Genomic DNA, 267,152 nt, shown 5'->3' on the forward strand with positions numbered 1-267,152 from the left:
ACTCCCAAGCCCCTGCTCTTTCCACTGAGCCATGCTGCCTTTACCTCATCTAGTGCTCTATCAAACCTCACCCACACCCTCCGTCCTGCCTGGAACCCCCACCTCCTTCAAATTCAACAGATTACTTCTCTCCCCACCTTCAAAACCCAATTAAAATCACATCTCTTCTAGGGATTTTTCCCTGACTAATGTCTCCTCTCAAAACAATATATAAAAAATATATTATATATATTATAATATATATTATATAAATATGTATATGATAACAATATATAAAAAGTCATAAAAATACAACATAGTTACCTGATCAAATCACAATGTAAATATAAATACCCAGAATGAAAAACTTCAATTTTTTTTGTGGGAATATATGTAAAATCGCACAGCTTCAAAGGCCAAATCTACCTCGCTTGCCCTGACTTCTCTCCTCTGCCATCTTGTATCTCCTCCTGACTCAGGACCTCTCTATATGGATGTCCCACTGACATGTCCCACTTCCTCAACATGTCCAAAACTGAACTCCTCACCTTTTCGTCCAAATCCTCTCCTAATCGATGACAAGGACATCGTAATCCCCTTTTCTCAAGTCCACAGCCATGGTATTATCCTCGACTCCTCTTTCATCTTCTAATCTCTATCACCAAATCCTGTCGGTTCTTTCTTCACAACAACTCCAGAATCTGTTCCTTCCTTTCAAGCCTAACTGCCTCTCTGCTGGCCCTGGCCCTGATCATATTCCAACTCAGTTAGTGCATCAGCCTCCTTGCTAACTTCCTTACCACCAGTCACTCCCTCTCCAGTCTGATTATTTTTCTAAATTCATCATTTTTCACACAGCTTCCCACTCTTCAAAAATCTGCAATTGGACCATGTCTCTAACATCAAGCAGAAACTCTTGACCATTGGCTTTGAGACACTTAATCCATTCTCTCTCCACTGCTTAGCTTTTCCTCTCCCCAGCTGCACCCCGGTTCCCAAACTTTGCTCCTCTCAAGCAACAACAACAATACTAATAATAATTATGGTACTTACAAAGCACCTACTATGTGCCAAGTACTTTTCTAGGCGCTGGGGTAGATATAAGTTAATCAGTTTGGACAGAGTCCCTGTCTCCCATGGGGCTCACACTCTTAATCCCTATTCTACAGTTGAGGCAACTGAGGCCCAGAGAAGTGAAGTGACCTGCTCAAGGTCACACAGCAGACATGTGGCAGAGCCGGGATTAGAACCCAGGTCCTTCTGTCACTGTACCTTGTTCTCCTCTTGTCTCTCTTGCCACTGACCTCCGGCTCACACTTGGAGTTCTGCTCGACACTCTCTCCCCCTTCACATCCGACAGACCACTGCGCTCCCCCCACCCACATATTCAAGGCCCTTCTGAAATCATACCTCTTCCGGGATATCTTTCAGTTAATCAATCAGTCAATAGTATTTATTGAACACTTACTGTGTGCAGCACACTGTACTAGGCACTTGAGAGACTACAATTTACAGAGTTAGTAGACACGTTCCCTGCCCAAAACATGCTTCCAATGTAGAGATGATTAACTCTCATCTTCATTCATTCATTCAATCATATTTATTGAGCGCTTACTGTGTGCAGAGCACTGTACTAAGTGCTTGGAAAGAATAATACAGCAATAGAGACAATCCCTTCCCACAACAGGCTCACAGTCTAGAGGGCGGGGAAACAGACATCAGTGCAAGTAAATAGGCATCAATCTAAATAAGTAAAATTACAGATATATATATATATATATATATACATACATATAAGCATAAGTGCTGTGAGGTGGGGTGGTGGGGGGAGAGCAAAGGGAGAGAGTCAGGGGATGGGGAAGGGAGTGGGAGCTGAGGAAAAGTGGGGCTTAGTCTGGGAAGGCTTCTCACTTTATTTCCTCCTTTTCTGCCACTTCAGCAGATCACATCACCCAAGCCCTTGGAGAAGCAGCGTGGCTTAGTGGCAAGAGGTTGGGCTTGGGAGTCAGAGTTTATGGGTTCTAATGCCGGTTCCTCCACTTATCAACTGTGTGACTTTGGGCAAGTTGCTTAACTTCTCTGTGCCTCATTTACCTCATCTGTAAAATGGGGATTAAGATTGTGAGACAACCCGATTACCTTGTATCTACCCTGGTGCTTAGAACAGTGCTTGGCACAGAGTAAGCGTTTAACAAACACCATCATTATTATTATTATTATTATTATTACTCTCACCCCTCCTCTGTCATTCCATCATTGTATTTAATAATAATAATAATAATGACGTTTGTTAAGCATTTACTGTGTACCAGGCACTGTTCTAAATACTGGGGTAGATACAAGCTAATCAGGTTGGACACAGTCCCTGTCCCACCCAGGGCTCACAGTCTTAATCCCCATTTTATAGATGAGGGAACCGAGGCCCAGAGAAATAAAGTGACCTGCCCAAGGTCACACAGCAGACAAGTTGCAGAGCTAGAATTAGAACCCGGGTCCTTCTGACTCCCAGGCCCGTGCTCTATTTACTAGGCCATGTTGCTGACCTACGTACACCCATGTACATATCATTAAATTCGGTACTTCCCCTTTCTTGTAATTTATTTTAGGGTCTGTGTTCCACTAGATTATAAACACCCCGAGGGCAGGGCTCATGTCTATTAACACTGTTGTACTTTCTCAAGCCCTTAGTTCAGTGATTGATTAATTGACAACGGTATTTAATTTTCAGAGTGTCGCCTTCCACTTCCTCTGGTACCCAGTAAACTCTTATTAAATACCAGTCATCATTATACCAACAACACCACCAGCTAATTCTACCACCATTATTACCCTCTAGACTGTAAGCTCATCATCGCCCAGAATTTGTCTGATAATTCTGTTGTATTGTACTCTTCCAAGTGCTCAGTACAGTGTTCTGCACATAGTAAGTGCTCGATATAGCACGTGGCTCAGTGGAAAGAGCCTGGGCTTGGGAGTAAGAGGTCATGGATTCGAATCCCAGCTCTGCCGCTTGCTAGCTTTGTGACTTTGGGCAAGCCACTTAACTTCTCTGTGCCTCAGATACCTCATCTGTAAAATGGGGATTAAAACTGTGAGCCCCACGTGGGACATTCTGATCACCCTGTATCCCCCCAGCACTTAGAACGGTGCTTTGCACATAGTAAGCGTTTCACAAATACCGCCATTATTATTATCTCCTCTCCTTTTCTCTCTCCCTCCCTCCAGGCTCACATCTCCTCCTACCTTCAGGACATCTCTACTTGGATGGCCTCCCGCCACCTAAAACTCAACATGTCCAAGACTGAGCTCCTTATCTTCCCTCCCAAACCCTGTCCTCTCCCTGACTTTCCCGTCACTGTGGACGGCACTACCATCCTTCCCATCTCACGAGCCCGCAACCTTGGTGTCATCCTTGACTCTGACCTCTCATTCACCCCACATATTCTATTCGTCACCAAAACCTGCCGATCTCACCTTCACAACATCGCCAAAATCCTCCCTTTCCTCTCCATCCAAACCGCTACCATTCAATATTCATTCAATAGTATTTATAGAGCGCTTACTATGTACAGAGCACTGTACTAAGCGCTTGGAATGGACAAATCGGCAACAGATAAAGACAGTCCCTGCCCACTGACGGGCTCACAGTCTAATCGGGGGAGACGGACAAAAAAACAATAGCAATAAATAGAATCAAGATTAGTAGTGGTCACTCATCACTCATCACTCATTTCCAGCCTGGATTACCGCATCAGCCTCCTTTCTGATCTCCCAACTTCCTGTTTCTCCCAGCTTCAGTCTATACTTTACTCTGCTGCCTGGATTATCTTTCTACAGAAACGTTTTGGACATGTCACCCCCCTACTCAAAAATCTCCAGTGGTCGCCTATCAACCTTCAGTATCAAGCAAAAACTCCTCACTCTTTGCTTCAAAGCTCTCCATCACCTTGCCCCCTCCTACCTCACCTTCCTTCCCTCCTTCTACAGCCCAGCCCGCGTACTCCGCTCCTCTGGTGCTAACCTTCTCACCGTACCTTGTTCTCGCCTGTCCCGCCGTCGACCCCTGGCCCATGTCCTACCTCTGGCATGGAATGCCCTCCCCTCCTCAAATCCTCCCAATTAGCACACTTCCCCCCTTCATTACTGAGACCTACTGAGAGTTCACCTCCTCCAGGAGGCCTTCCCAGACTGAGCCCCACTTTTCCTCTGCCCCCCCTCCTCTCCCCTCCCCACTGCCCTGATCTGCTCCCTTTGCTCTACCCCCCGATCACGTCCCACAGCACTTGCGAATATATGTACATGTTTATAATTATAATTCTAATAATTAGAATTCTCTCTCTCTATAATATAGAGAGAGAATTATAATTCTATTTATCTTTATTAATGATGTATATATATAATTCTATTTATTTATAAGGATGCTACTAATGTCTGTTTACTTGTTTTGATATCCATCTCCCCCCTTCTAGACTCTGAGCCCATTGTGGGCAGGGATTGTCTCTATTTGTTTCTGAACTGTACTTCCCAAGTGCTTAGTACAGTGCTCTGCACACAGTAAGTGCTCAATAAATATGATTGAATGAATGAATGAATAAATATGATTGATTATTATCATCAGTCAAAATACTGACTTGATAAGGGGGAGGGAAGTACTTAAGCCGAGCTAAACTTTGCAGCATTTTCTCAAGGTGAGAAGGCATTTAAGTCACAGTCAGAGAATAATGATTAATAATGATTATAATGGTGGTGTTTTGATTTTGGATAGTTCTGGTGGCCGCCGAAGGACTGTGGCAAGTTCAGAAAAGGGTGACCGAGATGATCAGGTGATCAGGTGGAATGGAAAAGCTTACTTATGAGGAAAGAGTAAGAGATTTAGGATTCTTCAGACACAGGCTGAGAGAGGACATGATTGAAATATACAAAATCTTGAAGGGTGTGGAAAGGGTGAAATGCAACTGATGTTCATCGATCCACACAAAACCAGAATGAGGGGACATCAACTGAAGCTTGAGCAGGGGATGGGTTCAAAACAAAGGAAGCATTTCTTCTCGCAGCAGGTATAGACATATGGAATTCATTCCCCCAAGATGATGTGCTAGCAGAAAAATATCAGTAAATTCAAGAGGGACTTGGCTAAATTCAGGGATGAATGGTCTATCATGAGGGGATTAGTATAGGGAAGCTTAGGGATTTGGGGGGAATAATGAAGGATACTGGTGGAATATCACTAAATATTCCAGTGGATGTCAAAGAGGACATGTGTCTTGGTGACACTGTCAGAGACAGAATTCATGGCTGGATGGTCCACAGGTTTGAACCAGCAATGGTATTTTTCATCTTCTCAGTCAAATTCATACAGGGTAAGGGAGAATTGAGGAGCTGGTTTGCTCTTCTAGTTTGGATAATATAGCTTGGGTCGTGCTGCGCTCCCTGTCTTCTGCTGCTTCTAGCACCTACTTAGCTCAATATAGGTTATCATGGCTTTTCTTGCCATGGGCTCTCTGGGATATACCCTGACTCACACCCAGAAATGGCTAAAGAGAAACAGTGTGGCCTAGTGGAAAGAGCATGGGCCCAGAAGTCAGAGGACCTGGGTTCTCATTCTGGCTCCACCATGTACCTGTTGTGTGACCCCGGGCAAGTCACTTAACTTCTCTGTGCCTCAGTTCCCTCATCTGCAAAATGGAGATTCAATACCTCTTCTCTCTCCTACTTAGACCGTGAGCCCCGTGTGGGGTCCGATTAGCTGGTATGAACCGCAGTGCTTTCTACAGTGTTTAGTGCATGCTGAGTGCTTAACAAATACCACAATTATAATTATTATCTTTTCCAGCTGCCTCCCTTCCACCTCACTTAGATAAATTGTTTATCTGAGCATTTAAGTTGCAAGGCTTTTATTTTGAAAAAAAATAAAAGGCAGGAAAATGTTGGCTACGTGCATCCTACCCCACTCTAACTTCATTTCAGATCTAGTCTGTAAAACCCGGATCCTAGTTGCCCCTGTTTTCTCTTTTCCATCGTTCCAGGCTAATCACCAGATCTCTGCTCTCCAAGAAGCCACGGTTTTTAAATGCAGTTACTTGTCATCTGGGTTACGTTAGATCCTCATGTCTAATTAATCTTTCTGAAAGGAGATGTTTGGTGAGGAGGGGACTGAGCCTTTTGTCTTTGAAACAAGAGGTCTCGGAAAGGAAATAAACGATAGGGAAGAGCAGGGCGAAGTGAGATTTCTACCCCCATGGGCTGCATGAAGAATCAGTAGGAGTTGAGGATAGTAGGAAGAATAAAGAACATTTCATGGACAAGAATGCCCCAGTACCACATGTCTTTGACAATGGGATTTCCCAAGAAGATGAGCTCACTTAGGTTTTCTTTCTCTTATTATCATTATTTCTTATCATTAATAATAATAATACTTATTATTATTCTATGGTTAAGCACTTGCTATGTGTCAGGTACTATTTTAAACATTGGGGTAGGTACGAGTTTATCAGGTTGGATACAGTCCCTGACCGACACGGAGTGCACAGTCTAAGTCAGAGGGAGAACAGTAATCTCCTTTTTTAATGGTATTAGTCAAGCACTTTTTCATTCATTCATTCATTCATTCATTCATTCAATCAATCAATCAATCAGTTGTATCTATTAACGCTAACTAGCTTACTTCCCCCCCTTCAAAACCCTACTGAAAGCTCACCTCCTCCAGGAGGCCTTTCCAGACTGAGCCCCCCTTTTCCTTTACTCCTCCTCTCCTCCCCATCGCCCAGACTCCCTCCCTCTGCTCTACCCCTGCTCCCTGCACCACAGCACTTGTATATATTTGTAGATATTTATTGCTCTATTTATTTTATTAATGATGTGTATATATAATTCTATTTATTTATTTTGATGTTATTGATGCCTGTCTACTCGTTTTGTTTTTTTGACTGTCTCCCCACTTCTAGACTGTGAGTTCATTGTTGGGTAGCGATTGTCTCTATCTGGTGCCGATTTGTACTTTCCAAGCGCTTAGTACAGTGTTCTGCACACAGTAAGCCCTCAATAAATGCGATTGAATGAATGAATGAATGAATGAATACTGCGTGCAGAGCACTGTACTAAGAACTTGGAAAGTATAATTCAGCAATAAAGAGAGACAATTCCTGCCCACAGCGGGCTCACAGTCTAGAACAGGGGGAGACAGACATCAAAACAAGTAAATAGGCACCAATATCAATAAATAGAATTATAGATATATACACATCAAAACAAGTAAACAGGCATTCATATAAATAAATAGAATTACAGATATGTACATACATACGCAGGTGCTGTGGGGTGGAGAAAGCAGAGCAAAGGGAATGAGTCGAGACAATGAGGAGGGGAGGGGGAGCTGAGGAAAACGGGGGCTTAGTGAGTTTTTGTGTGTCAATACTGTTCTAAGCACTGGGGTAAATACAAGTTAATAAAGTTGGACACAGTTCATGTCCTGCATGGGGCTCACAGTCCTTGTAGGAGGGAGAACAGGAGAACTGAGGCACAGAGAAGTTAAATAACTTGCCCAAGGTCACCCAGCAAGCAGTTGGCAGAGGTGGGATTAGAATCCAGGTCCTCTGACTTGCAGGCCTGTGCTCTTTCCACTAGTCCACACTGCTTCTCATTGAGGGCAGGGAATGTGTCTACTATCTCTGTTATATCATACTCTCCCAAGCTCCTTTTATAGGGCTCTGCACACAGTAAGCACTTAATAAAAACAGTTGTTTGATCGATTGAGGTATTGAATCCCCATTTTACAGGTGAGGAAACTAACTTGCCCAAGGTGGCATGGCAGGCAAAAGATGAAGCCACAACACTTCCGTACATATCTGTAATTTATTTATATTAATGTCTGTCTCCCCTTCTAGACTGTAAGGTCCTTGTGGGCAGGGAATGTGCCTGTTATATTGTACTCTCCCAAGTACTTAGTAGAGTGCTCTGCACACAGTATGTGCTCAATAAATACGATTGACTAACAGACTCATTAGAACCCACCTTCTCTGATTCCCAGGGCTGTGCTCTTTCCACCACGCCACACTGCTTTCTGCTCTTGTCACCAGGAAACGGACAGTCTCCTTTCAGAGAAATTTTGGAGGGAAAGGTAAAAAAAAGAGTACATCCTCAAGTCCTGTGCACCTAACCCCTAACAGAAAATGGCCACTATACATTGTTTTCGGAGGGTTAATATGAGAACAATCAATAATCACCGAGTAATGATCAGTGATCACAGCACTTATGTACATCAACGGCAATTACGTTCAGATCTTTAAATGATATATTAAAAATTCCTTATTTATTCATATTAATGGCTGCCTCCCCCGGTAGACTGTAAACTCATTATGGAGAGGGAATGTGTCCGTTTATTGTTACATTATACTCTCCCAAATGCTAAGTACAATGCTTTGCACACAGTTAGCACTCAATAAATATGATCGAACTGAATGAATGAATGAAAGGGAAGGTGTCTGCTAATTCTGCGGTATTGTGCTCTCCCAAACACTGCAGTGCTCTGTATCTAGTAAGCGCTTAATAAATACCATTGATTGATAGATTGATTGATTGATTGATAAAATAGGAGGGGTGGATGGACCTATGGCTCCTGGGCACCCAACAGGCAGGTAGTAGTCTCCACAAGGCCCTGCCTTCCCCTTCCAGCCCCACTGCCCCAGAATGCCCATTCCAGGACCCATTTTTACCAGCCTGCTCTGAGCACTGACAAGAGATTGCTCTAATAAATGAGACTATTTTGGTCTCTTTTCCTCAGAACCCATAGGACGCGGTTCCAAACACCATGGCCCATGTGGCTTGGGCAAAGGACTGGAGTTAGGGAAAATAGTCCCATTGCTGCAGATATTGTTCACTGAACTGAAAAGCCAAGGAGAGTTGGGAGAGCAGGGAGATTAGATTTGGTGAACCAATCAGTAGGGAAATAGCCGAAGGTAGTTTTGACTCGCCACGAACAGTTAACCGCAAGATCTGGGCAGAAGACCGAAGGAGGTGATAAGGGGGTGTCCTGGAATGAGCTTTGATTTGAATGGTCTGAGCAATTGCAGTGGAAAGGGGCAACTGGGTAAAGGTACGTAGACGATGATGAGGATGAGGAAGACAAAGGGGAGGAACCAGGAATGCTGGATTGTCATCCACGCCCTCTCTCTTTATATCTGACAATCACTCTCTCCACCTTCAAAGCCTCATTGAAGGCCCATCTCCAAGGAGCCTTCCCTGATTAGACTCTCATTTGCTCTTCCCCTGCCCGCTTCTGCATCACCCTTGCCCTTGGATTTGTACCCTTTATTCACATCTCCCTCAGCCCCATAACACTTAGGTACATATCCATAGTTTATTTATATTAATGACTATCTCCAGCTCTACACTATTAGTTCGTTGTGGGAAGGGAACATGTCTACCAACTCTGTTACAGCGTACTCTCCCAGGTGCTTAATACTGTGCTCTGTACACAGTAACTGCTCAATTAATATGATTGGTTGATTGATTGAATGATATCCTCTCAGGATCGTGCCTGGAGAGTCTCCAGTACTCTACCAGCCTTGGCTACGGAAGGGAGAGTCAAGCAGAGGCCTAACCATTCCATTCCTAGCTTGGGCAGTGGCTAGTGAGTGGAAGGCCATCTGCTACAAGTCAAAACTCACCTGTGCTGGGCAGAAGCGACATGGAAGGGAGTGGAGGGTGGAGGCTCAGGTTTACTGTCTGGAAGAAGGCAGTGGTAAACCACTACTGTATTTTTACCAGGAAAACTCCAGGATACGTTACCAGAACAATTACAGATGGAGGCGGGGTGTTCTGGGAGAGGTATGTCCATGGAGTTGCTATGGGTCGGAGATGGCTCGACAGCATAACACAAGATAAGATTGATTGGTGCTGACTAAGCTCAGCCAGGAGCAGCAGAGGGAGAGATAAAGGTCCTAGGGAATCTATGAAGTAAGAAGTTGTCATGATTGTGTAGCTGCTGGCATCAGCCCCTCGAATAGAGGCTCCTGGTTTGTGCTCTCAGGTAGTCAGGGTGGACCTGGGCGACACTACAGATTTCAAACACTTTCTTGGGTCCTCTCGGAGCACTGAGGGATTCCAGAGGTCACGGGGTGGATTCAGATCTGCACTAGAGACCTCCCTCCGAGTAGTTCCTGCCTGACTGGTTCAGTAGAACATCAATCAATCAACGGTACGTCCTATTGGAGAGGAGGGGAGTCAAATGCTCGCTATTAGTGACTGTCCATTAACCCTGAGGCCTTCGAATCTCTCTTCTCCGTTGATCATCAACAGGGCAGCTCGAGGGAGGCAGAGACTGAGGCTGGAGCATGTACATTCAGCTGGGATCTCCAGCCCCATTTTGTTGAGTTCAGCGGCAAAGCGGCCTGCTCCTCCGGATAACTTGTGCAGAGGAGAGCCCTTTGGGAATGGCTTTTACGTGATCTCAGTGATCCCTAATGAAAGAAAATCACCGAATGTTAGAATGTTGCCGGTACCGAACGTTAGTATTTTATTTCGGTTTGGTGGCACGTCACTAACAAGCTCAGAGAAATCATCCCCGGTTGAGAGAACAAGTTGGAGAGCACCGGAAGGAGGTAACGGGACATTAGGTAGCTGGATGGTGAACAAGTTGCTCTAGACTTGGTTGGCGAAGCCACTGCTCCAGAACTGGACGGTGAACTCACCATTGCTCCAGAACCGGACGGTGACCCCGTTTCTCCAAAACTGGATGGCAAACCCATTGCTCCAGGACTGGATGGTGAAACCATTGCTCCAGAATTTTAGTTTCACGTGAGAGGCAATAGGGAGCCACTGGACATTTTTGAGGATTGCCATTTCTGATAGATGTTTTACGTGGCTGTCAATTTCAAATCCTACTGAACACCTATCTATTTCACTGGAGTGAGGAGAGACAAGAGGCAGAGAGGCCAGTAAGGAGGTGAATTTAGGGCTTCTATCAACATAGTAGTTTTCAGGATGAAGAGGAAAGAGTAGATCCATGAATCATTACTGAAAATTCAGGGCTTAGAGACAGATTGAATGTTGGGGTAAATGAGAGGTGAGTCAAAGTTAACACCAGGGTTGCCTTCTTTTAAGTGGTGGTGATGGGAAAATTAGGAAGCGGAGAGAATATGAGGCAAAATAAGAAGTTCCATTTTAGATAGAGTAAGTGGCGCTGTCCCAGAGACGAGAGCAAATAGGAGTCTCTAGCATCAGCGAGAGACTGTTATTGTTATAATAATAGCAATAAGGTATAATAGTATAATATAATAGTTATAATAATAATAGTAATAGTGATGACTGTGGTGATTTGTTAAGTGCTTACTATGTGCCAAGCACTGTACTAAGCACTGGGGTAGAGACAAGGTAATCAGGTCCTATATGGGGCTCACAGAATAAGTTGGAGGGAGAACAGATTTTGAATCCCCATTTTGCAGATGAGGGAACTGAGGCACAGAGAAGTTAAGTGACTTGCCCAAAGTCACGCAGCCCGCAAGTGGTGGAATCGGGATTAGAACCCAGATCAGGGTTGCAGATGTAGATATGGTAGTCTTCTCCATGGATGTGGTAATTGGGAGTCAGAGAACCTGGGTTCTAATCTTGACTGCCATTCGTCTTCTGGATGACTTTGGGCAAATCACTTCATTTCTCTGTCTCTCAATTATCTCATCTGTAAAATGGAGATTAAGGCAATGAACCCCATGTGGGACATGGACTGTATCGAACCTGATAGCTTCTATCTACCCCAGTGCTTAGCACAGTGCTTGGCACATAGCAAGTGCTTAAAAAATGCCATTAAAATAAATAAATAAATAAATAAATAAATAAATAAATAAATAAATAAATAAATAAATAAAAAAAGAGGCATGACTGCACTTTTCAGTGGTGCTCAGATGAATTGCTTCCTCCAAGGAGAATCAGACTGATGAATTCACTGGTCAACAAACCCAGCAAGTTCAGTGCTCTGCACACAGTAACCAGTTAATAAATATAACTGATTGACTGACTGATCAACCATCATCCCCATTTCAGGTTTCCTGAAAATCACCCCCACAGACACCCTTTATGTTTTCAGAACTCAGGGACTTGGGAAACCTCCCGTGAAACTGAAACTTATTTTGCGTCTGAAGCCGGTTTTAGCTCAGATAGAAAGAACCGGAAGCCTGAGAGTCTTTGGGGCCCAAGCTGCCAGGTAGTAGGACTTAAATTTGTTCCTCTTCCAGGATGCAGCTTTGTAGTAGGTCATTTCAGGAAAGACAGCAGCGGTCTTAGAAGCCAACATGAAGCCAAAATACAGCAGCGGCCTTAAAAGCCAAAATGAAGCCAAAATGAACTGCAGGGCTAATTCAGGGCCCTGTCCTTTGGACCGGTATTTGATGGTAGATTTTCTCTTTTGGGTAAAGCAACCTGAACTTCCTAGCCCCGTGCACTGGGGCTGAGTTGGACTTCAGCAAGGTAAGCAGGTTCTGGGGTGAAGTCCCCTCTACTCCACTCAAAGGTGTTTGTGAGTTCTAGTTCTGAAAGTCAAGGGAAGCAGCCTGCCCTAGTGCGAATAACATAGGCCTGGGAGTCAGAGGACCTGGGTTCTAATTCCTGCTCCACCACTTGCCTGTGTTCCTTCAGTTCATTCGCTCATATTTATTAAGCACTTACTGTGTGCAGGGCACTGTAATAATAATGTTGCTATTTGTTAAGCGCTTACTATGTGCAGAGCACTGTTGTAAGCGCTGGGGCAGATGCAAGGTAATCAGGTTGCCCCATGTGAGGCTCACAGGTAATCCCCATTTTCCAGATGAGGTCACTGAGGCACAGAGAAGTGAAGTGACTTGCCCACAGTCCCACAGCTGCCAAGTGGCAGAGCGGGGATTCGAACCCATGTCCTCTGACTCCCAAGCCCAGGCTCTTTCCACTGAGCTATGCTGCTTCTTAAGTTCTTGGTAGAGTACAAAATAACAATAAACAGGCACATTCCCTGCCCACAGTGAGCTTACAGCCTAGAGGGAGAGACAGACATTAATATAAATGTCTGTCTAAATGTCTATATTAATTATATAATTAATATAATAAATTATATTAATATTAATATAAATGAGAAGCAGCATGGCTCAGTGGAAAGAGCACGGGCTTTGGAGTCAGGGCTCATGAGTTCGAATCCCAGCTCTGCCACTTGTCGGCTGTGTGACTGTGGGCAAGTCACTTCACTTCTCTGTGCCTCAGTTCCCTCATCTGTAAAATGGGGGTTAAGACTGTGAGCCCCACGTGGGACAACCTGATTCCCCTATGTCTACCCCAGCGCTTAGAACGGTGCTCGGCACATAGTAAGCGCTTAACAAATACCAATATTAATTAATAAATAAATTACAGATATGTACATAAGTTCTCTGTGACCTTGGGCAAGTCACTTCAACCTTGGGCAAGTCACTTCGCTTGTATGCGCCTCAGTTCTCTCATCTGCAAAATGGGGATTCAATACCTGTGCTCTCTCCTACTTAGATCGGGGGCCTCATGTGGGACAGGGAATGCGCTGACCTGATTATCTTGTATCTACCTCAACGCTTACCGTAGTAAGCTAGACCGAAAACCTGTTATGGGCAGGGAATGTGTCTGCTAATTCTGCTGTAGCGTACTCTCCCAAGTGCTTAGTACAGTGCTCTGCACCTAGTAAGAGCTCAATAAATATGATTGATTGATTAGTTGCAAGCACTCCCTATGTAGTTATCTAATCTAGCCATCTGTCTGAACACAGTTAAGCGCTTGACTATTATTATTAATATTATTTTTACTATTATTATGGACAGTGCCCTGAGCATACACAGCAGTGATCGCTCTAAGCTGGCACCTCAAATTTGGGCACAGCTGTGTGCTGAGCCTAATGTTTCCAGTCAGCAGAGAGGAGATGCATCCACCCCCCCCACTCCAGTACACACAGTTTCTATTCATCCTGGGAAGGTTGGCTGGGAAGAAGGGGCTTTTTCATGGGAAAATCCGACAGCCTCCCAAGGTCCTTACCCAGGGCAAACATCACCGATAAATCCCTTTCTTTCCCCGCCCACTGTCTTTCAAATTCCCTCAATCATTCTGCGGGAACCTTGTGCATATTTTGTAAATCACATACATTAGCATCATCTTGCCTGTTGCTCAAGTGGCTCTCTGCCTGTGGCTTCACAGCTTAGTCAGTTCTGTAAGATGTTTCCAGTTTATTCTCTGGACATTGCGTGGCTGATTCTTGTTGAATTATGCAAATGATCATAAAGTGGCTCGCCGAATCCGCCAGATGTAACAGGCTGACCAGAAATTTGAAGGAAGCTGATGTGATCTATCGACCTGCACTAGGGAAGTCAATACATGACTAAAAGTATGCACGGGCAACTCTGTCACATGATTCTGTGACCCAGGGAGCACAGTGACCATTCATTCATTCGATCGTATTTATTGAGCGCTTCCTGGGTGCAGAGCCCTGTATTAAGAGCTTAGAAAGTACAATTCGGCAACAGATAGGGACAACCCCTACCCAACAATGGGCTCACAGTCTAGAAACCAACAACACAATAAGAGAGACACAGTAGTAAACCAAATTTCTGCATCACCCTGACTTGCTCCCTTTATTCATCTCCCCCGCCCCCCAGCCCTACAGCACTTATATATATAACTTGAATTTATTTATTTATATTAATGTCTGTCTCCCCCTCTAGACCGTAAGCTCACTATGGGCAGGGAATGTGTCTGTTATATTGTTATAAAATATTCTCCCGACCATGTAGTACAGTGTTCTGCACACAGTAAGCACTCAATAAATACGACTGATTGACTGGCCGACAGGCTAATCAGGTTGGACAGTCCCCGTCCCACTTGGGGGTCGCAACAATTTTAATCTCCATTTTACAGATGAGATAACCGAAGGACAGAGAAGTGAAGTGACTTGCCCAAGGTCGCACAGCAGACAAGCGGCAGAGCCGAGATTAGATGCTCTATCCCCTAGGCCATGCTGCTCCTCAGGGCCATGCTCCTTCTCAATATCTGTCTATTGGGTCACAACCCACGTTCTTCGTTCCTCACCCCACCCCTTTGTCTACTCTCCTGGCTCACACCTTGTCCCCAGCGTGCAACCCCCTCTCTTCCCAGGCACAGGCTCTGGCCCCCCACATTATAAAACAAAGCCTCAGAGTTGCATCCTACCTGAAAACTCAGAGTCAGTTGCCGAGAATAGACTGGTTTGATACTTTGACTCATGTGAAGAAAGGGGTAGCTCTCTCTGGACAGATGTTTCATCAGGAATAGAGAAGACAACACCAGGCATTGCAGAATTAAGACATCACAACACAACAAGAGGCAATCCTTTTGTGTTTAGGGCTGTGGCTTCGGAATGATAAATTTAGTGCCTGGCTCGAATCTACTCAAATTTAGTGTCAGTCTTCCCCCTTTTAAACCCTAATTGAAGGCACATCTCCTCCAAGAAGACTTCCAAGACTAAGCTTCACTCTTCATCTCCCACTCCTTTCTGCATCACCCTGACTTGCTCCTTTTGCTTTTCCCCACCCCCCTCACAGCCCCACACCACTTATATATACATCTGTAATTTATCTGTACTGATGTCTGTCTCCCAGGGCAGGGATTGGCACTGTTTATTGTTGCATTGTACTTTCCCAAGTACTTAGTACAGTGCTCTGCACACAGTAAGGACTTAATAAATACGATTGAATGAATGAATGTGAAGGTTAACTATCTACAGCTTTCTCTCTCTCTTTCTTTCTGTCTCTCTAATCTAGCTATCTATCTGCATCCCTTTCCCTCTCAACTACTTAGTCTTTTTAGGACTTTCCTTGCTTTCTTGATTTTAGACTCTAGTCTGAAAGCTCCTTGGGAGCAGGTAAAATGTACTCTTCCAAGCACTTATTACAGTGTTCTGCACCCAGTAAGCACCAATAAATATGATTGATTGATTGAATGTTAGCAATTCTACCAGAGGATGGGTAGAGGGTTGGAGGTGAACAAAATTGAACCTGCCTGTTGTCTACTACTTTGGTAGTAGAACTGGTGGGGAGGTTTCCAGCTCATTTCCAATTTAATTCATGTCTTCTCCCCCTCTAGATTGTAAACTCATTGTGGTCAGGGAATGTGTCGTCCAACACTTTTCTATTGTACTCTCTCAAGTGCTTAGAACAGTGCTCTGCACACAGTAAGCACTCCATAAATATGATTGATTGACTGATTGATTAACTCCTAATATTGGAAACCCTGCCCAGTAAAGCATCACCTACAAATTTGATGAGGTTGGTCTCAATTCCTTTGTCCAGTTATTCATTCATTCATTTAGTCTTATTTATTGAGCACTGACCTTGTGCAGAGCACTGTACTAAGCACTGGGGAGTGTATGATACAACAATAAATTGTCCTGGTCCCAGACCTGATCCCCAAAGGAACCCCAATCACTATGTCCTTCAGATGACACCGAGCTCTACCTCCAAGCTTAAATTCTCACCTAGGGTTGGATTTCAAGATAATAATGATAATAATGATAATGTTGGTATTTGTTAAGCACTTACTATGTGCAGAGCACCGTTCCAAACGCCGGGGTAGATACGAGGTAATCAGGTTGCCCCACATGAGACTCACAGTCTTAATCCCCATTTTACAGATGAGGTAACTGAGGCACAGAGAAGTTAAGTGGCTTGCCCACAGTCACACAGCTGACAAGTGGCGGAGCCGGGATTCGAACCCACGACCTCTGACTTCCAAGCCCGTGCTCTTTCCACTGAGACACGCTACTTCTCTCAAGATCATTAGCCCTGACCCTAAGGAGTCGTGACTTCCTCAAACAAGCCCTGTTCCTGAGAGGCCTAGTCGGGACTGGACTAACCCCCCAAGATTCAGAGAAAAGCACTGTGGTCCTGTGCCTAAGTAGGCGATCTGAGCCATAATAATAATGTTGGTATTTGTTAAGCGCTCACCATGTGCCGAGCACTGTTCTAAGCGCTGGGGTAGACACAGGGGAATCAGGTCGTCCCACGTGGGGCTCACAGTCTTCATCCCCATTTTACAGATGAGGTAACTGAGGCACCGAGAAGTGAAGTGACTTGCCCACAGTCACACAGCTGGCCATGTCAGTGAGGGGTCAGTCAGGAAACAGAACTGCCAGCAGCTGCTTGAACTACAACCCAAAGGCAGGAAGGTGTGGCTACCCCTCATACTCTCCACCCTGTTCTCAAGCATTCCTGTTGGGATTTCCCAGAAATGTTTTCCATGCCATGCTAGCCTCAAATCTAACTCTCCCTTCCCCTTTCTCTTCCTTTCCTTTTCCTTAACATTTTCTTCCCACTGCTTTCTTCTTGCTGTACTAGGATAAGCATACCTAAATTGCAGTGGATGATTTGGGCTGGCTGGTTTGAAAAAAAAGTAACCTGGGAAACCATTATGGATGGCTACCCTATTCCTATTTATCTGCAACGCCGGATTACGGTAAATGGGGGTCGAAGGTTGCCTTTTTAGCCAAAACTGAATGCCAGGACCTCATCTTTCTTTCTGGCTTATATCTACTGCCCAGCCCATCTGATTTTTCAACACGGCCTAGTGAAAAGAGCATGGAGTTGGGAGTCAGAGGACTTGGAGTCTAATCCCGGCTCTAATCCAGGCTTTACCACTTGGAATCACTGCAGTGATTCCCTCATCTGTAATCCCAGCTCTGCCACTTGTCAGCGGTGTGACTGTGGGCAAGTCACTTCACTTCTCGGTGCCTCAGTTACCTCATCTGTAAAATGGCGATTAAGACTGTGAGCCTCACGTGGGACAACCTGATTATCCTGTATCTACCCCAGCGCTTAGAACAGTGCTCTGAACATAGTAAGCGCTTAACAGATACCTACATTATTATTAAAATGGGGATTAAATCCTACCGCTCCCTACCTAGACCGTGAGCTGAACCCCAGCCATAGGACAGGGACTCTGTCCAACCTGACTTGTATTTTCCCCCAGCCCTAAGAACGGTGCTTGACCTATAGTAAGCACTTAACAGATCCCATCCTAATTATTATTTCTATCAATTATCACCCACCTCTGGCCCTAATTCCTGATGAAAGTGGAGGGGTGTAACTGAAGAGGGAAGGGAAGCGGGCGGGAAGCTGAGTTCAGCAGGGCACATTGGGTTTCACCCCAGGGATTTAGTTGGGAAGTTCTGGCTCAGTACAGCTGGCCACAAATGCTCCAGGGTGGTTTTCAAGGCTCCAATTCCACAGCCGGGCTCAGAATAGCTCACAGGAATCCAGCCCAGGCAGGGACACGGGGATGTAGGGACACAGGGCCAGGAGGGAGGTCCATGAAGACCCAGGTAATCGGGAGACGCTCTGCTCAGAGATGGCGAGTGCAGTCTCTCAGCCCTCCCAGGCCCATTCGCCTGGGCCTTTCCCTGCTTTTCTCAATAACGAAAAAGTTATGAGAAGCAGCATGGCCTAGTGAATAGTAATAAAAAATATTGTGGGATTTGTTAAGTCCCTACTATGTCCGAGGCCCTGAACTAAGCTCCGGAGTGGATTCAAGCAAATCGAATTGCACGCAGTCCCCGTCCCGTGTGGGGCTTGCAGTTTCAATCCCCACTTTACAGATGAGGTCACTGAGGCCCAGAGAAGTGAAGTGCCTTACCCCAGGTCACACAGCAGACAAGTGGTGGAGCTGGGATTAGAACTAGTGACCTTCTGACTCCCAGGCCCGTGTTCCATCCACCACGCCATGCTGCCTCTCATAATGGATAGAGCACGGACCTTGGAGTCAGAAGGACCTGGGTTCTAATCCCGGCTCCGCCACGTGCTTGCTGGTTGACCTTGGGCAAGTCACTTCATTTCTCTGGACTTCAGTTCCCTCATCTGTAAATTGGGGATTAAGACTGTGAGCCCCACATGGGACAGGATCTGTGTCCAACCCGATTTGCTTGTGTCCACCCCAGCGTTTAGTATAGTACTTGGAATGTAGTAAGCGCTTAACAAATACCACCATGTAATTATTTTCGTTATTGTTATTATTATTAATGGTTCCTCACCTACCTTCCTAGACAGTTGGGGTTTTTGAGTAGGGGGTTCCTTGGGAGTGGTAGAATATCTTAAAGGCAGCTTGTATCTTGAAATCATCCTGTCTGGCTTTGGAGGAACCTTCAGACTGACACTTGCCAACTTTCCATCCTCACACACCCACTGGCTGAGCTAAGATTAGCACTGCACCTCTGCTCCTCTTCTTTAGACCCACCTACCTAACTTTGTTTTGCTGAACTCAGTCTATGATCTCCAGGGCTCCTTGGGCAATAGAAATTCCAGCTCCCAAGCCCACACTAAAAGGGATGGCGGCCGTGTTGTTGTGAGTGAGAGCAGGACCGATTATGTGTGCGTACGCGCGTGCACGCGCACGTGTGTGTGTACTCGCTCTAAAAATAGCACCCTTTCTCATAATAACCCCCCGTAATTGGAGGAGGCATTTCACATTTTACGCTTCCCTAGAGGGTTTGGGGGAGACTCTGTGTGTGTGTGTGTGTGTGTGTGTGTGTCTGTGTGTGTGTACTCCCTCTAAAAATAGCACCCTGCTCTCATAATAACTCCCAGTAATCGGAGGAGACATTTCACATTTTACACTTCCCTAGAGGGTTTTGGGGTGTGTGGGCATGAGTGCGTGAGCGTGTGCGTGTGTGGGTGGGTGGGGGGGTGTGTTTTGTTAGATTTAAATAGCAGCACTGAAGCCCTTTGAGAATATGGATATCCCTAGAAGCAGAGCACGGTGGAAAGAGTCACACATGCCATTTTGAGGGGGTGGGGGGTGTTTATGAACCCCTCAGACAGGCAGGATCAGCTCCTCGTGAGGAGCTCTGCTGGAGGTTCGATAATAATTCTCTATTGCTCACTAAGGCGTCTCTCACTTGAGGATCTCAAAGCATTTTGAAAAGCATCGTCTGGGGCAAACCCCACCGACCCGGTCCCTCAACTACCCCAGCCTCAGATGCAAAGTTTGGAATCCTCTCTCTCCTCTCATTCCTGGGACCTTGCTCTTTTTTCATTCACCTGAGAGGGCAGGTCGTTTTACTACAAAACCCATTCATTGTTTTCCTCATTCTAATCTGCCTTCGCCTGAGCTTCCTTTCCTAGCGATTAACCTAGGAGTGCATTCCACAGTCATTTGTTCCCCTTCCCCACAGTAGGTCTACACCTAAACTATGCCTGCCACAAAGGTGTCTACTAGATTCTTGAAGGCCTCTAAGTAGAAACTATGCAACATTCTCTGCCTTTCATCCTCTCTCTCATACTAGAAGGTTTTCCTCCCAGTGATGGAATAGATAGAAGATAAGATAATCAGATCCGATACAGACCCTATCCCACAGGGTCTCTTGAAGGAAATAAAAACCAATATTTGGCCTGTGGTCATTCTCTTCTAAAAAGGCAATTGAAATCTTAATCCCAGTCCTAGGAAGCCCTAAAATTACACGATGCAGGTGACAAGCCCAGCTTTACACATGAAACCAGTCTTGGAAATAGACGTCTGGAGGTAGGTAGGGGAGGGAGGACTGATGTTTGGCCATGGGAAATTGGACTCAACTCTTCCAATTAACCAAGCTGGATAGGTGGGTGCCAATAAGTTATAAAGACCGGAATTTAGTTGACAGCATCTTGCTCTGAGTTGTATGTAAAAAAGAACAAAACCCTTCAGCTCTCTCTGAACTTTATTGTTTTGAAAGGGGATAAAGCCGGGGCCTGGGAGGCAGAAGGACCTGGGTTCTAATCCCTGATCTGCCACTTGTCTGCTGTGTGACCTTGAGCAAGTCACTTCCCTTCTCTGTGCCTCAGTTACCTCATCTATAAAATGGGAATTAAGACTGGGAGGCCCATGTGGGACACGGACTGTGTCCAACCTGACTGGCTCGTATCCGTCCCAGTGCTTGGTACAGTGCCTGGAACATTGAAAGTGTTTAACAAATACCGTAAAAAAAAGCAGTGTTGCTTAGTGGAGCAGTGATAAGTGCACAGGTCTGGAAGTCAAAGGACTAGGGTTCTAATCCTGGCTCTGCCATTTGTCTACTGTATGACCTTGGATAAGATACTTCACTTCTTTGTCCCTCAGTTACCTTATCTGTAAAAGAGGGATTAAGACTGGGAGTTCCATGCGGGAGAGGGACTGAGTCTAACCCGATTATCTTGTATCTACCTCAGTGATTGGAAAAAGGCAATAATGAACCACTTCCATATTTTTACCAAGAAAACTCTATGGAGACACTACCAGAACGAAGCCAGATGGAGGTGGGGCGTTCTGGGAGAGATGTGTCCATGAAGTAGCTATGGGTCGGAGACGACTCGATGGCATAAGACAAGACCTCAGTGATTAGTACGGTGCCTAGCACATAGTAAGCACTTAAAAAATTACCATTAAAAAATGGGTTTAGCTAAGTGGAGACAGAGAGAAAGGGAGAGAGTTCTCAGTTGGTGTGTCGATAAGGATGGTGTTTGACTTAGAGAGGCTTCGACCCAGTTGAAAACACACACAACCAACCTCCTCTAGACAGTTTGAGGCCCGGGCCCCTTTCACACAGCAGTCAGATTTTGGGAGGCCTTCTTAGCTCTGTCTTCCCTCAGGCTGCACCTTTCCCTAATTGAAGCAGGCCAGGGGAGTCTCTGTGGGGTTACTGGCACACACTGGTCATATCCACATAGTCTGGGAAAAGTAGAAAAGTAGATTTTAAGTAGAAATTTGCCGTCTCTGCCTTGGGTCTGCTTGGAATAAATTCCACCCACTCAAGCAGCGGCTCAGTCCTGCAAACATGACAATCAGTTGGGTTTTCCCTAATGTTCAATTAGAAATGCCCTGAAGGCAAGTGTCACATCAAGTTGTTGTTTTTCTAATCATATTTATTGAGCGCTAATGAGCTCAAAGCACTGTACTATGCACTTGTGAGAACAAAATAACAATACAATAGAGGTGGTAGACACGTTCCCCTTGGGCAGGGAATGTGTCTATTTTACTGTTGTGTTGTACTCTCATTCATTCATTCAATCGTAATTATTGAGCGTAATTATTGGCACACAGTAAGCGCTCAATAAATACTATTGATTGATTGCCCACAACAAGATTTCAGTCTAGAAGGGGAGGCAGACATTAATATAAATAAATTACCTGTATTATGGGGCTGAGGGAGAGGTGAATAAGGGAGCAAATCAGGACAACACAAAGGGGAGTGGGAAAAGAGGAAATGAAGGCTTAGTCAGGGAAGGTCTCATGGAGAAGATGTTCCATCGATAAGGCTTCGAAGGTGGAGAGATTAATTGTCTGTCAGATATGAAGAGGGAGGGTCCAGATTAAGCCTTCTTTTTTCCAGATCATCTAGATATTTGAGTCTTGCTTTATCCCTCAGTTAACTTATCTGTAAAATGAGGATTAAGACTGTGAGTCCTATAAGGGAGAGGGACCGTGTCCAACCCAATTATCTTGAATCTACCTCAGTGACTGGAAAAAAGCAATGGTAAACCAATTCCCTATTTTTACCAATAAAACTCTATGGATACACTCTCCGAACGATGGCAGATGGAGATGGGACATTTGATATTTGCTCCACTCCCAACCCCACAGCACTTATATGCATATCGTTAAATATGTTATAAATTATTTATTCATATTATTGTCTGTCACCCCCTGTAGACTGTCTACATAATTAGACTGTAAGCTCATTATGGGCGGGGAACATGTCTGCATATTCTGTTGTATTGGACTCACCCAAGCACTTAGTACAGTGCTCCACACATAGCATGTGCTCAATAAATACCAGTGATTGATTCATCGATTGATTGACATAGTCCTGACTGATAAACCACTGGGAGTACTAGTTTTTTAATGGTGTTTGTTAAGGGCTTACTATGTTCCAGGCAGTGTTCTAAGAGCTGGGGTAGATACAAAATAATCAGCTTGGGTACAGTTCCTGTCCCATGTGGTGAGCCCACAACAAGCTAGCTTATTAGTGACTGTTTGTGATCCCATGAACAACAAGAAGGAGGAGACTGGTGAAGGCATTGATGAGCTCTACCTGAGACAGGTGATTGCAGGCCTGTGGGGGCAGAGCATGGAGGGAGGTGTGACTTTATTTCCCTGTTCTACCCGGTAATGGGCCTGGACCAATCAACGACTGCAAGTAGAGCCACAGCTGTGACTCCTCAGGCAGATGAAAGGGGCTCATTTTGAAGGGCAAGGAGGTGTGTAAAGGCAGGCAGAGAAGTGGAGGAAAGTTCCAGGAGCAGAAACAATCAATGAAGAGAACAGCAGAAGGCAGCAGCACTTGGAAGCAGAAAGAAGAAGTATTCGCAGAACGGGCTCCCTTGACCAGCAGACTGGTACTGGACCCTTAGTGGAGTGGAGTGAGTGAGTGTGCGTGTATGTGTCACTCCCTTGCACGTTGGTAAAACTAAGTAAAAAACTTTCCACAGTAACCTTGGTGATCAGAGGTGTGGTTTGACTGTACTCCACGTCACCGAGCCTCCCCTGGTCCAACAGGGTCCAGTTGGTAGGATCTGGGACAGCTCGTGACATCCCACATGGGGCTCACAGTCTTAATCCCCATTGTATTACCTTTTGTGTTTTCCACTCACCCAAATCCCTAATCCTAACCATTTCTCCCAATTTGCCCCACCCCTCTTTTAGTGCCCTTATACTATGGGGCCTTGGGACAGCCCCGGATCCCAGGCGGGGATGGGAAGATGAAAGGGAGAGGGCATTGGGTAGCCAACTCTCCTCAGCAACAGGCCTTAGTGGGTCATTCATTCAATCGTATTTATTGAGTGCTTACTGTGTGCAGAGGACTGTACTAAGCAGCACGGCATAGCGGATAGAGCACAGGCGTGGGAGTCAGAAGGTCATGAGTTCTAATGCCGGCTCTGCTACATGTCTGCTGTATGACCTTGGGCAAGTCATTTCACTTCTCTGGGCCTCAGTTCCTTCATCTGTAAAATGAGACTGGTAGCCCCATGGGGGAAAGGGACTGTGTCCAACCTGATTTGCTTGTATCTACCCCAGCATTTAGAACAGTGCCTGGTACATAGTAAGCACTTAACAAATACCATAATAATACTAATACTAATAAGCACTTGGGAGGGTACTATATAACAATAAACAGACACATTCCCTGCCCATCAAGAGCTGACAGTCTAAAAGACCTCCTGTGTCGAACGTGGGTCCCAGCTGCCCTGTCTCCCTCTGTCCAGCCTAGCATTGCTGTGAGGTGAAAAGCCCTCCATCATTTTTTAAAAAGTGCCAGAATTTAAAATGAGACTGTCAATACTTGTGCCGTTGGGAAACAGGAAACTTGCACAGGCTGTGTCCAATCCATGGGTTCCAGATGTCTGGAGCTCTGAGGCACATTGGACCGGCACAGTCAGACCCGATCAGGTCACGCTACAGTCACCTCATGCTTCAAAGCCCAAATTCCAACCCCTCCATGAAGTCTTCCTCAACTAATTCCCAACACCCCAAGTTGTACAAACCAACAACCATCTTTAGCACTTATCTATCATCAGCACTTGTGTAAGCACCCCTTATGTAGAGGAACAAAACTTGCATAATGGGGTTTAGTCGGAGAGGAGTGAAGATAGGTAGAGGAGGGAGAACTGTTGAATACCTTAAAGTCTGTGGTCCCAAGTTCCTTTCCAAAGGGCAGACTCTATTAAACTTCCTCTTTATTTTGTTTAGCTTTCTTCCTCTATTTTTTCCCCTTTCCTCTTGATTTTTTTTCCCATCTAATGAGAGAGTGAAATTTGATCAGGTGAGAACTTTATTGCAAACACAAACACACGTTCACTCAATTTAGCAATAGATATGCATTTACAGTTATTTTGGTCATAGTTTGGCTGTGAAAAAGGAAGTGCTAAACAGACATATAAATAATATGTTTTTGTCTCAGATGCAAAATGGTGCACTTCTTCTAATCTGCACAAGCCAAGGATCAAGAGATGACTGTGGAGAGACAGTTGTGGACAGGGAGCAAGGAGACGGAAGGAAACCTGGAGGTGGAGGGAGAGATCAGAACTAAACTCGGGAAATATTACCAGGAAGTCATTAGGTAGATTGGCCCCAATTGTCTCTATCTGTTGCCGACTTGTTCATCCCAAGCGCTTAGTACAGTGCTCTGCACATAGTAAGCGCTCAATAAATACTATTGAATGAATGAATGAATGAATAGTCTTCTCTGGGCATGAACAAGGGAGAGCAGCAAGGAAGGGGAGAGGAAATTCTACCATCTGCTCCTGAAATAGCAGTAATAATAGCAGTATTAATAATAGAGTTGTAGTAGTTGTCATAGTAATAGTAGTAAGAGTAATAATAGTAATAGTAACAGCAATAATAGTAGTAGTAAGAGTTATAATAGCAGTAATAGTAATAATAGTAATAATAGAATTATAGAGGTAATAGTAATAGTAGTAGTAAGAGTAATAACAATAACAGTAATAGTAGTAATAAGAGTAATAATAGTAGCACTAGTAAGAGCAGAAATAGTAGTAGTAAGAGTAATAATAGTAATAGAATAATAGCAGTAATAGTAGTGGTACTAGTAATAATAGTAATAGTAGTAGTGATAATAATAACAGTAATAATAATAATAGTGGTAATAGTAATAATAGTAACAGTAATAGTAGTAATAGCAGTAATAGTAATAATAGTAATAGTAGAATAATAGTAATAGCAATAGTAGTAGTAAGAGTAATAACAGTAATAGTAGCAATAATAGTAGTAATAGTAATAGCAGTAAGAGTAATGACAGTAATAATAGTAGTAACAATAGTAGTAATAGTAATAGCAGTTGTAAGAGTAATAATAGTAGTAAAAGTAGTAGTAAGAGTAATAGTGGTAATAGTAATAGTAGTAGTGGGAACAATAGCAGTAATAGTTGTATTTGTTCGTCTTTGTAAAGCACTTGCTATGTACTGAACACTGTTCTAAGTGCTGGGGTAGATACAGGGTAACCAGGTTGTCCCATGTGGGGCTCACACTTTTAATCCCCATTTTACAGATGAGGTAACTGAGGCACAGAGAAGTGAAGCGACTTGCCCCAAGTCACACAGCTGACAAGCAGCAGAGCCGGGACCTCGGACTCCTAAGCCCGGGCTCTTTCCACTGAGCCGCGCTGCTTCTCTAGTTGTAGTAGCAGTAATAGTGATAGTAATAGTAGTAAGAGCAATAATAGTAATAGCAGTAATAATTGTAATAGTAAGAGTAATAGCAGTAATAGTAGTAGTGAGAGTAAAAATAGCAGTAATAGTAATAGCAATAATAATAGTGATAGTAGAATAATAGTAGAATAATAGCAGTAAGAGTAAGAGTAATGGCAGTAATAGTCATAACAATAGCAGTAGTGAGAGTAATGGTAGCAGTAATAGTAATAGCAGAAATAATAGTTATAGAATAATAGTAATAGTAAGAGTAATAGCAGTAATAGTCATATTAACAGAAGTAGTGAGAATAATAATAGCAGTAATAGTAATAGCGGTAATAATAGTAATAATAGAATAATAGCAGTAATAGTAAAAGTAATAGCAGTAATAATAATAATGATGGCACTTAAGTGCTTACTATGTGCAAAGCACTGTTATAAGTGCTGGGGAGGATACAAGGTGATCAGGTTGTCGCACGTGGGGCTCACAGTCTTAATGCCCATTTTACAGATGAGGTAACTGAGGCACAGAGAAGTTAAGTGACTTGCCTAAAGTCACACAGCTGACAAGCAGCTGAGCCGGGATTTGAACCCAAGACCTCTGACTCCCCAACCCGTGCTCTTTCCACTGAGCCACGCTGCTTCTCTAGTAGCCATAAGAGTAGTAGTGAGAGTAACAATAGGAGTAATAGCAATAGCAGTAGTAATAATAGTAATAGTAGACGTAAGAGTAGTAATGGTGGTAATAGTAACAGTGGGGGGTCAGAGTAGTAGCAAAAAGAGTAATAATAGTAAACCATCGCTAAAATCCGGCCTTTCCGGAAGGAGTGTGGCTCAGTGGAAAAGAACCTGGGCTTCGGAGTCAGAGGTCATGAGTTCGACTCCTGGCTCTGCCACTTGTCAGCTGTGTGACTGTGGGCAAGACACTTAACTTCTCTGTGCCTCAGTTACCTCACCTGTAAAAAGGGAATTAAATGTGAGCCTCACATGGGACAACCTGATTACCCTGTATCTCCCCCAGCGCTTAGAACAGTGCTCTGCACATAGTAAGCGCTTAACAAATACCAACATTATTAATTAAATAGTATTGGTAACAGTTTTAGATATATTTCTAGTTGAGCTCCCACTTGGTGTGGTGCTTGGAAAGTACAAAATAAAGAAGTCACACATTCCCTGCCTACGAGAAGCTCACACTCTAATGGGGGAAACAAACATAAACGTATTTACAACTTGAACGGTCAAATTAAATCATTGAGTACACGCATATCTACGCATGAGTGAGCTTCCTGTAAACAGATTTGAACTAGATCAGTACTCACCGGGCTACTTAAGGTCTGGGATTTTCCTGGTGTTTGTGTGGACCAGATTGGTATTGACATCTAGATGTAGAGGGATAAGTTAGGAATGAAAGAAGGGAAAAACAACAACTCGAGAATTCTCCACCCACGTCATCAAATTTTATATTTATAAAGGAGCATTATTGCACCGTGTCCTGATATTCATCCTTATTGGAGGATATATACGAGGGTCCAGTGAACTGTAATTAGTGGGCTCTGCAAACCAAAACAGCTTAGGGGAAGTGAGAAGCAGCGTGGCTCAGTGGAAAGAGCGCGGGCTTTGGAATCAGAGGTCATGGGTTCAAATCCCGGCTCGGCCACTCGTCAGCTGTGTGACTTTGGGCAAGTCACTTAACTTCTCGGTGCCTCAGTTACCTCATCTGTAAAATGGGGATTAAGACTGTGAACCCCATGTGGGACAACCTGATTCCCCTGTGTCTACCCCAGCGCTTAGAACAGTGCTCGGCACATAGTAAGCGCTTAACAAATACCAACATTATTAAGACTGACAGGAATTTCAGTGGGCCGATAGATTTTTAGAAACTATTTGTAAGGCTGTCATATTTTATGTAGATTTTGGAAAGGAAGAGAAAGGACTGAATTAGATTTGTTTCCATCTGAGCAGACCTGAGACTTCGCAAATTATTAATTATAATATACGTTAAGTGCATACTACGTGCCAAGCACTGTATTAAGCGCAGGGGTAGATACAAGAGAATCAGGTCTCACATTGGGTTCACAGTCTAAGTAGGGGGGAGAACAGGGATTGAACCCCCATTTTGCAGATGAGGGAATCGATCATGAATCGTATTTACTGACCACTAACTGGGTGCAAAGCACTGCACTAAGTGCTTGGGAGAGCACGATATGATAATAAATATCACATTCCCTGCCCACAACAAGCTGAGAGAGAACTGAGGCACAGAGAAGTTAAGTGATTTACCCAAGGTCAAACAGCAGGTAAGTGGAGGAGCTGGAATTAGAACCTAGGTCCTGACTCTCAGGCCCAGACTCTTTCCATTAGGCCATGCTGCTTCTCAGGCTTCACTGGGTAATTGATCTCATTTGTACCTTACTGAGGCCGTCTATTTTGTTACGCCCCTTACCTCATTCAGTGGCTGTGATTTAGGGGGAAGACCTCCAGGAAAGGAGATCCTTCATCCCCACTCGACAATTATTGGGAATTCCACAATCCCGATGATCTTCAAGTTCTACCTGCTATCTATCTCCATCTCTCCTGCTGTTGCTAAAACCTCGCTTCACATTTTGTTTCCAGAAATGTAGCCCTCATTCATCAAAATGAACTTTCAGACCTTTTGAGACCTTGGAAATCTGCAACTGGGGGTTCTAGAGAAGGAACCGTCATGGAAGAATCAGAGCTTACATCAGGCTCTGATTACATCAGACCATTACCTTAGGTTCTCAGATCCAGTGCCCACCTCTCCCTGAGGCTTGGAAATGTACGTTTTGTTGGGGAGAAAGAGCAAAAAGATGAGCATGGGATCCGAAGGATTTGTCATCTAGCTTTTTCCTTGCCTCTTGCCAAAACTACACCTAAAGCCCCTCCTGTTTTCAGAGGCCTTCCGAGACAGGACACTCTCATTTCCCTGGCGGCGTCTTTAAGTACCTAACAACTCTCACGGTCAGGATATTCTTCATGAGGTCTGACAATGTCCCCATGCTTCAGAGATTTGTGATCTCCTTGATCTTAAAGGACTGGAGGAGAGCACCAACGTTGGGGTGGAAACTAAAGAGTCCAGGGCAGACAGGCACTAGGTCTGAGATCCCCTCTCAGCCTGCAGATTTCAGCTTTTGGGTTTCAGCCCAGATGCCAGAGAAACTGGCTGCCGTCGGGGGCATTCCTAGACCCACAGGCCGGCAGTCGCCAGGATTTCAGACTAATCCTCGTTTTCAAAGGGCAGTGGTGGTGCCCTGCTGAGGACAGCAATTCAAGCCTGGAGTGAGGGGTGGAGGCTGGGCCGAGTCCCAGGGGACAACCGCGGAGCCCCCGCCCCTCTGGCCCCGATCGAGGTCCTGACCCCTAAGCTTGGGCTAAGGATAGTAACATCTGCTAGCCGAGTGTTCTCCAAAGATGCTATTCATGTGCTGCCCCTGAAACTGCAGAGCCCACCTGAAAGCAAATCTCCCCAACATCCTCCGCTCTCCCCAACACACACCCATGGTGTAATGGTTGAAGCAGCATGGCGCAGTGGAAAGAGCCCGGGCTTTCGAATCAGAGGTCATGGGTTCGAATGCCACATCTGCCACTTGTCAGCTGTGTGACTGTGGGCAAGTCACTTCACTTCTCTGTGCCTCAGTTACCTCATCTGTAGAATGGGATTAAGACTGTGAGCCCCACGTGGGACAACCTGATTCCCCTGTGTCTACCCAGCACTTAGAACAGTCCTCTGCACATAGTAAGCGCTTAACAAATACCAACATTAATTAATTAGCAGAGACCTGGGAGTCAGAAGTACTTGGGTTCTGCCACTTATCTGCTGCTTTTTTTTAAAAAAAATAGTATTTGTTAAGAACTTACTATGTACCAGGCACTGTACTAAGCACTGAGGTCTTCTCTTGTCTTATGCCGTCGAGTCGTTTCCGACCCATAGCGACACCACGGACACATCTCTCCCGTAATGCCCCGCTCTCCATCTGCAATCGTTCCGGTAGTGGATCCATAGAGTTTTATTGGTAAAAATACCGAAGTGGTTTACCATTCCCGCCTTCCTTGCAGTAAACTCGAGTCTCCGCCCTCGACTCCCGTGTCGCTGCTGCCCAGCACGGGTGAGTTTTGACTTGTAGCAGATCACCCTCCACCTCTCTAGCCACTGGCCAGGTTAGGAATGGAATAGGAAGGCCTCTACTTGACTCTCCCTCCCGTAGCCAAGACTGGTAGAGTACTGGAAACTCTCCAGGTGCCACCCTAAGAGGGGAGCACTGTGGTAGGTACATGATAATTATATCGGACACAGTCTGTGTCCCGCATGGGGTTCAGAGAGCGTCAGCTTGGGAGTCAGAAGGACCTGTGTTCTAATCCTAACTCTGCCACTTGTCTGTTGTGTCACCTTAGGCTAGTCACTTCACTTCTCTGCACCACAGTTACCTCCCCTGATTAGCTTGTATCTACCCCAGCGTTTAGTACAGTGTCTGGCATGTAGTAAAACAAATCCCATTAAAACCTCCCCCCAAAAATAAACAAATCCCACTATCTCATCCAAAGTCACTCACTTTAACACACTCCAGAGATCAGGTCGGGTCCCAAGAACTGTGCACAGCTAAGGCATCAGGGCCACGATTTTACTCACTGAATAGAAATAATCACAAGCCCAGTTCTGATTAGAGGTAAGGGACAGTGGCCTTAAGCCTGAGTTGAGATGTTTACCTAGATTTAAGAGGGGGAGGGAAGAGTGCTTTTCTGTCCCCACCTTCCCCCCGCCAACTCTGTGCTTAGCACGGTTTGTTCCATCTAGTCTTGGACCTGGGCAGGCTGCCAACTCTGCACAGTGCCAACGGGAGCAAGCCTGAGGAACAATTTTGACATCAGTTAAAGCCACTGCTGTTTCCTTTCCCTTCAGATATTTTCTCAAAAACCTCAACCGGGAGGGAGTGGACTAGATGGCAGAGCCGACTGCTGCCAAGCACAGAGTGATTCTATGTCTGAAAGAGCCGATCCCCTGAATCAGAAGGAGAATAAAGGAGGGGGCGGGAGGTTCTTTTGTCCTCTCCCAAGTGCTCAAGACAGGGCTCAGCACAGAATAAGCCCTCAGCACATACCACTGATTGGCCGATTGACTGAGGCCGCTCTCTCTGACGCGGCATCTGAGGATGTGTTGCTTGGGTCCCCACATGAGCCAGCTGTGGTTTCAGCCCTAGCATCCGTGGAAACCCACTGGATCCCACAACTCTCCAATCTCTTGCTGATGCTCTCCCTCCTGTCTGGAATGTCCTCCGTTTTCACACCAGCAGACTGCCATTCTCCCCATCTTCAAAGACAACTAAAATCACAGCTCCTCCAGGAAGTCTTCTCTGACTAATCTCTATTCTCTGCTCCCCATCTCCCTCCCTACTGCATCATCTAGTCCCCACCCCCTAAATGATAATAATAATAATAATGTTGGTATTTGTTAAGCGCTAACTATGTGCAGAGCACTGTTCAAAGTGCTGGGGTAGATACAGGGTAATCAGGTTGTCCCACGTGGGGCTCACAGTCTTCATCCCCATTTTACAGATGAGGTAACTGAGGCACAGAGAAGTCAAATGACTTGCCCACAGCCACCCAGCTGACCTGTGTCCACCGTTTTCCCTCTCCCTTCAGCTCTTCTGTACATCTCTCTTAAACATGTTTGCTTCCTACTACCTGTCATTTATTTTAGAGTCTGTTTTCTCCACTTGACTCTCAACTCTTTGAACATGTCTACCTAATCTACCTATCTATTGTATTGTACTCTCCCAAGTGCTTAGTACACAGCTCTTTACACGATAAGGACCTAATAAATATGATCAATCGATTGATTGATAAAAATCCAGAGAAGAACCTCTCTCCTTCTCTGCAGTCTCCCATTTTCTCCTGCCTTCAGGACACCTCTACTTGGATATCCAGCTGCCACCTCAAACTTAACAGGTCCAAAGCAGAACTTCTCACCTTCCCACTGAAATGCTGTCTCTTGCTGACTTTCCCATCACTGCAGACAACACCTTTTACCCTCCCTGTCTCACAAGTCTGTAACCTCGGCATTATCCTTCTTCTCTAAAATAATCTAATTTAAAAAAAAATGAAGTCCAATTTAAGAATCTCCAGTGGTTGCCCTTCCACCTCCATGTCAAACAGCAAAGCCTGCCCATCAAGTTTAAAGCACTCAGTCAGCTCACCTCCTCCTACGTTACCTCACTGAGCTCCTACTACAGCCCAGGCTGCACACGTCACTCCAGTACCGGCTTGCTTTCTGTGATTCGATCTCCTCTATCACACCGTTAACCCTTTGCCCACATCCTCTCTCTGGCCTGGAATTCCCTCCTCCTCCATATAGGCCAGACCACCACTCTCCCCACCTTCCAAGTCTTATTAAGGTCACATCTCCTCTAAGAGGCCTTTCCCATTAAGTCCTCTTTCCCCTACTCCCTCTGCCTTCTGTCTCATCTATGCTCTTGGATCCGAAAACTCTGGGAACTTGCAATTCACTCCACCCTCAGCTCCGTAGTTATTTACGTGCGTATTTATACTAATGTCTGTCTCCCACCCTAGACTGTAAGTTCGTTGTAGGCAGGAATCATCTCTACCAACTCTTCTGTACTGTACTCTTCCAAGAGCTTAGTACAGTGCTCTGCACCTAGTAAACACTCACTAAATTCCACTGAATGATTGACTGATTATCCTTGGCTCATCTCTCTTCTGTCAGTCTTACCTTCACAACATCTCTAAAATCTGTACCTTCTGTCTCACTATGAACCCTTGGCCACGTTCTGCTTCTGGCCTGGAACTCCCTTCCGCTTCATACGTGCCAGGCCACCACTCTCCCTACCTTCAACACCTTATTAAAATCACATCTCCTCCAAGAGGTCTTCCCTGACTAAGGCTTCATTTTCCCATCCTGTCTCCCTCCCCTCTGTATCGCCTATGCCCGTACTCCTTAAGGACTTGATATTTACCTCACCCTCAAACTCACAACACTTAAGTACATATCTATAATTTATTTTAAAGTCTGTCCCCTCTAAATAGAAAGGTTCTTGTGGGCAGGGAATGTATCTACCAGCTCTACTGTATTGTACTCTCCCAAGTGCTCAGTATAGGTCTCTGCACATAGTAATCGCTCGATAAATACCACTGTTGGATAGATTGCGGCTCATATTCTTCCGTAATAATGATGGTATTTGTTAAGCGCTTACTATATGCCAGGCGCTATACTGAGTGCTGCAGTGGATACAAGCGAATCGAGTTGGACACAGTCCCTGTCCCATGTGGGGCTCAAAGTCTTAATCCCCGTTTTACAGATGAGGTCATTGAGTCCCAGAGGTGTGAAGTGACTTGTCCAAGGTCACACAACAGGCAAATGGCAGAGTCAGGATTAGAACCCTTGACCTTCTGGCTCCCGGACCTATGGTCTTTTCACTAGTCCATGGAGTGGGGTGGGTGGTCTTGGCCTGAGCCCTTTCTTGAGGCCTTGCCGACCTCACTGCCTCCTGTTTCTCCCCACTCCAGTCCATACTTTACTGTGCTGCCCAGATCATTTTTCTCCAAAAACTTTCGGTCCCTATCTCCCCACTCCTCAAAAACCTTCAGTGGTTGCCCATCCACCTCCACATCAAATGGAAACTCCTTACCATTGGCTTTAATACACTCAATCACCTAGTCCACTGCTACCTGACTTCACTGCTCTGCTATTACAACCCAGCCCGCACACTTCGCTCCTTTAATGCCAACCTACTCACTGTATCCTTATCTCACCTATCCTCCCCCGTCCTCTCCCCCTTGTCCTGCCTCTGGCTTGGAGCGCCCTCCCTCTTCAGAACCAACAGACAATTACTCTCTCTACTTTCAAAGCCTTACTGAAGGCATATCTCCTCCAAAAGTCCTTCCCTGACTAAGCTCTCATTTCCTCTTTTCTCACTCCCTTCTGGGTCACTCTTATTTGCTTCCTTTATTCACCCCTCCTTCAGCCCCACAGCTGTAATTTACTGATTTATATTTATTTACTCATTCGTTCATCCAATCATATTTATTGAGTGCTGACTGTGGGCAGAGCACTGTACTAACCACTTGGAAAGTACAATTCGGCCGCGATAGAGCAATCCCTTCCCAGTAACGGGTTCACAATCTATTTACGTCTGTCTCCCCATATAGACAGTTAGCTCATTGTAGGCAAGGAATGTGTCTACCAACTCTGTTATACTGTACTCTCCCAAGCGCCTAGTATAGGGCTCTGCCCACAGTAAGTGATCAATAAATACGATTGATTGATTGACTCATGAGTAGGCATGACCCCAGCCATCAAGCAGCATACTATCAAAGCAGAAAGATAAAGCTAGTTCAGCTTCTTAGGCTGAGCCCCCCGACTTGCTTACCCTACAGACACCCCACCTACCCCAATCTTGGGGTACGGCCTTGCAGAAGGTGGGTGACTTGGTGGTCTTAATTCAAGGGATGGAGGTTGTCCAGGATGACGGAAGGATGGATGTGGGATTATGGGAAGGAGCAGAAAAACCTTTCACCCCACGCTGGGAAAAGTTCTCTCTTCTCTTTAACCCATCTCCTCCCCTTCCTCTTTTCTGAACTGGAGAAGCAGCGTAGCTTAGTGGAAAGAGCACGGGCTTGGGAGTTAGAGGTTGTGGATTCTAATCCCGCTTCTGCCACTTGTCAGATGGGTGACTTTTGACAAGTCACTTCACTTCTCTGTGCCTCAGTTACCTCATCTGTAAAATAGGAATGAATCTGTTGTGAGCCTCACGTGGAACAAACTTATTACCTTGTATCTTCCCTATGCTTGGCACATAGTAAGCGCTTAACAAATGCCATTATTTTTCAAACTAGCTCACTTCCCCCCTTCAAAGCCCTACTGAAAGCTCACCTCCTCCAAGAGACCTTCCCAGACTGAGCCCCCCTTTTCCTCTGCTCCTCCTCCCCTTCCCATCACCCCTACTCCCTCCCTCTGCTCTACCCCTCTCTCTGCCCCACAGCACTTGTGTATATATGTACATATTTATTATTCTATTTATTTTATTAACGATGTGTCTATATCTATAATTCTATTTATTTATTTTGATGCCATTGATGCTCGTCTACTTGTTTTGTTGTCTGCCTCCCCCCTTTTAGACTGTGAGCCCGTTGTTGTCTCTATCTGTTGCCAAATTGTACCTTCCAATCGCTTAGTACAGTGCTCTTCACACAGTGTTCAATAAATACGATTGAATGAATGAATGAATGAATGAATGAAGTCAAACCAGAGACTCCTGCAAGGAGAAGCCATCCAAGAGGTCTTTCACTTCAAAGGAAACCTGAAAAATAATAGTCAGGGTTCTCCTCGGGGGTCTTAACGCAGTCTTCGGTCAGACTGGCATTCTGATTCTAATCCCTTCTGTCACTCTGGAGATGATAAAGACCCCTGCTTCCAGGTCCAATTCTCTTGAGCAGGGAGGAGTCAGGTGATTTTTCGTTGAGGGGAGGGTGGTAGAGAGGGAGGAGAATGGTATAAATGATCAAAGCTCAATTCTGCTGCTAGTAAATCTTTATTTAGCCTTCCATTCCTGGAACCCTGAAATATGGCCCCCACGTCTAAATCAAATGAAATAAGAACATGATCCATCCAGGCTAGTGCAAATACAGCTAAGGAAACTTCCTTATTCCTGGAAAGGCTCCAGTCCACCCCACTGCAGATTGGATGACTCTTATTTGCGGAGCAACCGTGAGGAATCTGCTCTGTGTTCCAAGTTTGATCCACAATGGGAGAACAGTGGGAACTTGGTAGCTTCCTGCTTCCTGCTGAGCTGGGGAGGAGAAGGTTCTGGGGATCCTCTATTGGGATGATGAAATCCCAGCAGGAGTGTGACCCATTCCTCTTCTGGCTCAAGGTTCAGCCTGGGCCTCCACACAGCCCAAGCAGATCCAGACAACATCCCCTCCCCTCTCCACTTTCCACCTCCCACTACGGCGCACACACACACCAATCCCAACTGAGGGAGGGACTTGTTAGTCTTCCCTCTGAAGCCTGAGGGGAGCGACAGTGATCAAAGGAGGGAGGAAAAGGTCGGGGAGACTCAATGAGAGTCTCATGCCGGGAAGAAGCTGCTCACTGCAAGACGTCAGGAAATACTACAAGGCTAAGTGTTATCACAAGAGCTGTTTTTCTAAGTCTTATCAATGGCAGACACTAAAAAAAAAATACCATTCACTTGACATCACTCTTACCAGCAGAAAAAAACCAAATGTGCAGAGAGTTCTTTAAGGAAGGGGTTAGCCCCTGAGGTTGTTTAGCAGGAGACCATTACTAGCACTTTGTAGCTGGATGGCCCTAACTGTTCCTAAATCCAAACATCTGATTGGACGAGAGGGGGTCCTGGGATCTCTCTCCTGCTCTGTCTTTCATCAGCCTCCCTGTCTGGGTGGAGGTCACCACGGTACAACGCGAGGTTTGTTCAACCTATCTGGACCTCGGTAACTTGGCCGCTCGGAATTTTAAGAGGATCAATTCTCCAGCAGCTGGGAAGAATAACGCCTGGTTATTTATGGAATTAATATCCATTGTCTTATTCCTCGGTGGGGGATTGGGCAGTGGAGGGAGGTTGGGGGGGAGGGGGTGGGTGGAGGAGGAGGGCAAAGCTGAACTCAGGAAGAGCAGAAGAGGTAGGATTAGGGTAGCCATTCATCCAGTTTCATACGGGACAGTCTGGTCTGTCAGTGGTGCCAAACGGTTGCAGCGGCGGTGCCTTTATGTACAGGATTTTAGTTTTAATTTTAGACATCCAGCCTCCCTCTCCCTCAGTATGGCCTAATGGACTTGGGAGGCAGAAGAACTGAGTTCTAATCCTGGCTCTGCCACTTGCCCGCTGTGTGACCTCGGTCAAATCATTTGACTTCTCTCTGCCCCATTTTCCTCATCTGTTCTCCCTCCCCTTCCCTGCTCACAACAAGCTTGCAATCTAGTTGGGAAACTGTACTAATTCCTGTACTAAGCAGTTGGGAGAGTACAGTATGACAGAGTTTGAAGACTTGAACTTTACCCATTACAAGCTTACAGTCAAGAAGGGGAGACAGGCATTAATATAAATAAATAAATTATGGTTATATATGTAAATTCCTTTGTTTTGTTGTCCGTCTCCCCCCTTCTAAACTGTGACGCCACTGTTGGGTAGGAACTGTCTCTATCTTTGGCAGAATTGTACTTTCCAAGTGCTTAGTACAGTGCTCTGCACACAGTAAGTGCTCAATAAATACGATTGAATGAATGTAAGCTCTGTGAGGCTGAGGGAGGGGTGAATAAAGGATGGAAATCCAAGTGCAAGGGCGACACAGATGGTAGTGGGAGAAAAGGAAATGAGGCCCTAGTCGGGGAAGATATTCTTGGAGGAGATGTGCCTTCAATAAGGCTTTGAAGGTGGAGAGGGTGATCATCTTTGGATATGAAGAGGGATGGAATTACAGGCCAGACACAGGACAAGAGAGAGAAAACAGAGGCAAGATGAGATCGAGGTACACTGAGTAGGTTGGCATTAGCGGAGCAACGTGTGTGGGCTGGGTAGTAGTAGAAAATCAGGGAGGAAAGATAGGAGGGGGCAAGGTGAGTGAGTGCTTTAAAGCCGTTGGTAAGGAGTTTGCCACCCAGGTGGCCTGAGGCAGGACAGTTGGTGCCTGGAAGAAGGAGGGAAACAGACCCAATTTCTAGGGGAGAGTCAGGAATGGGCAGGAGGCAGTGGGAGAGAGTTCCTTCAAAGCCTCAAATGATATGAATCAATTTCCAACTTTGAGGTTGCTCGTTTGGTGGGAACAAGCGTTAACTACTGCATCTTCCCCCTTGTTGACATTCTCAACCTTCTGTATCTCCCCACTCCAGAATATACTTCACTCTGCAGCACTGATCATTTTTCAACAAAAACATTCAATCCACTCTCCACTCCTCAAGAACCTCCCATGGCTGCCCATCCACCTCTGCATCAAACAGAGACTTCTTACCGTCAGTTTTAAAGCACTCAATCAGCTCACCCCACCTTACCTACCCTCAGTGTAGTAGGGTAGTCAGCCCTGTCTGCACACTCTGCTCCTCTAGGTCCAGTTTACTCACTGTGCCCCAGTCTTCTCTATCTCGCTGTCCACCCCTTTCCCATGTCCTCCCCCTACCCTGGAACTCCCTCCCCCTCTATATTAACCAGACCACCACTCTACCTTCAAAGCATTATTAAGGTCACATCTCCTCGAAGAGACCTTCTCTGATTAAAGCCCTCTTTTCCCCGGCTCCCTTTCCCTTCTGTGTCATCTGTGCCCTTGGATCTGTGACCCCCACCCCAACCCTACGGCACGTATGCACATAGCTTTAAATTATATATTATAAATTACTCATTTATTCATATTAGTGTCTGTCTCCCCCTCTAGTCTGTAAACTTATTTCGGGCAGAGAACATTTCTGCTAATTCTGTTGTACTGTACTCTCCCAAGCTCCTCCTTCAGTAAATGAGCACATAGTAAATGCTCAATGAGTACCATTGATTGATTGATTAATTTATCGAGTCAGCAAATACATCAGGGTATTTATTGAGTACTCCCTTTGTACAGACCCTTGGACTAAACGGTTGGGAGAGTCCCCCATTCTGCCGAACCGGGTAATAAGTAGAGTGAAAATTACCAAAATTACACAAGGGTCTTGTGGACACCCTCAGAAGTTGCTAGTTTAAACTTCCAGCTGTGGGGAAGGCTGAGGAAGGCTCAGAGGTGGCCACTTCCTAGACAATTTGCTATTTCGATTTCTTAATATAAGCAATCGGAACCAGAGAACACCCGTCATTTCATGTGGATTCTCTTCTAGATGTCAGTATCAACATTTAATTCTTTTAATTTGGAAGAGTTCCTCCACATCCTGGATTTGGTAGTTCTCCAAATGCAAACGCAGCTTAAGTACTTGGCTCCCAACTTTCAACATTGAAGCCCAAATATGTCACCCCATCTTAAAGGGACATATATGTCACAAGAGGCTGCAAACCGGTATCAATGTCACAGTGATATGTGGGAAGTTGGAATGGCCTTCTCTTAAGGGAAATGATAACGACTCCTTCTTTCCGTCCCTCCCTTCCCCCATCTCCTTTTCCTCCCCCACCTCCTGACCCAGGTTACAGCATTCTTGGAGCCACAGAGTTTCCAGCAAAAATTGAAAACAGAGTCCAGTTGCTATGCACAAACATTCAGCCAGAGAGGTTCTTATTTCTTTCTTTTCGGAGCCAAACAAATACACTCAAGAAAGTTTCCGAATGGTTGAATGTGAAAGATTAGGAAGGTCGTCTTTAGTTCCGCTCCTCAACCACTATCTCTCTCTGGAATTGGTTCCAGACTCCACATGGGAGCTGACATTTCCATGGGCGAAAGTATGTACTTGGCTAGAATCTGCGCTCCATGGTAAGTTTAAAGCTAAGGAGAATTATGGGATAGAGATTCTTTACCTAAGAGAAGACGATTAGTGATGTGTACTCGGCAGGTGCTGTTTTTAATAACTGATGGAGTCTCCCATCGAAAGAGGTGGTCATGGATCAATTCACTCACAGGGACTTTAGTCTTGAGAATTTGGGTCAAGGAATTGCATGGCCAAGAGCCATTTTCCCTGCTAGTCAAGTTCCCTCTGGGCCAGTGGGTGCAACAAGAGAGTAGGAAGGCAGGAGCACAACACACTGCCAAATCCTCACAGTAATTTTTTTGGATTTCGTACAAATGACTGCAGCAGCATGCCAACGCTTTGCCATAGCCAAGCAGGAAGTTGCCAGGGTAGCTGCCTCGGTAGCCACTGTCGTCTCCCATTTTAGCCAGCTGATTTCAGGATTGTGAGTCTGTCCACTATGTGGAATTCCCTAGGCGGGTCTTCAGTCAGAAATCTTCCTCACTGATGCTAAATCCCAGCAGGTCCTCCCCATTTCTGGCTGTTTCAACTCCCCTGGCACAGGGGAGGCTTGGGGAGGCTTTAATAATTGGATATGTTTGGCCAAGAAAATGGTATGTGACCCAAAATTGTTTGAACCGTTCTCTGAGCTGTTGCATTTTCTATTTGCGGTTCTTGGCACCGTTCCAATCTGACTCTAATACTATTAATGGTACTTGTTAAGCTCTTACTGTGTGTCAAACACTGTTTTAAGTGCAGGACACTATTAGTATCCCACTCCTCCTTTGCCCCAAGAGAAGCCCACCCTCTCCTGATTCCCACACTCACCCGGGCCGGTGGCTCTGCCGCTGCTGTTTCCCATCATTTGAGGTTGTGCTTTACTGAGTTTTTAAAATGCTTAACTTCTGATGATTAGGCTTGAAGTCACCCCATTTCTCCTGACCACGTAGCAACTGCTCAGCTTGTCAACCAAATTCTCTCACTTCAGTCTTTCGATATCCCCAAGATGCTGTTATCTTCCTTTTGGACAACAGCTCTCATTTCCCTTCGTGTAGAGTGGATTTGAAAGTCACTGAGTCCTGGACTTAACAGTAGGATATGAAAGCTCATCTTTTCCATTTTTTTTTGCTTCCAGCCAAAGCTGCCCCTAAGTCATTAAATGTATTTGGGGTCAATCCTATTTTCCAGTATTTCCAGGAGAGGCTATTTGAAACTCCTCTTGGGTTCTCATTAAATCAATCAATCGGTGATATCTGTTGAGCACTTTCTATATACAGAGCACTGCACCATAGTTTCTGAAGTGCTTAAAATGTTATTCTAAAGGAGATCTTTTTATCTACCTTAGCTTCTTCCTACTGCAGTGTCTGCCCATTTCCTCTTGTTTGATCTGCAGTGGAGATCTAAGACCCTTGGGAATTGAGAGCGAATAACCACAGGTCTGGAGCTATGTCTACATCTAGGCTTGAACCAGGTTCTGCCTCTTGTTCTCCAAAAAGATTTCTCCAACTCACTTCTTCCTATCTCCTCAGCAACAATCCTGCTCTGAGCTCTAACCGCAGTGCTCCTGAGGAGAGCAGTTCTATCCGAGTGGCAAAATGGGCCTTTGAGGGGACCGACCTTTAAAAGAGATTCCTCCACGATTTCTATGTGCACCCTCTCTGGAGGGATTTCTCACAGCCGCTGAGGATTCCCCATTTCTAAACCTCTTAGCCATTCATTCATTCAGTAGTATTTATTGAGCGCTTACTATGTGCAGAGCACTGTACTAAGCGCTTGGAATGTACAAATCGGTAACAGATAGAGACAGTCCCTGCCCATTGACGGGCTTACAGTCTAATCGGGGGAGACGGACAGACAAAAACAATAGCAATAAATAGAATCAAGGGGATGTACATCTCATTAAAACAATAGCAATAAAGAAGCGTTTGTGCATTTGTGTAGTTGGGCCTTCTCCCATTGAACTACAAACTTCTCGATGCACGAATCAACCCTTTGGCCTCTTTTTTAACCATTCCATTACCTCGTACAGTGCTCTGAATAGAAGGGATGCAATCCTAGTGGTGTTGACTAATGTCAAAATGTTCAATAATAATAATGACATTTGGTAAGTGCTGGGTTAGATGCAAGATAATCAGGTCCCACAGGAGACTCACAGTGTTTAAGATACTTAATCAGTTCTTCTCTTTCTACCTTACCTCATTAATCCCCTACTTCAACCCAGACCAGACCCTTCACTCCTCTAGCACTAAATCTATTCACTGTGCCTCGATCTTGCCTCCTTTCCCACCAACCCCTTGCTGATAGCCTTCCTCTGGCTTGGAACTCCCTCCCCAGCTTCAGGGTCTCACTAAAATCATATTCCCAAGTGTTTAGTACAGTGCTCTGCACACAATAAACACTCAATAAAACACCATTTATTGATTGATTTTTCTCCAAGAGGTCTTCCTTGATTTACCCCCCTTCTCCAACTATTCTCCTCTCGCAGCATTTAGGTCTCTACTCAAACATTTCTTCATGGTACTTGTTAAGCGCATACCAAGTGCCAGGCATTGTACTAAGCGCTGGGGTATATGAAAGATATTCAGATTGGTCACAGTCCCTGACCCACATGGGGGTCACAGTCTAAGAAGGAGGGAAGGAGGATTTAATCCTCATTTTACAGATGAGGTAAATGAGGTACAGAGAAGTTAAGTGACTTACCCAAGGTCACACAGCAGACATGAGGTGGAGCTGGGATTAGAATCCATGATCTTCTGTCTTCCAGGCCCAAGCTTTATCCACTATGCCATGATGCTTCTCTAAGTATTCTCTTAAGCATTTGGTACAGTTATCTCTACATAATAAGTGCTCACTAAATCAGCTTGGCCCAATTTACCTCACCTCACTGACCTCCAGCTACGGCTCAGCCCGTATACTCTGCACATTTGGCAAAGGCTTTTTCATTGGGCTTTGATCTTGCCTACCTTGCTGCCAACCCCTTTCCCACATCCTCACTCTAGCCTGTAACTCCCTCCCCCTCCATATATACCAGACCACCTCTCTCTCCATCTTCAAAACATTGTTAAGGTCACATCTCTTCCCCAATTAAACGCTCTTTCCTCCAGCTCGCTCTCCTTTCTGTGTCATCTATGCACTTGGATCTGTGATCTTTAAACATATAATAATAATAATGGTATTTGTTAAGTGCTTACTATGTGCCAAGCACTGTTCTAAGAGCTGGGATGGATACAAGGTAATCATCTTGTCCCACGTGGGGCTCACAGTCTTAATCCCCATTTTACAGATGAGGTAACTGAGGCACAGAGAAGTTTAGTGACTTGACCAAAGCCACACAGCTGACAAGTGGTGGAGCAGAATTAGAACGCACAACCTCTGACTCCCAAGCCCACACTTGTTCCACTAAGCCACGTTGCTTCCCTATAACATTCACCCCACTTCCAAATCCCACAGTTTTTATGTACTTATCTTTAAATTATGTATTATAGATTGCTTATTTATTCATATAAATAAGTCTGTTTCCCCCTCTAGACTGTAAGCTCATTATGCGCAGGGGATGTGTCTGCTAATTTTGTGATAACGCATTCATTCAATAGTATTTATTGAGCACCGATTTGTACATTCCAAGTGCTTAGTACAGTGCTCTGCAAATAGTAAGCGCTCAATAAATACTAAATACTACTACTACTTACTATGTGCAAAGCACTTTACTAAGCACTTGACTTTCCAAGCTCTTAGTACAGTGTTCTGCACATAGTAAGTGCTCAATAAATGCCATCAGTTGATTTATGGATAGATTGATTTTATAAATAACATTGATTCGTTGATTGATGACTATAACTATGACTAGTAAATATCTCTTCTTCTAATCCCTTCTCACCTCCATCACATCCCCTCATGGGTTAGGGGATAGAGCCCGGGCCCGGGAGACAGATTATCTGGGTTCTAACCCCAGCTTTTCCACTTGCCTTCTGCGTGACCTTGGGCAAGTCATTTCAATTCTCTGTGCCTCAGTTATCTCATCCGGAAAATGAGGATGAGACTGGGAGATTCCATGTGGTGCAGGAGCTCTGTCCAACCCAATTGCCTTGTATTTACCCCAGAGCTTAGTACAGTGCCTCACATATAGTAAACATCTAACAAATACCATAATTATTATTATTATTAAAAGCAGCCCTGGAGAGTTTGAATGGCTGTGCCTGGAGCTAGGGGCCAGGCATGCTAGAGGAAGGCCATGATGGGATGGATGAACTTTGGTAACCTAGCTACCACTGCTCGAGGCCCACCAGAGCCCTAGACTAACCCTGGCCAAGGAGAGATGAGAGACTAATGACCCTGCTGATGAACCCTGCCGTTAAGCACAAACTACTCATAATGAGATCAGGTGTAGCCTGGGACAAAAAGAAATACTCACCCTGCCTGTGTCTAGGGCCAGTTTGCACTGAAGGTAGGCCTGGAGATTTTATGATGACTTCTATGAGGCACAGGCTGGAGAAGTGGGGGCAAAGGTGGGCTGGGGGAGAAAAGGATTGAACTGTACCGTTCTCCAAGCCGGTGTTCAAGAATCTCCGCTCGTTTGGCAATCATTAGAGAAATTGCTCCAGAAGTTCACCAGATTGGAAACACACAGCATGCCGCAGCTTCTCTCTCCGTTTTAATGTTTATTAGGTTTGTTTATAAATTGCTGTACGTTCTGTGAAGGGTTCAATTAAGCAAAGAGAGTGGCCATCTGGTCGTCTGGGAATGCCAACCAGCCAAGATTCCCTAAAACACAAACAAACCCGGAATTAAAGACCCAGTGGTGACTTCTTATTTCTAAGAAGTTGTGTGTGGGGCGGTGGGGGGCTGGCGGTGTGTTTGTGTAAGCTTTGAGCTCCATAGCCTGGCAAGGACATCCAGCAGGCAGCCAGCTGGCTGAAGTGGGCTGGGGAGGGGAGAGTATTCATAACTATTTTCTGTAAACCTGGTAACAACTCCTAACATCCCGTGTACAAGCAAAATATATACGAAAGCCCGGGTCCTTTTTCGCTTCTTTATTGAGCTCATTTTGGGGTGGTTAAAACACTTTTCTCCCTTGCATGGCTTAGTGGAAAGAAAACGGGCTTGGGAGTCAGAGAATTTGGGTTCTAATACCAGATCTGCCACTTGTCTGCTGTGTGACCTTGGACAAACCACTTAACCTCTCTGTGCCTCAGTTACCTCATCTTTAAAATGGGGAATAAGACTGTGAGTCCCATGCGGGACAACCTGATTACCTTGTATCTACACTAGCACTTAGAACAGTACTTGGCACATAATAAGTGCTTAACAAATACCATCATCGTTATTATAAATATTACTATTAATACTAAATTACCCATTTAACAGATGGGAAAGCTGATGAACATGTAGGAATCACTTCAAGGGACCACCCCATTAATGGGCAGCTTGGCCAATCAACCAGTCAATCAGTCAATCAACGGCATTTATTGAGTGCTTACTGTGTTCAGAGCTCTGTACTAAGCATCCAGCGCTTAGAGCAGTGCTCAGCCCATAGGAAGCGCTTAACAAATACCAACATTATTATTTGGAGGCATATGACTCGTTAGACACGTCAATCCTGCCCTTAAAGGAATCTTACAGTCTTGCTTCTCAGGCAAGAAATTGAAGTAAGCTCGGCTCCAGACTGTAAGCTCGTTGTGGGCAGGGAATGTGACTGCTTATTGTTGTATCGTACTTTCCTAAGTGCTTAGTACAGTTCTCTGCGCACAGTAAGCACTCAATAAATATGACTGAATGAATGAATGAGTGACTGAAATAGTGCCAGGAAGTCCTGAAAGCATTTGGAAACTGGAGAGTTATTGGGTCAGGGTAGACAGAGCGATTTCAAGACTTCATGCAGGAAGGAACAGGGAAAAAGACAGGCCCGATTTAACAATCCTAATATCCCCATCTGTGAAAAACCTGTGCCCTCAACTAGCAGACTATTCCCCACCTTTGCAGGGACAAACTGGCCTGGACACCCACATTCCAGATAAAGTAATGAAGCCAGATGTAATTTAGGATGCAAGAAGTTATTCCCAATAATGAGCAATGTGGCCCCAGGGAAAGAGCCTGATTTGGAAAGTCAGGGAACCTGAGTTGTAATCCCAGCTTGGCCTTCTGCAAGTGTGACCTTGGACAAGCTACTTAACTTCTCTGCGTCTCAGTCTCCTCAACTGTAAAATGGGGATTCACTATCCGTTCTCCCTCCCCTTTAGACTGTGAGCCCTATGTGGGACAGGGTCTGTGTACGATCGACATGTATTGTATCTACCCCAGTTTTTAGCATAATGCTTGGAATCTAGTAAGTATTTAACAAATACCATGGTTATTATTATTATTTTAGGGTGGTGAGTTAGAGTGTTGTTATCTTTAGCCTTAGCTGTTGGGCTTGTCCTCGCACCTGAAATTCTGGGTGAGTGCTAGAAAGCGTTTCCTTCTTAGTGCCACCTCAGTCAAGATGAGAAAGGAAAGCCTGCTTTGAGTCAGATTTACTGAGATAAACAGATTAAGAACAATTAATTTCTCTCGCTTTGCCAGGCCCATTTCAGAAATTAAGTGTTTAACGAATGCCATAAACAACAACAACAGAGCAACTCGGGATTGCTTCCCAGGCTCGTGGATGCTAGTGCTGAGCTGAACTTTTGTGTAAAAAGGCACTTACCTCTTCCTTCCATCCACAAAGCCTCACTCCCATTTCACTTGTTCAGTCGTATTTATTGAGTGCTTACTGGATGCAGAGCGCTGTACTAATTGCTTGGGAGAGTACAGTCAAACAATAAGCGGAGACATTCCCTGCCCACAATGAGCTTACAGTCTAGAGCTTACAGATTCTACAGTCTTAGTCCCATCATTCTCCGGGTCCTATAATGCTCTGGGTCCATCACTATCTGGGTACCATCACTTTCCGAGGCCTTATCACTCTCCGGGTCTCGTCGCTCTCTGGGTCCCATCACTCACTGGGGTCCATCGTTCTCTGGTCCCCATCACTCTCCAGGTCCTACACTTACTGGGTTCATCACACTCTGGGTCTCATAACTCTCTGGCGCCCATTACACTCCAAGGCCCCTCGCTGTCCGGCTTCCATCACTCTCTGGGCCCCATCACTTTCCGAGGCCCATCGCTCTCTCGGACAAGCTGCGTGGTTTAGTGGAAAGAGCACAAGCTAGGGAATCAGAGAACCTAACCACTGCACATCTCTACCCTCACCAATTCTGAAATCCCTCTATCTGACCACAACTTCCTCACCTGCCTTCTCTCCTAAACACCTCCTACCCGTAAATCTGTACTGTTCCCCCTCAGAGACCTCAACTCATCATTCACCATTTAGCCTCCATACCCAAACTAACTTCCCTTGATAACCAGACTGATGCTCTCAACACCACCCTCTCTACTGAACTCAACTCACTGGCTCCCCTATCCCTTCACCGATCTCATACCACTAACCCACAGCCCTGGATCACCTCTACAGTCTGCCTCCTTTACTCCTTTGCACGAGCTGCAGAGCGCTGCTGGTGGAAATCTAGATATCAGGCCGACTTGGTCCACTTTGAGTTTATCCATACGTGCTTTAACTCTGCCCTCTCCTCTGCCCCGTAAAATTATTTCTCCATCCTTATCGATACTCATGCCCACTGCTCTCCCCAGTTGTTCCATACATTTAAGTCCCTCCTTAAGCCTCCTGTCCCGTGGCCTCCCCCATCCCTGGCCCCCAGTGACCTGGCCACCTACTTCATCAACAAAATTGACATTATCAGTCGTGATCTCCCCAAAATCACCCCTGCCGCCCCTCTCCCACCCCTTCTTGAACTCTCCCATCTTTCCCATCAGTATCTCTAGAGGAGATCGCCTGCCTTCTCTCAAAATCCACCCCCTCCACCTGTGCATCTGACCCCATTCCTTTGTACCTCATCAAAACACTTGCCCCTTTCTTTTCCCCCTTCCTAACTGCCGTCTTCGACCGTTCGCTCTCCGATGGCTTCTTTCCCACTGCTTTCAAACTTGCCCAAATCTCCCCATCTTAAAAAAATGCTCCCTTGACCCTACGACTCTCTCCAGTTATTGCCCCATCTCTCTCCTACCATTCCTCTCCAAGCTTTTTGAGTGAGCTGTCTACCCCTGCCGTCTCAAGTGCATCTCTTCCAATTCTCTCCTTGACCCCCTCTGATCTGGTCTCCATCCCCTACACTCCACAGAAGCCACGTTTTCAAAGATCACCAATGATTTCCTTCTTACCAAATCCAATGACCTCTATTCCATCCAAATCCTCCTTGACCTTTCAGCTGCCTTTGACACAATCCACCACATCCCTCTCCCGGAAACTTTATTCAACATTGGCTTTACTGAAACTGTCCTCTCCTGTTTGTCTCCTATCTCTATAGCTGCTCATTGTCAGTATCTTTCATGGGCTCCTTCTCATTCATTCATTCAGTAGTATTTAGCGAGTGCTTTCTGTGTGCAGAGCACTGTATCAAGCGCTTGGAGTGTACAGTTCGGCAACAGATAGAGACAATCCCTGCCCAATAACGGGCTCACAGTCTAAACGGGGGAGACAGACAGCAAAGCAAAACAGAACAAAACAAGCAGTCTAGCACACAATCATCAAGATGAATAAAATCATAGATATACACATCATTAACAAAATAGAGTAATAAATAATATATACAAATATGTGCAGTACTGAGGGGAGGGGGAGGGGGAAGAGCAGAGGGCAGGAGGGGGGGAATGGGGAGGGGAGGAGGAGCAGAGGGAAAGGGGGGGCTCAATCTGGGAAAGCCTCCTGGAGGAGGTGAGCTCTCAGTAGGACTTTGAAGAGGGGAAGAGAGTTAGTTTGATGGATGCGAGGAGGAAGGGTATTCCAGGACAGCGGTAAGACGTGGGTCAGGGGTCGACGGCGGGACAGGCGCGAACGGGGGACCGTGAGGAGGTCAGAGGAGTGGAGTGTACGGGCTGGGCAGTAGAAAGGGAGAAGGGAGGTGAGGTAGGAGGGGGCAAGGGGATGGACAGCTTTGCAGCCAAGAGTGAGGAGTTTTTGTTTCATGTGACGGTTGATAGGCAACCACTGGAGGTTTTTGAGGAGGGGAGTGACGTGCCCAGAGCGTTTCTGTAGGAAGATGAACCGGGCAGCGGAATGAAGAATAGACTGGAGTGGGGAAAGACAGGAGGAAGGGAGATCAGAGAGGAGGCTGACACAGTAATCCAGTGGGGATATTATGAGAGCTTCTACCAGCACGGTCTACCTCCCATTCCCTAACTCTGGGTGTCCCTCAGTTTTCAGTGCTGGGTCTCCTTCTATTCTCTATCTACACCCACTCCCTTGGAGAACTCATTCACTCACGTGACTTCAACTACCATCTCTATGCTGATGATACTCAAATCTGTATCTCCATCCCTGATCTCTCTCTCTCTCTCTCTCTCTCTCTGCAGTCCTGCATTTCCTCCTGCCTTCAAGACATCTCTAAGTGGGATGTCCTCCTGTCGCCTCAAACTTAATATGGCTAAAACTGAACTTCTTATCTTCCCACCCAAACTCTGTCCCTCAGCTCACTTTCCCATCAGTGTTGACAGCACTGCTAGCCTTTCTGTTTCACGAATCCGTTACCTTGGCATTATTCTAAGCTTCTCTCTCTCATTCAACCTTCATATTCAGGCCATCGCTGAAACCTTCCAGTTCTACCTTCACAACATCCCTAAAATCCGCTCCTTCCTCTCCATCTAAACTATCCCCACATTAATGCAAGCACTTATCCTATCCATGCTTATTCCATCATCCGCCTGGTTGACCTCCCTGCCTCCTGTCTTTCCCAACTCCAGTCTATACTCGACTCTGCTGCCCGGATCATTTCACTTCAGAAATGTTCAGGCCGTGTTTTCCCACTCCTCAAGAAACTCCAGTGGTTACCCATCCACCTCTGCAACAAACAAAAACTCCTCACTACTGGCTGTAAAGCACTCCATCACACTGCCCTTTCCTACCTCACCTAACTGCTCTCCTAGTACAACCTAGCCCACACACTTTGTTCCTCTAATACTAACCTTCTTACTGTGCCTCTTTCTCCTTTATCTCAGCACCGACCTCTGGCCCACGTCCTGCCTCTGGCCTGGAATGTCCTCCCTCCTCATGTCAGACAGATAATTTCTCTCCTTCACTTCAAATTCTTATCTAAGGCACACCTCCTCCAGGAAGGCTTCCCCGATTAGGCCCTCCTCTCCTCTTCTCCCACACTCTTCTGCGTCACCCTCACTTGTTCCCTTCATTCATCCTCCCTCCCATCCCCACAGCCCGAATGTATATATCTGTAATTTATTTATTTACAAACATTAATGTCTGCCTTGCCCTCTAGCTGTGAGCTCACTGTGGGAAGAGAATATGTCTGTTTGTTGTTCTAATGTAGTCTCTCAGGTGCTTAGTACAGTGCTTTGCACACAGTAAGTGCTCGATAAATATCACTGAATGAGTGAATTAATGACCTGGGCTCTAATCCTGGCTTCATCATTTGTCTGCTGTGTGATTTGAGCAAGTCCCCTAACCTCTCTGTGCCTAAATCACCTCAACTGTAAAATGGGGATTAAAGCTGTGAGCCTCATGTGGGACATGGACTGTGTCCAACCTGATTATCATGTATTGACCCCAGTGCTTAGTTCAGCTCCGGGAACAAAGTAGGCATTTAACAAATACTATTTAAAAAACATTTTAAAAAACTCTCCAGCTCCCATTACTCCCCGGGGCCCATCCCTCTCTGAATCTTCTCAGCAGCCTTGCCTCCTCCTCACTGATCTGTTTGTGGTTCTTGCTACTTGTAGTTGTTGCTGTCCACGTTTCCATCCAGTTCCTTACAGTTCAGATGTCTTCTGAGCCAGTCAATTGTATTTATTAAGCCCTTACTGTGTGCAGCGAACTGTACTAAGCATTTGGGAGAGGACAGTACAACAACATAAGAGACATATTCCCTGCCCACAACGAGCTCACAGTCTAGAGCCCTTTCTTTTTGCTTAGGACCCTGCTTGTTGTGACTTCTATAGCTTTGGGTTCTATAAGGGGGGATGCCTTTCAAGTGGGAAGAAGCTTTTAATGGGAAGCAACATGTCCTAACTGATAGAACATGGGCCTGGGAGTCAGAGAACGTGGGTTCTAATCCCAGCTCCATCACATGTCTGCTGTGTGACCTTGGACAAATCACCTGACTTCTCTCGCCTCATCTGTAAAATGGGGATTAAGACTGTGAGCCCCATGTGGGGCAGGGAGTATGTCCAACCTGATTAATTTACACCTACCCCAGTTCTTAGTATAGTGTCTGCTACATAGTCAGTGCTTAAGAAATACCACAAAACAAACGGACAAACAAGCAAGTATTCCTGCAGTAGCTGTCTGCTCAAGGTCAGTTGGTCGGGGCCTGCTGGATGGGAAACTGGGACAGAAGGTGTGTGAAGATATTGTGCAGGGACCTGGAAGCCCGCAGTCAGAAAGTAGTAGCAATGATGTTTTTTAAGTATTTATTGTGTGTGGAGCACTGTACACACATTCATTCATTCAATCTTTCAATCGTATTTCTTGAGCACTTACTGTGTGCAGAGCACTGTAGTAAGCACTTGGAAAGTACAATTCGGCAACAAAGAGAAACAATAATAATAATGTTGGTATTTGTTAAGCGCTTACTATGTGCCGAGCACTGTTCTAAGCGCTGGGGTTGACACAGGGGAATCAGGTTGTCCCACGTGGGGCTCACAGTCTTAATCCCCATTTTACAGATGAGGTAACTGAGGCACCGAGAAGTGAAGTGACTTGCCCAAAGTCACACAGCTGACAAGTGGTAGAGCGGGGATTCGAATCCATGACCTCTGACTCCAAAGCCCATGCTCTTTCCACTGAGCCACGCTGCTTCACCCCAATAATAATAATGTTGGTATTTGTTAAGCGCTTACTATGTGCCGAGCACTGTTCTAAGCCCTGGGGGAGATACAGGGTAATCAGGTTGTCCCACGTGAGGCTCACCGTTAATCCCCATTTTACAGATGAGGGAACTGAGGCACAGAGAAGTTAAGTGACTTGCCCACAGTCACACAGCTGGCAAGTGGCAGAGCCGGGAGTCTAACTCATGACCTCTGACTCCGAAGCCCAGGCTCTTTTCCACTGAGCCACGCTCCCTACCCACAACGGGCTCACAGTCTACATGGGTGGAGAGAGACATCAAAACAAGTAAACAGACATCAGTGGCATCAGTATAAATAAATAGAATTATAGATATATACACATCATTAATAAAATGAATAGAATAATAAATATGTACGTATATACACAAGTGCTGTGGGGCGGGGAGGGGGATAGAGCAGAGGGAGCGAGTCGGGTTGTTGGGGAGGGGAGGAGGTGCAGAGGAAAAGGGAGGTTTAGTCTGGGAAGATCTCCTGGAGGAGGTGAGCTTTCAGTAGGGCTTTGAAGGGGGGAAGTGTGCTAGTTTGGCAGATGTGAGGAGGGAGGGCATTCCAGGCCAGAGGTAAGACATGGGCCAAAGGTTGACGGCGGGACAGGCAAAGACGAGGCACAGTGAGAAGGTTAGCACCAGAGGAGTGGAGTGTGCGGACTGGGCTGTAGAAGGTGAGAAGGGAGGTGAGGTAGGAGGGGGCAAGGTGACGGAGATACTAAAGTGATACTAAAACACTGGGAAAGAATACAGAGGTGGGAATTAGACAAAGTCGCTGACCATCTAAAAGACAGATGATGAAGAACATAGATTCTGGAACTAATGTAAGCTCCTTGTAGGCAGGGTTCATGTCTTCTAATTCTATTGTAATTCTCCTAACAGCTTAGTATAGTTCTTTGCACCCACAGTACTACGGAGTGAATGAAGCAGGCAGGAGAAAGCTCTCGAACTCATGTTATGTCCCGTGGGTAGACCGAGGGACTGTTGAGGGAAATCAGATTATGCATTCCACAGAGTGGGAGACATCTATAATTTAATAAATCCATGGCATTTATTTAGTGTCCACTGAGTGCAGGGCACTGTAATAACCACTTAGGAGAGTATAATTAAATTAGAAAGCTTAGGGCCCCGCTTGTATTGACTTCTCTTGCTTTGGGTTCTATAAAGGGGTTTCCCTAAGGAGTTTATATTCTAAAGAGACACTGAAGAAGAGGTATGAGAGAGAATCCTGGGGATGTCACTCTCTAGATTGTAAGCTGCTTGTGGGCAGGGAATGTGTCTGTTTATTGTTGTACTCTCCCAAGGGCTTATTACAGTGCTTTGCACACAATAAATGTTCAAAAATACAATTGTTTGACTGACTGACTGACTGAATGATGTCCCCAAACTTGAATCTCTCACTCTCTCTCTCCCTCTTCTAGAAGGGGCCTAGACTCCATATCATCTGAATGAAAGAACCTCAGGTCACCACCTGGGTCCGCCGGAGCCCCTGACACCTCAAACCTTGTCAGCCGAAGGATGAAAACTAGATGTGCCTTTTTACCTGAGAGATATCTTGATGTTTTAGGATTTATCTCTCAACGAGGAGGGGCATCGTGCATTGGTCAGTGATCTCATGGCTGAGTTGTAAAATTAGAATAATACAGGTTGTGCCCATATTCCCATGGCTCCTAGATATTTCCAGAACCTGCTTTGCCTTCTGGAAGGCCCAGAAACCTTGTGGAATTCTGTAAATACAGGATCTGGGAGGACCTGATGAGTTATCTCTAGTCATGAATTTTGAGGGACCTCAAATTGCTTATGGCAGAAGTGGCGGTTCCCCATGTTGGGAAAACATGTGTTGCCAATATGAGCCCTTGTGGATCTGGGACACGCAGTCCTAGAAATGATACCCACGGCAGGGAGATAGCGATACTGACTTCTACTACAGTAGAATGAAAAGAGTCGCGTTGCCTCCCCTGGAGTCTATAGTATATTGATGTTAAGAGAGATGGGTGTTTAAATGATGGAGAGATGTGTGCTGAGTGATGATACGTATTGTCTGTGTCATCTAAACTGAAGAGGAGAGAGACTGGAGGCAGGGATAGAATCATCTTAGTGCTATAGGTTTGGAAGCCTTTTGGAAGGAGAGAAAGGGTTAGGTTATATGGAGGAAGTCCTGGAAGAATTTAGCCGTTGAGAGAACACTAGAGCTGAAGGACAATGAGGACTTGAAGCTGAAAGCCCAGTCGCAGACTTGGGGGGCAGGGAGGATAGGGATGTTTTCCAGGGCTGGAAAAGTTAGGAGGAAGAGGAGGAGGAGAGGATTTAGGAGGGAAGAGGAGAAGTTCAGCTTTAGCCATATTGATTATGAGGGGCTAGCAGGGCATCCAGGAGGAGATATCCTGGAGGCAAGAGGAAGTGCAGAATTGCAGGGTTAGAGAAGAGGGCAGATCTGGAGAAGTAGATTTAACAGGTAATTGTATGGGTCCTCCAAGGGAGTCAGTACTATAATTATTTTCATTATTATTGTTATTGTATTTGTTAAATGTTTATGATGTGTCAAACACTATTCTCAGCTCTGGGGTAGATACGACTTAATCAGGTTGGATGCAGTCCCTGTCCCTCATGGGGCTTGTGGTATAACTAGGTGGGAGAACAGGCATGAGTTAGAACAGTGAGGATACAGGACAGAGCCTTCCAGGATACCAGTGTGACTCCAGGAGACCTGGGTTTAGTCCCAGATCTTCCACTCATCTATTGGGTGACCTTAGGTAAGTCATTTAACTTCTCTCTGCCTCAGCTTCTTCACCTGTAAAATGGGGATCAAAACTACTCTCCCTCCCTCTTAAAATGTGAGCACTGCATAGACCAGAGCCTGTGTCTGATCTGATTTTCTTTACCTACTTTAGTACATATTAAGTGCTTAATAAATGCCATAATATTAGACTGTAAGCCCGTCAAACGGCAGGGACTGTCTCTATCTGTTGCCGACTTGTTCATCCCAAGCGCTTAGTACAGTGCTCTGCACATAGTAAGCGCTCAATAAATACTATTGAATGAATGAATGAATGAATAATATGGTCATGATTTTGCGTCGCCCTGATTTGCTCCCTTCATTCATCTTTCCTCCCATTCCCACAGCACATATGCATATATCTGTATGTATCTGTAATTCATTTATTCATTTATTCTACAATCGATGCTTAGAATTCTTTAACTCCCATTCTCTCCTAGACCCCCTCCAATCTGGCTTCCGTCCCCTCCACTCTACCGAGACTGCTCTCTCTAAGGTCACCCGTGACCTCCTTCTTGCCAAATCCAATGGCTCCTACTCCATTCTGATCCTCCTTGACCTCTCTGCTGCCTTTGACACCGTCGACCATCCCCTCCTCCTCCATACCTTATCTCACCTTGGCTTCACGGACTCCGTCCTCTCCCGGTTCTCCTCTCACCTCTCTGGCCGGTCATTCTCGGTCTCCTTCGCCGGAGTCTCCTCCCCCTCCCATCCTTAAACTGTTGGAGTTCCTCGAGGGTCAGTTCTTGGCCCTCTTCTGTTCTCCATCTACACTCGCTCCCTCGGTGAACTCATTCGCTCTCACGGCTTTGACTACCATCTCTACGCAGATTTCACGCAGATCTACATCTCCGCCCCTGTCCTCTCCCCCTCCCTTCGGGCTCGCATCTCCTCCCGCCTCCGGGACGCCTCCACCTGGATGTCGGCCCGCCACCTAAAACTCAACATGAGCGAGACTGAGCTCCTCATCTTCCCTCCCAAACCCGGTCCTCTCCCAGACTTCTCTATCACCGTCGATGGCACGACCCTCCTTCCCGTCTCTCGGGCCCGCGATCTCGGTGTCATCCTTGACTCGTCTCTCTCGTTCACCCCGCGCGTCCTATCCGTTACCGAGACCTGCCGGTTTCACCTCTACAATATCGCCAAGATCCGCCCTTTCCTCTCCACCCAAACGGCTACCTTACTGTTACGGGCTCTCGTAATATCCCGGCTAGACTACTGTGTCGGCCTTCTCTCTGACCTCCCTTCCTCCTCTCTCGCCCCGCTCCAGTCTGTTCTTCACTCCGCTGCCCGGCTCATCTTCCCGCAGAAACGATCTGGGCGTGTCACTCCCCTTGTTAAACACCTCCAGTGGTTGCCCATCGACCTCCGCTCCAAACAAAAACTCCTCACTCTAGGCTTCGAGGCTCTCCGTCACCTTGCCCCTTCCTACCTCTCCTCCCTTCTCTCTTTCCACCGCCCACCCCGCACGCTCCGCTCCTCCGCCGCCCACCTCCTCGCCATCCCTCGGTCTCGCCCGTCCCGCCGTCGACCCCCGGGTCACGTCCTCCCGCTCTCCCGGAACGCCCTCCCTCCTCACCTCCGCCAAACTGATTCTCTTTCCCTCTTCAAAACCCTACTTAAAACTCACCTCCTCCAAGAGGCCTTCCCAGACTGAGCTCCTCTTCTCCCTCTACTCCCTCTGCCACCCCCCCTTTACCTCTCCGCAGCTAAACCCTCTTTTCCCCCCCATTTCCCTCTGCTCCTCCACCTCTCCCTTTCCATCCCCACAGCACTGTACTCGTCCGCTCAACTGTATATATTTTCGTTACCCTATTTATTTTGTTAATGAATTGTACGTTGCCTCGATTCTATTTAGTTGCCATTGTTTTTACGAGATGTTCTTCCCCTCGACTCTATTTATCGCCATCGTTCTTGTCTGTCCATCTCCCCCGATTAGACCGTAAGCCCGTCAAACGGCAGGGACTGTCTCTATCTGTTGCCGACTTGTTCATCCCAAGAGCTTAGTACAGTGCTCTGCACATAGTAAGTGCTCAATAAATACTATTGAATGAAATACTATTGAATGAATTAATTTCTTTATTTATATTAATGTCTGTCTCCCCCGCTAGACTGTGAGCTCACTGTGGGCAGGGAATGTGTCTGTTTGTTGCTATATCATACTCTCCCAAGAGCTTGGTACAATACTTTGCACATTGTAAGAGCTCCATAAATACAATTGAATGAATGAAGAGGCAGAAATGGAACCAGTGAATGAGACTGAGAAGGAACTTCAAGAGAAGTAGGAGGAGAATCAGGAAAATTCCACGTTGGTGAAATCAAAGTTTGAAAGATTTTCAAAGAGGAGAAAGATAGTGTGGCCTAGTGGGAAGGAAGACAGGACCGAGAGTCAGCGGACCTGGGCTCTGATCCTGGACCTACCTCCTGCCTGCTGTGGGACTCTGGGTCAGTCATTTAATTTCTCCGTGCCTCAGTTTTCTCATCTGTAAAATGGTGCTGAAATACCTATTCTCTCTCCCTCTCAGACTGTGAGTCTCATGTGGGAGAGAGACTGTGTCTGATCTGATTATATTGTGCTTGGCACATGGTTAGAGCGCTACAAATATCACAGTTCTTATTTATTAGGAGGGCTTGCTCAGAAACGTACGGAACGAGTGACCGGAAAACTCTATGTGCCGAAATGGCCATTGCTATTATTACCGCTACGGCTCTTACTTCCATACTACAAATATTTGTTAAGCACACTACAGTGCCAAGGACTGTACTAAGTGCCGAGGCACATACGAGATAAGCAGATTGGACATAGTTCCTGTCCTACACTGGCTCCCTACCTAAGGGGGAGGGAGAAGAGGAACTGAATTCCCATTTTACAAATGAGGAAACGGAGGCACAGAGAAGTTCGGTGATTTGCCCAAGGTCAAACAGTGGCGAAACCGGGATTGGAACCCAAGTCCCCTGACTCCTAGGCCCGCACTCCTTCTGTTAGGCCACGGTGCTTCCCTTAGCAACAGCGACATTTAAGATTTTAAAATGTTGTCATTAGGGAAGCCGCCGTGTTCTTTCAAATGTCTCTGTCTGGTCCCTTGTTCTGGTAAAAGTCAACTTTTACTTTCATCCCAGAAATGGCCCACATCACTAGCACAGGCCGCAGAGGAGTCAAGGAGGATTAGGGCAGAGTGGAGCAAGTTGGGTTTGCGTGTGAGGAGGTGACTGGTAGCCTTGGAGAGTACTCATCTCCATGGCATGAAAGGGGAAAACACCTGACTATGGTGAGTCAAGAAGAGACTTGGTGGAAAGGCAGTGTATGTGATCTCATAATATCCCGACTGGATTATTCCGTCAGCCTCCTCTCTGATCTCCCATCCTCCTGTCTCTCCCCGCTCCAGTCTATTCTTCATTCCGCTGCCCGGATCATCTTCCTACAGAAACGCTGTGGGCCTGTCACTCCCCTCCTTTCATTCATTCATTCATTCAATAGTATTTATTGAGCGCTTACTATGTGCAGAGCACTGTACTAAGCGCTTGGGATGAACAAGTCGGCAACAGATAGAGACGGTCCCTGCCATTTGACGGGCTTACGGTCTAATCGGGGGAGACGGACAGACGAGAACGATGGCACTAAACAGCGTCAAGGGGAAGAACATCTCGTAAAAACCGATGGCAACTAAATAGAATCGAGGCGATGTACAATTCATTAACAAAATAAATAGGGTAATGGAAATATATACAGTTGAGCGGACGAGTACAGTGCTGAGGGGAGGGGAAGGGAGAGGTGGAGGAGCAGAGGGAAAGGGGGAAAAGAGGGTTTAGCTGCGGAGAGGTGAAGGGGGGTGGTAGAGGGAGTAGAGGGAGAAGGGAGTTCAGTCTGGGAAGGCCTCTTGGAGAAGGTGAGTTTTAAGTAGGGTTTTGAAGAGGGGAAGAGAATCAGTTTGGCGGAGGTGAGGAGGGAGGGCGTTCCGGGACCGCGGGAGGACGCGGCCCGGGGGTCGACGGCGGGACGGGCGAGACCGAGGGACGGCGAGGAGGCGGGCGGCGGAGGAGCGGAGCGTGCGGGGTGGGCGGTAGAAAGAGAGAAGGGAGGAGAGGTAGGAAGGGGTAAGGTGATGTAGAGCCTCGAAGCCTAGAGTGAGGAGTTTTTGTTTGGAGCGGAGGTCGATGGGCAACCACTGGAGTTGTTTAAGAAGGGGAGTGACACGCCCAGATCGTTTCTGCGGGAAGATGAGCCGGGCAGCGGAGTGAAGAATAGACCGGAGCGGGGCGAGAGAGGAGGAAGGGAGGTCAGAGAGAAGGCCGACACAGTAGTCTAGCCGGGATATAACGAGAGCCCGTAGCAGTAAGGTAGCCGTTTGGGTGGAGAGGAAAGGGCGGATCTTGGCGATATTGTAGAGGTAAAACCGGCAGGTCTCGGTAACGGATAGGACGCGTGGGGTGAACGAGAGAGACGAGTCAAGGATGACACCGAGATCGCGGGCCCGAGAGACGGGAAGGACGGTCGTGCCATCCACGGTGATAGAGAAGTCTGGGAGAGGACCGGGTTTGGGAGGGAAGATGAGGAGCTCAGTCTCGCTCGTGTTGAGTTTTAGGTGGCGGGCCGACATCCAGGTGGAGACGTCCCGGAGGCGGGAGGAGATGCGAGCCCGAAGGGAGGGGGAGAGGACAGGGGCGGAGATGTAGATCTGCGTGTCATCTGCGTAGAGATGGTAGTCAAAGCCATAAGAGCGAATGAGTTCACCGAGGGCTCCAGTGGTTACCTATCAACCTTTACCCGAAACAAAAACTCCTCACTCTTGGTTTCAAAGCTCTCCATCATCTGGCAACCTCCTACCTCACCTCCCTTCTCTCCTTCTACAGCCCACCCCGTACACTCCACTCTTCTGCCGCTCACCGCCTCACTGTGGCGCGTTCTCGCCTGTCCAGCCTTCGACCCCTGGCCCACGTCCTACCGCTGACCTGGAATGCCCTCCCTCCTCACATCCACCAAACTAACTCTCTTCCCCTCGTCAAAGCCCTACTGAGAGCTCACCTCCTCCAGGAGGCCTTCCCAGACTAAGCCTTCCCTTTCCCTCTGCTCCTCCTCCCCTCTCCATTCTCCCTTCTCCCTCCCTCTGCTCTTCCCCCTTCCCCTCCCCACAGCGCTGTGCGTATTTGTATATATTATTTATTACTCTATTTATTTTGTTAATGATGTGTCGATATCTACGATTCTATTTATCTTGATGATATTTATGCCAGACTACTTGTTTTGTTTTGTTCTGTTTTGTTGGGTTGCCTGTCTCCCCCATTCAGACTGTGAGCCCGCTGTTGGGCAGGGATTGTCTCTATCTGTTGCTGAATTGTACATTCCAAGTGTTTAGTACAGTACTCTGCAAATAGTAAGTGCTCAATAAATACGATTGAATGAATGAATGAATGAATGAATGATCAGATCAAGGAGTTTGGACAGGGAAAGGGGCAAGGAGATTGGGTGATGGAAGAGGAGAAAGAGGAGTTGGAGAAGGAAGGGAAGAAGGGGTAGAAGGAGGAGGATAATGAGTGTTAGGAAGAGGAGAGAAAGGAGAGAGGATGACGAAGGGAAGGAGGAGGAGGAGGAAGAAGAGGATGCAGAAGGACCTAAGGAGGTTTTTTTTTGCGTGTGGTATTTGTTAAGCCCTTACTATGTGCCAGGCCTAAGCACTGGGGTAGATACAAGCTAATCGGGTTGGACGCAGTCCATGTCCCACGTGGGGCTCACAGTCTTAATCCCCATTTTACAAACGAGATTACTGAGGCCCAGGGAAGTGAAATGACTTACCCAAGGTCACAGCAGACAAGTGGCAAAGTCAGTCCTTCTGACTCCCAGGCCCCTGCTCAGTCCACTAGGCCGTGCTGCTTCAAGGGAAATCCCCTTCTCCGGTAACAGTCCCAGCCATGGGGCCTGCACTGGGTCATGGCAGGGTGGTATAAGGAGGATGGATGCCATAACGTCCCTCCTAAGATGGCCTCTCCTGCCCCACTCTGGCCTGGTCCCACAGCTGTGCCAGTCCCGGGGCCACAACTGGGGCAGGGGGCAGGCGCCAGCCTGGCCTGGAAACGGATCAAAGAAATCAGGACCAGGCTGCGCAGGACACAAGGGAAAGAGATGGGGTCATGATGAGTGTTGGTAGGGGGTGATCCAGGGTCATGGGGTGGGGAAAGGCACAGGAGCTGTGGGGAAAGAATTGAAGGGAAGCAGAGTGGGAGAGGCTGGGTGACGTGGAGGGGTGGAGAGGAGGAAGGTCACCACCCTCAGATGGCGAGGGGACAGTGTGGCTGCTTGACTTCCTCTGAGGTTAAAGTTGGTTACCCTACTGGGGATCTCTGATCACTGTTCAGAAATGTTGGAGCTATAAAAACTTCCTCATTTAAGCGCTGCTCCCCCAGAGCGCTGCACATTTCACTGTCTGTTGGAAAGAAGACCGAAGAACTACTTTGAATCGCCCTTAACCCTACCTACGATCAAATCTTTCGTTCTGGAGTCGAACATTATTCTCAAGTCCAGCTGGGGAAGAAGCAATTTACAGGAAAGAACTCTGGCACTGTATTTGTATTTCTTTCTCCACGGACTAGTTTGTGTATTTGACGTGTAATTTGCAAAGTGCTCCTATTTACAGATCTGACCGTTTTCATAGCTATTTAACCCAAGATCCCAAGTTGGGACGTGAGAGAGAACGATGGTGTCCACTTTGTCTCACCAGACTAAGAGTATTCAGGTGGCCAGGGAAGAGTTGGCCAGAGTTTGCCCAGGCCCGGGGAGCCCCTGGGCCAGCTGAGTCTATTCCCCAGGTCAGCGCCAGCACGGCTGCCCCATAAAAGCTGCCCAGCTTTGAAGCATTCGATCACCTCGCCCTTCCTACCTCAGCTCGCTTCTCTCCTACTACAAACCAACCCTCACACTTCATTCCTCGAATGCCAACCTGCTCGCTGTACCTCACTCTCATCTATCTCAATGCTGGCTCCTAGTCCACGTCCCGGTTCTGGCCTGGAACGTCCTCCCGCTTCATATTTGACGGAAGATTACTCTCCACCCTTTCAAAGCCTTATTGAAGGCACATCTCCTCCAATAGGCTTTCCCTGACTGAGCTCTCTCTTCCTTTTCTCCCAGTCCCTTCTGTGCCACCCTGATTTGCTCCCTTTATCATCCCATATCTTTCATTTATATTAACGGCTGACTCCCCTTTTAGACTGTAAGCTTGTTACGGGCAGGGAACGTGTCTGCTTTTTGCTATGTCGTACTCTTCCCAGCGCTTAGTACGGTGCCCTGCCCACAGTAAGCTCTCATCAGATACGACCGACGGGGCCGAGTGGCCTCATGGCTCTCCAGCAGGAAGCTCTGCACCACTGCTGCTGCCCACGGCCGCTTGCCCGGCGTCAGTTCTGACTCCCCATGGGGATCCCACCTGGCCTGGAGTGGTCTCTGGGAGAGGCCGTGGTTTGTGGCCAAGGCCGGTGCAGCTCCGGGTGGGGAGGTTCAGTGCTGCCGTGGTCTACTTGGCCAGTGGAGACCTGGGTTAGCACAAACACAAGGTAGTGGCCTTGCTCACCCCATCTCCTCCAGCCCAGGCAGAAATCACGTCTGACTGCCTAGTGTCAGAGGCATTAATCTGAAGAGGTTTTGAAAATCTCTTTGTGCATTGGCATGCACTGGACTAGAAAAGGGATCTGCAGAGTGATCACTCAGTCGTATTTCTCGAGCGCTTACTATGTGCAGAGCACTGTTCTGAGCACTTGTACAACATAACAGTGTTGTCAGAAGCGTTCCTTACTCCCAACCGGTTTACAGTCTAGATGATAGCAAAATTGCCCATTCTAAACTTGTATGTTCAAGACTGATTTTTCTGGCATAGGTTCTTGGAGGCAACTGAGGGGAGGGCGGGGGGCAGAATCAGGGATGGGCGTTTAATCCCCTGGAGAGACAAAAGCTTTTTAAATTGGACATACAGCCTTATATACTTCAAGTTTCTACAAGACTCAAGAAGTTCCACGCGGAGTTTCGAAGACCCAAGATCAGGGCTTTCCCATTTTTTTTTTACATCTTAAAGTCTCCATTCCACTATCTCCCTTTATTAAAACCTCCCTTTATTAAACCCTTTTCCCCCCCACCGGTGTGTTCTGGAGAATGACAGAGGGGACAGGACCTAGAGATCATACAGAGCCGATTTCTGGTCTTGTCCACTCTCCCAGATGAAATGCTTGTCTAAGATGAAAAGAAAGAAAACCACAAAGACCCTCAAATCTTATTTTCTTCTTTTCCTTGGGGTGCAATCCCTCTCTCTAGGTCTCAGAGTTGGTTCTTTAGGTTGGGTGCCACCTTTTCATTTTGAGAAAGGGGTCCAATGGAGTAGGTGAAGCAAGGAACATGGAGGTTGGGAGTGGCAGGCCAAAAACTGAACTGGGGGTCTTTTCACCCCTGTTCATAAATTCCCTGGTCTTGCCCGAGATCTGGGATAAATAGAGCTGAGAGACCAGTCCCCCCCCAAAAAGGTGGTCACAGAAACTAACGGGAAACTCCCTCCTCCTGGCTTCCATGGAGAAACTACCGCCTCAGATGAGGGAAACTTTGTCATCTGGAATGCAGTGGGGTTTTAAGGAGGACGAGCGGAGGAAAAGGGAGGACAAAAAGAGAGGAGTAAAGAAAAAAGGGAAGATGAAAAGAACTAGGAAGAGGAGAAAGAGATGGAAGAGGGGGAGGAAAAAGAGGAGGAGAGGGGGGAGAAGGAGGAGGAAAAAGAGGAGGTGGGAGAGGAGGAAGAGGAAAAGGGGAGGAGGAGGAGGAGGAGGAGGAGGAGAATAAGGAGGAAGGATGAGAGGGAGGAGGAAGAGGAGGAAGAGGGAGAGGAGGAAGAGAAGGGGGAGGAAGGAGGAGGAGAATAAGGAGGAAGGACGAGAGGGAAGAGGAGGAGGAAGAGGGTTGAGGAGGGAGAGGAGGAGGAGGAAAAAGAGGAGGAGGGGAATAAGGAGGAAGGACGAGAGGGAAGAGGAGGAGGAAGAGGGAGAGGAGGGAGAGAAGGAGGAGGAGAAAGAGGAGGAGGGGGAGGAGGAGAAGAAGAAGAGGAAGAAGAAGAAGGAGGAGGGAGGACGAGGGGGAGGAGGCGGAGGAAGAGAAGGAGAAGGAGGAGGAAAAAGAGGAAAAAGAGGAGGAGGAGGAGGAGCGAGAGGACAAGGGGGAGAAGGAGGAGGAGGAGGAGGAGGAGGAGTCAGATCCTCCGGCAGGAAAGAGGGATAAAGTAGCAAGAGGGGGCAGGGAACGAGATTTGAGTGATCTCTCGCCTCTCGGTCCCCACTCCTCTGGGGAACCATTACGAAGTGAAGTATTCGAACCGACTTCCCGGAAGAAAAATATCAAAAAGGAAAAAAAAGGGGGGGGGGAGGCCAGCGACGGCTTAAAAAAGAAAGTCGAATAAGAAGAAAAGAAGAAAGAAAGGGGGGGGGGGGGGGAGAAGAAAACCACAAGACCCAAACGGAGATTTTTTGTGGACTCCCCGTCTTTGGGGCGGGGGGCGAAGGGAGAGGGGAAACCGCGAGGGGGCGGAGCCTGGCTTCTGATTGGCCCGGCCCGGTCCACTATGCAAATCGGAGAGCCGAGGCCCCTCCCCCTTCATTTATATGCACGGATCGGCCCAATGGGGGGCGCGGAGGGGCGTCAGCCCCGCCCACCCCCCCGTCAATCCCGGGGCGGCCAGAATGAAGCCAGATAGCGGGACCGGCCACGGGGTGGGCGGGGAAAAAGTTTCCTCCAACTTTTTTTTCCCGTTTTTTTTTCCCGTTTTTTTTTTTTTTCCCCTCCCCTCTCTGCTCTTGAGCGAAGCCGGGAGTGGGAAGCGCGGCAGAGCAGCGGGCGAGGGAGGAACGGGACGGAGCCCGGGCGGGCGGGGAGGGGAGGGGCGAAGGGAGGAGCGGTGGAGGAGGAGGAGGAGGAGGAGGAGGAGGAGGAGGGCAGCCTGGAGGAGGAGGCGGCGGCCGAGCGGGGGGCAAGATGAGCCTGCTGTCAGCCATCGACACCGGCGCCGCCTCGGTCTACCAGCCGGCCCAGCTGCTCAACTGGGTGTACCTGTCCCTGCAGGACACGCACCAGGCCAGCGCCTTCGACGCCTTCAGGCCCGAGCCGGCCGGCCCGGCCCACCCGGAGCTGGGCTACGGCAAGGGCAGCCCCGACCAGCTGGGCTCGCCCCTGCACTCCAGCTATCTCAACAGCTTCTTCCAGCTGCAGCGCGGAGAGGTGGGTCGGTCCTCCGCCCCCAGGTCCCCCCCCCCCCCCCCCGCACTTTGTCCGTTTCAACATCCCCCCCGAAAGTTTCTGCGGCCCCGGCCCGCCATGATGCCCCGCCACCCGGGACGCTCCTCCGCCGTCCCTCCCGCTGCCCGGACGCCCCCGGCCTTCCCAGATCCCGGCTCCGCCGCTCCCGGGGCCCCCCGCATCTCCCGCTCCCCGGCGCCGCCGTTCCCGACCTCGCCCAGGTCCCGATCCCGCCTGGAATCGGTGGAGCCGGAGAGCGGGGGGAACCTGGGATCCCGGATCCCCCCCATTCCCGGGCTGTCCCACCCCCCGGGGTCCCTGGATGTCCCGCTCCCCGACCCCACTCTTCCCGGGATCTCCCACCTCCGGGGACCCCGGATCTCCCCCATTCCCGGGCTGTCCCACCCCCACGGGTCCCTGGATGTCCCGCTCCCCGACCCCACTCTTCCCAAGATCTCCCACCTCCGGGCACCCTGGATCTCCCCCTCCCCATTCCCGGGCTGTCCCACCCCCCGGGGTCCCTGGATGTCCCGCTCCCCGGCCCCACTATTCCCAGGATCTTCCACCCCCGAGGTCTCAGGTCCCCTCAGGTGCCCAGCTCCGACATTCCTGGGCTCTCCCACTGCCAGGGGCCCTGGATCTCCCTCTCCCTAGGTTTCCCCCGCTCTCCGGCTCCACCGATTCCCGGGTCTCCCGGTCCCGGGGTCCCCTAGATCTCCCGCTCCCCGGCCCCACAGTTCCCCGGATCCCCCACCCCCGGGGTGCCTCGATCTCCTGCTCCCCAGCTGCACGATTCCCAGGATCTCCCGGGCCCGGGGTCCCCCGGATCTCCCTCTCCCTAGATCCCAGGGCCCCTGGATCTCCCTCTCCCCAGGACTCCCCCGCTCTCCGGCTCCACCGATTCCCGGCTCTCCCGGTCCCGGGGTCCCCTGGATCTCCCGGTCCCCGACTCAACCACTCCTGGGTTCCCTGGATCTCCCACTCCCCGGGTTCCCCCTTTCCCCGGCTGTCCCGCTCCCAGGCACCCCTCTCTCCGTTTGCCGGCTCAGGCTGGGGAGGGAGGGCCCCTGAGAAGACCCCCGTGCCGCCCCCGTCTCGGAATAGCCCCTCCTGCAAATCCCTCAGAAAAGGCCCCTTGCCACCCAAGATATTTATTTATTTATATTAATGCTCACCTCCCCCTCTAGACTGTAAGTTCCTTGTGGGTAGGGAGTATATCTGCCAAGTCTCTTGTACTTTCCCAAGTACAAGGACACAGTAAGTGCTCAGCAAATGCCACTGATGGACTGGGGTGAGGGAAATGGGTCCGGGTGGGGAGATGGGACTCTAGCAAGTCTCCTGAGAGTTGATTGGTCAGTGATTAGACCCCGGGTGGGGGGCAGAGGTGACAGAGAATAAACCCACCAGTCGATCATCGGTGCGCAGCGTCGTTATAAGCGCTTGGGAGAGTACACGAGGTCCCTGGCCTCGAGGAGCTTGCAGTCTAGCGGGAGAGACGCACTAAAATAAGTCACGGCATTGGGGAGAGCAGGTTGAAGGTAGAAAGAGACCACCGGTCGACCTTTTTCCCCAACCCCCTTCCCACAGAGAATGAAGGCAGGATGAGACCGCCGCATCCCCCCCACAGGAATTCCCGCATTCTCCATCTTTCCAATTGTCCACCCCTATCCCAGGCAGCTCATCCCTTCAGGGTAGTAGGTAGGACATGGATAAATGCCGAAGTCTGTCTACTATGCAGAGGAATCCTCTATGCGGTTGTCAGTGGTCCACTTTCCTCTTGTAATCGGCGTAGGTTTGAGACCTAACATCCGAACCCCCGGCCATCCGTATGAGAGTTGTTATTCTTCAGTCGAGTAGCCGCTGGCCAGAAGCAGGGTGAGAGGAGAATGCGGAGTGTGGGTGAAAATGCAAAAATGCTGTCCAGATTGAAATAGCCACACACACACACACACCCATTTATCTGAGGGAAATTCCTTACCCTCCCAAATGCCAGGCCAACTGTCTCGTGTCACGTACGAAATTTTTTTCTTGGGGCTAGGGCTATGCTCCCTGCAGGCTCTTCAGCCCGAAATTTAGCCAGAAATTCACATCGCAAATCCAAGGCTTTTTACACGCCTTCAAGCTGGGCTGGCAGGCATTGGGCATTCATCCTTCCTCGGGTGGAAATTGTAATCCTGTTCCCAGGGTCTACTTCAGAAAACTAGGGAGTCGAGACCAAAGGGGCTGGTCTAGTAGCAAAGTCCGAGAGAGTTCCGTGGATTTTGTTACAAAGTCAATTCACAGTATTTCCTCTCTGGGGGACAACGAATAAGCAAACCAAGAAAAAAAAAATCAATATTGCGATTTGTAGCCAATGAGCTATTTAGACTTAACCTGAGACCAGGTTCATCTCTCTGAAGCTCTCTTTCAGCCTTCCCAAGCTCGGGCTCCCAGAATCAGAGCTACGTCGATCCAGCTGTGACTCCCCCTCTGTGTATTTCTCCTGCTCTCTCTCGGCTTTGCTCCTACTTCATTTTAGCCCTTTGGTTTCCTTCCTATCCTGTCCTAACCCTGTTTCTCTTCTCTCATTCTAATTTGACTCATCTGCCTCTATTCTTCCTGCCTGGACATGGCAGGAGCCAGAGCTGCCTGTGGTTGGAAGTCAGGGGCAGGTGGGTTTATGAAGTAAAGACCCTTTGGGTATATGTGAGTTTGGGAGAGGGCCCTCTCTGCAGGCTACAGAGGGCCTGCTGTCTAGGTATGGGGTCTTCCCTCTGTGTTTCTGCTTTTTTTTTCTCCTCCAGTCTGACTCGAGTCAGATCTGTAGCAGCCTGCCCAGGATCCATTTAGAACCTAGGGAACTTTGCTCCGTGTCGTCTTCTCCCAGACGGCTTTTGGGGATCCGATAGGTTGGAAAGGTCCGGCAACTCCTCTTCTTGTCTAAAAGTTTCAGAGGCCCCGAGTAAACAGAGCTCTGTGGGCTGACCACTGAGTTTTCTGCTCTTGTTTTATACTTGTCACTGGACTGTAGCTTGTACTGGGCACTTGGATGGGTCTGAGAGTCTGTCATGCTGGAGATTTAGTTGGGGAATTGGCCAACGGTGCTTGAAATGACGGTGAACTGTGCTGTGTATCTCGAGAAGACGCTGTAGGGGCGTTTGGAGCCAGTGTGATGTGCCTGTGGGTACCTGCGTTCTTCTGGCTTTGTCATCGATTCACTGTGGATTCCTTCAATTCTCAGCCCAAGGATCTCCCCCATGTAGAATGTGTTTGGTACTAATCTTTGCCTTCCCGCCGAGGGCCAGTGTGAGGAGGGATGATGCAAAATCTGCCTGGTGCTTTGACTTCCTTTGAAAGAGCAGTGGTTTATAAATATGCAGTAGTTTTTATTTAAATAAGAAGACACCTCTGAACTCACATCTCATCTCAGAAGCGGATGCTGCTTCTGAATACCCAAAGCTTCTTGCATGCCCGCTGATTTTCTGAAGCAGCTTGTAGTCATATTTTTTCATGACCGATGGTCTTCCCGACCAGTTTAGAGCTCGAGTTGCAAAAGGAAGAGACACTTAGCCGCACCAAAGGCTTGGAGAGTGATCTAATTGGAATCTCAACCCGCAACTGGCCAAGAATTAAGAATAAAACGCCGTTAATGGGAACTTTGGGGGGAAAGTCAGCCTGTGTGAAGAGTGACCCTGCGTTGCGGGGGGAGGAGAATGAGATGGACAGTCTTGGGCGAAGGAGGCAGTCCTCGGAAAGCTGCTATTATCTGTGTGGACTCGCGAGGCTGCATGGCAGCTCCTGAGTATGTGACTTGCATGCTGACCGCTGAAACTGGCCGGAAAAGCCGTCTCCTCCACAAAGTGCTCTCACAGCACACCGCGGATCCTACCCTCCAGATTTCTTCCACCACAATGGCTGCCTTTTAAGTAAACACGATGAATACAGCTGTTAGGGGGCATAGAAAGCTCATTGTGCCCAGGAACACGCAGCCCCGGAGGTTGGGGGTAGCTGGGGGGGGGGGGGGCGGGGAGGGTTGACGTGACAGTGAAAAATGGCACCGGGTTCTGAGGGGAACTCTGGCTTCTGGACTTGGACCTGTTTGAGATGGGAAGTGAGATCTCTAGAAAAGAGCGACAGTGCAGAGTGGAAAACCTTTTAGGTTGTTACAGTGCGTCTGTCCCAGGAAACCAGCTTCTGCGGTTCTGGGAATGACCATCTAGTAAGAACGGAAACTCAAACTCACGGGGAAAGAGGCCCGCAGATGAGTTGCTTCTTCCCAGTCCTCCCCTCTCGCTGCCTCGCCACTGACAGGCCGCCCCAAACCCCTGCTCCATCCCGATAGCCCCATGACAAGTATTGCTGAGTGTGTTTGAAAATCAGTTCTTGTAGGTGTCGGGAACCAAGTTTTTGGTCTTGGAGAATGGATCAGAAGAAGGGGTGTGAGGAGGAAAAATTTTCTGAAGGTCTGGTCTACCGAATCAGTTTTTTCTTTCCTTTGGTAGTGACAATTCCTAGGTGGTGGAAGTTAAGGGGGAAAAAGAAAAGAAATCACCCACATCTGCCTGTCCGGTTTGGTGTGCAGTGGTGGAAGAAGGGAAGGGATGTGTGAAGATGGGATGTGTGGAGGCCTCATTCTGTTTTCAGTCAATCAATAGTATTTCTTGAGCACCTACTTTCGTAGAGCTCTAAACGTTTGAGAGAGTGCAATAGAATTAGGACATGTGATCCCTACCCTCAAAGAATTTACAATCCAACAAGGGAGGCAGACTCAAAATAATGTACAAATGAGATCTCAGAAAGAGTATGTGCAATGTTATGTACAAAATAATAATGTTGGTATTTGTTAAGCCCTTTCTATGTGCCGAGCACTGTTGTAAGCGCCGGGGGAGATGCAAGGTAATCAGGTTGTCCCACGTGAGGCTCACAGTCCTAATCCCCATTTTGCAGATGAGGTAACTGAAGCACCGAGAGGTTAAGTGACTTGCCCAAAGTCACACAGCTGACAGGTGGCGGGGCCGGGAGTAGAACCCACGACCTCTGACTCCTAAGCCCGTGCCCTTTCCACTGAGCCACTGGTATGACTAGAGCTTGTGAGTGTAAAACTGCTAAAGTGGGGCAAAAGGACTGAGGTGGTTAGTAGGCAGGTCAGGACAGGACCGAAAAAATTAATCAGGGAAAGTCTCCTGGAAGAGGTGGGATTTCAAAAGGGCTTTTGAAGATGGAGAGAGCTGTGGTCTGGCAGATCTGAAGAGGAAGAGTTCCGGGAGGAGGAAGGGTGTAAGCCAGAGATCCAAAGTGGGCGTGTCAAAAACGAGACGGCGAGAAGGCGAACTTGGGAGCAATGGAGAGTGCGAGGTGGGGTGGTCTAGGAGAAGAGTCTGGATAGGTACGTGGGAGAGAGCGGTGGAGTTCCTGAAGGCCAGTGGTCAGGGTTTTTATCATCTTCAATTACTTGATCTATGCCACTGCTTCCCTTACTCTAACTCTGTGGCCCTGCCTCTTCTGCTTTCCATCTCTAATATCTCGAAGTGTCTGAGGAAAGAGGCCCTCAGCCTTGGGTTGGATGGCAAGTATGGGGCATGAAGGGGGCCTGGCTCATTCGTCACTGTCCGGTCAGTTGGCTTCAGTCTTCAGATGGGTGAAGCCTACGGTTATCACAGGAGGTGAGGAGGGAGGGCGGAGTCTAACAAAGAGAGCCTAAGGCTGCTCAATAACTGTGGTATGCTTTAAGCGCTTACTATGTGTCAAGCACTGTACTGAGAGTGCTAGGGTAGATACGAGATAATCAGATCACACACGGAGTTCACCATCTAAGTAAGAGGGAGAACAAACATGGAATCCCCATTTTGCAGATGAGGAAACTGAAGCATAGAGAAGTTAAGTGACTTGGCTGAGGTCACGCATCAGGTATGTGGCCGAGCTAAGATTGGAACTCAGGTCCTCTGCCTCCCCGGCTCTTTCTACTAGGCAACACTGTTTTTACCCTTAGATCAAGATGAGGTCTTTGGCAAGTCCTTTTTAATTTTTTTTTTTTAAGAAATGGCATTTGCTAAGCACTTACATTGTGCCAGGCACTGTACTAAGTGCCGGGTTAGATATGGTATTTGTTAAGCACTAGGCACCGGAGCAGATATAAGGTAATCAGGTTGGATCACAGTCCCTGTCCAGCAAAGGGCTTACGGCCTTAATCCCCATTTTGCAGAGAAAGTAACCGAGACACAGAGCAGTTAAGTGACTTGAACCGAGGTCACATAGCAGAGAAGTGGCAGAGCGAGGATTAGGACCCAGGTCCTCTGACTCCCAGGCCTGCGCTCTTTCCACCGGGACACACTGCTTCACTTCCGGTGGGCCACGGCTGCGTTACGAGTGAGTGCGAAAGCTCTTGCTCCTTCCCTGGGGTCATCATAAGGTTGATGTCAGGTTTGGGTTGGGGCTGGAGATAGTCGGGTGGCTGGATGCTCTGTCGGGAGAATGATTATTGGTACAGAAGAAGCATTGTGCAAGGAGGGAGATGGACTGGGCCAGGAAGATTAGGGAAGAGTAGGGAAATTCTCCACCCAGCTAACATTTAAAAAGTTGAAGAGGTGACTTGGGCCTGAAGTATTTGGGATTTCACAGCTGGGAGGCTGAGACGGTGTATCCCTGCCCGATCCCATGAGCTAAGCAGGGCGGGACTGACTTCGGGGCTCAGCGGAGGACCACACCTCTGGAGGCTTGGAGGAAAGTGGTGGCTAGAGTTCAGGCAAGATTCATGACTCCTGTCCCGGTCACAACGCTCCCTCTCCTTGCTCCTGACTGACTCAGAAGGCAGAGCTGGGGGTAGCCAGCAGTTTTAACTTTCACCCAAACGGACTGCCAGTTTGCCGACCTTTGAACTTTGGGTGGAACCAATTTCTCCGTCCCTCCCCTGTCCCAACGTGGCCTTCTTGTGCAGCGGCTGCTAAGTCCTGGTGATGCTGTATCCTCGGTCAGAAGGTTGAAAATGCATTTTCTACTTGGGCACTGATCTCCTGGCTCCCAAGGAAGTGCTTGCCTAGGGCCTGTGTCTTCTCATCTACCCTAAAGCAACTGACCCAGGAATCGACTGGAGAGAGTTCACTGCCAGGGCTAACTCTACCCGTTTGGGGCACGATGGGGAAGTTGTCCCTCACAGCCAAGTTTAGTTTAATGATTTGCAGAGATGGCAGGGAGGAAGTGACCAATCCTACCCGTGGAGATTCTCTTTCTGTACCCTTCTCCTGAGTGGCAGAAAACAGACTGTTGGTAAAGTGAGATGACCAGAGCAGGCGATGCTTTGTAAAGATGTCTAGCTTCTGGATCCCACTTTCTCAGATATAGAAGAAGAAACATATATATATATATAATATATATATATAATATATATATTGGAAGGAGATTTCTGTTTGCTTTTTTCAGACTTCTCTGGAGCAGGTTCACCTCACTTTGAGCCTAGTTCTGCCAGATTTTTCTCCCTCCCCCCGAAACTTTAAACTCATTGTGGGCAGGGAATGTGTCTGTAATAACTCTTGAATTGCACTTCCCCAAGCACTTAGTGCAGTGCTCTGCAAACGGTCAACAGTAAAGTCTCAGTAAATACGATTGACTGACCTCACACAGCTGCACCTTGACAAGACCCTGGAAAATTTGGGCTGCCAGACCTTTTTTCTTGGGTACCACTCCCAGTTCTCCTTTCTCCATCCATTTCCATGTCTGTGATGTTAGGGTGATACGGGTGCCACGGAGATGTCTTTCAATTTTTCTATCTGCTTTGGGCTTTCTTCCGCCCACCCTCTTCCACCTCCAGTCAAACACCCCTAGCCCAGAGAGTCTTAGAGAGATAGGCTCACACCTGGTAGGGAGAACCAGAGTCACTGAGGGAAAATTCCTGGCTGCGGTATGATCTTCGGAATTGGGTACGTGAAAATACCTCTTGGCACAGGCTTTTGGCTTCCCCTCTCCTCGTGGCCACTTAAAGCACCGGGCTTGGCTCTCTCCCCGGCTTTTTCCACCTAGATTCATGCATACAAGGCTTCTTTAGCCCGTGGACAGAAGCAGCAGCGGACTGCCCCCTGGGTGGGGGGGTGGCCTCCTGTGGCCCACCCAGAAGTCAGTCTTACCTCCTACAGAGCCTACAGGGCAGGGCCAGAGAGGGAAGCGGGGCATAGACTATGAGTTTGGGGCTTCTGGGACCCAGAGCTGGGGTTGGGGGTGGGGAGCTTTGGTCTAGGGATGGGGGATAGGGAGAGAGACATAGTGCACTTTTCATTCATTCATTCATATTTATTGAGTGCTTGTTGTGTGCAGAGCACTGTACTAAGCACCTGGAAAGTACAATTCAGCAACAGGTAGAGACAACCCCTACCCAACAACGGGCTTACGGTCTAGAAGGAAGAGACAGACAACAAAACAAGTAGGTAGACATTACTTTTCCCGCACTAGAGGAAGGTGGGCAGAGCCTTAATCTGTAAAATGGGGATCTGATACCTGTTTTCCCTCCTCCCTAGACTGGGAACCCTATTGTGGGGCAGGGACTGTGTCTGACTTGATGATCTTGTGTCTACCCCAGCATTTAGCACGGTGCTTGGCACATAGCTTAAATACCACGATTATTAGTGTTATTATTATGTCATATCCTGCAGATCACCACTCTCCCCATTTTCAAAGCCCGTTAAAGTGAAATCTCCGAAAGGCCTTCCTTGATCAAGCTCTCACTTTCCCTATTCGCCCTCACTCTGGCGTCACCTGTGCAAGGGGTTGGCGGGGTGGGGGGTGGGGGGGGAGGATCTTAAACACTTGGTAGTCGCCCACAGCATTTATGTACATACCCATCTGTAATTTATTTTAAGGTCTGTCTCCCTAGCTAGTCTCCTCTGGGCAGGGATAGTGTCTACCTACTCTATGGTACTGCGCTCTTCACACAGTAAACATTCAATAAATACTTATCATCATCATCACTTTATCATTATTAATCTGACTCTGCTACTTGAATACAGAGGTGAAGACTAAAACACATTCCCACCAGAAACCAAGATAATAAAAGGGGAAAGTGTTGTAGGGATGTCATCTGGAAGGATACGGTGCTTACTGGGATTTGATTTCAGGAGTGTTCGGAGGAGAGGCAGGTTGTCTGGATCAGATTCCTGACGTGAAGTCTCATCCTCTTTGACCAAAGGTAGTAAGGTCCTTTTTCAGTTCAGCCCAGAGCCACAGAGGTGTCTCTGGGTTTCCTTGGCTAGGTTGTCTGGAGTATCCTAGGGTAACGACAATAACTGAATGACACTTATTAAAGATTTGCACCTGTGACTATTGTAACAGAAACCTGAAATTCTGTTCCTCTAGCCACAGTGCCCTATTGCTCTTTCTGTGTTTATATTTATGTATTTATCCTTGTCTTTAGGCTGTTTTACCCGTACTGGTTTATCTTCCTTTGTAGATACACGTCCAATCCTTTCTCCCCACTTATTCTGGGACTGTGATCCTTTGAGGGCCGGGGACCGTTTCTAATTCCCAGGCTTGTATTTCTTTACAGAGCTTTGCTTGCCGAAAGCACTTTATAAATATAACTATTACTACGTAGTGGGTTGCAAAGAGCAGAGGCAGGTACAAGGTTATGAGATTGGAGACAGTCCCTGTCCTTCATGGGGCTCACAGTCTATTTTATTCTCATTTTACAGATGAGGACACTGAAGCCTGAGATGTTAAGGGATTAGACTGTAAACTCACTTTGGGCAGGGAACGTGTCTACTAACTCTGTTGTACTCTCCCAAACACTTAGTTCAGTGCTCTGCACACAGTAAGGGCTCAGTAAATATCATTGATTGATTGATTGATTGTCTAAGGTCAGACGTTAGGCCCGAGGCAGAGTTGGGACTCGAACCCAGGTCTTCTGACTCCCAGTCTCAAGCTCTTTCTACTAGATTATGTTGTGGGCAGGGAATCTGTCTGTTTCCTCTCCCGAACACTTAGTACAGTGTTTTGCACTCAGTAAGAGCTCAGTAAATACGATTGAATGAACGAATGCAGGCTCTTTTTACTGAAAAAATGAAAACCAAAATAGGAAATCTGACCTAGGGCTTTTTTAATCACAGGTCAGATTTGGAGAAGATTTCCTAAAGGAAACAGAGACATTAACAAATCTGACTGTGGCTATTCAAGTACAGGGAACCAAACCTCTGCATTCACATTGCTTCCCTTCCTCTACGCCCCCCCCCCCCACTTCTCTGGGCACCCCCTTAACCTCTTGCCTTTGAATGCTTTATTGACAGTCACAAAAATAGGTCTGTATTTAAATAGGTGGCAAAGAATGAGCTCAGAGATTGGCCCAAGGGCTTGAATGTAAGAGACTGTCTCTTCCTCTCTGGCTCCTCCAACTCCTACGCCCCTCCCCCCATCTGCTTGATAAGGTCAGGAAGGTTCAGGGTCTGTAACTTTGGGGGGATTCAGTTAAGGGCAGGCCTGGGGCAAGAAGAATGGAGGCCCTGGAGGGATGGACAGAAGTAATTTGCAGGGTGAATGACTCCTTGTCCCTAATATAGTGCTCATGTGTTAGGACTTCTCCTTGGGATAAGTGGGCAGTTGTTTAGTATTCAACAGATGAAAAGGTCCCCTGCAGAGCTGGGGATAAGAATGAGAAAGTTCCTCTCTAGCTCCGTGTCTCTAAGTGGGGAAAATCTTCATTTACGTCTGCTCGTCGCCTGTCTTCTCCGGCTAACATGCTTAGTTTTAACTTTAACCCAAGGGGACTGGGTGGGGTTGGGGAATTCTGGACCTTCTGTTTGTTTAGAAGAGGACTGGAGGGGAAGTGAAGGGTTTTGGAGGAAGAATTCCTGAAGTTTGATTAATCATTCATTCATTCAATCGTATTTATTGAACGCTTACTGTGTGCAGACCACTGTACTAAGTGCTTGGAAAGTACAGTTTGGCAACAGATAGACACAATCCCTACCCAACAACGGGCTCACAGTCTTGAAGGGGGAGACAGACAACAAAATAAAACGAGAAGACAGTCGTCAATAGCATCAAAGGAAATAGTAGGAAAAGTTGCCATCCTGGTGATTCAGTTCCGAGTCTGAGTCCAGCCAAGAAAGCCCCATATAACTGCGGTGTAAAGCAGACTCAGTATTTACTGTTCTCCATTCACCCTCCTGAGAGCCGTGGGGGCCTGAGCCACTGACTGGAGAGGGTCAGGATTCTGTAGGTCTAGAAAAACCAAGGATCATCTGTCCAGGACTGGCTTAGGTGAAGGATATAAATTGGGAACCCCATGTGGACCCTGTCCAACCTGACTGTCTTGTATCTATCCCAGTGCTTAGAACAGCACTTTTTACATAGTAAGAGCTTACCAAAAACCAAACTCATTAACAAATATCCACCTCAAGGGGTTTAGGTGGTGAAGGATGAGCATAAATGGAATGACCTGCCAATTTCCCCTCCACCCTAGCTGTCTGTGGTGCTTTACCTGTGAGGAAGTTCCAGGATAAAGAAGGACTCTGACACAACCCTTAGAACCTTTCGTTCAGTCATATTTATTAAGCACTTACTGTGTGCAGAACATTGTACTAAGTGCTTGGGAAAGTACAATACAACAATAAACAGTAACATTCCCTGCCCACAACGAGTTCACAGTCTAGAATGAGGGCGGGGGGAGACAGATATCAATACAAATAAATAAAATGACAGATATATACATAGGTGCTGTGGGGCTGGGAGGGGGGAAGAGCAAAAGGAGCAAGTCAGGACAACGCAGAAGGCCGTGGGAGATGAGGAAAAGTGGGACTTAGTCGGGAAGCCTTCAATAAGGCTTCTACTCCTTTCCTGGAAGTTCACTGGAACCGCTGCAATGTCCTGTAGGGGAGGAAGGTCGGGGAGGGATCCAGGGACCCAAAACACTGTGCTCAAAATGGTTGGTCTTTCTCAAGTCCCTTCTTTTCATGGAGCCCAGGTGCCTTGTAGAGATTCATTCATTCATTCAATAGTATTTATTGAGCGCTTACTATGTGCAGAGCACTGTACTAAACGCTTGGAATGTACAAATCGGCAACAGATAGAGACGGTCCCTGCCCTTTGACGGGCTCACGGTCTAATCGGGGGAGACGGACAGACGAGAACAATGGCAATAAATAGAGTCGAGGGGAAGAACATCCCATTAAAACAATAGCAAATAAATAGAATCAGGGTGATGTACATCTCATTAAACAAAATAAATAGGGTGATGAAGATATATACAGTTGAGCGGACAAGTACGGTGTTGAGGGTTGGGACGGGCCGGGGGAGGAGCAGAGGGAGAGGGGGGAGAAGAGGGTCTAGCTGTGGAGAGGTGACCGGGGGGGTAGAGGGAGCAGAGGGAAAAGGGGGGAGCTCAGTCTGGGAAGGCCTCTTGGAGGAGGTGAGCTTTAAGTAGGGGTTTGAAGAGGGGAAGAAAATTTAGTTTGGCGAAGGTGAGGAGGGAGGGCGTTCCAGGACCGCGGGAGGACGTGGGCCAGGGGTCGACGGCGGGACAGGCGAGACCGAGGGACGGTGAGGAGGTGGGCGGCAGAGGAGATGGAAGATGAGGGAATAAAAGAACCTCTCTGTCTGCGTGACTAGCATAGCGGAAGGAGGGGGGTCACATTCAATCAGTCTCTCAACCACTGGAATTTATTGAGCAGTTACTTTGTGCAGAGCACTGTACTATGTGCTTGTGCTTGAGAGAGTACAACTGATTTGGTAGACATGACCGCTGTCCTCAAGGACCTTACATTCTAGTAGAGGTGCAGAGGGGTGAAGACAGACATTAAAATAAATTTTAGATAGGGGAAGCAACTGAACATTAGGATATTAATGTACACTGGGGGTGAGGGATGGGAGTCCTTCCCAGTGGGCTGGCATGTTCAGACAGGCTTAACTACTGCGAAATCTGAATCTCCACTCGATAGAGAAAAACGTCACAGAGGCTACTCTCTGAGGAAGAATCCCTGTGGTGGAAAGATAAATGGAAAAAAAAATTCCAATTGGAAAAAATTGGATAATTCTTAGAAATTGTAGAACACAACCTATTTCACCCCCATTCCACGTTTCCCCTCTCCCAGTTCCAGCAGGGGTGACGGAGAGAAGATTCCTGTGACTTATACATCAGCGTGCCAACTATACTAGCTAATATGGGTAATACAGCCAGGTTTTTTGGCTTGGAGTGCATCCTTCAGAGTCATTTAACTCCCACCTCGGGGCAGTTGCTGTTTCTGGAACGTCAGTGTGTTTCTGCCAGGAGAGTCCTTTAAACTCATCCACCCTTCAATTCCACTGGATCTTGCACATGGGAAATAATAGCCAGTGGATGATGGGTGTGTGTGACTTCTAGCTCCAAATAGCTTTACCTGGGGATTGTATATAGCTTTACCCTTCCCCTCCCCTCAGCACAGTGCTCATTTGTTTATATTATTTATTACCCTATTTAATTTTGTTAATGAGGTGTACATCCCCTGATTCTATTTATCGTGATAATGTTGTCTTGTTTTTGTTTCGTTCTGTTTCGCTCTGCTGTCTGTCTCCCCTGATTAGACAGTGAGCCTGTCACTGGGCGGGGATGGTTTCTATCTGTTGCCGAATTGTACATTCCAAGCACTTAGTACAGTGCTCTGCACATAGTATACGCTCAATAAATACTATTGAATGAATGAATGTACCCTCTGAGGAGACGGAGACAAACTCCTCAAAGATAGAGCCCAGGGTGGCTTTCATTTTGGTCTAAAATGGCAATGAGCAATACTTCCGCTGGGATGATAGGAAACCAAGGACAGGACCGAAGCAGCGTGGCTTAGTGGAAAGAGCATGGGCTTGGGAGTCAGAAGTCATGGGTTTTAATCCCAGCTCTGCCAGCTGTGTGACTTTGGGCAACATCTCGGTGCCTCAGTTACCTCATCTGTAAAATGGGGATTAAGACTGTAAGCCCTACAAGGGACCACCTGATTACCTTGTATCTTCCCCAATGCTTAGACCAGTGCCTGGCACATAGTAAACACTTAACAAATGCCATTATTATTATTATGATTGTTCTGCTTTCTCTTCCTGCTATCTGCTTTTTGACTTCACGATGGTCTGCTGGCATCTCCACTAGAGACTGGTTAGGGAAAGGCCGGCAAAAAGAAACAGCTGCAAATACCACCATTTATCATCTAGTAGTTCCGGCAGAAGGGTTGGTGGGCAAGAATTTGAAACTGTTAGCTTAAAGAACAGTTGGGGGTTTGGTGTGGATTTTAATTATCCGGGGATTCCTTGCTAAATGTTAGTCTGCTTGCTAAATGGAGGTCTGTGGGATAGGAAAAAAGCTTTTGTTTTAGGAAGGGAAGAGGGAAAAAGTTGAGAGAAGATATTTTGGGGACATTTTTATTCGACGCCAATGTCCATGTTGGGGCCAGAACTCCCCCCCAGCATGTGAGTTAGCTCCCTCGGAACTAAGGCCTAGAGCTGAAAGGGCTATGGAGACAGTGTCCATCTCCTCCAGCTCTACCTGAAATGGTTTGGCCTCAAGGTTAGGGGTCAAGGAAGGAGAAGAGTGGGTTGTAGGGAGATCTAACACTGGGAGCTTTCCAGCCCACAGGGAGAAAGGGTCTCTGAGAAACGCACTCTACTCCAGACAGGAGTGATTGCTCTCCATTTCCTAGTGTCAGAGCAAGAGGCTACGGAAGTGTTTTGTTCAAATTTCTTCTGTGGACTTGGTGCCATTTGTGCTCTATTCCTTCTGCTAGCTAGCAGTTTCCAAGCCAGAAAGAAAGAGACACCATCAAGAGGCCTGGGCCAACTTTGATTTACTTTCGTGGCCCATCCCCTCCTCTGTCAGGGGGAAGTATTCTTCTTTCCCACTTTTAGGGAGAGAATTCTTCCTCTTCCTGTGCTTCAGGTGCAGGAAGATCCCTTGCAGCCTTGAGGCTGTCAGTGCATGGTGGGAGACATTTTTTGCAGTGGACCAGCTTTGTGAACAAAACACTGAAGGGAGCAAGAATTCTGGCATGAGAATCGAAGGGAGGATGGCAATTTAATCAGTCAGTCAGTGTATTTACTGAGTTCTTACTGTTTGCAGAGAACTGTACTAAGTGCTTGGGAGAGTGAAACATAACAATAAACAGTCACATACCCTGCCCACAGTGAGCTTACAGTTTAGAGGAAGCTTATCGTCTGGCAGGGCACCAGTAGGAGCATTCCTTCCATATCTCGCCCGCACTGCCCAGCAAAGCGAGAGGGAGGCAAGTTAGGGGATGAAGGAGGACGGTGTTAATAATAATAATGTTGGTATTTGTTAAGTGCTTACTGTGTGCAGAGCACTGTTCTAAGCGCTGGGGGAGATACAGAGTCATCAGGTTGTCCCACGTGAGGCTCACAGTTAATCCCCATTTTACAGATGAGGGAACTGAGACACAGAGAAGTTAAGTGACTTGCTCGCAGTCACACAGCTGACACGTGGCAGAATCGGGATTCGAACCCATGACCTCTGACTCCCAAGCCCAGGCTCTATCCACCGAGCCACGCTACTTCTCTATGGGGACCTGGGGAGTGAGGAGGGTGGCTGGAGGGAGAATGGAGCCTAACCTGCAGCCTTTTCTTACCACCCTCCACCGCATGGCCTTCAGTAGCAAGACTGTCTCCCCAAGGAAGGCCAAAAAAACCTACTTTCTTTAACTTTAATAATGACCGAACAAACCTTTCTGTGAATTTGTCTTCTCTCATTCATCTCTCCTCATCTTCTCCTTCCTCCAGTAATTCTGACATATGGTATAGTTAGGCTCAACCCCTTCACTCCCTTAAGACCTTCACAGACCTCCTTATAAAACAACCTAAAAGGCTCTACTCCGTCCTAACTGTCCTCAACCTCTCTTCTGCCTTTGTCACGCTAGACCACTCCCTTCCCCTTGACACATCATCAGGCTTAGGTGTTTTTGTTTATGTTTTTAATTTCATAATTTTTTAAAAATGGTATTTGTTCAGCACTTACCGTGTGCCGGCACTGTACTACGTACCGGGATTGGTACATGATTATGAGGTAGGACACAGTCCACGTTCCATGTGAGGCTCACAGTCTTAATCCCCATTTTACAGATGAGGTACCTGAGGCACAGAGAAGTTAAGTGATTTACCCAAGGTCACACAACAGACAAGTGGCGGAGCCAGGATTAGAACCCAGGTTCTCTGACTAGCAGGCTCATGCTCTTTCCATTAAACCACCATGTTGGCTTTACCAACACAGCACTGATGTGGTTCTTCTCTTATCTCTCTGACTTTTCAGTTTCATTGCATGGCTCATCTTAGGCCTCTCATCCTCTCTCTGTATGGCAGTTCCAGAAGGATCCGTTCTGGACCTCTTGCTCTTCTCACTCTAGAGACACTTTGTGAGGGAGTTCATCTGTTCACCTGGCTTCAAGTACCAACTCTACATGGCTGACTCCAACATCTGCCTCTGTAGCACTAACTTCTTATTTAAGCTCCAATCCTCTATCTCTTCTCACCTCCAGTACAACTCCACTTGGATGTCCCGCTAAGCAACTCAGTATGTCAGCTCATTCTTCCTCCCAACCCTATCCTCTTCCAAACTTTTACTTCTCCAAAAATAACATCACCACCTTCCCCATCCCAGAAACCCTCGTCCTTGGCGTCACCCTTGACTTTTTGCTGGTTTTCTTAATGGTGTTTGTTAAGCGCTTTCTATGTGTCAGGCACTGTACTAACCACTGGGATAGCTACAAGATTAGGTTGGATACGGTCCATGTCCCACATGGAACTCGTAGTCTTAATCCTCATAGTCTTAATCCCCATTTTACAAATGAAGTACCTGAGGCAAGTGACTCACCCAAGTTCGCACAGAGGACAAGTGTGGAGCAGCATGGTGTAGTGGCTAGAGCCCAAGCCTGGGAGTCAGAAAGTCATGGCTTCTAATCCCCTCTCTGCTACTTATCTACTGTGTGGCCTTGGGTAAGTCATTTAACTTCTCTGTGCCTCAGTTATCTCATCTATAAAATGGTGATTGAGACTGTGAGCCCCACGTGAGGCCAACCTGATTTGCTTGTATCCTCCCCAGCGCTTAGTACAGTGCCTTGCACATAGTAAGTGCTTAACAAATACTGTTATTATTATTATTAATTACTATTATGTGGCGGAGCCAGGATTAGAGCCCAGGTCCATGCTCTCTCCACGAGGCAACACAGCTTCTCCTTTCAGTCCCGCCTTCAATCTACCACCAAAACCTACCAGTTCTCTGAAACAGTATTGCCTGACTTCATCCCCTCCTCTCCACCCAGACAGCCACCACCCTGGGCAAAGCTTTCGTCCTATTGAGGATGAACTTTTGAATCATCCTCCTCCCAGGTCTCCCTACCTCCGACCTCCAATTTATAGTTCAAGCCAAAGCGCAGACCCTCTTCTTGAGGTGTGGCTCTACGAATATCTCTCCACTCCTCAAAACCTTATATTGTGCTTCCCATCTCCCTCTACGTCAAGTGAAAACTTATTATGACTGGTTTCTAGGATCTCTGGCACCTCACCCCCACCCTGCTCTCTTCACCCTCCTCTTCCCACATAGCTCTCTTCATCACCCATGCTGATCTCCTTGTTTTATCTCGCTCTCAACCTACTCCCGCCTCCATTAGCAGCAGTGTGGCCTAGAGGCTAGAGCTTGGGCCTGGAAGTCAGAAAGACCTGGGTTTTACTCCTGGCTTCTCCTTTGTTTGCTGCGTGACATTGAGCAAGTCACTTCACTTCTCTGTGCCTCAGTTACCTCATCTGTAAAATGGGAATTAAGACTGTGAGCCCCTTTGGGATCAGGACTGCGTCCAACCCAATTGCTTGAATTGGGTTAGTGCTTAGTACAGTGCCTGGCACATAGTAAGCCCTTAACAATATTATCATTATTGTTATTATTGTTATCATTATTATTATCTCCTTCCTCAAGCTGTTCCCTCCCAGCTGAAACTCCTTCCCTGGCCAAATCCTTTGGAAGACAGCTTTTATCCATGTTCAAAATCCTCCTAAAATACCAACTCCTCCAACTAGCCTTCCCCACTTAACCCCCAACAACCCAAGTCATACACTCCATTCTGCTCTTTGTAGCAATTAGTTATTTTAATTACACCCACCCTCAGCATCTGTGTTCATATATTTACTCAATTCTGCAGGTCATTTATTTATTTCGAGTTCTCTAGTTGTATATATTTTTAAGACTGTCCCACTGTTAGAATGCAATCTCTTTGAGGGCAGGGAACAGATTCCTTCTTCCTGTTGTACTTTCTCAAGCGCTTAGTACAGTGCATTACACCTAGTGGATGCTCAATGAATAACTAATACTGCTCCTCGTCCCATTTTTGGGTTTGCTGCTTTTATCTCTTTCTGAAGATACCAGCTCATATCTGCCAACTCTGGTGTGTTCAATCAATCAATCAATAGTATTTATTGAGCACCTACTGTGTTCAGAGCACTGTACTAAGCGCTTGGGAGAGTTCAGTGTAACAGAATTGGTAGACACGTTCCTGGCCTCAGTGAGTTTACAGTCTATAGGGGGAGACAGACATTAATATCAATAAATTACAGATATGTACATAAGTGCTGTGGGGCTCAGGGTGGGGGGAACAAAGGGCAAATTCAAGTTCAAGGGTGATGCAGAAGAGAGTGGGAGAAAAGGACGTGAGGGCCTAGTCAGAGACGGCCTTTTGGAGGGGATGTGCCTTCGGTAAGGCTTTGAAGATGGCTTTGTGTTGTACTCACCCAGGTGCTTAGTAGAAGTAGAAGAAAAAGTGTGGCTTAGTGGAAAGAGCATGGGCTTGGGAGCCAGAAGACATGGGTTCTAATCCCAGCTCCGCCACTTGTCTGTTGTGTGATCTTGGGCAGTCCACTTAACATCTCTGTGCCTCAGTTACCTCATCTGACAAATGGGGATTAAGATTGTGAGCCCCATATGGGACAACTTGATTACCTTGCATCTACCCCAGTGCTTACAACGGTGCTTGGCACATAGTAAACGCTTAACAAATACTGTAATTATTATTAGTGTAGTGCTCTGCACTAAGTAAGGGCTCAACACCACTGATGATGATGACAATGATGATTATTTTTTTTTTTCAATAGAAGGTACTGAGATATAGAGCCCAAGAGATATTCAACCACAAAACTGCTTCCTTTTGTTCTTTATTTTCTAAAAATAATGTTCCCAGTCCTTCCAAACTTGGTGAACACATTGTCAGGATTATGAGAGGAATACTGGGCCCATCCTCCCCCTGGTCAGAAATTCCTTCTGAGGGACATGCTTGAGGTCTGAGAAGAAGGGAGGAAGGACATAAGTTGGTGGCAAAGTTCTCTAGTGGGTAGATCAAGACTCAGCGGGAGGGAAGCGGGTAAAGAGCGATTGAGGCAACTGTTTCTTTTCCTTGTCTTGCCAAAACAAAAAGATTGCATTTACATCACCAAATTTGGCTATGAGATGAAGACAGAGGCATTGTCTTCTCAACCTTGCTGTCTTACCCCTTTACACCACAATATTTGGGTGCAGTGGTTATGTTCAGACTGGATTGTGCCCAAGATGATCACATGACTGAACTGAGCCCTGGACCTAGCCAGAGGCCACTGTTGTGACTAAATCCCCAGTGTGACACCCTGAATCACGTAACTTGAGAAGGTGAAGTTATTGTCTAAGCAGCGTGGCCTAGAGGAAAGAGCACGGGAATGGAGATCAGAGGACCTGCGTTCTAATCCCAGCCCCACCGCTTGTCGGCTGTGTGACCTTGGGCAAGTCACTTATCTTCTCTGTGCCTCAGTTTCCTCGGCTGTAAAACAGGGATTAAATCCTACTCCCTCTACTTAGACTGTGAGGCCCATGTGAGACAGGGACTGTGTCCAACCTGAAAATCTTGTATCTACTCGAGCCCTCTGTAAAGTGCCTGGCACATAGTAAGCACTTAGCAAATATTATTGCTGTTATATTTATTATGATTATTAGCATTCCCTGCTGTGCCAGGGCCTGGATAACAGGAACAGGGTCAGAACCACCTAGGGATCCCCCAGTGAATGAGGGCCTGGGAGGGTGGAGGAGCGGCAGGGAAAGTGACCTAAAGAAGGGAAAAGGCTTTTCTGGATTTAATTGAGAAACATTCTGGCAGTCACCAAACTTCCCCTTCCTCTCAACAATTTGCTGCCAAGGATTTCCAATTCCCATGGCATTTCATGAATCTTTCTTTTTTAAAATGGGTCATTTATGAAGTTTCACTTGCTAGCCTTTCGAGCAAGACATTTTGAGTTCCTTACATCGGTAAACTGGCTTCTTTGGAGTGGCCACTCCTGGCCTTTGGCCAGAGGTGGATGAGAAAGTCCTTCCTTGGAAGATTGTCTCCTTGGCCCTTCTTTTTAGGTGCATTGTCACCACAAGGCTTTGGTGGGCAATGAAACTGAAAATGAGTGGGGATAATTATCATGATTAATAATTGTGGTATCTGTTAAGCGCTTACTATGTGCCAGGCATTGTACTAAGCACTAGAGTGGATACAAGCAAATCGGGTTGGATACAATCCCTGTCCCACAAGGGACTCACAGTCTCAATCCCCATGTTACAGATGTAACTGAGACACTGAGAAGTGAAGTGACTTGTCCAAGGTCACTCAGCAAACAAGTGGCAGAACCGGGATTAACAATAATAATAATAATATTGGTATTTGTTAAGTGTTTACTATGTGCAGAGCACTGTTCTAAGCGCTGGGGTAGATACAGGGTAATCAGGTTGTGCCACGTGGGGCTCACAGTCTTCATCCCCATTTTACAGATGAGGTCACTGAGGCACAGAGAAGTAAAGTGACTTGCCTACAGTCACACAGCTGACAAGTGGCAGAGCCGGGATTAGAACTCATGAGCTTCTGACTCCCAGATCCCTTCTCTATTCACTACGTCATTCAGGAATGTGTCCATGTTCATAATTTATTTATTTATATTAATGTCAGCCTACCTCTTTAGGCTTCAAGCTCATGTGGGCAGGGAACGTGTCTGCCGACTCTATTGTACTCTACCTTCCCAAGCACTTAGGACAGTGTTCTGCACCCAGCAAGCGCTCAGTAAAAACCATGGATTGACTGATGGATTAATTTAGGAGTGCTACCCACCCCCAGTTGTCCTTCGAGTGTGACCTCGGTGAGCCCTAGAGGCTGGTAGGAAGTGGAGGACTGGTGAGACTAGAAATAAATCACTCTAGGGAGTCGATCTGGGATTCATCTGCATTCAGTTCAATAATATGATATCCATATCCAATATGATGATGATGATGGCATTTGTTAAGCGCTTACTATGTGCAAAGCACTGTTCTAAGCGCTGGGGAGGATACAAGGTGGTCAGGTTGTCCCACGTGGGGCTCACAGTCTTAATGCCCATTTTACAGATGAGGGAACTGAGGCCCAGAGAAGTTGTGACTTGCCCAAAGTCACACAGCTGACAAGCGGCAGAGCCGGGATTTGAACCCATGACCTCTAAATCCCCAGTCCGTGCTCTTTCCACTGAGCCACGCTGCTTCTCCGATATTCTCCGGATGTTGGCTATCCATATCCAATAACCATAACATTTATTCAGTCAGTCAATCACATTTATTGAGCACTTAGTGTATGCAGAGCACTGTACTAAGTGCTTGGGAGAGTACAATATAACAATAAGGAGACACATTCCCTGCCCGCAATGAGCTTAAAGTCTAGAGGGTGAGTTTACATATTAATGTCTGTCTCCCACTCTAGACTGTAAGTTCCTAGTTGGAAGGGAGTGTGTCTACCGACTCTGTTATATTGTACTCTCCCAAGCGCTTAGTACAGCGCTCTTCACACAGTAAGCATTCAATAAATACCATTAATGATGATGATTTGCATTCTGGGGGTGGGGAAACTGGAAATAATACTAACGACGATACTTACTAAGTGCTGATTATATGCCAAGCACTAGGTAGATATGGCCATTCATTCATTCATTCATTCAATAGTATTTATTGAGCACGTACTATGTGTAGAGCACTGTACTAAGCACTTGGAATGTACAAATCGGCAACAGATAGAGACAGTCCCTGCCCTTTGACAGGCTTACGGTCTAATCGGGGGAGACAGGCAGACAAGAACAATGGCAATAAATAGAGTCAAGGGGAAGAACATCCCATAAAAACAATGGCAAATAAATAGAATCAGGATAAATAGAATCAGGATAAATAGAATCAGGGCCGATCAGACACAGTCCCTGACCCACATTGGGTTCACAGTCTATGAGGGAGGGAGAAGAGATATTTTATCGCCATTTTACGGGTGAGGAAACTGAGGCACAGAGGGGTTAAGTGACTTGCCCAAGGTTGCACTGAAGGTAACCGGTGGAACCAGGCCTAGAACCCAGGTCTCCTGACTCCCTCAGTCTCATGCTCTTTTTACTAGGCCATTTTGCCTTCTGGAAAAAACCAGAACCCCCGCTGTATCTGCCTTCCCCTTCGGGACCCACTCCTGACTTGTCCCCCTGCTTCTGCCTCCTGGAATTCTGGGAAATCTGACTGGGTTGGCCAGGCTTTTCCAGAAGCTGTCGTCGAACTCGAGGCGACTTGGGCCTCATCCTCCATCATCTTTAGCAGTGAAAGAGAGGAGGAGTAATGGAAACTCAGCAACCACTTGGGAGTTACCAAACCACAGAATGGATACTATAGCTGGAGAAAAGGCGACTCCCAAAGTGTTGGGAGCCTGGAGGGGGTGTCTCTTTTTATGTTTAGAGTTTCCAGCTCCATTCAGTAGAAAAATGAGCTATCAGGGCCACAGAATAGACCCCTAAATGCCGAAGGCCTCTGCTGTCCACCTCCTCACCCTCCCCCATTCTCGCCTATCTCGCCGTCGACCCCCGGGCCACGTCCTCCCGCGGTCCCGGAACGCCCTCCCTCCTCACCTCCGCCAAACCGATTCTCTTCCCCTCTTCAAAGCCCTACTTAAAACTCACCTCCTCCGAGAGGCCTTCCCAGACTGAGCTCCCCTTTTCCCTCTGCTCCCTCTACCCCCCCACTTCACCTCTCCTCAGTTAAGCCCTCTTTCCCCCTCCTTTCTCTATGCTCCTCCCCCTCTCCCTTCCCATCCCCTCAGCACCGTACTCGTCCGCTCAACTGTATATATTTTCATTACCCTATTTATTTTGTTAATGAGCTGTACATCACCTTGATTCTATTTATTTGCTATTTATTTGCTATTGTTTTAATGAGACGTTCACCCCCTTGATTCTATTTATTGCTATTGTTCTCGTCTGTCCGTCTCCCCCGATTAGACCGTAAGCCCGTCAAAGGGCAGGGACTGTCTCTATCTGTTACCGATTTGTCCATTCCAAGCGCTTAGTCCAGTGCTCTGCACATAGTAAGCGCTCAATAAATACTATTGAATGAATGAAGGAATGAAGGCCCTGGAGCAGAGCGGCACCGGTCTAATTCCACCTCGATCCAAAAGCATGGTTTCCAGGTAACTTGTTGTGGGGCTGGACTTATCTGTTGCTGTTGTGGGTGGAGAGTGAGGAGGAGAGCTGGAGCAGAGTTTCTCTCCAAGTGATTTTACTGCTTGCCAATCTCTCCTGGGCTCTGGGCAGATTTACAAGCAAGGGGCCAAATCTCATTTTACTTTCTGCTTCTAGTCAACAGAGCATAAACTGGAAGAGGAACTTTAGAATAAGCATTCTGGCTCCCCTTTAAAGAGGAATCTTGACCTGGATCCAAGCCGGATGACAGACATCTGGATCCCATTGGCGACCCTATCTAGAAGCAGCATGACTTAGTGGATGGAACACGGGCCTGGGAGCCAGAAGGACCTAGGTTCTAATCCTGGCCCACCACATGTCTGCTGTGTGACCTTGGTCAAGTCACTTAACTTCTCTGTGCCTCAGTTACCTCGTCTGTAAAATGAGGTTGAAGACAGGGAGCCCCATGTCCAACCTGATTAACTAATATCTACTCCAGTTAGAACAGTGCTTGGCACATAGTAAGTGCTTAACAAGTATTTTATTATTATTATGAACAATTACTATAATTTTTCTTGGCTCACTTTTTAATGTCTCATCTCTTGGGCCTCAGTTTCCCACCTGTACAGAGGGTGTGATGACTGTCAACACCAATCATATGGTCCTAGACCCTGAACATCTATCTGTAATTTATTAATTTTATCTGTAATTTATTATATCTATAATTGATTTCTTTATATTAATGTCTGCCTCCCTACCTCTAGACTGTAAGCTCATTGTGGAAGGGAATGTGCCTGTTTATTGATGTATTGTACTCTCCCAAGGGCTTAGTACAGTGCTCTGCACACAGTAAATACTCAGTAAAAACAATTGAATGAATGAATACTCCCTACCGCCCCGGTGCTGGATGTTCAATTCTTGTTTAATAAAGTCGTCAGCCCGTGACTCCTATAAATAGACCGTGGATACACTGAGCTGAGGAGCAGGCCTGGTTGTTTTCTGACTTGCTGGTGGAGGAGGCTGTCTGGCTTTCATCATTCAAAGTAACACTCACTGTGGGCAGGAACTGTGTCTGTCATACTGTTATACTGTACTCTCCCAAGCGCAGAGTACAATGCTCGGCACAGTAAGCGCTCAGTAAATACGACTGACAGACTGACTAAGTCCATAGAGGTGAGGCAGTTTGGAGCACATCTGTAAAGGCGTGAAACAATAATAATAATTGTGGTGTTTGTTAAGCACTTACTCTGTGTCTGGCACTGTGGTAAGTGCTGGGCTAGATACAAGCAAATCAGGTTAGACACAGCCCCTGTCCCACTTGGGGCTCCCAGTCTCAATCCTCATTTTACAGATGAGGTAACTGAGACACAGAGAAATGAAGTGATATGACCAAGGTCACACAGCAGACGAGTGGCAGAGGCGGGATTAAAACCCATGACCTTCTGCCTCCCAGGCCCAGGGGAGCTAGGGAGTGGTGGCTGGGCTGTGAGGCTTTGGTATGGCAGAGCAGGTAGGGAAGCTAGGAGGATGGTTCTCTAGTTTTCTCCTCAGTGTTGGGTAGTTTTTTCTAGAGGATCTCCTTCATCTGAGGAGATGAACTGAACACTCAGGACTGCAACTCCAGGGAAAAATTATACATATCATTTAGGGCTAAACGATTTTTTAGCTTCAGCTTTATTGTGTTGTTCAGGAAGCAATACCTTCCGCTTGAAATATCAGGAAGCTTGGGCTCTAAGTATATTTTTAGGCCTGACTTTTGTCGCTATGGCCTTAGTGCAGCGGGTGGTGATTTGGTCAGAGGTCTCTTGCCTCTCTGGGTGGGGAAATCAGCTGGGCTACCGATTTTGAGGGATAGAAATCCTGGAAATGGAGCAGGGGCTTAAGGATGGAGATTTCCTGGCTTTGCCGTTATCAGTTCTATCCTGGGCCTGACAAGGACAAAACGTATGATAACAGTAGAATCCAGGGGGAAAGGAAAAGGGCTACTTCCCATTTCTATCTGCTCTCATACTTTAGAGCAGGTAGACAGACAGGCAGGCAACATATCAAGTGCTTGCTTCTCCTGGGAGGTTTGGAGGAGTTTGGTGAGTGGGTGGGGAAAGGAGAATAGATTCTCCTCCTACTAATTCCCAAAAGACAAAAGGATTACCGGGTCAAAGGAAGGTTGGAGGAGGAGTAATAAATAAAAGCCTGTGGCTTCTGTTGATCAGGAAATGGTCAGTCCCAGGAAAGAGGGAGAAATCCTTACTGTAAGCATTTGTGTGGGAAACAGTTTAGACTCAGAATCAGGGGACATGGATTCTAATCCCAGCTCTGCCATTTACCTGCTGTGTGACCTTGGGCAAGTCACTGCACTTCCTCTGTGCCTCAGTTTCTTCATTTGCAAAACGGGGAATATCTATTATCCCTCCAATGTAGTCTGTGAGTTCCGTGTGAGTCAGGGACCCTGTCCAACCTGATTATATTGTATCTTCCACAGCGTTTGACCCATAACACTGAACAAATACCACAACTAGAAGATGTAGCAGAGCGAGTCGTGAGCGCCAATTCACAAGTGAACAACTGTTTTCCATCCCTCTTTATGAGAGTGAAGTGGGCGAGGGGCAGGGGATCTAGGAAGATTACTTGTGAGGCAGGTGGTGGAGGCCATCTTTAGCCTCACAGCTGGGAGATTTTGGGAGTGAGGGCCAAGGGTAGGTCAGGCAGCTCTGAATCAATGGCCAGGTTCTTTGTGCTCATTTAGTTTCTCAAGCAGCAGCAGCGTTCTCACGTGTTCTCCTCTTCCCCGCAGGCACTGAGCAGCAGTCTGTATAAGAGCGCATCTCCTTATGGCTCCCTCAACAACATCGTGGATGGACTCAGCTCCCTGACCGAGCACTTCTCTGATATGTCCCTCTCCTCGGAGGCCAGGAAACCCAGCAAAAGACCACCCCCCAACTACCTGTGCCACCTCTGTTTCAACAAGGGGCACTATATCAAAGACTGCCCTCAGGTAAGAGAACGGCCACACCGGCTCTTTTACGTCCATTTCAGTTGTAATGCACGTGCGTAACTTGTTGCTGACTAGAAGGACGTGTTTGCTTTCAGAACATTTTTTGCTTCCAAAAATAAATGGCCCATGTAGCCTCAGACTTCTCCTGGATTTGAGGAATAATCTTCTAAAGCAGGGGTCCGCAGCCTTTTTTTGTAGCCGAGCCAAACAAAACGGATTCTTGGAACAGTTGGGGTACAAAGAACTAGATGATTTATGCCCTCTTCACCGACATCGTAATCACTCAATAAATACCACTGATTGATGGATTGACCCCTGCCCATGTCCATGTGACTCTTGATGTCATTAGGGAGGGAAGGGGAGAAGGAGAGAGAGAAGGGGGTAAGAGGAAGGGGAGGCAGGAGAAGGGGAAGGAAAGAGGAGAAGGGTAGGGAGGAGGACATCAGCAACAGCTAACCCCTGGTGAACGTGGGCAAGGCAGTTGGACCCTGACTTCCAGAAAGCCATGGAAACGGTTGCCCACCTCACTTGTGGCAGCCGAGGGAGGAGAATCCCCTCAAGGATGAGTGTTGTGCTCGGTACAGTTCATAGTAAGTGCTCAGTAACTGTCACTGATTGATTATGGGGAGTCAAATAGCCCCTGGGCAAGCAGAGACTCAAAGGACCAAGAGGTCTGAGGGAACAGAAGCGGTTTCGGGTCCATTACCTGTATTGTACTCTCCCAAGCATTTAGTACAGTGCTCTGCACATAGTAAGTGCTCAATGAATACCACTGATGATGATGATGCTCCTCCCAAGCCCCGGGCCAGCTCTTAGGCTCACAGTGATCCCTGCCTGCAGCCTCCCTGTCCCCCACCATCTCTGAAAAGCTGTTGAACCATAAGAAGGAGGTGGGGGAAGCCGCATTTTGGCCCGCCCCGGCCCACCTTGCAGGACCTGTTTAGAGGAATCCTCCGTCTGCTCCAGCGGGAGAAGCTGGGTGAGGAGGGGCAGGGAGAATTGGTAAGCTTGGTGTTTGTCTTAGCCTGAAAATAAGGCGGGGAGCTGGAGAGAGGGGCAGAGGGCAAGGCCCGGAGAAGGAGAGAGAAGTGAACTTACATCTGGTTGCTTCCTTCCTCCTCCTCCATAGCCTCTGCTGCTGCCACTGCTTAACTCAGCTGGTCCTGAACTTGGAGGTGCCAGGGGGCAAGCTGGGAGTGCCACAAATTGGGTTTGTGCTGCTGAGCTAGAGGTTCCAAACTCCAGCCCAAAAGGAAGGGAAAATGGAGAAAATGTAAAGGGCCTCGGTAAAAAAATGTTGGGAGCGGACAGGCTCCATGTTACATTTTGGCAGTTTGAAAGAGTTCAGTAGGTCTGGGGAACACCCAGAAAAATTTCAGGCGCTATGGCCTCAAACCGGGGTCCATTTCCTCGGATCATCTGCTTTTGCAAACCAAGGCAGAGAACTAGGAGAGGAAAGCCTCCGTGGAGGGACGGTGGCCTCTGCGGAAGCCTACCTCCATAGGGAAGGGATTTCTCTTCATGCTGAGACCGCCACGTCTTTTAGACGTGATTATCTGAGCAGGAGACTATTCTTATGAAATGAACCAGGCACCGAAATGATTGCAAACACACTTGCTTTTTTTTTTTTTCCTCCCCGTTCTTTTCTCCTCCTCCTCTCCTCCTCCAGAAGTCTCCCGGTCCCAGCCTGCCAGGTTTCCCATCAGCTCGGGTTTCCACTTGGCATGGCGGAGGTGCACTGGCTCTGACGGAGGTGGAGCTGGCAGGCTCCGAGTCCTCGCCGCTCTCACAAATCTTCTGTGTTGCAGTCACAGGGAAAGAATGTGGGGCGGACTCCAGGAATACAGATGTGCGCATTAGTGGTATTCCCTCGGACCCCAATTTTGGCCTCCTGGCTCCTCCTCGCATGCAAGCTTGGTTCTCCCGAGTAGTGGTCCCGGTGCCGGGCAGTCTCAGTGGCTAATGATGATGGTATTTGTTAAGCACTTACTGTGTGCCAAGCACCGTTCTAAACACTGGGATAAATAAAAGGTAATCGGGTCAGACATGGTCCTTATCCCACATGGGATTCACGGTTTTAATCCCCATTTTACGGCTGAGGTAACTGAGGCACAGAGATGTGAAGTGACTTCACGTAACAGACAAGAGGAGGAGCCGGGATTAGAACCCAGATCCTTTTGCCTCTCAGGTCCATGCTCAATCCACTAGGCCATGCTGCTTCCCTCTCAGGCTGAGCCAGGTCAGCGGGCAGTGATGATCTTTTTGGGTCTTCCTGCTATTATAGGTGATCCCGGGGCATCTGGCCTACGGAGAGGTTTTCTGTTATGCTTGGCCTTAGAGGGCAGAGTGGGCCATCTCTGTGCTCAAACGAGGAGAGGAGTGATGGTGGGAAGGGGTGTCTCAGGTGATCCAAAATATGTGCGTGGGTGGATGGGTTGGGGGAAGTGGAACATTGAGGGCTGGGTCGGGGGGGAAAGTGGTTACACGATGTCCTTGGAGTGTTGCCTGTTTGGGGACTTTCAAGAATGTCTTGCAGGCCTCAGACATATTTCTCCAAGGCGCTGGATGATTTCTATACGGGGAAATCGTTGAGGAGGCTGGAGGAGAAGGGATTTGTCTTTGCCCTGATGTATTGGTGTCTCATCAGGACCGTCCGCTCAGAACCGGTCTTCTGGATTACATCTCCAGGACAGCTCTGTTGACTCAATGTTATCTTAGGCTCCAACACCCCGCAACATGGCATATAAGTACCAAGCCGGGTGGGATTGGACTTGCAAGAAGGAGCAGAATGTAGTATATTTCCTACTGGGCTGACTCCCCGATGAATCTTCCTCCCCATCTTTTCCAACCCCTGATCCCTCGTTGGCAAAGTCCCCAGAGCTGACACAGTGTGTGTACTGTTTAGGATCATAATGTTCAAGGGAAACCATTCTGTGGATCTGCTCACAATGTCCAAAATGAAGCGATGATAGTCTGGGGCACTTCCTGGATCCCAGGAAAACTCCACACATGCTCCCACCTGGGGTTTGCCTTCTGTTCCCAACTGGGGGATGTTTCCACTAAGGCATTTCCGGATCGTGCCCTTCTAGCACACTGCTATGACATTTGTCCTATGAGATCATCGGTGCCAATATTCTAGTTACCCTTAGGAACTGAGTGACCATGCTTATAGTAGGGGCTATTGCAGGGGATAGCCCGCAATCAATCACTGGTATTTATTGAGCATTTCCTGTGTGCAAAGCACTGTACTAAGCTCTTGAGAGAGCACAATATAACAGTAGACACATTCCTGCCCACAACCTAGAGGGGGAGACATGAATATAAATAAAGAGATAAGATATATCACACATACATATGTGCTTTGGGGATGGGAGTTTTAATGAACGAAGGAGCAAGTAAGAGTGGTGCAGAAGGGAGTGGGAGAAGAGGAGAGTAGGGCTTAGTCAGTGAAGGCTTCTTGGAGGAGATATGCCTTCAATAAGGTTTTGAAGTAGGGGAAGGCAAATATCTGCCTGATATGAGGAGGGAGGGAATTCCAGGCTAGAGGTAGGATGAGGGCGAGAGGTCGCTGGCAACAATGATGACAGTGAGCTTACAGTTCAGACTGAGGACCTTTCCCAAGGGAAACAAATGGGATAACTCTACAGAAACAGCAGGGAGAATATTTGACCCTCAGTGGGGTCTTCTTGGAAGAACAACTCTCTCTCTCTATATCCTTGCCACAGAAAAATTCCTTGCATTAAAGTCTCTTCTAGAGCTTACTTTGAGCCTCAGAACGTGTGTGACGTAAATGTATTGTACCTACACCCGGTACTTAGTGAAGTGCTCAGCATTTAGTAAACGCTTAACAAATACCGTCATCGTTATTATTGGATTCTTCTTCTTTTGTTTAACTTGTTGGTTGTGGTATATAACCATCAGACAGACTGGCGAGGTGCTGGGTACTTGTACTGGGTCTCTGGGGAAAACCTTGGGTCCTCTACTCACCCAATTCAGCCTGCCGGTCTGTTCAGGCCTGGGACTTTTCCCTTTCAAACTTGCCTTGTCTCCAGTATGCAGGGAGAGTGAAATGAATGACTCCGAGTTTGGACTGTGGCTCCTAGAACAAAGATTGAATTTAACCAGATTGGTGAGGAGACACAGGAAATGGCTTGAGAAGCAGAGACCAGGGAAGAGCAGGACAAAGAGAAAACAGAATTCTTGGGGCAGTTTTGGGGTTTGGGTGTGGCTATCCATTTTTTAAATGGTAGAGGGATGCCGTCATGCAAGTGGGAATTACAACCCACCCTTGTAGTAAAGGGGATTCCTGTCAACACAGTGATCTCAGTTCTCTAGTTGGAGGAATGGGCAAATCTCGCTCTCTAGGAGCAAAGGCATTGTAAAAGCACACAGATGACCCCACCTTCCAACATGTGACGTCTTTGTTCTGCATAACCTTATGTTTTTGTCTGATCCTGTGTACTTTTCATAATAATGGGGACTTGGAGCTCATTTCTGTGACTTTAACTGGAGCCCATCTTACGTGATATGTGTGTGAGAGCTGAGGGTGTCATGGTGTTAAATGAGACCCATTTTAATTGGGCCACCTTCATCCAAACTCATATAAATACGGAGAAGCAGTGTGGGCTGGGAACCAGAAGACTTGGGCTCTAATTCTAACACTACCACTTGTCTACTGTATAACCTTGGGCCAGTCACTTGAACTTCTCTGGGCCTCAGTTTCCTCATCAACAAAATGGGGATTCACTATCTGTACTTAGAATATGAGCCGGGGTTTGGTTCTGATCTGCTTGTCTTATATCTACCCCAGTGCTTATCTTAGTACAGTGCTTGGCCCATAGTAAGCGCTTAGCAGATGCCATGGCCTAGTGGATAGAGCGTGGGCTTAGGAGTCAGAAGGACCTGGGTTCTAATCCCACCTCCACCACTTATCTGTCGGGTGACCTTGGGCAAGTGACTTCACTTCTATGTGCCTCAGTTTATCTCATCTGTAAAATGGGGATTAAGATTCTGAACACCATGTAGAACAGGGCCTGTGTCTGACCTGATTAACTGTTCTAACCTTAGTGCTTAGAACACTGTCAGGGACATAGTAAGATCTTAGCAAATACCATATAAAAATGATTATCCTGTAAAATGGAATTCATGTATTGTAGCTGTATAGTCCCAGAAATCCCTCCACACACCCTCCAGTTGGAATTACTGTCTTCTAGCAGGGGCGGAACATGACCTCTGATATCCTTCAGGTCTTGCTGAGGATGGAATTGTACATGTCCTTCTTTTACAAAGCGCTCTTTTATAAGCTTGTGTGTCAAGAAAGCTCCCAGACAAAAGGGAAGTGCGCTGCAAGGCCGAGTGATCAGCTTTTCCTCAGGTAGGTGAAATTGAACTGAATCTAGAAATGACCCAGAATAGTTCCGAGAGTTCTTCGATTGATTTCTGTGAAATGACTTTCGAGTCACTTTCTGGGTCTGCCTTCCAGACCAAGGTTTCATCTGGTCCTTTGAGGCAGAGGGGTATTTCTTTGCTTTTATAACGCTCATTTCCCCTAAGAAACTTAAGCTGGTTCAGAGTTTCAGACATCAAAGGCCCCTTCATCGATGTCAGCTTTTCAAACTTCTGCTCAACCTGGGAGTGTTGAGAGTCCAAATGTTGGGCTGGCCAGAACGAGGCTTCTGTACACAAACTGAGGGAGACCTTGAATAACCACGTCCGATAGCGTTTGGGTTTGAACAGTCTGTGCTTTCATACTCTCCACATGGAGTTCCAGATGTGTGTATTTGGGGTGGGGATGTGCATGGTTGGAGTGGGGAAAGCTAGAGAGCTGAGGTGAGACCCCCAAAGGAATGGCAGAAGGGAGAGGTGGAAAGTACAAGCGGCTTCTCGGAAGTCACTCAGCGATTTGGCTCATTTGCCCTGTTGATTGCATTGTGCGATTTTTGAAAAGCCCCTTGGGAAGCTGTGTGGCCTGGTGGAAAGACCCCAGGCCTGGGAGTCAGAGGACCTGAGTTCTAATACCAACTCTGCCACTTACCTGCTGTAGGACCCTGGGCAAGTTTACTTAACTTCTCAGTGCCTCATTTTCCTCAACTGTAAAATGGAGACTCAAGCTTAAGCTCGAGTCCCATGTGGGACAGGGACAGTTGATTATCTTCTAGACTGTGAGCTTGTTGTCATCAGGAATGTGTCTGTTGTTATATTGTACTCTCCCAAGCATTTAGTACAGTGCTTTGCACACAGTAAGTTTTCAATAAATACAAATGAATGAATGAATGAATGAATGAATGAATGAATCTTCTCTACCCCACCACTTAGTGCAGTGCTTGGCACATAGTAAATGTTTAACAAATATTTATTATTTTAATGATGGAATTTTTCAACACTTACTATATGTCAAACACTTTTCTAAGTGCTGGAGTAGATACAAGATAATCAGGCTGGCTAGAGTCCCAGTCCTACAAGGAGCTCACAATCTTAATCCACATTTTATAGACGCGGTCACTAAGGCACAGAGAAGTGAAGTGATTGCCCAAGGTCACGCAGCAGGCAAGCAGGGGAGCTGGGATTAGAACCCAGGTCCTTCTGACTTCCAGTCCTATGCTGTACCCATTAGACCATCCTGCTTCCCATGCCCTCTTATGGCAAAGAGTAAAGTGAAGAGGCAGGCAGAGCTTATGCTCCTCTGGTGCTAACCTTCTCCCTGGGCCTCATTCTCGCCTGTCCCACCATCGACTCGGTCCCATGTCCTCCCTCTGGCCTGGAACGCCCTCTCTCCTCAAATCTGCCAAACAGTTACACTCCCCCCCTACAAAGCCCAAATCACCTTCTCCAACTAAGCTCCCTTTTCTTCAGCTCCCCCTCCCCTCCCCAGAGCCCCAACTCACTCCCTTTGCTCTACTCCCCCACAGCACTTGTGTATATATGTACATATCTATAATTCTAATTATATTGATGCCTGTTTACTTGTTTTGATGTCTGTCTCCCCACTTCTAGACTGTAAGCCCGGTGCAGGCAGGGATTGTCTCTCAATTGCTGAATTGTACTTTCCAAGTGCTTAGTACAGTGCTCTGCACATCGTAAGCACTTAATAAATACAATTGAATGAGTGAATGAAAGCAGCGTGACATAGTGGATGGAGCACAGGTCTGGGAGTAAGAAGGTCATGGTTTTTAACCCCAGCTCCGCCACTTGTCTGCTGTGTGGCCTTGTGCAGGACCCATGCCAGATTATCTGGGATTCTTGCTTTTCTTCTCCCCAGATGGACGTCATTCACTCCCTAACTCCCTCATTTTCAAACCTATGAGAGAGTTGGCAATGTCTGCTATAGTGTCTTCTGCCTGGAGACTGGTGAGGGACGTTTGGGGAGGAGAATCAAACAGTGGTCTCCCTAACTGGGGACTGCTAGCTCAAGCTAACGGAAGCACCAGTGGGAAACTGACTCGTTCATTCATTCAATCGCGTTTATTGAGTGCTTACTGTGTGCAGAGCATTATACTAAGTGCTTGGGAAAGTACAATACAGCAATAAAGAGGGACACTGCCTGCCCACAGTAAGCTCACAGTCTAGATGCAAGGAGACAGACATCAATACAAGTAAACAGATATCAATATAAATAAAAACTACAGATATATACATAAGTGCTGTGGAGTAGGGAGAGGGGGGAAGAGCAAAAGGAGCAAGTCAGGGTGTCATGGGAGAGAGTGGGAGAAGAGGAAAAGTGAGGCTTAGTCTGGGAAGGTCCCTTGGAGGAGATGTGCCTTCAGTAAGGTTTTGAAGGTGGGGAGATTGTCTGTTGGATGTGAGGAGGGAGGGCATTCCGGGCCAGAGGTAGGGGAGATAGGCGAGATCGAGGCACAGTGAGAAGAGTAACAACAGAGGACTGAAGTATGCGGTGTGGATTGTAGAAGGACAAAATCAAAGAAGCAACGTGGTTTAGTGGAAAGAGCACGGGTTTGGGAGTCAGAAGTCATGGGTTCTGATCCCAACTCCACCACTTATCAGCTGTGTGACTTTGGGCAAGTCACTTCACTTCTCTGCACCTCAGTTACCTCATCTGTAAAATGGGGATTAAGACTGTGAGCCCCATGTGGGACAACCTGATTACCTTGTATCTACTCCAGTGCTTAGAACAGTGCTTGGCACATAGTAAGCGCTTAACAAATACCATCATTATCACAGGAGGGGACAAGGTAATGGAGCGCTTCTCTTAAATCACGAAGTCCCACCCACCACCATAACTGTCCCCCCCTCTAGAAGGTAAGCTCACTGTGTGCAGGGAACAAACACGTCTACCAACTCTGTTATACCCTACTCTCCTGAACTCTTAGTACAGTGTTCTGCACACAGTAAGTGCTCAAATATGATTGATCGATTATTAATTGATAGGTTGTGAGCTCTATAAGAGACAGGGTCTATGACTTATTCCCACTTACCTACTGTTTCCCAGTGCTAAGTGAAATGCCCTGCACACTGTAAGCCCTTAGTAAATACTATTACTATGACTCCTCCTCCTCACTTCTGATTCATCAGAGAATGAAGAAATGACAAAAGAGAGGAGGTAGTTTGGGTTTTCTCTGTGGCCGAGGTGACTCAGGGCCAGTCTGAGGAATCTGGTGGGAGGAGAAGCCTGGGTCTTTAAAGGTGGCAGAAAGTCCCTGTTTCAGACGGTGAGGGATGGACTTTGGAGGAGGTGGGCACGAGGGTCAGTGCCCAGAGTGTGAATCTGGCAGGGCAAATTCACCAGCAGGTAATTGAGAACGGACTGAATCGCTTGTCGTAAGGTGGTCCTTTTTAACCGGAAAGGTGTGTAGTGGGGGTGGACAGGGAATGTGTCCGTGTAGTCTTATGTTGTAATTTCCCAAGCGCTTAGTACAGTGGTCTGCACACAGTAAGCACTCAATAAGTACGATTGAATGAGAGTAAGCGCCCAATATGTACGACTGAATGAATGAATGAATTGGTGCGGTGAGATGGATCCCTAGGGACTTCCGCCTCTTGGGCTGGATTAGGGATGAGATCATTTATTCATCAGGACCCCAAAATTCCAAAAGAGCAAATCAATCTATCAATTGTATTTATTGAGTGCTTTCTATGTGTAGAACACTGTACTAAGCACTTGAGAGAGTGTAATACAGCAGAATTAGCAAACACATTCCCTCCCTATAATGAACTTACAGTCTAGAGAGGGAGACAGGCATTTATATATACATATATATGTATATATATATATATGTATATGTTCTTTCAATGGTATTTATTGAGGGCTTACAGTGTGCAGAGCACTGTACTAAGTGCTTGGGAGAGTACATTAAAACAGTAAAGTCCCATTCCCTGTCCACAATGAGCTTACAGTCTAAGAAGACAGACAACAATACACATAAATAAAATTACAGATATGTACATAAGTGCTGTGAGCAGTGAGAGGAAGAACAAAAGGAACAAATCAGGGTGACACGGAAGAGAGTGGGAGATGAGGAAAAGTGGGGTTTAGTCTGGAAAGACCTGTTGGAGGAGATGTGTTTTAAAAGGGGGCAGAGTAAGTTTCTGTTGGATTTGAGGAGGAAGGGTGTTCCAGGCCAGAAGCAGGATGTAGGCTAGGGGATGGCGGCGAGACAAGTGAGATCAAGGCACAGTGAGAAGATTAGCACTAGAGGAGTGAAATGTGTAGGCTAGGTTGTAGACTGAGAGAAGTGAGGTGCGGTAGGAGGGGGACAACTCTATGTGGGTAAGAGGGAGAACAGATATTTAATCCCCATTTTACAGTTGAGGAAACTGAGGCACAGAGAAGGCAAATGAATTGCTCAAGGTCACCCAGCCAGCAAGTAGTAGAGGCAGGATTAGAACACAGATCCTCTGACTCCCAGGTACATACTCTTTCCACTAGCTGCCTCACAGCCCCTTCACTTCTCTTCCCTAGCATGCAACCACTAACCTACCTCTCTTCGAGTACTGTTTTATACCCACACACACACACTCCCGCACCTTCCACCCTGTCTCACCACGGTTCCGCGGCCTGTACCTTCCCCGTTGACTCCCAGGGGACTCTTGTGCTCCCTGCAGGACGAGCTGGGAAAATTACACTTCCTCGAGGTTCCAAATCACTTGGCCAACCCCATCCTTCCCCATTTGCCACCAAACCACAGCCAACTCGAGGGTGGAGCCCGACCACCTGGCAACCAGCCAATCCGGCAATCAGCCGACCCCCAAGCAGAAGTGGGAGGGAGACTTCTGGCGGAGAAATCGATGGTAAAATTCTGTTCTGTGAGAAAGCTCCCTGAGGTCATTCCTTTTTCTCAGGGAGGCCTCAAAATCTGAGGTTTGCTGACCATGGGAGTCTCAAAGCCACCTGTAGTTATGTGTGTCCAGAGGCGCCTGGAAGGGAAGGGGGGATGAGGAGGTTTTGAGGTTCCTTTGGTGACTGGAGAATTTAAACTCTCCTCTCCCTTGGCCTGAGCTTCCATTCCTGATTCAGCACGCTTGAGACCGCTAATGAAATCCAGATGTCAGACAAAAAAAAACAATAACCTCTCCCACCCATCTGGCAGATCGAGTTTCTTGGAGATTGCAAAAGAAAAAAAAATAAAACAAGGAGAGATTCCTAGAACAGCTGAAACTTTAGAGTTAAGTAGGTAAATAATTTTTAAGATGCTGCACCGTATGAAGCGGTGGGAGGTGGGAAGAGACGAGGAGCCCAGTGGGAAGAGATGGAACCCGGGGGGCGGGGTGATCCAGCAGAAGCCAATTGAGGGGAATAATCTTTAACCAAATTGCATTTCTTCCATTCTGATTTTCTCTCCCGTCCCTTTCTCAAGAGAGTCCTAGCCTGGGAAGGGAAAGCCTGGCGCTTTCCTTTATGTCCATATACCTAACATCATGGTGTTGTGATAACGAAAAGGAACAGAATACAGTTTATTTCTTACTGGCCTGGCTTTCAGATGACCCCTCTTTGCTGGCCTTGTTCGCCCATCCTCCTGCCTCCACTCCTCATGTCAGCTTCGCAGAGGGGTTAAATAGACTCCCACAACCCCTGAAGCCCTTTCTGTCCAGGTCACTGCCCCAATGAGGTTGACCACGAGGCATAGGTGCCTGGGAAACAGACGGGTGGGATGGTGAGAATGCATTTTTCATTTCTGTAAAAATTATTGGTGCCCTGCCACCTGATATTTTTTAGGCTCAATTTACTTCCTCTGAAATATTGGGGGCCTGTGTGTAAATTAGCTGGGTTGGTTTAATTAACTGGTGTCTTGGGTGACCATGTTCCATTCTCATCTCTCTCACTGCTGACCTCTCACTCTCACCCACCCTTCTGCTTGGGACTCCTTCCCCTTTCATATCACACTTCTCCCCGTCTTTGAAGCCCTACTAAAATCACAGCTCCTCAAGAAAGCCTTTCCTGACTAACATCTTCCCATGACTCCATCAATAAATCGCTCAGGTCTGCACCCCCTAAACCCTTGAATATCCACCCTACCCTGACAACACTTAGGTTCAACTTTTTAAACTCAATCATGACCCCACCTATAATTTATTTTAGTGTCTGTCTCCCCTGCAAGATTGTAATAATTCATTCAATTGTATTTATTGAGAGTTTACTGTGTGCAGAGCACGTAATAATAATAATGATATTTGTTAAGTGCTTACAATGTGCCTAGCACTGTTCTAAATGCTGGGGTAGATACAAGGTAATCAAGTTGTCCCACGTGGGGCACACAGTCTTAATCCCCATTTTACAGATGAGATAACTGAAGCACAGAGAAGTTAAGTGACTTGCCCAAAGTCACACAGCTGATAAGTGGCAGAGTTGGGATTAGAACCTACGACCTCTGACTCCCAAGCCTGTGCTCTTGCCACTAAGCTGGGCTGTTTCTCTAAAGAAAAAAGAGCTTACTATGTACCAGACACTGTTCTAAGCGTGTGGGTGATACAAGCAAATTGCCAGGGACTTGCCCAAGGTCACACAGCAGGCAAGTGGCAGAGTCAGGATTAGAGCCCTGATCCTTCGGATTCCCAGGCCTGTGCTCTAACCACTAATAATAATGCTGGTATTGGTTAAGCGCTTACTATGTACAGAGCACTGTTCTAAGCGTTGGGGTAGATACAGGGTCATCAGGTTGTCCCACATGAGGCTCAAAGTCTTCATCCCCATTTTCCAGATGGGGTAACTGAGGCCCAGAGAAGTGAAGTGACTTGCCCACAGTCACACAGCAGACAAGTGGCAGAGCCGGAATTCGAACCCATGACCTCTGACTCCCAAGCCCGGGCTCTCTCCACTGAGCCAGGCTGCTTCTCACTAGACCAAGAGGGCCGGAATTGGTCTCCTCTCTCTACTTGTGTTCTCCCAAGACCTTATTATAGTGCTCTGCACAGAGTAAGCACTCAGTATATTTAATTGATGACAGGAAGCACTCTGTAGACATATACAGGATTAGTTTAGGACAGTGACAACTCTCTCCTTTGCTAAATTGACCCTTCTCCCCTACTGCGAGGGAGTAGGAGCCCAGGAGCTGGCGCAGCGTGTGGGCACTGAAAATCTGAGGTGAATTTGGAGAGAAGCATCTGTGGTAAGGAGCTCCCGGACAGAGTTCCAGGCCTGCAGGAAAGGAGATGGTGTGAATTTCCATCAGGACATATGTCTGTTCTCATCCCTCTCCGCTCCTAGCGTACACATGTAACATGTCTCTGCTTCCCGGGAGGGGAGCTGATTCCCTAGAGAAGGTTGCTGACCTGATCGCCACCACCTCTGGACCGTAAACTCTTTGGGGGCAAGAAACGTCTCTACTAACTCTGTTGTATTCTACTTTCCCAAGTGCTTAGTATAGTGTTTTGCAATCAATAAATCGGTCATATTTGTTTTGTTAAGGAATCACTGTGTGCAAAGCACTTGGGAGAGTGCTTGGGAGAGTATAATGTGGCACAGAAGCAGTGTGACGTAGTGGATAAGTCATGGGTCTGAGAGCCAGAAGTGGCTCTGCCACGTGTCTCCTGTATGACCTTGGGCAAGTCACTTTGCTTCTCTGTGCCTCAGTTACCTCATCTGTAAAATGGGGATTAAGACTGTGAGCCCCATGTGGGATACGGACAGTGTCCAATCTGATTAGCTTGGACTAATTGTACTTTCCAAGTACTTAGTACAGTGCTCTGCCCACAGAAAGTGCTCAAATACAATTGAATGAATATCTACCCCAGGGCTTAGTAAAGTCCTTAGAGAAGCAGCGTGGCTCAGTGGACAGAGCACGGGCTTTGGAGTCAGAGTTCATGGATTCGAATCCCAGCTCGGCCACTTGTCAGCTGTGTGACTTTGGGCAAGTCACTTAACTTCTCTGGGCCTCAGTTACCTCATCTGTAAAATGGGGATTAAGACTGTAAGCCCCACGTGGGACAACTTGATTCCCCTGTGTCTACCCCAGCGCTTAGAACAGTGCTCAGCACATAGTAAGCGCTTAACAAATACCAACATTATTATTATTATTAAAGTGCCTTGCACATAGTAAGTGCTTAACAAATACCATTAAAAAAAACCAGTGACAAAACCCACCCTAAAATAGAGTTGGTAAAAGTGTTCCCTGCCCATAATGAGCTTATGACGTAGAGGGAGCTTATAGTGAGTGCTCAATAAATACCATTGCTTGATTGACTTATCTCTGAAGGGGCTGCTGCAGCTCCCAACTCTGTCCCTGCTTCTGTGCCAATGCTGGGGCTCTTCTGCAGAAGACCAGTGGTCCCAGTGGTCCCCCTGGGCTGAGGACGGAGCCCCCGGAATTCCTCTGTTTCTTGTACCAGGAGCATGGCACTCGCTGTCCTGCCTCTCAAGTGGAGTCCAGGTAAGGGAGGGAAGAGCAAGAATGGAGAGGACACTAGCCTAGAGATTCAGAGGAAGCTCAGTGCTTGATCCCAGAAATGTGCCCTGCTGTCACCGAGGCTCCCTATAAGGCCTTAAGCCCTCATCACTCATGCCTCCCTCTCTACCCCAACTTCCCCATTTGCTCGCCTTTATCCCTGTTCTTCACACACTGGGCCACAGTCTCTGTTCCTTTTTCCCTCTCTCTGGCCTGTTCTGCCACCTTTCCATTTCTTCACTTCTTCTCTTTCATCACCTTTCCTCCTTTTCACTAGTTCTTCCCTAAGGGTCTTTCCACGAGGGTCGCCTTGCCCTCAGCCCACATTGTGTGCAGACCTGAAAATGCAGCATGTACAGCTTTTGACTAAGGCCCTTGCACAAGATCATCTTTCTCATGGCATGAATATTTTCCGGGAGAAGTCTCGGGCTGTTTTCCATCCTAAAATGTTTTTCTGTTTACTTCTGGGATTCCCCTCTAGACTGTAAGCTTCTAGTGGAAGGGAATGTGGCTACCAACTTTGTTATAATGTACTTTCATTCATTCATTCAGTTGTATTTATTGAGCACTTACTGTGTGCAGAACACTGTACTAAGCGCTTGGAAAGTACAGTTTGGCAACAGATAGAGACAATCCCTGCCCAACAACAGGCTCACAGTCTAGAAGGGGGAGACAGACAACAAAACAAACCAAGTAGATAGGAATTAATAGCATCAAAATAGATAAATATAATTATAGATATATACACATCATTAATAAAATAAGTAGAATAATAAATATGTTCAAATAAACACAAGTGCTGTGGAGCAGGGAAGGGAGTAGAGCAGAGGGAGAGAGTTGGGGTGATGGGGAGGGGAGGAGGAGCAGAGGAAAAGGGGAAGGCCTCCTGGAGGAGGTGAGCTCTCAGGCTTTGAAGGGGGGAAGAAAGCTAGTTTGGCAGATGTAAGGAGGGAGGGCATTCCAGGCCAGAGGTAGGAGGTGGGCCAGGGGTCGATGGTGGGACAGGTGAGAATGAGACACAGTGAGGAGGTTAGCGGCAGAGGAGTGGAGTGTGTGGGCTGGGCTGTAGAGAAGGGAGATGAGGTAGGACAGGGCAAGGTGAGCTTTGAAGCCAGTAGTGAGGAGTTTTTGCTTCATGTGAAGGTGGATAGGCAACCACTGGAAGTTCTTGAGGGAGGGGGTGACATGCCCAGAGTGTTTCTGTAGAAAGATAATCCTGGCAGCAGAGTGAAGTATAGATTGAAGTGGGGAGAGACAGGAGGATGGGAGATCAGAAAGGAGGCTTATGCAGTAATCCAGTCAGGATATGATGAGAGACTTTATCAACAAGATAGCAGTTTGGGTGGAGAGGAAAGGGCGGATCTTGGCGATGTTGTGAAGGTGAGACCGGCAGGTTTTGGTGACAGATTGGATGTGTGGGGTAAATGAGAGAGCAGAGTCAAGGATGACACCAAGGTTGTGGGCTTGTGAGATGGGAAGGATGGTAGTGCCATCCACGGTGATGGAGAAAGTCAGGGAGAGGATGGGGTTTGGGAGGGGAGATAAGGAGCTCAGTCTTGGACATGTTGAGTTTTAGGTGGCGGACAGACATCCAGGTGGAGATGTCCTGAAGGCAGGAGGAGATACGAGCCTGGAGGGAGGGAGAGAGATCAGGGGAGGAGATGTAGATTTGGGTGTCACCTGTATAGAGATGATAGTTGAAGCTGTGGGAATGAATGAGTTCTCCAAGGAGTAAGTATAGATGGGATACAGAAGAGGGCCAAGAACTGACCCTTTGAGGAACCCCTACAGTTAGTGGATGGGAGGGTGAGGAGGAGCCCACAAAGACCGAGAATAAATGGCCAGAGAGATGAGAGGAGAACCAGGAGAGAATGGAGTCCGTGAAGCCAAGGTTAGATGAGAAGAGGATGGTCGAGAGTGTCAAAGGGAGCTGAGAGGTCGAGGAGGATTAGGATAGAGTAGGAGCAAGAAGGAGGTCATGGGTGACCTTTGACAGGGCAGTTTCGGTGGAGTGGAGAGGATGGAAACCAGATTGGAGGGAGTCCAGGAGAGAGTTGGAGTTGAGGAATTTGAGGCAGCGAGTGTAGATGACTCACTCTAGGAGTTTGGAAAGGAAGGGAAGGAGGGTGATAGGGTGATAACTGGAGAGAGCATTGGGGTCAAGAGAGGGGTTTTTTAGGATAGGGAAGACGTGGGCACGTTTGAAGGCAGAGGGGAAGAAGCCATTGGAGAGTGAGCTGTTGAAGATGGAAGTTAGGGAGGGGAAAAGGGAAGAGGTGAAAGTTTCTATAAGGTGAAAAAAGGGAATGAGGTCCAAAGCACAGGTGGAGGGGCTGTCACTTGAGGGAGGAGATCGCCTCTGAAGATACTGCTGGGAAAGACGGGAAAGCAGAGGAGGGAGTCGAGAGTGGAGAGGATATAGAAGGGGGAGGGGTGACTTTGGATAGCTCAGACCTCATGGTGTTAATTTTCCTAATGAAGTAAGTGCCCAGATCGTTGCAGGTGAGGGATAGAGGAGGGGGAGGAACAGGGGGCCTGAGGAGGGAGTTAAATGTCTGGAACAGCTGATGGGGATGATGGGCATGGGTGTCAATAAGGGAAGAAAAATACTTTTGCCTGGCAGAGGAGAGGGCAGAGTTAAGGCAGGAAAGGGTAAATTAAAGTGAACGAGGTTGGACTGGTGTTTAGTCTTTTGCCAGCAGCGTTCAGCGGCTTGAGCATAAAAACGAAGGAGGTCGACAGTGGCAGTGATTCAGGGCTGTGGGTTAGTGGTGCGAGAGCAATGGAGGGATAGGGGAGTGAGTGAGTTGAGTAGAGATGGTGGAGTTGAGATCATCGGTCTGGTCATCAAGAGTGGGTAGAGTGGATAAGGAGGTAGGGTGGGGTGCGATACGCTGAGAGAGATGGATGGGGTTGAGAGAGCAGAGGTCTCTGTGGGGGAGTAATACAGATTTACAGGGGAGAGGGGTTTGAGAGAAGAGGCAGGTGAGAAGGTTTTGGACACAGAGAGGGATTTCAGAATTGGTGAGGGTGGAGATAGTGCAGCGGTAAGAGATGATGAGATCGAGGGTGTGACCAATTCGGTGAGTGGGCGAGGTGGGGTGGAGCAGGAGGTCGGTGGAGTCAAGGAGTGATAGAAGGCGGGAGGCAAAGGAGTCACCGGGTACATCCATGTGGACGTTGAAGTCTCCGAGGATCAGAGTGGGTATGGAAAAAGAGAGAAGGATGGTGAGAAAGGGTCAAAATGGTTAAAGCAGTTGGAGGTGGGACCGGGGGGCGGTAGATGACGGCTACAAGAATCTGGAGGGGGTGGTAGAGGCGGGTAACTTCAAAGGTAGGAAAGGGAAGGGGGAGGAGGGATTGTGAAAAAGCGGCACTGGGGTGTGAGAAGGAAGCCGACACCTCCTCTTTTCCCAGTGAGTCTGGGGGATTGGGAGAAGAAGAAATCTCCGCTGGAGAGAGCAGCAGAAGAGACCGGGTCATCCGGGGTGAGCCGGGTCTCAATGAGGGCGAGGAGGAGGAGAGAGCGGGAAAGGAACAGGTCAAGAATGAAAGGGAGCTTACCTATAATGGAACGGGAGTTCCATAGGCCATACTTGGCAGCAGCTGTGGAGGGATGGGAGAGAGGGGAACGGTGCGGGGGGTGGGGAGGGTTTAGATGGGAATGAGTTGACGGGGGCCTGGGTGGGGAGAGAGGGATGAGGGGTGGCGATGAGACAGGAGAACCGGGATGTGACAGGGGCAGGGGGAAGGCAAGGGGTTGGAAGGGAGGGGCTTGGTGGGGAACTGTGCAAGGAGAAGGGGATGAGGGATGGTGCTGGTACAGTGGGATTCTAGGGAGAGGGCGGGGAGGAGGGGTGGGAGTGGAGCAAAGGGAGGGAAAGAGCTGGGTGGGAGAGGGGAAGGTGAGAACTGGAAAGGGCAGATGGGAGCAGGGGGATTGAAAGGTCATGGTGAGGTCAGCGAGGTAAATGACAGTACTGACAGCAGTTAACAATTAACATGCAATAACAACAATAACATAAACCAAGCACTTAATACAGTGCTCTGCACACAGTAAGCGCTCAGTATATCTGATTGATTCTGTGTCTTGTTCTCTCTGTCTGCATGTCTCTTTTCCCTCCTCCCTGCTACCACCTCCTCCCAACCCCCATCCCGCCACACCCTTTTTTACAGTGGTAAATGTTGGGTGCTTACTTTGTGCCAGGCACTGTACTAATCACTGAGATAAATACAAGCTAATCAGGTTGGACACAGTCCCTGTCTCACATAGGTCTCCCAATCCATTTTACAGATGAGGTAACCCAAGGCACAGGTAAATTAAGTGACTTGCTCAAGATCACATAACAGACATGGGATGGAGCTGGGATTAGAACTCAAGTCCTTCTGACCCCAAGGCCCATGCTCTATCCACTAGATGATGGTCCTTCCCCTTTCCCCCACAAAGTGCCCATCAGCTCATCTGTCCCTGCCAAACGAGCAGTTCTGGAGCCCTCAGCGTGAGATATCTAAGCAACTCCATTTTATTGTACCATGAGGGCACAGGTTGGACACTGCAGTGTATTTTTAAGCAGACTTGGAGGAGAGATGAAGGGACTATGGAGCTTTAAAAGGGTCCCAAGCTCCATGATGGCAACGCACTGAAAACAGAGGGGCTTGGGTGTGCCAGAGAGGGCACTTCTTCTGTGAAAATGCCAAGGGAAAGACACCCGGCTCCATCCACTCAAGTAGCCTTTCCCTAGTCTCTCCCAGACTCTATCCTGGTCAGAGATACCATCCCTTCTACCCCCATACACTATCTCAGTAAATCCTTGGATGTCTTGCCCCTTCTTTCAATGATCTCTAACTTTTCTGCTCCCTTGGAGAGTAAGATGTGAGCCACCCATTTCCCAGATGGGGAAACTGAGTCCTTACTAGATTGTGCTTAGTATAAGTGTTTCAAGAAAACTATGGTCATTATTATGATTACTGTTAGAAACAGAATCCCGGCTTTGCTAGTTACAGTGTAGGAGCTCCGTCTCCCTTTCAAAAGGGGAAGTAGACTGAGGCATCTTGGGAGCTATCCCAATAGGAATAGGTAATGCTTCAGGACAGGTTGGGACTAAAAACTGCTAATTGGAACGAAATGAAATTGCTTCAGGGCGGTAAGGAATGACTCCGCATGGAGACGGGGTCATGGAGGGGATGATGACTCAAGGCCCTCCTCCCCCGATAGTTTGGGAATCTCCTGGTTATGGAGAGGAGGCAGGGGTCTGTCCCTCCTCATATCCAACAGACAATTACTCTCCCCCACTTCAGACCCTTATTGAAGGCACGTCTCTTCCAAGAAGCCTTTCCTGACTAAGTCCTCATTTCCTCTTCTCCTACTCCCTTCTGCATCACCCTGACTTGCTCCCTTTATTCATTCTCCCTCCCAGCCCCACAGCACTTAAGCGCATATCTGTAATTTATTTATTTATATTAATGTCTGTCTCTACCTCTAGAGTCTAGGCTCGTTGTGGGCAGGATATGTGTCTGCTTATTCTTATACTGTAAAAAAAAAAATTGTGGTATTTGTTAAGTGCTTACTATGTGCCAGGAACTGTACTAAGCACTGGGGTGGATACAAGCAGATTGGATTGGACACAGTCCCTGTCCCACCTGGGGCTCACAGTCTTAATCCCCATTTTACAGATGAAGTACCTAAGGCATAGGGAAGTGAAGCGACTTGCCCAAGGTCTCACAGCAGACAAGTGGTGGAGCCAGAATTAGAACCCAGGTCCTTCTGAAACCCAGGCCTGTGCTCTATCCACTGCGCCGTGCTGTATACTCTCCCAAGCTCGTAGTACAGTGCTTTGCACACAGTAAGTGCTCAATAAATACAATTGAATGAATGAACGGGTCCGGACCGACTTGCCCAAAGCTGTTGCTCTGCTCAGCAGTGGAAGAGCCCAAAAGAGGCTGCAGGCTCAGGAGGAGATCTCTTTGAAGCTAGTCATAATTGGAAGTTGGGAGAAATTTGTCCTGAGCTAGAAAGGATTTCCAACTTGCTAGACAAGCCCCTCAGCTCTTCTCCATCTTGTGGTGGCCCAGAGAGAGCGGGGAGATCCAGGGAAACCCCGGCCTCAATGCTGACTTTGAGCTGTACCAGCCGCAGATGCGGGGGGGTTATGTTTTTTACAGCCTTCCTGTCTGCCGAGTTTCTGGCAGGAAAATCGCTGCCCAGGGCAGTTTTCACATCCTAGGCAGGCAGCTAGTTCTTCTTTTTAAGAGGATCACAAGATGATTTCTCGAGGCCCTGAGCCTCTTCTCTGTCCCTCATCCCCCTTCAGCCTCCCTCCGCTCCCTCCCTTCTATCTCATTTCCCAACCATTGGCTTTTCTTGGGAAGCTTCACCAATGCCGAACCCTCCCGGAGCTTGGCCCTCCCCTTCTCACCTCCCCCTCCCCCTCTGCCCCCGCTCCGGCCAGCCACACTGAGCAGGGAATCATCTGTCCAGAGAAGAGCTGCTCAACTACCTTGGAGGAAACAGTTCCTTGCTCTGATTGGTTTAGATGGAAAGGTCCTTGGGAGCGGGAAGTGTGTCCATTCGTGTCATTTGGCACAGCACCCATCCCAACGCTCCTTAGAACAAATGTCTCTGTTGGTGCCAAAAGAACTGTCCACCTCCTAGGAAAAAAAAGGAACGGATGTTGGGTTTCTGCTCGAACCTACTAACCGCCCTCTACTGTGATCGAAAGAAATCTTTCGGACCAGCGTCAGCCTGCGTAGGATTCATCCATCCATCAATCAAGGGTATTTATTGGGCGCTTACTGTGTTCCGAGCAAAGTACTAAGAGCTTGGGAGAGTACTGTACAGTCGAGTGGGTAGATATGATCTGTGCTCTCAAAGAGCTTACAGTCTAGAGAGAGGAGCTGGCAGTTTGGCGTCAAATCTAGGCTCTGGAGATCAGTGATCTGATGAACGGGGTTTGTTTGAGTAAAGAAGGGGACTGAGGGAAGGGTAGACCGGGCGAAAAGGAAGAAGGCTGGCCGCTCTCGCTCTCCTCAGCCTGTACGAACGCTGAGAAGCACAAGCCCCTGCCAGGACTGGCTTCGGCAGACATTTGGCCATCCTGAGAGAGGACACTCCAGAGCAGGGCACCATGCATCAGGACACCCCGAGGCAGCCCCCATTTTTGGGCAGTTGCCCTGTCAAGGGTGACTTTTTTTTTATAATAAGCACTTATTATATGCCAGGCACTTTATTAAGTGCTGGGGTAGATACAAGCTAATCAGATTGGACACAGTCCCTGTTCCTACCTAGGGCTTGCAGTCTTAATCTCCACTTAATAGATGAAGTAAAAGAGGCACAGAGAAATAAAGTGACGCCTAGACCACTGCTCTATCCACTAGGCCTTACTGCTTCCTAGTGCTTCATAATACACCTTTGGAGCTTTATGCCGGGTCTGCAGCATAACGTAATGACAGCATAACATAATGGCATCATATGTAATACTTTGTGGGAGTCCTCCCGAACCTATAGTGAGAATATGACAAATAATAAATGCAGTCCTCTATCAATTCTAATCTTAGCGCATCTCCAAACTGCCATGCTTTGAAAGTTCTGAATAGAAAATCCTCTGGAGGTTGTAGGGCCAGAATGCTTCCACATCTCCCGCCACACCTTCTGCAACACGCCCTGAAGTGACTGCCTCTCTGGCTTACTGCTTGAAACTGGCCTAGGCCCTGCCCCAGTTGCTATTATTATCATCATCATTACGTTTAAGTGCTTATTATGTGTCAAGCACTGTTCTGAGCACTGGGGTAGATACAAAATCAGGATAGATGCAGTCCCTGCCCCACATGGGGCTCCCAATCTTAGTAAGAGGGAGAACAGTTGAGGAAATTGAGGCACAGAGAAGTTGTGACTTGCCTAAGGTCACACAGCACATAAGCGGCAGGGTCAGGATTAGAACCCAGGTCCTCTGACTTCCAGGCCTGCGCTCTTTCCACTAGGCCATGCTGCTCCTAGGGATGATCCTCAATGGATCAGTGATCCCTAAGTGCTGATTTGACAATAGGTTTTTGCCCCCCTTCCTCTCCCCCGAAAAATGCTTCTTCCACTGAGCAGTAGCATAGCAGCATGGCTTCTCATGATGGTTAACACCAAAAACCTGTAAAAAACAAGGGCCAAACTGAGGTGAGAAACTACCTGGCCTAGTGGGCAGAGCTTAGGCTTGGGAGTCAGAAGGAAATGGGTTCTAATCCTGCCTCTGCAACTCCTCTCCTGTGTGACCTTGGGCGAGTCTTATCTTCTCTGAAACTGTTACCTCATCTGTAAAATGGGGATTAAATGTGAGTCCCGTGTGGGACATGGACTGTGTCCAACCTGCCTACTAATCCAGTTCTTAGTACAGTGCTTAGCACATAGTAAGCACTTAACAAATGCCATAAAGAAAAAGGAGAGAGTCCTTTCAGTTAATCAAATTTTTGGGTTTCCTAGTCTGATTTTTTTCTTCTTTTAGGCCTCTAGTCCATGACCCAAATAATAATAATTGCTTTGATATTTGCTAAGTGCTTACGATGTGTCAAGCACTATACTCACTTATTGTTTAGAAAAGCAGCGTGGCTCAGTGGAAGGAGCATGGGCTTGGGAGTCAGAGGTCATGGGTTCGATTCCCGGCTCTGCCACTTGTCAGCTGTGTGACTGTGGGCAAGTCACTTCACTTCTCTGTGCCTCAGTTACCTCATCTGTAAAATGAGGATTAAGGCTGTGAGCCTCACGTGGGACAACCTGATTACCCTGTATCTACCCCAGCGCTTAGAACAGTGCTCTGCATATAGTAAGCGCTTAATACCAACATTATTATTATTATTATTTTATAGGCTTCTCTGTTCCTCTTGGTAGAATCTAGCTGCTTTCCTGATTCCAAGTGGGAAGGAGAGTCTCTCTTTAAAGCCCTGATCTTGAGGTCTCTGTGGCCCAGACTCTGGGAAAGAGGAGCAAAAGGCAAACATTTCCCTGAATTCTTGAACACTTGGGCTTCTTAGGGCTTCCAGGCGTAGGCCCCAGCCTGGCGCCTTTTTTGTCACTCACTTAAACCCTCAGCTCCATTCAGAGTAGTACAAATTGTGTTATCTGTGACAAGCACTGGAGATATAAGATAATCAGGTAGGATCCAATCCCTGGTCCATTTGGGTTTAGAGCCTAAGTAGGAGGGACAACTAGTAATTTAAACCCCATTTTACAGGCAAGGAAACTGAGTCAAAGAGAAGTCAAGCTCTTGTTGTTTATGGTATTTGTTAAGTGCTTACTGTGTTTCCAGGCACCGTTCTAAGCCCTGGGGTAGATACAAGCTAATCAGGTTGGACACAGTCCCTGTCCCACATGGGGCTCACAGTCTTAATCCCCATTTTACAGAAGAGGTAAATGAGGCACAGAGAAGTTAAGGGACTTGCTCAAGGTCACTCGGCAGACCAGTGGCAGAGGCGGGATTAGAACTCAGGTCCTTCTGCCGACCCCCAAGTCCATGCTCTTTCCACTAGGCCACACTGCTTCAAAGTGGATCTACATCGAGCTTCCACTGGTCATATTGAGCCTAGTGGGGGAGAGGTGCAGTCTAGGAGTGGATTCCGGCGGTCCCCAGATCTCTGGGTAGCCCAATTGCAGCGGCAAGGGAAATGCCTGATGGAGTTTCCTGCAAAATGGTTTTTGCCCTGGCTAGGGGCCAAGAGCCTCCCCCTCCCCCCTTCCCTGAATGCATTTTTTGGGTCCCTGAGGCCCTGCCCTGGGATTTTTGCTTTGCTCACCAGATCTTTGATTTCCTTCTCCAAGCGTTTCAGCAAGGGGTGACCCTGGCCCTCCGGCCAGCCCCAGCTCTTTGGTCTCTCAGGGCTGCGTGTTGAGTTTCACCCACACACTATCCCTTTGTCTTAAAGTCCCTCCTACTCTTTGGAGACCTGGAGTTGTTGTTGTTGATGGTATTTGTTAAGCACTTACTATGTACCAGGGACTATTCTAAGCGCTGGGGTAGTTACAAGCTAATCAGGTTGGACACAGTCCCTGTTCCTCAGGGGACTCACAGTCTTAACCCCCATTTTATGTATGAGGTGACTGAGGCCCAGAGAAGTGTTGTGACATGCCCAAGGTCACACAGCAGACAGGTGCAAGAGTCAGGATGGGAACCCAGGTCCTTCTGACTCCCAGGCCCGTGCTCTATCCACTAGGCTATGCTGCTTTTCGAGTGAAATCTTGGGTCTCTGAAAGATTCCACAGATGCTTTCTCACCCAAACACAAACCCACTCGCCAGGTCCGGTACACAGGGGCTCAGTTTAGTGGAAGGAGTATGGGCTTAGGAGTCAGAGGTGATGGGTTCTAATCCTGACTCCACCACTTGTCAGCTGTGTGACTTTAGGCAAGTCACTTAACTTCTCTGTGCTTCAGTTACCTCACCTGTAAAATGGGAATTAAGACCGTGAGCCCCACGTGGGACAACCAGATTACCTTGTATCTGCCCCAGCACTCAGAAGAGTGCTTGGTACATAGTAAGTGCTTAACAAAACCATTCATTTTTGTTAATAATAGCTGTCGCTTGAGACGGGATGCAGTCAGGACCTGCCTGTAGACTTCCAGCTGCTGACCTCAAAAGACACCCAGTGCCTTCTACTTCCAGTCCAGCCTCGGAAATAAACACAGGCCCAGGTGCCCAAGGTCTGAGAGAAATCAGGCAGGAGTTCTGATGGAAACCATGCTGCTGACCTTCAGATAAATTGAATATCCTCTGCCTCTCCTTTCTAATTCATAATCATGGTACTAGTTAGGTGTTTACTCCCTGTCAAGCACTGTTCTAAGGACTGGGATAGATACAAGCTAATCAGGTTGGACACAGTCCATGTCCCACATAGGGCTCACAGTCTTAATCCCCATTTTACAAATGAGGCCTGGAAGCAGAGAGGAGGTTTCTGGGTATTTCCTATCACAGGGTGTTCGGTTAGTAGTCACATGGTAAGTACTAGAAACTGGTGGCAAAGAGACGGGAAGTGGTTGGCATTGGTCCTGAGAGTAGAACCAGTTGCCATTCTCGTAATGATTTACATAGTTTATTTGCAAATCTCTTTTTAGGCTGAAATTCTCGAAACTCAGTTTCTCCATCCCCATCCTGTCTTAAATCAAACATTCAATCAGTTTATTTATCGAGCCCTTACCGTGTGCAGAGCACTGTACTAAGCACTTGGAAGAGTACAACAAAACGGAGTTGGTAGACACTTTCCCAGTCCGCAATTGACCTTACTTAAACTGGTTGGACTGAAGCAGCATGGCCTAGTAGAAAGAGCACAAACCTGGGTGCCAGAAGACTGGGATTCTAATCCTGATTCAGACAGTTGCCTTCTGTGTCACATGGACAAGTAGCTTAACTTCCCTATACCTCAATTACTTCTGTAAAACAGGGATAAAATACCTGTTCTCCCTCCCCCTTAGACTGTGAACTCCACGAAGATCAGGGACGGTGTCTGACCTGATTATCTTGTTTCTATCCTAATCTTGGCACATTGTAAGTGCTTAACTGATTCCATGATTATTTTTATTGTTATTGAAGTTTTATGTGCTCTGCCTGAATTTAACACATGCCCAAAGGAGACCGACTCTCCCTGATCTGTTCCTGGCTGCCTATTCTTATAGGGACCAGGAGATGGGTCTGGGTGAAGAGAGAACACAACACAGAGCAATTGTTGGTCTTCCAGCCCTAAGAGGAGAGTGGCTGCCAGCCGACTCTGCAGAGGGGCTAGCAGAAGCCACAGGGCTGAGCCTCAGCCTCGGGTTCTATCGAATGAGCTCTGGGTATGGAGGAAATAGAATCCAAGGTCCTGCACTCTCTCCAGCCCTCCAGATTAGGAAAGGGACCTGGAAAGGGAAAATATTAACAGTCATCTTGAGAGTAAATAATGATCCGTAGGTAGACAATATTGCCTCCCTAGGTTCCCGCTTTTGTAAGTTTCGCGTGCTTGTGGCTGTTATATTTAGTGATTGCCCTGACTGATTCAACCCAGACTTCTCCGTGTAGCTATTTCAGCTCTTGACTAGACTGGCTTAGAACATGGTTCTGTTTATGTTGCCAGTGACAGAGACAAGGGTTTGCAAATCTAAATTTGGAAAATGAATGACACCTGAAAAAAGACACCCTTGTATAGTAAACGGGCGTGCGCATGGGTAATATGTGTTTTGGGAGAAGGAGAGAGGGAGAGAGAAGAGGGAAAGAAAGAAGCACACAAGAGCAAGCTGTTATTGACTAAACTTCCTTAAGAAGGAAATCAAAAGTTAAAAGAGTAAGAGAGGAGTTTCCTACCAGCTGGAGTGAGTTATATAGAGGGGCCTTCAGCTTCCAGTACACTGATCTAAGCCCCATTTGCCATGGCAAGCCAGAATTTAAGGACTTCAGTTTTTTGCTGGGGGGTTTCAAGGGCCTCACTGAGACCTGAGGAAAGCCAGAATTCTTCAAGAGGGGAACAGAACGTTGGACTTGATGGAAAGAAACTTGGGCTGTCAGCCCAGCGTTTCCATTGATTATCTGTCTGGTCTCAAGGGTTTCACTTGGCCCCGTTATATATTGTCAGCAACCTAGGGCAAGGAAAACCCACCCCATCCCATTCAAGGAATGTAGTGAGGAATCATTCACCGCTATCGTCATCCTCGTCCCCCTCTTCCCCTCCTCCTTTTCCTCCTCTTCATTCTCCTGCTCCTCCTCCCCATTTTACTATTTCTACTTCCACTGCTGCTATTCTTATCCACCCCTGTCACTTCTCCTTGACACTTTATGGGGATTCCTGGCAGAAATGAGAACTCTGGAGAGTCCAGCAAGAAGCAGCACAGAAACAGGTAAGAAAAGAAGTTTGAGTGGCAGCTGCTGCTACGATCCTAATGGCCACCACTCCCTAAGTCATCCTCCTAGGTCACGGAAAGGAGTTGGTTTCGACCTAGGGAGTCGTATTATACATGTTCATGCGTAAACTTTGCCTTTGCTTTTCTCCTTTAGTGTTTGCCTGGTGTACCTCCCCCTTAAATCGTAAATCCCTCTAGGACAAGAAATCATGTTGTGCAGGAAGCAAGTTAGCCAAATGCGGTCCTTTTTGGTGTGCCTGGAGATAGAGAGAGTTCTTTCTAACCCGATCATGCTGAAAAAGGACGGAAACCTGTTCTCCAGGATGAAGCTCCGATAACTAAAAATTCCACGCAGCTTTTGACCAGAGTGGAGTCAGTCTCACGACTGCTTCACATTCGGCTCAGGAATTGCAATTCAATTATGGCAATAACCCAGGGTTAGTTGTGGTTTCATCCTGAAGGTGAGAGCAGGGGAGGAGGCCAGTAGGCCCAGGAGTAGACCAGGTTCCTGCTTGCGAATGAATCCATCGATCAATCAGTGGTTATTTATGGTGTTGTTACACTACGTGCAGAACACTACGCTGAGCACTTGGGACAGTACAATAGAGCAAGTAGATACGATCCCTGCCCTCAAGGCTGAAGTGTTGAGGTAAATTTGTTCCTGGGGGTCCTCTGGAGGAAGGTTCTAGTGCTTCTTTTTCTCTTGGCCCTGGCCATGGTATCTCTGTGGGACCAATTACCTTAAAGAAGAAAAACTTGGGGGAAGATAATTTCCTTCTTTGATTGTCTCAATAGCAGTGGGAGAGGGACACGGGGAGGGTGAGAGAAGATCCCTTCCTCTGAGAGTGAAGAGGGAGGGTTCCAGGGAGTGAGAAAGAGCCCAAGGCTCCAGAGGCTTGATCTGAAAGAATCTCCATTTGAGGGGGGCTAAGGGGAATTCTCCGTTTTCTGTACTCCCCCCTTCCCAGAGGCCCCCGGCCTCGACACGATGCCGGCGAGTGGTCCGTTGAGCGGAGGCTGGCGTCTCCCAGATTTATGGAGTGCTAAATAGTTCCAATGGAGATCAGGACATCTCAGAGGGTCCGGGTTGGATAAGCCCCCAGACAGCTGAACTTTTCCTGAACCTAAAAACTCTGCTGGGAGTAAGAGGCCTGGCAGGAGATTTCTGACTCTTCCATTTTCCTGTCCTCTTGGAAATGCTGTTGGAGGGGCTTAGGGGCTGCTGAGACAGCTGCAGCTTGGAGTCTTGAAAGCTGAGGGGAAAAAGGATCCATCTGAGTTTTGGTTGAAGGCCAAGTATGGTTATGAATTAATAACCTAAATCAATGTTTCTATCTGGCCATATTCTTGCTTCTCGTTCTTTTCCTCCTTCACCCTCATCCCCTTCTCCATTGAAAACATACAATGTGCAGACACTTGTACTATGTGGTTAGGTTACATACAGAAGAGGAGTGAGATGTGATGCTTGACCTTATGGGGTTTATAATCTTAATGGAATAATATATAATAATCTTATCAGCCGTAATTCTAACCACTATAATGTAAGCACCTTAAAGGCAGAGGTTGTGTCTACCAACTTGTATTCTCTCAAGGGTTTTAATACAGTGGTCTGAGCACAGTAAGCCCTTAATAAATTCCTTGATAGATTGATTCTAATCATCCTATGATTATTAAAAAATTGCTGTGTTCATAGATAGTCCATTGGGATTCTACAGAAATTTACAGAGTGTAGAAGAGTTTCAGCACTGCCCTCCATCAGCTTGAAATATAGAGGGTGAGATGAATCAGTCAGTGGTATTTGCAGTGGTATGACAAATATAAATACAAAAAGATACATGTATTACATCAATACATTGAGTGTATATGTAAATCATTGGAAATGCAACTTTCACTCCTATACTAATGGGAGCAAGTCTGAAAAAAGTCATCATTTTGGTGATTGGCTTCCTGAAACCAGACTTGAATTCCTCCACCTATCATAATGTAAATGCACAAAATGGCCTCCCTTTCCCAGGGACTTTGGCTGTCCCACAGGCTTGCGGCCTTTTTCATCCTGCTCTGGATGTTATGAATGAGTGGGTTTAGGAGATTCTAATTCTGACTCTGTAATTGATTTTCTGGGTGACATTCATCAGTTTATTCAGGCTCTGATTGCCCGTGGTGAGAAGCACTGTGGTCTAGTGGACAGAATATGTGGCTGGGAGCCAGGAGACTTGAGTTCTAATGCTGACTCCACCACCTGCCTGCTGTGTGACCTCAGCAAGTTATTGGACTTCACTGTGTCTGTTTCCTCATCTGTAAAATGGGGATTCACTATCTGTTCACCCTCCCCATTGGAATGTGAGCCCCATGTGGGTCAGAGACTGTGTCCAATCTGCATATATTGTATCAACCACAGCACTTAGTACAGTGCTTAACAAATACCACGGTTATTAATGGAAGCTGCCCCCAGAGGGAAAGTTAGTCACCTATCCCCTTGCCATAATGTGGTGAAGATAATTCTAAGGCATTTAAGAAAATGTTGAATCAATCGCTCAATCAATAAATGGCATTTATCAAATGCTTAGGTGCTTGGGAGAATATGAGTTGGTAGACATGATTCCCATCCACAAGGAGCTTAGAGTCTAGCAGGACCTGACTAGAAAATCATGGTATATAGTATAATAATAATGGCATTTGTTAATTACTTACTATGTGTCAGTCACTGTACCAAGCACTGGGGTGGAAACAAGAAAATCGGGTTGCACACAGTCCCTGTCCCAAATGGAGCTCACAATCTCAATCCCATTTTACAGATGAGGGAACTGAGGCCCAGAGAAGTGAAGTGACTTGCCCAAGGTCACACAACAGACAAGTGGCGGAGCCAGGGTTAGAACTCATGACCTTTTGACTCCCAGGTCCGTACCCTAGCCACTGTTTTCTTCAATGAACTTCGATTGTTGCTTCTCCTTTCCCCTTGACCATAAACATCCCCATAACTAGGGACCACCCTCATCAGGGTAGACCCATTCTTCAAGCATTGTGTGCATAGTGCCTCTGGAGCTGATTCTTGGGGACTTTTGGAGGGCAGGTGCCAGCCAGATACCCCTTGGCTGACATGGCACCTCTGATGGAGTTGATTCTGAGGAAACTTGAGGAGGCAGGTGCCAGCCAGACACTCCTCAACTGAAATCTCTGAATTACCGTGAGTGACTCTTTGAAACCATCTCTCAGATAATTAAAATAGATTGCCAGTTGATGTTGTTATTCTTTAGTATGTATTCATCTTGATTAAAACAAGGCCTTCCTACTTTGAGTTCAGGGTTCAGGCCTCTCAGGAAGAAGAGACCAGCTTGGATTTGTTGTATTCTTGCTAGCATATTCAGACACCTCAGAAGGACCATCTATAGGGAATTGTAGAATTCCTGACAAGTCATATCGTCTCTCCCCCTTCCTCCAGACAGGACCGCAGTAAAGCCAGCCCATACCGGAAACTCACTTTATTGTTGTTGTTGGTTTTTAAAGCAAACAAACAAAAAAACTTTCAGATGAGTCCTAAATCATCGACTTCAGCAATCGAAAAGGTCACCTAGATCCTCATCCAACCCCAGGACAGGCCACACTAAAATCATTCACTCAATCAATCCGTGGTATTTAATGAGTGCTTACTGTGTGAAGAGCACTGTACCGCACACAGTGAGAGCGGCTCTGAAATCTTCACATTTTGAGGTTTTGCTGTTGTTGCGATCCTCTCCATTTTTGCAGAATAGTGTGCGGAAAAGATTTCTGCAGTCGGAACAATTTCTGCCAGTCCGTAGTTGGTATTTGTCAGGCGGAGGCATTGCCGCCTGTGGCATTCTTTACTGTTTCCAGATTGCCTGTTGGGAATCCAATCTTCCGGAAGCCTCTGCTCAAGGAAAGCAAGTCCTCTCCTGGATGGGCATACTGGCTTGATCTATACCTTGTAGTTTTTTCCCCAAATCTCCACCCCTCTACCATGTTGCATAGGACCTTGCTTCACAATGTCTCTAAAGGATTTATTGGGTCCTACCAGTTTGCAAATTTGAATATTTCAGTTTTCTGGACAGCAGCTGCTGGGCTACCATCCATTTTAGCCCATGTTCCGTACAGTGAAGCTAGCTGTATTGTACTGCCCAAGCACCTAGTATGGTGGTCTGCACATAGTAAGTACTCATCAAATCCCACTGATTGATTGATTACGGGAGAGCTGACTGCACTACAAGATCTCACTGTTAGTGACTCTGGTCTTGCCACTAGATGTTGGGCAGGATGTTAGGTAGACTTGTAGATATATAATAATAATAATAGTAATTGTGGTTCTTCTTAAGCAGTTACTATGTGCCAGGCACTATACTAAATGCTGGGATGGATAGAAGAAAATCCAGTTGGACACAGTCCTTGTCCCACATGGGGCTCACAGTCTAAATCCCCATTTTAGACATGAGGTAACTGAAGCCCATAAAGGTGAAGTGATTTGCCCAGTGTCACACCGCAGACAAGTGGCAGAGATGGGATCAGAACCCAGGTTCTTCTGACCCCCAAATTTATGTTCTATCCACTAGGCCTCGCTGCTTCTCGCATAAATACTATTAATTGATTGATGCCAACAAAATGGCCCAAAAAGCTGGATGTTACTGCTAGGGTAGGTCTTACAATCTGTTTGGGCCAAGGATCCAATGGGAGCTAGACCTGCATGCGTATCCTGTTACTTTCGGGTTCCCCTGTCTTCAATTCTTAAAATTGGCATTTTGTAGTAGCCGCCGTTGTGATGGAGATAGTAATAGTGAGAATCAAGTGCCTATTGTGTGTACTGGGGAAAAAATGCCATAGTTAGGCTTAGTCGATTTCTCTGACCACCCCCAAGAGACTTACATTTAAGAATAAAAATGGAGAGAGGAGATGGGTGACCGACACATAAGGAAAGAGGAAACAAGAAATGGAAAATAACATAAGAGTGAAGGACAATGGTATAGACAATAAGAGCGATAGTTTTGTGGCCGGAGGAGCAGAGTTTCAGTCTCCTTGTGGCTCAGAATCCAACAGTCACAACAATCGCAGCCACTGCCACAGCCACCTCAACAGTTTAGAGGTTAAGACCTCACCGCTGCTGCTGATTTCTCACCCTTTCCCCACTGGAGCTGGGGCTCAGGGGAAATCCCAGTGATGTGAGGGCCAAGCGGTGTCTCCCTGAAGACCAGCTGGGTCTTCACGCGGGACCACTAGCACATCCTAATCCTGCTCTATTCATTTCTCAGTCACAGTTCCTACTCTCCAAGATACGGTAAGGGGTCCAGGGAGGGGATGGGGGTCTTCGGTGTCGTTACTCAGTGGAAAGCAAGGGTGGCAAATGTTTGGCATCATCTACCTTTCTAGTTATTGGAGTTACTGGATGGGAAGCCCAGTTGAAATGGGTAAGGATGGCCTTGGTAGAGATCTCTGACGGGAAATACTCCCATCATTATTTTTGTCAGTTCATGTTCCACGCTAGAGAACAACCCTGGGATGCAAAAGTCCGAAGTATCGGTCTCCTATGTACCTGTCTTGAAAGGAAAGCTCTCCACGCTCATCTGGTTAGTGCTTTCGAGTTGGCATAGAAAGTGAGTGAGGATATCTTGTCTGCAGAAAAGGAGAGATTCTGGCTGAAGGTACTAGAAGTGCAGAATATCCACTCAAAATTCAAGATTTGAAAGAACAATTCGTTGAGTATGCTATCTCAATGTATTCTTACCTCAGGAGATCTGCCTCAGTTGGGAGAGGGGAGCTGAGGGCCAACAAACAGAGAAATTGCTCTGTTCTCTCTACTTCTCAGAAAACAGGGGATGGTTACAGGATCGGGTAGTGGTTTTTCACCAAAATTCCAGAGATTATTTATTTACACCCCCCTATTATTTATTTACCCCCCTCCCCAACTTCTGCTGTCTATCGCCCTCCTTCTTCCTCCCCTTGTCCCAATCCCTGAAAGAAAAAGCAGAATCTGTTGGTTTGTTTAAGCAGTGTACAGGAGAACAGGTGGGGAACAGGTAGTAAATGATGCTAATGGAGGATGAAAGCAACAAGAGAGGAGGAAGGGAAAAGTGACAAGGAGGGTCCCAGAGGCCTTTGGCAAGAGCTGCAAAGAGTGTCCTGCGATGCTGATCCTCAGCTCTCTCACCTGTTTCTGCCCTCAGCAGGCCGTTGTAGAAAAAAGGGATTGAGTGAGCTTTTATTGTCTGCTCTTTCCTCCCTCGGTTAGCAGCTGGAAGTACAGCCTTTTCAGTCCCCTCTCTTTTGGGTGACTAACACCAATAAAGCCTTTTCTATATCATCCCACCTTCTTCTCCAGATGAGTGCAAAACCTCATACCCCTGGGCCACCACGGAGTGAGTTGGGGAAGAGTGACATGCCCCTGGTGCAACAGGGCAAGATGAGATCCAGAGACTGGGGGGGAGCAAAGACTGGATCCCAAGATCTGTTCCTGGAGGCCTAGGAACAGTTACCAGTTACTGGGCATCAACTAGGTATGAATTACCGTACTGAGTGCTTGGGAGAGTCCTGACACTAGGCAAGCAGGGTTTGCCTGCCCTTAACGAGCTCACAGTCATATGGTGAAGACAGACAGCCAGGAACAGTGTGGGCAAGAAGGTGATCCCTCGTCAATGGGGCCCTGGAGGTCTGTCGGGGGATTTGGCCGAAGGAACACAATTCCTCTTGGAAAAGCCTGTTACGAAAGCTACCGTTTCCCTCCCTCCCCCCATACTGAGTAGGTGGTGTTTCTGCAAGAGGAGATGGGGGTGGGTGGGCAGGGTGTGCAGACAGACACCCTGGGACGTCCCAAGGTCCGCTGCTCGTCCCCCCAACGCAAACCGGCCCTGCTGCCTGGGTGTGCGGAATGTCAGCCTCCAGCTAGGAGAGGGTTACCCTGGGGTCTGGATCACCATCTGGCCACGTCTGGAAAGAATGCATCCAAACTCCCAAGGTCACAGGGGCAGGAAGGTCATCATCTTTTCTCCTCTCCCTCCAGCCGGTCCCAGCAGCGTCCCCCTTGGAAGCAAGATCATGCAACTCTCCCCACCTCTGGGAAGAACTCCCTGGGGAGTCTGAGGAAGATGGGAAGGAGGGTCTGCTCCCTTGGGTCTCGGCTTTCCTCACAGCTGGGTTCAGTTAGAGCTGTGAGAACCTTCTCTCACGGTCTGATGGGATCATACTTCCTGTGGATGTCTCCTAGAAATGTTTCTGAATCCATCACGGCAGTTCTCCGACTCAAAGTTCTTAAATCATTGACTCCAAAATACTTACAATTGCAAGTTATTTACATAAATGATTTATTAGGTAGTGAGACAGAGTGAAAATACCCAGAAACCCCTTTTCTTTCTCCCTCAACTGCCTCTGCTGCTCTTCTCCCTGGCTTTTCTCCCGCCAGTCTTCCCTGGTCCGAGTTCAGGGCTCTCAGCTTTGATTGCAGCCCTGTTCAAATTCCCTGCCCACTGTGGCCCACGGGCTCCTCTTACATGGGCCTGGGAACCAGAAAGACTTGGGTTCTAATTCCGACTCTGCCACTTGCCTGCTGTGTGATCTTGGGTAAGTCACTTAACTTCTTTGGGCCCCGGTTACCTCATCTGTTAAATGGGAATTAAAGGGGGATTAAGACTGTTAACCCCATGTCGGACATGGACTGCGTTCAACTTGATTAACCTGTACCTATCCCAGCGATTAGTGCAGAATTGTACATTCCAAGCACTTAGTACAGTGCTCTGCACATAGTAAGCGCTCAATAAATACTATTGAATGAATAGCACACAGTAAGCGCTTAACAAATACCTTTTTTTAAAAAAAAAGATCCAGTGGGTCTCTGAGAACCCTGCCCACTCTCTTCCAGGAATCACAGAACTCCAGAGACCCATATGGGTAAGGATAACCTCAACAGCAGCACTATCCTGGGAGAGGACTGGCCTGCTGCTTTTAAACCTGAAAGTACAGAATAAGAAAGTGACACGTTCCCTGCCACAAGGAGCTTATACTGTAATGGAAGAGAGAGACCTCAAAGTATTTATGGAGTTATTACCAAAAGAAATCATGGGATGTACAAAAGACTATGAAACTACTGAGGCCGGGTATATGGAAGTCCATAAATGTGAGAGATGGCTAATTAGTTTATATGACTCAGAATACTGGGAATTAGTCAGGAAACATGTTTTTCAGGACGACTTTGAATATTGGGAGGGGACTGTGTTCTGATGGATTTGTGGGGTGGGGGACTTCCAATCTGTGGGAGCGGCACGAGTGACGGAATGGACATGAGCAGCAGTGCGGTCAAGTTGGAAGATGATATGTGTTCTAATCCTGGCTCTGCCACTTGCCTACTGTGTGATCTGGGGAAAGTCCATTAACTTCCCATTGCCTCAGTTTCCTAATCTAAAATGGGAATTCAATACGTGTTCCCTGGCATCTCTACCTACTGAACTTCCTGCCTCCTGTCTCTCCCCTCTCCAGCCCAGACACTTCACTCTTCTGCCAAGGTCGTTTTTCTATAAAAACATTCAGTCCATTTTTCCCCGCTCTTCCAGAACCTCCAGTGGTTGCCCATTCACCTCCAGATCAAGCAAATACTCCTTATCATTGGCTTTAAAGCACTCAGTCACCTTGCCCCCTCCTACCACAACTAGCTACTCTCTTACTACAACCCAGTCTGCTTACTAATGCCCACACATTCTAATGCTAATCTACTCACAGTACCTCGATCTCATCTTTCTAGCCACTGACCTCTTGCCCACGTGATGCTCTGGCTTGGAACACCCTCTCATTTCATATTTGACAATTACCCTCCCCCACTTCAAATCCTTATTGAAGGCACACCACATCCAAGAGGCCTTCCCTGATTAAGTCCTCTTTTCCTTTCCTTCCACTCCCTTCTGCATCAACCTGACTTGCTTCCTTTTATTCACACCCCTGCCCCAGCCCCACGGCACTTATGTCCATATCTCTAATTCATTTGTTTACATTAGTCTGTCTTCCCCTCTGGACTCTAAGCTCTTTGTGGGCAGGAAATGTCTGTTTTATATTTTTTTACTCTCCTAAGCACTTAGTACTGTGTTCTGCACACAGTAAGCATTCAAAAAGTATCACTGAGTTTGACTGCTGTCCCTCCTACTTAGACTGTAAGTCCCATGAGGGACAGGGGCTGTGTCTGTCTTTTACTTTGTATCCACCCCAGCGGGTAGAAGAGTGTACCAAAGTTGCCCAAAGTTAAGAGTTTAACAAATACCAGAGTTATTGTTATCATTTTTATGGACACGGGAGAATTGAGAGCAAGGTACATTTAGATTAGCTTGGGAGGAACAGTGGGACTGGGTTGGGGAGAGCAAGAGAAGGATCGTGGACTGAATTAGTGGAAAGCCTCAAGACCAATTGTGCAGTCTTTCCCTGATGCAGAGGGATACAGGGAACCAGGGCAGAGTTTTGAAGACTGGAGATGTGTGCTGAGCAATGGTTCTGGAAGGAGTTTTGGGTCTCAGCATTTTCAGTAGGCTGGAGAGGCTGCAAGTAGCCAGCCAGCTGATACGGTAGTGATACAACAATCTGCCCAGAGTTTGTACCAAAATGGTAGCTGCTTTGGCTGGATTGAAAGGAGCGGATCTGGGAGATGTAGTGTTTGAAGAATCAGCAGGATTTGGCAGAAGACTCAATGTCATGGTTGAAGGAGAATGAGGAGGCAGGCTGAGGTTGCAGGGTTCTGGGACAGAGAAGAGGGTGTGATGTTATTGACTGAGATTGGAAAGTTAGGGAAAGGAGCAGATTTAGGAGGGAAGATGAGTAGTGTCTGACTGTCTCTTTTTTTAAATGGTGTTTGTTCATTCATTCAATAGTATTTATTGAGCGCTTACTATATGTAGCTCACTGTACTAAGTGCTTGGAATGTACAAATCGGTAACAGATAGAGACAGTCTGCCCTTTGATGGGCTTACAGTCTAAGTTTGTTAAGCGCTTGCTATGTGCCAGGCACTGTATTATGTGCTGGGGTAGATACAAGATGTCAGGTTGGACACAGTCCATGTCCCACATGGGGCTCACAGTCTTAATTCCCATTTACAGTTGAGATAACCGAGGCCCACAGAAGTGAAGTGACTTGCTCAAGGTTACACGGTATGCAAATGGCAGAGCCAGGATTAGAACCCAGGTCATTTAACTCCCAACCCTGTGCTCTTTCCACTAGATCAGGCTGCTTCTCGCTGTCTGATATGATTGTTTTATTTCCACTCCAGTGCTTAGTATAGTGCTCGGAACATAGTAAGTGCTCAACAAATGCTACAATTATTATTAGATTGTTTGAGGTTCTGAGGGGAACTTCTCCCTCATTAGCCCATTGTGAGGTCTTTGCAGGGGACTGCATGTCTTTGATTCCCATTCCAGTATTATAAGAAAGCTGTTTAGCCAGTTTGTAGCTTTTCTTTTCTCTCTGCTTGGAACTCTGAAGCCCATAGATGGCCGTGAGCCAGGATGCTGCCTAGAATCCAGACTTGATAGGCCAGTCTGGGCCCTCACCACCATTGCCCCAAAGCCTCTCTTCACGAAGGCCAGCCGTTGCCTGGAGTAAGCAGAAGGCCCACTGTCCCCAGCTGAGAACACTTAGTTTCTGCATGGCCCTTTTCCATGTCTCCAGGCTGCCAGAGCAAAGCGTGAGCATGAGGATCTGTTCACGGTTCCCCAAGTGAAGCACCTGCTTGGAGCTGGCCTCACTTCCCGGACTCTCTGGTGATCCTGGTAGTGTCTTGGCTCGAACATGACAACCTCAGTCAATCCATTCACACCCAGCAGGGGAGGAAGAAGATGTGGTCCCAGGCGTGAAGAAGCCAGAATCTAGTGGGGAGAAGGGCCAGACTGAAACATAAACACGCACAAAAAAGCGCAAAGCATCATTTCCAAACCTGAAGAATACATCAAGGACATATGAGCCTTTAATTGTTATTAACATTGAACATTTACAATATGCAAAGCACATTTAAAATCCATTAGACACAGCCCCAACCCCACATGGGGCTCACGAGTAAAGAGGGGAAGAATAATAATAATAATAAAGATTATGGTATTTGCTAAACGCTTATTATGTGCCAGGCATTGTTCTAAGCCCTGGGGTAGATACAAGATAATCGGGTTAGACACAGTCCCTGTCCCGCATAGGGCTCACAGTTTTAATCCATATTTTACAGATGAGGTATCTGAGGCACAGAGAATAGAAGTGACTCACCCAGGGACACACTGCATTCATTCATTCATTCATTCACTAGTATTTATTGAGCGTTTACTATATGCAGAGCAATGTATTAAGCGCTTGGAATGTATAATTCGGCAACAGAGATAATCCCTGCCCAGTGATGGGCTCACAGTCTAAATGGGGGAGACAGCAAAACAAAACAAAAAAAGACAACATCATCAAGATAAGTAGTATCAAGGAAATATACACTTCATTAACAAAATAAATAGGGTAATAATATGTACAAATGAGCACAGTGCTGAGGGGAGGGGAAGGGAAGGGGGAAGAGCAGAGGGTGGGGGGGAGGGGAGGGAAAGCAGAGGGAAAGGGGGGCTCAGTCTGGGAAGTCCTCCTGGAGGAGGTGAGCTCTCAGTAGGGCTTTGAAGAGGGGAAGAGAGTTTGGCGGAGGTGAGGAGGGAAGGCATTCCAGGACAGCGGCAGGACGTGGGCCAGGGGTAGATGGCGGGATAGGCGTGAACGGGGGACAGTGAGAAGGTGGGCGGCAGAGGAGCGGAGTGTACGGGGAGGGCAGTAGAAAGAGAGAAGGGGGGTGAGGTAGGAGGGGGCAAGGGATGGAGAGCTTTGAAGCCAAGAGTGAGGAGTTCTTGTTTCGTAGTGGTGGAGCCAGGATTAGAACCCATGATCTTCTGACTCCCAGTCCCATGCTCTATCCACTAGGCCATGCTGCTGCTTCTAACAGATGTTTAGAACAGTAGGATCGAGTCAGCAGGGAAAACACAACGATCCAAATATTAGTGATAAAATATGTGAATTATAAATACTACTTGGAGGAGGTAAGCTCTGAGATCTTTACCAGGCTGGGCAAACCGTCAAGGGAGAGAGGCTGTCATAAAGCTTCCGGTGCTTTAAAATTGGGGAAGGTGGGATTCACTCCCATGGTCAGGCAGGTGGAGGGAGGGAGACATCCTTGGGCATAGGGGAACGCAGTGGCATAAAGGCCCCACGAGGCCTAGATTCCCGCTTCACGGGAGTCTTAGAGCTCCGATGGTCCCTCGCCCTAAGCAAAATCAGCAGAGGGAGAAGCGGTTGGAATGATCAGAGTCAGATGGGGTATATCTAGGGAAGTTTCACCCATTCTCTGCCCCGTGCTGATTCCAATCGCCAGCCAGCTGACCGGGTCCCAAATCACAGTCTTGGAGATAAGATGAAACCCACTGGGTCGAACCTGCCCTCTGCAATCGGGGCTGAACTGAGTGCAAGACAGTACCCTGAGATATGGTACCCAGAATGTCGCATTGGCTGCAGCCAGCCCGAATTCTTTCCTCCGATACAAATCTCCCCTTTCTGTCTCTGAAAGCCGGAGAAGGGAAGAGCCCTGTTGTTACCCTTGAATTTGCCTCTTAGTCTACTACAAAATACATGGGTGCTTAGCCCCGTGCCATTTGAATGACTTTCTCCCGTTTTTGGAAGACTAAAGAAGACTTAGAGATAAGGCCTTTGGGGGAAAGGCGAAGGAGTTCCCGAGATAGCTGAGAGAAGCCTGTTCTTGAAGAGGTTATTACAACTAGAATTATGTACATTGGCCAACAGAGTGAGATTAAATAAGTCAAACTGCAACAGGAGAGAGTTAAGGTCATATCTCAGAAAGAACGGCTTGATTCAAAGGGGTGTTAAACTTTGAAACAGGTTCCTGAAGGACTGAATCTCTGCTTGGCGACTAGCTCTGTGAGTTTACTGCAAAGTTGCCTAGGGATGATAACGGCAGGGGATAATAACAATAATGATGATATTCATTAGCGCTTACTAAATAGAAAACACTGGTCTAAGCGCTGGGGTAATTACAAGATCATCTGTTAGGACCTAATCCCTGTTCCACATAGACCTCACAGTCTAAGTGGGAGGGAGACCAGGTAGGAATCTCCAGCTTGGCTCAGTGGACTTTCGAGTCAGGGGTCATGGGTTCGACTCCCGGGTCTGCCACTTGTCAGCTGTGTGACTGTGGGCAAGTCACTTCATTTCTCTGTGCCTCAGTTACCTCATCTGTAAAATGGGGATTAACTATGAGCCTCTCGTGGGACCACCTGATTACCCCGTATCTACCCGTGCTTAGAAAAGTGCTCTGCACATAGTAAGCGCGTAACAAATCCCAACATTTATCTCCATTTTACAGACGAGGAAGCTGAGACACAGGGCACCCAAGTGCCATGCCCAAGGACCCACAGCAGACATGTGGCAGACTCGGGATTAGAACTCAGGTCCCCTGACTCCCAGTCCCAAGCTCTTTCCACTATAATAATAATGTTGGTATTTGTTAAGCGCTTACTATGTGCCGAGCACTGTTCTAAGCGCTGGGGTAGACACAGGGGAATCAGGTTGTCCCACGTGGGGCTCCCAGTCTTAATCCCCATTTTACAGATGAGGTAACTGAGGCACCGAGAAGCTAAGTGACTTGCCCAAAGTCACACAGCTGACAAATGGCAGAGGGGGGATTCGAACCCGTGACCTCTGACTCCAAAGCCCGTGCTCTTTCCACTGAGCCACGCTGCCCCTCGCTTCCTCCTTCTGATGGATCAAAAGGACTTGTGTGAATTCATATGTAAGACTAATACCAAGAAAAATTAGATATTTAGATGGTACGCACATAATAGCGAGGATAAATGTCATGGAGGCCGACCATGACTATGCTCTTCCAAGCATTCTTTGGTTCCACTCTTGGAGACAGAATCCAGGGCTGGATGGACTGTGGTTTGACCCAGGATGGCATTTCTTTTGTTTTTATGTTATTACGTTCTTTTGACCTCTTGAAATACCTTCCAGCCATGAAAGTCTGAACAGAGGCACAGACAGCAACCAGAAAGCTTGTTGGAGGGCCGTCTCTACCCTTCGTTTTGTGTTGACTTTTGTTCCCTCAATTAGATCCGTATGGGCAACTTTCCGCTTTCAAATATGTGTTTACTTTGCCTCTGTGTTTCTTAATGAAATTTGCTGTTGGCCTTTGTGCTATTGTCGCTCTTTCCCTACCCAGAGTGCTACCCTGGGGGTTCAAGACAGTGGCCCCTCCCTTGCCTAAGTGGGCAAGCTTGGTTTTCCGTGGCTGCTGGGGGTTGTTTCTATACCTCTGTCTGACCCCCGGGGGATTACTACAGAAAGCTCCTTTGTCCTGCCATGTTCCTAAGACCTGCATAAAAAGGGAGTTTAAGAGAAGCAGCATAAAGAGAACTTGTGTGGTTTAGTGGATAGAAAATAGAACTGAGATCAGAGGAGTGGCTTTTAATCCCAGCTCTGCCACTTGCCTGCTGTGTGACCTTGGGCAAGTCACATCGCCTCTCTGGGCCTCAGTTTTTTCACCTGTAAACATAGGGATTAAGTACCTGTTCTCCTTCCTATTAGACTCTGAGCCCCATGTGAGACAGGGCTCACGTCCAACCTAGTGATCTTGCATCAACCCCAATGCTTAGTACAGTGCCTGGCACATAATAAGCATTTAACAACAGCCACAGTTATTATTCTCCTGATCCACTCTCTCCCTCCCACTCAACCCAGGATTGCTGGGGCAGAGGGGAAAGGGATAATAGGAGCTTGTTGTGGGCAGGGAATGTGCCTGCTTATTGTTCTGTTGTACACTCCCAAATGCTTAGTACAGTGCTTTGCACACAGTATGTGTTCAATAAATACGAATGACTAATAGGAGCCATTTACAATCCCTGCCTCACCGTAAGAGCATACATCATGGCTGTGAACTCAGTTTTGGTGCTGTGATGGGAATTGGAGACCCAGAAAGTAGTCACTTGAGTTCTGGTATACCTTGGGCCTTGGAAGACTCAGAAATCAGGAGTGGGAATCTTGTTGCGGCGTCCCGATCGCCTCTGGCCTTAAGTGACACACTGAACCAACCTGGTTTGGTGATCCAAATGTAGGACTTTTCAGGAGACCTGTAAGGGAAGGAGAAATAACTATCAGTCTGGAGTGGTTTAGGTGCAATCCTGTTCAGTGTCAAGGGGCTGGACTGGTTGACCTTTGACGTCCCTTCCAGCCTTGTGGTCTTCCTATGAGGTAACAGGGCATCGGCAACCCTCTATCCTTGGAGTTGAGGGATCCAGCTTAGGTTTTAACCTTTTGGCTCTTATTGTCTCTGTGCTCTGCTTTTCTACTTCCCGTCCCAGACTCTGTGGACCTGCTGGCAGAGCGGGATGGAAATCGTGTGTCATTCCTAATGTGCTTTTGATCCACTGACATGTATGTTCTCTAATAAATAAAACAAAACAAATTTAAAATTCAAACAAAATAGCAGCAAATCCCAGCTCAATCCCACAGGCATTAATGAACTCGGCTCATTTTACTGATTACGGTGATAAATACGGTCCTCTCTTTTTCCTATTTCCTCTCTCTCCCCCTCTTCCTCTCTCCCTCGCCTGCCTCAGAACCACTCATCCACCTTACTTGATTTTATCTTCGGAAAATAAATCTTGGGATTCTTGTGGGGAAAAAAAATGACTGAGTCCCTTTTGGAACCCCTAGAGGGTCTGGGAAGAGGGGTTCAGGGTAGCCAAAGGCTGGGAACTTCTCCCAAGATTGGTCTTTTTCCCTTCCAAGAAATCATGGCTGCTCTTGAAGGTCATTGAACTTCTTTTCTGCTCTCCTCAAGTTGTGCTAGAGCTGGGCTTTCAGATCCTCCCCAGCCCTCTCGTAGCCCAGTTAATAACAATGTTTATTAAAGCCGTACTAGGAGCTAATCGGATCAGACCCTGCCGTTGTCTCTCCCGGAATTCACAATCTAAGGAGGGAGACCGGAGATCTTACCCCCATTTTACGGATGAGGGAAAGAAGATACAGAGAGGTTAAGAGGCTTGTCCAAGGCCCCACGGTGACTGGATTGGAACTAAAGCCCAGAGTTCTTGATTCCCAAAGTCAGGCTCTTTCCACTCAGCCTTGCTGTCTCCCGTAACCTTCGCCAGTGTTTGGGAGGCCATGACCTGGGAGGTGAGAGGAGGGTTTGGGTCATTTTAGCACTGACGTACTTTGTGTGGTGTTAATACCTCCCAGAAGTTGGAGAGACTCTTGAATGCATTGGCAGGCAGCCTTAGGACCAAGGAGTAGAAGCAGAAACTCCTGACTGCCTCCCCCACCCCCCCAGGGCCTGGACCTTGTAAGCCCCCTGGGGCTGCCGTGTCAGAGACTTGGCAGCTTTCCAGATCCCTGGGCACCCGGTGATGTGGTGATAACATTGCCCTTTATGAGCCCGTGGCGCGTCTTATGAAAATGAATGGAAGCAGTGAGGAAAAATAAGCTGGAGCACATGTTGGAGCGGTTGTGCCCTCCAGCGATTTAGAAGTTCTCAAATCCCCTCTTCAGTGAGATTCCGGATAGTGCAAATCTGAAAGCAGTAAGACTGCACAGGCAGCATTAATAACCATTCAACCCCATAAAATCAGTCCCTCACGCCATGGTGTTTTCTGCTACGATTCTGGTGTACCGTACTCTCACAGGCACTCAGTATCTCTGCACATGTAAGCGCTCAATAAATACTATTGATCGATGGACCGGTTGTCTACGTGGTATATGGGAAGACTGTCTCGCTAGCCCTTCTTCTGTAGCCTGAGGTGAGGCGGGTGGGGAGGGAGAAATCCAGGCCAGCACTTCATTTTATTTCATTTTTTTTCTCCTCAGTCTGGGATGCCACTCAACAGCCCCTTTCCAGAAAGCATTTCTTTCTTTTCTTTAAATAAATAAATAAAAAATTCCCTTTGTTCATTTCCTGGCATGGAGTGGCCCGGGGGAGAGGGGTGGGGCGCCCACAGCTCCACAGAATGAGTCAAACAGAGAGGGCTTGGGGGAGAAAGGGAAGGCAAGAGACTCAGGAGGATGGGTCAGGGGCTGGGCCTAAGCCTTCTTTAGGATTTATGTTAGAAAATCTGAACGTCAAGCATTGGTGAAAGCAGACCACCGCATTCCCAAATGTCCCTGAATCCCATCTCAGGGGCTGAGGGGAAGCACCAAGACAAGGGATCCAGCTGGAATAAATCACTTCTACTTCAGCAGGTCTGATGGTGTGGGGAGCGTCTCAGCGGGCAGGGCCCTGTTCTGGGAGCTTCTCCCCTCTCCCCAGGGCTCCTGCTGGGATCGGGGTGGTTCGGTCTTATCAGCACCTCATCACATCTTCCAGGCTTTCCTCAGAAGCTGGTGGCGCAGACCACTCGGCTCCACCTCTGTTTCCTCGGACAAGGCTGTGATTGTGCCGCCGGGCGGGCCTCTGCCACTCAACCCACACTCGCTGGACGGGACCTCTACCCCACTCCATCCTTGTACCTCCCACTTCGTGCCCCATCTCCCCCTCAGCTGGGGCGCCCTTAGTTCCTGTTGATGGCTGGAGTCTTGGGCGGAAGGAAGGGGAGAGCCGGCTCCAGCCCTGGCCACTCTGAGTCCGCTGGTTTTTGCGGCCAGGGTTGCCTAGTTCTGCCCTCGTGCCCTCATTGTCTAAATGCTCAGAGCACTGGTGGCCTGAAGCAGGAGAGCATTGGAGAATGGATTTTTGAGGTTTGGGAGTGTGGAGAATGATTGGGTGGTGGTTGATGGACTTCACAGCTCCTTTGATTTGAATCCTAAGAGGAGCAGCCACTGACCCAAGATTGGGGAAACCACATCTGTCCCAGCGGATCTCAGGTGCCTTAATCTGTCAGAATTCTGACAACCCCAATGCTCCTGCTGAAGAATCAAGCCTGGTGAATTACTCCCCTGTAGTCCTTCCAGTTTACCTTAAGATGACAGGAATTTGGGGGATATCCATCTGAAGCACTGAAGAAGCAGTGAGGGCCAGCGAAAAAGCAGCTCTGCCTTGCCTTCTGTGTGACCTAGAGCTGGTGACTTAACTTCTCTGGGCCTAAAGTGAGGATTAAATATCACTTCTCCCTCCTCCTTAGAGTGAGCTCCATGTAGGACAGGGAGTACACAGTGTCTGATTATCCTATATCTACCTAACACACTAAGTGCTTAACAAATATTATTATTATTATTTTAAAATCTTAAAGACCAAGCTGGGAAAGGAAGATGTACTGCATCAGCCTCCTTGCTGACTTTGCCAGGCTCCTGTCTCTCCCCACTCCGGTCCATACTTCACTCTGCTGCCCACATAATTTTCTACAAAAATGCTCAGAACATGTCACCCTCCTCCTCAAAAAACTCCAGCGCTTGCCCATCCACTTCCACATCAAACAAAAATTCCCCACCATTGGCTTTAAAGCACTCTACCACCTTTCCCCCCGCCTATCTCACTTGGTTACTCTCCTACAATCCAGCCCGTACACTTTGTTCCTCTAGTGCTAATCTTCTCACTGTGCCTCATTAATAATATAATAATAATAATGGTATTTGTTAACCACCGACCCCTAGCCCACGTCCTGCCTCTGATCTGGATCACCTTCCCTCCTCAAATCTGACAGACATTTACTTTCCCCCCTTTCAAAGCCTTGTTGAGGGCCTATCTCCTCCAGACTAAGCCCCCCACCCCCTTCCTCTTCTCCCACTCCCTTCTGCATCACCCTGACTTGCTCCCTTTGTTCTTCTCCCCTCCCAGCTCTACAGCACTTATTTTCATATATGTAATTTATTTATTGGTATTGATGTTGGTGTTTGTTAAGCGCTTACTATGTGCAGAGCACTGTTCTAAGCGCTGGGGTAGATACAGGGTCAACAGGTTGTCCCACGTGAGGCTCACAGTTAATCCCCATTTTACAGATGAGGGAACTGAGACACAGAGAAGTGAAGTGACTTGCCCACAGTCACACAGCTGACAAGTGGCAGAGCGGGGAGTCGAACCCATGACCTCTGACTCCGAAGTCCAGGCTCTTTGCACTGCGCCACGATGTCCGTCTCCCCGCCACCCAGAATGTAAGCTTGTTGTGTGTCTGGATAATAGTACTCTCCCAAGTGCTTAGTACAATGTTCTGCACACAGTAAGCATTCAGTAAATAAAATCGAATGAGTGAATGAATGAACAGAGTACCTGGCTGCTCACTCTTAGCTCTGTCCCAGATGAAGAGGTTGAGCAGGACTATACTGTCCATCTATCAATCAGTGATATGTATTGAATGCCTACCATGTGCTGTGCAGCACTGTATTAAGCATTTGAGAGATTACAAACCTAGTAGAAAGACACAAACCCTGCCCTCCCAGAAATTTTAATCTAATGGTGGAGGCAGGCTGACAGAGATGATTATTTACAAATAGTTAAAGGCATAGGGAAGATTAAGGATAAAATAGGAGTAACAAGAATATGTAAAAACGAAATGGATTATTTGCCTGTAATTATCACCTCAGCAATTCTGCACCAAATACGCATTCGTTTACTCACAACCACCAGAAGCACTTCTGTACATATCGTTTTACACTCCCTGTTACCTAACCGTTCACGCATCTAACATTTCCACTTTTCCTTCTTCCTCCAGTCTCTAAATTATTTTTATCTGTTTCTCCCATTAGATTGTAAATTCCTCAAGGGCAGGGATTGTGTCTACTCACTCCATTGTACTCTCCCTAGGGGTCCATACAATCCTATTGATAGATTTATTGATTAGTGAACTATACAGCCTCAATATGCTAAGCTCCTTGTGAGCAGTGAACATGTTTTCCAAATCCGCTGTATCGTACTCCCCAAAATGCTTATTACGGTGCTCTGCACACAGTAAGCACTCAATAAATACCATTGAGTGATGTAATTATAATAATAATAATTATGCTATCTGTTAAGCACTTACTATGTGCCAGGCACTGTACTAAGCGCTGAGTGGTTGCAACCAAATCGGGTTGGACACAGGCCGTGTCCCATGTGGGACTCACAGTCTCAATCCCCATTTTACAGATGAGGTAACTGAAACACAGAGAAGTGAAGTGACTTGCCCAAGGTCACACAGCTAGAGGTGTAGCCGGGATTAGAACCCATGACCTTCTGACTCCCTGTCCCGCTCTCTGTCCACTATGCTTAGTATTGATGCAGATACCTAAGTCTTAAAGGTGATGGTTGGTTTGATCTAATTTGGGGTGTTGGTAAATAATCAGGGAAGACTACCTGGAAGAGGAGAGACTTTTGGAGGGCTGTGAAGATGGCGAGAGCTGTGGTTGGGCAGATTTTGAGGGGACAAGAAATTGCAGGTTGGGGGGAAAGAGGCAGCAGTGAAAACAAGGGGCAGTTAGAAGGTGAAATTGGAAAGAGCAAAGAGAGCGAGCTGGATCGTGTGGATGTAGAGAAGTAATATTAAAAATGGAGCAAGCTTGAGATAGGTACTGTGCCTTGCAGTTTGATTGACTGCCCCTAAGTGCCTAGTCCAGATCTCCACACAAAGCAGCCACTCAATAAATGCTGTTGAAGTTGTCGATGAGAATGATTCCCTGCCCAAGGTTAAACCAGAGACGGTGTCAGGAGAACAGGGTTCATTATTTTTGAATAATGAATAAAAATGATTATTTTTCCAGAGGATAAACTCTAGAACTGACATACTCTACCTTAATGGGGTCCAATATAATGCTAAGTGCGTAAATCAAGTGTCGAACCCTCCTGCTTCCCTTTGACGGCGGGTGTATAGCCAAGCTCCTGGGGTTATGTGGAGTGAAAGTGGCATAAGCTAATATAGGTACTTCCATCTTCCCTTAACCCCTCTCCCGCTTCTCTTGGCAGGCTATTTCTTGGGGTCAAAGGCCGCAGCATTGAATCCCCAAAATGGCCATCAGAGGGACCGGTCTGACGGAAGCTCTGATCTCCAGTTGTCTTTCTTTGCAGGTTTCTATTTTCCCTTCATGTTAATTTGGCCAGATCCCTATGTGTGCAGGTGGCTGTGTTGGGAGACGGGGATTCCCTCACACCATCCTCACCGTCTCATCCCCATCCATGTTTCTGAAGATGCTGGCTGGCAGATGTCAATGTCTGGTGAATCTCTACTGCCAGCATGATTACCACAAGACTATAAAAACATGGGCGCCTACAGCTCTGACAAGCAGAACCCAGGGTTCCTCAAGCGTCCGTCTGGTTAGAACACCAGATAAATTGAGCTAATAAAAATAATAATAATAACTGTTACTAGGTGCCAAGCACTTTTATAAGCACCGGGATAGTTAGAAGGTAACCAGGTTGGACACAGTCCCTGTCCCACATGGGGATCACAGTCTTAATCTTCATTTTACAGATGAGGGAAGTGAGGCCCTCAGTAGTGAAGTGATTTATCTAAGGTCTCACAGCAGACAAGTGGCAGAATTAGGATTAGAATGCATGTCCTCTGACTCCCAGATCCATACTCTTTCCACTAGGCCATGCTGCTTCCCTCTTTGAGCTACTCAAAGACCAGGGTATCTGGTGTGGTGTTCCCAGAAGCTGGTGGTGTCTGGGCCAGGGCCCTATTCCTTCTCCCTCCCTCCTTGTACTCAAGGCTTAACCGCTTGGGTCACGATCGATGAATCTACCAGGAGCTCTCTCTCTCAGACATTAGGAGTCAAGGACCAGAACTGAAGCTAGACAGTGGGATGGGCTAGGGGTGGAAAACAGAAAATAGAGCATTAGACCAGCTCTTTTTAAATTATTTTTAATGGTATTTGTTAGATGCTTACTATGTGCCGGGCACTGTACTAAACGCTGGGGTAGATAGAAATTAAACAGGTTGGACACAGGCCGTGTCCCATGTGGGACTCACAGTCTTAATCCTCATTTTACAGATGAGGTCACTGAAGCACAGAGTTTAGTGACTTAAATCTCTCTTCACTTGCTGCTAAACTGGCCCCTTCTCCTCTTTCTGTTTTAGTTTCCTAGAAAAGCAGTCTGCCTAATGTATAATAATAACTCTGGTATTTGTTAATCACTTACTAAGTGCTCAGCGCGAGGGTAGAAACAAGGTCCAGATTGGACACAGGTCCTGTCCCGTAAGAGGCTCCCAATCTAAGAGCTAGGGAGAAAATGTATTGTTTCCCCATTTTGCTGATGAGGCAACTGAGGGCTTAAGTGACTTGCCCAAGATCAAAGAGTAATAAAATGGCCAAACGCGGATTAGAAGTGGATTTGAAGCAGAGTGGCCTAGTGGAAAGAGCGCATCCTAGGAATCAGAGGACCTGGGTTCTAATCCCGGTTCCACCACATACCTGAGCAAGTCATTTAACTTTTCTATGTTTCAGTCCTTTCCACTGTAAAATGGGAATTCAATAGCTGGTCTCCCTCCTAACTTAGACTGTGAGCCCTACGTGGGACCCGATCATCTTGTATCTATTCCACTGTTTCGTACAGTGCTTGGCAAGTAGTAAGCACTCACAGATATCCCAATTATTAAAACTTGGATCTTCTGACTCCCTATTCTATGCCCTCTCCACTAGACCACACTGCCTTCCCTCAACCTGTAGAAAGGCTTGATGAGGTAAATCTTCAATTATTGGTCCTATATGTGTATGAGCAATCAAAATGATCAACAATATAATGTACTCCTGCTACTTACCCTATCCCTAATCTGTATTAATTCTATCTTTCCCTGTAGACTGTAAGTGACTTGTTAAGTGACTTGGCCAAGGTCTCACGAGTAGTGTTTTGAAGCATGGCGCAACCGAAAGCCCTACAATAGAAACTCACAAACAGAATCGACTGAATGCCCAATACCAGCACATTGTAAAGAGAACTTTACAACCCTCCCTTGAAGTTTTTTATACTGTACTCTGTTAAATTGGCTTAATGTATCTGGACTGTGTTGGGAGAAGCACGTGCTTGAACATTCTGTGTTGTATATGGAAAGAGATATTTATGAACTTTATATTGGAAGCATCGATGAGGATAATATACTAATTGTTCATTGTATTTTCTTGGACTTACAGAATGAAATAGAAAGTGGAAAAATACTATTTTCTGAGCACCTTCCCCTTAGTAAGTTACAGCAGGGCATAAAATTACAGCAGGACATTGACTCCTAACGTCCTAATGTCTCCTAATCCCTGTGGGCAGGGATTGCAGCTACCAACTGTGTTTTTTGCATTTTCCCAACCACTTAGTACTGAGCTCTACCCCAGTAATGCCGTCAGTTGATTGATTGATGCTGATGTCCTCAAAATGGAGTAGAAAAGAAAGCAAAAGACATGATTCTCTCACTGCATCTGGAGTATATTGTGCCGTTCTCATTGGTGCATCTTGGAGAAAGTAGAGGGAAGGGCGATCTAGGTGATCAGAGTATGAAACAGCTTCTAGATGAGCCGGGAGATTCTGCAGTCTAGAAAAACATAGGCTAAGAGAGAGGGACACAATCAAAGATACTGAATCTTGAAGGACATGGATCGGGAGAATCCAGGGGTAGATGCTCACCAAATTTCACAGCACTAATAATAATGATTACGGTACTTGTTAAGTGCTTACTATGAGCCAGGCACTCTTCGAAGCGCTGGGGTAGATACAAGTTAATCAGGTTGAGCACAGTCCCTTTCCCTCAGGTTGCTCACACTCTGAATCCCCATTTAGAGAAGCAGCGTGGCTCAGTGGAAAGAGCACGGGCTTGGGAGTCAGAGGTCATGGGTTCTAATCCCGGCCCCGCCGCTTGTCAGCTGTGTGACTTTGGGCAAGTCACTTCACTTCTCTGAGCCTCAGTTACCTCATCTGTAAAATGGGGATTGACTGTGAGCCCCACATGGGACAACCTGATCACCTTGTATCCCCCCAGCACTTAGAACAGTGCTTTGCAAGTAGTAAGCGCTTAACAAATGCCATCATCATTATTATTATTCTTTTAGAGATGAGGTAAATACGTCCTAAAGAAGTAAAGTGACTTGCCCGAGGTCACACAGCAGACACGTGGCAGAGGCGGGATTAGAACCCAGGTCCTTCTGACTCCCAGGCTCATGCTCTTTCCACTAAACCATGCTGCTTCTCAACAGAGAATGAGAGGGGGCAGGTTTCTCAACAAAGCTTGAAGGGGGCAGGTTTAAAACGTGCAAACGGAAACGTCTTCTCTTAGAGAATAGTTAAAAAAGTGGAATTCATTCACCCAGGAAGCAGTGAGGAAGGAGTACAAGCCTGGGAGTCAGCGGACCTGGGTTCTAATCCCTACTCCACCACTTGCCTGCTCTGTGACTCTGGGCAAGTCATTTGACTTCTCTGTGCCTCAGTTCCCTCCTCTGCAAAATGGGTATTCAATATCTGTTCTTCCCTCCTACTTTGATTACGAGCTGCACGTGGGACCTGATTATCTTGTATCTACCCCAGCGTTTAATATAGTTCTTGACACATAATAAATGCTTAACAAATTCCAGGAAGTTATGCCAGCAGAAAATGTAGAAGCTTTAAATAAATTCATGGATGAGAGCTTCTAATAGCTACCAGAAGAAATCTGGGAGGTGGAGGGCCAGGAATCTAATTTTCTAATTGTCTAATTCTAATCTAAATGTCTAATTTTCACCCTTTTTTTCCCTCCCAGTACTTAGTATAGTGCCCTGCAGTGAGCATTTAATAAATACCATTTCTATTCTGCTAATACTAAAGTCGCTTAGGTGTCGAGCACTTACTGCAGGGAGCATTTCAACAAATTTTGAACTCTTTTTCCATGGTCTTTGAGTCTGGACAAAAACTGTTTACAAAGAGTGGGAGAAGGAGGAAGAGCAAGGATATAACAGGAAGTAGTACAAGTATGTCAGGATGAGATCGCTGAATAAATCACTGAATGCCCAAATAAAAATATCCATATGTGCATGCATGCCAAGGAGTAAAATTCCAAAGTGCTAGAGGTGGCTGGGACTAAGCTATTTTAAATTAATTGGGGACGGCTTCCTGGAGGAGTTGGGATTTGAAGAAGACTCTGAAGACGTTGAGAGTGGTGGTCTGGTGAATTTGAACTGGGAAGGAGTTGCCGATTCCAAGATGTGTGGGCAAGAGGTTGGAGGAAAGAGAGTCATGAACAAGTTACAGTTAGAAGGTGAGCTCGGAAGGAATGAAGGGTGTGAGCTGGGGCAAAAATATGTGAGACAGGGAGAGTCGAATGGAGAGGTTTTCAAAAATGTCACCTCCGTACAGGATCACTTTGCTCAGGGTCAGTCTCTTTGCTGCCCGGAGACTTGGGCGTGTGCAACCCAAGCATCGGTAGCCTTCCCTTGGCAGTGAAGTGGGGAACGTTGGAAAAGTCTAGAAAATACCAGTGCTGTTATTCTCTTGGGGTCCTTCAGCCAATGCCAGGTTTTCAGATGCAATTCTGGGCAGGACTCCCAGGTTTCCAGCTCTGAATTCTCTTGGCAGGGTCGCCGGAGAACCGAGCCCTGGAATTTTAGGCAAAATTCTTCAGACCACTAAAACTTCATAGGGTTGTACAAAACACAAAGTACTGTACACAGTTTATAAGTAAAGGGTAAAGGGAGCGATTTTAATGCGACAGGGATATGTGCAGAACTGACCTGACTCAGCCTCTGCTACAGCCGCTGGCTTTGACCCCTCCTCTTTGTTGGAAATGCCCAAGTGCAGACGGAAGGAAGCGACTGGGCCAAACGCGGGACATAGCAGGGACCGTGGGGGACAAGATCCGGCTTTTCTTCCTTTCTGGATTGATAATTTCATTTCGGGGCGGGGGTGGGAGTGAGGGCAGGGAGGCAGGCCTTCAATTCCCGTATTAGAGTTTAGAAAGCGAATTTCCAATACTGGTTGGATTGGGCTGACTTCTTGGTGCTTTACACTTACCGAAGGCAGCTTGTCTATTGTCTGACCTTGGGCAAGCCACTTAACTTCTCCGCGCTTCAGTTACCTCATCTGTAAAATGGAGATTAAGACTCTGAGCTCCACGGGGGACAGAATCGTGACTCCACCACTCGTCTGCTGTGTGAACTTGTGAAAGTCACTTAACTTGGGCAAGTCACACGAGAAGGAGCGTGACTCGATGGAAAGAGCCCGGGCTTGGGAGTCAGAGGTCATGGGTTCGAATGCCGGCTCCACCACTTGTCAGCTGTGTGACTGTGGGCAGATCACTTAACTTCTCTGTGCCTCAGTTACCTCATCTGTAAAATTCATTCATTCAATAGTATTCAAGTAGTCCCTGCCCTTTGACGGGCTTACAGTCCGGGATTAAGACTGTGAGCCTCACGTGGGACAACCTGATTACCCTGTATCTACCCCAGCGCTTAGAACAGTGCTCGGCACGTAGTAAGCACTTAACAAACACCAACATTATCATTATTATTATTATTAACTTCTCTGTGTCTCAGTTACCTCATCTGCAAAATGGGGATTGAAACTATGAGCCCCACGTGGGATGCGGACTGTGTCCAACTTGATTTGCTTGCATTCACCCGAGTGCTTAGTACAGTGTCTGGCACAGAGTGAGTGCTTAACAAATACCATAATAATAATTATTATTACATGGACTGTGTCCAGCCTGATTAGCTTATATCTACCCCAGTGCTTAGTACAGTCTCTGGTACAAAATAAGCTCTTAACAAATACCATTAAAAAGATGGGGGTGGGAGCTAAAGGTGTCATCACTTCTCCAACAGACGGGCATCTTGCCCCCCTGCCAAATTCCCTCAGATTCTGGTGGCCCCAAGCCCGTTAGGAAAGCCTAAAGGTCAGGACTGCTTTCTCCACAAGGGAGTTTCCAGAAGGAGCAATAAGTGGTTGTCCCCCAGGGCCTCCCACCCTGTGAGCATCACAGCGATCGGCAGACGTCGTCCAAGAATGCTGCCCGCCGAGGCCCCTTGGCTTGGAAAGAGGGTCACGGGGGCTGGTGGCCGGCCAGATGGCCAGAGCTTTGCTCACAGAACATTTTGATTTTCAGTCCCAGCTGTTCGGAACGTGTTCTGCGGATCAAGCTCGGAAGTGAGCTCCTTGAGGGCCGGGGTTCAGTGCCCCCCAAGCTCTTAGCCCAGGCCTCTACACTTGCTGACTGACTGACTGACACTAAATAAAGTGCTTACATCGTGCCTCTAAAGGAAACCTCCTCCCTTGGAGGGAGGCGCGGGTCAAGAGCTGTAGGATCCTAGGAGCAGGGAGAAGGTTCGGGAACCAATCAATCAATGGTGTTTAATGAGCGCTTACTGTGTGCAGAGCGCTGTACTAAATGCTTGGGAAAGTACAGTCCGACAGAGTTGGCAGACGCATTCCCGGCCCACAGTGAGAAGCAGCGTGGCTTAGAGGATAGAGCACAGGTCTGGGAACAAGAAGGACCTGGGTTCTAATCCCCGCTCTGCTACTTGTCTGCTGTGTGACCTTGGGTGAGTCACTTCTCTGTGTCATCTGTAAAATCGGGATTAAGACTGGGAGCCCCATGGGGGACGAGACTGTGTCTATCTATATCTATCCCAGAGCTTAGTACAGTGCCCGGAACATTTTAAGTGCATAACAAATACCATTGAAGAAAAAAAAAAAAGAACGAGCTTAGTGTCTAGAGGAGAGTGACCACTGCTAGCCCTTACCGATTGTGGGCAAGGAGAAATTCATCCATTCGTTCACTCAATGGTATTTATTGAGCGCTTACCGTGTGCAGAGCAGTGTACTAAGCACTTAGAAAGTACAATTCGGCAACAAATGGAGACAATCCCTACCCAACAACGGGCTCACAGTCTAGAAGGGGGGAAACAGACAACAAATCGAAACAAGTAGACAGGAATCAATAACATCAATATAAATAAATAGGATTATAGATGTATACACATCATTAATAAAATAAATATCATAATAAATATGTACATATATGCACAGGTGCTGTGGGGTGGGGAGGGGAGTAGAGCAGAGGGAGGGAGTCGGGGCGATGGGGAGGAGCAGAGGAAAAGGGGGCTCAGCCTGGAAGGCCTCCTGGAGGAGGTGAGCTTTCAATAGGGAAATAAGTGATGTCACAAACACTATTCCCGTCCCGCAGGCGAACGTAACGATTTCATACGTGTGCCATTTTGCAGAAGTCCGCCCAACCCACCCAAGTCCACTCTTGGGGTACTAAATCTCCCCAGACATTTCTCCAAGGGCCGGGATCATGTCCCCTAACTCTTCTGTGCTCCCCCAAGCATGAGGTACAGTGTATATTAAGCACATTAGAGTTGCTTAATAAATGCTCCTGATCAATTAAATGAGTGATCGATTGGGAGCTCATTGCTTCCAAAACGCTCTTATGAGGCAGACACTTCTCCCTTCTCCGCCCACAGGACAGGAGAGAGATTGATGGGGCGAGAGTGAGCTTGGTAAAGGAAATGCCACCTTGGCTGTCGGTGAGCTGCGCGGGGTGGGAAGGAAGAGACGTGAATTTATTTGATTAGGTTGTGAGCCCCCGTGAGGTTCAGAGCTGTGTCTAATTCCCACCTGGGTAATTTTTCCCAGTGTTCAGTACCGTGCTTTTCCCACAATAAGAGCTTAATATTACTATACTGACTGTAATAATTAGGTTACTTGGAGCAGCATAGCACAGTGGAAAGAACTTGGGCCTGGCAGTCAGAAGATCAAGGGTTCTAATCCTCTCTCTGTCACTCATCTGCTTTGTGGCCTTGGGCAACTCACCTCACTTGTTTTGTTGTCCGTCTCCCGCCGTCTAGGCTGTGAGCCCGTTGTGGGCAGGGGTTGTCCCTTGTTGTTCCTGAATTGTACTTTCCAAGCAGCGTGGCTCAGTGGAAAGAGCCCGGGCTTGGGAGTCAGAGGTCGTGGGTTCGAATCCCGGCTCTGCCGCTTGTCGGCTGTGTGACTGTGGGCAAGGCACTTAACTCCTCGGTGCCTCAGTCACCTCACCTGTAAAATGGGGATTAACGGTCAGCCTCACGTGGGACAACCAGATTACCCTGTATCTACCCCAGCGCTTAGAACAGTGCTCGGCACGTAGTAAGCGCTTAACAAATACCAACATTATTATTATTAATACAGTGCTCTGCACACAGTAAGTGCTCAGTAAATACAATTGAATGAATGAATGAATGAATGAATGAATGAACTTCTCTGTGCCTCAGTTACCTCAACTGTAAAATGGAGATGAAGACTATGAGCCCTGTGTGGGACGGGGACTATGTCCAACTCAATTTGCTTGTCTCCACCCCAGCACTTAGTACAGTGCCTGGCATGTAGTAAGCGCTTAACAAGTACCATAATTATTATGAGTATCATTAACCACTTACTATGTCCCAAGCACTGTTCTAAGAGCCGTGTAGATACAAGTTAATCAGGTGGGACACAGTCCTTGTCCCACATCAGGCTCACAGTCTAAGTTGGAGGGAGAAGGATTTCATCCCCATTTCGCAGATAAATTAACTGAGGCACAGAGCAGTTGAGTGACTTGCCCAAGGTCAGCGTAGCTCAGTGAAAAGAGCCCGGGCTCGGGAGTCAGAGGTGATGGGTTCTAATCCCGGCTCTGCCGCTTGTCAGCTCTGTGACCTTGGGCAGGTCACTTCACTTCTCTGTTCCTCAGTTACCTCATCTGTAAAATGGGGATGAAGACTGTGAGCCCTTCGTGGGACAACCTGATTACACTGTACCTACCCCGGCGCTTAGAACAGTGCTTGGCACATAGTAAGCACTTAACAAATACCGTCATTATTATTATTGCTATTATTATTACCACAGTCACGTGCCAGGACAGGGATTAGAATCCAGGTCCTCTGACCCCCCCCCCCAGGCCCGTGTTCTTTCCACTAGGTCATGCCTTCTCGTATTTCTCACCCTGCTTCTATACTACTACTCTGTAACCAGTGGGGTTCGGGGCTAGAAAAGGTTGCCACTTTAGCATGAAGATGGCTTTGGGCTGGATTCTCTGCCTGAACAATGGTAGTTTGGTAGATGCCGGGGAAGCTCCCTTCCGGAAGGAAGGCTCCTCAGCTTGAGTTCCTTCCACCAGAGAGGTCTCTCCCCACTCAGCCCTCAAACTGAATTGAATCTTCCTGTAAATAAAGCTCGCTAAGCGGGAAAATCCAACACTCACGGTACATGGGGTTGGAGCTGGGGCCGGGCTAAGCTTCCCAAGGAAAAATGGCTTCACTTTTGTGGGCTACGTTCAAATGGTGATGGTTTGGTGGGCCCATTCGATAAACCAGTCAATCGATGGCGTTGACTGAGCGCTTACCGTGTACAGAGCACGGGACTGAGCACCTGAGAGAGCACAATACAATAGGGGTGGTAGATCCAATCCATGTTCGCTAGGAGCTGACATTCTAGAGGGGGAGACAGACATTAAAATAAATTACAGCTAGAGAATACGGGAGAAGATTAGAACGTGTCCGTTAAGTGCCGTGGGGCCGAGAATGGGTTGAAAATCGAGTGGTTAAGGGGTACAGATCGAAGAGCAGAGATAAAACAGAAGGAGAATAGAATTAGGAAATGGTTGCATTTTCCATTTAATCTTTGTTTTCATGTATTTGTTTCTTTTAAGAATGTTTTTTATATGCTCGAATTGTTTTAAACAGCAACAAAGGCAGAGGAGGGACTGGGCTATCAATCGATAGTCTTTATTGAGCGCCTGCTGTGTGCAGAGCACTGTACTAAGCACGTGGGAGAGTAGAGAAGCAGCGTGGCTCAGTGAAAAGAGCAAGGGCTCGGGAGTCAGAGGTCACGGGTTCTAATCCCGGCTCTGCCGCTAGTCAGCTGTGTGACCTTGGGCAAGTCACTTAACTTCTCTGTGCCTCAGTTACCTCATCTGTCAAATGGGGGTTAAAAAAAAAACTGAGCCCCACGTGGGACAACCTGATTACCTTGTATCCCTCAGCGCTTAGAACAGTGCTTTGCACATAGTAAGCGCTTAACAAATATCACAATTTTTACAATAAAATACAGTTGGACGACACATTCCCTGCCCAAAGTGAGCTTTCGGTCTAGTCCCATTTCCCCTCATTTTTCTGCTCCCATTTTCTATCCAATGTGGGGGAGGGTCCCCCAGGAAGGAGAACAAATTCTGAAGGGGTGGAGATGGCAGGAGGAGGACAGGGATGTGAGGGGGGGAAATCCCCTCCTTTCTGCTCCCGGCAGGGTGCATCACTACCCCTGGGGATGGGCAGGCCCAGCAGAGGCGTCAGGGAAAAGCTTTGAGCTTTTTGGAGGAGAGGTGGCCCAGTGATGCCGAAGAGTCTATTGGCTGTTCCAGCGAAACCCGTCCAGGAGTTCCCCTCTGACGGACGGGAACCTGCTTATTGTAGAGAACCCGTGTGTTCTAGTGAGTAGAACACAGTTCTGGAGTCAGAAGGGCATGGGTTCTGATCCTGACACTGCCACTTATCTGCTGGGTGACCTTAGGCAAGTCACTTCACTTCTCTGGGCCTCAGTTCTCTCCTCTGTAAAATAAGGACTGAGATTGTTGAGCCCCACACGGGATAGAGACTTGTGTGCAACCCGATTTGCTTGTATCCTCCCTAACGATTAGTATAGTATAGAGAAGCAGCGTGGCTCAGTGGAAAGAGCACGGGCTTGGGAGTCAGAGGTCATGGGTTCGAATCCCGGCTCTGCCACCTGTCAGCTGTGTGACCGTGGGCGAGTCACTTAACTCCTCGGTCCCTCAGTCACCTCACCTGTAAAATGGGGATTAACGGTGAGCCTCACGTGGGACCGCCTGATTACCCTGTATCTACCGCAGCGCTAAGAACAGTGCTCGGCACATAGTAAGCGCTTAACAAATACCAACATTATTATTATTATAGTACCTGGCACAGAGTAAGTGCTTAACAAATACCTCATTTATTATATATTATTATTATCTCAGCCCAGATAATAATAATGATGGTATTTGTTAAGCGCTTACTATGTGCCAAGCACTGTTCTAAGATCTTGAACCTCATCCCTCCTCCTCAAATCCAACAGTTACTCTCCACTCTTTTAAAGCCTTACTGAAGGTACATCTCCTCCAAGAGGCCTTCCCAGACTAAGCCCCACTTTTGCTCATCTCCCACTCCCTCCTACATCACCTTGACTTGCTTCCTTTGCTCTTCCCCTCCTCCCAGCCCCACAGCACTTATGCATATATCTGTAATTTTATTTATTCGTACTGATGTCTGCCTCTCCCCCCGCGCCACACCCCCAGACTGTTCACTGTGGGCAGGGAATGTCACTGTTTATTGTTGCTTTGTGCTTTCCCAAATGCTTAGTACAGTGCTCTGCACATAGTAAGCAGTCAATAAATGTGATTGAATGAATGAATAAATATGATTGAATGAATGAATGACCGGAAAACACCTTCCTGTGACGGTGACAGTCAATAGGACCACTGGACTATAGTAGGGTGGGTGGTCATCTGTTGCCGATTTGTACATTCCAAGCGCTTAGTACAGTGCTCTGCACATAGTAAGCGCTCAATAAATACTTTTGAATGAATGAATGAACGGTCTTTATTGGTGTGTTCACAGGCTGAGCAGCTTACCATGCCCAGCCCGGCTGCAGGGTGAGATCTGGGGTTCGAGATAAGCCACCAGGCCCCGCTCTTTATAAGGCCGGGAGCTCCGCACCAATTCCCCTCTAAGTGTTTCCAAGAAGGAGGTGAGAGATAGAGGCCAGCAGACTTGGCCACCAACCCCGCTAACCTAATAGTCGCCGTGAGAGTGTCACAGCCAGTCAGTCCCTGCCCAGAACGACAAGTGGTGGGGGGACACAGGACTCTGAAAACCAATGCTCCGGCCAAGGGGGCTAAATTTAGCTGGGGCTGGGGGCCCAGAGCACGATTAGCTAGAGTCACCGCTTACATCCTGACATGCCTCTCGTACTCACGGGCCCACAGACAAGAGAGAGAGTTGTGGTTTGATGACAGTCCTCCCACAGTCTAATTCTCTTCCCCTCTTCAAATCCCTACTTAAAGCTCACCTCCTCCAAGAGGCCTTCCCAGACTGAGCTCCCCCCTTTTCCCTCTGCTCCCTCTACCCCCCCTTCCCCTCTCCACAGCTAAACCCTCTTCTCCCCCCTTTCCCTCTGCTCCTCCCCCTCTCCCGTCCCACCGCCCAGCACCGTACTCGTCCGCTCAACTGTATGTATCTTCATCACCCTATTTATTTTGTTTAAATGAGATGTACGTCGCCCTGATTCTATTTATTTGCCATCGTTTCAATGAGATGTTCTTCCCCTCGACTCTATTTATCGCCATCGTTCTCGTCTGCCCGTCTCCCCCGATTAGACCGTAAGCCCGTCAAAGGGCAGGGACCGTCTCTCTCTGTTGCCGATTTGTACATTCCAAGCGCTTAGTACAGTGCTCTGCACATAGCAAGCGCTCAATAAATACTACTGAATGAATGAATGGTGAGGGCAGGGGGATGGATTTCCTAGCAGTGAGTTTCTTTGCTCATTTCTCTCTACCTCCATAGAGTCCTCTAGTTGCTCTTTCTATCAGCTCTGGAGCTGTGTTGTCTTCTCCAGGTACAGAGATTTACAGTCGCCTTGGGAGAGCCACTGCTTTTCTCCACCGACGCCCCGCCCCCCGTTCCCCTTCTCAGACACTTGCTGCCCAAGAAAGGAAGTTTCTGAGCTTCCCAATGCAGCTGCCTGCTTGTTGGACACACAGTCCAGAGCTTCTGCAGGAAAATCGGAGTTGTCCCAGAGGGCCAGAACACAGGCCCTATTGAGCCTGGCTTTTCTTCCTTGCCCACCCCTGACCAGTTAGCAAAAGTGAAGTCATTGGCTCCCTCTAGCTCCACCCCTTCTCAAAAGAAATCCGAGAAGTTGAAGTAATCTTCTTCTCCTCTTGCGTAGGCTAACAAATCTGTTTGTTTGGTGTTTACTTCCAGTCTTGTTAATAATTCCAACTCCTTATGTTCAGTTCTGGAAATTACTGGTCTGGAGGGGTCTGGGGTATTGATGTCTCTTCTCCTTTTCTTTCTTTTTTTAATGATGTTTCTGAAGCGCTTACTTCATTCAATAGTATTTGTTGAGTGCTTACTATGTGCACAGCACTGTACTAAGCACCGTTTTAAGCACTGGGATAGATACAAAGTGAGGTCAGATCCAGTCCCTGTCCCACCTGGGGCTCACAGTCTAAGTATTGGATCCCCATTTTACAGTTGAGGAGACTGAGGCACAGAGAAGTTAAATGACTTCCCCAAGGTCACACATCAGGCAAAGGGTAGAGGTGGAATTAGAACCCAGGTCCTCTGACTCTCCGGCCCATGCTCTTTCCACTAGATCACCTTGCTTCCTCCTTAATAATAATAATAATAATTGTGGTGTTTGTTAAGCTCTTACTATGTGCTAGGCACTGTACTAAGCGCTGGGGTGGATACAAGCAAATCGGGTTGGACACAGTCCCTGTCCCACGCGGGGCTCACAATCTCAGTCTCCATTTTACAGACGAGGAAACCGAGACACAGTGAAGTGACTTGCCCAGGGTCACACAGCCGACAAGTGGCGGAGCCGGGATTAGAACCCATGACCTTCTGACTCCCAGGCCCGCTCTCTTTCCACTACGCCATGCTGCTTCCTCCTTCCCCACTCCCCACCCCCTCTCCATCTGCAGAGTTCCCATCTTCAAAAATCAGCCCTAGAATCGAAGAACTGGTGAAAGGGAGATCGAGGACTTGACCCAGGCTCCTATCTGATCCAGGAGCCCAGAGGTCCCCAGGGCCAGAGGGTTCCAGGTGAAAATGATCCAAGCGTTCACTGATGTGCAGGCGTTGGCCTGGTTATTTAATCGACCGACTCCCAGAATGGTTAAGGTTAGTGTCGACGTGAAGTTAGGCCTTAGGTTTAAGGTTAGGGGTAGGGTTTGGGTTTGAAAATTGTTTTCAGTAAAACAACATAATGTTTGGAGTTTGATGACTGCAAGTTTGTCTGCTTAGCCATTGATGGCCTTATTGCTGATGATTAGCTTTAGTAACTCCCTCAGCACTGTGCTCATCTGCTCATTTGTATATATTTTTATTACCCTATTTATTTTGTTAATGAGATGTACATCACCCTGATTCTGTTTATTGCTATTGTTTTAATGAGATGTTCATCCCCTCCATTCTATTTATTGCTATTGTTTTTGTCTATCTGTCTCCCCCGATTAGACTGTAAGCCCATCGATGGGCAGGGACTGTCTCTACCTGTTGCCAATTTGTCCATTCCAACCGCTTAGTACAGTGCTCTGCACATAGTAAGCGCTCAATAAATACTATTGAATGAATGAATGAATGAATGAATGAACTTGGGAAGCCCTGAGGGTTTGATGGAATTATGTTTTGTTGGAAGCGCTGCCAGACTTGGGGGTGAGTGGCTGAAGTGGTGTTGCAGGGGTTTTCTGGCGTGTGGTTGATAAGCTAGAGCCGCCTGGCCTTCTTCCTTCAGGTTCCCAGTCTTTCAAGTAAATTTTCCCAAATGTGGGGAGGCTCAGATTGAGGGAAGGTTCCTTCCTAACAACTACCATCTAAAAGCACAATAAAACTAGATAATAAATTAAATTTAAAAAATCAAAATTCACCTTGAAGAGTGTTCCTAAATCAATAAATAAAAAATGTTGGTATTTATTAAGCGCTTACTATGTGCAGAGCACTGTTCTAAGCGCTGGGGTAGATACAGGATAATCAGGTTGTCCCAGGGGAGGTTCACAGTTAATCCCCACTTTACAGATGAGGTAACTGAGGCACCGAGAAGTGAAGTGACTCGCCCCCAGTCACCCAGCTGACAAGTGGCAGAGCCGGGATTCGAACCCATGACCTCTGACTCCCAAGTCCGCGCTCTTTCCACCGAGCCACGCTGCTAGCTGGTGGCGTCTGGGTGCCACGCTGTCGACACCATCCAGCGTCACCCAGCCAGAGTCGGTCGATCAGTCCATCATATTTATTGAGCGTTTACTGTGTGCAGAGCGCTCTACTAAGCGCTTGGGAGAGTACAGTAGAACAGTAGGACAAACACATTCCCTGGCCACAGCGAGCTTACAATCTAGAGGGGGAGACAGACATCAATATAAATAAATTACAAATACAGGAAAATGTCCTGTGGGGCTTGGAGGGGGAATGAATAAAGGGAGCTTGGGTGACAGAGGAAGTTGAAGAGGTGCAGACTGTGCTATGGGAGGGCGCAGGATGTCAGTTTCCACTCTTTTGAGATTCTCCTCCAGCAGCCCTGGCTGAACCCCAAGCTGTCGTAGGACATGAAGCAGCGTGGCCTAGTGGATAGAACATGAGCCTGGGAGTCAGAAGGACCTGGGTTCTAATTCCAGCTCCATCTCTTGTCTGCTGTGTGACCTTAAGCAAGTCACTTCACTTCTCTGGGTCTCAGTTACCTCATTTGTAAAACGGGGATGAAAACTCCGTGTGGGTCAGGGACTGCGGCCAATCCGATGTACCTGTAGTAAATCGCGGTATTTGTTAAGCGCTTTTACTAGGTGCAAAGCACTGTTCTAAGCGCTGGGGGATACAAGGTGATGAGGTTGTCCCACGTGGGGCTCACCGTTTTAATCCCCATTTGACAGATGAGGGAAATGAGGCACAGAGAAGTTAAGTGACTTGCCCAAGGTCACACAACCGACCCGAGACAGAGCAGAGATTAGAAGCCGGGTCCTCTGACTCCCAAGCCCGCGCTCTTTCCACTGAGCCACGCTGTAGTCATCCCAGCACTTAATTCAGTGCCTGGCGCATAGGGTGTACTTTACAAATACTACAATTATTATTATTAACTGCTTTTGGGGGGCGGAGAAGCAGGGGAGGGGCCTGAGAACCGGCATGTTTCCCCATCTTCCAAAACCCAGCTAGGCAGAAGCCGTATGAGCCGCTGACTTGAGTCAATCTCAAGTGTAATAACTGGCCACCCTAGAATGGACTGCACTGCATCTCAAGAAGGGCGACCGAAACGTCCCCAGAACACTCAACAGTATCGCTATCAGCCGATTTTCTGCGTGACATCTACATACAGACCACTGAACGAGGGGCTTGTCGTGGATTGGAGTGAGATTGGAGTGAGATTGTCTATGTAAGAGAATATCTTTAATAGTTAGATACTCTACCCCTGAAAATAAAGTAGTGCACTTTTTCTGGTCTGACCTTCGAGGGAATCATTGCGCAGACACCAGTGGACATACCAGAAGCAAGAGATGGCCCCTGCTCTCAGGGGGCTTACAGTCTAATGGGGAAAACAGGCAGTATACAGTACCATATAGACAAATAGAGGAGCAGAAGGAAAATTGAAGATACAACATTAGTAATAATAGTAATAATTATGGTATTTGTTAAGCACTTACTATGCGCTAGGCACTGTACAAAGCACTGGGGTGGATGCAGGCAAATTGGGTTGAATACAGTCCCTATCCCACGTGGGGCTCACGGCCTCAATCCCCATCTTACAGATGAGGTTGCCGAGGCACAGAGAAGTTAATTGACTTGCCCAAGGTCACACAGCAGACAAGTGGCGGAGCCGGGATTAGAACCCATGACCTTCTGACTCCCAGGCCCGGGCTCTTATCCACTAGGCTACCCCGAGTATGTCAGGACGAAAGAGAAGAGTAAATAAATAAATGTACAATTGACTCCCTAGATATTCACAAATGCCAAGAATGGGCGTAAACACCTAGACATGCTTATTGCCTGCAGAGCACTATATGAAGTGCTTGGGATTGCACAATACAACCAAGTTCGTTGACCTAATCCTTGCCCACAGCGAGCTCATTAAATGCCACTTGTTAATTGATTGATAAGTGCCAAGGGAGGCTGTTGGTTTGAGGACTAGGGATGTTAGAAATTAATCAGCGAAGACTTCTTGGAGGAGGTGGGATTTCGGCTTTGAAGACAGGGAGAGCTGTGATGTGCAGAATTTGAAAGGGAGAGAGTTCCAGGCGGGTGAACAGCCTGAGCCGGTTTTGCCGGTGGAAGGATCAAGAGTGAGCTATGGTCAAAAAGCTCTTGCCAACGTGAAGTCAGTTTCGGGGGGCACCGGGACCACCGCAGGATTTGAGTGCAGTTTCAGGAAACTCACTCTAAGCCAAGCATCCAGGGGGTTTCCAGGCTAAAGATGATAAGCCCCCTGCCCCTTTCTCACCTCCCCGGACACCCCTCACCTCTCCCCTGCATGGGTGGGTTGGCTCCTGCTTCCCCCTGGGGTTCCAGTGAGTGGCTGAGTGGAGGGTCGCGCTTCCAGGATTACTCAAGCCTGCCCTGGAATGGCTTGAACCTCAAGGGGAGGTCTCTTCGGCGGGACTTATCCTGGTCCAATCTGGCATCCGATGCAGCCCTTGAGGTCCCTGAGACTTCCCTAGGACCCCCCATGGGGTCAGAACTTTGTACCTTGGGTCATTTTCCTGTTGGAGCTCCTAAGATCCTCTAAACTGTTGATTGTAGCCTCTTCTAGACTGCAAGCTCATCGTGTAGGGATTGTGCCTCTTACATTGTTATACTGTACTCTCCCAAGTGCTAGCGCAGTGCTCTGCACACCGTAAGTGCTCAGTAAATATGACTGACTAAATACGATTGGTTGAGTAAAGCTACGACCTGCCACTAATCCAGTCTGACATGTGGAGATGATGGACAACTCAGTGCATCACTTAGCAGGTGAGCCCCTTGAAAGACAGGGACTGTGCCCAACCTGATTACCCTGTATCTACCCCAGGGCTTAGTTCAGTGTTGGACACAGCGTAAGCGCTTACCAAACATAATTATAATTAACATTATTTTTAATTATTATTTTCTCTATCTCTATATTTAGGTTCGGTGCAAACTTCTCTGCAGCTTTTGGTGCTCTTCTCCTCTCTTTCTTCCCTGGTACTTCTCTTCTCCTTCTTACCTACTTTCCACCCCAGTGGAGATAGGAGAGGAAAATCACCCAAACTGGGTTTTTTTTATTATTGTTGCTGCTGCTGTTCTCCTTTTCACAATATCCACTGAATCCTGGGCATGAGGCTCATGCTAATGGGGACTTCCGGTAGCAAAGCTTGGAGCTTTCTGGGTGAGAGAAGAATTAGGTATCAACCGTAGGTTCGGAGAAGTGAATTTAACTTGTTGACTGCTAGAGAGTTCATCCAGTCGACTCCAAGGTGATCTCACCTCCTTGGCTGAGTCGGTTCCCTCTGTTCTTATTTTTTTTCTGCCAGACACTGTGCTAAGAGTTGGAGGTAGATAAAAGCAAATCAGGTCGGACACGGTCCGTGTTCCGTGAGGGATTCAGAGTCTTAACCCCCATGTGACGGATGAGGTAACTGAGGAACAGAGAAGTGAAGTAACTTGCCCAAGGTCACAGAGCAGATGAGTGGTTGAACCGGGATTAAAAGCCAGGTCTTTTGACTCCCGGGCCCAGGCTCTTTCCACTAGACCAAGCAGTTTTTCTGATATTTTGGTTTTCAGAATCCCTTCTGTTCCTTGGGTCCTGTTGGATTGGTGACTGAACACCCTAGTTTCCCAGTAACATTCCTCTGGTGGCAACAATCTTTCTCTTCTGTGGCCCCTATCGAGGCAAGGAAGGCAGTCGAACCATGGTGCTCTGTTCCCTTGTCTGCCACTGTTCCCACTGGTCTGACAGCAGGCTCCTCAGGGCCATCTCTTTACCTGTCCCTCACGGTAGTCCAAGCCCCGTGGGGGAATGTCCAGAGGCCCCCAGTATAGAGGAAACTACATCCTAGCCCTCACATTTCACTCCTCTAGCACCAGCTTTACTCGCTGTGCCCCTTTTTCATCTATCTCTACGCTGACCCCTTTCCCTCATCCTCCTTCTGGACTGGAAATCCCTCCCCTTCCATATATGCCAGATCACAACTCTCCCCACCTTCAGATCATTTTTAAGGAGGTCTTCCCCAATTAAACCCTTAAGAAAAGAAGTGTGGCCTAGGAGAAGCAGCACTGCCTAGTGGATAGAACATGGACCTGGGAGTCAGAAGAACCCGGGTTCTAGTCCCAGCTTTGCTCCTTATCTGCCGTGTGATCTTGGGCAAGTCACTTCACTTATCTGGGCCTCAGTTCCTCACCTGTAAAATGGGGATTAAGACTGCGAGCCCCAGGTGGGACATGGTCTGTATCTAACCACATCTCCTTTTATCCACCCCAGCACTTAAAACAGTGCCTGGCACATGGTAAATGCTTAACAAATAGCACTAAAGAAAAATACCCTCTTTTTCCCCAGCTCTCTCTCTCTTCCACGTCATCGTTGCATTTGGGTCTGTGACCGTAGGGCATTTGATATTCACCCCGCCCTCAACCCCACAGTATTTGTAAATGATATCTATCTATAAATGATATATCATCTATAAATGATATATCATCTGGAAATGATATATTATACCTAATTTGTAATTTTATTTATTACATTATTTATATTTGTTTATATTAATACATGTCTCCCGCTCAAGGCTGTAAGCTCCTTGTATTTAGGGAATGTGTCTTCCAACTGTGTTGTATTGTACTCTCCCAAGCGCTTAAGTCAGTGCTCTGTACATGGAAAGTGCTCAATAAATGCCACTGATGATGAATGGAGTCCTCTCCAGAAAATCACACAGTTCCATACACCAAGCTATTCCTTCAGTCTCAGGTCTGCACTCATCAGAAACTGCACTCATCCCTGTAGAAACGCTCTGGGCATGTCACTCCCCTTCTTAAAAACCTCCAGTGGTTGCCTATCAACCTCTGCATGAAACAAAAACTTCTCCCTCTAGGCTTCAAGGCTCTCCATCCCCTTGCCCCCTCCTACCTCTCCTCCCTTCTCTCTTTCTACCGCCCATCCCGCACGCTCCGCTCCTCTGCCGCCCACCTCCTCACCGTCCACCGTTCTCACCTATCCCGCCGTCGATCCGTGGGCCACGTCCGCCCGCTGCCCTGGAATGCCCTCCCTCCTCACCTCTGCCAAACTCACTCTTTTCCCCTCTTCAAAGCCCTACTTAGAGCTCGCCTCCTCCAAGAGGCCTTCCCGGACTGAGCCTCCCCTTTTCCCTCTGCTCTCTTTGCTCCCCCTCTCCCCCCTCTTCACCTCCCCTCAGCTAAGCCCTCTTTTCCCCCCTTTCCCTCTGTTCCTCCCCCCTCCCTTCCCCTCCCCTCAGCACTATACTCATCTGCTCAACTGTATATACTTTCATTACCCTATTTATTTTGCCTTGATTCTATTTATTTGCTATTGTTTTAATGAGATGTTCATCCCCTCGATTCTATTTATTGCTATTGTTTATGTCTGTCTGTCTCCCCCGATTAGACTGTAAGCCCATCAATGGGCAAAGACTGTCTCTGTTGCCGATTTGTACATTCCAAGTGCTTAGTACAGTGCTCTGCACAAAGTAAGTTAATGAATCAGCTTCCCTTGGCATTCTGGACCAGTGGGATGGGAGCTTTTGCGTGAATTCCCCACTGCCCGTCTACCTCTTCTCCCTAACCTTGACCTCGTTGTCCTGGGGCTCTTAGGGGGCAATCCTTGAGTTGATGGCCAGAAAACCTAAGAACAGGCACCCCCTAGGAAGGCTAAATGGAAACCAACAGGAAGAGGCAGAAGAGGAGATTGAGGTCAGTCAGGATTGCTTGGGAGGAGAGGATCCCAGCCACCACTTCCTTGACAAGGGGCTCAGTGAAATGAGGATTAACCTGTAATGCTAAAACCAGGGTTTGATAGAAGGGAACCTTTTTGAGCTGTCATTTGTGACCCGTGAGAAGTGACAAAAATGGGAAGATCCAACAGTTCCTGACACTCTTTGGGGTTTGCACTCCCCCCTTTTTTTTAAACTGGTATTTGTTAAGTGCTTATTTTGTGCCAGGTACTTTACTAAGCTCTGGGGAATGTACAAACTAATCGGGTTGGACACAGTCCCTGTTTTACATGGGGCTCACAGTCTTAATCCCCATTCTACACATATGGTAACTGAGGCACAGACAAGTGAAGTGGCTTGCCTAACGTCACACAGTGGACAAGTAGGGAAACGGGGATTAGAACCTAGGTCCTTCTGATACCCAGGCCCGTGCTGTAGCCTGCCCCCAATACAGCTGCCCATGATAAGCTTTCAGTCTCCCCGCCTACAAGTATCTTACAGACTAAAGGAGGAGACAGACATTAAGAGACATTAAGACAGACATAATAATGTTGGTATTTGTTAAGTTCATACTGTGTGCCAAGAGCTGTTGTAATAATAGTAATGTCGGTATTTGTTAAGCACTTACTATGTGCAGAGCACTGTTCTAAGCGCTGGAGTAGAATCAAGGTAATCAGGTTGTCCCACGTGGGGCTCACAGGCTTATCCCCATTTTACAGATGAGGTGACTTATTTGTACAGAAGTGCTGAGGGACTGGAGGAGGAGTGAATATCAAAGTACTTAAAGAGAACAGATCCATGTGCGTGGGCGACGCAGAAGGAAAGGCTTAGGCAGAGAAGTGAGGGCGTACTTGGAAGGTTTATTGGAGGAGATGTGATTTTAGCAGGGCTTTGAGGAAAGGGAGAGAGGTGGAGTATCAGATGAAAAGGGGGAGGGAGGCACTTCCAGGCCAGAGAGAAGACAGTGAAAGGAGTCGGCAAAGAGAGATAGATGAGATCAGAGAAAGGCGAGAAGATTGGCATTAAGGGAGTACAGTGTGCAGAATGTGTTGTGGGAAATCAGTGAGGTGAGGTAGGAAGAAGAGAATTAATTGAGTGTCTTATAGCCAATGATAAGGAGTTTATGTTTCATGCAGAGCTGGATGGGCAACCATCAGAGATTTTTGAGGATTGGAGAGACATAGACCAAACTTTTTTTTTAGAAAAATGATCCAGGCAGCAGAGCAAAGTGTGAACTGAATGGAGGAGAGAAGAGAGGCAGGGAGGTCAGCCAAGAGACTAATGCAGAGTCAAAGTGAACTATGATAAGCATGGTAGCAGATTGGTTGGTGAGGAAGGAATGGATTCTAGAGACGTTGAGAAGGTAGAATTGACTGGATTTCGTGACAGAGTCAGTATGCGCGCTTAATGTGAGAGATGACTCGAGGATAATGCCAAGGTTATGATGCAGTGAAAACAGGGCAGTTGGTGGTGCTGTCTACAGTGAAGGGAGAGGCAGAGGAGAGGAGAGGGTTTGGGTGGGAAGATGAGGAGTTCTTTTTCGAACATGCTCAGTTTGAGTTGTCAGTGGGACATCCAAGTAGAGATGTCTTAAGAGGAGGAGGAAATGAGAGACTGGAAAGAAGGAGAGAGGTAAGGGCTGGAGAGGTGGATTGATGATTCAGCTGCTGGAGTAGCAGTGGAAAGGATGGGGACGGCATTTTGCTCTCCTCCGGTCCTTCCAGCAATGGTGGCACTGTTGTCTTATGTGAGCCCAAGCCAAGGAGGGTGTACAACCTTCAGCCCACCCCCAACACTGGCTCTGCCATCTTCCGGTCATTTAATTAATGGTATTTAATAATAATAATAATAATAATGTTGGTATTTGTTAAGCGCTTACTATGTGCCGAGCACTGTTCTAAGCGCTGGGGTACACATAGGGGAATCAGGTCGTCCCACGTGGGGCTCACAGTCTTAATCCCCATTTTACAGACGAGGGAACTGAGGCACAGAGAAGTTAAGTGACTCACCCACGGTCACACAGCCGACAAGTGGCAGAGCTGGGATTCGAACTCATGAGCCCTGACCCCAAAGCCCATGCTCTTTCCACTGAGCCACGCTGCTTCTCAAATTTATTGAGTACTTACTTTGTGCAAAGCACTATACTAGGCGTTTGGAAGAATACAATGCGACAGAATTGGCAGACACGTCCCTCCTTCCATCTCCCCGCCACCGGAACTCCCGCTCGCCGACTGGGTTAAAATAATTGATTTTTGACATATGCAGCTCTCAGCTCTAGTACATTTTTGATTGGTGCTCCCTTAGGTCATGAGTCTTGGCCAGTCTCAGTCTGTTCTGCACCTGGCCCAATCCAGTCTGCTCTGATTCCCTCATTCTGTCTTTCCCAGAGGTTCAGCCCCATCTCCTTGTCTGGTACCAGTGAGATGACAGAGACCTCTGAGCTTTCCCACAACTGGCCATAAATTGCAGGCAAGAAAGTGGCCTTGGGATAGGAGGGGAAGGACGGACAGAGTGGGGTATCTTTGTGCTTCACGGAGGAGGGTGGCAGCCAAATCCTGAACAGAATTCTGTGTGCATGTGCGGGTGGATGAGGGTGTGTGTGTAGTAAGGGTGGGATGGCGGGATGGGGAAGGAGCTTCCTTTGTGTCTCGCTGGGATTTGTAAGGCGTGGGAGGCAGGGTACAATCACTCAAAAGCAGTTACCGTCCTTGTTCTTGCCTCTCATCCCATTCCTCTGGCAGAAGTGGAAACGGGGAGCAGTCCATGGGGTACATAGTTCTCCTGATTCGGAAGCCACATGTCAACAATCTCCAGTGGTTGCCTATCGACCTTCTCATGAAGTAAAAACTCCTCACTATTGGCTTCAAAGCTGTCCATCGCCTTGCCCCCTCCTACCTCACCTCCCTTCTCTCCGTCTACAGCCCAGCCCGCACACTCTGCTCCTCTGCCACTAACTTCTCACTGTGCCTGGTTCCCGCCTGTCCCGCCGTCGACCCCTGGCCCACATCTTACCTCTGGCCTGGAATGCCCTCCCTCCTCACATCCCCCAAACCAACTCTCTTCCCTTCTTCAGAGCCTTACTGAGAGCTCACCTCCTCCAGGAGACCTTCCTAGACTGAGCCTTCCCTTTCCCTCTGCTCCTCCTCCCCTCCCCATCGCCCCATTCCCTCCCTCTCCTCTACCCCCTCCCCCTCCCCAAAGCACTTGTGTATATTTGTACATATTTATTACTCTATTGTATTAATGATGTGCATATATCTATAATTCTATTTATTTTGATGTTATTGACACCTGTCTACTTGTTAGGTTTTCTTGTCTGTCTCCCCTTTCTAGACTGTGAGCCTGTTGTTGGGTAGGGATTGTCTCTATCTGTTGCTGAATTGTACTTTCCAAGCTCTCGGTACAGTGCTGCGCACACAGTAAGCGCTCAATAAATACGATTCAGTGAATGAATGAATGAACATGTCCAGTCAGGGTTGGGGGGAGAACCAGCCACTGGGAAGCACAGTGGCTAGTGTAGAGGTTACACAGTGCAGTGGCTACTCTTTTGCAGACTGTAGTGGCCCCAGCCTGCCTCAGCTGTGCCCCCAGCTCCCCACATGACCCCTGCCTCTGAAACCCACCTCGCCCACTGGATAAGAGGCCGGCGGCCTCATGCCCACCTCAGGCCCACCTCATCTACTGGATCCAGGCCACAAGCCCACGTCACCCACCAGATAGAGGCTAGAGGCCCACTCTCTCAGAGAGTCTGACCTTTCCCGGGGGCACTGTGGAACTGGGAGTATGCATTCCGTAGTCCAACCTGGATCACTCATGATTAGGAGTGACGGGAAGGGAGAGTTTCCCACTATCTGTGATTTATTTCCGTTCTGCCTCCCCCGTTGGCATGTAGGCTCCCAGAGGATGGGGATCATGCCCATTAACCCTATTGAACTCAAACAGTGGTATTTATTAAGCACTTACTTTATGTAGAACACTGTATTATATTCTACAGTGGATTAAATAGCCACAGTCCTTACCCAGAATTACAGGTAGGGTGAAGGAGCGGAGTTCAAAGAGCTGTACGCAAAAGCTGTGGGCATTGGGTGGGATGAGTGCCATAATTTCTTAGGGGGTTAAGGACTCAAGTGCATGGAAGGCACAGTATTGGGGGAAGAAAGGTAGAGTAGTGAGCGGTTAATCAGGGAAGACTTCCTGGAGGTGATGTGTTTTTAGTAGGGCTTTTCAGTCAGAGAGAGCGGTAATCTACCACCTATGAAGGAGGAGGGAGATTCAGGCAACAGAGAATGACGTGAGCACTTCATACAGTGCTCTTCACAGAGTAAGCACTCATTAAATACTATTAGTTGATTGATTGAAGGCCATATTAGACCTACTGCCTATTCGGGAGATGCTCCTTGCCTGGGGGACCCTAAATATAGCCCTTCTTCCTTCTTATTTCAGAGGTTGGTACCCATGCTGTGGTACTTTTTCCCCCCAAGCAACCAAGTGACCTGTTCTCCCCCTATTTATGTGATGACAGTAGCACAGCCCCTTCTGTTTGGGTATCCCAGCATAACATAGTGGAAAGAGCACAGGCCTGGGAGTCAGAGAACCCGGCTTCTAATCTCTGCTCTGTCTCGGGTCTGCTGTGTGACCTTGGGCAAGTCATTTAACTTCTCTGCCCCTCAGTTCCCTCATTTGCAAAATGGGGATCCAGTGGCTGTTCTCCCTCCTACTTAAACTGTGGGACCTGATTACCTGGTATCTACCCAAGCACTGAGTACAGTGTATGGCACATAGTAAGCACTTATAACCCCCCCCCCCAATTATCATTAATAACAATAATGTTGGTATTTGTTAAGCGCTTACTATGTGCAGAGCACTGTTCTAAGCGCTGGGGGAGATACAGGGCCTACATGAGGCTCACAGTTAATCCCCATTTTACAGATGAGGTAACCAAGGCCCAGAGAAGTGAAGTGACTTGCCCACAGTCACACAGCTGACAAGTGGAAGAGCCGGGAGTCAAACCCATGACCTCTGACTCCGAAGCCCAGGCTCTTTCCACTGAGCCACGCTGCTTCCCAGTTAATAAGAATATTCTTAGTGATTCTTGTTGCCAGGACTCCCATCCTGTCCCTGCAGGCAGCCTCTCCATCACAAATCCAAGTTGGGAAACAAACAAACAAACAAGGAAGCCACCAGTTTGGGGAAAGGGGTGGAGCCAATGGTTTCCCATCACCCTCTGTATCAAGCAAGAACCCTTCAACTTTGGCTGTCGGCTTCAAGGTTCTTTACTGGTTCTCTCCCTCTTAAATATTTACTTCTACTTCCCAGCTTACGCTCTTCCTTCTACTATACAGTACTTACTGTACTAGAATATATAGAGCATGGGCCTGGGAGTCAGAAGGACCTGGGTTCTGATCCTGACTCCACCACTTCTCTGCCGTGTAAACCTGGGCAAGTCACTTCACTTCTCTGTATCTCACCGATCTCATCGGTAAAATGGGGATTTAGACTGCGAGCCCCATGGAGGAAAGGGACTGTGTCCAACCTGATTAGCTTTTACCTACCTCAGTGCTTAGCACTTAGCGCTTAACAAACATTTATTATATATATATGTATATATACTATATAGGTATAATATAATGTATACTATAATGTACAAAATATTGTACAAATATGTACAAACACCTATATCTATCTATTCTTACTATATTTACTCTGCCTCACTCTTGACCCTCCCACCTCCTTACCCCAGCCTTGAAACTTTCTCCTCCCCCTCAAATAGCTAAGCTCCCAACTCTCACCATATTAAAAGCCCTCCTGAATTCCCACTTGCTTCAGGAAAGCTTCCCTGAATAATTCCCTGCTTCCTAGTTGCAGCCATCCATCAACCACTCTTAGCACTTGGATACTTTATTCCTAACCTCAGTCCTTATGAAAATATATCCTTTTTAAAATGTGGTATTTATTTGTTTATAATTACTTTGCTATTTCACCCTGACTTAGCTGAACTACTTCCTGTCATAACTGCACACACACACTATTTGTAAATAATTTTGTGTCTGCCTCCCCTTTAACACTGTGCGCTCCTTGAAGACGGGAAATGGAGTTCTTGTTCATGCTGTACTTTCCCAAGTGTTTAGAGCAGTGCTCTACACTCAAAAGGTGTTTAGTGAATACTGCTAATTAATTGATATTATTGGGTATTATTTTATCATCTTCTTTTGGACATCAGGTGCTCTCCCAAGCACTTAGTACAGTGCTTGGCATGTAGTGAGTACTCAATAAATATGATTGACCAGGTAGAAGCAGCATGGCCTAGTGGAAAGAGCACAGGCCTGGGCGTCAGAGGACCTGGATTCTAATTCCGGTTCCACCACTTGTCTACTATGTGACCATGGACAACTCACTTAACTTTTCTGAGACTCAGCGACCTCATCTGTAAAATGGGCATTGAATCCTCCTTCCTCCAACTTAGATTGTAAATCTCACGGGCACAGAGACTGGGTCCCACCTGATTATCTTGTATCTGCCTCAGAGCTTAGTACAGTGTCTGATACATAGTAAGTGCTTTAAAAGTACTCATGCTCCTTCCCTGTCCCTCCCCTCCCCCAAACAGTGTGATCTAGTGGGAAGGACACAGGACTGGGAGTCAGGAGACCTGAGTTCTAATCCCAGCTCCACTACTTGCCTGCTGGGTGGTCTTGAGCAAGTCACTTCATTTCCCTGTGCCTCCATTTCCTCATATTTGGGGAGGCAGCATGGCTCAGTGGAAAGAACCTGGGGTTTGGAGTCAGAGATCATGGGTTCGACTCCCGGCTCTGCCACTTGTCAGCTGGGTGACTGTGGGCAAGTCACTTCACTTCTCTGTGCCTCAGTTACCTCGTCTGGAAAATGGAGATTAACTGTGAGCCTCACATGGGACGACCTGATTACCCTGTATCTACCCCAGCGCTTAGAACAGTGCTCTGCACATAGTAAGCGCTTAACAGATACCAACATCATCATTATTATCATATTTGAAATGAGGATTCCATACCTATTCTCCTACCCCTTTAGACTTGAGTCTTTTGTTGGACAGGGACTGTGTCCGACTCAGTTATCTACCTCAACGCTTAATTCTTGGAACACGGTAAGCACTTAACAAATACCACAATTATTATTAGTATGGCATTATCTTCAGCCAGCCACCCAGGGGCTGTAATTGGCAGCTGAAGCACAGTGGTCAAGTTAGATTCTTAGCCTCAAACACCTAGCCTCTCAGACTGGGCTCATTCTAAAGCCAAATGGGCTTCTGAAGTGCCACCGACCCATAGTCATGGGCCTCAGGCTGGAAGATGGGGCCAGCCTCGACTGGGGCATTTTGACCACCCATCCTCCTGCTCTCTGTTCCGGGGACTAGGGGTTCCCCGGCCCCAGGCTTCCTTAGGCTTCGGCATGCCAGGAGACCTCCTCGTTGCAAGCCATGAGGCTGGTTATGATTTGAAGGCGTTTCAGGAGACTCCTTCAGACGACGAAGCAGGCATCTGAGCAAGCAAGCACACGCAGGATGGATTGTGGCCTTAATGCCACCGGGCCTGGCCCGGTCCCTCCAGGATCAGCTCAGCACAAAGCCTGGAAAGGGATTTGGCCTCTGGAGTGAAGACGAGATATCAGCGAGGACGACTTCGGAGAAACAAAACCCTTCCCCCGGCCCCAGGAGTTTTGGAGCCCTGCCAGCTTGCTCCCAGGCCTGGTTCCATGGCAGCCAGTTGTTCAAAGCCAGATTTGAAGCCAGGAATGTGTCAAGATAGGAAACGTCCAAAGGAAAAGGAAAAAAAAAAGCCTTCCAATCGTGTTAGAGGTTGCTGCAAACTCATCCCCCCAGGAAAACACAGAATCAAAACACTGCATCTTCGCTCTTTCCTAGGCCAGACTCTCGCCTGGAGAAGGGGTGGGGAGCCTGGGGCTCCCTCAGACGACTTGTCTTTCTTTCTCCGAAGCCACAAACCAACAGAGTCTGCGTGCCGACAATGGAAGTTTTCCTCGGGATCAGTTTCCAACGGTCTCCAGTTACAAAATCGAGGCCTCCTGACTGCTCCTTCCCCTCCTCCAGTCTCCCATGACACTCCCTGACCCCGGCTTCTTCAATCCATCGATCGATCGGTGGTATTTATTAAATGTTTACTGTGAACTGAATCCTGTACTAAGCTCTTGGGAGAGTTTAATACAATGGATCACTGCCCTCGAGGGGTTTACAATCTAGTGGGTAGAACTCTGTCCACGAGGGAGGATATTTCTCATCTTCAGAAAGAGATCCTTTGCTGGATGCTGACCTGGTTGATTGATGGGGATATTGGAATCAGAGACTTCTTCTGATCTTGCTTTTTTGCCTTCCCACTTGGGAAACTCCCACAGTGTTCAACTTTTTAAAGAACAAATGGGATTCAGGTGGGAGCCCTCAAAGGAAAAACAGAAGAAGGCACCCTAATAATAATGATGATAATAATTATGGTATTTATTAAGTGCTTACTTTGTGCCAAGCACTGTTGTAAGAGCTGGGGTTAGATACGAGGTAATCGGGTTGTCCCACGTGGGGCTCACGGTCTTAATCCCCAATTTACAGATGAAGTAACTGAGACCCAGAGAAGTGAAGGTGCTTGCCGAAGGCCACCCAGCAGACAGGTGGCAGAGCCAGCATTAGAACCCAGGTCCTCCCACTCCCAAGCCCATGCTCTTTCCAATGAGCCACGAATGCTCTGAACCCAAGAAGCAGGAATCCGGGGACCGAGTTGAGCCCGGATTCCCTAGCCAGATCTCTGGAACTCCTCTCCCAAACCCATAACCTGGAACCAGCTGTTCATTGTTTGTTGGTTCATTCTTGTTGTAGTCTCATTGTTTGTTTCGTTGCTCGTTCTCTGGGGCCCTGGAGCCCGGGTGGGGAGCAGAGACGCTCCGTGGACGAGCAATTGAGGGAATGTCTTAGAAGGAGGCAGACGTGGGGGATGTCGTGGCCGGCTTTCTGGAGCAGCTGGGGATCCCGGGCTCTGGTCCCGCCTTTGCCTTGTGGAAGGAATGTGTCCCTCCAGGCCGGGGGCTTGTCCGGCTGGACACTTGACAAAGACGCGGACGGCTCAGCGCACTCAGCTGGCAGCCCCCTGGGGCGGGAGCGGACCCGGCTGAGGAAATTCCAGGCGGTGATGGATGTTCTGCCTTCCCTCTGAGTCCTGGCCTTGTGGGGGAGGGGGTCCTGGCTGCAGCGGGGAGTCTTAGAGGGTGGGGGGCAGTCTGTCCTGTGGCTTGGCCTGGCACATGCTCCCAGCCTCATAAGGTTGGGGCGTCTCCCTTCCTCCACTCCCCCATGCCGGGCGCTCTCTGGCTGACCCCTGAGGAGGAGGAGGAGGAGGTCCGGGGAGGGCAATGACATGCTTCCAGAGTCAGCGGGGTCGGCTCAGAGCAAGAAGTGGGTTTGGGCCCCAGAGGGCCTCTCTGCCAGGACACTCAGAAACACTGTAGCTTTTAAAAGGAAGGCGAGGAGAAGCAAGAGGACGACGAAGAGGAGGAGGTGAGGGTCTGGGGGAGGAGGGGAAGGGAGATGGAAGGAGAGAAGCAACCGATGTTTTCCTCCGTCCTCCCCTGGTTTTGGCGGAGCCCCAAGAGTTTGACTGTCATCTCCAGCATCTGGAAACCATCAGGGTAAACAATGGAGTGCAAAGACCTGGAACCCTGAGCGCAGCCCCCAGGAGACTTCTTCCCTCCAGAGAACATGAGAACACAGAACACGACCATTGGACACCATGTGGTCAAATCCTTCAGACTAACAAATCCGTGTGCCTTCCTCAGCGCTGTTTTGCTTGGCACCAAATGACCCTTTTCACAATGGGCCCCAGCTGTTGGAACAGGCCTGCCGCCCTTTGCTTTTAACCTTTTGCTGCCTCTCGGGCCAGCTAGCTCTGCAATGTTCCAGGGGCCGGTGCTCCACTGTTCCGCGTTGGATCAGGTCCGCTGATCTGAGAGGTCCGAACCCCAGGGCGGGCAGCGTGGGAAGTGAGTGGGCAGAACCCGGCTCCCTAGCCAAAGCTCGGAGGAGGCCGTGGGCCAGACTGAGACGAAAGCCGGTAGATTTGCTCCTGAAATCGTTCATTTGTTAGACTGTAAGCTCATCATGGGCAGGGAATATGTCTACCAATTGTGTTCATTCATTCAATAGTATTTATTGAGTGCTTACTATGTGCAGAGCACTGTACTAAGTGCTTGGAATGTACAACTCGGCAACAGACGGAGACAATCCCTGCCCAATGATGGGCTCATCTAATCTAATCGGGAGAGACAAACAGCAAAGCAAAACAGAACAAAACAAAAACAAGATAACATTATCACGATAAATAGAATCAAGGGGATGTACACCTCATTACCAATAAATAAGGTAATAAATAATATATGCAAATGAGGACAGTGCTGAGGGGAGAGGAAGGAGCAGAGGGTGGGGTGGAGAGGGGAGGGGGAGCAGAGGGAGAAGGGGGGAGCTCAGTCTGGGAAGGCCTTTTTGGAGGAGGTGAGCTCTCAGTAGGGCTTTGAAGAGGGGAAGAGAGTTAGTTTGGCGGAGGTGAGGCGGGAGGGCATTCCAGGACAGCGGTAGGATGTGGGCCAGGGATCGACAGTGGGATAGGCGTGAAGGGGGGGACAGTGAGGAGGTCAGCGGCAGAGAAGCGGCATGTACGGGGTGGGCGGTAGAAAGAGAGAAGGGAGGTGAGGTAGGAGGGGTCGAGGCGATGGAGAGCTTTGAAGCCAAGAGTGAGGAGTTTTTGTTTCGTGCGGAGGCTGATAGGCAACCACTGGAGGTGTTTAAGGAGGGGAGTGACATTCATTCATTCATTCAATAGTATTTATTGAGCGCTTACTATGTGCAGAGCACTGTACTAAGTGCTTGGAATGAACAAATCGGCAACAGATACAGTCCCTGCCGTTTGACGGGCTTACAGTCTAATCGACGGGCTCACAGTCTAATTGGCCCACAGCGTTTCTGTAGGAAGATGATCCGGGCAGCGGAATGAAGAATAGACTGGAGTGGGGAGAGGCAGGAGGAAGGGAGATCAGAGAGAAGGCTGACACAATAATCCAGTCGGGATATTATGAGAACTTGTATCTGCACGATAGCTGTTTGGTTGGAGAGGAAAGGGCGGATCTTGGCGATATTGTAAAGGTGAGACCGGCAGGCGTTGGTGACGGATTGGATGTGTGGGGTGAATGAGAGAGCCGAGTCAAGGATGACACCAAGGTTGCGGGCCTGTGAGACGGGAAAGATGGTCGTGCCGTCCACAGTGACGGGGAAGTCAGGGAGAGGACAGGGTTTGGGAGGGAAGATGAGTAGCTCAGTTTTGGACATGTCGAGTTTTAGGTGGCGGGCAGACATCCAGGTGGAGACGTCCCGGAGGCAGGAGGAGATAGCCTGGGGAGAGGGGGAGAGGACAGGGGAGGAGATGTAGATTTGTGTGTCATCTGCATAGAGATGATAGTTGAAGCCATGGGAGCAAATGAGTTCACCGAGGGAATGAGAATAGATGGAGATGGACTTTGTTATAGTGTACTCTCTCGAGAGCGTAGTACGGTGCTCTGAACACAGCAAGCGCCCAATAAATATGATTGATTGACTGGGGAGGGAGGCCTCATCAGCCTGGTGATCATTTTACTTTTTTGATAAAGAAATCTGAAAGCCACATGGCAAGGCTCAGGTGACCCAGATCCGTGAGGTCCAGACCAAGTGAGTTTCCTGGTTCCCAGCTACCTTTTCCCCCGTCTCTGCTGGTTCGACTCAGCTCTGGGGGTCTGGGTATTTGTTAAGCACTTACTGTGCGCCGGACACTGTACAAGGCGTTAAAAGAGTAGCCCCACACCCTACCCTCCAGGAGTGTACGGCCTCACCCCACTCACACCATGCGGTGGCCTGTGTCTCATCTTCAGTCAATCAGCACTGCTTCCTGATGGTACACTTTTTAAGCAGAAGGTTAAAAAGTACAAGACCTGGCCCGCCCTCGAGGAGCTTACAGTCCTACAGAGCCATCTGGAGTCCATCAATCAAGCGAGCAGTCAATCAATGGTATTTATAAAGCACTTACTGTGTGCAAAGCCCTTTACCAAACACTTAGGAAAGTACAGGGCAACAGAGTTGGTAGATGTCGGTCGCTAACAAACTGCAGAGGGAGACAGGCATTAAAATAGATTAAGGAAAGGGGTAAAAGTAGATTATAAAATATTTACACTAAGTACTGAGGGGCTGTCTTGTATCTTGCCCGCCCCACAACATTAGTGTATATATGTACATATTTATTATTCTATTTATCTTGCCTTCTCAAACCCCAAGGCTGTTCAGTGTGCCCAAATTTGCCGCTTCCAGCGCTGTCAGAGGATCTGAATTTTCCACTACCTGTGTTGACAAAGCTTTGAATCTCCCAGCTTGAACAGAGGGAGGCTGGGCGGACCTTTGGCCTCAGGAGGACTTATCCCTCAGCTCGGAGAACTTAGGTGACTGCCTGAGGCAAACTCATTCAAGCGTTCTCCCTCGACCACTGAGAAAAAAAAAAACAAGAGAAAAAAACAGGCCTAAATAGGCAGAGCAGATTGGATTCAATTTCTCCTTTGCCCGGTGCCTGATTTCCTTTAGGCATGCTGCCTGATCCTTTTTAATCCTTGGTCAGTCAACTGAGAACTGCCACGTGACCCCAGTCAACGCAGCACTCTTGAGGGGAATGGCCGGGGTCTCCGAGGTGGCCCCGAGGCTGAGCCTTCTGGGCCGATAGGCAGAGGGGTCCCAGCTCCGGGCACAGGAGGGTAAGCACAACATCTGTGCAAACACATTGCTCTCCTGGGACTCCCGTCGGGGCCCAGCGGGGAGGATACAGCCCTCCTGGGTTCTTCCTTCCTGCCGGAAAGCTGGCTGAGCAGTCTTCGTTTCCCAGGCGGCCGGAGGCCAGGGGAACGTGGCGTGTGTGTGTGTGGCAGGGGAGCCCAGCTGGCCCCTTCCCTATCCACAGATTCTATTTCTATTTGCCGTCGACATCATCACACCCTCTCTTCCTTTGTCCAGAGAGTGGACCTCCCCATTGCTCCCGTGTGGCGCATGGGCTCCCGAGGGCTGGATTGCTCAGCGGGGCTTCCCAGAGGCAAGGTCAGACCAAGGTGCCATCACTGTGTCCTTCACGGACAAGGCTACTTTCTGCTCTTTAGCAAGACTTGAATCCAGAACACCCCAAGACTCTTCATAGCTTCCTAGAGAAGATGCTGATCTGGACTCCCCTGAGAGCCGAGTCCTGCCCGGTATCTCTCCTTGCATCCCGCCGGTAACTCCCCCTCCCCTCTCATTCCTTGAGTGTTTACTCTGTGAAAAATACTAATCACTTGAGCATTCTCCCTCCCTTTCTCCCTCCCCTTCTCACTCTCTCTCTCTTTGGAAGCAGCATGGCTCAGTGGAAAAGTGCCTGGGCTTCGGAGTCAGAGGTCATGAGTTCGACTCCCGGCTCTGCCGCTTGTCAGCTGTGTGACTGTGGGCAAGTCACTTCACTTCTCTGTGCCTCAGTTCCCTCATCTGTAAAATGGGGATTAACTGTGAGCCTCACGTGGGACAACCTGATTACCCTGTATCTCCCCCAGCGCTTAGAACAGTGCTCGGCACATAGTAAGCGCTTAACAAATACCAACATTATTATTATTATTACTTCCCTCTTTCTCTATCTCCCCCTTTTTTTCTCTCTCTCTCCTCTTTCTCCCCTTCTCCCTCTCCCTTCCTCTCTCTCTGGGGAGATCCATGACATCTGCCTGCACCTAAGTCCATGTCTAAGGAACAGGTCCTAGATCTGATTAAGCAGAGCTGTATTGAAAACACTGAAGCTTTAGGACAAACTGCTTAACCCATCTGGTTCTCAGTTTCCCCATTCACCCAAAAGGAAGAATACTCCCATCTTCCTCTCTGCGTTCCTCACTGCACACAGCACTTCCTCACTGTCCCAAGTCAGGGATAGCTCCTGGCCGGCACTGGAGTCTTTCTGACGTAAGAATCCGCTGGATGGACGGCAGAAAGAATCTCCGCAGGTGCCAAGGTAGAGTTCCATGGAGGGGCCTCTCCATTCTCTCCATTCCCCGGTGGTGGTGACAGGGAGATTTAGGGGGCCAGAGCCTCCCACCCACCTTCCTTCCCCACCCTGGGTTCAAGCCCAAGTCCAGGAGGTAGGGTTCCTCCTATGAGGCAGGAGGCCCAAAGCATACACTCTCTCTCTCTCTCTCACACACACACAACACACTCAAGCCCCCCGGCAAACATGCCCAGATGCACCTGCCCACACAAAATAGTATGACAGCCAGGACACAAGAGAAGCAGTGTTGCCTAGCGGATAGAGCACAGATATGGGAGTCAGAAGACCTGGGTTCTAATCCCAGCTCCGCCACTGGTTCGCCATGTGAACCTGGGAAAGTCACTCGACCTCTCTGTGCCTCGCTTACCTTATCTGTAAAATGGGGATTAAGAATGTGTGCCCTAAGAGGGACAGGGACTGTTTCCAGTCTGATTACCGTGTATCTATCCCAGTGCTTAGTACGGTGCCTCGTACATAGCAAGCACTTAACAAATGCCATTAGAAAAAAAACCCACACGAATTACATAGAGTTAATCAAGAAATAGATTTTGACGATGCGGCAGCACATAGTTTGGGAGGGGCAAAAGGGAAAAGCAGCAGCCACGGGAAACCTGCTTTGGACTAACTCTGCAGACTTGTCACAGAAGGCCTGAACTGTGCCAGTAGACCGCTTTGTAAACTCGTTGTGGGCAGGGATTGTGCCCGTTTATTGCCCAGTGCTTAGTACGGTTTTCTGCACACAGTAAGCGCTTAATAAAGATGATTGGCTGACTGAACTTTCCAGTTTGCAGTTCTGATTCCTGACAACTTCCCAAAGACGTCCTTGAGCTGTTACATGGACTCAGCTTTCTTGGATGAATTTAATCCCTCATAGGGTATTTTGTTCTGTTTTTGTTTTTTGGTAAGAGGGGAAAATGATCTTGTTTAAAGAGTGGTCCAGTAAACCAGTGAATGATATTTATTGAGTACTTACTTGTGCAGAGCAGAGTTCTGAGTGCTTGAGAGAGTATAGTGCAGCAGAATTAGCAGCAAAGTTCCCTGCCCATAATGAGTTTACAATCTAGAGGATGAGTTTACACTAAAGACGATTCCTTCTAGTTTATTTATGAGTAGTCTGAAACAGTGGGTTAGGATTTGGAGGGAGGAATTTGGGAACGAATGAGGATAGTAGGATTTAATATGGGGGGGTGTGGTGTGTGGGGTGTGTGTGTGTGTGTGTGTGTCTTTAATTTGGGGGCAGATTTTTCTCTCCTGAGTCCTGGATCTCTTTTTCATCCATCCTAATTCCTATTTAGAATAGATGACAGGGCCCAAATCGTCTTCAAAACCAATCCCACTGAACAAACCATTTCTGCTAGGGGTGTACCAGGAGAGTGATTTGCTGCTCTCTTCAGAAATTGGATGAAAGCAGTGTGGTCTTCATTGTTCTTGCGAATAACTGTGGTATTTAGTAGCAATAGTAATAGCAGTAATAGTATTTATTAAGCACTGCTCTGTGCGTTGGAAAACGGTGGGAATTATACAGACCCCGTTCCTTGAGAGCTTCACAATTTGGGAATAGAGAAAGTGGAAGGGGACCGGAGACAGTCACAGCAGGAGCAGTGAAACACTAAAACGTGAAAATGGCATAAAAGACAAGGACCAATATGCAATGCACAAAATAAAAATAGAAGTCAGTTAGGAGCTGTGGTTAGAGGAGCAGAATTTTTCCTTGTGATTTGGAGTTCACAGCAATGGCTCTGCAGTCACTAGCTTTCCGGAGGTTCCCTAAGGCCTCATGCTGCAGGTGCTGTTCTCATGCCCGCCAGGGCGACGGAAAGCAGGTCGGGATGGGGTATCCTCGACGGTGCGGAGGGGAGCCGGTGTTGATCGTGAGTAGGGGGGAGGGAAAGCAGTTTCCTCAGCTGTGAAGGGGGGGGGGCCGAGAGCAAGCAGGGAGGCGAGGCTGGGAATATCGGGTGTTTCCTTTGGCTCCAGAGGTGAAGAGGGGCCGAAAAGACAGAGCAGTCAACTCCTTGCGGGAAGAGACCTTGTTTCTTGCTATCGCTATATAGTCACATCTACAAAATCCATATATTCAATACTCATATTTAATCCATCACTAAGTCCTGTCGGTCCCCCTTCACAACATCGCTAAAATCCACCCTTTCCTCTCCATCTAATCTGCTAATGCATTAATACAATCGCTCACCCTATCCCGCCTGGATTACTGCATCAGCCTCCTTGCTGACCTCCCAGCCTCCTGTCTCTCCTCACTCCAGTCCATACTTCACTCTGCTGCCCGGATCATTCTTCTTTAAAAACATTCAACCTGCTCCTCAAAAAACTCCGGGGGTTGCCCATCCACCTCCACATCAAACAAAAACTCCTCATTATCAGCTTTAAAACACTCCACCACCTTGCTCCCTCCTACCTCACCTCGCTACTCTTCTTCTACAACCCAGCCCATAGACTTTGCTCCTCTAGGGCTAATCTTCTCAACTGTGCCTCGCTCTCATCTGTCAAGCTGCCGAGAATCCTGGCCCACGTCCTGCCTCTGGCCTGGAACTCCCTCCCTCCTCAAATCCAACAGACAATTACTCTCCCCAACTTCAAAGACTTGCTGAAGGCATATCTCCTCCAAGAGGCCTTCCCAGACTAGCCCCCCTTACCTCTTCTCCCACTCCCTTCTGCATCGCCCTGACTTGCTCCCTTTGTTCTTCCCCCCTCCCATCCGTACATATCTGTAATTGATTTCTTTGTGTTGATGTCTGTTTCCCGCTTTAGACCGTAAGCTTTTTGTTGGCAGGGAATGTGCCTATTTAATGTTGTATTGTACTTTCCCAAGCGCCTAGTACAGTGCTCTGCACACAACAGTGAAGCACTCAATAAGTTCGATTGAATGAATGAACGAATGAATGCCGTACTTGTCCAAACATTTAGTACAGCGCTTAGCCTCAGTAGATGCCCGATAAATGTCTTTGGTTGATTAATTGTAGAAAATTAGAAAAAGGAAAGAACTATTGACCAGATCAAATCTGTCCCAGTTTTCTGCTCTTTGGGCACATGTGAGGACCTGGGATAAACCCATCAGGCACAGAGCCTGGAGTCACTGTACTGTGACCACCAGCCCCAACCCTGGACTTATTAAATGTCTCCCTGCAACTGTGGAAGAACGAAGGCCTTTCTGCCCAAACACTCCCTGTTTCCCGAGGAACATCTAAAACCAAGTGGGACCCGAATCAGGGTCTAGTCTTTCGTTTCCTGGACAAAAAGTCCTTTCAACTTTACTGCAGAAACCCAGGAAAACCTCAGGAGAAGGGAAAAGGAGACACTAACCTAGCTGCAAATACGGTAAAAGAGAAAAGTAGGGTTGTTGTTTTTTTTCTCTTCAAAGTCCCTTTTCTGCTGCAACCTGCATGAAATGTTCTTTTCTGATTTAGGGAAACCTGCTATAAATGCGTGGTGAATGAGGGCCAGAGTCAAACCTGTGGAGGGGGAGGTTTGGCTGTGCTGCCCCGACCTTGGTCATGGGGTTCCATTCATCGTGGCTTTCTGGAGTCCAGGCCCACAGAGAGGAACAAACACGGTGTGGTTTGCGCTTCAGAGAGCTTAGAAAACCGACCAAGAAAGCGTCAACTTCGCTAAGGCAGTTCAAAGCCCCCATTGCAGGGACGGCCGTTACTGAGTGGGAGAGTCCAGATGAGGACAGAGCAGCCCCTTCCCGCAGGTCCCCCAAGTCAGGGCTTTCAATCGGACCACTGTGCGATGGGCTGGGTCTGACGGGGGCCCCGAGCTATCGGCGTTCCTCCCAAAGGAGAGAAACTGTGCTGGTTGAGTGTGTGTATGGGTGTGTGCGCGTGCATATGTGTGTGTGTGGGGGGGGTGGGGGCTAAGCTGATTCAGTGACCCCCACCATGTGGGGAAAGACCCCCAGAGAGCCTAGGTTTGGGCAGCATTGTGCGCAGAAGGAAATTCTTGGAGGAAGCGGCTGGAGATAAACCTGGGCAGACCTGACTCCTTCCCCTCTCAGTTCCCCGACTCCATCCTGTCTAGGTCTGGGAGATAGTGTGGGTTTGGGCCTTGCCCGTCTCCAGAGCTCTGCCTCCTGGGCGTCAGCATGCAGATTCCCTCCGGGGCCCCCCGGGGACATCGTGCCGGGCCTGACGGCCCAGAGAGGGGGCTATTCCTAGAGAGCAGCCGGCCTCCTGGCCAGGTTGTTCGAGAACCCCAGTGGCCACATTGGTTAGCCATCTGTGCCGCCACGCTCACAGATCCGGGCCTCGGTTCCCCCCAGGAGACAGCCGCGACGCAGGGAGTTGCGAGCCAGAAGCAGAGGGGGAAGGTAGGTCCGACCCTTCCCCTTCTTAGCTCCCCAGGTAGGAAGACTCATGGAATTTCGAGCACCCAGGGACCCCTGCCCTCACATTTTGGGCCTTGCAGACCCCAGTACTTAAATTCCATCTGTCCCCAGCCATCTGCTCCATCCTGAGAGAGCAACTGTCTCTGTGTCCTTAGAGACAAATGACAGCAACATTTGGATTTGTGAGATGGAGATAGAAGTGTTGGGGTCCTTTGCTCTCTCTCCCTCTCTCTCTCTCTCTCTCCTCTCAGCTGAAGGGTTTTCCTGAGGCCCTTTTCCTGTCTCTGTGAATGCCTTCATTGTTCCCACCCACTTGACAAACACCAGTGTTGTGGAATAATGATGACATTTCTGCAATGGCATCAGACTGGGGACATGGGGGCTGGGGGGTGGGGAGGAGGATCCGAGGAGAGGCAGGGACCCTTGAGACCCCCCACTGGCCACGAGACAGCCCTAACAGGGAGAACACGACGATGAGGATATCTGCGCCGGGACAAGGAGGCCGTTGACAGGCTCCAGGAAAGCCACACACAAGACCTGTGTGCCGAAGCACAACCCCGGCATGGACCGGAGCCAAGTCTCTCACTTCACAGCACACCTGTCACACTGACAGCTTCCTTCTGAGCTCTTTCTCATGACAGACAGCCAGGCACACAAAGAAACAGCTGCGTTTGTGAGCCGGGATCCCAGAACACTGGGAGATGGGAACTGTGTGTGTCTGTGTGTGTACGTGTGTGTGTGTTGGTATGTGCGTGCGAGATGGAGAAGGGGCCAGAAGGAGGGAAGACCAAAGACTAGCATTTGATCTCGTTAACAACTAGAAGCCCCCCCACTTCTCCCGCCCATAAATGGGCTGAAAAGCAGTCCCTAAAAGGGACCAGAAAAGTCCCTGGGGACGCAAAGGAAGTCGCCTCCGACCAGGGTCACTCCTGACCCTTTGGGTTGGGTCGGGTTGGCGGACCCTCTGCCGGCTAAAGCGGCGGGAGGTAGGTTTTCCACACTCAGGACTCACCAGCCACATTGACCTCGTGCGATGCCCGGTGCCAGCTTTGTGCCCAGAACGGAGGAGCCCCGGGGCTCTCAGAGCCCCCTGGCTTTCTCTCTCCCTCTGCAACCCCACCCCTTCCCCTGCCCTGCTGCAAAGCATGTGCCGGCGGAAGCCAGGATGGCTTTGGGTGGGGGCGAGGGGTGGCGAGTTGTTTATGAGCAAACTCGGCACTCTCTCTGCCCACCAAGGTCACTGGAGTCGGCACGAGGGAGAACAATGGTCGAGAGAAGCTGGGGGAAGCGGGCTGGCTGCTGGCCTCCGTAGCTTCCCCAGCCCCCAAGGACAGCCGTGTGGCAAATGATGGAGTCTGGCTTACTCAGGTCTCCCTGGAGCCTCTCACGAGCCCAGGACACGGTGGCATTTGTCTGCGGTCTGTATTCTGGCTGTGGAGTCTCTCGGTTCCTGGTGCAGACCAGCTGGGCTCGACGGTGCTTGTACGCAGCCGCGGGGCCGGAAGAGAAGGGAAAGATTTCCTCTCCTGGGGAAGATGGGAGAGTCCCACAGGTTTGTGGGGCTAGGACTAGAGGTAGGGGAGGGAGAGTCTGCTAGGGGACCAAAGTCCCTCATGCAGCCAACACTTTCTGCAGAAGCTTTTGGGGGCCAGGAAATCACATCTCTTGGATCGGGAAATGCACTTATTTAAAACAGGAAGAGCCATTCAGGCTGCGGTCCAGGTCCCCTCTGAGGGGTTATTAAAGGTGAAATAGAGGGGGCTGAGAGAAGAAAGGAGGTGGGGGGGGGGAGCGAGTGAAACAGAGAGCGAGAAAAGCAAAGGAAGAGAGAGAGAACGCCAGTAGCTCAGGACCAAGAGGACTTCCTAACTTCCCCAGAGAAAGGTTCTGATGCCATCGGGTATTCCTTGGGGCCAGTTTTAATCAGCAGCGAACTCCTACTCTGAAACACTCCATTCTCCTGATAACATAGCAGTAATATGGTGATGAGAAAAATAATAGTATTTGTTAAGTTCTTGTCTTATGCCGTCGAGTCATTTCCGAGTCATTACATCTCTCCGAGAACCCTGCGCTCTCCATCTGCAATCGTTCTGGTGGCGTATCCATAGAGTTTTCTTGGGAGAAAGACGGAAATGTTTTACCACTGCCACCTTTCGCGCAGTAAACTCGAGTCTCCGCCCTTGATTCTCTCCTGTGCCGCTGCTGCCCAGCATGGGTGAGTTTTGATTTATAGCAGATTGCCTTCCACTCGCTGGCGACTGCCCAAGCTAGGAATGGATAGGCCTCTGCTTGACTCTCCCTCCTATAGCTGAGACTGGTAGAATACTGGAAACTCTCCAGGTTTGACCCTGAGAGGGGTTAAGCACTTACTATATGCCAAATGTTCAGTACAGTGAGTGGCACATAGTAAGTGCTCAACAATTCTGGGCTATATACAAGATAGTCAAGTTGGACGCAGTCCCTGTCCCCCGTGGGACTTATAGTCTTAATCCCCATTTTACAGATGAGGGAACTGAGGCGTGGAGAAGTTAAGTGATTTGCCCAAAGGTCACAGAGCAGGCAAGTGGAATAGTCAGGATTGGAACCCAAGTCACCTGACTCCCAGGCCTCTTTCCGCTAAGCAACGTTGCTTCCTTTCTTTCCTTATCCAATCATGGAAGGTGCACGCTTGACTTTGTCTCACCCTTCTCTTCCTGAACTCCGCCTCTCCCCTCCCCCCCACCAACCCCCTCCCCTACTTTCCCATCCTTCCCTGCAGTATCCTCAGAGGAGATCTCCTCCCTCCTCGCAAGTGCCACCCCCTCCACCTGCGCCTCGGACCCCATTCCCTCTCACCTTATTAAAACCATCGCCCCTGCCCTCCTCCCTTCCTTAACTTCTATTTTTAACCACTCGATCTCCAAGGGCTCCTTCCCCTCTGCCTTCAAACATGCCCACGTCTCCCCCATCCTAAAAAAACCCGCTCTTGACCCCACTTCCCCCTCCAGTTATCGCCCTATCTCCCTACTACCCTTCCTTTCCAAAATCCTAGAACGAGTCGTCTACAATCGATGCTTAGAATTCCTTAACTCTCATTCTCTCCCGGACCCCCTCCGATCTGGCTTCCGTCCCCTCCGCTCTACCGAGACTGCTCTCTCTAAGGTCACCCGTGACCTCCTTCTTGCCAAATCCAATGGCTCCTACTCCATTCTGATCCTCCTTGACCTCTCTGCTGCCTTTGACACCGTCGACCATCCCCTCCTCCTCCATACCTTATCTCACCTCGGCTTCACGGACTCCGTCCTCTCCCGGTTCTCCTCTCACCTCTCTGGCCGGTCATTCTCGGTCTCCTTCGCCGGAGCCTCCTCCCCCTCCCATCCTTTAACTGTTGGAGTTCCTTAAGGGTCAGTTCTCGGCCCTCTTCTGTTCTCCATTTACACTCACTCCCTCGGTGAACTCATCCGCTCTCACGGCTTTGACTACCATCTCTACGCAGAGGACACGCAGATCTACATCTCCGCCCCTGTCCTCTCCCCCTCCCTTCGGGCTCGCATCTCCTCCCGCCTCCGGGATGTCTCCACCTGGATGTCGGCCCGCCACCTAAAACTCAACATGAGCGAGACTGAGCTCCTCATCTTCCCTCCCAAGCCCGGTCCTCTCCCAGACTTCTCTATCACCGTGGATGGCACGACCCTCCTTCCCGTCTCTCGGGCCCGCGATCTCGGTGTCATCCTTGACTCGTCTCTCTCGTTCACCCCACACGTCCTATCCGTTACCGAGACCTGCCGGTTCCACCTCTACAATATCGCCAAGATCCGCCCTTTCCTCTCCACCCAAACGGCTACCTTACTGTTAACGGGCTCTCGTTATATCCCGGCTAGACTACTGTGTCGGCCTTCTCTCTGACCTCCCTTCCTCCTCTCTCGCCCCGCTCCGGTCTATTCTTCACTCCGCTGCCCGGCTCATCTTCCCGCAGAAACGATCTGGGCATGTCACTCCCCTTCTTAAACAACTCCCGTGGTTGCCTATCGACCTCCGCTCCAAACAAAAACTCCTCACTCTAGGCTTCAAGGCTCTCCATCACCTCGGCCCCTTCCTACCTCTCCTCCCTTGTCTCTTTCTACCGCCCACCCCGCACGCTCCGCTCCTCCGCCGCCCACCTCCTCACCGTCCCTCGGTCTCGCCCATCCCGCCGTCGACCCCCGGGTCGCGTCCTCCCGCGGTCCCGGAACGCCCTCCCTCCTCACCTCCGCCAAACTGATTCTCTTTCCCTCTTCAAAACCCTACTTAAAACTCACCTCCTCCAAGAGGCCTTCCCAGACTGAGCTCCTCTTCTCCCTCTACTCCCTCTGCCATCCCCCCTTCACCTCTCCGCAGCTTAACCCTCTTTTTCCCCTTTTCCCTCTGCTCCTCCACCTCTCCCTTCCCATCCCCACAGCACTGTACTCATCCGCTCAACTGTATATATTTTCATTACCCTATTTATTTTGTTAATGAATTGTACATCGCCTCGATTCTATTTAGTTGCCATCGTTTTTACGAGATGTTCTTCCCCTCGACTCTATTTATCGCCATCGTTCTCGTCTGTCCGTCTCCCCCGATTAGACCGTAAGCCCGTCAAACGGCAGGGACTGTCTCTATCTGTTGCCGACTTGTTCATCCCAAGCGCTTAGTACAGTGCTCTGCACATAGTAAGCGCTCAATAAATACTATTGAATGAATGAATGAATGAATGCTCCCATTTTTCTGCAGCCTCCGGCTCCAGGCCAGGCTCCTCATAGGGTTTGCTTCCCTCCTCTGAGGAGGGAAACGTCAACGTAGGTCAAGCCGAGTGTGCTTGCGTGCATAGGGAGCTGGGGAGAAGAGACAGCAGGACCCTGACACCCCCAAAACTACCTCAAACTCACTTGTAGAAATAGATTGGCCTAGTGGAAAGAGCAGGGGCCTGGGAGTTGGAGAACCTGAGTTCTAATCCTGGCTCCATCACTGGTCTGCTGGGGGAACCTTGGGCAAATTACTTCCCTTTTCAGTGTGTTAGGTCCTTCATGTGCAAAATGGGAATTCAGTATCTGTCCTCCCTCCTCCTTAGACTATGAGCCCCTAGTGGGACTTGATTACCTTATATCTACCCCAGTGCTTAATGCAGTGCTTGGCACATGATAAGAGTTTAAGAAAAAAAACACCTCTTATTATTATTATTTCAAGAGAAGAGTCCCAAATTGAAAAGCAGCATTTCTTAGTGGATAGAGCATGGATCTGGAAATCAGAAGGACCTGGGTTCTAATCCCAGCGCTGCTTGTCTGCTGTGTGACCTTGGGCAAGTCACTTAACTTCTCTGTGCTTCAGTTTCCTCATTCATAAAATAGGGGTTAAGTCTGCGAGTCCCATGTGAGACGTGGACTGTGTCCAATCTGATTAGTTTGTAACAACACTTAGAACAGTGCCTGGCTCATAATGAGCACTTAACAAATACCATAAAAAGGACCTTCTGTTCCAGTAAGGGGTGAATGAAGAGGGATGAGGGCAGGAGATGAAGACCCGTTAGTGTGTGAGACATACGGTAAAGGCTTTTCAGAGTTCTGGTGGAGTTCTAGGCATTTCAGGTAACGGCTTGGGAAACGAGATATTAGACATTAAGAAGACAAACTGATGACCTCAAGCAGAAAAATCTCTGCTAGCCTCCCAGATTTCACACAGACTCCTGACCTAGAGTGCTTATGACCTTGGTCACTTCTTGTCCAGTTGTTTGAATGCCCTTTAATTACGTGCACAGAGTAAATGTGCGGTAAATACTACTGACTGACTGATGTCAGCCAGAATGAGTAGAGTCTGTCTTTGTGAATCCTAAAGAACAGGAACTGTGTTTCTCCCGTGACACAACTCCCTGATCAGGGAAACAGCATAGTTTAGTGGGTAAAGAACAGGTCTGGGAGTCGAAAGGACCCGAGTTCTAATCCTGGCTCTGCCACATATCTGCTGGGTGACCTCAGACAAGTCACTTCACTTCTCTGGGCCTCAGTTACCTCATCTGTCAAATGGGGATTAAGAGTGTGAGCCCCATATGGGACAGGGATGTGTCCAATCTGATCAATTTGTATGCACCCCAGTGTTTAGAACAGTGCTTGACACATAATGCTTCACAATTACCATAATTAAAATTTACTATTATAAATAAGTGGTTAACAAACGCACGTGGTGATGGATACTGAGTTCAGAACTGGCTTGCGGCAACAACTCTGGCTGGAAGTCTTGAGATCTGGTTTCTAGGATTTCGGGTCTGCCACGAGCTGGCCAAACGTGCCAGGGATAAACCAACATTTATTTGGAAATGAAAACCACTGAACCTACCTGTTTTAAAGGGGCACAGGTAGAAGCAGTCTCGTTTTCAGTCCAACAAACAACATCATCCCAATTAACATGGAAAGGCTGAAAGATATTGGGATGGGTTTGGGTTTGGGCAGATGGGCCTCACCGGTCCAGGGGTAAAGCTTGATTACATCCTGCTGTCCTGGAATCCTGTTCCTCTAGAACACTCTTCCTCCCTCCCTTTCCCCACCACCTCTTCACTGCCAACTTGTTTGCATGCTAATTCTTGTCACCCTGTGTCCCTAGTAGGGCAGGGTGATATGGCTTAGTACAGTGTTTTGCGCACAGTAAGCACTCAGTAAATACGATTGAACGAATGAATGGCTTGGGGTTGGAAGACTGCATTTCCCTCTTAAGCAAGAGAAGTCAGTTAAGGCCTAGTGGATTAGGAGCACAGGCCTGGGAGTAGGGAGCCCCAGGTTCTAGTCAATCAGTCCATCAGTGTGGTATTTATTGAGTGCTTACTGTGTGCAGAGCACTGTACTAAGCCCTTGGAGGAGTACAGGGTAACAGAGTTGGTAATAATAGTAATAATAATGATGGTATTTGTTAAGCGCTTACTATGTGCCAAGCACTGTTCTAAGCACTTGTGTAGATACAAGGTTACCAGCTTGTCCCACGTGGGGCTTACAGTCTTAATCCCCATTTTCCAGATGAGGTAACTGAGGCACGGAGAAGTGAAGTGATTTGCCCACGGTCAAACAGCAGACAAGTGGCGGAGCCGGGATTAGAAGCTATGACTTTCTGACTCCCAGGCCCGTGCTCTTGCCACTACACCCCGAGGAATCCCTATCTGCCACGTTAATCAATCAACAGTATTCACAGAGCACTTACTGCTGTCAGAGCACGGTACTAAGCGCTTGGAAAAGTACAGTGCAACAGAGTTGGTAGATGTGATCTCTATCCACAAGGAGCTTACGGTCTCCATGGGGAGACAGACATTCAAATAGATCAGGAATAGAACAATAGGGTAAATAACAGTGTGGCTGAGGGGAAAGAGCCTGGGCTTCGGAGTCAGAGGTCATGGGTTCGACTCCCGGCTCTGCCACTCGTCAGCTGTGTGACTGTGGGCAAGTCGCTTAACTTCTCTGGGCCTCAGTTACCTCATCTGGAAAATGGGGATTAACTATGAGCCTCACGTGGGACAACCCTGTATTACCCTCTATCTCCCCCAGCGCTTAGAACAGTGCTCTGCACAGAGTAAGCGCTTAACAATTACCAACATTATTATTATTAAATAATAGAGTAACGCTTGCTTGTTGTGTGACCTTCTGCAAGTCACTTAACTTCTCCATGTCTAAGCTCCCTCATTTGTAAAATGGGGATTAAATACCTCTTCTCCCTCTTTCTTAGGCTGGAAATCCAAGGTGGGATAGGGATTCTGTCCAATCTAATGATCTTGTACCTACCTCAATTTCTAGCACAGTGCTTGGCACATAGTATTTGCATCATTATTATAAGGGGATGCTTAGGAACCAGTGTTCTTAGATAGGACTGACACACACTCCCAAAACATTACTCTTGTCTGCAGGATGTGGTTTAGTTTGTCCCCCGTGGGGCTCACAGTCTTTATACCCCATTTTACAGATGAGGTAACGGAGGCACAGAGAAGTCAAGTGACTTGCCCGAAGTCACACAGCTAAGTGGCTAAGCCGGGAGTAGAACCCACGACCTCCGACTCTCAAGCCCGTGTTCTTTCCATGAAGCCAAACTGCTTCTCTACTAGTGGAGCTGGTCAAATCCAGCCCCGGGAGGCTTCATCCCAACCTGGTCAGGGTTGGGTCAAAATCAGAACTTCACAGTAAAAAAGTATTTCAGAAACGCTGCTTTGTGTGTGCAGGTCCAGCCGTGAATGATCCCGGCCAAATCTAAAAGCTCTCTGAGCATTTTCTTCTTTTCAATACCTCATCCTTGGATCTCAGTGATAGGTGGTGAGGACAGATGAAATGAGAAGCAGCACGGCCTAGTGGAAAGAGCATGGGCCTGGGAGTCACAAGAACTGGATCCCAGCTTTGCCAGTTACCTGCTACGTGACCTGGGGCAAGTCACTTAACTTCTGTGTGCCTCAGTTTCCTCACCTGTAAAACGGGGATTAAAACCGTGAGCCCCATGTGGGACATGGACTCTCTGTCCAACCGTTTGTCTTGTATCCACCCCAGCTCTTAGTACAGTGCCTGGCACACTGTAAGCACTTTACAAATACCCTAAGACAAACAAAAAAACCCTTCAAAAAATGTTAAAAGTAAAAAAAAATTCTAACAAGCACAAGGTGGAATTTAGTTATTATTATTATCGTTGTTGTTATTATTAGATTAGAATCCAGCTCTTCTGATTTCTAGGACCATGCTTTCTTCACTAAGCCACACTACCTCCCAAGCTGCCATTTCAGTGCTTAGAACAGTGGTTGGCACATAGTCAGCACTTACCAAATGCCATTATTATTATTATTATTACTTAATCCGCCTCACAGCAATCGAGTCTTTAAACAATATAACGAAACAGAGTTGAGCCAAGTACATCACAACTATCTCTGAGAGGAAACGTTCTTGGTTTTGAAACAAGAACGTCAGTACATTCTGGCCTCAGAAGGAGTAGTTATTTAGGTAGCTAAATAAGGTCTACAGAACACACCTCAGTTACCAAGATCATTCGCTGTAGTTTAATGAGCTCCAAGCTCCTCCAGTGTTTTAGCTCATATCAACATTTTTTATTATAATTAAAACCCATCTCCCAAATACTTTCCTGAATGTAGGTTTTTTTGTTGTCGGTTTTGCTGTTCTCGCTCTCCCGAGATTCACGGCAGTCCCCCGGAGACTTGTTCCTCTCCCAAGAGGCCCAGGAGGATACGCAAAGTCTTCAGACTTGCAACACGGTTGGTTCCTGAAAACTGCCTCTCAGGTCGATGCGTTATCAATTCGGAACGAGTTTTCTCAGAGGAATGTTAGAAAGGGGGTTATTTCTACCAAAATTACCCAGAATGATGGGCTCAATTATATCGTTGTTCCGGAACAAACTTCCTGCATTTATACTGAGACAGAGAGTGTCCATGAGAGGGAATCTGGATTATTCCAGCAGAGGGAAAATGGCCCTGTGGACTCCAACCCTCCCCAGTGACTCTGCCTGGCCATCAGGTGACCCCCTTGCCTCTTCCGCCCGCTGCACTGACCTCCCACGCCCTCTTTAAACTTTCTCCCCCATTTCCTCCCCGCAAAACAAGGCCTTTCAAATTGCTTTCCCATTTCCCACGGCTTCCGTGCACGTCCCACTCCCACAACCCACAGCCCACAGTTGGTGCCCTAGGGAAGCCTGAACTGATGTGTTGTTCATTTGAAACAGGGTAAACTTCAGAAACCTAAGTGCCGTTTATCTTGACCTGAAGAGCCCGTGAGGCAGGCATTTGGGAAGCCGGCTTGGCTTCCGCCTCATCTTTGCCTTCTGTAAAATGGGCCGATTCGACGGGGAATAGGATAATCAGCTAAAAAGGCATCGAACTCCCCAGAGAAGGGTGACACAGTGACAGGTGACTCTTTCCCTTGACAGGAGGCACTGAATTTCTGTAAAGTCCAGGGCGGCCCCTAGTGGGAGGGAAGGACAGAGTTAGCAGCTTCAGAGCGATTTCCTCTCAATGATTTTCTTTCAGTTGATCTTTGGGCTGATTTTGATTCTGAGAGAGCGAGAGACAGGGCGTATACCTGTGAGCATATGTGTGTGTGTCTGAATATATAATTATAATAGTAATGTTGGTATCTGTTAAGCGCTTACTATGTGCAGAGCACTGTTCTAAGCGCTGGGGGAGATACAGGGTATTCAGTTTGTCCCCCGTGGGGCTCACAGTTAATCCCCATTTTACAGATGAATCCCAGCTCTGCCACTTGTCGGCTGTGTGACTGTGGGCAAGTCACTTAACTTCTCTGGGCCTCAGTTCCCTCATCTGGAAAATGGGGATTAAGACTGTGAGCCCCACGTGGGACAACCTGATCCCCCTATGTCTACCCCAGCGCTTAGAACGGTGCTCGGCACATAGTAAGCGCTTAACAGATACCAACATTATTATTATTAGATGAGGCAACTGAGGCCCGGAGAAGTGAAGTGACTTGCCCAAGGCAGCTGACAAGTGGCAGAGCCAGGAATTATATATATAATTATAGCTCTGCCACAGTCACACAGCTGACAAGTGGCAGAGCTGGGATTCAAACCCGTGACCTCTGACTCCACAGCCCATGCTTTTTCCACTGAGCCACGCTGCTTCTCATCTGCAAACCTATTTATCCTGTCCTCTCCATGTGGGACCTGATTGTCTTGTATCTAACCCAGCACATGGTTCATTGCTTGGCACATAATAAGTACTTAACAAAATACCATAATTATTATTATTATTATTATTATTATTATGAGAGGAAGATGGGCGACTAGTATTTTGTGTCCCCATTTCACATCAATCAATAAATGTTATTTTTTTAATGGTATTTGTTAAACACTTCCTGTTTGCCGGGCACTGAACTACACACTGAAATTCATGTTATAAATTGTATAATATAAAGGTATGGACATAAGGTAGAAGAGTCCCAGCTCCCTGGTAGCAGCGAGATTCTCTGAGGGCAGTTGGTAAGGAGGAACTTGAGATGCTTTTCTGTAGTCAGCCTAGTGATGTGGGCCTGAATCTCAGACCGCTTGCAGTAGAACCCCCCCGACCCCTGATTCTCACTGGCTCTGAAAATAAAAATAAAATGGGGAGATCCAGAGCGGCAGTCTGTCGTTTCTTTGGATCACGTCTGCAGTGTCAAATGCTGGGTTTATAGGATAATTATAGTAATGCTGCTATTTTGTAAGTGCTTGCTTTGTGCCAAGCATTGGAGTAGATACAAGATAATCAGGTCGTCCCCCGTGGGGCTCACAGTCTTTATACCCCGTTTTACGGATGAGGTAACCGAGGCACAGAGAAGTCAAGTGACTTGCCCAAAGTCACACAGCTGATAAGTGGCAGAGCCGGGAGTAGAACCCATGACCTCTCACTCCCAAGCCCGTGTTCTTTCCATGAAGCCAAACTGCTTCTCTACTAACGGAGCTGGTCAAATCCAGCCCCGGGAGGCTTTATCCCAGGATGGAAAGAACCTGTGACGTGAAGAGGAACCCAAGAAGCCAATGACGGGAAATGATTCCAACACACGCAGTCCTGGACTCCTCCTAATTAACTCAGGGTGGGGGACATTGGGCTAGGGAAAGAAGGGTTTCAACTGCTCCCTTAAGGAGTAGTCTCGTAAAACCAAGGCCTGCTGGCAATGGAGTAATAGGGATTGTTTACCCAGTGGTTGAGTTTCCATGAAGAAAATAAACAACCAAATCCAAATGTTTCTTAATGGGCCTAATAAGATTGGTATCATCAGTCAGATAATGCAGTGTGGATCTAAAGAGGCCTTGGGTTCTAATCCCCGCTTCCCCGCTCCGCCACTTACCTCAGTGTGAACTTGGGTGAGACCCATAACTTCTCTGTGCCTCACTTCCCTCATCTGCAAACCTATTTATCCTGTCCATAAATAACAATCGATAAATGTTATTTTTTTAATGGTATTTGTTAAACACTTCCTGTTTGCCAGGAGCTGAACTACACACTGAAATGGTTACGAGCTAATCAGGTCGAACACAGTCGATGTCCCTCATGGGGCTCGCAGTCTTAATCCTCATTTTACAATTGAGGTACCTGAGGCACAGAGAACTTACGTGACTTGCCCAAAGACACACAGCAGACAAGTGGAAAGCTGAAATTAGAAACCAGGTCCTTCGGATTCCCAGGCCCGTGCTCTATCCACTAGGCCACTGTGCTTTTTGAACACTTACTGTGTGCAGAGCACTCTTCTAAGAGCTTGGGAGTGCAGTACAGCAGAATTGGCAGACATGTTCCCCTGCTGCTGTCTCTAATTCCTCTTCTCCATTTCTCTCCCTGTCCCCCTCCAATCTGGCTTCTGTCCCCTCCACAAAAACTACCCTGTGATCTCCTTCTTGCCAAATCAGTGCCTGGCACATTGTAAGAGCTTAACAAATGTCATTATTATTATTATTATTAAATTCAGTGGCCTCTAACTCCATCCTAAATCCACCTCAACCTCTCAGCTGCCTTCAGCACTGTTGACCACCCCCTTCTCCTGGAAACATTATCCATCCTTGGCTTCCCTGACAATGTCCTGCCATTCTCTGCCACACAGAGAAGCACTGTGGCTCAGTGGAAAGAGAGCGGGCTTGGGAGTCAGAGGTCACGGGTTCTAATGCCGGCTCCGCCGCTAGTCAGCTGTGTGACCTTGGGCAAGTCACTTAACTTCTCTGTGCCTCAGTTACCACATCTGTCAAATGGGGATTAAAAACCTGTGAGCCCCACGTGGGACAACCTGATCACCTTGTATCCCCCAGCGCTTAGAACAGTGCTTTGCACATAGTATGCACTTAACAAATACCACAATTTATTTTTTATGTCCTCTCCTGGTTCTCCTCTTACGGCTGCTCTCTTCTCTCTGACTTTTCATTCTCCGTCTCCTCCACAGGCTCCTCTTCTGCCTCCCACCCCCTAACTGGGGGAGTCCCCTGGCTTTGCCAAATGCTTGCTGTTTTACCTTGGGCAAGTCACTTAACTTCTCGGTGCTTCAGTTGCCTCATCTGTTAAATGGGGATTAGGACTGTGAGCCCCATGTGGGATGTGGACTGCATCCAACCCGATCAGCTAATATCTACCCAGCACTTCTTACAGTGCCTGGCACGTAGTAAGTGCTTAACAAATACCATAAAAAAAGAGGAAAGGGTGGGTTTTAGCAATGTTGTGAAGGCTGAACAGACAGGATCTGGTGACAGATTTAATATGTGGGTTGAAGGAGATAAATGAATCGACGATAACGTCAAGTGCGGGGACTTGTGAGATAGGGAGGATGGTGGCAGAGCAGGATTAGAACCCAGGTCCTTCTGACTTTCAGGCCTCGGGTCTATCCACTAGGCCCTGCTTCCCAAGCATATCCTATCCCACATTAATTACTGCATCATTCTGCAATGTGTTATCCCACCGCCTGCCCGCTACTTAACCTCCACGTGAATATGGTATCATTTTGAATTCAATATCCTGGAGACCAGTGGCCCCCCAATGTCCCCCAAGAGTTAGTTCCCTGCTCAGGACTGACTAGATTCCTGAGGTCTACTTGGCCCTCAAATTGGTCCTAGCCCAGCATCTGGAGGCAGGGTGGTCCTTTGGTCTTCCAGCCCAGTGGTCCCCGTGGCCAAGTCCCTCCCTTTGGTGATGTCCCAGCTGCTGCGTCAGCTCCCACGGCCCTGTTCCTTGGGAGACTGACCTCCCAGAGCCACCCAAGGCAGAGCGTCTGAGAGGGACCTGCCCCTGGCCCCCATGCTGCTGGATAAATCCACTACTTCCAACTCCATCGCACCTGTGGGGAGAGTTTAGGGAATTACCATCCCCCGGGGAATAATGGAGAGGGAATCAAGTGTGGTCGTTTGCCCTAGTTCCAGGGTAGGGCTGTGGGGAGCGAGGGAGAACTCCAAAGGTGAGCAGGCTTCACTGGAGAGGCAGACACCTGAAAATACTACAGCAATGCCCTCTGGCTTTGCCGAACCCCCAGAGAGGGGGGCACTGACACCTGTGAGTCTCCAGATGGTCATGCTATTTGGTTCTGCTGCGAGTGTGGGGCAAAAAAATGTCCTCTCGGGCTCTTCTCTGTACATAGCCATAACTTACGTCCATATCTGTTGTATTCTCCCAACTCTGAGTACAGTGTTCTGCACATAGTAAGTCCTCAATAAATACCACTGATTGATAGCTGTAGCTTGTATTGTCTGTCTCCCCCTTCCCCCCCCGCCGGACTGTAAGCTCACTGTAGGCGGGGAATGAGTCTACCAACTCCGTTGTACTCTCCAAGGCTCTTAGTACAGTGTTCTGCACACAGTAAGCACTCAGTCAATATCATCAATTGATTCTCTGGCCAGTGTTTTTCTTAATGGTATTTGTTAAGTGTTTACTATGTGTCAGGGTAAGTACTGGGGTAGATACAAGATAATTCGGTTGGACACAGTCCCGTTCCCACAGAGGGCTCCTCACGGTCTTAAACCCCCTTTTACAGATGAGGTGATCGCAGATATGTAAAGTGACTCGCCCAAGGTCGCAGGGCAGACTGTGATTAGAACCCAGGTCCTCCGACTCCCAGCCTTGTGCTCTTTCCATCAGGCCGCATTGCTTCTCACGGCGTGAGTTCCCCACTAGACTATCAGCTCTTTGAGGGCAGGGATAAAGTTTACTAACTCCACTGTACTCTCCTAGGCACTTACTACAAGACTCTGCCCAGAGTTAAAACGCAATAAATACTCTTAGTTGATTGATTTTCCAAGGCCCTGCCCTGTACACTCCCCAACTTCGCCTCTCTCCTCCTCCAGCCCAGCCTTCTCTCTCCTCTTCACCTCTCCCACTCTTGCATCCAAGTTTCCCTCTGCCCCTGTTTCCCTCATGCCTTTATCTTGGGTTAACTTGGACTCCTCCTTATCCCCAGCCGCCCAGGTTCCCATCCCCCCACTTCTTTTTGCCCCCAATGCCTCTCCATCTGTTTCCCATCCTCAGCCCTGCCTCCCTCAGCCCCCCACACCCCTATCTCTCAGCCATCTGGCCTGCTTTTACTCTCTGCACGGAGTCTCTGGCAACCCTGCCCCGTCTCCCACCGCCCCCCTTCTCCTTCCTGCACAGCCCCCGCCCACTCTCTTCTTCACCTCCCCCCATCTCAGGATGGGCCACTGAAGAGCTGATTTCCTTTCAGGGAGGGAAGAAGGGAGGGATGAAGCTCAGAGCGACTTTCACCCAGCAGCAGCAGACTCTCCCGGCTGAGCACCAACTTCCACGTTATTTAACCCGCTCTCCCCCTGTGATCCAGCTGTGCAGAAGCTCACCACAGCTGGCTCCCCTCTGCCCTACTTGAGTTCTTTGCCTGCTGGCTGCTTTTCTTGAACTCCAGATGGCTTCCCAGCAATGGCCCCCAGCAGGACTTTCCCGCCTGCAAGCCTCCCCGCTCCAGCCATCCCCCTTCCCCCCTCCAAGCCCCACCCCCAGCTCCCTCAGCTTTGGCTGAAGGCAGGAGAGCGGGAGCAGGAAGAGGGGATGATGGAGAACTGGGGAGTAGGAAGTCAAAGTCACCGTCTGCCTCAAGAGCAACAGAAAGATCTCGAGGACTCGGAGCGGGTATCCGCCTGATGATTTCTGTCCCAAGGGTGACAGTTGTCATTATTATGGTATTTGTTAAGCAATCTGCCGGCACTGTACTAAGCTCTGGGGTGGATACAAGCAAATTGGGTCGGACACAGTCTCTGTCCCATTTGGGGCTCACACTCTCAATCCCCGTTTTACAGATGAGGTAACTGAGGTCCAGAGAAGCGAAGTGACCTCCCCAAGGTCACACAGCAGACAAATGGCAGATCCAGGATTAGAACCCATGACCTTCTGACTCCCAGGCCCGGGCTCTATCCGCTACGCCAAGCTCGGTCTAAGAGGTTCAATCCATCGCTCAGTCATCATCGTCAGATCTTGTGATCCTGTCTGGTGGAGCTGGGAAGAGAATCTCCAATTTAAGAATAATAACCGTGGTATTCGGGAAACACTCACTGTGGGTCAAATACTGTTCTAAGCCCTGGGGTTGTCGATAAAATACAAGCAAGATCAGACCCAGTCGCTGTTTCTCCCGGGGCTCGTAGGCAAAGGGGGAAAGTGAACAGGTAATTTATCTTTGTTTTACAGATGAGTAAATGTAGGCACAGAGAAGTCAGGGGACTTGCCCAAAGCCACACAGCAGGCAGAGGAGTTGGGATTAGAGTTCAGGTCTCCTGATACTCAGGCCCAGGCACTTTTCAGTGGACCATATTGCTTCGTCTTGAGATCGTCTCCCTGCCTCTATCCAAAACTTATCCTTCAATAATAATAATAATAATGATAATGTTGGTATTTGTTAAGCACTTACTATGTGCAGAGCACTGTTCTAAGCGCTGGGGTAGATACAGGATAATCAGGTTGTCCCACATGAGGCTCACAGTCTTAATCCCCATTTTACAGTTGAGGTAACTGAGGCACAGAGAAGTGAAGTGACTTGCCCACAGTCACACAGCTGACAAGCGGCAGAGGCGGGATTCAAACCCATGACCTCCGACTCCCAAGCCCGGGCTCTTTCCACCGAGCCACGCTGCTTCTCTTCTTCTGCTTCTCCCCCGATTAGACCGTAAGCCCGTCAAACGGCAGGGACTGTCTCTATCTGTTGCCGACTTGTTCATCCCAAGCGCTTAGTCCAGTGCTCTGCACATAGTAAGCGCTCAGTAAATACTATTGAATGAATGAATGAATGAACCATCCAGGCAGATGGCAGGAGGGTTCGGGGCAGGGGTGGGTGGGTGGCTCATCCTTCTGGAGTCAGAGGGACCCAGAGTTTCTAGGGTCTCACACACTTTCTGGGTAAATGGGAGTTGCCTTCGTTGCCTTCGTTTCTCCCGAGACTTTGCTTTGGGTTCCCTCAACCTGGGGTTGAACTTGGATTCTTTTCCTTATCACTTATCACTTATAAATCACTGCCTTATTAACTTCTCCACTTCTTCTCTCTTTTCCCTCTGCTGGGGATTTGATGGACAAAGGATTCATGTTGAGTCCAGGCCAGCCTGCAGTTAAAGAAGCGGCGTGGCTCAGCGGAAAGAGCACGGGCTAGGGAGCCAGAGATCATGGGTTCAAATCCCGGCTCCAGCGCTTGTCAGCTGTGTGACTTCGGGCAAGTCACTTCACTTCTCTGCGGCTCAGTGGGAAGAGCCTGGGCTTCGGAGTCAGGGGTCATGGGTTCGACTCCCGGCTCTGCCACTTGTCAGCTGTGTGACGGCGGGCAAGTCACTTCTCTGTGCCTCACTTACCTCATCTGTAAAATGGGGATTAAGTGTGAGCCTCACAAGGGACAAACTGTATCTCCCCCAGCGCTTAGAACGGTGCTCTGCACGTAGTAAGCGCTTAACAAATACCAACATTATTATTATTATTACCTCATCTGCAAAATGGGGATTAAGACTGTGAGCCCCATGTGGGACAACCTGAACACCTTGTATCCCCCCGGTGCTTAGAACAGTGCTTTGCACATAGTAAGCACTTAACAAATGCCAACATTATTATTATTATTATTAAACCAGGGTGCCCTTGGGAGCTGGCTGTTTTCACAAGTTCACTTTCTAGTGCTCTGAGACCAGCTTGTCCCCTGGCCTCCAGAAGCCAGAGATTTACAGTGGCAGGGTAGCTTGGTGGTGCCTCCTGGCTTATTAGGGTGCTGTAGCCCGTGGCCCCTTTCTGTTTGCCTTTGTTGGCTTGTGGCTGGCTCCTCTCCTAAGCCACCACTGGTTGCTGCTGGTCTGTACTGTCATCCTAGAAAAATGAGCCTCCCTTGGCTCCCCACTCCTCTGCTTGCTTCATTCAATAGTATTTATTGAGCGCTTACTATGCGCAGAGCACTGTACTAAGCGCTTGGAATGGACAAACCGGTAGCAGATAGAGACAGTCCCTGCCCTTTGACGGGCTCACGGTCTAATCGGGGGAGACGGACGGACGAGAGCGATGGCGATAAATAGAATCGAGGGGATGAACATCTCATTAAAACGATAGCAAATAAATGGAATCAAGGCGATGTACGTCTCGTTAACAAAATAAATAGGGTAATGAAAATATATACAGTTGAGCGGCGAGTACAGTGCCGAGGGGAGGGGAAGGGAGAGGGGGAGGAGCAGAGGGAAATGGGGGGAAAAGAGGGTTTAGCTGCGGAGAGGTGAAGGGGGGGTAGAGGGAGTAGAGGGAAAAGGGGAGCTCAGTCTGGGAAGGCCTCTTGGAGGAGGTGAGCTTTAAGTAGGGTTTTGCTTCTCCTCCTCCTCCCCTTCTTCTTCCTTCTCCTCCACCTCTGTCCCTCACCTGAGCTGGACAGAATCCTTCAGAAATCCCAGCCCCAAGGGACTCTTTGAAACGATACAGGGTCGGTGTGTAGAGTACGTCTCCAGAGTTATAATGATGCTATTTAAGCACTTACAATGTGCCGAGCACTGTGCTAAGTTGTTGGGGTGGACGTAGAACAATCAGATTGGACACAGTCCCCGTCCCCCAGGAGCTCACAGTTAAGGAGGGAGGGAGAAGGGGAATTGATCCCCATTTAACAGACGAGGAAATGGAGGCACAGAGGTTCAATCAATCAATTGTATTTAATAATACCGCTGGTATTTGTTAAGCGCTTACTATGTGCCGAGCACTGCTCTAAGCGCTGGGGGAGATACAGGGTAATCAGGTTGGCCCACGTGAGGCTCACAGTCTTCATCCCCATTTTCCAGATGAGGTAACTGAGACACCGCGAAGTCAAGTGACTTGTCCAAAGTCACACAGCTGACAGGTGGCGGAGCCGGGATTAGAACCCGTGACCTCTGACTCCTAAGCCCGTGCTCTTTCCACTGAACCCCGCTGCTTCTCTAGTGAGTGCTTACGGTGTGCAGAGCACTGTACTAAGTGCTTGGGCGAGTACAATGTGGCAAAGTTGGTAGATAGGGTTCCCTGTCCACGACAAGCTTACAGTCTAGAGGGCAATGAAGTGACTTGCCCAAGGTGCACCCACCCAGGCTGGGGCTTCTGGCCGACTGGCTTCTATGCCACCCATTGGACTCAGTGTCCCATTCCCTGCTCTCTGGACCTGAGACCAGCTCATTCTGAGCAAACTGATCTCAGGCTGGGAGGGAAGGGAATGAAGAGCGGCACGGCTCAGTGGAAAGAGCCCAGGCCTTGGAGTGACAGGATCTGGGTTCTAATCCTGGCTCTGCCACTTGTCTGCTGTGTGACCTTGGCGAAGTCACTCAACTTCTTTGTGTCTATTACCTTGCCTGTAAAATGGGGATTAAGACTGTGAGCCCCACGTGGGAACGGAATGCGTCCAACCTGATTGGCATCCCAGTGTTGAGTAAAGTGCCTGACACATAGTAAGCAGTTAACAAATGCCACTGGAAAAAGAAGAAAGCAGACATTCGTTTGGCCTCTTGTGTTTTCCATCCTGGATTTTGGCCCTCCTCGGAGGGGGTTTGCAGCAGAGATGACAAAGAAACCCAGGGTGTTTTAATAGGCAGGCAAGTCTTCAGGAAGTGTTTTCTGTGTGGTTGCAAGAAGTTTTTAACCTCAGAACTTGAGAAATCCTCCACATATTCCTTCCCAGTAAGGCTAGTTGAGATGGAGTGGCGGTTTGGGAAAGGGGCTGCGGCTTGTGGAAAGAAAGGGTCAACCCAGGAGAGCTTCTCTGAAAGGACCAGGAGAATCAGGCAACAATCAGAATAACTGTAAGAATTGGTACGTGCTTACTAAGTGCCAAGCACTGTGCTGGATGCTGGGGAAGATAAAGAATAGTCAGATCAGGCACGGTCCCTTTCCCACCCAGGGCTCACAGTCCAAGGAGGAGGAAGAACAGGTATTTGCATCTCATTTTTCTGATGAGGCCCAGAGAAGTTAATTGACTTGCCTAAGGTCACTCCCCGTCTCAGGGTGGCACCTGGAGAGTTTCCGGTACATTACCGGTCTCGGCTACGGGAAGGAGAGTCAAGCAGGGGCCGACCCATTCCGTTCCTGGCTTGGGCAGGAGCTAGCGAGTGAAAGGCAATCTGCTACGAGGCAAAACTCACCCGCGCTGGGCAGCAGCGGCGTGGGAGAGAGTCGAGGGCGGAGACTCGAGTTTACCGTGCGGAGAGCGGCAATGGTAAACCACTTCCGGATTTTTACCAAGAAAACTCTATGGATCCGCTACCAGAACGATTGCAGGTGGAGAGCGGGGCGTCCCGGGAGAGATGTGTCCGTGGCGTCGCTATCAGTCGGAAATAACTCGACGGCATAAGAAATAAGACAAGGTCACTCAGAAGGCAAGTGATGGAGCCAGATTTAGAAGTCAGGTCTCCTGACTCCCTGTCCTGGGCCCTTTCCAGGCTACGCCCCTGTCCATCTGGTCCTAATCCTAGTCCTACAGGTCAAAGATCCCCCCCAGTGGAAGCCCACCCTCATGAAAAGCATCATGGTGTAGTGGATAGAGCACAGGCCTGGGAGTCAGAAGGTCATGGGTTCTAATTCTGGATCTGCCACTTGTCTGCTAAGTGACATTGGGCAAATCACTTCACATTAGAGAAGCGGCGTGGCGCAGTGGAAAGAGCCCGGGCTTGGGAATCGGAAACCATGGGTTCGAAGCCATGGGCAAGTCACTTCACTTCTCTGGGCCGCAGTTCCCTCATCTGTAAAATGGGGATTAACTGTGAGCCTCACGTGGGACGACCTGATGACCCCGTATCTACCTCAGTGCTTAGAACAGTGCTCTGCACATAGTAAGCGCTTAACCAATACCAACCTTTATCTCTGTACCTCTGTTACCTCATCTGTAAAATGGGGATTGAGACCCTGAGTCCCACGTGGGACAGGGACTCTGTCCAACCAGATTTGCTTGGATCCACCGCAGTGCTTAGTAAAATGCCTCTCACATAGTAAGCACTTAACAGATACCAGAATTATTATTATCATCGTTATTAAATGAGGGGAACTTTGGAGTTGAGGAGAAGACGAGTAGACCATCTAGCCTTGGGTCGGAATGGCTTTTCTCCTTCCTCTGTGGTTTAGCGTCGGGAGAGGAGCCGAGCTCCTTAGGTCACCTGTCTGTGAAGAATCGCGTCCCCTTTCAATCTCTGTTCTCTGCTCTCCAGGTGAGACCTGTGTGGGGCCGGCGAGGCACAGGGCTGAGCCCGGCTGGGGCTCGGAGGCTCCACGGCTCACTGTGCCCCAACCTGTCGCGAGCTGTGATTCTCTCGGGTCATTAGGGAAGGCCTGTGCTGGGCTCAGCGGAGGGCTCAGCGGAGCGGAGAAAGCCAGCAAGCGTGAGCCGCACTGTTGGGCTGTGGTTGCCATAGGTGCCGAGACCCCGACCATCGAATCCGATGGCTGATTGTCCCCTTGTCGTCTCTCCAACACTCACTCTGTCTGCTCTAGTCACTCTTGCAGATGCTTTCAATCAATCAGTGCTATGAATTGAGCACTTACTATGTGCAGAGCACTGTACTCAGTGCGTGAGAGTACAGTACGGCGGAATTAGCAGTTGCGTTCCCTGCCCGTAATGAACTTACAGTCTAGAGGGGGATTCCGACATTAATATGAAATAAATAATTTATAATATGTAATTTAGAGATATATATGTGAGTGCTAGGTGGTGAATAGCAAATGCCCAGAGGTCACAGATCCAAGCACACTGATGATAAAGAAGGGAGAGACGATGCAGAAGATTCCATAGATCTCACCCACCCAGCTTCTATGTTCGTTTGGAGAATGCTCTCTCCGAATTATCATCACAATCATAATTATGGCATTTGTTGAGCGCTTACTGTGTGCCAGGCACTGTACTAAGCTCTGGGGTGGATACAAGCAAATCGGGTCGAACGGAGTCCCTGTCCCACATGGGGTCCACTGTCTCGATCCCCTTTTTACGGATGTAACTGAGGCACAGAGAAGTGAAGTGACTTGCCCGAGGTCACACAGGAGACAAGTGGCCGAGCCGGGATTAGAACTCACGACCTTCTGACTCGCAGGCCCAAGCTCTATCCGCTATGCCATACGGCTTCCAGATCCAGAATCCACTGCCTTGAGGCAGGAGGGGGGACGTCAATCATACTTATTGAGCACTTAATGTATGCAGAGCACTGTACTAAGCACTTGGAAGAGTTCAGTACAACAAAAAACGGACGCATTCCCTGCCCACGAAGAGCTTACAGTCTAGAGGGGGAGGCAGACATTAATATCCCCTGAGAGCCGCACCCACCCCTGTCATTCGTTCTTCAGATACCTGGAAAGGGAGAGAATCGGGCCTGCCGTTTGTAAACTTACCGAGAGAGCTCATCAGACCCTCGGGCCCGCTACATACCCCAAATCCCCAGCTTCTGGTCCAGTTTAGCTCTGACCACTGCTTGGGTTACCTGGCTCCCCAATCCAGACTGGCTGGGAAGAGTCGGTAAAGTGCAGGAGCAGCGTGGCCTAATGGAAAGAGCGTGGACCTGACAGTCAGAGGACCTGGGTTCTAATCCTGACTCTGCCAGTGCCTGCCGTGTGACCGCTTTACTTCTCTGTGCCTCGGTTTTCCAACTGTAAAATGGGGATTAAATGCCTGTTCTCCCTCCTACTTAGACTATAAATCATTCATTCATGCAACAGTATTTATTGAGCGCTTACTATGTGCAGAGCACTGTACTAGGCGCTTGGAATGAACAAGTCGGCAACAGATAGAGACGGCCCCCGCCGTTTGACGGGCTTACGGTCTGATCGGGGGAGACGGGCGGACGAGAACGATGGCGATAAATAGAGTCGAGGGGAAGAACATCTCGTAAAGACGATGGCGACTAAATAGAATCGAGGCGAGGTACATCTCATTAACAAAATAAATAGGGTAATGAAAATATATACAGTTGAGCGGACGAGTACGGTGCCGAGGGGACGGGAAGGGAGGGGGGAGGAGCAGAGGGAAATGGGGGGGAAAAGAGGGTTAAGCTGCGGAGAGGTGAAGGGGGGACGGTAGAGGGAGTAGAGGGAGAAGGGGAGCTCAGTCTGGGAAGGCCTCTTGGAGGAGGTGAGTTTTAAGTAGGGTTTTGAAGAGGGGAAGAGAATCAGTTTGGCGGAGGTGAGGAGGGAGGGCGTTCCGGGACCGCGGGAGGACGCGGCCCGGGGGTCGACGGCGGGATGGGCGAGACCGGGGGGCGGCGAGGAGGTGGGCGGCGGAGGAGCGGAGCGTGCGGGCTGGGCGGTGGAAAGAGAGAAGGGAGGAGAGGTAGGAAGGGGCAAACCTGTATCTACCCGAGCGCTTAAAACAGTGCTTGATGCATAATAAGTGCTTAACAGACACCACGATAATAATAATCAAATATTAAAAGTGCACTGATACTAGGCACCCTGATAGGAAGAAACCTTGCATTTTCCATGAAGGTATTTATTGAGCATTTATTGAGCACCTTCTGAATGCAGAACACTCTACTGTACTCTTAGGAGAAAATAGTACAGTTAGGAGCCAGTATCCCTGCCTTCAAAAGAGTTTAGCAGGGGAGATCAACACTTAAATAAATGACAGGTAGGAGGAAGCAATAGGTTATATAAAATAGGTACACAAACTCTACTCGGGTCATTCATTCAATTCAATCATATTTATTGAGCGCTTACTGTGTGCAGAGCACTGTACTAAGCGCTTGGGAAAGTATCAAGTACTTTGGTACTTGGGCAGTGCAGTAGGGCCGGGGTAACAGGATAAAATTCATTCAATAGTATTTATTGAGCGCTTACTATGTGCAGAGCACTGTACTAAGCGCTCGGAATGTACAAATCGGTAACAGATAGAGACGGTCCCTGCCCTTTGAAGGGAGCACAGTCTAATCGGGGGAGACGGACAGACAAGAACAGTAGCAATAAATAGGATCAAGGGGATGAACATCTCATTAAAACAATAGCAAATAAATAGAATCAAGGTGATATGCATCTCATTAACAAAATAAATAGGGTAATGAAAATATAAAATGAAATGATAAAATGGAGATGCTTCCAAAAAGGGAAGAGCAAGAGCCAGGAATAATAACAATAATAATAAACTGTGGTATTTGTTAAGTGCTTACTATGTACCAGGCACCGTTCTAAGCGCTGGGGTGGTTACAAGATCTCAGGTTGGACACAGTTTCTGTCCCACATAAGACTCACAGTCTTGATCCCTATTTTCCAGTTGAGGTAACTGAGGAACAGAGAAATTAAGTGAGTTGCCCAAGGCCACGCAGCAGACAAGTGGTGGAGCCGGGACTAGAACCCAAGTCCTTCTGACTCCCAGGCCCGTACTGAATTCACTAGGTCATGCTGTATCCAGGTGTTCTGGGAGAGTGTGGTCTGAGGCTCTGGGCCCCCCCGGGATAGACCCTCCCAGTCCAGTCATTCACGTCATTGACATAGCATCGTCTAGCACAGGCTTAGGAGTCAGGACCTGTATTCTAATCCTGCCTCTATCAAGTTATTGCTGAGTGACCTTGGGCAAATCAATTTGCTTCTCTGGGCCTCAGTTTCCTCAACTGTAAAATGGGGATTTAATACCTGTTCTCCCTCCTACTTAGATTCTGAGTCCCTTGTGGACAGGGACCCGATTATCTTGTACTAACCCCAGAGCTTAGAACGGTGCTTGAAATAGTAAGTGCTTAACAAATACCAAGGTAATAAGTCAAATAATAATAATAATCCTGTCCAAGCAAGGAGGCCCATGCAGCCTGACCCCTGACCCTATGGGGCCCGCCCTGCATTTGACCTTTCCCCTGGGCTTGGCAGAGGCAGGAATTGGCCAGATACGGTGGGAATTGGGTTTGGAGGACATTAAATCTACCAGGCCCTGGGCCTGAGGCCACCCTCCCCAGCGGTCGCCAATGCCATCCAACCCCGAGTTTGCACAAATGAATCCCAACTCCGGAAAGTGTGGTTTTTTTTAATTACAGTGTGGAGATCACTCTCTCTTTCCCTCTCTTCCCTTCTCTCTCCTCTCCCGCTCCCTGCTCTCTGGAATATGTCACTTTTAAGGATGATAATCAGAGTCCTCTCCCTCATCATCCCCGCAGACCTGCCCCACCTTCCAGTAATTTACATTTGATGCCACTATAACTATGTTCTACAGGGGGACATAACTTGTCCTTGGCTACAGAAGAAAAGAATCACAGGCAGAGATCTTTTGTTTTACGGTATTCGTTAGGCACTGTCCTAAGCACTGGGGTCGATACAAATTCATTAGGTTGGACACAGTCCCTGTCCCCTGTGGGGCTGACAGCCTTAATCCCCATTCGACAGATAAGGAAAATGAGCCACAGAGAAGTGACTTACCCAAGGTCACACAGCATTCATTCATTCATTCAATCGTTATATATTGACTGCTTACTTTGTGCAGAGCACTGTACTAAGTGCTTGGGAGAGTACACTGTAACAGTAAATGGACACATTCCCTGCCCACTCGGACCTTACAGTCTAGCGGGTGAGATAAACTTTAATATAAATAAATGACTGATACGTACCTAAGGGCTGTGGGGCTGGGAGGAGGGATGAATAAAGGAAGCAAGTCAGGATGACAGAATGGAGTGGGGGAAGAGGAAAGAAGGGCTTAGTCAGGGAAAGGCCTCTTGGAGGAGATGGGCCTTCAATAAGTCTTTGAAAAGGGAGAGAGTAATTGTCTGTCAGATTTGAGGAGGGAGGGCATTCGGGCCTGAAGAAGGATGTGGGTGAAGGGTCGGTGCTGAGATAGGTGAGATCGAGGCACAGTGAGAAGGTTGGCATTAGAGGAGTGAAGTGTGCGGGCTGCGTTGTAGTAGGAGAGTAGCAAGGTGAGGTAGGAGGGGTCAAGATGATGGAATGTTTTAAAACCAATGGTGAGAAAGTTTTGATGCGAAGGTGGATGGACCACCAGTGGAGTATCCTGAGGAGTGGGGAAACATATCCTGGAACATTTTTATGGAAAAATAATCTGGGCAGCAGTGTGAAGTCTGGACTGGAGTGGGGAGAGACAGGAGGCAGGGAGGTTGGCGAGAAGGCTGATATAGTAATAAAGGCAGGATAGGAAAGAGCAGATTTTAGTGATATTGTGAAGGTGGAACATGATCGACATGTTCCCTGCCCACAGTGAGCTTACAGACATTAATGTAAAGGATTAAATTACAGATATGTACATAAATTCTGTGGTGAATAAAAGAGAAGGGTGAATAAAGGGTACAAAACCAAGGGCAAGGGGGCTGCAGAAGGGAGTGGGCGAAGAGGAAATGAGGGTTTAGTTGGGGAAGGCCTTCAATAAGGCTTTGAAGGTGGGGAGAGTGATCAACTGTCAGATTTGAGGAGGGAGGCGTGTTTCAGGCCAGAGGCAGGATGTGGGTGAGAGGCTGGCGGCGAGATAGATGAGATGGAGATCTTCAGAAAAGAACCCCAATTGTTAGGCCCTCTCTAACAGCTTTGTTTCTCATGCCTAATTTTGCAGAAAGAAGGGAGGAAAATTCCTGAGGAGAATTTGGGATCCAATTCAGGGTTGGAGCAGATCGCAACTGCGGTTGGGGAAGAGGAAATCATCAGAACTATTTGACTTCCCCGGCAAGGCCTTGGGGAAAGATCACCCACCTGGGAGTCAGAGAACCTGGGTTCTAATCCCGACTCTGCCACTTGCCTGCTGTACGATCTGGGGCAAGTCACTCAACTTTTCTGGGCTTCAATTTCCTCATCTGTAAAATGGAGGTTCAGCATGGCTCAGTGGAAAGAGCACGGGCTTTGGAGTCAGAGGTCATGGGTTCGAATCCCAGCTCTGCCACTTGTCATCTGTGTGACTGTGGGCAAGTCACTTAACTTCACTGTGCCTCAGTTACCTCATCTGTAAAAATGGGGATTAAGACTGTGAGCCCCACGTGGGACAACCGGATTCCCCAGTGCATAGAACAGTGCTCTGCACATAGTAAGTGCTTAACAAATACCAACATTATCATTATTATTATTACCCATTACCCCTCCACACTAGACTGTGAATGGGTGACAAGGACTGTATCACATCTGATTGTATCTGCCTCAGTGCTTACCATTGTGCTTGACCCAAAGTAAGCACCTCAATTATTAGTAAATAAAGAAGCCACAATCTCTTCCCTTGAAGAGCTACAGTTCTGACATTCAGGTTTTGCTGTAGTTTCCTGAAGCCTAAGTGCAGTTAGATGGAAGTGATTCTAGCACCAAGGTTTGGGTGGCATGAAAGAAGCTCAGAGCTGCCTACAGAGTGAGAGGCAAGATGAGAGCAAAAAATATGCTCCCAAGCACCTGGTACCATGTTCTTCCCACAGTAAGTTCTTAATAACAGCGTGGCTTAGTGGGCTTGGGAGTCAGAGGTCTTGGGTTCTAATCCTGGCTCCGCCACCTGTCAGCTGTGTGACTTTGCGCAAGTCACTTAACTTCTCTGTGCCTCAATTACCTCATTTGGAAAATGGGGATGAAGACTGTGAGCCTCACCTGGGACAACCTGATAACATTGTATCTCCCCCAGCGCTTAGAACCGTACTTGGCACATGGTCAGCGTTTAACAAATGCCATTATTATTATTATTGTTATTATTAATAAATGCTGTTGTTGACAGTGATGACTTAGATTTGGACTCTGGAGGGGGTTAAGAAATCAATTGATCAATCAGTCAATGATATTCACTGAGCATTTACTGTGTGCAGAGCACCATACTAAGTCCTTGAGAGAATGCAATATAATAGAGTTGGTAGACACATTCCCTGCCTGCAAGGAGCTTATATTCATTCGTTCATTCATTCAACTGTATTTACTGAGTGCTTACTGTGCGCAAAGCGCTATACTAATCACTTGGGAGAGTAGCTGTAACAATAAACAGTCATATTCCCTGCCCACAATGAGCCTACAGTCTATAGGGGGAGGCAGACTTTAATATAAATAAATAATTTAAGGATATATAAACACGTGTTGTGGGGCTGAGGGTGGGGTGAATACGAAATACCCAAAGGATACAGATCCAAGAGCATAGACAACGAGGAAGGGAGAGGGAGAAGGGGAAAGAAGGCTTAATCGGGAAGGCGTCGTGGAAGACGTGTGAACTGAATAAGGTTTTGAAGGATTTGAAGGTGGGGGGGGTGGTGATCTGGTGCATATGGAAAGGGAGGGTCGCCAACAAGATAGAAAAGATTGGGACACAGTGAGGAACCTGGTGCTGGAGGAGTTGAAGTGTGTGGGTTGCAATAAACCCCTCCGGACCATAAACTCATTGTGGGCAGGGAAGATGACTATCGACTCTGTTATATCATCCTCTCCCACGAGCTTAGTACAGAGCTCCGCACACAGTAAGTGCTCAATAAATACGATTGATTGGTTGATTGAATGGGAGGTGGAGAGCCATAGCTGCTACCAATGGGTTTAGTCTCCATCGGATCCCGGGCGAAAAGCACCGGTCCACCTGCCCAGAGCCTAATAGCTTCCGAATGCGACCAATGGAGACGAAATAGTAAGCCTGGTGAGAAATTAAAGGGGGCTTGTCTCTGCCTTCTTGGCCCTCAGGATTTGGTTTATCATGGCAATCGGGGCTCCCTGGCTAGTCAAACAGGGCCGGAGGGTGGGAGAGAGCACCGCTGGAAAATGTGAGCTGAACCCTTGTGCATTTGGCCACACAGGTCGGATCCTCACTGTCATTCCCTTTCTGACTACAGGCTCGCCCCAAAGGTGAAGGGCTGACTCCGTACCAGGGCAAGAAGCGGTGTTTTGGGGAGTACAAATGTCCCAAGTGCAAGAGAAAATGGATGAGTGGAAACTCCTGGGCCAACATGGGCCAAGAATGTATCAAGTGCCACATCAATGTGTATCCTCACAAACAGGTAAGAGGTCAGCCGGTCAGAGGGGTGTTTGGGGAGGAAAGAAGCGAGAGAGCTGGCCATCGTAGTCGCAACTCTAACAGTGGGAGCCGATGGCGATTAACCACTCGGGGACTCAGTGTTCCCGCTCTGAAAGAGGGGGCGGGCTGGATTATCACTGCCCCTTCTCACTTCCCGTCGAGGTAGTAGCTCTTGAGTTAGCTTTTCCGGAGGTCGGCTTTCACGCCGTTATCACCTCGCACTTCGCTCCCTTGGGAATGGATTTGGCCTGTGGGAGAAAGCCTAGGCAGCAAAGCCAGGCAAATAAGTTAAATGGAATCAATAAATCGATGGAATTTATTGAATGCTTAGTCTGTGAAGCGCCGTACTATACACAACAGAGTAGGTAGACTAAGAGCTAAAGTAGAGGAGACCGTGGCCAAGAAGCTGGAGTATGGAGTTCAAATCCTCCCCCCTTCCCTTCCTCCCTTCCCTTCTGTGAGCTTCAACTATAAAATGGGAGTTGGGAAGGAGGGCTAGACTGTGAGCTCCTTGTGGGCATGGAACATGTCTACCAACTCTGTTGTAGTATACTCTCCTGAGTGCTTAGTACAGTGCTCTGCACACAGTAAGCGCCCAATCGGTACCATAGATTGCTTGATTGAGGAGGAGGGGGAGGACAAGGGAAGAGAATTATGCTACTCACCCAGTTTCAAGAAGTAACCGTGAGGATGAATAATAATAATTAATTACGGTATTCGTTAAGCACTTACCACGTGCCAGGCACTGTACTAAGCACTGGGGAGGATACAAGCGAATTGTGTTGGAGACAGTCCCTGTCCTACATGGGGTTCACAGTCTCAATCCCCATTTTACAGATGAGGTAACTGAGGCACAGAGAAGTGAAGCGACTTGACCGAGGTCACAGAGCAGACAAATGGAGGAGTCAGGATCAGAACCCTCTGCACCGTAAGCCCATTGTGGGCAGGGATTGTCTCTCTTTATTGCTGTATTGTGCTTTCCAAGTGCTTAATACAGTGCTCTGCACACAGTAAGCGCTTAATAAATACAATTGAATGAATGAACGAACCCATGACCTTCTGACTCCCAGGCCCGTGCTCTAACCGCTACAACATGCTGTTATTATTATCATTATTATTATTTTTATGTCTGTTTAGCACTTACTACATATCAAGTACTGGGGTAGATACCAGCCCGTCAAGTCAGACTGGCCCTGGCCCATATGGCGCTCACGGTCAAAGTAGGAAGGTGAACAGGTATTGAATCCCCATTTTACAGCTGCGAAAACCGAGCCACAGAGAAGTTAAGTGATTTGCCCAAGGTCACACGGCAGGCACGACTCTCGGGGTTCTTTCCACTGGGCCATGCTGAGGCATAGCGGGCCAAAGACGAGAGGAACAGTCTCCTACTGGAGGGAGAGCATGAGCCGAGGATGTGACAGTCTCCCGGCTCTGAGGGACCCGTGGGATGGAATTTAAACTCTGAAAGTAGGCTTGATTTAAAACGGAGCTAGTCCAACTCTGGTCACTTCTGGCCCCACCTCCTCCTCCTCCCCCGTCCCTCCACCAAGCAGGTAAACGAGCATCTGGTTCCCTGATTTATTGGTCAGGAGTAAATGGGGCTTAGTGGAGAATCCCAAGTCCCCAGTTAACTGCAATCCAAGCGGCCCTAGATTCCCCTAAATATCCCTCATCTCAACACTTCATTCATTCATTCATTCAATAGTATTACTGAGCGCTTACTATGTGCAGAGCACTGTACTAAGCGCTTGGAATATACAAATCCGTAACAGAGACAGTCCCTGCCCTTTGACTTCAGGAATGACCTATTGGAGAGAGCATGGGCCTGAAAGTCAGAGGACCTGCACTCTAATCCTAGCTCCACTACTTGCCTGCTGCTTGATCTAGGGCAAGTCACTTCACTAGGCCTCAGTTTCCTCACCTGTAAAATGGGGATTCAATACCTGTTCTCCCTCCACCTTGGGCAGTGAAACTCACGTGTGAAAAAGACAATGTCCAACCTTACTCTTCTGTATCTACCCCAGCATTCAGCCCATTGCTTGGCACATAGGAACCACTTAACAAAACGAATAGCACAATTATTCTTGTTATTATTATTAATAGCAATAAGAAGACTCTTATTATTATAATTAGTCTCATGAAACCCATGTGTGAAAAAGACAGTGTCTAACCTCATTCTTCTGTATCTACCCCAGCGCTCAGCCCAGTGCTTGGCACATAGTAAGCACTTAAAGAGCACAATTATTATAATTATTATGACTATTATTATTATAACTAGTATCATTAGACACTCCGGGGCCCTTGGGACTCTCTGCAGTCTGGCCCCTCGGGCCTCAGATGGGAAAGGAGAGGCAAGCAAGAGTAGGATGCTCTAGCCTCCCAAACTGGCCACGGGGAGTCCATCCAGAGTAGGATTCCTAGGGCAGTGTTTTCTTTGAGTTGATCCTGGCCCAGATCCCACCAGCCGGCCTGATTCATTCCTCATCTGTCCTCAATTCCCTTCGGTTGGAGCGCCGAGAGTCCCGATGCGGTTCTCATGGTTACTGTTTCTCCACACGCAAGTAAACAGCAGATCTCAGGCCGCTGGCCACCCCCACGGAGGGGTGCAGCTCCAGAAACGCAGTTTGCCAGGAAAACCTCAGAAGGGGCCTTAGGATCCCGTTCCCATCCGCCCTCAGAAGAAGTCGCTCCACAAACAAATATTTTCAGAGATCACAGGCCCCGTCGGCGGGACGGACCGGTCCCGGCAAGATGGAGCGGCCACCTCCCCTTTCGCTTGTCTCTGGGGGGAGTCTTCCCGAGGCAGGGCCGGTCAGGGAGGGCCGGGAGTCGAGCCGGGGCACGGTGCAGTGGCGGGAGAGAGCTGTCCGGGGCTCTCCTCCTCCCAATATCCCGGAATCGTCCGTCCTTCGAGGCGGAGCCAAAGATTTGGCCAAACGATTTTTCTCCCCTTTTCTAAAATGCTGACTGGTGCTGATGGAAAGTTTCAATTTGCAAGTCCCCAAAGTGGGGAAAAGGAGAGGTCTTTTATGACGCTCCAGACTAAAACGATAATAATAATAATGTTGGTATTTGTTAAGCTCTTACTATGTGCAGAGCACTGTTCTAAGTGCTGGGGGAGATACAGGGTAATCGGGTTGTCCCACGTGAGGCTCACAGTTAATCCCCATTTTACAGATGAGGTAACTGAGGCACAGAGAAGTGAAGTGACTTGCCCACAGTCACACAGCTGCCAAGTGGCAGAGCCGGGATTTGAACCCATGACCTCTGACTCCCAAGCCCGGGTTCTTTCCACTGAGCCATGCTGCTTCTCAGCATGTGAACGTTACCATGTGGACATCATTTTGCCTTTACTCAGGCAGTGCCAAGAAATGCAAGGATTCCCTCCTTGATATCGGTGACGCCCGGTCTCACCGGGGTCCCCCCATTTCGGATGTCCCTGTCGTGGTTCTGTTTCTGGGCCTAATTCTCAACCGGGGCACACAGAAGATTTCTGTTCCTCTTCCTCTTCAGCCTTCATCGGTGACCTGGAATAAGGTCACCCTGGATGCCTAGAGAGTTAGAAGGGAAGAAGCTCTGGGCTTTCCTCCATTTCCTTTTTGTTAGTACAGTGTCTGGCACATAGTAAGCACTTAACAAATACCATAATTATTATTATTATTAGACCCGGTTTTCAAGTTCACTTCAAACACACGAGCTGGACGCTTTGGAGTATTCGGCGACCTGGAATAAGGTCACCCTGGAGGCCTAGAGAATTGGAAGGGAAGAACTTTGGGTTCTACTCCATTTCCTTTTTGTTTTTAAACCCAGTCTTCAGGTTCATTTCCAACCATGAGCTGGAAGTTTTGGGGCATTCCGGTCCGGAAACAATCCCCGAACCGTTGAGAAGGACTGAAAAGTGGGATTGGTGAGATACTATTTGACACTTCTGGGAGATCCAGGAAACCCCTCAGGATTGATTCCTTGTCTCACCGCCCAGGGCTCTGGGGCCATTTGGTGGGATATCCTTCCCCAGTCACCAGCACGGTTGATCACGGAGCTGAAGCTGAAGCCGCTGAAAGGACCCCGAGAGCTATTGCTATTGTTCTCGTCCGTCCGTCTCCCCCGATTAGACCGTAAGCCCATCAATGGGCAGGGACTGTCTCTATCTGTTACTGATTTGTCCATTCCAAGCGCTTAGTACAGTGCTCTGCACAGAGTAAGCGCTCAATAAATACTATTGAATGAATGAATGAAAAGGTCTTGCCTGGGAATGAGGAAAGCTTCCATCAGGCAGGATCTCCCAAATCCTGAGGTCTGGAATTTGGGTTTTTAGGTCCATTTCTCCCACTTTAGGGAATGGAGAGAGGAGGAGACATTACCATCCCAGATCGAGCTGGTGAGGCGGTAGTGGGAACTCTTGCCTTCTTGGCTCCATTAATGCCCCATCGACATGAACTCCCTTGAGAGAAAGTGATACTGCGCAAGATGGTCTTAGGGGCCACGTCTCGGCATGTCCACGAGAAGCCAGAGTGGCCTAGTGGAAAGAGCAGGGGCCTCGGAGTCAGAGGACCTGGGTCGTGATCCAGGCTCTGCCACTTGTCTGCTGTGTGACCTTGGACAAGTCACTTCACTTCTCTGTGCCTCAGTTTCCTCAACTGCAAAATGGGAATTAAAGACCTGTTCTCCCTCCTACTTAGACAGTGAGCCCCAAGTGGGACAGGGACTTTGTTCAACCTAACTTGGATCTACCCCAGTGCTTAGAACAGTGCTTGACACGTAGTAAGTACTTAAATATAATAATAATAACGATGATGATGATGTCCATGTCTCTGCAGACTCGTGTCCACAGTGGGAGTTGGGCGGCGAGACTTGGAACCATGTCTGTTTCCAGTCAACCTCCACAACCTCCACGTACAAGGTCCCTATGAAGAAAGAATTAACCTCTGTTTCCCCTCTCTTTTGACCTCTAGGGTCAATGAATCCTGTCTGTTCAGTGCCTTAGCGGAGAATTTTGACATCTTCATAACCTCCTCACCGTGATCTCAATCTCCTTCCTCTGTGGGAGCACTAGGAGTGTGAGACCCAAAGGGAAGCTTTAAGCAGGACCCCCAGCAAGGATCAAGATCCGTGTCCTCCCTCCCTTTGGGATCTGGGGATCTTTATCCTTGGAAAAATCAGGGATATTTGGGGGAGAAAAGGGATGTATGGAGCCCTGAGGGAGCACTGAGGGCTGAGGAGTTAGAGTCTCTTGTGATGGGCTCCCCTAAAGCAAAACTATAGGTTGGAACATGGAATAGGGAAAAAGGAACATGGAGGGATGATCCCCCAAGACCATTCTCTTCCCATAAGCTCCGGATGGAATTTGGGGTACTACTTTATGGGTTTCTTTGAGGGGCCAAGAAGCATTATTTAGTTCATCATTCTCATTCCTAAATAGACATCTTACCCTTAATAATTATAATCACTATGGCATTTACTATGTTCTGAGTGCTAGTAGGGCTCACAATCTATTTTATCCCCATCTTAAGGATAAGGAAACTAAGGACCAGAGAGGTAAAGTGACTTGCCCGAGGTCACACACTGGCCAGAGGCAGAGCTGGGACTAGAACTTGGACTTCCTGACGCCTAGTCCCGTATTCCCTCAGCAACAGGGTTTGCTAGTGAAGCTGCCTCTCCGTGCTATAAACTACGTGGTCCCAGTGTCCAGAAATGCATCTCCCTCTCCCAGGACCACAGAATAACTTCCGGGGCCTAAAATCCCAAATCCCCCACCAGGTTCCAGAGGGAGAGCACCAGGCTTTACCAGGTCGCTTGGTGAGCTTCGTCCAGCTTCACCAGGAGAAGTCATCCAGACCCAGAGCAACTGAGAGGAGCGGAAGGCTATTTGAGGTGGAGAGGTGGGGACGGGTGCTATACATTTCTATAAACATCATGTACTGGACAGCCGGTGTCACTCTTTTCTATGCCACACCCTGAACTCTGTGGGCCTGGGGAATAATAGAGAAGCAGTGTGGCCCAGTGGAAAGAGCATGGGCCTGAGAGTCAGAAGAGTTGGGTTCTAATCCCGTCTCCACCACGTACCTGATGTGTGTCCTTGGGCAAGGCACTTCACTTGTTTGTGCCTCAGTTCCCCTATCTTCAGAATGGGGATTCATTACCTGCTTTCCCTCCTACTTAGACTGCGAGTCCCGTAAGGGACTTGATTATCTTGTTTCTACCCCAGTGCCGAGTACAGTAGAAGCAGCTTGGCTTAGTGGCAAGAACACGGGCCTGGGAGTCAGAGGTCATGGGTTCTAATCCTGAATCTGTCACTTGTCTGCTGTGTGACCTTGGGCAAGTCATTTAGCTTCTCTGTGCCTCAGTTACTCCAGCTGTAAAATGGGGGTTAAGACCGTAAGCCCCACGTGGACAACCTGTATCTGCCCCAGTGCCTAGAACAGTGCTTGTTCTTCCCCAGCTTGGTGGCTATATAGGCATGAAGGTCAGAGGAGGAGCCAAGAGCCAAATTTATACGTCACAAACATCATAAGAATATTATCGGCAAAATAAACAGATATGGCATCCCCCTTCCTCCAAAGTGATACCTGCAGAAAGCCAAAGTGGAACTGATTTCCCACCATGAGTCACTTTTCCTCTTATCCAAGAGAGAACTGAAGTGTGGTAATACAGCCACGACCCTTGTCTGTTCCCCTCGTGCCCCACTCCATCTCCCCAGCATGCATTAAAAAGAAAAACAAGAAAGTGAAATTTAAGACCTGGTTGCACTACCGGTGAAAATCATGTGTGATTTCCCCCACAGAATCCCCCTCTTAATAAATTTCTACTGTTGCCTGGGCCTTGATTCTGCAACATTTTTTCCTATCAATATATCTTGATGTTTCGTCGCACCGAATTCCCAAACCAGTTACTGAAGGTGGGACAGGAGAGCTCTGTGCCTGAAAATCTTTAACAAGAGGATGGGCCAGGCTTGAAAGTGTGTTCAACACTGTTTTCAAAACTAATCAGTTAGATTTAGTCTATCTGGGCCACAGAGTTTTTGTTAGCACACCCCTCCCCGCCCATTCCCACCTACTGTTCCCCAGATCATCAAGTTTGGGTTTTTGTTATTTATGGTACATTGTAAGTGTCTACTATGTGTCAAGCACTATACTAAGTGCTTGAGTAGAAAAAACATATTCAGGTTGGACACCATCCCTCTTCCACATGGGGCTCAGAGTCTAAGTAGGAGAGTTCAAAGTTCAAAGAAGCAGCGTGACCTAGTGGAAAGAGCACATGCCTGGTAGTCAGTGAACCTACGTTCTGATTCTTTCTGGCTCTGCCACTTGTCTTCCGTGTGACCTGGGGCAAGTCACTTAACTTCTCTGAGCCTCAATTACCTCATCTGTAAATTGGAGATTTAGGCTGCGAGCCCCGAGTGACTGTGTCCAACCTGATTACCTTGTATCTACTAGAGCCGCTTAGTACAGTGCCTGGGATATAGGAAGTGCTTAACAAATGCCATTAAAAAAAATGTAAGCTTCTCACTGTAATAATAATAATGTTGGTATTTGTTAAGCGCTTATTATGTGCACAGCACTGTTGTAAGCGCTGGGGTAGATACAGGGTCATCAGGTTGTCCCACGTGAGGCTCACAGTCTTCATCCCCATTTTCCAGATGAGGACACTGAGGCACAGAGAAGTTAAGTGACCCACAGTCACACAGCTGACAAGTGGCGGAGCAGGGATTCAAACCCATGACCTCTGACTCCCAAGCCTGGGCTCTTTCCACTGAGCCACTCTGTAGTAAATATACTCAGAATTCCATGTTGACCCTCCTTCCCCCCCCCCCCCCCCGACCTCCAATTCAGAGTTTCATGGAAATCAAACACAAAGAGAATCCAAAGGAAGATCTAGAGTGATTAGCCCCTTTGCCAGACTTCTTTTTAACCCTGGGCACACGAGAGTCAGCGCTTGGCTTTGATGACCTGAATAGACTGCCGGCTATCTCAGTCGAGTTGAACCCTGACGAGAGCTGGGGCCAAGGGTAGGAAGAAATGACCCCTTGATGTCTCTGTTTCTTTAAAATGTGTCTTAGAACATTGTGTAAACAAACATTTCCAACTGCAACTTTTTCCAAGAAATTCAGGGGACGCAGCAAAAACGCCGCTCTGTTCATTCTCACAGCCTCCCTTTGTGAAACAGAAGGAGAAGCAGTTATTACCAATCCACAGTTGGCGATTCTGAGGCAGATGAGAGGCTCAGGGACCCCTTATTATTATTACTATTATTATGGTACTTGTTAAGCACTTACTATGTGCCAAGTCTTGATTCTATTTAGTTGCCATTGTTTTTACGAGATGTTCTTCCCCTCGACTCTATTTATTGCCATCGTTCTCGTCCGTCCGTCTCCCCCGATTAGACCGTAAGCCCGTCAGACGGCAGGGACCGTCTCTATCTGTTGCCGACTTGTTCATTCCAAGCGCTTAGTACAGTGCTCTGCACATAGTAAGCGCTCAATAAATACTATTGAATGAATGAATACTAAGTGCTGAGGTAAAGACAAGATAATCAGGTTGGACACAGTCCCTGTCCCACATGGGGCTCATACTCTTAATCCCCATTTTACAGGTGAGGGACCTGAGGCCCAGAACAGTGAAGTGAGTTGCCCAAAGTCACACGGCACAAGTGTGGCAGAGCTGGGAAGAGAACTCTAGTGACTAGGCCATGTTGCTTCCCAAACACTTAGTACACTGCTCTGCACATAGTAAGCGCTCAGTAAATACGACTGACTGACCAGCTGACTTCCCTGCCCCCCCACTCTGGAGCCCCGCCCAGCTCAGCAAGACTAGGCCACTTGCCTGCTGTGTGACCTTAGGCAAGTCACTTAACTTCTCTGTGTCTCAGTTTCCTCATCTGTAAAATGGGGGTTTAATACCTACCTGTCCTCCCCCTACTTAGACTGTAAGCCCCATGTGGGACGGGGACTCGGTCTACCCTGATTTACTCATATCTACCCCAGTGCTTAGAACAGTGCTTTACAAATAGTAAATCCTTTATCGAAAAACATATAATAATGATAGTAATAATAATAATAGGTGGGTGGGAGGTGGGGCAAGAAAGGGATGAAGGGTGAGAGAAGAGAAGAGGGAAGAAGGAGGAGAAAGTCTCCCTCGCTGCAGCTGGCTCCTATCTTCCACTCAACAAACTTTCCTGTCACTGGTGGGTGTTTTCTCTCCTCTGCCCAGGCAGAGCCATAGATGTCTGGCCCGGCCTCAAGAAAGAGGCCGGGCAAGCAACTCTCAGGGAGATTTATTTCAGAGCAATCTCCCCGGAGGCCGAGGCTGAGTCAGCACAGACCAGTGCCTCCTCGGTTTGGGGCTCGGGGGAAAGAATAATTAAAGTGCAAAACCCCAGCCCTCCCTGGCCAGTTTGGGTCTTTAGAATCAGGCAGATGAGCACTTCCCTTGGCTTGTAGCCAGGATCTCTGCTGGATTAATCGTTATAAAATAATGATACTAGTTGCGATACGGTAGCCTGGCAGAAATCAAAATGCCTCTCTTTCTTGTCCCCCAGACAAGGGTCCGGCGTCTTCCCACTGACCTTTGGTAGCCCTGGGATCTGGACCTCGAGGCTCAGTCCCCCTCTCTCCCTAGGCCTCCTTCGACTCCCCTTCCCTGCCACCCGAAGGAGGCCTGAAAAAACGTTGCTGGAGCCCGCGTGGCCTGTCAGGCGGAGCTGAGCCCGGCCTCTGTGGGAAGAGAGTGGCTGCGGAGAAGGTAGGGCCTCTGACCGGGGGCCAAGAAGCTGTTCTTATTAGGAGGCTTTCCCAGTGTCCTCTGCACTTTTTCCAGGGAAAATGATTCCCGGGGCCTCGAGTGAGAGGAAGAGAAGGCTGCTTCTGTCAACAAACGTGATCACCGCTGGGATTTTCTCTTTAATCAGGGCTGGAGGGTGCCCTCAGGAGGCTGGGCCACCTGGTCTTTAGGCTACCAGAGAAGCTCGGGACACGAGGGCCTGTACTGACCCTTCGGTTGCCTGAACTTTCCTTCACTCCAACCTCAACTAAAAGAGAAACAAGAAGAGACTATCTTCGTAGCTTACTTTTATGTAATGCTGGTATTCGCCAAGGGCTTCCCCATTACTTCTCCGGGTACTTATCTTCCCCTCCCAGTATCCTCGTGAAGTTGGGGAAGACAGATATTATTATTCCCATTTGGCAGAAGAAGAAACTGAGGCACAGCGGTCACACAGCAGGCCTGAAGCAGACCTGGGACTGGAGTGTTCCAGTTCGGTACCTCCAGTTCCCAGACCAATTCTCTTTCCACGAGAGAGCTCTGAAGCTTGGCAGTCAGCATCCAGAGGGGAGCAGGATTTGAGAAGAGGAGAGTGAAGATCTCCCTCCCCAGTCTTCCCTTCCTCCCATGCAGAGGAACAGGGGAAGCGTGGTTTTATGTAGGGGATCAGTTCAGCTTTAAGATTTCTTGGAATCTTTGAGGAAAGAAGGACGGATTAACTGCCGACAAGACCTGGTCTCTGGGGGCTCGGGGGCTTTCCTAAAGAAGGGGGAGGAGGTAGAAGGGGCGTCCCAGTAGGGTTCTTCTTCGAGAAGTCAGGAAGCGGTTTGTCGGAAGCAGCGATTCTTCTTAGCCAACAACTAATCAGATGGGAATTTCCAAACGGCCTGGAGATGGTCAGGGCTCTCTCTCCCTCTGCTCAAACCACCTGCAACACCAACTGAGCCCTTTTTTCCTGCCCCAAATGCCCCATTCTCTCCCCTACCCCCAACCTCATCCTCACGCTTGTCTTTCAGGAAGCGGGGAAAGTCAATGTTGGCCAAGCCACGGGGAGAGATGGAGTCCTGAGCTCTAAGTTTACATCACCCTGATTCTATTTATTTGCCATTGTTTTTATGAGATGTTCTTCCCCTTGACTCTATTTATTGCCATCGTTCTCGTCTGCCCGTCTCCCCCGATTAGACTGTAGGCCCGTCAGAGGGCAGGGACTGTCTCTAGCTGTTGCCGATTTGTACATTCCAAGTGCTTAGTACAGTGCTCTGCACATAGTAAGCGCTCAATAAATACTATTGAATGAGTGAATGAAAGTTGCAGGCACAGGGAGTTCCAGAGAGAAGGGTGCTCCATGAGCCAATCCTCCACCCCCCTTCCCCTCACCCTCCAGGACTAAATCTGAATTGAGGTGGACTCTTTCTCTCCCCAGGGTCCACCTTTCCAAAACCCTGGATCTGATTCTGTGTGACCTTGGGTCATTCGCCTCCGTTTCCTCATCTGTAAATGGGGATTTGATACCCATTCTCCCTCCTACTTGGGTTGAGAACCCCATGAGGGACAGGGCTACTTGATTAGCTTGTATTTAACCCAGCACTCAGACAAGTGCTTGGCACATAGTAAGCACTTAAAAATACCATAATAACAATAATAAGTCACTTACCTTCCTGGTGCCCGTTTCCTCATCTGTAAAATGGGGATTCAATTCCTGTCCCCCCTCCCACTTAGACTGTGAGCTCCTTGTGGGACAGGGACAGTGTCCAACCTGATTGTCTGGTATCTAACTCAGCACTTAATACAGTTCTTGGCACCTAGTAAGGGCTTAACAAATACCACAATTACAATAATAATTATTATAAGTATTATTATGATGAAGAAAATCAATAGCATCTCCAAACTGTCTCCTGTCCCTCCAGCCCCAGCCCGCCTGCCTTTTAAGTCCATGGCGGTCAAAGCAGCGGAGTTACAAATGTTTATAATTTCTCGTGGCTCCAGCCTAAACTGAGCCTGGGCATTACCCCCCTCTTTCTCTCCACCCACCCGCCCCCCATCCCGCTGACTTACTTTGCTATAATGACCATCAGTCTGAAAGAGACAGGGCAGCCTCCAACGTCAAGGGGTCCTTCAGAGATAAATAGCCTTTATTGTTGGTTCTGCTAACACATCTCCTCCTTCCTTGATGCTGGTCTGGCTAGATGCTGGTCTGGCTAAAAGGGATGGTGTTTTGAGGGCATTTGGGGTCTTTGTGATTTCTCCCCACTGCTCTGTTTGGGGACCTGCTTTTCTGCAGAGAGTTCTGTAGGCAGAAATAAAACTACCACCAACTCTCTCTTGCCAGGGCCCGACGAGCCAGACATCGGGCTTACAGAGCAAATGGCTTCTTCTCCTTCTGCTCCATCCTATCGCTAGCCTTTTGGTTGGCCATCTCTGCGTCTGACAGTCCCTCCGACCGTGGGCGGGCAGGGCCGTTCATTGCTTGTTACACCTTAAAGGAATACTTTTGATTTGCATGATTTCAGGGGATTCTCTGAGGACTTCAACCAATCCCACTCCTTCATTTCCCCATGTCTGTGTGATACTTGATCAGTCACTCACTTACCATGTTGGAGCCCTGGATTAAGCGCTTGGGGGGGTTCAGTGGAGTCTAAGGCACAGGGTCTGCCCTCGAGAAGCTTGCACAGAGTTTAATAGTAATAATAATAATAATAATAATAATGTTGGTATTTGTTAAGCGCTTACTATGTGCACAGCACTGTTCTAAGCGCTGGGGGAGATACAGGGTCATCAGGTTGTCCCACGTGAGGCTCACAGTTAATCCCCATTTTCCAGATGAGGTAACTGAGGCACAGAGAAGTGAAGTGACTTGCCTACAGTCACACAGCTGACAAGTGGCAGAGCTGGGATTCGAACTCATGACCTCTGACTCCCAAGCCCAGGCTCTTTCCACTGAGCCACGCCGCTTCAGGGTTTAGGGTGGCTCTGAAGTCCTGCTTGGTTGCTTATAGGAAGAAGGAGGCAAAAGAAACTATAGGCATTGAACCCTGACCGCCAGTGAGAAACAGCATGGCCTAGTGGCTAGATCCCGGACCTGGGAGTCAGAAGGACCCGTGTTCTAATCCCAACTCTGCCACTTGTCTGCTGTGTGACCTTGGGCAAGTCACTTAGCTTCTCTGTGCTTCAGTTACCTCCTCTGGAAAACGGGGATTAAGACTGTGAGCTCCATGTGGGACAACCTGATTACCTTGTAATAATAATAATAATGCTGGTATTTGTTAAGCCCTTACTCTTTGCAGAGCACTGTTTTAAGCGCTAGGGTAGATACAGGGTAATCAGGTTGTCCCACATGAGGCTCACAGTCTTCATCCCCATTTTCCAGATGAGGTAACTGAGGCACAGAGAAGTTAAGTGACTTGCCCACAGTCAGGCAGCTGCCAAGCAGCAGAGCTGGGATTTGAACCCATGCCCTTTGACTCCCAAGCCCATACTCTTTCCACTGAGCCACGTTGCTTCTCTAAGGCTGTGAACCCCGTGTGAGACAGGGACTGTGTCCAATTTGATTATCTTGTATCTACCCCTGCACTTGGTACAGTGCCTGGCACAGAGTAAATGCTTAACAAATGCCAAAAAAAAAAAAAAGAAATGCCTGGCTCCTCCTCCTTGAACCTGGAGTGGACATTGAAAAACAAACCCTCTTCCTCGGGAAACAGGTAGACAGCAGCGTGGCTCAGGGAAAAGAACCCGGGCTTGGGAGTCAGAGGTCATGGGTTCGAATCCCAGCTCCGCCACTTGTCAGCTGTATGACTTTGGGCAAGTCACTTAACTTCTCTGTGCCTCAGTTCCGTCATCTGTAAAATGGGGATTAAGACTGTGAACCCCACATGGGACAACCTGATCACCTTGTATCCCCCCCCAGCACTTAGAACAGTGCTTTGCACATAGTAAGAGCTTAACAAATGCCAACATCATTATTATTATTATTGACTGAGGTTAAGGGGTGGGTGGAGCTTGGGATGAGGGGTAAGGCCATGTACAGTTTGTGCTGAATCTGTATGATCACTCATCACTTCAGTTTAATTCCCAGAGTCGGGCCCGTTCCCTCCATAGAAAGATTTGGATTCATTTTCCAGGAGTCTTCACTTTTGTGGGGGGTTCCCCCCTCCCTGGTTGTGTCGGGGGTGTGGGAGGGGGGCCGGCAGGAAGTTGGGGGGTTAACCGGCCCAGGGCAGGGCCATGTGAAATCCCAGAGTTAGCAGTTCCCAGTGTTGGGTCAGGAAGGGGTCATTTAATCAAGCAATCACTTAATCAGTGGTATTTATTGAGCTCTCCCTGTGCGCAGAGCAGTGTACTAAGTTCTTGGAAGAGTATAATAGAGTGCGTACACCCAATCCCTGCCCTTAAGGAGTTTATAATCTAGGGGGAGAAGCAGCTGCGTGGGAAACGGTCCTCATTCCCGCCGATCCTCTGTAAGTGACCTGTCTCAATACTGGACATGAGAAGGTGAAGCAGGTTTGTTGATTTCACTGCTCGCTCTCTCTCCCCCCGCCCCCCTTCCTCTCTCTTCCCCTCTCCCTCTCTCCCCCTACCCTTTCTCACTCCAGAGACCGCTGGAAAAGCCAGATGGCCTTGATGTCTCAGACCAGAGCAAGGAGCACCCTCAGCATCTGTGTGAAAAGTGCAAAGTCTTGGGCTACTACTGCCGTCGAGTGCAATAAATCTCCTGGAGATGGTGCTGACTCCCTGCCTTGCCTCTTCCTGCCTCCCTGTGACATCCTCTGGTGTCAGGGACATCCAGGAACACACCATCGAAAGCCAACAACGACACACAAACTAAACTAAAAGCAATGTTGCCGACATTACTATCTATAAACTAATAATATGCCTTCCAGTTAACAGAATGTAACACTTTTCCTGTGTATACGTGCAAGATGTATTTATAGGACTCTGGGTTTTGTTTTGTATTTGATAAAAACAGTGTTACTGACAGCGTTCACAATGGAGCCGCCTCCGGAACGGTCTCTAATTGGTTGTTTACACGGTCCCGCTCTCCCGGCCAGGTGAAGCGAGCGGAAGTGCCGTTTTTCTCCGAGGGGGAGTGGGGTCGGTGGGAGCGGGATGACGTGGGACACGAGGCCGGGGGGAGAGCCCGGTCGGGGCAGCCTCTGAACCCCGCTAGAGACGTCTATTCTCTTTCTTCAACCTGGGACAGGGGGTGACTCTTCCTGTCACCCTTCCTCCTCCAATAATAGCATTTCGCAGCCCCTGGGTGGGTTCTGAAAGAGCCCTTGCTCCCTCTTTCTCAGGTCTTCCGGCCATCCATCTTGCAGCCCAGGGCAATGATGATGAGGCGGGGGGGGGGAGCTCCAGAGGGAATCCTCAAGGAATGGATGAGACTTGGGGCAAAGGAGAACTCTGAGGGTCCTGAACATCCATAAGGCTTTCTGGAAAGGAGGCAGAGGAGGGAGGAGAGGGCAAGGTCAGGGTTGGGGGGGCTGGGGATGCTGGGGACAGGGGAAAAGGAGATGCTTGCAACCTCAGTGCTTATCCTATCATTTCTCTTCCAATGGTCTTTTTCAGTAGATTTGCAATTCATTAACCCTACAGCACACTAAATTTACTGTGAATGATGGGGAAGTAGAAGGATTCAAATTTTCCCCAAGTGTTAAAGCCACTTTTCTGGAAACGTTTTGATGTCCTGTTTTCTACTGTACAAATTAGCTGGTAATAGAAAAAGTCTGTGTGTATATGTAGCCACAGAGGCAGGGGTTGGAGAATGGTGGGTATGATGAGCAAGAATACCCAACCCTCCGGAGACCCCATGTGCCACGCTCCCCGCCGCCCCTCCTACCCCTCTAAATCATCCGTCACCACCGTCGTCACGTCCGGGTGGCCCCCATCGGGCAGAAGGTGACCCAGAATAGAAGCTTCCCGTCTGAAAGGATGGGAATAGGTGAACAGGGAATCAGAGAATGTTGCAAATTGGAGGGAGCTGACGTTGAGATCTCGGTGTTTCGTTTCTGCCTGAGTACATTGGCTTGCAGGACGTGTCGAACGAGGGTCAGTGCAACATCCACTTCTCTCCCAACCCCAATCCTCACGGTCATTATGACTCCATCAGTATGTTTCTCTCCTCTTTTCCCACTCCGGGATTTCGCCGCCACATTGCGGGGAGGGTGAGATGGGAAAAGAATGACCATGATTATCAGAAAAAGTGGTTGGAAGCATTCAGTGACTCAACAGAAAAAAGACCCCAAATTCTCTCCCGGGGTGGGAGAAACTAGCGTACACAGCCCTATGAGGTATGCACAGCTTTAGGAAGGTGTTTTCGCTTAGGTATTTGGGAAAAGCAAGAGAGTTACCTTAAGCTGAACCATTGTTGTCACTTCCGGGGGTTTTCTGCCTCAAAAATGGGCACATCCTTGTTGAGAAACGCCCCGCTTTGGAAGGGACATTTGTCTTCCCGTAACCATTGGCCGTAACCATTCTCTTTCATGTGGCCCCTCAGTTGCTGACCGAGGGAAGGGGCTCTGGCCATCCCTTCACTGCTTAGGGAGGCAGTGCGGGCTAGTGAAAAGAGACTGGGAGTCGCAAGACCAGAGTTCTCATCCCAGCTCTGCCACTGGCCTGCTGTGTGACCTTGGGCAAGTCACTTAACCTCCCTGAGCCTCAATTTCCTTGTCTGTAAAATGGGAATAAGATACTTACTCTCCCTACCTCCTAGACTGTGAGCCCTGTGTGGGACAGGGACTATGTCTGATTGGATTATCCTGTGTCCACCCCAGGGCTTAGCACCTCGTAAGTGCTTAATGCATAAGGTCATTAATTAGGTCAAGAGACTTGAGATGGGGAGTGCCGAGTCAATGTCCCCATCTCTGCCACTGACATTGGACGACCTCGTGAAAGCCATGTGACACTTCTGTGCCTCAGTTTCCCCATCTGTAAAATGGGAATGAGTATACCTCCCTCCCAGAGATGTTGTGAGGGTTAGTTACATGTTTCTTAAAGCTATTTAACTGTCTTCTGACACAAAAGTCATATCATTTTATTATTTTTCTCTTAGTCATTGAAAATTGCTCAGAAATTAGCTCACTCGACTTGCCCCAGGCACTAAGGCTTTAAAAGAGGAAATGGATCAGACAGCAGATTTGGAAATGAAATTGAAGGTTTACTGGGAGACACGGTTGCCAAATCCCGCCTGCCAGCTTCGGTTTTCAAGCGAAAATCCATGTTAGCAACTGAAAAGTACGACTAAGCGTTAACTTTTGATCCATGAAGTGGGGAGTGAGAAATGTCGTGAGAGTGAAAGCGAGAGGGCCGAGGGATAGCGTGAGGATGGTCAGTCCCCTTGAGCACTTAACTGGATCCCAGCGGCAACCGATGCCCAAACGTCTCATCTGCCAGAGTAAAACGTAGCAAATGGTCACTGGGGTGGCCCACAAAGCCCAGCCTATACTGCAGCCACGTTGAAGGGGACCGCTACAAGAATTCAGAAAAGCCAGCCAAGGCAACTGCCCGACACGATCCCCAGGTTGGCGGAGAGCAGACGTTGAATTTAGTCAGCACCTTACTGATTCTTGAGAAAAGAAAAAGAGGAGTCAGCGGGAAGGTGTCGGTGATAGTACTTGCGGCAGCATCACGATCTCAAGCCGATTAGGCCACGCTGAGTTTTTTCTAACATTCAGTAGCCTCCTCTGGCCTCCTGGGCTCAGTTACACGTGATCCACCCAGAAATCTGTGGGAGATAGGGAGAGACGGTTTCCTCACCTGGGCTTTTAAAGTTCTGCAGTCAAGTCCCGAGGATGGGAGGAAAGCTTCCATTCAGTGGGAAACTTCTTTCTTTTTGCAGAATTGAAAGGGCTTGGAACAGACTTCACCTATCTGGATAGTAATTGCTGGTATCGGACAATTAACGGTATTTACTGAATGCTTATTCTGTGCAGAGCACTGTATTAAAGCACCTGCGGGAGTGTTCGACTCAACAGAGTCCTGCCCTCCAGAAGCCGTTACAGGTTCCGTAGAGCCCTGAAATTGGATACCCAAGGCAGTTCTGACAGTACTGGGGACAAATGGAGTCCCTATCACCCACACCCAACTCTACTGGGCAGCCAAGTGTGCCCTGAGGCTAGTTCGAGTTGTTGGCTAGCAGCTGGCCCCCGGTTCCATTTTCAATATGCAACCGCTGTTAATATAAAATTCATCCTCTTTTGATTTATGTCTCACTTCCGGAGAGTCGGTGAAATGATCCCCTTATCCATTCTGATTCGAATCAGCGCAAATCAGTTTTCTAACTACAAAACCACTGCTGCCCATGACAGCTGCTCGATCGGTTAAGTGCTCGGTGGGCTGATAGGGTCCTGGATGAGTGGAAGGAAGGTTTGCGGATTTAAGATGAAGTTCAAAAGGGACAATCGTGTGCAGTTACTAGACCTAGTCGACCGATGATAAATGTTTACCCCTGTATGAAGTATTTTACAGTTTTACTTGCAGATGTGTATTTATCTTGAGTTATACTTGACATAGAGTTCCTTTCAGTTTTTTTTTTAATACTATGTGTGTATTTTGGAAACCTTTGTAGATGTTAAAATTTTTGAATGGTTACAAATGTTTCTTGTAATACTGAATTTGTTATCTTATCCAGAAACTCTCTGCGGGTTTGTTTTGTGTGTTTGTGTGTATATTTTGGAGGGCCTTGCAAAAAAAGGGAAAAAAAAGGAAAAAGTTATGCTTGATTCAAAAAAAGGGAACATCTTTACAATTTCTAAGATTTCAGAGGGGCCTTATTCTTTTGGTGGAATACTAACCGAGCCAAGAGTTTCCTTTAAGTATTTTGCAAACTAAAGGTGTCTCCTCAAGAAAATATTTATAGAGGGAAATTTTCTCTTTTTTGTTTTGGGTTTTTTTTTACAATGCTTTTGTCTGTATAAAGTATGCAACAGAACTACATTGAGAAGGAAATATTGTCTACATAGAATATTATATGAAAGTTGGTACATAATTCTGATGAAAAAAAAAACCCCTTGCCATTCTTTAAGCCATATCGTTGTTGTTGTTTGTCTTTTCCTTTGATGAAAATATCAGTATTAGGTAACCAGTATCTTATTCAAGTGCTTAGACGTATTAATATGCTCATACAGTTTATTTATATGTGTATTTTGGAAAGTGTGGCCTTTTGAGGAAAGCTATAATTAGATGTATTAGCAAGTAAGGAAATGGAGAATAGATTGCTATTACTTTATGACCTTGTGAGAGCAGGGTCCTGACAGACTTCAGGAACTATGGATCACCAACGTACCATTTTGGTCATGTAATAATAATCCTTTTCCCTCTCTCTCTCTCTCTCTCTTTTAAAATGGGGTGGGAAGGGTTAGCCGGGGATATCGTTTGGCAAACCGGCCCTCACAACGGTTTGCCAGCACAAGAAACTGTGAGACCCTGCTTTGCTATACTCCCTCAAGCAATAGTGTCAATCAAGGAACTTAACTGACATGTTCATTAGATGGAGATTATGGTAAAGCGTCATATGGCGATTTGGTTTTTTCGAATGTATAGTTGGGTAGGAAATGCATGTGCACGTATTTGAAGCATTTTTACACTTTAAGTTTCATGTAGCCTGATTATATTATGGATTTTTTTGTATCACGCTAAGATAGGAGACCCGCCGCAACCCTCTACTAGATTTTTAGCTTACTCCAGATGGATATTTAGTTCAGCAATCACTACATTATATTCTAGGGCAGAAACTAACCTAGTAGTTTAAGAGGTTTTACAGCTTAAAAAAAAAGTAGCCTAATTATTAAGGGGTGAGGTATATTATTTTTTTCCTACTGGCTGTACCTGCTGACATGGTAGCTTTCAGATACCTTCTTGTATCTTGTTTATTTCCCCTTTCTGTAATGTTCATACATGTGTACAGCTTAAAAACCAAACCCGTGGACCCAGAAGCAGAGATTCCAGTCCCAGAGCAGCGTGGTCAAGACAAAATCAAACCGTTGACCTGGTGGCTTGGGAAAGACTGTCTGATCTCTGTTATGCAGTGTCCATAGGATGGCATTCCGATGTGTGCCTTATCTGCTGGATAGTATACAGCTTCCCTATAGGATCAGAGCAATTTAATGCTGTATTAAACTACTTTGGAAAACCAGAGTGTTCGGTGTTTCATTGTTTGCAGCGGGCGTTGTTGGCAAGGCGCGTGACGTTCTTGGGGCAAAGAAGAACCAGATGGTGGGCAAAGGGTATATGCCTAGTTAAACAGCGTGGCTCAGCGGAAAGAGCCCGGGCTTGGGAGTCAGAGGCCATGGGTTCAAATCCCAGCTCTGCCCCTTGTCAGCTGTGTGACTGTGGGCAAGTCACTTCACTTCTCTGTCCTCAGTGACCCCATCTGTCAAATGGGGATGAAGACTGGGAGCCTCACGTGGGACAACCTGATGACCATGTATCTACCCCAGCGCTTAGAACAGTGGTCTGCCAATAGTAAGCGCTTAACAAATACCAACATTAGTTCACTAATGCCCCCGGCTTTGCCCGGACTTCACCACGTTGTCAGAGATGGGGCGCTTCCCAGGATTCACACCCATCTTGAGGAGGTCCCTGTTTTACAGATCTGGCATTTCAGAGTCCTGACCCTACAGGAGAGTTTGGTCAAGCCCACCAAGGGGAGAAGGACAGCGGGAAGATCTGGTCCTGAGCTGGTCTTGTCAGGGTCACTGCTGACAGGCAGAACCTCCATATTCTGGGTAAGATTAGATCTGGTCCAAACCAAGTAGGTTCAGGGAGAACTAGACCTTCCACGGAGTGTGGCCTAGTGGATAGAGCATGGGCCTGGGAGTCAAAGGACCTGGGTTCTAATGTCGGCTCTGCCACTTGTTCGTTCATTCATTGATTCAATAGTATTTATTGAATGCTTACTATGTGCAGAGCACCGTACTAAGCGCTTGGAATGTACAATTCAGCAACAGATAGAGACAATCCCTGTTCATCGTCGGGCTTACAGTCTAATCGGGGGAGACAGACAGACAAAAGCAAGACAACTTAATCAAAATAAATAGAATCAAGGGGATGTACACCTCATTAACAAAATGAATAGGATAATAAAATAAATAGGGTAATAAAAATATATACAAATGAGCACTGTGCTGAGGGGAGGGGAAGGGAGAGGGGGAGGAGCAGAGGGAAAGGGGGGATACGGGGCTTAGTTGAGGGGAGGTGAAGGGGGAACACAGAGGGAGCAGAGGGAGCAGAGGGAAAAGGGGAAGCTCAGTCTGGGAAGACCTCTTGGAGGAGGTGAGCTCTCAGTAAGGCTTTGAAGAGGGGAAGAGCGTTAGTTTGGCGGAGATGAGGAGGGAGGGCATTCCAGGACAGTGGTAGGACGTGGGCCAGGGGTCGACGGCGGGATAGGCGTGAACCGGAGGATGGTGAGGAGGTGAGCGGCAGAGGAGCGGACCGTGCGGGGTGGGCGGTAGAAAGAGAGGAGGGAGGAGAGGTGGGGGGGCAAGGTGATGGAGAGCCTTGAAGCCCAGAGTGAGAAGTTCTTGTTCTTGAAAGCTGAGTCAAGGATTCATTCATTCATTCAATAGTATTTATTGAGCGCTCACTATGTGCAGAGCACTGTACTAAGCGCTTGAATGTACAAATCGGCAACGATAGAGACAGTCCCTGCCCTTTGACGGGCTTACGGTCTAATTGGGGGAGACGGACAGACAAGAACAATAGCAGTAAATAGAATCGAGGGGAAGAACATCTCATTAAAACAATAGCAAATAAATAGAATCGAGGTGATGTACATCTCATTAACAAAATAAATAGGGTAATGAAGATATATACAGTTGAGCAGACGAATACAATGCTGAGGGGAGGGGAAGGGAGAGGGGGAGGAGCAGAGGGAAAGGGGGGAGAAGAGGGTTTAGCTGTGGAGAGGGGAAGGGGGGGTAGAGGGAGCAGAGGGAAAAGGGGGGAGCTCAGTCTGGGAAGGCCTCCTGGAGGGGGTGAGCTTTAAGTAGGGTTTTGAAGAGGGGAAGAGAATCAGTTTGGCGGACGTGAGGAGGGAGGGCGTTCCGGGACCACGGGAGAATGTGGCCCAGGGGTCGACGGCGGGATAGGTGAGAACGGGGGACGGTGAGGAGGTGGGTGGCAGAGGAGCGGAGTGTGTGGGGTGGGCAGTGGAAAGAGAGAAGGGAGGAGAGGTAGGAAGGAGCAAGGTGATGGAGAGCCTTGAAGCCTAGAGTGAGAAGTTTTTTTTCGTGCGGAGGTTGATAGGCAACCACTGGAGGTTTTTAAGAAGGGGAGTGACATGCCCAGAGTGTTTCTGCAAGAAGATGAGCCGGGCAGCCGAGTGAAGAATAGACTGGAGTGGGGAGAGACAAGAGGAAGGGAGATCAGAGAGAAGGCTGACACAGTAATCTAGCCGGGATATAATGAGAGCCTGTAACAGTAAATTAGCCATTTGGGTGGAGAGGAAAGGGCGGATCTTGGTGATATTATAAAGGTGAGACCGGCAGGTTTTGGTGACGGAGTGGATGTGTGGGGTGAACGAGAGAGCCGAGTCAAAGATGACACCGAGGTTGTGGGCCTGAGAGACGGGAAGGATGGTCGTCAGGGGAGAGGACCGGGCTTGGGAGGAAAGATGAGGAGCTCAGTCTTAGTCATGTTGAGTTTTAGGTGGCGGGCAGACAGCCAGGTGGAGACGTCCCGGAGGCGGGAGGAGAGACGAGCCTGAAGGGAGGGGGAGAGAACAGGGGAGGAGATGTAGATTTGGGTGTCATCTGCACAGAGATGATAGTTGAAGCCATGGGAGCGAATGAGTTCATCAAGGGAGTGACTGTAGATGGAGAACAGAAGAGGGCCAAGAACTGACCCTTGAGGAACCCCTACAGTTAGAGGATGGGAGGGGGAGGAGGAGCCTGTTAAGGAGACGGAGATGAACGGCCAGAGAGATAAGACGAGAACCAGGAGAGGACAGAGTCCGTGAAGCCAAGGTGAGATAAGGTGTGGAGGAGAAGTGTCAAAGGCAGCTGAGAGGTCAAGGAGGATTAGGATAGAGTAGTCCACTGTGCCACCTTTGACAAGGCCCTTCACTTCTCTGTGTCTCAGTCCCTCCTCTGTAAAATGTGAATTAAGACTGTAAGCCCCATTTGGAACAGGGACTGTGTCCAACTTGATTAGTTAGTACCTACCCCAGTGCTGTCTCCCCCGATTAGACTGTGAGCCTGTCACTGGGCAGGGATTGTCTCTGTCTGTTGCCAAACTGTTCTTTCCAAGCGCCTAGTACAGTGCTCTGCACATAGTAAGCGCTCAATAAATGCTACTGAATTGAGAAGCAGCGTGGCTCAGTGGAAAGAGCATGGGCTTTGGAGTCAGAGGTCATGAGTTCGAATCCCAGCTCTGCCACTTGTCCGCTGTGTGACTGTGGGCAAGTCACTTCACTTCTCTGGGCCTCAGTTACCTCATCTGTAAAATGAGGATTAAGACTGTGAGCCCCATGTGGGACAACCTGATTCCCCCGTGTCTCCCCAGAACAGTGCTCTGCACATAGTAAACACTTAACAAATACCAACATTATTATTATTAATGAATGCTGAGTACATTGCCTGGCACACAGTAGACCTTAACAAATACCATAATTATTCACTCACGCAATCATATTTATTAAGCATTTCCATTCAATTGTATTTCTTGAGTGATTACTGAGTGCAGAGCACTGTACTAAGCGCTTGGAAAGTACAATACTACAATAAACAGTGACATTCCCTGCCCACAGTGAGCTCGCAATATTATTGTTACTATTATAATTAGCAGCAGAAAGCCAAGCAGAAGCCAAAAGTTCCCCGCAACATTGCCAACAGAGCCCTGAAGTTACTTTTCTCGTAAATCCATAGACCAGAGATGGTTTCTCGAGTCTTGAGGCTGAAAGGGCCTCTTAGAGGTCATCTCATCTCTCCTCTGCCTCCTGGCACAGATATGTTGGTTGTGAGGGGAAGGAGAGGGAGCTTGTTGAAAGAAAGTCAGAGAAGGAGGTCACGTTCAGCCCCAGCGATCAGCATGTACGCAGCCTGCCTCTTGAGGAAGGAGCGACACTTTCTAGGATGCTCAGGGAAATTGCTATGTCAATGAGTCAGTCAGTCATATTTATTGAGTGCTTACTGTGTGCAGAACACTGTACTGAGTGCTCAGGAGAGTACACGACAACAATAAACAGACACGTGCCCTTCCCACAACGAACTTACCATCTAGAGGGGGAAACAGACATAAATCAATAAATTACAGATATGTTCGTAAGTGCTGTGGGGCTGGGAGGGGAGTGAAAAAAGGGAGCAAGTCAGAGCCACACAGAAGGGGGTGGGAGAAAAGGAAAGGAGGAAAGGAAGGCTTAGTCAGGGCTAAGGAGACCCAGCATGAGTTGAGGACCTGGTTGGCCTCGGTTACTCCTTGTTGGCAACTGGACTAGAAAACTGGATGCTGGTTCCAATTCTCAAGCATCTGCCGTCTCATTGGGTGTGATGGTTTGGACAGGAATGGCAGTGGAGAAATCAGAAGAGAAAATGGTGTTTACTACCCTCTTGCCCTTCGACTTTTCCCACCCACCAGAAAGCCAGACCGGACTCAGCACCTCTCCCCCTACTGCTGCCCGGCCTGGATCCCACGGAAACAGTGAGTTCCCATATTAGATCACAAACCATCTCAGCCATTAGACTCCCCCTTGACCATATAATAGGACTGCATACCGCTTGGAAAATAAGGGAAAACGAAAAACAACAACAGACAAAGCTATTTCTATCTGCTTAAACTCTCATCACTAGCCAAAATGTCAATTCCAGCTTCATTGGGTTTTTCTGATGCCGTCTATAGACTACAAGCTCATAGTGGGCTGGGAATGTGTCTGTTGGTTGTTATGCTGTACTCTTCCAAATGTTTGGTACAGTGTACTGCACACAGTTAGCGCTCGATAAATACAACTGAACGAACCGTTGCCCAAAGCCGAACCGGAGGAAGGGGGAGACGGGTGGATTTGTTTGCATTTGGGTACCAGTCCCGCTTTACTGATGGAGGCTCAGAGTGAGAGTTCTGCCTGCTTTCACATTTCCACACTCCACGATAATAACGTTGGTATTTGTTAAGTGCTTACTATGTGCCGAGCACTGTTCTAAGCGCTGGGGTAGACACAGGGGAATCAGGTTGTCCCACATGGGGCTCACAGTCTTAATCCCCATTTTACAGATGAGGGAACTGAGGCACAGAGAAGTTAAGTGACTTGCCCACGGTCACACAGCCGACAAGTGGCAGAGCTGGGATTCGAACTCATGAGCCCTGACTCCAAAGCCCGTGCTCTTTCCACTGAGCCACGCTGCTTCCCCAGCTGCTCTGACTGGAGCAGGTGATTAACAGAGGCATCATTCTAGATGGGCAGGACCTCGGACCCAAATCCCAGCGGTTCCAGACCAATCTTACGGGTTCTTCAGGCTCAACCCAGGAGATGCCCCACAGCCACTGAAAAGACACATACTTCTCACCCAGGGGAGCTGGGCTCATACCAAAGCTGCAGGAGAACTACGCAACTTGTCTTGGGTGTAGTACAAGGGAATGGATGGGTAAGAGGGAGAAAGCTAATCAAGTGCCTTAACTCTAATAGTCAAGCTTTGTTTCACATGAAGATGACTAGGTAGTCACTGGAAATTTCTGCAAATCATCTTAGGAAGATGATCTGAGCAACAGAATGAGAGAGGGAAATGTAGGTTCTAGTGCTCCAGAGGTTAGTGTACTTCTGGACTTCTGTCACCGGAAGGTCTCGAAAGAGAGCTAATGCACTCCCATTAGGGTCTGCGTTATTAATAGGCAAATTATTATATTCACCTTGCCCCCTCCTACCTCACTACTCTCCTACTACAACCCAGCCCACACATTTCGCTCCTCTAATGCCAATCTACTCACTGTATTTTGATCTTGTCTATATCTCTACTGACCTCTCACCCGTCTCTTGCCTCTGGCCCGGAACACCTTCCCTTTTCATATTTGACGATTACTCTCCCCACCTTCAAAGCCTTACTGAAGGCACAACTTCTCCAAGAGGTTTTCCTTGACTAAGCCCTCATTTCTTCTTTCCCCCCCGCCCCCGTGTCTCCCTTATTTGCTCCTTTCATAGTAATAATAATAATGATTGTGGTATTTGTTAAGCACTTACTGTGTGCAAGAAACTGTACTATCCCGCATATCGCATATCTGCATATCTGGATAAAAACAAATCGGAGTAGACACAGTCCCCATCCCACGTGGGGCTCGCGGTCTTAATACTCATTTTACAGATGGGGAAACCAAGGCACAGAGAAATGAAATGATTTACCCAAGGTCACACCGCAGATGTGGCAGATGGGGATTAGAACCCATGACTTTCCACCCCACCTCAGACTCCTATGCATCTGCAATTTATTTATGTTACCGTCTCCCCCTGTAGACTGTGATAATTAATAATGATTATGGTATTAAGTGCTTACTATGTGCCAGGCACTTTACTAAGCACTGAGGTAGTTACAAGCAGATCGGATTGGACACAGTCCCTGTCCCAAATAGGGCTCGCGGTCTCGACCCCCATTTTACAGATGAGGCAACTGAGGCCCAGAGAAGTGAGGTGACTCGCCTATGGTCCCACAGCAACCCATGACGTTCTGACTCCTAGGCTCCTGCTCTATCCACTGTGCCATGCTGACTGTAAGCTTGCTGGGGGCAGGGAATGTGTCTGCTATACTGTTGTGTTGTACTCTCCCTAGCACTTAGTACAGTGTTCTGCACACAGTAAGTGTGCCATTAATGACTGATTGATTAGTACCTCCCCAGGCACTTTAGAAATTAATCTCTCCTGAGACGGGGGTATGAGCTGCCTCCTAAGGAATGAGAGTGAAGCAGCTATCATTAAGATGGACAACTATACCCCAGGGAAGACACTGTTTCTATCTTCCTAAACCAGCTCCTTGCATGCCTTTTCATATTCATATTCATAGAGAAGCAGCGTGGCTCAGTGGAAAGAGCCCGGGCTTGGGGGTCAGAGGTCATGGGTTCGAATGCCGCCTCGGCCACTTGTCAGCTGCGTGACTGTGGGCAAGTCACTTCACTTCTCGGTGCCTCAGTTCCCTCATCTGTAAAATGAGGATGAAGACTGTGAGCCTCACGTGGGACAACCTGATTACCCTGTACCTACCCCAATGCTTAGAACAGTGCTCTGCACACAGTAAGCACTTAACAAATACCAACATTATTATACCTTTGGCAGTAGGCCTCACAACACCCTCCTCTAGACTGTAAACTCCTAGGGACCAGGGAACATACTTGCCACCTTTCTATAATGTACTCTTCCAAATGCTTAGTACAACGTTCAAGGTAAGCGCTTAATAAATAGAATCTATTGATAGTCCTAAACTTAGAGAAGCAGCGTGGCTCAGTGGATAGAGCACGGGCTTGGGAGTCAGAGGTCATGAGTTTGAACCCCGGCTCTGCCACTTGTCAGCTGTGTGACTGTGGGCAAGTCATTTCACTTCTCGGTGCCTCAGTTCCCTCATCTGTAAAGTGGGGATTAATTGTGAGCCTCACGTGGGACAACCTGATTACCCCGTATCTACCCCAGCGCTTAGAACAGTGCTCGGCTCATAGTAAGCGCTTAACAAATACCAACATTATCATTATTATTCCTTTCCCCCCTCCCCCCACCAACTATTTTCCCTTTTTGTTATTGCCACCTGGGCAGATAATTACTCCTTTCTCAGCTGAAAACCTCTCCCGGTGATACATTCCTCCTTCCTTTCTAATGTCCAGCCTTCCTTACAGAAGCAGGCCGTGAGCATTTAAGGAATGTGTTTGCAGCCTACATCTCCCGAAACCCAGGAATTCAAGGTTGGAGCTGGGTAGGTGGCAACTGTGCGTAAGTTACTTGGGGGGTTTTTGAGAGAAGATTCCATCTTCATAATGGGGGCAGCTTTGTCAATCTCCCCCCCCCCCAGGCTGGATGGTTCTGGCTTTGCTCTAAATCTGCTTCAAGGGGAAGCGGAGTGGCTCAGTGGAAAGAGCACGGGCTTGGGAGTCAGAGGTCATGAGTTCGAATCCCGGCTCTGCCCCTTGTCAGCTGTGTGACTGTGGGCAAGTCACTTCACTTCTCTGTGCCTCAGTTACCTCATCTGTAAAATGGGGATTACCCGTGAGCCTCACGTGGGACAACCTGATTACCCTGTATCTACCCCAGCTCTTAGAATAGTGCTCGGCACATAGTAAGCGCTTTACAAATACCAACGTTATTATTATTATTATTAAATCCTGACTCACTTGGTAGAGCCATCTGCCCTCTGTGCGGCTCGGTGGAAAGAGCCCGGGCCTGGGAGTCAGAGGTCTTGGGTTCGAATCCCGGCTCTGCCACTTGTCAGCTGTGTGACTGTGGGCGAGTCACTTCACTTCTCTGTGCCTCAGTTACCTCATCTGTAAAATGGGGATTAACTGTGAACCCCACGTGGGACAACCTGATTACCCTGTATCTACCCCAGTGCTTCGAACAGTGCTCTGCACATAGTAAGCGCTTAACAAATACCAACATTATTATTATATGCTGAGTGCTTGGAGAGTACAAGTAGATCCAAGGTGGCCTCGCTGAGCGTTCTCTGTCTCCCCACCTTCAGGTTGGTGGGGGCAGAACTAGGGGCATGGGAAGGACCCAAGAGAGCAGGAGGTGCAGCCTGGCTTGCATCTCCCCTGACCTGGCCTCTCGCTCACATCCTGCTTCTGGCCTGGAACACCCTCCCTCTTCGTATCCATTCATTCATTCAGTAGTATTTATTAAGCGCTTACTATGTACAGAGCACTGTACTAGCGCTTGGAATGTACAATTCGGCAACAGAGACAATCCCTGCCCATTGACGGGCTTACAGTCTAATCGGGGGAGACAGACAAAAGCAATAGCAATAAATAGAATCAAGGGGGTGTACACCTCATTAACAAAATAAATAGGGTAATAAAAATATATATACAAATGAGCAGATGAGCACAGTGTTGAGGGGAAGGGAGAGGGGGAGGAGCAGAGGGAAAGGGGGCTTAGCTGAGGGGAGGTGAAGGGGGAGCAGAGAGGGAGCAGAGGGAAAGGGGAAGCTCGGTCTGGGAAGGCCTCTTGGAGGAGGTGAGCTCTAAATCCAATAGACGATCACTGTCCCCAGCTTCAAAACCTTATTGAAAGCACATCTTCTCCAAGAGGCCTTCCCTGACTCCTCATTTCCTCTCCTCCCACTCCATTCTGTGCCTCCTTCGTACTTGGATTTGCAACCTTTATTCGCCCCTCGGCCACGCCACATTTATGTAAGCCATTGTAACGTTTATATTCTGCCATATTCATATTAAGCGCTTACTGTGTGCCAGACACTGAGAAGCACCAGGATGGGGACAAACAAATCGGGTGGACACAGTCCCCATCCCACATATTAATGTCTGCCTGCCCCTCTAGACTGCAAACTCGATGTGGGCAGGGAACAACCTACCCGTCTTTTTAACTGTACTCTCCCAAGTGCTCTGCACACAGTAAGAGCTCAATAAATGACTGAGTTCTCTCCAGAACAAAGTCTGCAGACTGTGAGCTCAGTCACTGGGGCACCTTTTCATCTAGTCTTCGGAGAACTAGACTGCCTGAGGATAGTGGAGGAGCCAGCGGGGGCCAGGACTTAGGGCATGGTCTGCTAGAAGCAGCGTGGCTCAGTGGAAAGAGCGCGGGCTTTGGAGTCAGGTTCGAATTCCGGCTCTGCCACTTGTCAGCTGTGTGACTGTGGGCAAGTCACTTACCTTCTCTGTGCCTCAGTTACCTCATCTGTAAAATGGGGATTAAGACTGTGAGCCCCACGTGGGACAACCTGATTCCCCTGTGTCTACCCCAGCGCTTAGAACGGTGCTCTGCACATAGTAAGCGCTTAACAAATACCAACATTATTATTATTATTATTACTCCAGGTCCCGGGCAGCCCCGAGAATTCTGTTATGATCCGGGGAACAGGCTCCGTGCCACCACCGGTCTTCAGTCAGCTCTGGGATTCAACTGGCCCGGGGTTGAATGGGTTCAACCCTCTGACTTGGGTTCTAATCCCAGCTCCTCCTCTTACCTGCTGTATGACCTTGGCTAAGTCACTTCACTTCCTCTGTGCCTCAGTTCCCTCATCTGTGGAATGGGGATTCAATACCTGTGTTCCCTCCTACTTAAAGTGTGAGCCAAAATGGGACCTGATTATTCACTCATTCCATAGTTTTTAATGAGTGCTTACTATGTGCAGAGCACTGTACTAAGTGCTTGGAATGTACAATAGATAGAGACAATCCCTGCCCAGAGATGGGATCACATCTCATATCTACTCCAGTGCTTAATACACCATTTGACACATAGCAAGTGCTTAAGCAATATCATTATTATTATTATTATTAGGGTCAATTGCCCTGCCTACCAGACTGGGGGGAACTTTCTGTCCCGTTTGACTGTCAATTCCTCAGAAAGGAAATCCAAGGTGGGGTGAGGCTCCACCACAAACTGGGATTGTTTCTCAAGCCGCCTTTCTCCCTTCCCAAACGTCCTCCTCTGTCATCGTGACTGACTGGCAAACCATGGAATCTGAACCCATAAATGATATTGTGAATGTTATTTCATAACGAGTTCTTCTCCGGCTGCTTGTCTGAGCCCCTGGTGAAGGAGGCTTTGCCCAGCATTCTTTCTGTTGAGCCTATTTGCTTCACCGCTTGCACATTTAGAGGTAGACTGACCCAGAAGCAGTACGACCTAGAGAACAGACCTGGGAATCAAAGGACCTGCCTTCTAATCTTGGCTCCGCCACTTGTCTGCTATGTGATCTTGGGCAAGTCACTTCACTATGCCACAGTTTCCTTAACTGTAAAATAGAGATTCAAAATAATAATGTTGGTATTTGTTAAGCGCTTACTATGTGCCGAGCACTGTTCTAAGCGCTGGGGGAGATACAGGGTCTTCAGGTTGTCCCACGTGAGGCTCACAGTCTTTATCCTCATTTTACAGATGAGGGAACGGAGGCATCAAGAAGTGAAGTGACTTGCCCAAAGTCACACAATCTGTTCTCCCTCCTACTTAGACTGTGAGCCCATGTGGGAAAGGGGCCTTGTCCAACCTGATTAGCTTGTACCTACTCTGGCACTTACTATGGTGTCTGGCACATAGTAAGTAATAATAATGTTGGTATTTGTTAAGCGCTTACTATGTGCAGAGCACTGTTCTAAGCACTGGGGTAGATACAGGGTAATCGGATTGTCCCACATGAGGCTCACAGTCTTAATCCCTATTTTACAGATGAGGGAACTGAGGCACCGAGAAGTCAAGTGACTTGCCCACACTCACACAGCTGTCAAGTGGCAGAGCCGGGATTCGAACCCATTACCTCTGACTCCCAAGCCCGGGCTCTTTCCCCTGAGCCATGCTGCTTCTCCGTACTTGTAGTCTGCTCCAAAATACTTAACAGTACCATCAAAACAAAAGTAAAACAGTCCTTAGTACTGCCTCTTCCACCCCACCCTCCCTTCCCAGTGGATCAAAATAGGATCGGTCACTGAAAAAGTGGTTCGGGGGGGAGGGGCTTGACAAAAAAATATTATTCTAAGGGATCTTGAAGAGCCGTGGAATTGAATGATTCTTCTAGGCAGGATGGATTTCCTTTTCAAAGCAAGATTAACGTGGAGATAGGTTCGGTTGTCACGTTTTTGAGAGAGAACCCACCAACTCGAGAGATGGGGGCATAAGGAGATGAGATGCAGCATGGCCTAATGGAAAGAGCTCTGCCTGGGAGTCAGAGAACCTGAGTTCTAATCCCAGCTCCACTACTTGTTTTCTGTGTGACCACGGGCAAATCACTTAACTTTTCTGTGCCTCAGATCCTTCGACACTAAAATGGGAATTCAATACCTCTCGTCCCTCCTACTTAGACTGTGAACACCATACTGTGCTCACAGGGACTGTGACCTACCTGATTAACTTGTATCCACCCCAGTGTTTAGAACAGTGCTTTGACACACATTAAGTGCCAAGTGAAAGTGCTTTTTAAAAAAATAAAACGATATTCCATCAGAAGAAGGAATTTCTGCAAGCTGGACCCTACTCTGTGAAAAGGCATGAACCCCAACTAAGACGGATTCTTTCTTTGAATAAGAACTGGACTAGGTTCAAGGAAAACCAACCACTTTCTTTGTTTTCTTTCTCTTTCTTTCTAACTTTTATTGAGGTTTGGTTAAATCTAAGTCCCTCCCCTTCAGGCTGGCCTTCTCCCCAACCCTGCTAGTGTTTCAAGTTCAGCAGCTTGAGTGTGTGTCGGGGGGGTATGTGCGTGCGTGCACGAGGGGTGGGGGTTACGGTAGGGGGGGACAAGCTCTGGTAGAGGGTTATATGGTAATTGGAAGCAGAAGGAGAGCTTGGAAAACAGCGGTTAGTTGGAGGGGGGGAAGCGTGGGAGGAAGGAGAATCATGAAAGGAGGCTATGGAACCCCGAAAGGGGAGGTTAAAGTGAGGGGTTCTATTGAACCATATTGGAAGGAAAGAGATGAATTTGTGTGGCCTGGGCTCTGAAAGCCGTTCTCAAGCTGCAAGAGAGCGCTAAGAAACATTCCATCTCGCTTTGCCCCACGTCTTGAGCTCATCTGTTTAGAAGATGCGTGTTCCTGCTTCAGTCTGAATCACAGCTCTGGGCAAAAGCCCAAAGCATTTAAAGAAAACTCTAACATTTCCAAATATCTGAGTGTTGACAATGAAGGCTTCTCCCCTCCTCTCCATTCCCCATCCAGTTCTCCCTCCCCTTCCCGGCCCCCACCGCAAGCCCCCAGCTTTTATTCCAAGCATCCTATATGGACCTAGAAGCGTCCCGGGGGGCCCCAGCTGCTCTGGAGAATGGGCTGAGCTCCTTCCCCATCAAGTAGCTGGATGGAAGGGGCCTCTCTGCCTCCGGGCTGGTTCCCAGAACTATAAAGAGCGGATAAGAAAGGGTTGGTGGCTTTAGGTGTCCCTTCCCCTCTCTGTTGGTGGATATTGGGAGCCTTCTGGAGCCAGATCATCTGATTGTCCAATGGCATTGGTCTAGGGCCATAGGATGGCTCGGCTCTGGGACGGTGTCCCCGATCTCTGGTCACGTGAGTTTCCGGGAGGAGGGTTTCCAGTCTGGTGCCCCGACCACAGCTGGTACCGTGCTAAGGAAGGCAGGAGCTGGGTCTGGCTGTGGGCAGGACCTCGGAGGGCCGAGAACTCTGGCTTGTGCAAGGCTCTAGCTCAGAAAATTTTAAGGGAGCCCTAGAAAGCAAGATTCCCAAGGAGGCCATTGGTCCAGTGTTTAGCCAGTCCTTCTCCTCTCCAAGATGGATTCAGCGCCAGTCCCCTTTGTTTGACGTTTCTGTTTTCAGCTTCGAAAACAGTCCTCGACGCTGATTTCCTGTAGCTTAAGAGGGACGTCTGGATTCAGAGGGTTCAAGGAGGAGATTGTGATGACTCTAAGGCCACTGAGGGGTGTGGGGAACCCTGGAAAAAAATCCTGCTTTGGGATAGTATTAGACTGACTCTTAAAAAAAATGGGGTCTTGTGTGATTACTTCCCGATCTACCATGTGCCGGTGTAACATATGTGCTGTCACATGCTTCTCTGTGTCTTTTGGATAGTTTAAAAAAAATTATTATTATTTTTTAGTACCATCGCTCAGAAGCAGTGTGGCTTAGGGGATAGAACCCGGGCCTGGGAGTCAGAAGGACTTGGGTTTTAATTCTGGATCTGCCACATATTTGCTGTGTGACCTTGAGCAAGCCACTTAACTTCTCTGGGCCTCAGATCCCTCATCTGTAAAATGGGAATTTAAGGTGTGAACCCCAAGTGGGACAGGGACTAATTAACTTGTATCCATCCCACCACTTGGAATAGTGCTTGGCATGTAGTAAGTGCTTAACAAATACCATCATCATCATCATTATTATTATTATTATTATCTCTGGCCACTCTAAAGATACCTGCTTTCTGGAGAGCTTTCAGTATAAGGGAGGGAAATAATATCTAGAGAGAGAAACAATTCTGTTCCACAGAGCAGTGTGGAACAGTGAGCAAAACCAAACCACGTGGCAATCAGATAATAATAATAATAATGTTGGTATTTGTTAAGCGCTTACTATGTGCCGAGCACTGTTCTAAGCGCTGGGGTAGAGACAGGGGAATCAGGTTGTCCCACGTGGGGCTCACAGTCTTAATCCCCATTTTACAGATGAGGGAACTGAGGCACCGAGAAGTTACGTGACCTGCCCGAAGTCACACAGCTGACAAGTGGCCGAGCCGGGATTCGAACCCTTGACCTCTGACTCCAAAGCCCGTGCTCTTTCCACTGAGCCACGTTGGTATTTGTTAAGTACTTACTATGTGCAGAGCACTGTTCTAAGTGCTGGGGTAGACACGGGGGAATCAGGTTGTCCCACTTGGGACTCACAGTCTTAATCCCCATTTTACAGATGAGGCAACTGAGGCCCAGAGAAGTTAAGGGACTTGCCCACAGTCACACAGCTGACAAGGGACAGAGCCGGGATCTGAGCCGGGATTTGACTCCAAAGCCCGTGCTCTTTCCACTGAGCCACGCTGCTTCTCTAATGAGGGGCCTGGGAACCAGACGAGGGCTCTTTCAGACCCTCAGGAGCCAGCGGGGCTGACCGACGGATGTTGCGAAAAGGTGACTTCTGCCAGCGGTCCCAGGGGAGGGAGTGGAATCTGTGGTGGCCGAGGAGGACCGGAGGTGGTGGTTCCCAAACTGGTCAGGTGGGAACACTTTGGCTACTCAATCTGATGTGGAAACTGGGCTCCGGTGGCCCGGGGGTGGGGTGGGGGGGAGATGGGGACAGGAGGAGGACGAGGTAGTGGGAAGAGGGGCAGTCATCCGGCTCCTCAGAAGCACTGGTAGGGAGGTGGAGGCTGGACTTCGGTGGCAATGCCGGGGAGGGAGGGAAGAGGCCCAGGGTAGAGAAGCAGCGTGGCTCAGTGGAAAGAGCCCGGGCTTGGGAGTCAGAGGTCATGAGTTCGACTCCCGGCTCTGCCACTCGTCAGCTGTGTGACTGTGGGCGAGTCACTTGACTTCTCTGTGCCTCAGTTACCTCATCTGTAAAAAGGGGGTTAACTGTGAGCCTCACGTGGGACAACCGATTACCCCGTATCCACCCCAGAGCTTAGAACAGTGCTTGGCACATAGTAAGCGCTTAACCAATACCGACATTATCATTATTATTATTATTAGGCTTCAGTAGGAGCGTCTCCAGCTGCCCAAGGGCAAGTAACACATCTGGATGGGAGCCCACCTTGAGACTGGGGAAAACTACCAATCCCTAGGCTCCACACATACACCCCACACTCTGACCTCCAACACTGCATGGCTGTGACTTCCTGTAATAATAGTTATTGTGGTAAAGTACTTACTAATCAACACAGGCAGTGTGGCCTAATGGAAAGAGCACAGACCTGAGAGTCAGAGGACCTGGGATCTAATCGAATCTAACCCCGGCTCCTCTGCTTGCCTTCTGTGCGACCTTGTGCAGATCACTTAACTTCTCTGTGCCTCAGTTTCTTCATCTGTAAAATGGGGGTTCAACATCCGTCCTCTCTCCTATTCAGGCTGTGAGCCCAGCTAAGGCCAGGGAGAGTGTCCAACCTGATTAATTTGTAAATACTCTAGTGCTTGACACACAGTAAGCACTTAAATACAGTAATAAGAACGTACTCTGTACCAAACACTGTACCGAGGGCCGGGGGAAATACAATGTAAACAGATCGGACACAGTTCTTGTTCCACATAAGGATCACAGTCTAACTGGGGAGAGAAAAGGGGTATTTAAGTCCCGTTTTACAGATGAGGAAACTGTGGTACAGAAGCTGTGACTTGTAAGCTACTTGTGGGCAGGGAACGGGCCTACCGTAGGCCTACGGGCCTACCTAGAGAAGCAACGTGGCTCACTGGAAAGAGCACGGGCTCTGGAGTCAGAGGTCATGGGTTCGAACCCCGGCCCTACCACTTGTCAGCTGTGTGACTTTGGGCAAGTCACTTAACTTCTCGGTGCCTCAGTTACCTCATCTGTAAAATGGGGATTAAGACTGTGAGCCCCACGTGGGACAACCTGATTCCCCTGTGTCTACCCCAGCGCTTAGAACAGTGCTCGGCACATAGTAAGCGCTTAACAAATACCAACATTATTATTATTACCAACTCTATCATATTGTACTCTCCCAAGTGCTTCCCCCGATTAGACCGTAAGCCCGTCAAAAGGCAGGGACTGTCTCTATCCGTTGCCGATTTGTACATTCCAAGCGCTTAGTACAGTGCTCTGCACGTAGTAAGCGCTCAGTAAATACTATTGAATGAATGAATGAATGCTCAATACACCGCTCTGCACACAGCATTCGATAAATACAACTGATCGATTGTCCGAGGCCACCGAGAAGGAAAGGGACGGAGCAGGGGTTAGAACCCAAGTCTCCTGACTGAGCTAGGACTAAGAGCCAACTCAAGAACGACTCCCGTGAACAGCCAGTAAAAGATCAGCCTTGCCAGTCTCTAGGGAATCTTCACTGCTGGAAACACAATTACATGATAATAATTGTGGTATTTAAGTACTTCTAATATAGCAAGCCCCTTACTAAGCGCAGGGGGAAACAGCACGGCTTAGTGGAAAGAGCGTGGGCTTGGGAGTCAGAGGTCGTGGGTTCTAATCCCGAATCTGCCACTTATCAGCTGTGTGACTTTGAGCAAGTTACTTAATTTCTCTGTGCCTCAGTTACCTCATCTGTAAAATGTCTGTGAGCCCCACATAGGACAACCTGATTACCTTGTATCTTCCCGGGCGCTTAGAACAGTGTTTGGCACATAGTAAGCTCTTACCAAATACTATCATTATTATTACTGTTATTATTGTAACATGATCAGGTCAGGCACAGTCCCTTTTCCACATGGGGCTCACAATCTAATGAGGAAGAGAAAACAGATATTGACACCCCGGCCTACAGATGAGGAAACGAAGGTATAGAGAAGTTAAATTTACTATTTCCCCAATCCCTAACGTGTTTTAATGTCCTGTAGACTGCACGTTCGTTGAAGGCAGAGCTCACATCTACCAACAGTGTCTTATGGTACTTTCTCAAATGCTTAGTACAGTGCACTGCACACAGTAAGCGCTCAATAAATGCTGATGATTGATTAATAATAATAATGATTTGGTATTTGCTAAGTGCTTACTATGCGCAGAGCACTGTTCTAAGCGCTGGGGGAGATACAGGGGAATCAGGTTGTCCCATGTGAGGCTCACAGTCTTAATCCTCATTTTACAGATGAGGGAACTGAGGCACAGAGAAGTTAAGTGACTTGCCCACAGTCACACAGCTGACAAGTGGCAGAGCTGGGATTCCAACCCGTGACCTCTGACTCCCAAGCCCGTGTTCATTCCACCGAGCCACACTGCTTCTCTTAAGTGACCTGTCCAGCAGCAGGCAAATGGTAGAGCCGGATTAATAATGATAATAATAATAATAATAATGATAATGGTACTTGTTAAACGCTTATTATGTGCCAAGCACTGTTCTAAGCAAAAGGGTAGATACTAGTTAGGTTGGACACAGTCCCTGTCCCACCTAGGGCTCACACTCTTAATCCCCATTTTACAGAGGAGGTAACTGAGACTTGCCCAAGATCACACACAGCAGACATGTGACAGAGGTGGGATTAGAACCCATGGCCTTCTGACTCCCAGGTCCATGCTATGGACCTCTGATTTCCAGGTTCGGGTATTTTTCACTAGACATCATCAAGATAGAGCAGAGAACCCCACCCTCAGTTTACCCCTTCCTGGGAGGACTATTTTTTCATTCGTAACTGCCAGTTGCCAAGCTCCGAGACTTCAATTTTTAGGTCGATGCTATCACTTCGGCTGGGTGTGTCTCCTTAGGTAAGTCACTTTATTTCTCCGTACCTCCATTTCCTCATTTGTAAAATGGGGATTCAAAGCCCATTCTCCCTCCTTTGACTGTGAGCCCCATGTGGTACAGGAACCGTGTCTGATCTGACTGTGTTTATCTATCCCTGCACTTAGTATAGTGGTTGGCACAAAGTGTTTAAATACCGCAGTTATTGCTATTATTTGGACTGAAAGCACCGGAGGGGTGTGGGAAACTGTTATATATTTGTTTAACAACAACAACCTAGGGAGGATAAAGGGAAGCTGATACAAAAGCAGAGATTCTTGAGGGAAAAAAGCCTGAGGAGTTTTCCTGACCGAAGGCCAGAGGATGGGTGGATCTAGGAGGGGAGTAGGGCGGGTGATGGAATAGCATCATTCTAAATCATTTTTGCAAACAGAATAAATCCCATTATTGTTGTTTTTAACTCTCCTGAACTGGCTCCAGTTGGGCTGGAGCGAGGAGTGCAGAACCAGCCTTCCTCATCGGTCAGCCTCTCCGGAGAAGTTGAGAGAGGTGGGATCACCCCGGTGTGGCTGTCCAGCGAGACTATTGGAACTACAAGAGTCTGCTTTAAAACTTTCTGGCCTTGGCAACTTAAACAACACCATCTGGCCCTGGTCTAAATTGCATTGCGCTTTAGTAGATATGGATGTAAAAGCTGGCTGCCCAGTTGAAAAACCCTTTCCATCAGGGAAATCCAGCGGCCTGCAGTCTCCAAGAAAAAGGGTGGAAGTAAAGGAATCCAGCTTTCTAATTTTCGAGGGAGCGGCTTCCGGGGAAAAGTGCCATTGGCCTAAAATGTGCAGACTGGCAGAGAGAGGGAAGGAAAAGACAGTAGAGGGGTATGGCCCCACACAGGCAGAAAGAGAAGGCTCTGTTCTTCCAAATATCTGTGTCCTCCTACAGGTTCCCCTTGGGCCAAGGGTCAGGAGCATGGAATAGGCCCAGCCCTCCCCACTTAGCCACATTTACCAACGAGCCACTTCCAACTTTTGCCTCTCGCCATCTTTTGTCTTTCTTTGGGGGCGGGGGGCATGTATTTAAATGCTTAATATGTGCCAGGAACTGTACTAAGCACTGGAGTCTATAGAAGCTAATCGGGTTGGTCTGAGTCCACGCCCCCTGTGAGGATCACAGTCCTATTTCCCATTTTCCAGTTAAGATAACTGAGGCAAAGAGTAGTTGCGATTTGCTCAAGGTGACACAGCAGACTAGTGGCAGAGCCGGGATTAGAACCCGGATCCTTCTGACTCCAAGACCTGTGCTCTTATAGCAGCGTGGCTCAGTGGAAAGAGCACGGGCTAGGGAGTCAGAGGTCATGAGTTCGAATCCCAGCTCCGCCACTTGTCAGCTGTGTGACTGTGGGCAAGTCACTTAACTTCTCTGTGCCTCAGTTCCCTCATCTGTAAAATGGGGATTAACTGTGAGCCTCACGTGGGACAACCTGATTACCCTGTATCTACCCCAGCGCTTAGAACAGTGCTCGGCACATAGTAAGCGCTTAACAAATACCAACATTATTATTATTATTATTATTAGACCACACAGGCACCCTAAAGATCTCCATCATACCTGTTGCACCTTCCTCCCCTCCCCACTCTCTGCCAATGCTGGGTAGGGCTCTGCAGATGCAAACAATTAGTAATAATAACAATAATGATGATGATGCTATTTGTTCACTCAATAGTATTTATTGAGCGATCACTATGTGCAGAGCACTGTACTAAGCGCTTGGAATGTACAATTCGGCAACAGATAGAGACAAATCCTGCCCATTGACGGGCTTACGGTGTTATGCGCTTACTATGTGCGAAGCGCCGTTCTAAGTGCTGGGAGGGATACAAGGTGATCAGGTTGCCCCACGTGCGGCTCACAGTCTTAATCCCCATTTTGCAGATGAGGTAACTGAGGCACAGAGATGTGAAGTGACTTGCCCAAAGTCACACAGCTGACAAGTGGCGGAGCTGGGATTAGAACCCATGACCTCTGACTTCCAAGCCTGTGCTCTTTCTACTGAGCCTTGTTAAATACCAACGATTGGCTTTTGTGCCAACTTTGAAATTTCCCATCACCATAGGCGGCATTACCACTTTCCCTGTCTCATAAACCCACAACCTTGGCATTATCTTCAACTCCTCTCTCTCTTTCTCTTTCTCTCATTCAACCCACATATAAAATCTGTCACTAAATCCTGTCATTTCTACCTTCTAAAAATCAGCGTGGCCTAGTGGATAGAGCATGGGCCTGGGAGTCAGAAGGACCTGGGTTCTAATCCTGACTCTGCCACTTGTCTGCTGTGTGCAGTGTGCAAGTCACTTCTCTGTGTTTCAGTTCCCTCATCTGTAAAATGGGGATTAGGACTGTGAGCCCCGTGAGGGATAGGGACCGTGTCCTAACTGATTACCTTGTACCTACCCCAGCAATTAGAACAGTCCTTGGCACACAACAAGTGTTTAACAAAAAAAAAGTCAGCAAACTTCCATGCAGTAAACTTGAGTCTCCACCCTCTACTCTCTCCCATGCCGCTCCTGTCCAGCACGGGTGAGTTTTGCCACCGTCCAAGCTTGGAACGGAATGGGTATATCTCTGTTTTACTCTCCCTCCTGTAGCCAAGACCAGTAGAGAACTGGAAACTCTCCAGGTGTGACCCTGAGAGAATCAAGCGCTAGGGTCGATACAATATTCGGAGTTTGGACATAGCCCAAACTATGTGCTTAGTTTTTTAATGGAAATCAGCAGAACCTAGGGATGTCACCTAGTGGGTCCCTGACCCCTTCCCTGACCCTCACCCCAGAGCCATTCCGCTGTCCCAGCACCGTCCTAGGGCCGTTGCTGAGGAGGAGGCTGGATGTTCAAACAGAAACACCAGTCATAAAGGCCAGGCGTCTGGGGCTGCTGCACCGGGCCCATTGAGGGATCAGTCCAGCTGCGAACCGGACACCAGGTCGCCCAACTCTCTATTCCCTCTTCATCACGGGCATCGAGAATCCATCGAGCACCTCGGGGGCCTGAGCATCTGGGGAAGCTGTTAAAGTCATATGACCGTGGTCTCTGGCGTTCCAAACCATGCCTCCCTTCCTAGCTCTAGGAGTCAAATGCAGCTGAGCACTGATGTTTTCCCAGGGGGTGCTGCTGGTGGTGTCCCCAAGGCACCCGGGGTGGCCTGGTCGTGGATCGGAAGAGTTTAAAGAGCAGACATCTCACGCTTTTCTCTCCCATCCTCCCCTCCAACCCCCCACAAACTGATGGACCGGGGCTCACTGAGCTACTCCGGCATAGGTCTCGGGGCAGGCGCTGTGGAGAGAGTAGAGGGGGTTATCCCACCCCTACTGCCCCCCGTGGAAGTGGCCATCTGGGGCCCCATTTGTTCAGTCACATTTACTGGACCCTTAAAGTATGCAGAGCACGTTATTAAGCACTTGGGAGAGTACAATATGACAATAAACAGATCCATTCCCTGCCCATATGAGCTTGCAGTCTAGAGGGGGAGATGGACATTAATATAAATAAATTACAGTTATATACATAAATGCTGTGGGGCTGGGAAGGGGGATGAATAAAGGGAGCAAGTCAGGGTGGTGCAGAAGGGAGTGGGAGATGAGGAAAGGAGTGTTTAGTCAGGAAAGACCCCAGTGGGTCGGGGGGCAGAACCCTCAATGGTTCGTTGGTCTTTGGGGAACTGCTTCGGCTGCCCCGGCGCCTTGAGGAGGAAGTGAACGTGCCCTTATGCCCTGGCTATCGCAGGGCCAGGCCATCTATTAAGGAGCTGAGACAGACTTCAGCGTATGGAGTACCAGTTCTGCATTGAGGAGCCCAAATTGCCAGTTCCAGCACCCCACTTCTGGCTGTGGTGACCTCCACTTCTGGGTCTTCCTAAGGGTGGGAAGATGCTTCCTCTAGGGTTGGAGCACTTCTCCCTCAGATGATAATCCCAGTTCTGCCATGTACCAGCTGGATGACATTGGGCAAGTTACCTAACTTCTCTGTGCCTCAGTTCCCTCAACTGCCAAATGGGGGATTCGATACTTGTTCTCCCTCCTACTTGGGACTGTGAGTCCCATGTGGGACCTGATTATCTTGTATGTAACCCAATGCCTAGTACAGCACTAGGCAAGTAGTAAATGCTTAACAAATTCCACAATTATTATTCCTGTTGCTGCCAGGGAGGAGCGGGAGGCAGCTGTTAGTCCAGCAGCGATAGATGCCGTTCTAAGGGAGGCTGGGCTGGCATCTCAACGCTGCTTTTTAATCCCTCTCAAATTCAGAATCTGGTGTCAGTCAGTCAGTCGTATTTATTGAGCATTTATTGTGCTCAGAGCACCGTACTAAGCGCTTGGGAGAATACAATATGACAGGCACATTCCCTGTCCACAGTGAGTTTACAGTCTAGAGGGAGACAGAGAAGGGGAACACTAAATGTTTTATCTGAACTTATAAATTTCCCTCCTTGTGGGTCCTACCCAACTTTCATCGCCCCACCTTCTCACCCAGTTTCTCTTCTGTTATTGGCTGGGCTCCAGTTGGTTGGGTAGGTGATTGACAGCCAGTAAAAACAGCTGCACCTTTTGGGAGGAGAATGTATGAATGAATGAATGGTTGTCTGTTCTAGAGAGCTCTGGGCCTTTCCCTCTTTTTTTCTAGGTGCAGAGCCAGCCTGCTGGACTGTCACATAGGAGACTCTATGTCCCCGCTCCACTGAGCCAAGGGGAGAGGCTGTTTATTGCCAGTGGTGGTTTGAGTTCACCAGTCCACAAGCTCTCTCTTTTAGACCGTTCCACAAACCGGAGGAATCTATGATTCTCTTCTAAGGGGAGGGCTGGGAGATATGTGGTGAGTAGTCCTGTCTCGGAGAGGAGCGGCCCTTTCCCCCGGGTTACAACTGGACTTTGGACATCCTGTCCTCCCTGCTGGGAATTGTCAGAACTCCAGCTAAGTAGGTGGGTTTCTGTTCTCTCAGCAGTGGCCCAGCCTCACTGAGCTGTGAGAAGTCCCTGGCAGGCAGGCAGGCCACTATCCTCAATATTTTGTCAGGTTGAAACTTACTTTCATTCAATAGTATTTACTGAGCGCTTACTATGTGCAGAGTACTGTACTAAGCGCTTGGAATGTACAAATCGGCAACAGATAGAGACGGTCCCTGCCCTTTGACGGGCTTACGGTCTAATCGGGGGAGACGGGCAGACGAGAACAATGGCGATAAATAGAGTCAAGGGGAAGAACATCTCATTAAAACGATGGCAAATAAATAGAATCAGGGTGATGTACATCTCATTAAACAAAATGAATAGGGTGATGAAGGTATATACAGTTGAGCGGACGAGTACCGTGCCGAGGGGATGGGACGGGAGAGGGGGAGGAGCAGAGGGAAAGGGGGGAGAAGAGGGCTTAGCTGGGAGAGGTGAAAGGAGGGTAGAGGGAGCAGAGGGAAAAGGGGAGTTCAGTCTGGGAAGGCCTCTTGGAGGAGGTGAGCTTTAAGTAGGGCTTTGAAGAGGGGAAGAGAATTAGATTGTCGGAGGTGAGGAGGGAGGGCATTCCAGGACTGCGGAAGGACGTGGCCCGGGGGTCGACGGCGGCATAGGTGAGACCAAGGGTCGGTGAGGAGGTGGGCGGCAGAGGAGCGGAGCGTGTGGGGTGGGCAGTAATAATGTTGGTATTTGTTTAGCGCTTACTATGTGCCGAGCACTGTTCTAAGCGCTGGGGTAGACATAGGGGAATAAGGTTGTCCCACGTGGGGCTCACAGTCTTAATCCCCATTTTACAGATGAGGGAACTGAGGCACAGAGAAGTTAAGTGACTTGCCCACAGTCACACAGCCGACAAGTGGCAGAGCTGGGATTCGAACTCATGAGCCCTGACTCCAAAGCCCATGCTCTTTCCACTGAGCCACGCTAGAGACAAGGGAGGAGAGGTAGGAAGGGGCAAGGTGATGGAGAGCCTCGAAGCCTAGAGTGAGAAGTTTTTGTTTTGTGCGGACGTCGATAGGCAACCACTGGAGGTTTTTAAAAAGGGGAGTGACATGCCCAGAGCGTTTGTGCAGGAAGATGAGCCGGGCAGCGGAGTGAAGAATAGACTGGAGCGGGGAGAGAGAGGAGAAAGGGAGATCAGAGAGAAGGCTGGCACAGTAGTCTAGCCAGGATTTTACGAGAGCAATACGGTGCTTCCAGGCCAGACAAATGGGACCTGGGAGGCTCAGCTGTCCAGATCTAGGGTTGTTCTCTTCATTTTTGCCTTTGCAGCTGCAGGGTATAATAAAAGTGGAGCAAGGCACCGATGACTTGAAAGCCAGTTTGATTGTAGGGCTTCATTGCCTACTACTGGGAAGCAGCATGGCACAGTGGATAGAACACAGGCCTGAGAGTCGGAAGGTCTTGGGTTCTAATCCAGGATCCACCACTTGTCTGCTGTGTGTGGCCTCGGACAGGTCACTTTTACTTCCCTGTGCCTCAGTTACTTCATCTGTAAAATGGGGATTAAGAGTGAGTCCCACGCGGGACAGGGATTGTGTCCGACCTGATTTTCTTGTATCCACCCCGGTGCTCAGTACAGGGCCTGGCACATAGAAAGCACTTAACAAATATTATTGTTATTATCGTTACTCTTCTCAGGATAGAGAGTTCCAGAACTTGCTCAGCTCGGGGGGGTTGCTGGCTGGGAGGGACTGCCCCACCCTCAATCAATCAATTATATTTATTGAGTCATCACTGTGTGCACAGAGGGTACTAAACTCTTGGGCGAGTCCAGTCAATCAGTGGTATTTACTGTACTAAGCACTTGGGAGAGTGCAATTTCAGAGAGATGGTAGTTATGTTTTCTGTCCACCGTGTGAGTTAGTAGACACATTCCCCACCCCACAGGAAATTAACAACGTAGCCTAGTGGAAAGAGCCCGGGCTTGGAAGTCAGAGGTCATGGGTTCTAATCCCAGCTCCGCCACTTCGCTGTGCTTCACTTACCTCATCTGAAAAGTGGAGATTAAGCCTGTGAGTCCTATGTGGGATGGACAACCCAATAACCTTGTTTTTAGAACAGCGCTTGACACATAGTAAGCACTGAACAAATACCATCATTATTATTATTATTATAGTTCAACAGCAGGAGGACTTGAGTGTTATGGACCTCACCCAAATTCAGACAGCCTGCAGCTACTCTGAAGTTGCCCCCAAAGGTTCAGAACCTAATCCCGTTCCTCTGGTGGGCCCAGCACTGTGGCCAAATCACTGGATGCCCTGAATGCTCTCAGCTCCCCTATTCACTCTCTCAGGCCAAGGCAGAGGGTGGAGTTGAGATTTTTCCCTGCTGGAGCTTTTCTACAACCAGAGGGAGAGGGAAGTGGCTTCTGACTGGGCAGATGCCTCCCTTCCTCTGGGTCTGACCCACAAGAAGCAGCATGGCCTGGTAGATAGAGCACAGATCTGGGAGTCAGAAGGATCTGGGTTCTAATCCCCGCTCTGCTGTGAAAGTTGTTTAACTTCTCTGTGCCTCAGTTACCTCATCTGTAAAATGGGGATTAAGACTGTGAGCGCCATGTGGGTCGGGAACTATGTCCAACCAGCTTGAACCTTCCCCAGTGCTTAGAAGAGTGCTCGTTACACAGTACACACTTAACAAATACTATCATTATTATTATCATTATTATAGTTATTATTATCCCACACGGCCCTGGCCCCCAGCCTCCGTGTTGGAGCAGGAACAGGCAGGGGCTCACATGGCTGGAAATCTTGGGCCAAGTCAATCAATGGTATTTACTGTGTGCTTCCTAGGTGCAGAGCACTGTACTAAGTGCTTTGGAGAGTATAATACAACAGTAGCAGCAGACCCGTTCCCTGCCCATAATGAGCTTTCAGTCTAGAGCTTCTCCCCCAGCTCCCATGTAGGCCCAGGGCTCTGAGAGTCACAACTTCAGGCTGCCACTTTCAAGAGGAGCAGGGCCTGGTCTACTTGGCTTTCCCTATGGTATCAGGTCCAACATGTAGTAGCCACTATTTACAACCAAGACTTAGCGAGAGGGGAGGGTGTGTGGAGGCATCCCAGAGTGTGACTCCAACCTTCGGAGGGCTCAGCCCTAGGAAGCAGCATGGCTTAGTGGATAGATCACAGGCTTGGGAGTCAGAAGGATCTGGGTGCTAATCCCAGGTCCACCAAGTATCTGCTGTGAGACCTTGGGCAAGTGATTTCACTTCTCTGGGCCTCAGTTCATCATCAAATGCCGTCGAATCGTTTCCTATCCACAGCGACTCTGTGGACGTATTTTCTGAAGAAGGTCCTATCTCTGCTCTTCTACCGTCATTCCGGTAGGTATTGCCGTAGAGTCTTCTTGGTAAAGAATATGGAAGTGGTTTACCGTTGCCTTCCACCGGACAGTAAAACTTTAAGTCTCTGCCGTTGTCGTTGATCAACATTTTGATCACTTGATCATCTGTCTTTGACTCTTTCCCAAGCAGCCGCTGCCCAGCACAGGTGAATCAGCTCTGATGCTTCGGTTTAGAACTTTTATTATGGGTCACCCTGCCCTCAGTTACCTCATCTGTAAAATGGGGATTAAGACCGTGAGAGCCTACGGTGAGAGCTTCCATGGGGGACAGTGACTCTATCTAACCTGATATACTTGTATCTATCCCAGTGCTTAGAACTATGCTTGGGACATAGTAAGCACCTAAAGAAGTACCATAATTGTTATTATTCTTAGGTTCCCCCCGCAACTTCCCTCACCAGTTGATTCTTCTCTCACTTACATAACTTCCCCTCTCTTTCTATTCCTTTGGCTTTGAGTCAACACCATAGCGCCCCTTTCCTCACCCTAAGCACTACGCAATGTCTATACTGGGGCTCCAGGAGTACCTTCACCCCTGCTAGGCTAAAACCCTTGTCAGGGCAGAATCAATCAGTCAATCAATCAGTGGCATTTACTGAGGGCTTACTGTGTGCAGAACATGACATTATGGGGGTTTTCAGTCTTAAATCCCAGCCAAAATAGCTCCCGGAGTGACTGTTAGGAATGCCCAGACCCTGATCAGCCTTCACTGGGTCCTAAAGCCCTCTAGATTTATCATTTTTCCACAGGTTTGGGGACATCTTATTCATGCCCCCTGCATCCCTCTGACTGTCACCGCTCTATGGTTTACCCAGGCATTTTCCCAAAAGTGTAGAGGTCATCAGCGACTAGCCTACCACCCCCACCCTGGGGCTGGCTTCATGAATCCCACAGACAAAGCACTCTCTCCCCTGGCTCCCCAGGTTACACGTCTTCCCGGAACACAGAGCTTCTCCCCCAGCCCCCATAATATTCTATTTTTAATAAGATAACAACCAAAGCAAATCTAGGTTAAACCCCTTTTTCCTGGAACTAACACTGTTCCCACACCAGGATCTTCTGTACTTCCCTGTAGACATGCTGAAGCTCGTGTTCTTCTCCCCTTCAGGAATGAGAGCCTCATTTTTCCAGAGTCCTAACTGCTGGCATCTAAACCTCCAGAGGCCCTCTCCGAACCCTCCCTATGTCTTGTGTTCATACAGTGTTCACAGCACGAGTTCTTCCAGGTTCACAATTCATTTCACCTTGCCTCAAGATGGCCAAGTGTCTCCTCCTCCCCACAACCTGCCCCCTCCACTCCCTCTCTAAGATTGGCTCAGTTTACACTCCAAGGAGAGGCCCTCCTGGCTTCCTCCACCCTCTCCAGTGGAACTGGTTGTCGCTTAGAGCACTGTACTGAGCATGTGGGACAGTATAAGCAGTTCCTATCTACTTATGGCCCTGCTTGCCCACCTCCTTCCAGTGGATCCATGCCAGGGTGCTGAGGTAGATGCCTGACCATGATGGATGCGCCCATAGGCAGGGTTCCTGAGAGGAGGAAAGAGACTTCCCTAGAGATCTGAAAACAACTGAGCAAGTAATTTTCACCAGTGTGTTTGAGTGACTTTGGAGGACTGGGTTGGTGAAGATGAATAGAGAGTTGGAAGCTAAGGGAAAAAACAAAACCTTGGGATCTGGCCATTTCCCCCTTAAAGACTCAGCTTGATCCATCCCTCCGCCCCAACCCCGGCCCTGCTTCCCAATCACTGAGCCCTTCAGTCTCTAATACAAAATAAAGGGCAAAGGAAGTGTAACATCTGCTCTTGGCTAACACATTCTGGGCTTCCCACACAGGAAATTTCACTGTAAGGTGTTAAGACTCTAGATATTAAAGTGAGCAAATCGTCCAGATTCCAGATTTGGGAATAAGTTCCCTACCAACGGCCCGGCCCATAACTTCCCTTTCTCATTTCTCTGAGGTTTTTTTCAAAAGAGGAAAAAAAAAAATCCCTCGACTGAATCTCATAGTCACCTGAGTTGCAGGCAGAGTCCGGGCACAGCTGTGCCTCTTCTTCCTCCTCCTTTTCTGCCTCCCTCTCCCGCCCACCCCCCCACCAACTACCCTGTAAGTGCCCCGATTTCTTGGGTGACTCCATTCTCTGAGGTTCCTTTTGTAAACTGGGATTCATCCAAGGGAAACATCGGTTTGTCATTTACGTCACCACCAGCCCTCCACCCCCACACCCCTGCCTTTGGGACCAGTGACTCACCTCATCTGTAGCCATTAAACTGATTCACCTGACACTTAGCATTGGATTTACAAAACTCCATTTAAATCAAGCATACCGATCCAGAATATCCCTGCGGATAATTCCTGTTAAGTGCATCCGATGGAGAGCAAGGTTCTGAGAGAGTTCTTATTATGAGAAGCAGCATGGTGTAGCGGCCAGAGCATGGGCCTGGGAGTCAGAAGGTCATGGGTTCTAATCCTGACTCAGCCACTTGTCTGCTGTGTGACCTTAGGCAAATTATTTCACCTCTCTGGGCCTCAGTTACCTCATCTGTAAAATGGGGATTGAGACTGTGAGCCCCACATGGGACAGGGACTGTGTCCAACCCGATCTGCTTGTATCCACCCCAGCGCTTAGTACAGTGCCTGGTATATTAAGTGCTTAACAAATACCATTATTATTATTACTATATTAACAGGGCAATTGACCTTAAATTAAAGAATGATTATTATTGCCAGTTAAAGGGCTTCCGCTGGTGTAGCTTAAGAGGAAAGCACCACCAGTTTTCTTTATGTTAATGGAGGAGTGTGTGTTTGTGTATGTGTGTTGGTTCATACAGCTGCTTCGCCACAGTATTTTCCAGCTCCCTCAGCCTTGGTGCCTGAGTAAGAGTAGGAAGAAACTGTCAGTAGCAATAATTATTGTGTTAAGTGCTTGTTGGCTACCTAGCACTGTACTAAACTCCGAGGTACTCGCCAGATAAATAAAGCAGATACAGTTCCTGTCCTATAGGACAGGAAAGAAGAAGAAGGATTTAATTCCCCTTTTTAGAGATGAGGAAAGTGAGCCACAAAGAAATTAAGTGATTTGTCCAGTCACCCAGGGGACTGCATGGGGTTGAGAGGATCTCTCCGACCTTGCTTCGGGTCTTGAGTGAGTCATGCCTCATGCCACTTCCTGCCTGCTCGGAACCCAGGAAAGGCCTGGTGGGCTCCCATCTGGAAGGCTAATCCAGAGAGAGCCCCAAGTTTACAGATTGTTACGTTGTATTCCCCCAAGAGCTTAAGTACAGTGTTCTGCCCACAATAAGTGCTCAAAAAATACAACTGGCACATAATAAGTGCTTAAATACCATACTCTTTCTCCCATTGAAGTGGTGGTAATGGAGGGAGATGCTTTAAGGATACTGTTTTGTTTCTTCCTTTCTGGGATGAGGCCAACAGTACCAAAAAAAAAAAAAAAAAAGATCACAAATACACACAGCCGAAAAAAAAAGTAGAAACTGGTATTTGTATTTATTTCCCATTTTACAGATGAGGAATCTGAGTGACCCACCCAAGATCACACAGCAGACAAGTGGCAGAGCTGGAATTAGAACCTAGGTTCTCTGACTTCCAGGCCCGCGTTCTTTGCACTAGGCCACGCTGCTTCCCTATTATTATGATTATTATTGAAGATCTAATAACAATTACCATTATCATTATTAGTAAGCCCTGGATATACTACCAGAATGGTTGCAAATGGAGGTGGGGCATTCTGGGACAGATGTGTCGAAGGAGTCGCTATGGGTCAGGCGCCTGGACAGCATAAGATGTCAAGTCTTGTTTTAAGTGAAGAACTATTGCAGAGTGTCCCCTCTATCCTCTGATTGTAATGTAAGCAGTGCTTTTTCTGTAGGAGACCAGTGGGCCATCCAGCTCAATATTTATATTCAAATGGCAAAGGGATGTTGGGAAGAACAGCATGATGATTTCCCTCATCCTACTGGTTAGTGATGTCTATATGTGTGTGCGTGCGCTTGCATAAAGCAAACTGACCTTTGTTTTCCAAGATGACATTGCACACAGTGAGAATTTATCCGATACAAATGTAGTTGAAAAAAAACACTAGAGGACCAACATTTCCTTTCATATTGTGTATTCCAAAATATTGTTCCTTGTTGCACAAATGTATTTGTCCCATCCACAGGCTGCCTCTTGAGAAGCAGCATAGCCTAGTGGAAAGAGCCCTAGCCTAGGAGTCAGAGGACTTGGGTTCTAATCCTAGATCTGCCTGCTCTGTGACCTTGGGCAAGTCACTTAACTTCTGTAAAATGAGGATTAAATATCTGCTCTCCTTCCTATTTAGACTGTGAGCCCCATGTGGGACAGGGACTTCGTCCAAACTAACTGGTTTGGACTAACTAAATAACTAACAAACTAACTAACCCCAGTTCTCAGAACAGTGCTTGACATATAGTAAGCACACTTAAAATTACTATTATCATCATCCTGGTTTTCATGAAGCCTTTGCTTAAGGAAGGAAATCCTTCTCTCAGTTTCCACCTGCCACTTTAAAGACGCTCCACATGGTGAGCGAAATCGGAGTAAGTTGTTGAATGCTAGGTAACTTTCCAGTCTTAGAAGGTCTATCCCCTCAGGAAGCAGAACAGTCAGACTGCCCTGTTTCCTAAAGTGACTTCACAACAGCCCAGGACTGCTATACTGTTGGGATTGTATTTCTTTGAGTCTTTGAATTTCATATTCTTCTCTACTCTCTTGTGTGTGTACCCCTTTCAGTTCACCTCCCAAAAGGTGGATAATAATAATAGTATTTGTTGAGCGCTTACTATATGCCAAGAGAACCAAGCACTGGGTTAGATACAAGGCAATCAGGAAATTATAATCTCTGATTGGCAATCTAAGGGATTGAATCCCCATTTTACAGATGAGAAAACTGGGGCAAAGAGAAGTTTGGTAACTTGCTCAGGATCACGCATCAGGCAAGTGGCAGAGCTGTGAGTAGAAACCAGGTCTTCTGACTGCCAGGCCCAGGCTCTTTCAGCATGGCTTGGTGGAAAGGGCAGGAGCTTGGGAGTCAGAGGTCTTGAGTTCTAATCCTGACTACCATTTGTCAGCTGTGTGACTTTGGGCAAGTCACTTAACTTCTCTGTGCCTCAGTTACCTCATCTGTAAAATGGGGATCAAGACTGTGAGCCCCAGTTGGGACAACCTGATAACCTTGTATGTATTCCAGCGCTTAGAGCAGTGCTTGGCACTTGGTAAGCACTTATCAAAGATCATCATTATTATAATTATTACTAGACCACGCTGCCTGTGCATCATGTTATCATCTATTGTTCTCCAGCATCCTATCCAGCAAAGCTGTGTGGCTTTCAGTATTGTTTCAGCTCTGATGAGCTGATTCTGTCCCAGAATTGCACCAGTGGAAGTGCTTGGCCATTAGATGTTGATTTGGGTTTACTGATGGCCCTGATGAAACTGCTCAAGAAATTAGATGTGCCTTCTAAAGTGGATCTGGTCTAAATCTTCTTTAGAAATGGGTAAAAATCCTTAGTTTAGTGATCTGTATTTTCTGCAGGTCTCCTTTCTGTTACAACCATGAGGACTTGCAAGGTGGGGCGGATGCATTTATTGCATCAAGTAATAATAATAATGACGATATTTATTAAACACTTTCTATATGCCAAGCATTGTATTAAGCGTTGGGGTACATATGAGATATTCAGGAAAATACAGTCTCTGCCTGATAAGTAATTTTTTAAAGTATTTTTTATAAATAATGGTGGTATTTATTAAATGCTTACTATGTGCAAAGCACATAGTTCTAAGCGCTGGGGGGATACAAGGTGATCAGATTGTCCCACGTGGGGCTCACGGTTTTAATCCCCATTTTACAGATGAGGGAACTGAGGCCCAGAGAAGTTAAGTGACTTGTCCAAAGTCACACAATTGGCAAGCAGCGGAGTCAGGATTAGAACCCATGACCTCTGACTCCCAAGCCCGGGCTCCTTCCACTGAGCCACGCTGCAATCCTCTCCTACCTGTAATTATTATTATGACCATTACTATTGTATTTAAGTACTTACTATGTGTCAAGCATTGCTCTAAGCACTGGGGTACATATAAGTCTCCGGTCTCATTTCTCCCTCATTTTATACCATTCTTGTTGACCATAACATCGAGCTTCTTCTGGTTATGCCCTAATCTATTACTATCATATAATTTGCTCGGGTTTGGCATTTTGGGATGACAGTGCAATTTTCTCCTCTGGTTTTCTTTCTTCTCTGATTGCTCAGATGGGGGTCCCTCCACCTTGGCAGGATGAGATAAGCAGAAGGCTGGATGTCATGTTTGTTGAGAGAGTTCATTTAGGAAGTAGATTAGGGGTGGAGTTAATGTTAAAAAGAGTTAGTCTCAAGAAATGGGTCCAGGGGCTGAGTTAAGGGAAGCAGCGTGGCTCAGTGTAAGGAGTGCGGGCTTGGGAGTCAGAGATCATGGGTTCTAATCCCGGCTCTGCCGCTTGTCAGCTGTTTGACTTTGGACAAGTCACTTCACTTCTCTGTGCCTCAGTTACCTCATCTGTAAAATGGGGATTAAGACCGTGAGCCCCACGTGGGACAACCTGATCGCTTAGAACAGTGTTGTGCACATAGTAAGCGCTGAACAAATGCCATCACTGTTGATGCCGGGGTCTTTAGCTTAGCCTATTTGCCTTCAACACTCCACCCCAGCCACAGCAAGAGTGTGGCCCTGACTCACTTTCAGTGTCTGGGCCACGAGGAGCCGCTTGGGGGCTACAAGTCTGATATCCCTTATATATAGGTTAACAACGGAGTATTATGTGAATCAATAGCTACAAAAATAGGAGCGATAAGACCAATATGTATTCTCATTTGGTCTTCACTTAGAGTCTATCTGTCCATCTGGCTACGATCATAGGAAGCGTTATGCCGAAGGCCATTAAGTTTAACATGTTTCTTTACACAAGTTGCAAACTGCACTCATCACCTTGTTCACGCACTTCACAATTTTCTTAACTTCAATTACGCTTTTTCCTCAGGCTTTGTCTCTCCCAAATGAAAAGTCTGAAGAGTCCTAACTCTGAGCCAATCTAAACAGCTGAAGAAGTCCTGCTGACATTCACTATGGGTAGCACCAGGAAAATGTTTTGACTTATATTGAGTTCTTTTCTAGGACTGACTAGAGTGTCTAAATTTTAAAATAAAGGAGCAAGATACCAGAGTCCCAGTGGATTTTGACAGAATTTGATTGTTCAACAGTGTCAACTGTACTTTGCTGGGGAAATGGTCAGATCAGAGAACTCTTCTTCTTCTTCCCCTAAAGCCAAGCTTAGTACAGTGCTCTACATGCAGTAACATCTCAATAAATACAATTGATTGATAAAGTAGAAAGAAAATCATTTACTCTTATTTACCTCCAGGGTTAGGTTGGCCTTGATAAGAATGGAATCCTATTGGGTATATACTGTGAATTTTTAAATATTGGATAACAGCGTAATAATATTACTATTGGAGAAGCAGTATGGTCTAGTGGAAAGAGCACGGCTCAGGTCCTAATCCGGCCTCTGCTAATTGCTTGCTGTGTGACTTTGGGCAAGTCACTTAACTTCTCTGTGGCTCTGTGGCTCAGTTCATTCATTCGTATAATTGTATTTATTGAACCCTTACTGTGTGCAGAGCACTGTACTAAGCACTTGGGAGACTACAATACAACAATAAGCAGACCCATTCCCTGCCCACAACAGTCTAGAAGGTGGGGAGGCAGATATTAATATATAAAATAAATTAAGGATATGGACATATGTACTTTCGAGCTGGAAGGGGGAAGAACAAAAGGAGCAAGTCAGGGTGACACAAAAGGAAGCGGGAGAAGAGGGAGGCTCAAGGAAGGCTTCTTGGAGAAGATGTACCTTCAGTAGACTTTGAAGAAGGGGGGACTAATTGTCGGATTTGAGGAGGGAGGGTGTTCCAGGCCAGAGGCAGGACGTGGGCAAGGAGTTGGCAGTGAGACAGACAAGATCGAGGCACACTGAGAAGGTTAGCATTAGAGGAGAAAAGTGTGAGGGCTGGGTTGTAGCAGGAGAGTAGGGAGGTGAGGTAAGAGGAGACAAGGTGATTGAGTGCTTTGAAGCCAGAGGTGAGGAGTTTTTGTTTGATGAGGAGGTGGATGGGCAAGTTCTCCCTCTTACTTAGGCTGTGAGTTCCATGAGGGACAGGGACTATGTCCAACATAATTAATTTGTACCTACCCAGTGCTTAGATCAGTTTTTGATGCACAATCAACACTTAACAAATACCGTAAAAAATAATTTTCATCTCGCACTTTCTGGTCCTCTTAGTTTGACAGCTCCTAGGTATTGCAGATTTCTTGTCCTAGTGTCCCTGAGGTAAAGAAGGGCAGGCCCTTCTTGGGATGTATGTCTTCATTTAACAGATGGATAAACACATGTCCAAGACTGAGCTCCTTATCTTCCCTCCCAAACCCTGTCCTTTCCCTGACTTCCCTGTCACTGTGGACGGCACTACCATCCTTCCTGTCTCACAGGCCCCAACCTTGGTGTCATCCTTGACTCTACTATCTCTTTCACCCCACACATCCAAACAGTCATCAACCCTGCCGGTCTCACCTTCACAATATTGCCAAGATCTACCCTTTCCTCTCCATCCAAACTGCTACCTTGCTGGTACAAGCTCTCATAGTATCCCGACTGGATTACTGTGTCAGCCTCCTCTCTGATCTCCCTTCCTCCTGTTTCTCCCCGCTCCAGTCTATTCTTCATTCCGCTGCCCGGATCATCTTTCTACGGAAACACTCTGGGCATGTCACTCCCCTCCTCAAAAACCTCCAGGGGTTGCCTATCAACCTTCGCATGAAACAAAAACTCCTCACTCTTGGCTTCAAAGCTGTCCATCGCCTTGCCCCCTCCTGCCTCACCTTCCTTCTCTCCTTCTACTGCCCACCCTGTACACTCTGCTCCTCTGCCGCTCACCTCCTCACGGTCCCTCGTTCGCGCCTGTCCCACCGTCGACCCCTGGCTCACGTCCTACCTCTGTCCTGTAATGCCCCCACTCCTCACGTTCGCCAAAGTAACTCTCTTCCCCTCTTCAAAGCCCTACTGAGAGCTCACTTCCTCCAGGAGGCCTTCCCAGACTAAGCTCCCTTTTCCCTTTGCTCCTCCTCCCCTCCCCATTCCCCCTTCTCCCGTCCTCTGCTCTTCCCCGTTCCCCTCCCCACAGCACTCTGCATATTTGTGCATAATTGTATTCATTATTTATTACTCTATTTTGTTAATTATATATATATATACATATATATATGATTCCATTTATCCTGATGATATCTATCCCACACTACTTGTTTTGTTTTGTTCTGTTTTGCTCTGCTGTCTGTCTCCCCCGTTTAGACTGTGAGCCCATTACTGGGCAGAGATTGTCTCTATCTATTACTGAATTGTACATTCCAAGTGCTTAGTACAGTTCTCTGCACATAGTAAGCGCACCATAAATACGATTGAATGAATGAATGAATGAATGAATGAATGTTGCATAAGAGGACTGAGTGCTGGCCCAGCGTATTTTGCAGGGAGCAGGCATGGTCTTCTAAACTGTTGTGAGCAGGAAACGTGTCTGCCAGCTGTTATACTGTACTCTCCCAAATGCTTAATACAGTTCTCTGCACACAGTAAGTGTTCCATAAATATGATTGATTGATTGATTGACTAGTATTCCAGTTTCCTGGAAGAACATCCTCATTGATGGATGAAGGAAGCCCAAGGAAATTGATGCTCTCATTCACAGTAAACTCAATAAATAAAACTGATGCACCCATTCACAGCCCCTTGAATGTGGGATGAAGCATTCCCATTGACATCAATTTCCATTGCCTAAACATCCGACTCTCTGCATTTCTCTTCCCAGATGAGAGCAGTTCTTAAACGCTCAGAGACCTGGAGATTATAATAATAGTAATGTTGGTTTTTGTTAAGCGCTTACTATGTGCAGAGTACTGTTCTAAGCACTAGGGGAGATACAGGGTAATCAGGGGGCCTAAGGAGAGAGTTAAAGGTCCGGAACAATCGGCGGGGGTGACGGGCATGGGTGTCGATGAGGGAGGAGAAGAAGCTTTGCCTGGCGGAGGAGAGGGCAGAGTTAAGGCAGGAAAGGATAAATTTGAAGTGTGTGAGGTCGGCTCGGTGCTTGGACTTTCGCCAGCAGCGCTCAGCAGCTCGAGCATAGGAGCGTAGGAGGCGGACGGAGGAGGTGATCCAGGGCTGTGGGTTAGTGGAGCGAGAGCGGCGGAGGGAAAGGGGGGCGAGAGAGTCGAGATGAGTAGAGAGGGTGGAGTTGAGAGCGGAGACCCGATCGTCGAGAGTGGGAAGAGAGGACAGGGCGGCAAGGTGAGGAGAGATGCTATCGGAAAGACGGATGGGATCGAGAGAGTGGAGGTCTCTGTGGGGCAGTAGCGAAGATTTGCAGGGGGAGGGAGTGTGAGAGATGAGGCAGGTGAGAAGGTTATGGTCAGAGAGAGGGATTTCAGAGTCGGTGAGTGAGGAGATAGTGCAGCGGTAGGAGATGACGAGATCGAGGGTGTGACCGAGTCGGTGAGTGGGCGCGGTATGGTGGAGGAGGAGGTCGGCAGAGTCGAGGAGGGATAGCAGGCGGGCGGCAGAGGAGTCGTCGGGTACATCCGTATGGATGTTGAAGTCTCCGAGGATCAGAGTGGGCAGAGAGAAGGAGAGGAGGAAGGTGAGAAAGGGGTCAAGGTGGTTGAAGAAGTCGGAGGTGGGACCGGGAGGGCGGTAGATGACGGCGACAAGTAACTGGAGTGGGTGGTAGAGGCGAATGATATGGGCTTCGAAGGAGGGGAAGGAGAGGGAGGGGGGAGGAGGGATAGTGCGGAAGCGGCATCGGGGCGAGAGGAGGAAGCCGGACCTTTAACTCTCTCCTTAGGCCCCCTGTTCCTCCCCCTCCCCCATCTCTCACCCCTAATGATCTGGCCACCTATTTCCTCACAAAAATCAACACGATCAGGTCTGAGCTCCCCAAAGTCACCCCTCCGCCTCTCCCCTCCCCCCCAACAACCCCCTCCCCTACTTTCCCATCCTTCCCTGCAGTATCCTCAGAGGAGATCTCCTCCCCCCTCGCAAGTGCCACCCCCTCCACCTGCGCCTCGGACCCCATTCCCTCTCACCTTATTAAAACCATCGCCCCTGCCCTCCTCCCTTCCTTAACTTCTATTTTTAACCACTCAATCTCCAAGGGCTCCTTCCCCTCTGCCTTCAAACATGCCCACGTCTCCCCCATCCTAAAAAAACCCGCTCTTGACCCCACTTCCCCCTCCAGTTATCGCCCTATCTCCCTACTACCCTTCCTTTCCAAAATCTTAGAACGAGTCGTCTACAATCGATGCCTAGAATTCCTTAACTCCCATTCTCTCCTAGACCCCCTCCGATCTGGCTTCCGTCCCCTCCGCTCTACCGAGACTGCTCTCTCTAAGGTCACCCATGACCTCCTTCTTGCCAAATCCAATGGCTCCTACTCCATTCTGATCCTCCTTGACCTCTCTGCTGCCTTTGACACTGTCGACCATCCCCTCCTCCTCCATACCTCATCTCACCTTGGCTTCACGGACTCTGTCCTCTCCCGGTTCTCCTCTTACCTCTCTGGCCGATCATTCTCGGTCTCCTACGCTGGAGCCTCCTCCCCCTCCCATCCTTTAACTGTTGGAGTTCCTCAAGGGTCAGTTCTTGGCCCTCTTCTGTTCTCCATTTACACTCACTCCCTCGGTGAACTCATCCGCTCTCACGGCTTTGACTACCATCTTTACGCATGACACGCAGATCTACATCTCCGCCCCTGTCCTCTCCCCCTCCCTTCAGGCTCGCATCTCCTCCTGCCTCCGGGACGTCTCCACCTGGATGTCGGCCCGCCACCTAAAACTCAACATGAGCGAGACTGAGCTCCTCATCTTCCCTCCCAAGCCCGGTCCGCTCCCAGACTTCTCCATCACCGTGGATGGCACGACCATCCTTCCCGTCCCGCAGGCCCGCAATCTCGGTGTCATCCTTGACTCGTCCCTCTCGTTCACCCCACGCATCCTATCCGTTACCGAGACCTGCCGGTTTCACCTCTACAATATCGCCAAGATCCGCCCTCTCCTCTCCACCCAAACGGCTACCTTACTGTTACGGGCTCTCGTTATATCCCGGCTAGACTACTGTGTCGGCCTTCTCTCTGACCTCCCTTCCTCCTCTCTCGCCCCGCTCCGGTCTATTCTTCACTCCGCTGCCCGGCTCATCTTCCCGCAGAAACGATCTGGGCATGTCACTCCCCTTCTTAAACAACTCCAGTGGTTGCCTATCGACCTCCGCTCCAAACAAAAACTCCTCACTCTAGGCTTCAAGGCTCTCCATCACCTTGCCCCTTCCTACCTCTCCTCCCTTCTCTCTTTCTACCGCCCACCCCGCACGCTCCGCTCCTCCGCCGCCCACCTCCTCGCCGTCCCTCGGTCTCGCCTATCCCGCCGTCGACCCCCGGGTCACGTCCTCCCGCGGTCCCGGAACGCCCTCCCTCCTCACCTCCGCCAAACTGATTCTCTTTCCCTCTTCAAAACCTTACTTAAAAATCACCTCCTCCAAGAGGCCTTCCCAGACTGAGCTCCTCTTCCCCCTCTACTCCCTCTGCCATCCCCCCTTTACCTCTCCGCAGCTAAAGCCTCATTTTCCCCTTTTCCCTCTGCTCCTCCACCTCTCCCTTCCCATCCCCACAGCACCGTACTCGTCCGCTCAACTGTATATATTTTCGTTACCCTATTTATTTTGTTAATGAATTGTACATCGCCTCGATTCTATTTAGTTGCCATCGTTTTTACGAGATGTTCTTCCCCTTGACGCTGTTTAGTGCCATTGTTCTTGTCTGTCCGTCTCCCCCGATTAGACCGTAAGCCCGTCAAATGGCAGGGACTGTCTCTATCTGTTGCCGACTTGTTCATCCCAAGCGCTTAGTACAGTGCTCTGCACATAGTAAGCGCTCAATAAATACTATTGAATGAATGAAAGGTTGTCCCACGTGAGGCTCACAGTTAATCCCCATTTTACAGATGAGGTAACTCAGGCACAGAGAAGTTAAGTGACTTGCCCACAGTCACACAGCTGACAAGTGGTATTTGTTAAGCACTTACTATGTGCAGAGCACTGTTCTAAGCGCTGGGGTAGACACAGGGAAATCAGGTTGTCCCACGTGGGGCTCAGTCTTAATCCCCATTTTACAGATGAGGTAACTGGGGCACAGAGAAGTTAAGTGACTTGCCCACAGTCACACAGCTGACAAGTGGCAGAGCTGGGATTTGAACCCATCACCTCTGACTCCAAAGCCCGTGCTCTTTCCACTGAGCCACGCTGCTTCTCTGGGGAATCAGAGGGGATCAGAGGGCACTGGAGAATCGAAAGATTCTTCCTCTCTGCTCTGGACTGTGTCTAGACTGAGTGGGCTCCAAGTGGGAAGGGGGAGAGAGCAGCCGTTGGGGCATGGGGAATTCTCAGTCTGGGATGGGGAAAGGTTTGAGCCAAGAAACTGTCTCCTGTCTTTCCCTGACTGTTTCTTCCTGAGAGGACCGATCCTCCAGGACTGGGGAGATACCTAGTTTGGTCAGGCCCTGCATTCAACAAGAGGCTCTGGTTGTTCTCAGCCTGTGCAGTGTCTTTATGACAACAGAAATACAGGTAGTTTGACATTCAGGTGACAGAAGCACCTATAAATAGCTGGATCAATACACCCACACCTGGATTTGAGGCACTAAATCACTAGTAAAAACCTGACCAAAAATTGCTTCCAAATACTCGAAAATGAGGATAACGCAAGACTCTCCCTTTAGGCCCCCTAAACATCCGGTCTAGCATATTTTCCTTCTCAGAATGCCAAAATTATCCGGAGACTGTTGCAGGGCAGGGAAAATAACCCTTTTCCTGATGCACCAAGGTGTTGCTTTCCCCTTGGCCTACCTTATCATTACTTGTGGACTTAAGGAATTCTGCCTGACCCTGTCTCTTAGCAGTGGATTACAAACTTAATTTGTATTTTTTTTAAAGAAAAGTCTCTCGCTCCAAAAGGAAGTCTTGTTTGGCAGGATATGTCTGTTTCAGGTTAAGCCAAGTCACTCCAGGAGTCTCCAAGCTGCAAAGGAGTCTAATGAATGCTCCTCTCTGCATCTTTACAGCGCCCCTTCCCCCACCTAGCCCCAGAAAAAGGTAAAAAAAAAATTATGGGACATAAAAGTTCATTGTCTTCCTTAAAGAGAGGGACCTTGGAGTAAAACGGCCAGTGAACCCCCAAAACAGGGACAATATAGTGATGGAGAAGTCTTTTTCATTACTCTACTGTAATCTTTCAAGGACTTAGGTCAGTTCTCTGCACACAGTAAGCCTCAATAAATAATAATAATAATAATGTTGGTATCTGTTAAGCGCTTACTATGTGCCGAGCACTGTTCTAAGCGCTGGGGTAGCCACAGGGGAATCAGGTTGTCCCATGTGGGGCTCACAGTCTTAATCCCCATTTTACAGATGAGGTAACTGAGGCACCGAGAAGTTAAGTGACTTGCCCAAAGTCACACAGCTGACGAGTGGCCGAGCCGGGATTTGAACCCATGACCTCTGACTCCAAAGCCCGTGCTCTTTCCACTGAGCCATGAAATGACAAAGTACATCAAATCTGTCAGATCTGAGCATGTTTCATTTTGTACTTTTGGGTGACTTCTTTTGGCTTGTCAGTGATCACAAGGATCCTCTTCCCCTTTTCATTTTTT

The 267,152-nt window shown here is 48.1% G+C and overlaps 1 protein-coding gene and 1 non-coding gene across 3 annotated transcripts; both read left to right on the forward strand.

Moving 5' to 3' along the window:
- The first annotated feature begins 9,496 nt into the window (after window positions 1-9,496).
- LOC114810553 lies at window positions 9,497-9,634 on the forward strand. The gene has a single exon (XR_003758249.1). It is a non-coding gene; the product is annotated as a small nucleolar RNA SNORA7 (small nucleolar RNA).
- A 54,547-nt stretch (window positions 9,635-64,181) lies between these two features.
- On the forward strand, window positions 64,182-221,047 carry ZCCHC24 (zinc finger CCHC-type containing 24). 2 transcript variants are annotated; one of them, XM_029061089.2, is made up of 5 exons: window positions 64,182-64,485; window positions 90,713-90,913; window positions 206,139-206,303; window positions 211,138-211,220; window positions 220,665-221,047. In XM_029061089.2, exons 1-5 carry the CDS (start codon window positions 64,243-64,245, stop codon window positions 220,900-220,902), a joined length of 930 nt encoding a protein of 309 aa, XP_028916922.1. In that variant the 5' UTR covers window positions 64,182-64,242; the 3' UTR covers window positions 220,903-221,047. The 2 variants fall into 2 exon arrangements, with proteins under 2 accessions (XP_028916922.1, XP_028916924.1); XM_029061091.1 differs by lacking the exon at window positions 211,138-211,220 and having other exon boundaries at window positions 220,665-220,878.
- Window positions 221,048-267,152: the final 46,105 nt, after the last annotated feature.

Source organism: Ornithorhynchus anatinus, chromosome 3 (assembly GCF_004115215.2).
Source record: "Ornithorhynchus anatinus isolate Pmale09 chromosome 3, mOrnAna1.pri.v4, whole genome shotgun sequence".
NCBI lineage: Eukaryota > Metazoa > Chordata > Mammalia > Monotremata > Ornithorhynchidae > Ornithorhynchus > Ornithorhynchus anatinus.

What these genes read in the sequence shown, in the direction of transcription:
- ZCCHC24 (XM_029061089.2), top strand. Translation starts at nt 64,243, where the DNA reads ATGAGCCTGCTGTCAGCCATCGACACCGGCGCCGCCTCGGTCTACCAG. An exon ending in ATGTGTATCCTCACAAACAG is followed by an intron (nt 206,304 to 211,137) that starts GTAAGAGGTCAG and finishes ATGTCTCTGCAG; the next exon opens with ACTCGTGTCCACAGTGGGAG. An exon ending in CCACAACCTCCACGTACAAG is followed by an intron (nt 211,221 to 220,664) that starts GTCCCTATGAAG and finishes TTCTCACTCCAG; the next exon opens with AGACCGCTGGAAAAGCCAGA.